Below are 269,262 nucleotides of genomic sequence, written 5' to 3'. Positions count from 1 at the left end.
AGTTACCTATACCCACCGGTGATCACAATGCGCAGAACACTCACCTGACATGTCCAGGTCTCATGGAGAAGTGTATAGAGGACACCAGGCTTAGCACATGTGCAGTATTCCCCTGACCAGCTGCAGGTATACAGGCTGCAGATCAGCGCCTATTCACATGCAGTACCTGGCGGTGGAGCCCCTGCTCTGTACACGGCGGAAGCCTGAGCTGGTGACAGCTCCACTAGGATAGATTAGGGCATTAATATTGTTTCAAGTTCTTAAATGGTTAAAATCACAAAGTTTTCAATTTATCTCTTAACTAGATGGTGGCCCGATTCAAACGCATCGGGTATTCTAGAATAGGTATGCGGCCGACGGGGCGCAATTAGCAGAGCGGCGTTTAAATTTGGCGCCCAAATCGCTGATTGGTCGCGTTAGGCAACCGCGACCAATCAGCAAAGCGGTGTTTAAATTTGGCGGCAATATCGATGATTGGTCGCGGGCGGCGGCCAGCGACCAATCTGCGAACCGTGTTAGTGAGGACTGGAGAGCGTGTTTAAATTTGGCACCAAAATCGCTGATTAATCGCGACCAATCAGCAGAGCGGTGTTTAAATTTGGCGCCAATACTGCTGATTGGTCGCGGCCGCCGACCGCGACCAATCAGCAGAGCGATACAGAGCGGGGTTTAAATTTGGCGCCAAAATCGCTGATTGGTCGCGGGCGGCGGCCACGACCAATCAGCAAACCGTGTTAGTGAGGAATGGAGAGTGTGTTTAAATTTGGCACCAAAATCGCTGATTAGTCGCGACCAATCAGCAGAGCGATCCAGAGCATGGTTTAAATTTGGCGCCAAAATCGCTGATTGGCCGCCGGCCGCGACCAATCAGCAGAGCGGTGTTTAAATTTGGCGCCAATACTGCTGATTGATCTCGGCCAGCGACCGCGATCAATCAGCAGAGCGTTGTTTAAATTTGGCGCCAATCTCGCTGATTGGTCGCGGCTGGCGTTTAAATGTGGAGCCCAAATCGGTGATTGGTCGCGGGCAGCGGCCGCGACCAATCAGCAGAGTGGTGTTTAACTTTAGCGCCAAGATCACTGATTGGTCGCGCTCTCCGCACACGACCAATCAGCGAATCGTATTGGTGAGGAGCGGGGAGCAGAATCGTATTAGTGAGGACCGGGGAGCGCCGCTGCCTGTGCGGCTACTTCCGCTGCGAGAACCCGGGACATGAGCGACGGCTCACAGCAGAAGTATCCCGACCCGCAGCGCCGCTCCCCGGTCTTCCCTTCACACCCTAGCCGCTGATCTCCCCACAGTATCCGCATGGTGTTACAAAGGTCCGGACATTTGTGTTAAAAATCGCTGATTGGTCGTTGGCGCTGCCCGCGACCAATCACCGATTTGGGCGCCAAATTTAAATATCAGCCGCGACCTATCACCGATCTTGGCGCCACATTTAAATAGCGTCCGCGACCAATCAGTACAGCGGTGTTTAAATGTGGAGCCAAGATCGGTGATTGGTTGCGGCCGATATTTAAATTTGGCGCCCAAATCGGTGATTGGTCGCGGGCAGCGCCAGCGACCAATCAGCGATTTTTAACACAAATGTCCGGACCTTAGTAACACCATGTGGATACTGTGGGGACATCAGCGGTTAGGATGTGAAGGGAGGACCCCGGAGCGGCGCTGCGGGTCGGGATACTTCTGCTGCGAGCACCCGCTCATGTCCCTGGTTCTCGCAGCAGAAGTATCCGTACAGGCAGCGCCGCTGACATCCATGCGGCTAGGGTGTGAAGGGAGGACCGGGGAGCGGCGCTGACATCCAATTGGTCGCGGCCGCTATTTAAGTGTCCCGCACAAATCGGCGATTGGTCACGGTCTTGGCCCGCGACCAATCACCGATTTGTGCGCCAAATTTAAATATCGGCCGCGACCAATCACCAATCTTGATTCCACATTTAAACACCGCTGTGCTGATTGGTCGCGGCCGATATTTAAATGTGGCGCCCAAATCGGTGATTGGTCGCGGGCAGCGTCCGCAACCAATCAGCACAGCGGTATTTAACTTTTGCGCTAAGATCAGTGATTGGTCGGGTCCGAAGACCGCGACCAATCATCGAATCATCTTGGTGAGGACCGGGGAGCGGCTGCCTGTGCGGCTACTTCGGCTGCGAGAACCCGGGACATGAGCGGGCGCTCGCAGCAGAAGTATCCCGACCCGCAGCGCCGCTCCCCGGTCCTCCCTTCCGCATGGAGGTCAGCGACGCCGGCAGTCCTTCCGCTGCTACCGGCCGGGAGATGAGCGCCTCGCGCCGCTCATCTCCCGGCTGCATCTCCGTCCCGCAGATGGGTCCGGCGGTCGGGGTCCTTCTGCTGTTACCGGCCGGGAGATGAGCGCCTCGCGGCGCTCATCTCCCGGCTGCATCGCCGCTGAGCTCCGTCCCGCAGATGAGCCGATAACGGCCGCCATCTTTTTTCAGAAATCCCGCGGCGCTGATTGGCGGCTGCCGGACCAATGAGCAACGCGGGATTTCCTGGACAGACAGACAGGATAAGACAATTATATATATAGAAGGTAACCTATCATTTCCCCAAACATATAATATGGGGTTAATCTGCAGGTTCTAAAACTGCCCGGACGATGCCCTGAATGTGCCACTGCGTCACTATATTCCTCCCGGCAGCCTCGAGCTTTCAGTCATAGGAGCACGGCCGGCTTCAGCCACCACTCAGTGCATCGTGAGTGTAAGCACGCCCCGGCATATACTGACTGACAACTGTCACTGCACTGATACCCTGCAGAGGTGGCTGTCAGTAAATGCGCCAGGGTCTGCTTACAGCCGCAGCTCACTGTGTACTGAGCAGTGGTCGAGGCCGCGTCGGCCGTGCCGCTATGACTGAAAGCCGGAGGCTGCCGGGAGAAATAAAGTTAATTTCATCCCAGTAGTGGCGCATTCAGTGCAGCACCCCGGCAGCTATAGAACACTAATAACCTGCAGATTAACCCCATATCAGTAGATTAACAGCATTCAGGGATATGACAGATTCTTTATAATAATATCCTCTGTAATCTCAGAAAAGAAGGGATTTGTATTGTGTACAGATCCCAACTTGGGTTATCAGCCACACTGAGGTCTCACTGTGGCCAGCTACCTGAGGAAAGAGCTGAAGTCACTAGCAGGCTCTAAACTTTAAAGGGGTATTCCCATCTCCAAGATCCTATCCCAATTTGTAGTAGGTGTAATAATAATATTGGCAAATACCTCCAATTAGAAATGTAGTATAGTTCTTCTGATTCACTATGTCGTTTACCCCATGTGCAGGGTATTGCAGTAGCTTAGGTATCCATGGTTACAACCACTAACAACTAACCATCACTATATGAGTGGTCGTAACCATGGATACCTAAGCTACTGCATTGCCCTGCACATGGGGTAAGCGACATAACAAATCAGAAGAACTATACTACATTTCAAATTGAAGGTTTTTGCTAATATTATTATTACACCTGCTACATATGGGGATAAGATCTTGGAGATGGGAATATGACGCGCCCCCTGGGCCATATTCTTTAGGGGGAATATCCGGAGCCGGATCAGATGGGAGTTGTAGTCTTCCGAGTGGCTGTGACCCGGTCCGTGCCCAGGGTGTCAAACTCAGTTGTATGTGGCAGTCCTACAGATGTTAATAAGTTCTTAATGTCGACTACGCCACCCGTTGTATTGCGGTCACTACGGCCGCCGCTGCAGCAGGGTCCGCTGAGGCTGATGGTGTAGGTGCAGCTTTGGTGATATAACCCCCAACGGGTGGGGTATAGCCTCAGGGGGATCAGGTGCAGAGGATGGGGGTTGTGGTGATGCAGTGTAGACGGCAATCAGAGACAGAGTCGGGTTATGCAGTTTAGGATGTTTACTCACTGCTGATGTTCCGGTCACTCCAGCTTCGAGTGACCTCCCGAGCCGTGCTGCGTCCACCAGGTTCTGGATCCAGCCAACCCCCAAATAAGTCCGGAGCGTGACCCTGAGCTCTCCTTCTGTCCTTTCTCTGGCCGTCCCCACTATTGATCCACCCAGGTCCAGCTCCCTCGGGCCTTCTGTTGGGAGACCCTTGGCCTTGGGTTCCCTGACCCTCCACGTGGTATGCCTTCGTGGTGGATGTGGTGGGTGGCCGTGGCAGACGCTGCCCACGGCCTCCGGTCTCTGGCTGGGGTGTGTTTTTGCCCCCACCAGCTTGGGTTCCGGTACCCTGATGCCGACTCTTCACCCGGGGATTTAATTTGGGTTCTTAGAGTCCTCTCTTCTGTTTCCCCCTCTGGGTCTCTCTTTCTCCTCTCTCACTCTGGGTCTCTCTTCTCCTCTGCTCGCTGACTTTCTCTCTGCAACTGACCCTGTTCTTAGTTGGTGCCCACCTTATATATCCCTCTATGTGTGAGCTCAGGTGACCAGCACCCAATGAGCTCCTATCTTTACCCAGGCTGCTCCCCCTATCTGCCCCTACACTATTTCGGATGTACCACCCCCCTCCCACTCCAGCCAGGAACAGACTCGGTCGTACCTGCACATTTCTAAGTGGGAGTACCGTCGGCCTGTTCCTCGGAAATGGGATGTATGTAGTGCATGCAGCCTACCGAGCTCAGGTCCACACTCCATCCTTACCCGGGAGTGGAATATCACACCTCTGGGTTGAGGTGCAATACCCCTGTAGCAGCCGAATCCTCAGGGTGCTACATTCCCCCCTGGTAAATCACAGCACGTCCTCGGGCTGTAAGATATAAAAACATCCAAACATACAATTTTTTTCATAAACAACATAATAAAACATATAAAACATATATATTAGCATAAAACTTTTCATATAAAACATTCTCGTCGCCTCTGGCTCCTCCTCCGGTCACTGTGCAACGTGTGACCGGGTAAAGTGCGACAGTCTTTCTTAGAAAAATGGTTTTCCTATAAAACCGGTAGGGGGCGCTTTAGGACGCGCAACTATATACAGGGGTAGTGGCCGCTCTCAGTCCTCGGCCAGGTATTAGGGAGGAATGACCGCTCTCAGTCCTCGGTCAGTGGGATTAAGGGAAAAACGGGTAACAGTTCACACTTGCTGGTCCCAACGGGGACTATATTAGCAACAGTTACAGTTTTAGTTCACGGTGCCCCGACGGGCAACTATATACAGCTTCTGCTTCGCTGTACTTAGCGACGGCGTCCTCCTGCTCTTTCTTTATGGTTACCTCTAACTCTAGTTTCAGACCCGTCCGGGTCCTCTTGTTCTTCCTCCTCACACCGCAGCTCTTCCTCCGTCAGGCGATGCACATGGAGGGCGTAGGGACTTTTGGCACACTTGTGCCGGGTGAAGGTGACCTCATCCCCGATGTAAAGGTCACGACCTCTGTGTCCCTCCGGTAGGTGGGACTCAACGTCTCTCCTGGTCACGAAGACGTCGCCTAGGGTGCGGTGGTCTCGGATGAAGCCCCACCCATGCTGCATGTTAAACTTTATCACAGTCCCGGTGGTGCGGGGACTATGCGCTGCACGGGGGTCTCTCCTGGCCCGGCTCTTCTGCTCCGCGCTCCTTACTTGAGCTTGCTGTTCCCGGACCCGCCTCTCTCTCCGCTCCCTCTCGAAGTCCTCGAGCTGTTGGCGGCAGCACTCAGCACGCTCCGCTGCAGCTGCCCGAGTCTCTTGAGTGAACCCCATGAGATCTTCTCCGGTGGGGTCCCACTCAAACTGCGCTTCTGCTAGCGGGGGCGAGATCCTCTTTACGGGCTTTGGAGCCGGGATCAGGGGTTCATCCAGGGGTCTCTCTTTCCGGAGTCGGGGATGGTGAAACTCCGGTGGCCAAATAAAGGGCTGCCCATCCGGGCACGTATGTTGGACGAACAGATCTTCTCCCAGATGCGGCACTTTTGGTCTTATGGGCGCGGTGGTGTTAGCGCCCGGGTTGCCCGGGCCTTGCGGCCAGGCCTGGGGTATCTGGAAGGTGAAGGGCACCGTAAGGACGGCGGCGCCCTGGGCTACTTGGCCCTGCGACCAGGCCGGGGGCTCCGCGGAGGTAGGGGGCGCTGTTGGTATTGCGGCGCCCGGGGGTACTAGGCCTTGCGACCAGGCTGGTGGTACTTCCTGCTTGGTCACGCTCGGGGTCGAGGCGTGTGACGTCACAGGGGTCGCGGCTCCCGTTTGAGGCCTAGTCTGCGGCGGTGACGTTGCAGCGACGGGCACGGCAGGATAGACTTCGGGCTCTGCGACGGGGAGCTGGGGCAGGTACGCGGTTTCCCGGTTTGGGGTATAGACGTCCCCTTTACCTGCCTCCACTCGTTCGGCTCCCTTCTCGGCGCCGTCTCCGGCCTTCAGTCCTCCCGCGCCATCCTCAGAGGCGGTCTGTCTCCTCGTCTCGGGTGGCGTGCTCCGCTGACAGGTCTCGGTCTGCTGGGCCATCTCACGGCTTCACTCCGCCAACGTCTCTCGCTGCACCCGGGCCATCCTCCTTGCGAGGCCCTCCAGAGCGGTCTGTGCACACTCCCGGTCTCGGGGGAGCTGTGCTATGACCCCCACTAGGCCTAGTGGGGTCGTTGTTTCCAGCAGGCTCCTGACCAACGGGTCGGTGCTGCTCTGCTCTCCTTCTGTTGTCTCCAGCAGGCTCCTGGCCAGCGGGCCGGTGCTGCTCTGCTCTCCCTCCTCTGTTTCTAGCAGGCTCCTGGCCAACGGGCCGGTGCTGCTCTGCTTTCTCGCCATCTCCGGGTAAGCTCCTCCGATACTCTTCTCCAGGTTTCTTGCCTCCGGGTGCGCTCGCTCTAGACTGCTCCAGGCGGCACCCATCTTCGTTCTCTCCTTTCGTCTCCTCCCCTCTCGAGGGCGGTCCCGGGGCCACTTGGTGACTGTCAGCTCCAGGGGCTGTTCTTTCACGCTGACAGACACCTCTAGCATCACAGTCTCTGTTGGTGGGGGCGGTTTCCACTTTTGGCGCCATTTTCGGTCCTGGCCCACGATGGGAGGCGGCCTCTCACCACCCTCTGGCACGCCCATAATGGCGTCCGCTCTTCCAAGGCGGGAAACCTTTGGAAATGGCGGGAATCGCTTCCCAGTGGCGGGAAACTCTGCAGATGGCGGGAAAACGCGGTTAATGGCGGACAACCGGCTGGAATCGACTGGTGATGGGGTCCGATGGCGGGGACCCTCCGGAACCGGCAGGAGACTTCTTTTTGAGGTAAACTTGTTCTTTTCTTCAGGCACGCAGTACCCGGGTGTTGCGGGCACGTAATCCTGCCGACTACGCCAAAGTTGACGCGCCCCCTGGGCCATATTCTTTAGGGGGAATATCCGGAGCCGGATCAGATGGGAGTTGTAGTCTTCCGAGTGGCTGTGACCCGGTCCGTGCCCAGGGTGTCAAACTCAGTTGTATGTGGCAGTCCTACAGATGTTAATAAGTTCTTAATGTCGACTACGCCACCCGTTGTATTGCGGTCACTACGGCCGCCGCTGCAGCAGGGTCCGCTGAGGCTGATGGTGTAGGTGCAGCTTTGGTGATATAACCCCCAACGGGTGGGGTATAGCCTCAGGGGGATCAGGTGCAGAGGATGGGGGTTGTGGTGATGCAGTGTAGACGGCAATCAGAGACAGAGTCGGGTTATGCAGTTTAGGATGTTTACTCACTGCTGATGTTCCGGTCACTCCAGCTTCGAGTGACCTCCCGAGCCGTGCTGCGTCCACCAGGTTCTGGATCCAGCCAACCCCCAAATAAGTCCGGAGCGTGACCCTGAGCTCTCCTTCTGTCCTTTCTCTGGCCGTCCCCACTATTGATCCACCCAGGTCCAGCTCCCTCGGGCCTTCTGTTGGGAGACCCTTGGCCTTGGGTTCCCTGACCCTCCACGTGGTATGCCTTCGTGGTGGATGTGGTGGGTGGCCGTGGCAGACGCTGCCCACGGCCTCCGGTCTCTGGCTGGGGTGTGTTTTTGCCCCCACCAGCTTGGGTTCCGGTACCCTGATGCCGACTCTTCACCCGGGGATTTAATTTGGGTTCTTAGAGTCCTCTCTTCTGTTTCCCCCTCTGGGTCTCTCTTTCTCCTCTCTCACTCTGGGTCTCTCTTCTCCTCTGCTCGCTGACTTTCTCTCTGCAACTGACCCTGTTCTTAGTTGGTGCCCACCTTATATATCCCTCTATGTGTGAGCTCAGGTGACCAGCACCCAATGAGCTCCTATCTTTACCCAGGCTGCTCCCCCTATCTGCCCCTACACTATTTGGGATGTACCACCCCCCTCCCACTCCAGCCAGGAACAGACTCGGTCGTACCTGCACATTTCTAAGTGGGAGTACCGTCGGCCTGTTCCTCGGAAATGGGATGTATGTAGTGCATGCAGCCTACCGAGCTCAGGTCCACACTCCATCCTTACCCGGGAGTGGAATATCACACCTCTGGGTTGAGGTGCAATACCCCTGTAGCAGCCGAATCCTCAGGGTGCTACAAATACCCCTTTAAATTCTGCTTGCGACACTCTGAAGCTGGCCAGATCGCTAGATCCACCCAGCTTCAGTCCCACTGTCACTTTATGAGGTAAGAACTCTGGAGTGCTTCAACGTATCCCAGTGATTCTGAGATTGTTTTTTTCTATGTGACATATCATACTTTATGTTAGTGGTAGATTTTGGTCGATATGTTTTGTATTTATTTGTGAAAATATTTGTGAACATTTGAAAAATTCACAATTTTCAAACTTTAAATTTTTGTACCCTTAAACCAGTTAGTCATGCTGTACAAAATAATGAATAAATGACATTTCCCATGTGTCTACTTTACATCTGCATCATTTTTCAAATGTCATTGTATTTTGTTATTTTCTAATTTTTTTCAAGAAATTTACAAAACCTGTTTCTTTAGGGACCAATTAAGATTTAAATGGACTTTGAGGGGCCTATATATTGGAAACTCCTCAAAAGTGACACCATTTTAAAAACCGCACCATTCAAATACTTCAAAACTGCTGTCAGGAAACTTCAGATGCTACACAGGAATTAATGCAAAGTGGAATGAAATAAAAAAATAAATTGTAATTTTTCCTCTAAAATGTTGCTTTAACCCCAATTTTTTCACTTTTACAAGGAACAGCACCTTGTAATTATGGACCCCATAATTTGTTACCCAGTTTCTTCTGAGCGCGTTTGATACCTCACATGTGGTCAGAAACCTCTATTTGGACAAACCTCAGGGCTCAGAAGGGAAGGAGCACCATTTGAATTTTGAAACACAAATTTGACTGAACTAGATAGAGGACGCCATGTTGCATTTGCAGGGCCCCTAAAATACCTAAACAGCAGAAACCCCTAAAATGTGATCCCATTTTAGAAACTACACACCTCAAGGATTTTATCCAGGGGTATAGTGAGCATTTTGAACCCACAAGTACAACACCGATTTTGATAATATTAGGTTGTCATATTGAAAATGTTATTTTTTTTTCACGAAAATGTTGCTTTATCCCCAAATATTTCACTTTTGCAAGAAGAAACATGAAAAAGTTTACCCCACAGTTTGCTACCCACTTCTGAGCGTGGCAATACCTCACATGTAGTCAAAAAATACTGTAAGGACATATGGCTGAGCTCAGAAGGGAAGAAGCGACATTTGGTATTTGGAATGTAAATTTGGCTGGAATGGATTGCAGACACCATGTCTTATTTGCAGAGCCGCTGAGGTACCTGTGACGCTGAGTCTCTTCTCATGAACTAGCTGTGAATCGGGATAGTCAAGGAGTCCGAGGTCAATAGTCAAGAGGGTACGTCATAAACAGAGGGAAGAGACAAAGGCGTAGTCAGGTAACACTCAGATGTCAAAATCCCGGGAGGATAGCGGATCAGAGCAGAAGCATTAGACAAACAGATGGTCAGAACGAGGTCCAAGGTCAGGCAGCGATAGATCAATAAGCAAGGCACTAGGAAACCAATCCACACAGAGCTAAAGCTACTGCTGACAGATGCAAGTATCTGGGACTGCCAGCTCAGTTAAATAGCTGAGCAATCAAGGGAACTGGGAGCAGCTGACGAGAGCTCAGCACCTCTCAGTCTCAGATTGGACTGCTGAGTTGTCAGTCAAAAGACAAACAGCTCAGCACGCCCCTGCACCAGACTGGACAACTGAGCTGTCAATCACTGCACAGACAGCTCAGCACGCCTCTGCCCTAGACTGGACAACTGAGCTGTTAAACACTGCACAGACATACTGAGGTTTGGAATCTTTACAGTACCAAAACAGTAGAAACTCCTACAAGTGACCCCATTTTGGAAACTAGACCCATCAATGAAATCATCTAGTGGGGGTGTGTTAAGCATGCTGAACCCATAGGTGCTTCACCAAACTTTTTGAAATGTAGATGTGAAATTTAAAATTATGTTTTATCAGCTAAAATGATGCTTTTGCCCCAAATTTATAATTTTCACAATGGATAATAGGAGAAAACGGACCCAATAATTTGTTACGCAATTTCTACCGAACGCAATACTATCCGATATGTGGTCAAAAACTGCTGTTGGGGTACATGGCAGGGCTCGGAAAGGAAAGAGCGCTATTTGATTTTTGGAGCGTAAATTTATCTGGAATAGATTGTGAATGCCATGTTGCATTTGGAGAGCCCCTGACATGCCAAAACAGCAGAAGCCCCTCAAAAGTGACCTTATTTTAAAAACTAGACCTCTCAAGGAATTCATCTAGGGGTGTACTGAGCATTTTTAACTTACGAATGATTCACAAAACTTTATAACATTTAGATGTGATAACAAAAAATTAAATTTTTTTCCACTAAAATACTGTTTTAGTCAAAGTTTATAATTTCCACAAGGGGTGATAAGAAAAAATGGACCTCATAATTTGTTATGCAATTTTTTACCCAATGTGGCCGTTCCCCATCTGTGGTTGTACACTACTGTTTGAGCACACAGCAGGGGTTGGATGGAAAGGAGGGCTACTTGGCTTTGACAATGCAGATTCCGTTTGAACAGATTTTGGGCTCTATTAGCTGAGCCCCTGAGGTGCCAGAACAGCAGAGGCCACCCAGGTGACCCCATATTCTAAACTTCACTGCTTAAGGAATTTATCTAGGGGTGTAGTGAGTATTTTGACCAATAGGTGCCTCACAGAATTTTATAATATTGAGATGTGGAAATATAGTATACCATTTTAGTGGTAAAGATGTAATTTTTTTCTTTGCTGCAAATTTGTCAGTTACACAAGGGTTAATAGGTGAAACTGAACCCCATAATTTATTGCGCAATTTTTCCTGAATGCCGTGATGCCCCATTTGTTGTTAGTAATTACTGTTAGGCCACACGTCAGAGCTGAGAAGGAAGGGGCCCTGAAGAGACGTAGAGGAGGACCTCAGTAAAAAAAAATTTCCCATTATAAAGGAGTGGGTCTCCTATACTGTTATTGTGTATGCAAGGACTGGCCAAAAATTGAACGCACTCCACTACCCCTTTGAAGAGACGTAGAGACAGTCCTCATTAAAAAAATTGTTATCATTGTTAAGGAATGAGCCTCCTATACTGGTAATGCCCATGCACTAAGTGCATGGGCTGAAAAACATTTACCCCTGGTAGGTATATTTTGTGGTAGATCACTCACTCAGCTGCACATGGAGGTAGACACAGGTACGCCGTCTATTTAAATCTTTGGTTGGTTTATTATAATGTGACATAAACCAACCTTTAGTCCGGGAAAATAAACACAGCCCGCTGGGCAAAACAGGATAGCACAGCAAAAATGGTAACACAAAGAACACAGTCCTTGTAGTAGCAGGGATTCGCCTGCTGAGAGTTCAGCAACTCCACATGGTTCAGGAACAAACACAAGCTCCCTTCTGGAGCTAACTTTTCCAGACTCTGAACTCTGAATGACTCAGCTGGCCGAGTATTTAAACTTCCCCAGACCACACTCTGAGGTGGAGATATGGTGAATAACCTCCCACCCTTCACAATGGTCTTTCACAAAGAAACACTCCCTTTACAAATGGACTTAACCCCTCTCAACAAATAACATGCTGAAGTAAACTTAATGGTTTTAGTTCACTGAAGCTAACAGCCTCAGGGAAACATATCTCCCCTCCAGCACTTTACCAGTGACTTGGTCACAACATGAACAGAACATACTGTATAACATACAGAATGTTAGAGGTAGGCCTCTAAAAATATTTCCTACGGGCATCATAAACACCCTTACAAAAAAATTACCATATGTGGGTATTTCATCATGGTGACATGCTTGTGGAGGATGAGGAGAAGAAGAAGGAGGAGGACAAAAGAAAATAGGAAAAATCAGGAAGCGTATACCCATTTCTGAGTGTGAAGAGGTGCATGGGAATAGACCCCCCCAAGAAAAGCCACTGGATTTGATTTTATGTTTCGCTCCTATCATCTGGTGGTGTTGAGAAGTCTGGCCCAATCCATCCCTTGTTCGTTTTTATAAGAGTCAGCCTGTCAGCATTTTCAGTTGACAGGCGGATGCACCTATCAGTTATAATGCCCCCAGCGGCACTAAAAACCCGCTCTGACAAAACGCTAGTGGCAAGGTTGGCCAGGATCTCCAACGCGTAGAGAGCCAGTTCTTGCCACATGTCCAGCTTGGATACCCAATAATTATAAGGCACAGAGGAACCATGGAGGACCTTGGTACGGTCGGCAAGGTACTCCTTCAGCATCTTCCAAAACTTTTCCTTCCTTGTCTGAATACCCCGCGTATCAGGGCCTTGGCACTGGGAGGGTCTGAGAAAACTGTCCCACAGCTTTGACAGTGTTCCCCTGCCTCTGCTGCGTCGTATTTGTGTCTCCCTCGCCTGTACTCCTTGGTTGTCTAAGGAACTGTGACCTCTGCCGCCAGAGTTTTCAGATGAGAATTTTTTTCATTATTCCGCAACAAGGGCCTTCTGGCACTGCAACATTTTACTAGACCTCACCGCCGCCGGAAGGAGAGATAGAAAGTTCTCCTTGTAGCGTGGGTCTAGAAGTGTGACCAACCAGTAATTACTGTCAGCCAAAATGCGTACAACGCGAGGGTCATGGGAAAGGCAGCGGAAAATAAAGTCAGCCATGTGTGCCAGACTGCCACCAGCCAAGTCTTCCCTGTCCTGAACAAGAGGACGACTGTCCATGCTCTCCTCCTCATATTCCTCCTCCTCATTCTCCGTTTCCTCGGGCCATCCACGCTGAACTGAAGGTATGAATGTGGTGTGGGTAGTACCGTCTGTAGCGCAGGAAACCAACTCCTGTTCCTCCCACTCCTCTTCCTCCACCTCTCCATTAGCTCTTAATCCTCATTGGGATGAGATAAGGCTGGGCTGTGTGGAATCACCCTGTATGGTTCCTTGCTCCATCTCATTGTGCTGCTCCTGCAATGCCTCCTCTTTAATTGTGAGCAGCGAGCATTTCAGAAGACAGAGACGCGGGATGGTGACGCTAATTATGGCGTCATCACTGCTTACCATCTTGATGGAGTCCTCAAAGTTTTGGAGGACGACACAGATGTCTGACATCCATGCCCACTCCTCAGTTCTTATGTGCGGAGGCTGACCTGAATGCCGACGGGCATGTTGAAGCTGGTACTCAAAAACTGCCCTCTGTTGCTCACAAATCCTTCCCAACATCTGCAAGGTTGAGTTCCAATGCGGGGTGACATTGCACACCACGACAAATACCACATCGTGAGCTGGAAGCTACAAATGCTGAAGCACGGCGATGGCAGTGGAAGCTGTAGGTGACTTTCTGAAATGGGAACACACGTGGCGTACTTTGACAAGCTGCTCAGGCAGATCCGGGTAGGTTTTGAGAAACTGCTGAAACACTAGGTTAAGCATATGGGCCAGGCATGGTACGTGTGTGAGCTCGCCTCGCCTCAGAGCCGCCACCAGGTTCCGGCCATTATCACACACGACCATGTCTGGCTGTAGGTTCAGCGGTGACAGCCACAGATATGCCTGCTCTTTTACAGCTATCAACAACCCTTCAGTGTTGTGCGGTTTGTTCCTTAAGCATATTAGCTTCAGCACAGCCTGTTGCCGCTTGGACGAGGCAGTGCTGCAGTGTTTCCAGCTTCTTACTGATGTGGTCATTTCGGAGATGGAGGCTGAGGCTGAGGAGGAGGTGCAGGAGCTGTAGAATGTGGGGGCAACCCTGATGGACCCAGGGCTCGCAATTCTTGACGTCGGGAGGACGTGTTCCCTCCTAGGGTCTGACTGGTAGTTTTGCTGTCCCTGCTGATGCTGGCCTTGCAGATGTTGCAAATGGCCTTTATGGGGGGTTATCTTCACAGTCTTTAAAAAAGGACCAGACTCGGGAAGACCTCACAGTTGGACTGGCAACTTCCGTCATGTTGATGTTCCCGGGAACAGTTGCCTGCCTCGTGTCTGTGGCCACCACACTGCTTGTTCCTGCCTGTTGTAGTGCTACGCCTCCCTCCCCCTGTGTGCTGCTGTCCTCACTCTGCATGTCCCCCTGCCAGGTTGGGTGAGTGACTTCATCGTCCACCACCTCGTCTTCCACTTCTGCTCTCTGGTCCTCCTCCTGACTTTCTGGCAATTGTGTCTCATCATCATCATCCACCTATTGCAACAGTAATTGCACTTTCCCACCGTCACCTCCGTGTGACCGTGGCTGCTCAAATATTTGGGCATCGCTACATGCGATCTCCTCTTGCCATGCTTGACGCTGGACGGTCGAGAGGCCCGAATCTATAAATGGAAAAGTGAACAGCTCTTCGGAGTGTCCAAGTGTGGGATCACTTGTCTCCGGGCACTCGGCATGGTGGGAGGAAGGAGGATCAGGGTGAGGAATATGCGGTCCAGACTCACGGCTACTGAGTCTTGACCGTGTGGAAGACAGGGTGGAGGTGATGGTGGCAAAGTGACTGGAAGCATTATCTGCTATCCAACCAACAACCTTTTCACACTGCTTTGGCTTCAAGAGTGGTGTTCTGCGGCCCCCTAGTATTTGGGACAGGAAGGTAGTTCAACGTGATGTGGGTGTTTGTTGCGCACCCTCAGCAGGCACAGTTTAATCTTGCCCACGGCCTCGACCTCTACGCACACCATCACGTCCACTTCCCCGTCCCTTGCCACGCGCCTTTACCATTTTAACCACTTCGCACCAGAACCTGTTTTTACCTTCGTGACCAGGCCAATTTTTTCAATTCTGACCACTGTCAATTTATGAAGTAATTACTCTGGAACGCTTCAACGGATTCCCCTGATTCTGAGAATGTTTTTTCGTGATATATTGTACTTCATGATAGTGGTAAAATTTCTTCGATATCACTTGCGTTTATTTGTAAAAAAATTGGAAATTTGGCGAAAATTTTGAACATTTTGCAATTTTCAAACTTTGAATTTTCATGCCCTTAAATCAGAGAGATATGTCGCACAAAATAGTTAATAAATAACATTTACCACATATCTACTTTACATCAGCACAATTTTGGAACCAAAATTTTTTTTTGTTAGGAAGCCATAAGGGTTAAAAGTTGACCAGCGATTTCTCATTTTTCCAACAAAATTTACAAAAACATTTTTTTAGGGACCATCTTATTTGAAGTGACTTTCAGGGGCCTTTAAGACAGAAAATACCCAAAAGTGACACAATTCTAAAAACTGCACCCCTCAAGGTGCTCAAAACCACATTCAAGAAGTTCATTAACCCTTCAGGTGTTTCACAGGAATTTTTGGAATGTGGAAGAAAACAATGAACATTTAACTTTTTTTCACAAAAATGTTACTTTAGACCCAATTTTTTTATTTTCACAATGGTAACAGGAAAAAATGGAATACACAATTTTTAGTGCAATTTCTCATCAGCGCGCTGATACCCCATATGTGAGGGAAAACCACTGTTTGGGTGCACTGCAGGGTTCGGAAGGGAAGGAGCGCCATTAGACTTTTTGAATGTAAAATTTGTTTGAATAATTAGAGGACTCCATGTTGCGTTTGGAGAGCTCCTGATGTGCCTAAACAGTGGAAACCCCCCACAAGTGACACCATTTTGGAAACTAGACCCCTTAGGGAACTTATGTAGATGTGTGGTGAGCAGAACTTCACAGAAGTTTATAATATTGAGCTGTAAAAATAAAATGTCCACATTTTTCCCACAAAAACGTTTTTCATCCCTTAATTTTGCATTATCATAAGGGTAATAGGAGAAATTGCACCATGAAATTTGTTGTGCAAATTCTCCTGAGTACGCCGATACCCTATATGTAGAGGAAAACCACTGTTTGGGCGCACGGCAGGGTTCGGAAGGGAAGGAGCGCCATTTGACTTTTTGAATGTAAAATTTGTTTGAATAATTAGCGGACGCCATGTTGCATTTGGGGGGCCCCTGATGTGCCTAAACAGTGGAAACCCCCCACAAGTGACACCATTTTGGAAACTAGACCCCTTATGGAACTTATCTAGATGTGTGGTGAGCACCTTGCACCCCCCTGGTGGTTCACAGAAGCTTATAATATTGAGCCGTAAAAATAAAATTTTCACATTTTTCCCACAAAAAATGTTTTTCATCCCCTAATTTTGCATTATCATAAGGGTATAACAGGAGAAATTACACCATGAAATTTGTTGTGCAATTTCTCCTGAGTACACCGATACCCCATATGTGGGGGAAAACCACTGCTTTGGTGTACGGCAGGGTTCGGAAGAGAAAGGAGCACTATGTTGACTGGGATAGGTTGCAGACACCATGTCACATTTGAAGAGTCGCTGACATGCCGAAACAGCAGAAACCCCCACAATTGACCCCATTTTGTAAACTACACCTCTCAAGGAATTCATCTAGGGAAGTAATGAGTATTTTTTAATTTTTAAATTTATACCATTGGGCAGTGAAGAAAACATAATTATATTTTTACCACAAAAAAATGTTTTACCCTCAGATTTTACGTTTTCACACAGGGCAATGGGTAAAAATGGTGCCGGAATGTGTCACACTATTTTTTCTAAAAGTGGCAATACCCCATATGTGTCTGTATCGTACCGCTTAGCCATACAGAGAGATCTGGGAGTGACGGAGCGCTATTTGACAATTGGAGAACAAATTATTGTAGAATAGGCATTTGGATTTGGGAGCACAAAATTTTCTGAATTTCTTTTGGGGGGCAAGGACCATTTTGCTTTTCCAGAGCCTTTCTGGCTTGGAAGTCCCTTATATTTTTAACAGATAACGGACCTGAGTGGGAACTAGCTTTTTTGAGGACTGAGTTGAAGCTTTTATTGGGAACATTTTACATATTGTTTATCCAGCGCTCTATGCTGAGCACTTACATCGGGGTTTCCATCTAAATTTCCAAGTGATGTAATTCAGATGAAACCCCTGTGGGATCCATTCACTGTAATGAGGCAGCAGAGTTACTCTGGACTCCGTCTGGCCTCTGTTTAGCGGTGTCATTTTTTTCAGAAGTGCACAAAACTGTGGCCAACCGCACTTTTATGCACGCCTAAAAAAACTGACACCGTGGGATCACAGGCCAGACGGCATCCGCAGTGGCCTATATCTGCCTGATTACAGGGAATCTTCCGTCATGGGTATCGTCTGAATCACGTATTTCAGAGATTTACACGGAAACTCTGGTGTAAGTGCTCAGCACAGAGCGCAGGATAAATGTGAGCGGAGCCTTACTGCGATCTTTGGGAGACATAATAAACAAATCAGTAGCAGGTGAAGAATTGGTTTTATTTATTTTTTATGCCGTTCCTCGTGCAGTATAAGTGATGAGATTACTTTATTCTTCGGGTCGGTGCGATTACAGAGATACCAGATTTATATCGAGTTTTTATGACTGACAGCTGTCACACACTAAAAGACGCTTTTTTTGCAAAATCTAGTTTTTTGAGAGCTATAATTTTTCCATATTTCGACCGACAGTCATGTGACGGCTTGTTTTTGCGGGACGAGTTGACAATTTTATTGGTACCATTTTTGGGTACGTGAAATTTTTTGATCGCTTTCTATTCCGTTTTTTGGGAGGTAAAATTAACAAACACCAACAATTTAGGAATTGTTTTTTGAGGTTTTTTTTTATGCCATTCTGCGTGTGGTAAAAGTGATAAGGCAGCATTATTCTTCGGGTCAGTACGTTTACAGCGATACTACGCTTACCGTATTTTTTTTTATGTTTTAGCGCTTTTACACAATAAAACAATTTTATAGAAAAAATATTTTTTTTGCATTGCTTTATTCTGAAAGCTATAACTTTTTTATTTTTCGACTGATGGAGCTGTATGGCGGCTTTTTTTGGTGGAACAAGATGACGTTTTCAGCGGTACCATTTTTATTTCCATTTTGCTTTTTGATCGCATATTTTTCTACTTTTTGTTTGGCGATATGATGAAAAACATAGTTTTTTGCTCTGTTTTTTATTTATTTTTATTACAGTGTGCACAGAAGGAGTTAATTAGTGTGACAGTTTTATAGATCGGGTTGTTTTGGACGCGGCGATACCAAATATGTGTACTTTTTTTGTTTTTGCATAAATATACGGATTTATTGGTTTAATATTTTATTTATTTTTATTTATTTAGTGATTTTTTTTTAACAGTTTGAAAACATTTTTTAGACTTTTTTTTTACATTTTTACTTAGTCCTGTATGGGACATTAATTTTTATTTTTCTAATCACTGTTCTGATGCGATGCAATAGACATGTATTGCATTGCATGAGAGCTTTGCTGACAGTTTCACACTGTCTGTCTCCTGCTAGACTTCAGCTGCGGGCTGAGTCTAGCAGGACACCGTACATGGCAGACCCGGAGGCGGTCATGTGACCTCCGGCTGCCATGACAACGGCAGGTCCTCTCAGATATCAGAGGGCCGTCGGAGAGGTAAGTGGACGTCCCCCTCTCCTCTCACTATCTTCTAAATGCCGTGATCACTATAGATCGCGGCATATAGATGATAGCAAGGGGTTAACATCATTGGGACCTGATTCAATCAGGTCCTGATGATATCCCCTGTCAGAGCTGTCGCTCTGCACCGCACCCGCAGTGCTTGCAGGATCCTGGGGGTCCTGAGGGCTGCGGGACCACCGACTGTTAATAAACGTCGGCGCTGCGCAGAGCCCAGGCAGCGCTGACGTTTATGTACAGTGGGCGGTCTGGAAGCGGTTAAATGGAGTGTAATATTTGGCACACTCCACAAAATGTCTGAATTATTACCGCAGTAATATGCGATGACATGTGACAACCACAGTTTTAGGCTGTGGCCTTGTAGTATAGTATTGGTCAGCGACCAAGTGTGAATAGGTTTCCCAAAACACAGATGACTGATTTTAAATGGATTGTAATATTTGGAATGCTCCACAAAATGTCTAAATTATTACCGCCGCAATATGCGATGACATGTGACGACCACGGTTTTAGGCTGTGGCCTTGTAGTATAGTATTGGTCAGCGACCAAGTGTGAATAGGTTTCCCAAAACACAGATGGCTGACTTTGAATGGAGTGGAATATTTGGCACGCTCCACAAAATGGTTTGAATTATTACCGCAGTAATATGCGATGACGTGTGATGACCACGGTTTTAGGCTGTGTCCTTGTAGTATAGTATTGGTCAGCGACCAAGTGTCAATAGGTTTACCAAAACACAGATGGCTGACTTTAAATGGAGTGGAATATTTGGCACGCTGAAAAAAATGTCACGATTGTTACCGCAGTAATATAGGATCATGTGTGATGATGGAAAAGTTTCTCTGCTTTGGAAGTGCATTGAGCTCTAGGGTGTATTTCTGCTAAAAGGGAAGGTGTTGGTAATGGGGGACTCAATTATTAGGGGAACGGATAGGGCAATCTGTCACAAAGACAGAGATCGTCGAACAGTGTGCTGCCTACCTGGCGCTCGAGTCTGGCACATCGCTGATCGGGTTGACAGATTACTGGGAGGGACTGGTGAGGACCCAGCGGTCATGGTGCACATTGGCACAAATGACAAAGTTAGAGATAGGTGGAAGGTCCTTAAAGATGATTTCAGGGAATTAGGCTGCAAGCTTAAAGCAAGGACCTCCAAGGTGATATTCTCTGAAATACTACCGGTACCACGTGCCACGCCAGAGAGGTAACGGTAGATTAGGGAGATAAATAAGTGGCTCAAGAACTGGTGTAGGAAGGAGGGGTTTGGGTTCCTGGAGAACTGGGCCAACTTCTCAGATGGCTACAGATGGGGAGGGTGCAGCTGTGCTGCGGGAGAAAATGGCTAGAAGGTTGGAGGAGTGTTTAAACTAGGGATTGGGGGGGAGGGTATTCATTTTATAGGTGGGGAAGATAGTGCAGATAGTGATCTGGGCACAAATAAATAAATTGGGGGTGGGGTTAGAACAGTCAATATAGTAAGAAGGAATAGAGGTACAGAGAGATACATAAAATGCATGTACACTAATGCCAGAAGCCTCACAAACAAAATGGAGGAATTATAATTAATTTTGTTGGAAAACAATTATGACATGGTGGGAATATCTGAGACATGGCTGGGCGAGAGCCATGACTGGGCAGTTAATTTACAGGGCTATAGTCTGTTCAGAAATGACCGTACAAACAAGCGAGGGGGGGGGGGTTTATATGTAAAATCATCCTTAAAACCCATCTTGCGGGAGAATATTTGTGAATCTAATGGAAATGTAGGGTCCCTGTGGGTGGAGATAAGGGGAGGGGGAAAAAATAATAAATTACTGATAGGGGTTTGTTATAAGTCTCCAAAAATAATGGAAGTAGCGGAGAATATCCTCGTAAAGCAAATAGATGAAACAGCGACTCAAGGAGAAGTCATTATTATGGGGGACTTCAACTACCCTGAAATATATTGGAGAACAGAAACCTGTAGTTCAAGCAAAGGTAATAGGTTTTTGACAACTATGAGAGACAATTACCTTTCACAACTGGTTCAGGACCCAACAAGAAGGGGGGCACTGCTAGACCTAATATTAACCAACAGGCCAGACCGCATATCAAATATACGAGTTGGGGGTCACTTGGGTAATAGTGATCACAAAATAATAAGTTATCATGTATCCTTTAATAAGATGTGTAGTAGAGGGGTTACAAGGACATTAAACTTCAGGAAGGCAAATTTCCAACGGTTGAGAGATGATCTTAGTGCAATAAACTGGGATGATATCCTGAGACATAAAACTACACAAAGCAAATGGGAGACATTTATTAGCATCCTGAATAGGACCTGTGCACAATATATACCTTATGGGAATAAACATGCTAGAAATAGGAGGAAACCACTATGGCTAAATAGAGCTGTAAGGGGCGCAATAAGTGACAAAAAGAAAGCATTTAGAGCACTAAAGCAAGTAGGTAGTGATGAGGCATTAAATAAATATAGAAAATTAAATAAATTCTGTAAAAACCAAATCAAGGCAGCAAAATTGAGACAGAGAGACTCATTGCCAGAGAAAGTAAAAATAATCCCAAAATATATAACTACATAAATAGTAAAAAACTAAAAAATGATAGTGTTGGCCCCCTTAAAAATAGTCTGGGTGAAATGGTGGATGAGGATGAGGAAAAAGCCAATATGCTACTTTTTTTTTCAACCGTACTTGGGCAGAGGAAATAAAATGTATAATTATATGCTTATATGCTTAATTGTAAAACACTGGGCAAAACTGTAACTGAAAAAGACCTGGGTGTATTGGTGGACGACAAGCTCACGTTTGGTGGCCAGTGTCAGGCAGCTACTGCAAAGGCAAATAAAATAATGGGATGCATTAAAAGAGGCATAGATGCTGATGAGGAGAACCTAATTTTACCTCTATACAAGTCACTAATGTGACCACACTTAGAATACTGTGTACAGTTCTGGTCTCCGGTGTATAAGAAAGACATAGCTGAACTAGAGCGGGTGCAGAGAAGAGCGACCAAGGTTATTAGAGGACTGGGGGGTCTGCAATACCAAGACAGGTTATTACACTTGGGGTTATTTACTTTGGAAAAACGAAGGCTTAGGGGTGATCTTATTACTATGTACAAGTATATGAGGGGACAGTATAAAGACCTTTCTACTGATCTTTTTACTCTGAGGCCAGAGACGGGGACAAGGGGGCATCTTCTACGTCTGGAGGAAAGAAGGTTTAATCATAATCACAGACGGGGATTCTTTACTGTAAGAGCAGTGAGACTATGGAACTCTCTGCCGCATGATGTTGTAATGAGAATGAGTGATTCACTATTAAAATGTAAGAAGGGCCTGGATGCCTTTCTTAAAAAGTACAATATTACAGGTTATATATACTAGATTCCTTGATAGGGCGTTGATCCAGGGAACTAGTCTGATTGTCGTATGGGGTCGGGAATGAATTTTTTTCCCCAATGTGGAGCTTAGTGTTTGCCACATGTTTTTTTTTTGCCTTCCTCTGGATCAACATGTTAGACTATGGGTTGAACTAGATGGACTTAGTCTTCCTTCAACCTTAAAAACGATGTTACTATGTTACTATGTACAGTAATGTGAATAAAATAAAAAAAATCTGCCTTTATTCTGCTAACTAGCAAATGGAGCAGTAAAATGGTGTACTATATTGCTTTTTAAGCAAATAATCAGGATTAAGAGAAAAATAAATAGCCCTGATATGTAACAGCAGCAGCTGACAGAACGTGCACAGAATGTGCAATGGACCCTATTGTGCTATATACACTGGCTAACTCCTGCTATCACTAGTAATATGTGCTGGATTAGTCCTCAGAAGGACTGTTAGTTTAGATATATACACAGCTCAAATAAATAAAGGGAACACTCAAATAACACATCCTAGATCTGAATGAATGAAATATTCTCATTGAATACTTTGTTCTGTACAAAGTTGAATGTGCTGACAACAAAATCACACAAAAATCATCAATGGAAATCAAATTTATTAACCAATGGAGGCCTGGATTTGGAGTCACCCCCAAAATTAAAGTGGAAAAACACACTACAGGCTGATCCAACTTTGATGTAATGTCCTTAAAATAAGTCAAAATGAGGCTCAGTATTGTGCGTGGCCTCCACGTGCCTGTATGACCTCCCTACAATGTCTGGACATGCTCCTGATGAGGTTGCGGATGGTCTCCTGTGGGATCTCCTCCCAGACCTGGACTAAAGCATCCGCCAACTCTTGGACAGTATGTCGTGCAACGTGACATTGGTGGATGGAGCGAGACATGATGTCCCAGATGTGCTCAATCGGATTCAGGTCTGGGGAAAGGGCGGGCCAGTCCATAGCTTCAATGCCTTCATTTGGCAGGAACTTCTGACACACTCCAGCCACATGAGGTCTGGCATTGTCCTGCATTACAGAAGATCGCTCTCCTCGGCGTCTCCAGACTCTGTCACGTCTTTCACATGTGCTCAGTGTGAACCTGCTTTCATCTGTGAAGAGCACAGGGCGCCAGTGGTGACTTTGCCAATCCTGGTGTTCTGTGGCAAATACAAAGCGTCCTGCACGGTGTTGGGCTGTAAGCACAACCCCCATCTGTGGACGTCAGGCCCTCATACTACCCTCATGGAGTTAGTTTCTAACTGTTTGTGCAGACACATGCACATTTGTGGCCTGCTGGAGGTCATTTTGCAGGGCTCTGGTAGTGCTCCTCCTGTTCCTTCTTACAAAATGGCGGAGGTAGCGGTCCTGCTGCTGGGTTGTTACCCTCCTACAGCCCCCTCCACATCTCCTGGTGTTCAGGCCTGTCTCCTGGTAGCGCCTCCAGCCTCTGGACACTATGCTGACAGACACAGCAAACTTTCTTGCCACAGCTCGCATTGATGTGCCATCCTGCATGAGCTGCACTACCTGAGCAACTTCTGTGGGTTGTAGAGTCCGTCTCATGCTACCACGAGAGTGAAAGCACAACCAACATTCAGAAGTGACCAAAACATCAGCCAGAAAGCATTGGTACTGAGATGTGGTCTGTGGTCCCCACCTGCAGAACCACTCCTTTATTGAGTGTGTCTTGATAATTGCCAATAATTTCCATCTATTGTCTATTCCATTTGCACAACAGCATGTGAAATTGATTGTCAATCAGTGTTGCTTCCTAAGTGAACAGTTTGATTTCACAGAAGTTTGATTTACTTGGAGTTATATTCTGTTGTTTAAGGGTTCCCTTTATTTTTTTGAGCAGTGTATATTGCTGTGCAATACCTGACTAAAACAAGCAAAAATTATCTCCCTCACTCAGCAGCAGCTCTCTCTACTCTGCCTGTTTCCAGGGTAGATTGTGAGGAGCATAGGGGCACCAGGTCTTATATAGACCCGATTACTCTATACGGCCAGCCAATCACTGTAATGCCACAACCAACATGGCTACGGCATTACAGTGAGTGACAGGCAATCCCTGCATGTTAATTGGCTCTTTAAAGAGCGCCAAACATGCGGGGAGGGGACCCGAGCTCCCCCCGAGCATCCCGGAAATACTTGAGGAGCTCCAAGCATCTCGAGCAGTGAGATGCTCGGACGAGTACCGAGCAGTTGCGAGCACGCTCGCTCATCACTATTCTGAACCCTTTTTGTTTGTTGTCTTAGAAATACTAAATGAGATCATTCTAATGCTCACTATTTTGCAGAAAATCTAGTATTCTCTTATATCCATTATCATCATTTCCATGCATAGCACCTGAGAAAGGAAGATGGTCTGTGACAGGGGGAGATACTGCACATGCAGCCGTTTCAGCTGCATAGCGTCCCACAGGAGGCCTGGGTCCCACCCCAGCTGTACATCTGTGCAAGGCATTTAGATTTAATAAAAATAATGATTTCTGTAAAATATCCCCTTTTAGCCGCAGTCAAAAGTGCAAACAGGTAAGAGAAATTGCCTTTTTCTTACCTGTAGAAGAAGGCTTGTATGTATAACTACATGAGTGATGTGTACAGTCTTAAAATGTCCAATGTAAGAGTGGCTGAAATATGCACTTTGAGAAATGTGTGACTTGCATTAACGTGACATGTGTGGTGTGTGACAGGCAAGTATGTTTAGTGTGTGATGCCTGTGTGGCTTGGGTATGGTGTATAACTGTCATTTATGTTGCTTTTGTCTACTGTGTAACTGATGTCTTGGTAGCATGTGTCTAGTGCATGACCTGCGTCTATGTAACATATGTCTAGTGTGTGATTGGCGTCCATGTGGCATGTGTCTAGTGCATGACCTGCGTCTATGTAACATATGTCTAGTGTGTGATTGGCGTCCATGTAGCATGTGTCTAGTGCATGACCTGCGTCTATGTAACATATGTCTAGTGTGTGATTGGCGTCCATGTGGCATGTGTCTAGTCTATGACCTGCGTCTATGTAACATATGTCTAGTGTGTGATTGGCATCCATGTGGCATGTGTCTAGTCTATGACCTGCGTCTATGTAACATATGTCTAGAGTGTGATTGGCGTCCATGTGGCATGTGTCTAGTCTATGACCTGCGTCTATGTAACATATGTCTACTGTGTGATTGGCGTCCATGTGGCATGTGTCTAGTCTATGACCTGCGTCTGTAGCGTCGGCGTCCCTGCCCTCTGCTAGGCAGGGACGCTGTTCCCCTCACCTCTCCGCTCCGAGCCCGGCGTCCTCCTCCCGCTCTGCTGGCAGCGCGCGCTCCTTCCCGGCCACGGTGCTTAGGGCGCGCGCGCGCGCTCCCCCCCTCTTAAAGGGGCCGCGCGCGCCGTCCTAAGGAGTCCCCGGCCAATGGCCGGAGGACTTCACCATATATAAGGCACCTCCTCCAAAATGGAGGTGCCCGAGCAATGTTGTTGCACTGTTCACTACTCTGCTTCAGCCCTCAGGTCCCGTTTCCAGTTACCTGCCAGTTACCTGCCAGTTTCCTGCCAGATTGCTGTCTGATTCCTGCCTGTTATCCGCTTACCTGCTTGCTAGCCTGAGGTCCGACGGTCTGCCTTCCGACACCTGTCAGTCTGTCTATGGACCAGCTTGCCCGCTCACCTGGGAGCGCCCACCTGCTACCTGTCTGCTAGCCTACCTGGAGGCTCCGCTGTCACGTGCTGTGACCACCTGCCAGTCCAGAGACTCTTGCCCGCTCACCTGGGAGCGCTCATCTGCTACCTGTCTGCTAGCCTACCTGGAGGCTCCGCCGTCACATGCTGTGACCACCTGCCAGTCCAGAGACTCTTGCCCGCTCACCTGGGAGCGCTCATCTGCTACCTGCCTGTTAGCCTACCTGGAGGCTCCGCCGTCACGTGCTGTGACCACCTGCCAGTCCAGAGACTCTTGCCCGCTCACCTGGGAGCGCTCATCTGCTACCTGCCTGTTAGCCTACCTGGAGGCTCCGCCGTCACATGCTGTGACCACCTGCTTATCCAGAGACTCTCGCCTGCTCACCTGGGAGCACACATCTGCCATCTGCCTGCTAGCCTACCTGGAGGCTCAGCCGTCACAGGTCGTACCTACCCTTTACCCAGAGACTGTCCCGGTCACTTGCCGTGACCTCCTGCCCGTTCACCCAGAGACTGTCCCGGTCACTTGCCGTGACCTCCTGCCCGTTCACCCAGAGACTGCCCCAGTCACTTGCTGTGACCCCCTGCCCGTTGACCCAGAGACTGTCCCGGTCACCTGCTGTGACTACCTGCCTGTCTTCCCTGGTCGCCACCCGCTTCCTTACAAGGACCGCCCCCTTGTATAAGTTGCTCAGAGGTTCCGCCTCCCGGACCCGTTACAGTTTGCTCGGGCCATGGAACCCGGTGGCACCCAAGCTCCCTCGCTCTCGGACCTTTGTCATGAACTGTCCCGTCAGAGGTCCCAACAGGAGTCCATCCTGAGTCACCTACGGAATGTCAATTCTCGCCTGGACACTCTGGCTGCTCCACCAGCAACCACCACTAGTGTCTTGACTCGCAACCCGGCAGCTCCGCTGCCCACCAATACCATGGTATCCTGCTCCGGACCCCGACTTTCTGCACCTCCTCGCTTCGGAGGCGACTCCGCTATGGCTCGGGGCTTCATAAACTAGTGCACCCTGCACTTTGAACTCCTGTCCCACCAGTTTAACTCCGACCGGGCCAAAGTAGACTTCATCATGTCCCATCTCACGGGGGAGGCACTGGCTTGGCTAAATCCTCTATGGGAGAGAGGAGACCCCCTGGTGTCCGACTTGCCTGCCTTTCTCACTGCTTTCCGGAAAGTCTTCGACGAACCCGGACGGAAGACCTCATCCGCATCGTCTCTGCTACGCCTCCGTCAGGGAAGTCTCACCGTGGGCCAATATGCCATACGGTTCCGTACCCTTGCCTCGGAGCTGGCCTGGGATAACGACGCTCTGGTGTCTGTCTTCTGGGAGGGTCTGTCCGGCCGTATAAAAGATGAACTCGCCGGTCGGGACATTCTTACCACTCTCGATGACTTAATAACTCTTGCCACCCGGATTGACCTACGGTTCCAAGAGCGTGCCAAAGAGGTCACCCGTGAGAGGAGGTTTCCACGTCTAGCTCCTACCTTCCAGAAACCCGTCACTCCCTCCGTTTCTCCCCAGGTACACTCTCCTGAGCCTATGCAGGTCGACCAGACCAAGATGGTCAAAACCCGTCAGGACTTACGCCGTGCCGAGGGGAGCTGCTTCTACTGTGGCAGCAAGGAGCACCGGATCCGTACCTGCCCGGAGAGGTCGGGAAACGCCTGTGTCTAGGTTCGCTCAGAGAGGTCGACCTAGACAAGAATAAATCCTCTCCATCTCTGCTGCTGTCAGTCTCAATTATCTGCGGGGAGAACCGTTTTTTCGAACTAGCCCAACTTGACTCTGGAGCAGCTGGGAATCTTATTTCACAGTCCCTGGTAGAAAAACACCGCATTCCCACCAAACCTCTGGCTGTACCCTTATCTGTCGCTGCCGTGGATGGGGGCCTCTTACCACGTCCCATCCAACTCATCACCGAATCCATTACTCTGCAGGTGGGAATGCTGCATTCTGAGAGCATCTCTTTTCATGTTCTGCCTGGACTCTCTCACGCCCTCTTACTAGGCCTACCTTGGCTCCAGAGACATGCACCCGTGCTTGACTGGAGGACCGGAGAAGTCCTTCGTTGGGGACAGGACTGCCATAAGACTTGTTTGGTTCCCGTTCATCCCGTCCGTCCTTCTCCTACCCCAACTAATCTACCTGGACTCCCGATTCCTTATTGGTCATTTGCTGATGTCTTTAATAAAAAGGAGGCAGAGACTTTACCCCCTCATAGACCATACGACTGTCCTATCGACCTGTTACCCGGTACTACGCCTCCCCGTGGGCTTATTTACCCATTGTCCGCTGCTGAGACCCGGTCGATGTCCGAATATATTGAGGAGAATCTGGCCCGGGGATTCATCCGGAAATCTACCTCCCCGGCGGGAGCAGGCTTCTTTTTCGTTAAAAAGAATGACGGCTCTCTCCGTCCCTGTATAGACTATAGAGGCCTTAACCAGATCACGGTGAAGAATAAGTACCCCCTTCCGCTCATTCCGGAGTTATTTGATCGTCTGAAGGGGGCTAGAATCTTCACCAAACTGGACCTCCGTGGGGCGTACAACCTGGTCCGTATCCGTCAGGGGGATGAATGGAAGACTGCATTCAACACCCGGGACGGCCACTATGAATATCTGGTAATGCCCTTTGGTCTCTGTAATGCTCCTGCCATCTTTCAAGAGTTGGTCAATGACATCTTCCGGGACCTTCTCTACTCCTGCGTAGTGGTGTACCTGGACGACATCTTGGTCTTCTCTCCGGATCTCCAGACTCACTGGAGGGATGTTCGTCAGGTCCTGCTCAGGCTCAGGCAGAATCACCTCTTCGCTAAATATGAGAAGTGCCTCTTTGAGCAGACCTCGCTTCCGTTTTTGGGCTACATTATTTCTCAGACCGGCCTCCGAATGGATCCAGAGAAACTGTCTGCCATCGAGAAATGGCCTCGACCGGAGGGGTTGAAGGCTATTCAGCGGTTCCTGGGCTTCGCCAACTACTACCGCCTCTTCATACCGCACTTCTCTTCCCGGACTGCCCCAATTTCCGCGCTCACCCGTAAGGGTACTAATCCCAGAGAGTGGCCGCCCGAAGCAGAGGAGGCCTTTCTTTCCTTAAAACAGGCCTTCTCTTCCGCCCCGGTGCTGCATCGCCCGGACGGCAACAAGCAGTTCTTCCTGGAAGTTGACGCCTCCTCCTCTGGAGCCGGAGCGGTACTTACCCAAAAATCGTCTTCCGGGAGAATGGTAACTTGTGGCTTCTTCTCCAAACTCTTCTCCTCTTCTGAGCGCAACTATTCCATAGGAGACCGAGAGTTATTGGCCATCAAGCTGGCATTGGAGGAGTGGCTTTACCTACTCGAGGGGGCTCTTCACCCGGTATTAATCTACACTGACCACAAGAACTTGGCTTACCTCCAGCATGCCCAGAGACTTAACCCGCGCCAAGCCCGGTGGTCCTTGTTTTTTGCTCGCTTTGATTTTGTTCTTCATTTTCGCCCGGCTGACAAAAACATCAAAGCAGACGCCTTGTCCCTATCCTTTCTGGTGTCCGATCTCGAGGAAGAACCCAAACATATCGATCCCGCCAGAGTAATGCAAGTGGCTCCCGTGAGTCTAAATCGTCTCCCTCACGGTAAGACGTTCGTTTCAGTACCTGATCGGGAGAAGATCCTACACTGGGGCCATTCGTCTAAACTAGCTGGCCACGCCGGTCAGAAAAAGACCCTCCAGCTTATTACCCGGCACTACTGTTGGCCTACCCTGCACAAGGACGTAATAGACTTTGTTTCTGCCTCTGTGTCCTGCGCCCGCAACAAAGTCCCGAGACACCTGCCAGCCGGTCGCCTCCTTCCGCTTCCTGTGCCTGCTGCCCCCTGGCAGCATATTGCTATGGACTTCATAACTGATCTCCCCGTCTCTGCTGGTTGTACGGTCATTTGGGTGGTCGCTGACCGCTTTTCCAAGATGGCTCACTTTATTCCCCTGCCAGGCCTCCCGTCTGCACCCGAGCTGGCTAAAGACTTTATCCGCCACATCTTCCGTCTTCATGGCCTGCCCCTCCACATCGTGTCAGATCGTGGGGTACAGTTTACCTCACGTTTCTGGAGAGCCACTTGTAAATTGCTAGACGTCACCCTGGACTTCTCCTCCGCTTACCACCCACAGTCTAATGGTCAAGTGGAGCGGATCAATCAGATCCTGACCAGTTACCTCCGGCACTTCGTTAATGCCCACCATTCTGACTGGGTGGATCTCCTGCCATGGGCCGAATTCTCTTACAACAATCACGAGAGCGAATCTTCCTCCAAATCCCCGTTTTTTGTAGTCTTCGGTCAGCATCCTCGGATCCCATTTCCCGTCTCCACCTCGGTGGATAATCCGGCTGCGGAATCTCTTGTTAACAAATTTTCCTCCTTGTGGGAGAGTACCCGATCCGCACTCCTTCAGTCGTCCGAGCGTATGAAAAGACATGCTGACAAAAAACGTCTGGATCCTCCTCAATTCCGTCCAGGGGATAAGGTCTGGCTCTCGTCCAAGTATGTCCGGCTCAGGATTCCTTCCTATAAGTTAGGGCCTCGGTTCATCGGTCCTCTGGAGGTCATCAGTCAGATCAACCCGGTGGCCTATAAATTGAAACTCCCGGCCAACTTGCGGATCCCTAACTCCTTCCATGTATCTCTCCTCAAACCCGTGGTACTTAACTCTTTTTCCAAGTCTACAGGTACGCCTCCTGCTCCGGTTTCCGCTGAAAACGAGTTTGAGGTAGAGAACATTCTGGCCACAAAAAGGGTAAGAGGAAAGACCTTTTTTCTAGTAGATTGGAAGGGGTTTGGTCCTGAAGAGAGAATGTGGGAGCCCCGGGAGAACATCCATGCCCCTCTCATCCTTGCTAAATTTCTGTCTGGCCTAAAAAAGGGGGGGCCTAAAGGGGGGGATACTGTAGCGTCGGCGTCCCTGCCCTCTGCTAGGCAGGGACGCTGTTCCCCTCACCTCTCCGCTCCGAGCCCGGCGTCCTCCTCCCGCTCTGCTGGCAGCGCGCGCTCCTTCCCGGCCACGGTGCTTAGGGCGCACGCGCGCGCGCTCCCCCCCCTCTTAAAGGGGCCGCGCGCGCCGTCCTAAGGAGTCCCTGGCCAATGGCCGGAGGACTTCACCATATATAAGGCACCTCCTCCAAAATGGAGGTGCCCGAGCAATGTTGTTGCACTGTTCACTACTCTGCTTCAGCCCTCAGGTCCCGTTTCCAGTTACCTGCCAGTTACCTGCCAGTTTCCTGCCAGATTGCTGTCTGATTCCTGCCTGTTATCCGCTTACCTGCTTGCTAGCCTGAGGTCCGACGGTCTGCCTTCCGACACCTGTCAGTCTGTCTATGGACCAGCTTGCCCGCTCACCTAGGAGCGCCCACCTGCTACCTGTCTGCTAGCCTACCTGGAGGCTCCGCCGTCACGTGCTGTGACCACCTGCCAGTCCAGAGACTCTTGCCCGCTCACCTGGGAGCGCTCATCTGCTACCTGTCTGCTAGCCTACCTGGAGGCTCCGCCGTCACGTGCTGTGACCACCTGCCAGTCCAGAGACTCTTGCCCGCTCACCTGGGAGCGCTCATCTGCTACCTGCCTGTTAGCCTACCTGGAGGCTCCGCCGTCACGTGCTGTGACCACCTGCCAGTCCAGAGACTCTTGCCCGCTCACCTGGGAACGCTCATCTGCTACCTGCCTGTTAGCCTACCTGGAGGCTCCGCCGTCACATGCTGTGACCACCTGTTTATCCAGAGACTCTCGCCTGCTCACCTGGGAGCACACATCTGCCATCTGCCTGCTAGCCTACCTGAAGGCTCAGCCGTCACAGGTCGTACCTACCCTTTACCCAGAGACTGTCCCGGTCACTTGCCGTGACCTCCTGCCCGTTCACCCAGAGACTGTCCCGGTCACTTGCCGTGACCTCCTGCCCGTTCACCCAGAGACTGCCCCGGTCACTTGCTGTGACCCCCTGCCCGTTTACCCAGAGACTGTCCCGGTCACCTGCTGTGACTACCTGCCTGTCTTCCCTGGTCGCCACCCGCTTCCTTACAAGGACCGCCCCCTTGTATAAGTTGCTCAGAGGTTCCGCCTCCCAGACCCGTTACAGCGTCTATGTAACATATGTCTAGTGTGTGACTGGTATCTATGTAGCATGTGTCTAGTGCATGACCTGCGTCTATGTAGCATATGTCTAGTATGACTGGCATCTATGTGGCATGTGTCTAGAGCATAACTGCCATCTGTGACATGTATCTAGTGCTTAATTAGTATGTGTCTGAAGTGTGAGGCCAATATATGGCATGTGTCTAGTGCAATGTGGTGTATATGTAGCATATGTCTGCATACCTCCCAACTTTTGTAGAAATCAAAGAGGGGTATATTATGCAGCGCAGCAAATTTTGGTCACGCCCCTGGCCACACCCCCAATCCACGCACATTTACCATTATCTTTCTCCTCCTGAAGGAGGAGTTGTCAGAGGGGTGGTGGTAATGAGGGACATTTAGCAGACGCTCGAGACTGCAGGGCGTAAACCCAAATCCGGGACTATAGATTAGCGGATGGATTCATGAGCCTCTGATCCAGCGTCCAGGTTAGTGCTACCTGGCGGCTGGACAGGTGGTCGTGAATCTCTCACCTTCCGGCGTCACCGGCATTCTCATCTGTATGTAGCTTCACTATACGACATCCGGCTTTTTTGTGTCTCTAAAGCCGTGTTCACACATTGCAGAAATACTGTGTTTTTTGTTTTCTGTCGATGTCCACACCAAACTATACAACAACAATTTTCTCCCCCTTATTTGATGCGTTTTTGGTGCAGATGTGAAGGTGCGTTTTTAATGTGGTTTTCATAGTACAGAAAAGCTTTGATTCTGCACTTAATAAAGTATCTGCGTGTGACATGCAGAAGTAGTGCTGTGCTTTAAAAGTATAAAGCAACTATTAGAAGTAACACAAGCACGGGAGACAGGAAGTGTTGTGCTCCAGAAGCATCCAGCAACTAGAGGAGTTAACACAGTCACAGGAGAAGGGGAGTGTTTTAGCAGAGCCCCAGGGGGATTGTGGGGAAGTTGTTTACTGTCTGGCTGGAGCCGAAGAGAAAGGTGGTGTGTGTGTTCTGTATCTCACAGAAGCGCCCCTGCAATTAAAAAGGATTCAAGTCAGGAGTGAAGATAAATACAGGTCAGTTTGATTCCCTGAGTATTATCGAACAGGAAGATAAGGACTGGAAGGAAGCCTGTCATAGAGATCATCTCCCTCATCACACCCTTCCCCTCTCCATCTCCATGCAGGATTAAGAATGCTGTGTACTAGTGAGTCATTGTGAAGGAAAAGCCTGTGGCTGTGTTTACATAAAACTGTGCTGTACTGTGCTACCAGATAATAGACTGTGTACTGCTGTGCTGCAAAGGAGACTGTACAGTTGTTACTGGAGCCTGTTGCTCAAAGAGACATTTGCATGGCACTGGCCGTGCCTCATTAAATGTTACTGTTTTACCGTTTATGAACACTCTTGTCAGATGTGTCTGGTCAGCAACAAAATCTATTGTGTGCCTGAGAGAAGCTGCAGCCTCTGGTCGCCCTGAGTAACTGTTCCCCCAGGATTCCAATGAATTCATGTAACCGGTCTCGCCCCTATCTGAACTTAGGCATGAATGTAACATGCGTTTTTTTTACTCTCCACATAGAAGCATCTAGAGAAAAAAAAGCACCAAAACTGCACAGATCAGCCGCGTCATTGGGTGCACAGTGGGCACCTTTGTTGTTAAAGTAGTTTTTATTAAGGATTTTTTACATAAATCGGGTAAAGAAAAAGGGGGAGACATATTATAAATACACAGTAGTATAGAAGCAAACAAGAACAAAATAATAGCATAAAAGCAAAATGTAAAAGGATGAAAGACATAGGCATCATAAAGGGTGGAAAGGATTAGGGATGAGAAGGGGGAAGGAAAAATATGATTTATTAAGGAAAATGTGAAAAAAGGAAAAAAAAATTAAAGGGATAAAAGGAAAATGGAAAAGATTGCTATGTACAGGATAGGCAAGGGAAAGGAATTACTATACACATATAAGATACCTTATATATATATAAAACATTTAAGAGGTAGGAGGGGAAGAAAAGGAACAGGAAAGGCAAGGAAAGAAAAGGAAAAGGAAGAACACCTGTAAAACAGATGGAGAGACAGGGATATAGATAAATACTAACTTTTAAATAATGTAAAATACTGCTTCTTGAGTTCTAATAGCGGGTGCAGTTTTCATGAAATCACATCCATTTTACTTGGACAACACATGAAAAAAAAAAACGCTGCTGCATTTTTAAGTGCAAAATCAATGCTTTTCTGTATTATTAAAAAAGCGTTCAAAACTCTGCTTCATATCTTCCCCAAAACATCAAATAAATGGGAAACGCATAAAAGAAACGCAGCAAACACACAGTAATCAGAGAAGATTATTACTGTGTCGTCTGGTGCAGACACCTGCAGAAAAAAAGCTGCAGAAAGAATGCAGCATTTACGCTACGTGTGAACACGGCCTCAGCTTTACCGTTTTATTACATTTTTTATGGGTTGAATAGAGAAAAAATATCAATCCATGGTTACGACCACTAGCAACTAGCTGTCACTATGTCAGTGGTCGCAACCATGGATGCCTAAGGTCCTGCAATGCCTGAACATGAGGAAAGAGACATAGCAAATCAGAAAAACTATACTAGATTTCTAATTGGAGGAATTTGCTAATATTATTACTATTACAAATACTACATTTTGGGTAGGATTTTGGAAATGGGAATACCCCTTAAAGTATCTCTGTTGCGATAAAAGGCAGAGGGGCTCATACACATTTCTTGCACAGGGGCCTCAAGCTATTAATGTCTCTCCCTGGTCAGTGGTCCTCATTACAGGACCATAAATTTCCCAGTGTGTTCTTTCCCTTATCGAGCACCCTTATAAGTAATGTCATCATATTGAATTTTGTATTTCTCAGTTTCATACAAGGCTTTAATTAATTAAACACACAAGAAAAGTGAGACATGTTTTATTGCGACAGAAACATCATAGGAACAGTTTATAACATGTATGAGAAGGGTCACATCCATCATTTTTTTCAAACTATGACTTTGATAACAAAGTAAAATATAAAAGAAATATTGTAATACTGATAAGTTACAATTCATGTAAACATTTTAATGAATACATTTCATTCATCATTTTAAAGTGTAGGTTTAACTCGCACCGCTGTTTTACAGTATATATATATATATATATATATATATATATATATATATATATATATATATATATATATTCTAATCTTATACTACTCTTGAGCCATCTCATGTTCTATGGTATGTTCACATATGGCACATTTGTTGCAGAGATTCCTGCGAAGTCCAGGACAATATAATAGGATCTGTAATTATCTGCACATGGAAGATCAGCCACAGATGTATAAAACAAAATTTTGTGACAGAAATCTTTTCAAAGAATTTGCCACGAGTCAAAGGGGTTTTGCAATTATTTTCTGATCGGTGGATATCCTGGCATTCGAATCCGAGAGAGATAAAAATGTATTCATACTGACATATGTTCATAAACTATGAAGGCTTACATATTACATATTAAGGACTGGTCAAAGCCTTCGGCTGTGTAGGCAGGCTGTGCTGCACTTACCTACGCAGCTGTTGTGCCGCTGTACATGGGAAAAGTGTACTGTATTATACCAGCCTGAATCCCTTCATTCTCTGGATCATGGGGGTCCTGGTAATAGGAGGTGATCCAATTAAGAATGAATGGAGGTGCACATGATCAAAAACAGCTCAATTCGTGCGGTTCACTGGAGCGATCGGACCCCAGTGATCAGGAAGGATAGAAGATAACTTCCAAACTTGGTAGAACTTATTACTTAAGAGCATGTGCACATGGTGCAAATACAAGGCAGATTTTCCATCCAGATTCTTTACAGTATCAGTCCTGTGGATGAAATCTGAATTAATCCTAATAGCACGCTGTCGGAAAATCTGCAGCGTAAATTGATCGGTTGGCTGAATATTCAACATGGTCATTTATGCTACATGAAAGTAAAAACATCCAGCACTCATCAGAATAATAAAATTTACAATTTTTATTGATCTTTATTAAAAACGATATATATAACAGGATATCCTGATGGCCATTCTTGGTTTAGCTAACAGGATGCCCACAGCTGACATGGATTTTCCTTTGCACTGCCTGGCATTACAAGTGTGGATTACTGAATGACTACAAGATGATGGGCTGGATTAAAGAAGTTGTCCACTACTTGGACAACTCCTTGTCATACCCCACGCGTGGCCCCAATAAAATAAAAAAGTCTATACTCACCTCCCTTGCTGGTGCCGTTCCAGTGGTGTCGGCACTCGCGGTCCCGGGACACCTGTGCGGTGTTGTGACACATGAGCCCGGCGCCCAATCAGAGCTGGTATCACTGTCCCCGCCTTTGGACAAATTGAACATCAAGAGGAAGTCAGAGATCAGCTGCAGCCTGGACTTCCTCTTCATGTTCAATTCGACAGGAGGTGGAGACAAGTGACACCAGCGCTGATTGGGCGCCAGGCTCACGTGTCACAACATCCGCACGGGAGCCCCGGGACCGCGCTGGAACGCCACCGGCACGGGAGGTGAGAATAAGCTCTTTTATTTTATCAGGGCCAAACATTTAGATCAAGAAGGGGTTGTCCAAGTAGTGGACAACCCCTTTAATTATATTGTTTTCTGTCTATGGGTTGCTCACTTCATGTTGCTGATGTTACCACAGATTTCATCTTTTGCAATGCAAAGGGTAAGATGTTCGGCTTCGTTGCACCATTGACACGACTAAATCTGCTGCAGATTTTACTGCGCAGCATGAAAGCCCAATGTGCATTTAATTTTAAGGTGTTACCTCCCAAAAATTCTTTAGCACTTATCCACCAGATTCTGTGAACAGGTGATAAACGTTTTTCATACGCTAGTCCCTTTAATGCAACCCTCTGTGCTGTAACATCAATGGAAACAATTGTTACATGTAATATATATTATATTATATAATATATTACATATTTGGCTATGTAAAGACTATTGTTCACAGTTATGTAACAGGTTGTACATGATAGAAAAGCAGAAAATTCTGATTTATCCCAAATCTTCAAAACTGCATACAGAATTAGGTAAGTAACTGCTATCTCATAATAAAAAAAATTCTAACATTGTTTTTTGTTAAGTAGGTATTTGTGGACACGGCCAAACTGATATTAGAGCAGTTAAGTAAGCCACAGGCAGAAAGCCATTGGGTTTTCTGCCTGTGCCTGTCGATATGCTATAACTATTCTTGAAGGCTTTAAAGGGAATCTACCAGCACATTTTTTAGCATGTAATTTGATAGCAGCATAATATAGGGGTTTAGACCTTGATTCCAGTGATGTGTCACTTATTAGGCTGTTTGTTGCTGTTTCAATAAAATCAGTGTTTTATCAGCAGGAGGTTATCACTACAGGACTAAGTGTCTCTTGCCTCCTAGTCAACTGCTCTGTATAACCGCACCACTGATTAACAGCTTTCTGTCAATGCACAGTGTACAGAAAAAGCTGCCAATCAGTGGAGTGGGCGGGGTTATGCAGAGTTCAGCATTCAGAGAACAAATAGATCTGCAGCAGATAAAACACTGATTTTATCAAAATGACAGCATGCAGACCAGCAAGTGACACATCACTGGAGTCAAGGTCTCAGCCCCTACATCATGCTGCTCTCAAATTACATAGCAAAAAGCTAGTGACAGATCCCTTTTAAAGTGTCAAAGCCTTTTATTTATTAGGCTGTATTAGACCACAACAGAATTGTGGTAGACCCCATTGTAACTGAATAGGTTCCCACCTTTTGAATCAGTTGTGCAATGGATCTGCAAAGAAAAGGGGAGACTGAATATTATTTCTTCACTGCTGTGATTGTACAACAATCAGTGATAAAAGGAGTAATTGCTTACAAGAACAAAGCTGTATACAGTAGATGGAAGCCTCGTGTAATGCAGAAGTATGTTAAGTCCCCCAGAGTAACGACTACCTTTGTAGTATGGATATACTCTTCTAACTCACAGCATCCTAAAAGAACATTTTAAAACAGTTTTTCTAAGGCACACAATTTCATCAATTAAAGTGGTATTCTCAAGTTGTCTCTTGAGCCGTTCAGATCATAGAATCATAGAATCATAGAATCATAGAATGGTAGAGTTGGAAGGGACCTCCTGGGTCATCTGGTCCAACCCCCTGCTCAAAGCAGGATTCACTAGATCATCTCAGACAGATGTCTGTCCAGCCTCTGTTTGAAGACGTCCATTGAAGGGGAACTCACCACCTCTCGTGGCAGCCTGTTCCACTCATTAATCACCCTAACTGTCAAAAAGTTTTTTCTAATATCTAATCTGTGTCTCCTCCCATTTAGTTTCATCCCATTGCTTCTAGTCTTTCCTTGTGCAAATGAGAATAAAGATGATCCTTCTACAATGTGACAGCCCTTGACATATTTGTAGACAGCTATTAAGTCTCCTCTCAGTCTTCTTTTTTGCAAGCTAAACATTCCCAAATCCTGCAACCGTTCCTCATAGGACATGGTTTGCAGACCAGTCACCATTCTGGTCGCTCTTCTCTGAACTTGCTCCAATTTGTCTATGTCTTTTTTAAAATGTGGTGCCCAAAACTGTACACAGTATTCCAGATGAGGTCTGACCAAAGAGGAGTAAAGACCGATAATGACTTCACGTGATCTAGACTGTATGCTTCTGTTAATACATCCCAGAATTGTATTTGCCTTTTTTGCTGCTGCATCACACTGTTGACTCATGTTCAGTCTATGATCTATTAGTATACCTAAGTCTTTTTCACATGTACTGTGGCTTAGCTCTATTCCTCCCATTCTGTATATGCTTTTTTCATTTTTATTGCCCAGATGTAGTACTTTGCATTTTTCCCTGTTAAAAACCATTCTGTTGGTTGCTGCCCACTGCTCCAGTTTATTTAGGTCTTTTTGAATCCTCTCTCTCTCTTCTCTAGTATTAGCTATCCCTCCTAGCTTTGTGTCATCAGCAAATTTAATCAGTTTACCCTCAATTCCTTCATCTAAATCATTGATAAAGATGTTGAACAATACAGGTCAATGTAATCTCCTTAGTTTCCTTACTTTCTGGTTTCTAGCAGGGCGGGCTCTCCTCTTTGAGTGACAGCTCTGGTGAATAGAACTGTAGTATTTGTAGAACTATAAAGCCTAGTACAAGTTCTGCTACAACACAAGGTATTTGAACTAGCACACAGCTCCAGGACGGGGAGAAAAGAGAACCATGATTAGGAGACAAGCTGTGGGGCTGGTTATTTATAACTGTATCTCTTCAGTGGATGAGAAGGAGGGGGAGGGAGGTGAGCAATTAACTCCTTTATATAAATCAATGGGCTGTAGAGAGCTGACTAGGATGTTAAGAGTTAACCCTTCTCCTGGAATGTAACTACTGTGCACTCTTAGCCAGGCTCTTTCAGCCAGACTCCATGGAAATCAACTATACACTATAAAAGATAAAAGCTCTTATAGCAGGAGAATGACAGCATGTAGAAATAGCAAGTGAATTGCAAACTTGCTTATTTTCATAATTAAAGTAATTTAAGAACACCCCTTTAATGTACTATAGAAGATCACATTTAGAAAAAACAAACATTGTAAATAACGTAACTCATCCAAAGTAACAGACATAACTTTCACAGCTCTAATCCAATGTATCCAAGGCATGTCAGACATTCTTAAATGATAATGAAAATAGGACAAGTGCTTTAATAAGAGTATTACAATACTGCAGTCTGTCTTACACTGGAAAGAAAGTATTTTTGATGATAGCTGTCCATTTAGAAACAAAATGCAAGACATCAGTGCAAGATGTACTCTTTATCATTTGTCCTGTACAAACCCTTTGCTGTACATAGTAACATGCCAAATAGTTCCATTTCCTGAGATAATATGCAGGATGAAGTCTTCAAATTGATCAGTCTTTTCCAGATTCAGAAATTTGGCCCTTTTCTGAAAGGGTCATCTCTAACACCATATGCAGAAAGACATACAGACATGTCACAAACTCCAGCCGTCCCAGGATAACCACGCTTTCCAGGAGTTCCAGGTACTCCATTTTTTCCAGGATTTCCTGGAGGCCCAACCAGCGCTTCTCCGTTACTTCCATTAATTCCAGGTAATCCTGCCATGTGCCAATACAATTTACTTACTTTTAATATTAATATTTGAATATATATTTTTCATAAACATTCACACTATCTGAGCATAGTAGATTGTTCTTTACGTAGTTTGCAACAAAAAATTACCCCTATTACTAAACCAACTTGTATCTTCAACAATGCTCTTTTTACTTATATGACCCATCCAAAAGACAGAAGAAGAAATAGGGAGTTTAAATCTGAGAACAGCGAATGTGCCTTCTGATCTCTGGCCTAGAATTTAAAAGGGTTGGGTACAAGCTGAAGTGGTTATAAAAACAAACTTAGTATTACTTATCTTCCCCAGGTCCAGTTGTTAGGGTGTGACAGGGACTTTCATATACCTTCTCCTGAAGACTACAATTGTAGTGTGAAAATAAATATGCAGTTGTATTGTGTTTTTATGGTATAATGTAAAATGCATAGAGTGTAGTGATGGGCGAGCACTAAAATGCCCAGGTGCTCGATGCTCGGGTCGAGCACATTGGAATACTCGGGTGCTCGACCCGAGCAACAAGCCCAATGTAAGTCTATGGGAAACTCGAGCATTTTTCAGGCGATTCCCCCCGGCGGTCTGCAGAGGGCCTAAAAATTGCCCAAATCGATGGGAACAGTGCTCAAATGACATGGGGACAGCATGGGGAAGACCCCTGGAAGCATTTCTGACTCCCAGGTCACTTCTGTCAACAATGTTGTCAGAGGTATTACTCACAATAAAACATACCAAAATGGATTTTCCCGGGAAATATGTTAAGGAACATCATTCCAGGGTAATGACTTGTATATAAAGCAAAATAAATAACCAAAAACAAAAATGCTCCTCCACACCTTGGGCTATATTCACACGTAGCGTTTTTGATGCGTTTTTTTCACTTTTGCATTGCTTTCAACCCTGACAAATGCATTCACCAGGAAATGTCATTTTAACATTTTACAACCTTATCTGGTCATGTGGTGTGTGAGATATCATCAGACACATCGTGTTTCATTTATGAAGGAGGGACTCTGAGAGTCACAAAGCCTATTTTTATAGGGCCATCAGGCAGCCTTTACTATTCTTAAAGGGCCAGCAGTCGGCCCTCACTATTCTTAGAGAGCCATCAGTCGGCTATGTTTTATTGTTCCCATTACTAAAGAATGGGTCTCCTATACAGTTATTGCGTATGCAGTGAGTGCCAGGGCTGCCCAAAATTTGGACGCACCGCAATACCACTTTGAAAATTTGGATGCACCCCAATACCCCTTTGAAGAGACTTAGAGGAGGGCCTCCTGAAAACAATATTCCCATTATTAGGAAGTAGGTCTCCCATTGTGTTTGCCTATGCAGTGAATGCAAGGGTTGCCAAAAATTTGGAGGCACTCCAATGCCCCTTTGAAGAGACGTGGAGGTCAGAGTACCTCCTGAAAACAATGTTCCCATTATTAGGAAGTGGGTCTCCCATTGTGTTTGCCTATGCAGTGAATGCAAGGGTTGCCAAAAATTTGGAGGCACTCCAATGCCCCTTGGAAGAGACGTAGAGGGCCTCATAAAAAAATATTCCCATTATTAGGAAGTGGGTCTCCCGAAGTGTTGGCCTATGCAGTGAATGCAAGGGCTGCCAAAAATTGGGAGGCACCCCAATGCCCCTTGGAAGAGACGTGGAGGAGGGCCTCATAAAAAATGTTCCCATTAGAAAGGAGCGGGCGTCCTATACTTGTAATGCCCATGCACTAAGTGTATGGGCTGACAAACATTTACCCCTGGGGAGTATACATGAACATAATGTATATATATATATTTTTTTACGGGCATCATAAACACCCTTTAAAAAAATGATGTGGGTGTTGCATCACGGACCACGGTCACCCTGGTGATATGGTGGTGGAGGATGAGGAGAAGGAGGAGGACAAGAGCAAATAGCCAAAATCAGGAAGAATATACCCATGTCTGGGTGTGAAAAGGTGCATGGGAATACACCTCCCAAGAAAAGACACTGGATTGGAGTTTATTTTACGCTGCTATCATTCGGTGGTGTTGAGAAGTCTGGCCCAATCCAGCCCTTGTTCATTTTTATAAGAGTCAGCCTGTCAGCATTTTCAGTTGACAGGCGGATGCGCTTATCAGTTATAATTCCACCAGCGGCACTAAAAACCCGCTCTGATAAAACGCTGGTGGCAGGGCAGGCCAGGACCTCCAAGGCATAGAGAGCTAGTTCTCTTATTGGATACCCAATAATTATATGGCGCAGAGGAATCATGGAGGATGTTGGTACGGTTGGCAAGATACTCCCTCAGCATCTTCCCAAACTTTGCACTCCTTGTGAGCGTACCCCGCGCCTCAGGGCCTGTGCGATGGGAGGGGCTGAGAAAACTCTCCCAGAACTTTGACAGTGTTCATCTGCCTCTGCTGGATTGAAGTTGTGTCTCACTCGCCTGTACTCCTTGGTTGTCCAATGAAGTGTGCCCTATGCGTTTTCAGATGGGAATTTTTTTAATAGTTCCGCAACAAGGGCCTTCTGGTACAGCCCCATTTTTATAGACCTGTCCGCCTCACGAATAAGAGATATAAAGTTCTTCTTGTAGCGTGGGTCTAGAAGTGTCACTAACCAGTAATGACTGTCACCCAAAATTTTGAGAACGCGAGGGTCATGGGAAAGGCAGCGTAACATAAACTCAGCCATGCATGCCAGACTACTAACAGGCAAGACTTCCGTGTCCTCACCAAGAGGATAACTGACCATGCTCTCCTCCTCCTCCTCTCTGTCCTCAGGCCATCCACGCTGAACTGATGGTATGACAACTGTGCAGGTAGTACCGTCTATAGCGCATGAAACTAGCTCCTGTCCTTCCTTCTCCTCCTCCTCTTCCTCATTGTCACCCAATCCACGTTGGGATGAGATGAGGCTGGGCTGTGTGTAATCAACCTGTATGGTTCCTTGCTCCATCTCATCGTGCTCCGCCTGCAATGCATCCTCTTTGATTGTGAGCAGAGAGCATTTAAGAAGACAGAGAAGCGGGACTGTGACGCTAATTAAGGCGTCATCGCCGCTCACCATCTTGGTGGAGTCCTCAAAGTTTTGGAGGATGGTACATATGTCTGACATCCATGTCCACTCCTGAGGTCTTATGTGTGGAGTCTGAACTGAATACCGACAGCCTTGTTGATGCTGGTACTCAACAACTGCCCACTTCTGCTCACAAATCCTTCCCAACATCTGCAGTGTAGAGTTCCAACGCGTGGGGACATCACACACTGGTCTGTGAGCCAGAAGCTGCAAATGCTGCTGAAACACAGCAAGGGCAGCGGAAGCTGTAGGTGACTTTCTAAAATGGGCACACAGGCGGCGTACTTTAACAAGCAGATCCTGCCGCTCCGGGTAGGATTTGAGAAACTGCTGAACCACGAGGTTAAGCACATGGGCCAGGCATGGTACGTGTGTGAGCTTGCCTCGCCTCAGAGCCGCCACCAGGTTCCGGCCATTGTCACACACGACCACGTCTGGCTGTAGGTTCAGCGGTGTGAGCCACAGATCTGCCTGCTCTTTCAGAGCTGTCCACAACTCTTCAGCATTGTGCGGTTTGTCACCTAAGCATATTAGCTTCAGCGCAGCCTGTTGCTGCTTGGCCGAGGCAGTGCTGCAGTGCTTCCAGCTTGTGACACACCCTGGTCACACCCTGACCAGGGGACTTTGGGAAAAGGACTGGCCACACCAGGGGACTTCAGGAACAGGACAGTCCACACCAGGACCAGGGATTCGGGTTCAGGAGTTGGCCACACCAGGATCAGTGGACCTAACAACTCACTAGTAGGGGAGACTACATACTAATGAAAGATATTACTTCAGCGACTCCCTAAGGGTGTTATACAGGATGACTCTTGAGACTCTGAGAGCCACCCAGAAGGTGAACTCATTATACTAAATGCTTCCTGGCTATTCACTGGGGGAATTTTGCTATATGCGCGCACTTCCCCTTTAAGAATGGGGAAGTGGTCCTGTGCGCACACTAGGCGAGCTGCTAGGAAGTGTGGCTTGCACAAACAGGAGACATCTCGGCATAAGTGGACCACGCCGTGGGGCTAGAGCAGTGAGCATGTAGAGGGAAGGAAAACCATGCCGGTGAGCAGTCATACCAGATTTCCTGCGGACATTCCTGTAAAGTCCGGGGCCTATGCCCGAACTAGGCACTGGGAAGTGTGCCTTATTCCCTTCCATACAGAGGAAGTCGGATGGGGAAATGTGTAAGGGAAATGTAGCAGATCTTGGGAGTTCTGTGGTGCCAGGTGGGAAATCCCTGGGGCTGAAAGGAGAATCAAGCGTAGGGATAGTCCGAACTGAATGTGAGCAGGAGCTTGAAATGTGCTGTGTTGATGAAACTGGAACTGGAGGGTGCTGTGCCCGATAATGCGTGTTAAAGTCTGATGTGCTTGAACTGTCCAGTAAAGCTGAACTTGTTATAATGAACCGGGTGTCCCCTGATGTGTGTGCGGCTGATTTTAGACCTAAGGATATGGATGCAGTGGAGGACTCCAGCCTGCAAGTGAGTGCAATACTCTGTATATAGCACAACATTAATGGACTGGGAAACTGTTTGTAGGATGCCAGAGCATGGAGACGCAGCAGCTCACCCATGGCTACCACCCTGGGCACCTTATACAGTGCTGGCTCTCCGAAGCTGCCCTGAGGTCTGCTGTTGTCTGCAGTTCTGATGTCATATTGACATGTTGCAGCCAATCAGTGAGCTCTGTGACTACCTGCAGCACTGTCAAGAAAAGACACCGGGGCAGCGACAAAGAGCAGGCTCTGGACCGGGTAAGTAATAGTAGTTTTTTTTTATAACTCCCAACATTTTTAGAAAGAGAACAACTCTTGTTAAGTTTAGAGACCATGATTCTTGACAGACAGATTAAACCCCAGCCTAACTTACTTTTATGACATCTTATTCCAGGCCTTACAGGTAAAAATGGAGATTTGTCATTTAATAAAAAGGCATGGCTTTATCTAGGTGGAGATACCTTTCTCTTCCCTTCCAGTCTACATTTACCATCAATAACTAGTAATCACAATAATAAATATTTCTGTTGACAGTAATAAATTTAATGTTACATTACTGTGGTTTTATACCCAGTACATTGGAGCATGTATAATTCACGTTATACCTGGAGTTCCTGGTGGGCCTTGCTCTCCTATGCAACGTTCTCCTTTAGAACCTTTATCTCCTCTTGTTCCCTTATCGCCTGCAATGAGCAGATATATACATTTTTAAGACATAATAAACTAGACAACTATTTTATAAAAACATAAGTGAATATATACTGTTTCAAAAATGTTCACAAAATATTATAAAAATTAAATCATGCTGCTATATAACTTAGACTAAATCTTTTATGCTGTTACCTTTAATTCCTTGAGGTCCTGGTACTCCTTGAATTCCCGGATAGCCAGATCTCCCTCCTCTGCCTGGGTATCCAGGTGGTCCTCTATCACCAGCTTTTCCTTGGAGACCTGGCATCCCCGGCATTCCTGCCTTTCCTTCACAAGGCTGACATCTTGGGCTAATATTATGAATCAGGGAGGGTAGCTGTTCTAGAAAGTGAGTGTATAGCGCATGAAAAAAAATACATAAAAGGAAAAAAATGCAGTCTGCATAGAAAACAATCTCATGAAGATTGAAGGAGCTGTGATGATATATCAAGCATCACATCCCTGTAGGCTGGGGCTACATGGTGATTAGGCTTCAACACTTGTCACACAGCAAAAGTTCACTAGGTGTCACTGCTACATCACAGCACAATACAAGGGTACTGCAAAAATCTCACATGAATGGACTTTTTGCAACTTGCATGTCACAGTACCCTTGGCTTCATAATGCAACCCCTTTCACTAGTATTGCTTCAATGTAGAAGCGACAAAGCAAACTTTAGCCGCACAACCTGTGTCGTGGCCAAAGTCGCCGTGTAGACCCAGTCTTATACATTTTATAGTGGCAGTAACTAGTATTGCAGCTGTCTGCAGTTTAGTCTACACGCACTCTATGTGACTGCAGACTGCCGAATCGTTACAGTGTGATGCGCACATAGTCATGATTCCATTGTGTGACACATGCGAGTAGGCACGTGACCACATGTATGCGACTTGCTTACTTCAGTCACATGCCCTCTAGACTCACCCAACTTCTCTCAATAGAAGAGAGTTAAGAGAAGTGCTGGAATCTAGTCGGCCCATGACCGAATCACATAAATGCAGTCACATAACCACCCACACGGGCAATACAGGGGAATCATGACAGTATGTGCACATAGAGTGACTGCCGACTTTGCTTCTAGGACTGGACAACCCCTTGAAAGTGTTTGTACACTGCTTTGATATCAAAATGGTCGGAGTCCAACACCTGGCATCCCCACCAATTAGCTGTTATCCGCAGTGGCCTGATGTAACAGTGTTTGGAGCAGAACTGTAGATAAACACCTATTTACCTGAATAAAAACCCCTTTTAGAGAGAGGGACACTGTTAGGGTGCTTTCACACTGTGTTTAGGGACACACTCGGTGACCCCGTCAGGGCATACATCCGATCCCCCCGCAAAACGGGATTCTGATGTATGCGCCGACTGTAATGGTGCTGGCAGAGGGAACATACGCTCTGACGTGCATCATTTTCAGGAGTGTGCGCCTACTGGAGGCAGACACTCAGATGTAGGAGACTGCTTGTGAGTGTCAAAGCGCACGTTCACTCTGCCAGCACAGTTACAGTCTATGGCCCTGTCAGCACATACATCCAAATCCTGTTTTGCGGGGGGTTCGGACATATGACCCAACAGGGCTACCGAGCGAGTCCTGAAACGCAGTGTAAAAGCACCCTTAAAGTACCAGGCACAGTAGTTACTAATAGATATTTAGAGTTGTGCTTGGTAAACAATAAAGTGCTTGCTGTAGTGTCAAAACTCAGTCAGCTGAACAGTGGAAGTGTCTGAGGTCAGATCTGCACATTGGTAGTGTATCTTTAGGGCAAGCCATCAATATCAACATTTTAGAAAACCTATTTTAGGGTATGTGCATATGACGTCTTTAAGAATGGCAGTCCTACTGAGGCTTTTCAAGACAGTCTTTTTCCTGAAGCGACTTCACTATTGGTTTTGCTCCGCTTCGCTGCCAGTGTCTTTTTCCTATCATCTAAACCAGAGGTCCTCAACCTGTAGATTGGGAGCCACATGTGACTCCCAGTCCCATGAATTGTGGTTCGCGGCTGTCTGCTAGCTTGGTGCATTAACTCCAGGTCTAGCAAACAGGTATGAAGAGCACATCTCAAAATGGTGAATTTTGTGAGTAGCTGGATGCGACAGTGTGCTGGGAGTGCTTGATGGGAGAATACTGAATGGGGGTATTGTGGGAACCCCTGGATTTTGGTATATTGCTTTGGGGTGATTTCTGTGGAAAAGCTTTCGTTATCATTATACCTGGTTGCTTCTACTCTGAGGGGGATGAGAGCTGGATATGGCTGGTGAGCCTCTCTCAGAGCTGGATGTGGCTGGTGAGCCTCTCTCAGAGCTGGATGTGGCTGGTGAGCCTCTCTCAGAGCTGGATGTGGCTGGTGAGCCTCTCTCAGAGCTGAATGTGGCTGGTGACCCTCTCTCAGAGCTGGATGTGGCTCGTGACCCTCTCTCATAGCTGGATGTGGCTCGTGACCCTCTCTCAGAGCTGATGTGGCTAGTGACCCTCTCTCAGAGGTGGATGTGGCTCGTGACCCTCTTTCAGAGATGAATGTGGCTCGCAACCATAGGTGGATTATAATGAGGGCAATCCGGGCTACCGCCCGGGGCCTCGGGTCTCCAGGGGGCCCGGGGCTCCGGGGGGGCTATGGCCGGATTGCCCTCATTATATGTGTGGCCCCGCGGCACATACCGGCAGACAGTGGCGGGGGGGGCCCCCGAACCACTCCCCCAGCAGCGGTGCACGGCCGCTGCTTCTTCTTCGGCCGGGCCAGCACTGCAGCAGTTAACTTCCCTGTGTGCTGGCCCGGCCGCGTCACTGCTAGGAGACACGGCCCTGTGCGCGGCCGTGTCTCCTAGCTGTGACGTCACGCAGTGCGCGCCCGGCCTGCACTGCTACTTACCACCGGAGAGGAGCAGGAGCCAGGAGGACTGGAGCCGAGCCGGGGGATGGTGAGTGTGTGTGTGTGTGAGAGTGTGTATGTGTGAGAGTGAGTGTGTGTGTGTGAGTGTGTGTGTGTGTGTGTATGTATGTATGTGTGTGCAGGCAGATATCATTGTGTGATGTCTGTTTATATGTAGTTTTGTGTTTCAAATGTGTTTATGCGTGTATGTGTATGTCTGTATATGTTTGTGTGCGTGACTGCGTGCGTGACTGCGTGCGGCCTCCTGCTGAGTATAGATGGCGCCGTGCGGCCTCCTGCTGTCTCTGGAGGGGGGGCCGTGCGGCCTCCCGCTGTGTATAGATGGCACTGTGTGGCTCCCTGCTGTGTATAGATGGCACAGTGCAGCCTCCCGCTGTGTCTAGATGGCTCCGTGCGGGCTCCCTGCTGTGTATAGATGGCACAGTGCGGCCTCCCGCTGTGTCTAGATGGCGCCGTGCGGTCTCCTGCCGTCGTATAGATGGCTACGTGCGGCCTCCTGACGTGTATAGATGGCTTCGTGCGGCCTCCCGCCGTGCATAAATGGCTACGTGCGGCCTCCTGCCGTGTATAGATGGCTACGTGCGGCCTCCTGCTGTGTATAGATGGCTACGTGTGCTCAATATTGAGTCATACAATTAATGTAAGGCTATGTGCCCACGATGCAGAAATGCTCCGGATTTTTTTGGAGCGTTTCTGCATCTCCCTGGCAGAAAAAACGCATGCGGATTGTACATGCGGATTGTACATGCGGATTGTACATGCGTTTTTCCTGCCAGGGACATGCGGATGTGAAGCGTTCTTCACATGCATTTCCGCATGCGGGTTGACAAGCGCTTTCCAAGCGATTTTAGCATCACTTGGAAAGTGCTTGACAACTTGGTCACACTATATAAATCCATGCAACCGGCATGGATTTATATAGTGTGACCGTAAAAGAATGGTAAAAAATAAATATATACTTACCTTCTGATGGCCTGCCGACGTCAGCGGTCGCGTGACCCGTCACATGACTAAATGACGTCACGGCAGGTCCTTTTCAGACCATCGCGAGCTGCCGGCAAGCCAGGACGCATCGGATAAAGACACCGGGGGCCATCAGAAGGTAAGTATAATATTTATTTTTTATTTTATTCTTTTTTTTACAGGTTCTATGGTACCCGGGTCCGGAGGAGAGTCTCCTCTTCTCCAAACCCGGGTACCATCCGCACATTGAAACACATGGATTCTGCATGTACAGATGCAGTGATGCGGATTCCATGCGTTCCAATGCAAGTCAATGGCGGCGAAAGCGCCACGCTTCCACAAAATAATTGCTAGTGCTGCGGATTTTTCCGCAATGATAATCCGCAGCGGAAATTTCCGCAGCATGTGCAAAGCACATGCGGATTATCATTGGGGAACATGGCAGACCTTCTACCAAGCGTTTTTTAAGCGTTTCTGCAGCGGAATTGCCGCTGCGGAAACGCTTAAAAAACGCGTAGTGGGCACATAGCCTAAAAAAAATTATTCTAGTTAATATTGTGCCAAATTAATTTCATGTGACCTATCACATGATCTATCACAGGGGATCATGTGACATATCACGTGATACATCAGGTGTGTATGTGTGGGGTGGGGGGCCCGCGCCTTCTAAACTGCCCGGGGCCCTTGCTACTCTTAATCCACCCCTGCTCGCAACCCTCTCTCAGAACTGAATGTGGCTCTTAAGGTCAAAAAGGTTGGGGACCACTGATCTAAACTATAACTAGAGAGAACAGCTTCCTTGTAAAAACCGCCGGCAGAACGAACATTTTCTTTTAACCACTTTAACGGTTTTGCAACCCTGAAGCAGTTAACAGAAGAAGAAAAATATGGAACATGCACTATATTCATTTTTTCCAGGCAGAATCCACCTGAAAAAGACATTGTGTGCACATACTGTACTCTAATAAAGCTTACCAGTTGGCTGTTCTATATCTGTATTATAAATACAAGACATATTCTGTGTTTTTTAGTATTGGTACCATTCATTTTTCCTAAGGCAAGCATTAGTGAATAATAAATATAGCCCTTAATTTATTCCATGTTTAAAGCCATTGTTGATTTTTGTGTATCTACGCGGTTGGAGAAAATACAGGTGGCTGAAGAAGCTAACTCTATGCGAATCTTAAAAAAAAAAAATCATTACAATAGCTGTGATCATTGTATATTTCATCCTGGCCTTAACAGGAGTTATATGACCTGTAATGAGTTTACAAAATCTAAAATCTGGACTTACCACGCAATAAATTACTGCACAATTTAATGACCTGGTCATCAGTCATTGATTTTCCCTATAGCAAAGAAAGACATGGCTTATGTTTATGATGTTTAATCCCATCACATCACTAACAGAGCTGTAGAAAATAAAAAATACCATAAAGCATGATGGAAACTTAAAGGGAACCCCCAGAAGTAGATGTCAAGAAAGCCATAAATAAAATAAGAGCACTTTATGTGGTGACAGGCCCTTTATTCTGGAGCAGTATTCATGTTGCTTTAAAAGCATTAGAGTATCTTAGAGTAACACTACCCAAAGTACTAATTACAGAATAGGATACCAATGGTAATAAATATCTGATAATAATATACAATAACAATTTTTATTCCTTCTTTCCAACAATTTTAAATTTGGAATAAATACTTGATGACTAAAATTGGTTTTACTTACCGGTTTTCCCGGAATACCAGGTATTCCAGATCGTCCCTGAGGGCCCACTTCACCTGGAAAACCACGAGGCCCTGTTAGTCCTTGTATTCCTGCTTCACCTTTCTTGCCTTCTGGTCCGCTGTCACCGTATTCACCAGTTTCACCTTTCTGAAATTCACAATACTAATATCTTAGTATATTAAGCCACTGGAGACATCACATTTTTGAAACACGTTTTGTATATGTATAAGGCACATACGCCTTATGTATCCATAGGACATTTTAAATGAAAGTAAGGTTAATAATGTAACTTCCATTACAATATATTTGTTTTACTCAAATTAGTTGATGCAAAAATGAATACACCCCACATCAAAAACAACTACATCTAGTATTTTGCATGACCTCCATGATTTTTAACCCCTTCGCGACCTTGGGTTTTTCCGTTTTTGTTTTTTGCTCCCTGTCTTCCCAAAGCCATAACTTTTTTTTTATTTTTGTTCAATATAGCCATATGAGAGCTTGTTTTGTTGCAGGACGAGTTGGACTTTTGAACGACACCATTAGTTTTACCATATCGTGTACTGGAAAACAGGAAAAAATTCAAAGTACGGTGAAATTGCAAAAAAAAATGCAATTCCACAATTTTTTTTTTTACCATGTTCACTAAATGCTAAAACTGCCATTATGATTCTCCAGGTCATTTCAAGTCCGTAGATACCAAACATATATAGGTTCTTATTTATTTAAGTGGTCAAAAAAAATCCGAAGTTTGCAAAAAAAAAAGTCGCCATTTTCCAAGACCCGTAGAGTCTCCATTTTTCGGTATCTGGGGCCAGGTGAGGGCTTATTTTTTGCGCGTCGAGCTGACATTTTTATTGATACCATTTTGGGGTAGATGCAATCTTTTGATCGCCTGTTAGTGCATTATATTGCAATGTTACGGCGACAAAAAAAACGTAATTCTGGCATTTTGATTTTTTTTCTCATTACGCCTTTTACCCATCGGATTAATTATTTTTATATATTGATAGATCAGGCGATTCTGAACATGGAGATGCCAAATATGTGTATTTAAGGGGGGTGATTTAAACTTTTATATTTTTTTATTTTTTTTCATATTTTTAGAAACATTTTCTTTTACTTTTTAACTGCTTCAATAGTCTCCATGGGAGACTAGAAGCTGCAATCGTCTGATCGCCTGTGCAACACACAGCAGGGGCTCAGCCCTGATCACACAGTCTTAGGCTATGTGCCCACGATGCAGAAATGAAGCAGAAAATTTCTGCAGCATTTCTGCATCTCCCTGGCAGAAAAAACGCATGCGGATTGTGCATGCGTTTTTCCTGCAGAATACATGCGGAATACATGCGGATTCACATGCGTATCCACATGCGTTAAAGCATGTGTTTCCGCATGCGGACTGACAAGCACTTTCCAGGCGATAGCATCACTTGGAAAGTGCTTGACAGCTAGGTCACACTGTATAAATCCATGCAAAAGGCATGGATTTATATAGTGTGACCGTAAAAATAAAAAAATAAAGCTATACTTACCTCCGATCCCCCGCCGCGTGTGCTGTCGCGCTCGTCCTGGCTTCTTCCTGGTTGCCGAGCTCTCACGAGACAGCCTGCGGTCACATGACCGCGACGTCATCTCAGGTCCTGGAAGAAGAAGCGCTGCAGGGGCCGCCGGACAGGTGAATATAAACTTTATTTATTATTTTATTCTTTTTTTTACAGGTACAATGGTACCCAGGTCTGGATGAGAGTCTTCTCTCCTCCAGAACTGGGTACCATCCGCACATTGAAACGCATATAATCCGCGTGTACAAATGTACGCGTCTCAATGCAAGTCAATGGCGGCAATTCCGCTGCGCTTCCGCAAAATTAATGAACATGCTGCGGATTTATGAGCGCTGCAGAAACGCTGAGGAAAAATCCGCAGCATGTGCATTGACATTGCGGAATGCCATTGGGGACCATGGGGTGCGGATTACCAAGCGTTTTTGATGCGTTTACGCTGCGGAAATTCCGCAGCGGAAAAGCATGAAAAATGCATCGTGGGCACGCAGCCTTATTGCACTTATAAAATGAAAATTGCTCAATATGTGTCCTTGTACTTATATAGGACTTTCCTGTTGTGTGAAATTATGGAAACCTTAAGCTATGCACTTTTTTTATTGTCTGTCTCCTTCTCTTTTTTTGTATATTGTGGGATTTGTAATTTTAACTTTGTGAAATAAAAACTGTTTTTATTAATAGTAAGTAACGCTCCATGGTTCTCTTTGGATTTCCTTAAGCCTTATATGGAGTTTGACGGAGGGCACTTGTTTGGCACCTTCCATATGAGTGTCTAGATAGGAATATAATGCCATTTTGGGGGTTTTGCCTGTTAAAGCTACAGACTGGCAGAGGGCGAAAGTGACTCTCCACTGACCGGGATGACCGTCATCTTATTCGAATGTCACTCAGCAACCGCAGGATGACATCAAGTGACCTACAAAACGAATGGCAAATGGCAGCTGGGGTGAAGTGCACGGCAAGAACAGTTCATAACAGGCTCCTAGAGGCAGAAGCAAAGGAGAGCCAGGCTGAAGTTTGCCAAAGACCATAAGGATTAGACCATAGAGGATTGGAGTAAGGTAATCTTCTCTGATGAGTTTAATTTTCAGCTTTGCCCAACACCTGGTCGTCTAATGGTTAGACGGAGACCTGGAGAGGCATACAAGCCACATTGTCTTGCACCCACTGTGAAATTTGGTGGAGGATCAGTGATGATGTGAGGATGCTTCAGCAAGGATGGAATTGGGCAGGTTAATCTTTGCGAAGGACGTGTGAATCAAGCCGCATTCAAGGTTATCCTTGAAAAAAATGTGCTTCCTTCTGCTCAGGTAATGTTCCCCAACTCTGAGGACTGGTTTTTCCAGCAGGACAATGCCCCATGCCACACAGCTAGGTCAATCAATGTGTGGATGAAGGAGCACCACATCAAAACCCTGTCATGGCCAGCCCAATCTCCATACCTGAACCCCATTGAAAACCTCTGGAATGTAATCAAAAGGAAGATGGATAGTCACAAGCCATCAAACAAAGAACTGTATACATTTTTGTGCCAGGAGTGGCATAAGGTCACCCAAAAGCAGTGTGAAAGACTGGTGGAAAGCATGCCAAGACGCATGAAAGCTGTGATTAAAAATCATGGTTATTCCACCAAATATTGAGTTCTGAACTCTTCCTCAGTTAAAACATGAGTATTGTTGTTTCTAAATGAATAAGAACTTGTTTTCTTTGCATTATTTGAGGTCTGAAAGCACTGTTTCTTTTTTATTATTTTGACGATTTCTTATTTGCTGCAACTAAATTTCTAAATTTCAGAGACATGTTATCAGTAGTTTATAGAATAAAACAAAAATGTACATTTTACTCAAAAATATACCTATAAAGAGAAAAATCAGAGAAAATGAAAATTTTGCAGTGATCTCTTAATTTTTGTCAGAGCTGTATATATATATATACATATACTGTATATTCTTAAAAATGTACCTAAAAACAGCTATCACTAAATAAAATAACTGTGTTACTTTTTCTGTCTGTGTCCAGTAGGAGGCGATATGTTGATATAGAAACATCTGTATCTTCCTGTTCTGTTTATGTTGAGAGTATCTATGCTGAACTGCATTGGCTAGTGACAAGAAGAAAGTTACTAATATGGGGTGACCCCAGGTTCTTTCATTCATAAAATATTCTATGATTTTTTTTTGATGGGGAACAAACACCCTCTTCATCCTTTCTTCAAAACTGAAAGAAATCCAACATCATTTGTTTTAATTTAATGCTAGATGTAAACAGAAAAGCAGAAAATATAAAAGTATTATTCCTATGTCAAAAAAATAAACTAAGCATACAGTGTATACAGTTAGCCGCAGTATAGAGTACAGTATATACATACCAATGGACTTGCAAGTATGGCTGCATATGAGTCTACTCCTTACTGGTTTTGAAAGAAATTGGAACTAAGTGTTTGCAATTTCTTAATGTTGCAGCGAATTTTTAATAATAGACTCATGATACAGGGACAGGCACCAAAGTCGAGATAATCATTAAGCGCTTACATTTACACACAGCAATTTGCAGATAGTATGATCAAAATGTTTAGCATCCCTGACACCTCTGGTTGCAAGTAGAAGTGTGGACGAAATGTGCGTTGGAGGGTGAAGTAGACGATGCACAGTGTTGACTTTCAATATGGATGACTTTCAGGTTCACTAAGCTTGTGACATCTATATCTTTAGTGGCTTGTTTGTAATGATTGCCACATTGTTCTACAATGTGTTGTTTGTTTTTTACCTTGGTGCATGATGATAGCGTACATGCCTATAACTGTGTTGCCCTTACAATGGTCAGACATTAGTGATGAGCGAATGTGCTCGCCACTACACGGTGCTCGACAAGCTCGGCGAGTATTTCCGGGTTGCTTGGGCGGGAACTCGGGTCCGCTCCCTGCATGTTTGGCGCTGTTTAGAGAGCCAATGAACATGCAGGGATTGCCAGCCAGTCACTGTAATGCCGCAGCCATGTTGGTTGTGGGCATTACAGTGATTGGCTGGCCGCACAGCGTCATCGGGTCTATATAAGTCCTGGCGCCGCTATGCTCGTCACAGTCTACCCTGGAAACAGGCAGAGTATGGAGAGCTGCTGCTGAGTCAGGGAGAGATTTGCTTGTTTATAGTTAGTATAGGTATTCCACAACAATATATGTATATATATATATATATATATATATATATACACAGGGTGGTCCAAAAGTAGGTGGACAGAAAATAATAACATTTATTTTGATTTATATATAGAATTATATTTACTAACACAAGCATAACATTGACAATTAAATTTTATTATGAACAATAATACAAAAGCCCTTAAATTTTATCAATGCAGGTGCTCATACTGTTTTCCATTACAGTTTGCACAGCTTTGAAGTCTGCCTCTTACGCTTCGACAAACTTTTTTGCACAAGTCTCTTTGGGTATTAATTTCTTGAAATGCATCTCTTATGTAATTTTTCAAATCACTGACACTTTTTGGTTTTCGACTATAAACTTTGTGAGGAATGAAAAGTGGAATCTGATTGGTTGCTAAGGGCAGCTGAGCCAGTTTCACTTTACACCACGTTTGATAAATCTCCCCCTTCATAACTTTATTACACTTTCTGTCCACCTACTTTTGGACCACCCAGTATATATATAATATCCATCCAGCATATATTCAGTGGTGATAGCAGGAGTGAGGCAGGCAGTGTATGTGGCAGACTGCAGTGCATATAGTGCAAGAGGGTCCATAGCACGTTCCTGCTGCTGCTGTTCTTACAGATGTTTGTAGACATAGCCCCAGGTATCAGGGCCAGGGGAAATTTTTTTTTTATCTTAATCCTGGTTATTTACTTAAAAACCAAGGCAGGCAGGGTATGTGACAGACTGCAGTGCATGATACAGCACAAGAGGGTCCATTGCATGTTAAACTTCTGACTGATCCTGCTGTGACAAATATTTGTAGACATAGCCCCAGGTATCAGGGGCCAGGGTAAATTTTTTTTTTTATCTTCATCCTGGTTATTTGCTTAAAAAGCAATCCAGAATACAACATTTTTCTGCTCCATTTGCTTGTTAGCACTTCAGAATACAGCCAGATCTTTTCCATATTACAGCGATAAAAATCCAGAAATTTGAACTGAACGTGGAAAATATTGGCCTCCTATTCCATTTTGTTGCAGTGTGTCGGTCAAACTAGTCACACTAGGTCTCTGGGAAGAATAGTATTAGTAAACTACAGGCCTGCTATTTAAAACCGTGGTTCTCTGTCAGACGTATCACATATAACAGTGTTCCAAAATCAGCCATTTCTGGCTTCCATTTCCATTTCGTTGCAGTGTGTCAGTCAAGGTATTCACACTAGGTCTCTGTGAAGAATAGTATTAGTAAACTACAGGCCTGCTATTTAAAACCGTGGTTCTCTTTCAGACGTTTCACATATAACTGCGTTCCAAAATCAGCCATTTCTAGTGAACATGGAAAATATTGTCCTCCATTTAAAATGGGCAAGGTGAGTGGCAAGGGACGGGGAAGTGGACGTGATGGTGCATGCAGATGCCAAGGACGTGGCCGTGGGCAACCTGAAATTGTGCCACAACAAACATGCACATCTTGTTGCTTGACCTTCCTATCCCAATTACTAGGGGACCGCAGCACACCACTATTGAACCCAGAGCAGTGTCAAAAGGTTGTTGGTTGGATAGCAGATTATGCTTCCAGTCACTTTGCAACCACCACCACCACCCTGTCTTTGACACGGTCAAGTCTCAGTAGCCGTGAGTCTGGACTGCATATTCCTCACCTTAATCCTCCTTCCTCCCACCATGCTGAATGTCCGGAGACAACTGATCCCACACTTGAACACTCAGAAGAGCTGTTCACTTTTCCATTTGTAAATTCGGGCCTCTCGCCTAGCCAGCTTCAAGCGAGTCAATAGGAGAATTCGTGTAGCAATGCCCAAATATTTGAGCAGTCACACTAAGGCAACGGTGGGAAAGTGCAATTACTGTCGCAAGAGGTGGATGATGATGATGAGACACAATTGCCAGAAAGTCAGGAGGAGGACCAGGGTGCGGAAGTGGAAGGGGGAGATGCAGAGTGAGGACAGCAGCACACAGGGGGAGGGAGGCGTAGCACCATAACAGGCAGGAAGAATCAGTGTGGTGGCCGCAGACACAAGGGGGGAAAGCGTTCCTCGTAACGCTAACACGACGGAAGTTGCCAGTACAACTGTTAGGTCTTCCGAGTCTGGTTGTTTTTTAAAGACTCTGCAGATAAGCCCAAAAAGTCCATTTGCACCACCTGCCAGGCCAGCATCAGCATCACTTTGCAACCACCACCAACACGATCAGGCACATGGCAGCAAAGCACCCGACTAAGTGAGCCGAACCCCAGGGTCCAGAAACAGTGTCTACGGGTGACACCACTGCTTCTTCCGCTGTTGTGCATGCATGCTAATCCCCTGTCCATGGAACATGCGCAGATGCCTCCCGCCCTGCATGTGTCGTTGCAAACTCTCAACTAGCACCATTAGCAAGCACGTCCACGTCCTTGTCCCAGTGCAGCGTTCAGTTGTCCCTACCCCAGTCTTGGAATGCAAGCGCAAATACGCAGCCAACGCCCCACAGGTCACACTAATAAATTCACACATTTCGTGAATGCTTGTGCTTGAAATGTTTCCTTTTAGGCTCTTGGAGACAGAAGCTTTCCACAACCTGATGGCGACGGCTGTCCCTCGGTACTCAGTCCCCAGCCACCACTATTTCTCCCGGTCTGCCGTCCCCGCATTACACGAGCATGTGTCCCACAACATTAGCCGTGCCCTCAACAATGCAGTTACTGGGAAAGTCCACCTAACCACGGACACGTGGACAAGTGCTTGTGGGCAAGGACAGTACATCTTGCTGATGGCACACTGGGTTAATATAGTGGAAGCCGAGACCCAGTCGGACCTTGGGAAGGAACATGTCCTCCGGATGCCGAGGATTGCGAGCCCTGGGTCAATCAGGGTTTCCCCTAGATTCTACAGCTCCTGCACCTCCTCCTCCTCCTATTCAGCCTCCATCTCCGAAATGACCACATCAGTCTAAAGCAGGAAGCACGGCAGCACTGCCTCGGCCAAGTGGCAACAGGCTGTGCTGAAGCTAATATGCTTAGGTGAAAAGCCGCACAACGCTGAAGAATTGTGGACAACTCTGAAAGAGCAAGCAGATCTGTGGCTGACACCGCTAACCCTACAGCCAGGCATCGTCGTGTGTGACAATAGCCGGAACCTGGTGGCGGCTCTGAAGCGAGGCGAGCTCACACATTCCATGCCTGGCCCATGTGATTAACCTTGTGGTACAGAGGTTTTTCAAAACCTACCCGGATCTGCCGGATCTGCTTGTCAAAGTACGCCGTCTGTGTGCCCATTTTAGAAAGTCAGCTACTGCTTCCGTTGCTCTTGCTGTGCTTCTGCAGCGTTTTTTTCAGACCAAGCAGAGGGAAAAAATTATGGAATCACTCATCTCTGAGGAAAAAATTATGGAATCACCCTGTAAATTTTAATTTCCAAAACTAACACCTGCATCAAACTAGATCTGCTCATTAGTCTGCATCTAAAAAGGAGTGATCACACCTTGGAGAGCTGTTGCACCAAGTGGACTGACATGAATCATGGCTCCAACTAGAGAGATGTCAATTGAAACAAAGGAGAGGATTATCAAACTCTTAAAAGAAGGTAAATCATCATGCAATGTTGCAAAAGATGTTGGTTGTTCACAGTCAGCTGTGTCTAAAATCTGGACCAAATACAAACAACATGGGAAGGTTGTTAAAGGCAAACATACTGGTAGACCAAGGAAGTCATCAAAACGTCAAGACCGGAAACTTAAAGCAATATGTCTCCCAAACAGGAAATGCACAACAAAACAAATGAGGAATGAATGGGAGGAAACTGGAGTCAATGTCTGTGACTGAACTGTAAGAAACTGCCTAAAGGAAATGGGATTTACATATAGAAAAGCTAAACATAAGCCATCATTAACACCTAAGCAGAAAAAAACAAGGTTACAATGGGCTAAGGAAAAGCAATCGTGGACTGTGGATGACTGGATGAAAGTCATATTCAGTGATGAATTGCGAATCTGCATTGGGCAAGGTGATGATGCTGGAACTTTTGTTTGGTGCCGTTCCAATGAGATTTATAAAGATGACTGCATGAACAGAACGTGCAAATTTCCACAGTCATTGATGATATGGGGCTGCATGTCAGGTAAAGGCACTGGGGAGATGGCTGTCATTACATCTTCAATAAATGCCCAAGTTTACATTGATATTTTGGACAGTTTTCTTATCCCATCAATTGAAAGGATGTTTGGGGATGATGACATCATTTTCAAGATGATAATGCATCCCGACATAGATCAAAAACTGTGAAAACATTCCTTGAAAAAAGACACACAAGGTCAATGTCATGGCCTGCAAATAGTCCGGATCTCAATCCAATTGAAAATCTTTGGTGGAAGTTGAATAAAATGGTCCATGACAAGGCTCCAACCTGCAAAGCTGATCTGGCAACAGCAATCGGAGCCATTTTCTGTTTGATTTGGAGGTATGCTAGCCTTTTGCTGTAAAATGTCAGGGAAATTGTACTGTGGGGTTAATCTGCAGATTAATAGCATTGAGAGTTCTGCTGGCAGGAGGAAATTAACTTTATTCCTCCTGACAGCCTCGGGCTTTCAGTCAAAGGGGTGTGGCTTCAGTCACCACTCCGTGCATAGTGAGCTGTGTAGAGGAGTCCATATGACTGATAGCCAGCTCAGCAATATCATTAGCACTAATGCTGAGCTGGCTGTCAGTGAGTGCCAGGGCGTAGTTAGCCCTCCACTCACTATGCACGGAGCAGTGACCGAAGCTGCACCCTTATGACTGAAAGCTCTAGGCTGCCGGGAGGAGCAAAGTTAATTTCCCTTTCAGGCACTGGACAGCTTCGGAACGCTATTAACCTGCAGGTTAACCCCATATGAAAACATTCCTTGAAAGAAGACACATACGGTCAATATCATGGCCTGCAAATAGTCCGGATCTCAATCCAATTGAAAATCTTTGGTGGAAGTTGAAGAAAATGGTCCATGACAAGGTTCCAAACTGCAAAGCTGATCTAGCAACAGCAATCAGAGAAAGTTGGAGCCAGATTGATGAAGAGTACTGTTTGTCACTCATTAAGTCCATGCCTCAGAGACTGCAAGCTGTTATTAACGCCAGAGGTGGTGCAACAAAATACTAGTGATGTATTGGAGTGTTCTTTTGTGTGTTTGTTTTTCATGATTCCATAATTTTTTCCTCAGAATTGAGTGATTCCATAATTTTTTCCCTCGGCTTGGTCTGAAAAATATTACCCTTACTGAGTACCACATTTTTTATCTTGATTTATTTTAGTGCTTCTTAAAGCCCTAAAGTTGCCATTTGAAATGACTTTAGTTTTGTGCCATGTCTTTGATCTGCTTTTTTTCAACAACATTAAACAACTGAATGAACATCCTCCGAGCCCGGTGATTCCATAATTTTTGCCAGGGGTTGTAGTAATAAAGAACTCAGACAAGGATGGATCTGTTGTTGTCTTAGATCGAGGTCTCTATGAGACCGAAATTTTAAAAATGCTGCAAGATAGCAACACTTATCGCAGCTTAAACTGTGATCCAATACGAATCATCAAAGAAAAACTGTCTACAACAAGGGATGGATTCAGGTTTAATTGAGCAAAAACAGGCTGAATATTTCAATCCTGATTTTGCACTCACACCCCTGTTCCATGCTCTTCCTAAAACACACAAAGGCAGATTTCCACCTCCCTTCAGGCCAATCGTTTCAGGTGTGGGATCGCTCCGTGACTATAGCACCGAGCTACATTAAAGATAGTAAACATATTTTAAATATTATGGATGAGATGAAATGGAGAAGAGATTATATTTGGTTGACCTGTGATGTCAATTCTTTATACACCTGCATACCACATGATTTAGCAAATGCAGCGGTATTTGATCAACTTAAAAAATATTCTGAATATTCTGACAATCTGATTGAATATATCTTGCAAGTTATGAATTTTTTATTATCCCATAATTATTTTTCATTTATTGGTAAGCATTATATCCAATGCCAGGGATGTGCAATGGGTGCCAAATTTTCACCTTCTTTGGCCAATATTTATATTAATTGGTGGGAAGAGAAATTCATATATAGTAATTCAAATCCATTGATATCTAAGATTTATTGGTATGCAAGATATATATTGATGATGTCATCATAGTGTGGTGTGGTGATGAAATAGAAATGTGTAATTTCATAACTTATATTAATGATAATAATTGTAACATCTCTTTTTCCCACAATATGGATCGTGACAAAATTTCTTTCCTTGACATTAATTTACGAGGAGGTTATAAAAAGGAGATGGTGGTCTGCAGCCTGTATAGAAAGCCCACTGCTGGTAATACGCTGCTCTATGCTACCAGCAATCACCCGGGACACATTATTAATAATTTACCAGTGGGTGAGTACATTAACGCGAAAAGAAGTTGCACTTTAGATCATGATTATGGGGCTGAGTGCAATAAAATTGATACACGCTTTCTTAAAAGAGGCTATTCCCCACAAATATTATATAAGGCCAAACAGAAGGCTAATTCCAAAACCAGAAAAGAACATTTGTCACAAAAGCGAAAACCAGATATTGATTGTGAACAGAATGGTATAGTTTTTTCTACTAACTTTAGCTCTAATTATTACCAAGTTATTAATATCATTAAAAATAATCTTCCTATTTTACATACTGACAAAGTATTGAAAGAAATTTTGGAGACAGGTTGCCATTTCGTGGCTAAACGTGGTACCACCATTTCTAATATTGTATCTCCCAGTGATCATACCAATGCTGCAACACGTAGGACTAGCTGCTGGCTCTCCGTTAAAGGCTCATATAAATGCGGACACAGAGCATATGGTTTGTGTCCCTACATGGATAATACAAAAAAATGTCTTTCTACTAAAGATAATAATGAATTTTGTATTTATGTCTTTATGAATTGTAATAGCACGTTTGTTGTATATGTTATCACTTGTAGAAAATGTCTTGAACAGTATGTTGGGTGCACCACACGTGCTCTGAAGAAACGCATAGCTGAGCACATATATGATGCGCAAAACAATACTACTCGCAGCTTGTCAGGAGCGTCTAAACTTTTTATATATATGCATAAAGGCGATGTCAGCAGCTTGTCAGTAACTGCTATAGAGAGGGTTCTTGCCCCGAAAAGAGGTGGGGATAGAACACGCTTGTTAAAATTTAAGGAAGCGGCATGGATTTTAAAACTCAATAGCAAAATCCCCAATGGAATGAACATTCACTCTGATTTAATGTATATACACTGAGTTTGTATTATTTTGTATACATTATCATGCAAAGGTTTATAATTAACCCTATTTCCATGTTCTTTGCCCCTCCCATTTTTCTCCGCCCACTATTTCCTTTCTCTATTTAAGCAACCATGAGGTAACATGTGCTCATGCTTAGACTATGATAAAGAACAAGTTTCAGTTCGAAACGCGTCGTCGCACGCATGCATGCGGTTTAAGCAGTTTTTAACCTCTCATGTTTTTTTTTTAAAAGATTTTTCATTAAAGGTTTTTACAAAATTTTTTTTCTCATATTGGATGCTGGACTTTTTCTCTCCACGATTTGCTTCATTTCTTGTGGCCGATACAAGCTTTCAGCCCATGCATCGCTTTGGGATAACTACTTAATCATGAATGAGCTGGATACAATTGTATTTTTTTCATGTTTGCATAGGCGAACAGTATGGGAGACCCACTTCCTAATAATGGGAACATTGTTTTCAGGATTCCCTCCGACCTCTACGTCTCTTGCAAGGGTCATTAGAGTTCCTCCAAATTCTTGGCAGCCGTTGCATTCACTGCATAGGCAAACAGTATGGGCGACCCACTTCCTAATAATGGGAACATTTTTTTCAGTAGGCCCTCCGACCTACAAGTTTCTTGCAAGGGGCATTGGAGTGCCTCCAAATTTTTGCCAGCTGTTTCAGTCACTGCATACGCAAGAACAGTATGGGAGACGCACTCCTTTAATGGGAACATGTCGTTACTGTGGCCCAGCTCTATGTGTCTTTAAATTGTTATTGGGGTTTTTCCTAAATTTTTGAAGCCGTTGGACTCATTGCATACCCTATAACTGTATTTGACCCGCTCCTTTCTAATGGGAACATGTCGTTACTGTGGCCCAGCTCTATGTGTCTTTAAATTGGAATTGGGGCTTTTCCTAAATTTTGGCAGCCGTTGGACTCACTGCATACCCTATAACTGTGTAGCAGACCCTCTCCTTTCTAATGGGAACATGTTGTTAATGAGGCCCAGCTCTATGTGTTTTTAAATTGGTATTGGGGTTTTTTCCTAAATTTTGGCAGCCGTTGGACTCATTGCATACCCTATAACTGTATAGCAGACCCGCTCCTTTCTAATGGGAACATGTTGTTAATGAGGCCCAGCTCTATGTGTCTTTAAATTGGTATTTTGGGGTTTTTCCTAAATTTTGGCAGCCGTTGGACTCACTGCATACCCTATAATTGTATAGCAGACCCGCTCCTTTCTAATGGGAACATGTCATACTCGTTACTGTGGCCCAGCTCTATGTTCCTTAAATTGTTATTGGGGTTTTTCCTAAATTTTGGAAGCCGTTGGACTCACTGCATACCCTATAACTGTATAGCAGACCTGTTCCTTTCTAATGGGAACATGTTGTTAATGAGGCCCAGCTCTATGTGTCTTTAAATTGGTATTGGGGTTTTTCCTAAATTTTGGCAGCCGCTGGACTCACTGCATACCCTATAACTGTATAGTAGACCCGCTCCTTTCTAACGGGAACATGTCATTACTGAGGCCCAGCTCTATGTGTCTTTAAATTGTTATTGGGGTTTTTCATAAATTTTGGCAGCCACTAGACTCACTGCATACCATATAACTGTAGGAGGACACTTGTGGCAAACAATGAATATAATTTTATTTAAATACAAAATTCCAAGTTTATAAAAGACATATAAAAGTTACAATGGCAGGAGGTAAGGTGCAAAGTGCCTAAGGCTGGGGAGTACCCAGGGGGAGCGGGCAGTATAGAATAGTCAATTTGTATATATAGTCAATATAGATTTCGGTGAGTCATTATGGATATATATAACATAGAGCAGATAATATACAATGGGAATCACAATTGATAAAGTATGGCATACAGGGAGACCTTAACGTTATGCACTATCTATGTATAAGTGCCCTGATACTAAGAAAAGGGGGGTATTCGTAAGGCCAGTAATCCCTATAGCACGTAAATACATTGACTCACCACAAGCAGACAATATAGGAAGAGCCCACGACCCCAACAGGGAGTCCCCAGAGGTGCAACGGGTGAGAACGCGCCCCGACTCGCGTTTCGGCGTTCTTTTTCAAGAGGCGACTATATATACAAATTGACTATTCTATACTGCCCGCTCCCCCTCAGTACTCCCCAGCCTTAGGCACTTTGCACCTTACCCCCCTGCCATTGTAACTTTTATATGTCTTTTATAAACTTGGAATTTTGTATTTAAATAAAATTATATTCATTGTTTGCCACAGTACTCAAGTGTCCTCCTATCTTTATATGTATTCATTGGAGTAGGCAATACAGACTTGGTGCCTGACACTAGGTCTTGGTACCATGGTCTGTCCAGCATTTAAATTTTGGGCCTTTTTTCTTCTCATACCATATAACTGTATAGCAGACCCGCTCCGTTCTAATGGGAACACTTTTTTTACTGAGACCCTCCTCTATGTCTCTTCAAAGGGGTATTGGGGTGCATCCAAATTTTGGCAGCCTTTGCAGTCACTGCATGCGCAATAACAGTATAGAAGACCCTCTCTTTAATAATTGGAACAACAAAGCATAACCGACTGCTGGCCCTTTAAGAATAGTAAGGGCCGCCTGATGGCTCTATAAAAATAGTGTTTGTGACTTTCAGAGTCCCTCCTTCATAAATATAGCAGGATGTGTCTGATCATGTCTCACACACCACATGGCCAGATAAGGTTGTAAAATGTTAAAATTACATTTCCCTGTGAATGCATTTTTCACCGTTGAAAGAAATGCAAAAACCCATCTAAAACGCTACGTGTAAACATAGCCCAAGGTGAGGAGGAGCATTTTTGTTTTTGTATATTTATTTTGCCTTATATACAAGTCATTACCCTAGAAAGGATGTTCCTTTACATTTTTCCCAGGAAAATCCATTTTGGTTTTGTTTTTGTATGTTTTAATCTGAGTCCGTAAAAGTGGCATAATACCTCTGACAACATTGTTGACAGCAGTGACCTGGGAGTCAGAGATGCTTCCAGTGGTCTTCCCCATGCTGTTCCCATGTCATTTGAGCACTGTTTACATCGATTTGGGCAATTTTTAGGCCCTCTGAAGACCGCAGCGGGGGGGGGGGGGGGGGGCGGAAAAATGCTTGAGTTTCCAATAGCCTTACATTGGGCTCGTTGCTCGGACCAAGCACTCGAGCATTTCAATTTGCTCGATCCGAGCAATGAGCACCCGAGCATTTTAGTGCTCGCTCGTCACTATGAGGCATCTAACCTTGACCAGTTCTCTGTTGCATTGATTCTTTGTACTGTACATATGGATGATTTTTAGGATTTCAGACAGGGACGTTACCATAGTGAGTGCAGGGATTGAAGTCACACCCAGTATTCTGTAGCTTAGGGGTGCATAAATGATCCCCTCGGCTTATATGAAAAGTCCAATACTATTAAAGAGGTTGTCTCAAGTTCATAAATAGGTAAACTTGCAAAGTGCTTGTAAATACATGCTACTTTACAATGTACCCCTTATCAACAAATCTCACTGTTCTCAAGAATAGAGGAATTTTTTATTTTAAAACCTATTTAGTTCTTTGGGTTGTCAGTAGTGTAATGTTCAGACAGTGTTGTGGTTTCGATTGACTCAAGCCTAGAAGCATTTTTTAAAAATAACCAGGACTCAGAGCTGACTCCAAAATTTAGAAGCTGAAATACCCTATAGTTATTGCAAGCTGTACATGTCACTTGAGGGTTTGCCCTAAAGTAGTAAATATAAAGTAGTGGCGTAGTGTGGGTTGCCAATGCCCGGGTCAAAGCTAGAATTTTGCAGCCCTAACCTGTAAGTCCTTAGAAACATGAAAGATAGTTTTATTTTTTACTTTTTACTACATTTTTTTAATTTTTCGATATAACTATTTTAGAACCCTAGTCCTAAAACACTAACCCTAGTCCTAACCCTAGTTCTAATCCTAGTCTTAACCCCAACCCTAACCCTTGTCAGGGGTTAGAAAAACTATATTTAAACTAAAAGTTTACTAGGGAACTTTTTCCAAATTTAAGAAAATTCCTCTAGCAGGTCTCTATTTCTCCTTTCACAAAGTTACAAGTGAAAAGAAAGGCGAGGAGATATGGGAAAGAGAGACAACCTTTGGAGAGGAGATGTGGGAGAGAACACAGCAGCCTTTGTCATCTCAGTTGCTGCTTATGCAAAGTGCAGCAGTGGAGATTACTTTGTCATCGATTGTTGCACTCTGCATAGGCAGCAACTGAGATGACAAAGCTCATCATACTAAGAGCTTTGTTATCTCAGTTGCTTCATGTGCAGAGTATATCAGCTGATGACAAATGCATTTCAACTGCTACACTCTGCATAGGTACCTATGGTTCTGACCTAGCTGTCAAAGCAATCCCTTGCTACTTTGAACTTTTAGTAGGAGTGTGTGTTGAGATTTTGCACTCCAATATAATTTGGCACCAGGGCAACTCCACCTGTGGCCCCATCCCATTCTGCCCCACTGATAGAGAGCTCCTTCAGTAGTTACTCTACCTGCCAGTAAAAAATCTCATCCCTCTGATGGTAAGGGCTCATTCACACGGAGCAACAATGTCAGCAGATACAGTACAGACCAAAAGTTTGGACACACCTTCTCATTTAAAGATTTTTCTGTATTTTCATGACTATGAGAATTGTACATTCACTCTGAAGGCATCAAAACTATGAATTAACACATGTGGAATTATATACTTAACAAAAAAGTGTGAAACAACTGAAAATATGTCTTATATTCTAGGTTCTTCAAAGTAGCCACCTTTTGCTTTGATGACTGCTTTGCACACTCTTGGCATTCTCTTGATGAGCTTCAAGAGGTAGTCACCGGAAATGGTCTTCCAACAATCTTGAAGGAGTTCCCAGAGATGCTTAGCACTTGTTGGCCCTTTTGCCTTCACTCTGCGGCCCAGCTCACCCCAAACCATCTCGATTGGGTTCAGGTCTGGTGACTGTGGAGGCCAGGTCATCTGGCGTAGCCCCCCATCACTCTCCCTCTTGGTCAAATAGCCCTTACACAGCCTGGAGGTGTGTTTGGGGTCATTGTCCTGTTGAAAAATAAATGATGGTCCAACTAAACGCAAACCGGATGGAATAGCATGCCGCTGCAAGATGCTGTGGTAGCCATGCTGGTTCAGTATGCCTTCAATTTTGAATAAATCCCCAACAGTGTCACCAGCAAAGCACCCCCACACCATCACACCTCCTCCTCCATGCTTCACGGTGGGAACCAGGCATGTAGAGTCCATCCGTTCACCTTTTCTGCGTCACACAAAGACACGGTGGTTGGAACCAAAGATCTCAAATTTGGACTCATCAGACCAAAGCACAGATTTCCACTGGTCTAATGTCCATTCCTTGTGTTCTTTAGCCCAAACAAGTCTCTTCTGCTTGTTACCTGTCCTTAGCAGTGGTTTCCTAGCAGCTATTTTACCATGAAGGCCTGCTGCACAAAGTCTCCTCTTAACAGTTGTTGAAGAGATGTGTCTGCTGCTAGAACTCTGTGTGGCATTGACCTGGTCTCTAATCTGAGCTGCTGTTACCCTGCGATTTCTGAGGTTGGTGACTCGGATAAACTTATCCTCAGAAGCAGAGGTGACTCTTGGTCTTCCTTTCCTGGGGCGGTCCTCATGTGAGCCAGTTTCTTTGTAGCGCTTGATGGTTTTTGCAACTGCACTTGGGGAAACTTTCAAAGTTTGCCCAATTTTTCGCACTGACTGACCTTCATTTCTTAAAGTAATGATGGCCACTCGTTTTTCTTTACTTAGAATTTGTATTATGGCAAGAAAAAAGCAGCTAACAGTCTATTCAGTAGGACTATCAGCTGTGTATCCACCAGACTTCTGCACAACACAACTGATGGTCCCAACCCCATTTATAAGGCAAGAAATCCCACTTATTAAACCTGACAGGGCACACCTGTGAAGGGAAAACCATTTCCGGTGACTACCTCTTGAAGCTCATCAAGAGAATGCCAAGAGTGTGCAAAGCAGTCATCAAAGTAAAAGGTGGCTACTTTGAAGAACCTAGAATATAAGACATATTTTCAGTTGTTTCACACTTTTTTGTTAAGTATATAATTCCACACGTGTTAATTCATAGTTTTGATGCCTTCAGTGTGAATGTACAATTTTCAAAGTCATGAAAATACAGAAAAATCTTTAAATGAGAAGGTGTGTCCAAACTTTTGGTCTGTACTGTAGATGCACTATTACTGTACTACACCAGTACTATGTGTAAATACATCTGGTTATTGCCACATTTTCCACTAATATAAGATTTTGCTGTAGTCTGGTTCTCTGTCACACCATTATCCTCCCCTTCCTTGTAACTACACAATAACAATTTGTTGTGCACTATCCTATTTTCCCAGTTATTGCAGTATTCCTCTCCACTTCCAATTGTGCCTATACTAGAATAATCTGTGAATGTGTTGAGTGTGATATCAATTATGTAACAGAGGGCATGAACGTAGCTGAGTACTGCCATGCCTGCTCAGTGCCGAAACACCATCCACATGATTGGAGTGGATTGTCACAGCTCAATTGTAACTTAATTGTTAGGCTTCTAGTCTTAGTGTGTGCTGCAACAAGTAGGTTTTGCCCAAAAGACTCACAGGACCCTAGTCCAGCTGTCAGGTCAGTAGTTCATGGCTGCCGGACCAGACAACTGTGAACCTCCTCTTACCTGTCAGAATTACTAGCACCTCTTGTGTTAAGTGGGCATGGATGATGTCATGCTGGGCCTATTAACCCCTTTACCCCTGAAGGCTGTTTGCATGTTAATGACCAGGCCAATTTTACAATTCTGACCAGTGTCACTTTATGAGGTAATAACTCTGGAACGCTTCAACGAATTCCACTGATTCTGATATTGTTTTTTCGTGACATACTGTATTGTACTTCATGATAGTGGTAAAATTTATTTTATATAACTGGTGTTTATTTGTGAAAAAATTGGAAATTTGGCAAAAATTTTGCAATTTTCAAACTTTGAATTTTCATGCCCTTAAATCAGAGAGATAAAATAGTTAACAAATAACATTTCCCACATGTCTATTTTACATCAGCACAATTTTGGAACCAAATTTTTGTTTGTTGTTAAGAAGTTATAAGGGTTAAAAGTTGACCAGCGATTTCTAATTTTTCCAGCTAAATTTACCAAACCATTCTTGTAGGGATCACATCACATTTGAAGTGACTTTCAGAGGCCTTTATGACAGAAAATACCCAAAGTGACATCATTCTAAAAACTGCAGCCCTCAAGGTGCTCAAAACCACATTCAAGAAGTTTATTAACCCTTCAGGTGCTTCACAGGAATTTTTTTTCACAAAAATGTTACTTTAGACACAATTTTTTTTTGCAAGGGTAACAGGAAAAAATGGACCCTAAAATTTGCTGTGCAATTTCTCCTGAGCACGTCAATACCCCATATGTGGGGGAAAATCACTGTTTAGGCGCATGGCAGGGCTCTGAAGGCAAGGCGCGCCATTTGACTTTTTTAATGTAAAATTTGCTTGAATTAGCGGAATTCATGTCGCATTTGTGGAAACCTTCACAAGTGACACCATTTTGGAAACTATACCCCTTAGGGAACTTATATAGATGTGTTGTGAGCACTTTGAACCCCCAAGTGTTTCACAGAAGTTTATATCGTGGAGCCGTGAAAATAAAAAAAATCCCATTTTTTTCCACAAAAATGTTTTTAGCCCAAAATTTTTTATTTTCAAAGGGTAACAAAATTTGTCGTGCAATTTCTCCTGAGCACGCAGATACCCCATATGTGGGGGAAAACTATTGTTTGGGCGCACAGCAGGGCTCAGAAAGGAACGAGTGACATTTTGGAACGCAGACTTTGCTGGAATGTTCTGCAGGTGTGCCTAAACAGTGGAAAACCCCCACAAGTGACGCCATTTTGGAAACTAACCCCTCGAGGAATTTATTTAAATGTTTGGTGTGCACCTTGACCCCAGCGATGCTTCACAGAATTTTACAACGTGGATCTGTAAAAATGAAAAATATATATTTTTCCCACAAAAAATGTTGTTTTAGCCCCCAATATTTTCATTTTCACAAGGATAGCAGGAGAAAATGGACCCAAAAATTTGTTGTGCAATATCTCCTGAGTACGCCGATACCCCATATGCGGTTGAAAACTTCTTTTGAGGCACAGTGCAAAGCTCAGAAGGGAAGAAGCGCTATATTGGAGTTCATATTTTGCTGGGCTGGTTTGACGATGCCATGTCACATTGGCAGAGCCCCTAAGGTGCCAGAACAGCAGAACGTCCCATAAGAGACCCCATTCTACAAACTACATATCTCAATGAATTCATCTAGAGGTGCAGTGAGCATGTTGACACCACATGTGCCTCACAGAATTTTACACCATTGGGCGATGAAGAAAGAATAATTACATTTTTACCACCAAAGTTTTGTTTTAGCCCCAGATTTTACATTTTCACACTGGGAAATGGCTAAAAATGGCACCAAAATATGTCACACAATTTTTGCTGAACGTAGAAATATCCCATATGTGGCTGTACAGTACTGCTTAGCCACATGGCGAGACTCGGGAGGGACGGAGCGCTAGTATGCAGACTCCATATGCAGAGACCCTAAGTGCTAGAATAGCAGAATCCCCCCTCAAGTGACCCCATTTTGGAAATTATACCCCTTTGGGAATTTATCTACAGGTGTAGTGAGGATTTTAACTACATGGGTGTTTTCCAAAAACAAGTGTTGATGTTGCTGAGTGAAAATTGCAAACTACCATTGTAGTGACCAGTACGTTATGCCCAGCTCATGCTTCTAGAGACATGCACCCGTAAATTAGGCGGGCTCTCATCGCTATGGAAATGACAAACGCTAACTGCGGTTTAAGCACACTGTGGGGCTCAAAAGGGAAGTGGGCATTTGTATTTTGGAGCATAGAATTTACTGAATTTCTTTTGGGGGGAAAAGGGCCATTTCGCTTTCCCAGAGCCTTTGTGCTACTAGTAACGTGGAAGCCCCCTATATTTCCGTTAACAGATTATGGACCTGAGTGGGGGCTTGCTTTTTTTGTGGATTGAGTCGATGTTCCCATTTATCCTATGCTCTACGCTGAGTACTGATATCGGGATTTCCATTTAAATCTCCGAGTGACATAATTCAGATGAAACCGCCAAGGAATCCATTCACTATAATGAGGCAGCAGAGTTACTCTGGACTCCATGTGGCCTCTGGTTCGCAAAACTGTGGCCGATGGCACTTCTATGCACGCCTAATAGAAAGACGGAGAGGAATCACAGGTCAGACGGCGTCTACGGTGCCTTCATCTGCCTCATTACAGGGAATCGTCCCCCGGGGGTTCCGTCTGAATCACATATTTAAGAGATTTACACGGAAACCCCGGTGTAAGCTCTCAGCGCAGAGCGCAGGATAAATGTGAGCCGGGCCATACTGCGATCTTTGGGAGGCAGAATGAACAAATCAGCAGCAGGTGAAGAATTGGTTTTATTTATTTTTTTACGCTGTTCCTAGTGCGGTATAAGTGATTAGACGACTATATTCTTCATGTCGGTGCGATTACAGCGAAACCAGATCGGGTTTTATGGTTGGCTGCTGTCACACACCAAAAAATGCTTTTAATTCATTGCCATATTTTGAGAGCTATAATTTTTCCATATTTCTGCCGACAGAGTCGTATATGGGCTTGTTTTTTGTGGGACAAGTTGACATTTTTATTGGTACCATTTTCGGGCACGTGACATTTTTTCTATTTTGATTTTTGGAGGCAGAATAAACAAAAACCAACAATTCAGGAATTGTTTTCTGTGTGTGGTACAATTGATAAGGCAGCTTTATTCTTCGGGTCAGTTCGATTACAGCGATAGCACATTTATATCTTTTTTTATGTTTTGGCGCTTTTACAGAATGAAAACTATTTTATAGAAAACATAAGTTTTTTGCATTGCTATATTCTGAGAGCTATAACTTTTTTTTATATTTCTCCACTGATGGAGCTGCGTGGTGGCTTGTTTTTTGGGGCTGCCCTTTTTGGTGTTAACTCCGGCACTGAGCTCACACCTTTTCAGGCACATGACAGCTGATTTCATCAGCAGATATGTGCCTCTAATAGCCGCGGGTGAAATTGCGATCCACCATAATATGACGGTCCTTCCCTTCTGAGCTTTCCACTGTGCCTGAAAAGTATTTCCTGATTACATGTAGAGTATTGGCATACTCAGGAGAAATTGCACAACAAACCGTGAGGTACATTTTTTCCTATTATCCCTTATAAAAATTAAAAACTTGGGACTAAAACAACATTTTAGTTGTAAAAATGTAATTATTCTTTCTTCACCGCCCAATGGTTAAAAATACACCCAGCTCCCATGTATAAAATACTAAGTTTCCTATATAGGGAGACAACACATCTCCCCAAGGGAGAAAAATAGACTTAAATCGCCCTGATAAACAACTAGTCTGTTCCTGCCTAGCGCAGGGGTTGGCACCCTAAAATAGCGCAATTGGCGCCCCCACTCAGCGATGGCTGTCCCTATCTGTCCCTATTGTGCCCTACAGAGTGATCTAAGCACATAGGAAAGGTGACTGCCTAGTCTAATATTCTAGGTGAACATCTAGGTGATATCCGGAATAAACGTGACACCCCAGTTGCACGGCATATGAATGAGATCCATAAAGGCCATCTAAGTGAGATAACCTTCTGTATTGTAGAATTAATTAGGCCAAAAACTAGAGGAGGAGATCTGAATAAAGCAATTTTAAGAAAGGAATCCGAGTGGATTTTTAGGATGCAATCTTTGGCCCCAAAGGGCCTAAATGAGCACCAGTCCTATGCCTCCCTCCTGTGATTCTCCCTTGGGTCCCTCCTTATCCCTCTTTACATATATAACCCCCTTCGTTGCACTGGTCTGTCTCCTCTACCCTTGATAGTGTTTTTATTATGTATTCTCCTGTGTTCATGCCATGCTTCATTGCCATTGTATCCTTGGCCTGACGATTATGGGCACACGCAAGAACTGTCTAGTGGGAATTATTGTGTTGTTTGACACTTAAAAACTGATGGTCTCTGTGTGTTTATTATAACACCTATTTGGTGTCAGCTATATCTGTATCACACATAAAGCTCCCTCCCCTCCTTACTTGTTATGTCTCATCACTAATATTTGATAAAACTATTATTTATAGCCCATACATGTGGCTCTGCCTTGTTGATTAATGGAACTCGATCTGATGAAACGTGTGACTCTTATTTTATAGTTTTCAAATCATAATGTGGGGTAGAACTTTCTCATTGAAGTGTCCCCCTTAAGTCCTTCGTTGTGCTGAATGCATATTAAAGCTTGGTCTTTGTTTTTCATCAATTAGAGTCACTGCAACAAGTCTCATTATAATGCTATCACCACCCTGATAAAACTAGCGGGAGCGCACACGTCACTTCCGGTATCACGGCCGATGTGCTTTCCAGGTTGGAACGCACACGTCATTTCTGGCAACTTGGTGGGGGAAATAATGCCACCGGCGGGGATGCTATGAGACCTGCGCAGAACTAGGGGATCATCTTCCTCTAGTGATCGAACGCTTGACATGCACAGGGCTCTGATGGGACAGGGGAGCCTACATCTATTATGGGTCCTTTTTTCTGGAGGGGTGTTAGTAATTGGTCCACCTATTAACAAGGGGGGTATTTAATAGTGGATCTGGACATGGTTCCACAGCCAGCCATCCATCCTGCAACAGCCATCACCATGCAGCTCCATCTTCTTGTAACATAGAACCTTGACATCTACCTCCTGATGAACCAAACAATAATTGGGGAAACGGGTCGAGGTGCTATTCAAAGATGAAGATAAGTCTATCATTTCATATCTATCTTAATCCTAAATTATCAAATATGTGTTCTATGATGTCAATACTAATTTAGGAGCAATCTCTGTACAAGATTAAGCAGTCACCTTTCCTATGTGCTTAGATCACTCTGTAGGGCACAATAGGGACAGCCATCGCTGAGTGGGGGCGCCAATTACGCTATCTTAGGGTGCCAACCCCCGCGCTAGGCAGGAACATACTAGTTGTTTATCAGGGCGATTTAAGTCTATATTTCTCCCTTAGGGAGGTGTGTTGTCTCCCTATATAGGGAACTTAGTATTTTATACACGGGAACTGAGTGTATTTTTAATAATATGAAATAAAAAGATTGTTTTAGGGGATTTACATGTTCACGCTATAGAATTCTTCTGCTATATTATACATACAGTGGTGGCCAAAAGTATTGGCACCCCTGCAATTCTGTCAGATAATACTCAGTTTCTTCCTGAAAATGATTGCAATCACAAATTCTTTGGTATTATTATCTTCATTTAATTTGCTTGCAAGGAAAAAACACAAAAGAGAACGAAGCAAAAATCAAATCATTGATCATTTCACACAAAACTCCAAAAATGGGCACCCTCAGCCTAATACTTGGTTGCACAACCTTTAGCCAAAATAACTGCGAACAACCGCTTCCGGTAACAATCAATGAGTTTCTTACAATGCTCTGATGGAATTGTAGACCATTCTTCTTTGGCAAACTGCTCCAGGTCCCTGATATTTGAAGGGTGCCTTCTCCAAACTGCCATTTTGAGATCTCTCCACAGGTGTTCTATGGGATTCAGGTCTGGACTCATTGCTGGCCACCTTAGAAGTCTCCAGTGCTTTCTCTCAAACCATTTTATAGTGCTTTTGGAAGTGTGTTTTGGGTCATTGTCCTGCTGGAAGACCCATGACCTCTGAGGGAGACCCAGCTTTCTCACACTGGGCCCTACATTATGCTGCAAAATTTGTTGGTAGTCTTCAGACTTCATAATGCCATGCACACGGTCAAGCAGTCCAGTGCCAGAGGCAGCAAAGCAACCCCAAAACATCAGGGAACCTCCGCCATGTTTGACTGTAGGGACCGTGTTCTTTTCTTTGAATGCCTCTTTTTTTTCTCTGTACACTCTATGTTGATGCTTTTTCCCAAAAAGCTCTACTTTTGTCTCATCTGACCATAGAACATTCTTCCAAAACGTTTTAGGCTTTCTCAGGTAAGTTTTGGCAAACTCCAGCCTGGCTTTTTTATGTCTCGGGGTAAGAAGTGGGGTCTTCCTTGGTATTCTACCATACAGTCACTTTTCATTCAGACGCCGACGGATAGTATGGGTTGACACTGTTGTACCCTCGGACTGCAGGGCAGCTTGAACTTGTTTGGATGTTAGTCGAGGTTCTTTATCCACCATGCGCACAATCTTGCGTTGAAATCTCTCGTCAATTTTTCTTTTCCGTCCACATCTAGGGAGGTTAGCCACAGTGCCATCGGCTTTAAACTTCTTGAAGACACTGCGCACAGAAGACACAGGAACATTCAGGTCTTTGGAGATGGACTTGTAGCCTTGAGATTGCTCATGCTTCCTCACAATTTGGTTTTTCAAGTCCTCAGACAGTTCTTTGGTCTTCTTTCTTTTCTCCATGCTCAATGTGGTACACACAAGGACACAGGACAGAGTTTGAGTCAACTTTAATCCATGTTAACTGGCTGCAAGTGTGATTTAGTTATTGCCAACACCTGTTAGGTGCCACAGGTAAGTTACAGGTGCTGTTAATTACACGAATTAGAGAAGCATCACATAATTTTTCAAACAGTGCCAATACTTTTGTCCACCCCCTTTTTTAGGTTTGGTGTGGAATTATATCCAATTTGGCTTTAGGACAATTCTTTTTGTGTTTTTTCATTGAAGACAAATTAAATGAAGATAATAATACCAAAGAATTTGTGATTGCAATCATTTTCAGGAAGAAACTGAGTATTATCTGACAGAATTGCAGGGGTGCCAATACTTTTGGCCACCACTGTATGTTTACACCTCACCTCCCAATGGTATAACATTCTGTGAGGCACATGTAGTGTCAACATGCTCACTGCACCCCCAGATTAATTCATTGAGAGGTATAGTTTGTAAAATGACATCACTTATGGGGGGGTTTCTCCTGCTCTGGCACCTCAGGGGCTCTGCCAATGTGACAAGGCACCCTCAAACCATTCCAGCAAAATCTGAACTCCAATATGGCGTTTCTTACCCTCTGAGCTTTGCACTGTGCCTCAAAAGTAGTTTTTGACCACATATGGGGTATCAGTGTACTCAAGAGAAATTGTGTAACACATTGTATGGTCTGTTTTCTTCTGTTATCCCTTTTGAAAAGTGAAAACTTGGGACCAAAGCAACATTTTAGTGGAAAAATTGGTAATTTTCCATTGACTCCAAAGTTATATAATTCTGTGAATTGCATGAAGGTTAAAAATGCTTACTACACTCATATATGAACTCCTCAAGAAGTTTAGTTTCCAAAATATCACTTGTGAGTGTTTCTCCTGTTTTGGCATGTGAAGGGCTTTTCAAATGTGACATGGCATTTGCAATCTATTCCAGCCCAAATTGTGCTCCAGAATTCAATTGGCGCTATTTCCCTTCCGAGCCCAAACAGTAGTTTTCCACCACATATGTGTATCGGTGTACTCAATTGCACAACAGATTTTGTGGTCCATTTTCTCCTGTTACCCTTGTGAAATGCAAATTTTGGGGCTAAAGCAATATTTTTGTAGGAAAAAGTAAAATTTTCATTTTTTCCTTCCACATTGCTTTAATTCCAAGGAAGCCTCTAAAGGGTTAATAAACATCTTCAATGTGGTTTTGAGCACTTTGAGCGGTGTAATTTTTAAAATGATGTCGCTTTTGGGTATTTTCTGTCACACAAGGCCCTCAAAGTCACTTAAAATGGGGTGTGATCCTGCAAAAAATTGATTTTGTGAATTTTGTTGGAAAAATGAGAAATTGCTGATAAACTTTCAACCCTTCTAACTTCTTAATATAAAGAATATTATGTTTCAAAAATGATGCTGATGTGAAGTAAACATGTGGTAAATGTTATTTATTAACTATCTGCTATAACTATCTAGTTTAAGGGCATAAAAATTCAAAGTTTGAAAATTGCTAAATTTTCAATTTTTTTTTTCAAATTTTAAAATGGTCATACATTAACGCTAATTATTTTGACCAAAATTTACCATTAACATTAAGTACAGCATGTCACAAAAAACAATCTCAGAATCCCTGGGATACATTGAAGCATTCCAGAGTTATTACCACATAAAGTGACACTGGTCAGAATTGAAAAAATTGGCCTGATCAGGAAATGAAAACATGCTGGGGAGTGAAGTGGTTAATCACACAGCATATTGCTCACTTATGTCCATAGTAATGCTTTGAAATATTCCTTCCATTTTATCAGAACTATTGTCAGTATCCAAAATCTGAGATTCACAGTCTGAGTACAGACCCCGATGTCCAGACTAGTCCAGACCAGTCTGTGGCTCTCCTTGACCAATCTTAACAGCCAAATAGGCGTATGTGAGGCTGTTAAGTTTCCGTCAGGAGACCTGCAGTCGGTTCAGACATCATGGTCTGTTCTCAGATCAAGTAAAAGTTGGATGTTCGAAACCGGCCATAGATTGATGGTAAAATACATTATTCTTCTTAACCTAGAGATGAAAGAGTTGTAATGAAACTAATAGGTGTTTTTAGAAATTTCTTACAGTACCTCTCCTTTGGGTCCTTTGCCTCCTTCCTGACCCTAAATTGTATAACCAGATTGAAAAACAAATCATTATATGTATTTTTATATGTTCTGCATATAAAAGCAACAAACAAGCTTTGTGCTTACCTTTATTCCAGGAAGTCCAGGTTGACCACCTTCACCCTTCTCTCCCTGCAGCAAATGGAAAACAGTTGTAATTAAAAAGTCAACCAGAATATAAAATAATATAAATATAAAATGTCAGTGTGTAAACTGTTCTAAACCTTGATAGTTTATAAAGGTGTAGCAGCCCAACATAATAGTTTCCAGTATTATTGATATAATAGTGTTATTACTAGTATTATTAAGTAACACTAAGGAGGGAATGGCTGTAGCAAAATTTAAAAATATTTAGATTTGAGAGTCCTCAGTGGTTGATACCTTTTAATGGCTAACTGAAAAGATGATAACAAGTAGCAAGCTTTCGAGACCACTCAGGCCTCTTCATCAGGCATAGTATACCACAGAATCTGGAGTCACATATTTATACACAACAGGACACAGAAATAATGCAATAGATGAGACCGGTGACGTAAAGCAGAACTATTACTATGGGAGAGAGATAAACAGTTCTGGCTGTAAATATTGGAGCAGTTCATAGATAAGGAGTGTGAAAGTTTTATTGTCCTGTGACTGAGATATGGTCCAGGGTTGTGATGACACGACAGTTCTGAGGAGCACATTCCTTATTTGATGTAGAATGACATATATCCATGCGACATGTGCTCCTCAGAATTGTGGGGTCATCACAACCCTGGACCAGACCTCAGTCACAGGACAATAAAACTTTCACACTCCTTATCTATGAACTGCTCCAATATTTACAGCCAGAACTGTTTATCTCTCTCCCATAGTAATAGTTCTGCTTTACTTCACCTGTTTCATCTATTGCATTATTTCTGTGTCCTGCTGTCTATAAATACGTGACTCTTAAGATTTTGTGTTATACTATGCCTGGGTAGTCTTGAAAGCTTGCAACTTGTTACCATCTTTTCAGTTAGCCATTAAAAGGTATCAACTACTGAGGACTCGCAAATCTAAATATTTTCTATATACTGGCTAACACGGTACAAAAATATATATTTTCCTTGTAGGAAAATTTAAAGGAAGCCTCTCAGTAGTTTTGACACCCTCAAAATGCATCACTTTACAGTTGACAAGGTAACAAGTTTAAACATCCTCATTTTTCAAACTAATTGCTAGCATAAAAGAGAAAATTAAAATATAGTGACCCATGTGCTGTTTTCTATTTTGAGATCAAGTGTCTGTTGGGCATCCATTGACCAAGAAAGTGATCTGGGCTTTCATGATTCCTCCACTCAGTGTGCATTGGACACAGTGACTGACAGCTCAGTTTTCCAATCTAGTGCAGAGGAGTACTGATAAGTCTGTATTTTGATTGATAGCTTAGTCGTCCAATTTAAGAATGTGTGAGGTGCTGAGCTTACTTCAAGTGTTCCCTGGACCAAGTGATCACCCAGTTACTTAGCTGAGCTGTTGGTCCCAGATCTCTGACAGAAGTAGCTTTTGCTCAGTGGTTTACCTTGTATGCCTGTGTTCTGTTTGTTGACCTATTGCTGCCTGACCTTGGACCTCATTCTGGCAATCCACTTGCTTAGCCCCTTTGCTCTGATCCGCTATATTCTTGGCATTCTGACCTTTTACCGTGATCTGACTTTGCCTTTGTCTTCCCCCTTTAGTTTACTAGTTTACCTGGTACTCCGGTTTCCTCTCACTCCAAAGACCTACTGATAGGGACTTTAGATTGTGACAGTGATAGTGATGACAATGTCTGTAAATTGCTGTGAAATATGTCAGCACTATATAAGCAACCATAATAAAAATGGGTTTTATATGCACTGTGCACCTCTGGACCATCTATCTCTCAGGTATTTGTGACATGCGAGAAAAGGTGAAGACACGAGAAGCCACTGTCTTGGCTATCTCAACAACTCCCATGGATTTCTATGGGGAGGTTATCACTTCTATGTCGCTGTTATAGGTTGGTCAAGTGAGTGTCAGAGATAAGATGGGATCTGCTAACAAATTTTTTTTCTTGACAATTTATCAAAAAATCACTGACAGCCAGGATTGTTTAAGGACACACTGGAAAAACATAACAAATTATTTCAATTATAGAAAAAACACATCTACAGCTTAGAATACTGATATGAATACATCACCAGCATTTACTCTGACCTGTAGAATGACAATAATTACAAAAATAAGAACCAGCACAAGCTTCACAAGCTTCAAAAAGATTATGGACTCATCAAATTTTTTCTATTGAAAAAAACTCTTTTTTTATAGACTAGCCAGCAATTTTTAGACAGTTTTTGCTCTAACTGATTAACCCATTTGAGTTACAAAGTATTATCTAACCTTAGGGAAAAAAAAAACTGCAGCAGATGTAATAATATAACAAAATAAACACCACACACCACAATGGGAGCCATAGAGCCAGTAATATGGCATGTGTCTGCTGGGACACTGATTGGTTGCAGCAGTCACATGCTTTAAATAAAGATTGGGAGGACCACAAAGACTAGAGCTGCTCATGGGAAAGAACGTTTGAGTAATATTTATTTTGGTATTTCATCATATGTGCAGCTACTTTAAACATTTCTGGAACTAAATAAGCAATATCTGCCATTTTACGTGTGGAATGGCAGTAAGTGATTTAGTGTAGTATGTTAGAAATAAGTTACCTGATCCCCTTTCTCTCCGTCATCTCCAATGTCACCCTGTAACATAGTTTATTCAAGTTTTATTTTTTGCTACAGAAAAAAAAATTGTAAGCTGAATGCAAAAGAATACAAAAAACATGCATTTTTAAATTATTTATACAATTTTTCTTAATCTTCTATTTATTTTGACATCATGATTACATTTTTAACTGTATTTTTTTTTTTTTCTTTTTTCACCTTTGAAAAAATACAGTAGTTAAAAGGATAAGATACGTGTATATCACGGGGTGCCATGCTCACCTCCATGAATTTCTGCATCGCACTTCAATGGAATTGATTTCAGCACACACAGTATGGATTTTAATGCCCACGGGACATTCAGTATTCCATGCTAATTATTTCTAGAGTACGTGAATGGGACATAAAATACCCCATTCCGTATAATGCTGATATAATTCTAGCTAATCTTATCAGAAAATGCAACATGTGAACATAGCCTTATAATTAAAGGGAACCTGTCACCAGAAAAAAATGCTATTAATCTGCAGATTAACAGCATTATTAACCTGCCCGGCGCCCGCACTTAGCCTAATGCTGCAGGGAGAAAATTAACTTTATTGTCCCCAGCAGCATTTTGGTTTTAGTCACGGGATGGCGCTGGCGGGGGCCCAGTCAGCGCTCTGAGTATAGAGAGCAGTGGCTCTAACCACACCCCTGACACTGGCTCTGCCACAGCTTGTCTAGAGCTGGCGCTGATAATTTGTATTCTAGAAAGTGTAGTATTCACGTATTCTGCCACAATATGGGAAACTTTTCCAATTTATCTATGCTCAGCCAATATGTAACAAAATGTTAACTTTTTATTAGCAACCGATAAAAATATAGATGAAGCTATAAAGGGAACCTGTCATCTAATTATTGTTTCCCAAACTGCGGGCAGCATGAATCAAATCCTTGCCGCATGACTGCAGCCAAGTGTATAATTCTCAGAAATGCTCTGGTGTGAAGATCCAGCCGGGAACCATAGCAAGAGATGAGAATAGTCTGGCACATGAACAGTCCGGCACCGAACCCCAGCGGGCTCCTCCCAACTCTACCCCATGTGATTGCCAAATCTCTCGCTCGCTATGGTAATGCTGGGAAAAGCAGGTCGGGAGGGGGGAGCTGGTGGAGTGCTGGAAGGGTCTCGTCTCTGGCTATGGTCCACTTATGGATCTTTAAAGTGTACTTTCTCTGAAACACCGGAGCGTTTCACAGAAATATATACCAGCGAGGTTCTGGTTCATGCAACCCATGGTCTGGGCCGCATGAATCAGATGACAGGTTCCTTTTAAGTTACAGTGAAAACATAAATGTAAATTCTTAAAGTATATACCTAACTGTATTACAACTTACTTTACATCCTTTTGGCCCTGGATTTCCCACTGAACCTTCTAATCCAGGCAAGCCTAGGTCTCCTCTTTGACCCTAGAAAGATAAATTATGGTTGTTTTTACAGGGTTTTCCTAAAAAAAATCCTTATGGAAATCAAATCCATGAAAAGCAGTTTTTGGAACTGCTCATACGGTCAGCTTTGGGTTTCTCATATGTTATTGAATATGATTAGGATTATTAATTACGGTTATAAGTTTGCTCATTTCTTGATTTTTGCAGCCTTCCAAAAACTGAAACAAAAAATATATATTTCCTTGACATAATATCAAATAATTGCAGGCATTTAAGTGTTTGTGCACGTTTTATAATTACAGTATAATATATCTGCTCAAGTCCTTGTTGTTCATGAGTTGAAGACTAACTCTACCCTAATGGACCGCTTTCTACCTGTCATTTAGATTTATTTCTACCTGCCATCAGATTTAAAGGGGTTGTTGCCTTTCAATTAATTTTTTACACTGGCTGCAGTTTGCTATAAAAAATATCATCCACCTTCTCCAGGTCCAGATAAGCCTCCACCACTTTTCTTAATGTCTGCCATTGGCTGTGGCACTGACGTCACACCAACAGTGCAGCAGCCAGCGAGCAGGCTCAGCGACTCTAAACAGGGCATTCCATCTACACAGGAATACCTTGTTGAGTCGTTGAGCTCACTGATTGGCTGCCTCCATGTTAAGGTGAGGTCAGAACTGTAGGTAATGCCAAACATTGGGAACAGAGGTGAAAACTCTGGGAACTACTTGCCCTCGAGAAAGCTATGAAATAAAGAAGCAAAGCGCGCGTCGGGACGTTGTTCAATTCTTTGCGGAGTGTCAAGTAGCATGGCTAAGGTTGGGCAACCTTCATTTGGCGTTATTTAAATATTTAGATTTTTTGGTGTGTGGTGGAGTTATAAATACTATGGTGATATACATATACACCAGATAAAGAGAAAATATTTTTCCCTTTTCCTTTTTTTTTCACCCTTAAAAGGATTTTCCAATGAATAAAAGTTAATTTTAATAATTGTCTGTGTCTGACCATGTACAGAACATACCACATCTCCTAGGCAGGGGAAGAAGCAAAAGAGAATACAGACATTACAGCAGGGGATCGCAGAGGACTCATTTTGTGAGGTAAAATATTGTTTAAAAACAGGCAGTGAAATGTTTTACCTCACAAAATGAATCCTCTGCGATCCCCTGCTGTAATGTCTGTATTCTCTTTTGCTTCTTCCCCTGCCTAGGAGATGTGGTATGTTCAGTACACAGTCAGACACAGCCATGGATTAAAATGAACTCTTGTGTATGAAAAAACCCTTTAAGTCTCTAGACCCTTCTATTGGTACATCCCCTCTCTTTTGTCTGTTTTTTTATTTGTCTGTTTGTGTTTCTATGAATTATGTAGCTGTTTTTATATTTTTTTGTAACAATAAAGGAATTTTTTAGCCTTAAAACTCCAATTTGTTCTCCTCTCTTTAAATTTTAATAATCAGTAAATTGAAAAAGTGCTTGTTTTTACAGAGACTATCAAACAATATTCACACATGAAGATAGGAATAACCCCTTAAAGAGAATTTGCACGATTTTGTGATATAAAGTAAATACATGGCTGTAATGGTCCTGTAACACAGATTAAATTGATACCTTTGGTTCTTCTTTAATCACCATTTGAAGTTTTCTGCTAATTAGATTTTGGTGCTCATGGGCTGGACTGTATAAAATGTCTTATTCTCCCTATTTTTGATTCCCCAGCCCCTCTGCCTGCCACCAGTATATGATTCGCCGGACTCTTAGCCTGCCTCCGATCTGTGATAGATCTGCCTCTGTTTGAAATCTCAGTAGTGACCTGTCTTTCACAGACTGGAGGCAGGCGGAGGGGCCCGGGGAATCACAGACAGGGAGGAGAAGACCTAGTGCACAGTCCGGCCATTGTGCACCGAAATCTAATTAGCAAAAAAACGTCAAATGCTGATTACAGAAGAACAACAAAGCAGATTTCTTCACCAAAGGTATCAATGTAATAAGTATTACAGCACCATTACAGCCATGTCTGTACTTTACGTTGCAAAATTGTGCCAGCAGGTTCTCTTTAAGACAGCTCTAATTGTACACTTACTTTTATTCCAGGAGGTCCTTGTGGCCCTGGAGGCCCATTGTCACCTTGTATACCCTATCATACACAAAAACAAAATGTTTAAAGGAAAAAAAGAGAGAATTTAGAAGTAATAGTGATGAAATAAAATCAAATGTGCAGTTTTGTACTTTTGCCCCTTGGGATCCTTCTGCTCCTGGAAGTCCACGTGGCCCATTTTCACCCTATAATGAATAAAGGCAGGTTTAAGAAAATAAAAATGAATAATTGGCAAATAAATATGATGGGATGAATGGTTGGTAAAGGTGGTGACCTTCATAGAAATCAAAGAAGGATGGAAATGTGTCTGATCTACTTCATTTTTTCAATTGTAAAATACTAGAAGTGCTAATTAAGTAAAAACCGCTGTGACTCTAGTAATATATATACAAGCTCTCTTTCAACCACTTCCAAGCGTTGTTTTTGCAGCCATAAATATATGACCGTTTTGTCAAACACTTGCCACCGCAGCCAGATTTGGCTTCCATTATACAAAGCTTTTTTCATTTTTATCCCCAAATTAATTACGAAAAGGAAATTGGGCCGATGCAAAAGTTTGGTCACCCTTGGAGATTTGTCTGCTCAGATAACTTTTTAGACCTTAATTAGCCTGTTGTTTTAATGAAGAAAATTTTTTGTAGTTATTTTCTACTAAATTATTTACTGTAATTTATTTCTACATTTATTTATTGTATTCTCACTAAGGGACCTAAGCAATAAAGGACCTACTAGGTATAGTACGATCGGCCTTCAGGTGACATCACAACACTTTTTCTACTGTCTAAGTCCACGTTCAGTATTTGGTCAGTATTTTCCATCAGTATTTGTAAGCCATAACAGGAGTGTGTGAAAAATGCAGAAATTGTGCCTACTTTTCCTATGATTGTTCTAAGTGTTCTTTCACAAGTCAGTTTTTCTCATACAAGTGCTATCTGTGTTTTTCATGTGTCGCACCTATGAAGATAAGTTTTATTCAATAGTGACGGCTGTCGCTCTCCCTCTTTGCGCATCACTTTTGCAGGCGGTCCTCTATGTTTGGGAGTTTATTTGATAAAGGTCGTGCTGACTGAAACGTCACGTTAGTACACGAAGACGGACCACATATATCGAATACAACTTATCTTCATTCACTTTATTCTGACGTGCCGGATTTCTCGATTTTTCATTATCCCTAGTCGAGCACTCGAAAAAGAAACCTAGGAGTGCCGTATTTCCTACTATACTGCGCTCGTACCTATAACAGTGTGTGGAGCTGCTCCTCGGACTGACTGGTCTTCACAAAAGCACGGACACTTGTTATTGATCCGAGTGTCTAATTAAGTTCACAATGCAAGTCTATGGATTCATGAAAAAGATTGGACAGCACTCGAATGAAATCCGTGCTCGGTCTGTTTCTCATGGACTGTTTTGATAGGAGAAGCTTGAGAAACCTCTATCATTTTTTTTTCATTTGACAAGAACTGATGAAACGCTGACCAAACTCTGATGGTAAAACCTGACACTCTGACCAGACTCTGATGACACTCTGATAAACAATTATGATGAAACTCTTGCCTTTTTTTTTTTAGAACGTTAAAAATCACTGACGTCTGAATGAGAACCTAACATCTTAGATGCCGTGGTCTGAATCTAAATGGACGGTATCAGAGTTACCTAATTATAAAGCAAGTGTATTATTAGTTTTCGTACATTGACCAAAAGTCCTTCCACTATCCTATTCACAGATGTGTTCATATTTCACATTTCACATTAATTGTATATCAAAAGTTGTTACACAGTTCTAAATCATAGAAATTTATTTCAGTTTATAACAATTACTTTAAGGCCCGGTGGTCCTGAGGCGCCTTTGAATCCCGGCATTCCTCTTTCTCCCTGTAAAAATAAATTATGGGATTAGATAAGTAATGTTTATAATTGAAGTTAACCTTTTTGTATATTCATAATATAGTAAAATGTATCATCATTATTATTTATTACCTCTAAGTGTAGAAATAAAGTACTGTAGAAATAAAATACATAAAAAGAGTAAATTACTCCAGAATGGTTGTTTCTAAAATTTCATAAAGTAAGGGTGGAATAGTAACTTTTTTTTGCTTTTCCGCTGGTGTCAGTGAAAACTGTATAATTCATTAGCAGCAATGAATGGATTTTCCTTTTTGGACAATTGCTATTAAAATAGTGAGTTATAAGTTAATTGTGGAAAAGCTTGCTAAAAATCACCTTATTGCTTTAATCAGATGCTAGCATTTGGGAAACCATAATCTCATTACACTACATCCATACTGAAATACATTAATAACAATGGACATCAATGGGCTTTAAGAGTTGGGGAAATACCAGGTTGCTCCATCAGGTCAGGATGCCCTTCATCAGGTTTTTTGAAAGGGGATATCTACCAGACTTTTAACATATTGCTCTTCCAGGAGTAGACACAGACAGAAGAGGACCCCAGAGCAAGAACGATATATGGGCCCTTTGCGGTCCAAAAGCTCATCTTTATGGACAATTCCACCTGCATATGAGGTGGAGGTGGGCCCCTTAACCTCTTGGGGCTCATGTACATCTTAAAGAGGACTTGTCTCCAGGACTCGTTTTATTCCTGCTGCTCCCCTGAGTATTCCCCTTTTTTTCTTGACTAGACAGAGATCTGGATCATTTTATTTAGTGTGTCCAATATTCAAGTTTTTAGTTTTTTTTCCCCAAAGAGGCATTGTTCACAGGATTCTCTTGAGATGTGTTGTTAGGCTGCTCTGCATAATTACCCTGTGACCAACTCCCCTTTGGTAGATACAATAAAAATGTGACGGAAAAAAACTGTTATGGATCCGGGAGGTGGAACCTCTGTGCTGCTGTGCAAGGAGGGACCAGAGGGGCGTGACTAAGTATCTATTCGGCCTGACCAGGGTCGCACGGCGGCTCAGTCGACTCCGTGAACCAGGGAGGGACCGAGCAGAGGGACCAGGTGCCACTCTGGGACCGACCTTGTATGAGAGCAGGTGACTCTGACGGGTCAGAAGGCAGGAACTGACCAGTACAGCGGAAGAGCACGGCAGGCAGGCTGACAGGTGGTCCAGATAGTCAGGCAGGCTGATTCGGCTGATAGCCAGACAGGTGCTCCTGGTAGGCAAGCTGGTGGGCACAGCAGATAACAGGCAGGTGCTTCCCGGTAAGCAGGCAGGCGGGCACGGCAGGTAAAGGCAGGCAAGTGGGCACGGCAGGTAACAGGCAGGTGCTTCCAGGTAAGCAGGCTGGCGGGCACGGCAGGTAACAGACAGGTGCTTCCAGGTAAGCAGGCGGGCAGAGCCCATAGACAGACTGGCGGACTGGACTGTAGACAAACTGTCTGGCTGGAAAGTAGTCAGACTGGCGGACTGGACTGTAGATCAGACTGGCGGACAGGACTGACTTGCAGAGGACCTGAGGGCTGAAGCAAAGTAAGTATCACAGAGCAACAACCTTGCACGGGCAACTCCATATTGGAGGAGGTACCTTATATAGGGAAAGTCCTCTGGTCATTGGCCGGGGACTTTTTAGGACGGTGCGCGTGGCCCCTTTAAGAGGGAGGGAGCGCGCGAGCGAGCTTCCTAAGCAAAGTGCCAGGGAAGCTGCGTGCACCAGCAGCAGCTGCAGGGAGGCCGGAAGACGCCGGAGCAAGACCTCGGCGGTAAGGGGGATGGCGTCTCTGCCTGGCAGTGGGAAGAGATGCCGATGCTACAGTACCCCCCCTTTACGCCCACCCTTTTTCAGGCCATCAAGAAATTCTTTAAGGAGAAGAGGGGCATGGATGTTCTCCCTTGGTTCCCAAGACCTCTCCTCCGGGCCAAACCCCTTCCAATCCACCAGAAAAAAAGTTTTTTCCTATTACCCTTTTGGTGGCCAAAATGTTCTCTACCTCATAGACGTCCTCAGTTGAGACTGGAGCTGGAGTGGTACCTGGATCGTCACAAACAGAATTAAGAACAACTGGTTTGAGGAGAGATGCGTGGAAGGAGTTGGGAATCCGTAAGGTGGCCAGGAGATTTAGCTTGTAAGCCATGGGATTGATTTGCTTGAGAACCTCAAACGGGCCGATGAACCGCGGACCCAACTTATACGATGGTATTTTGAGTCGAACATGTTTGGAGGAGAGCCAGACCCTGTCTCTAGTGTCTTCCCAAATAGTAGAAAATTCACTGACCAGAGACTCCGCGGCAGGATTGTCCACAGAAGCAGAGACGGGAAACGCGATCCGGGGGTGTTGACCGTAGACCACGAAGAACGGGGATTTGGAAGAAGACTCACTCTCATGGTTGTTATAGGAGAACTCAGCCCAAGGTAGGAGCTCAACCCAATCGTTATGGTGAGCATTGACGAAATGCCGGAGAAAGCTGGTAAGAACCTGGTTGATACATTCCACTTGACCATTGGACTGAGGATGATAAGCAGAGGAGAAATCCAGGGTGACATCCAGCAGCTTACACGTAGCTCTCCAGAAGCGCGAAGTGAACTGAATCCCACGATCAGACACAATGTGGAGGGGTAGGCCGTGGAGACGAAAGATGTGAAGGATGAAGTCCTTAGCCAGCACAGATGAGGACGGGAGACCAGGCAGAGGGATGAAATGGACCATTTTAGAAAAGCGGTCAGCGACCGCTCAAATGACAGTACAACCGGCAGAAACAGGGAGATCCGAAATAAAGTCCATAGCAATGTGTTGCCACGGAGCGGAAGGTACGGGTAGAGGCAGGAGACGGCCAGCGGGAAGATGCCTGGGAACTTTGTTACGGGCACAGGAGGAACAAGCCGAGACGAAATCCGCAACATCCTTGCATAGCGAAGGCCACCAGTAATGCCGGGTGATGAGCAGGAAGGTCTTCCTCTGGCCAGCATGGCCGGCTAGTTTGGACGAATGGCCCCAGAGAAGATCCTTCTTACGATCCGGAACAGCTACAAAAGTCTTACCTGGTGGAAGACGACACAGGTCAAACGGGGCCACAGTCATTACTCTGGAGGGGTCGATGATATGCAGAGGCTCCTCCTCTTGGTCGGAGGACAGGAATGAGCGGGATAGAGCGTCGGCTTTAACATTCTTGTCCGCAGGGCGGTGATGTAGAGAAAAGCAGAATTGGGCAAAGAACAGAGACCACCGGGCCTGACGCGGATTGAGTCTCCTGGCGTTTTGGAGATAGGCCAGGTTTTTGTGATCTGTGTAGATGATCACCGGGTGCAGAGCCCCTTCCAGCTGGTAGCGCCACTCCTCCAGCGCCAATTTGATGGCAAGCAGCTCACGATCTCCTATGGAGTAGTTGCGCTCGGACGAGAAGAGCTTGGAGAAGAAGCCGCAAGTTACCATTCTCCCGGACGGGGATTTCTGGGTGAGCACCGCTCCGGCTCCGGAGGAGGAAGCATCAACCTCCAGGAAGAACTGCTTGTTGCAATCCGGACGGTGCAGCACAGGGGCGGAAGAGAAGGCTTGTTTTAGGGAGACGAAGGCCTCCTCCGCTTCGGGAGTCCATTCCTTGGGATTTGCTCCCTTACGGGTGAGCGTGGAGATGGGAGCGGTCCGGGAGGAGAAATGAGGAATGAAGAGGCGGTAATAATTTGCGAAGCCCAGGAATCGCTGAATCGCCTTCAACCCCTCCAGTCGGGGCCATTTTAAGACGGCAGAAACCTTCTCGGGATCCATCCGAAGACCAGTCTCGAAGATAATATATCCCAGGAACGGAAGGGAAGTCTGCTCGAAGAGACAATTTTTAAATTTTGTGTAGAGACGATTCTGCCGGAGCCTTAGCAGAACCTGACGAACAATCCTCCGGTGTGAGGGCAGATCCGGAGAGAAGACCAAGATATCGTCCAGGTACACCACTACGCAAGAATACAAGAGGTCACGGAAAATGTTGTTAACTAGCTCCTGGAAGACGGCTGGGGCATTATAGAGACCAAAGGGCATCACGCGGTATTCATAGTGACTGTCCCGGGTGTTGAATGCCGTCTTCCACTCGTCTCCCTGGTGGATCCGGACCAAATTGTTCGCCCCACGTAGATCGAGCTTGGTGAAGACCCTCGCGCCTTTAAGGCGGTCGAACAGCTCCGAGATGAGAGGCAGGGGATACTTATTATTGATGGTAATTTGGTTAAGCCCCCTGTAATCGATACACGGCTGTAGCGAGCCGTCTTTCTTTTTAACAAAGAAGAATCCTGCTCCAGCCGGGGAAGTAGATTTCTGAATGAATCCCCTAGCAAGATTCTTCTCGATGTACTCAGACATGGCCCGGGTCTCAGCCAGAGACAAGGGGTAGATACACCCGCGGGGAGGTGAAGTGCCAGGTACCAGGTCGATGGGGCAGTCATACGGCCTATGAGGTGGTAGTGTCTCGGCTTCCTTCTTGTCGAAGACGTCCGCATAGGACCAATAGGGTTCCGGCAGACCAGGTAGATTAGCCGGAGTAGACGGAGGTCGAGCCGGGTGAACCGGAACCAGGGAGGTCTCATGGCAATCCTGCCCCCAACGGAGCACCTCACTAGATCGCCAATTCAGTACGGGTTCATGTTTCTGTAGCCAGGGTAGACCTAGCAAAAGGGAGTGAGAGAGTCCGGATAGCACATGGAAGGAGATCCTCTCCGAGTGCAGCATTCCCACCTGAAGGGTTACGGGATCTGTGACGAGCAAGATGGTCACTGGAAGGAGTCTCCCATCCATGGAAGCGACTGCCAATGGTTCGGCCAGATGTTTGGTGGGAATCTGATACTGCTCCACAAGGGACTGAGAAATGAGATTCCCAGCGGCTCCAGAATCCAGATGGGCGGTCTCAAAGAAGCGGGTCGCACCACTGGAGATAGAAATGGATAGAGTTAAGGACGGAGAGGATATACTCTTGCCTAGGACGACCTCTCCGAGCGGTCCTAGACACTGGAGTTTCCTGGCTTCACCGGACAGGAATGGATCAGATGCTCCTTACTGCCACAGTAGAAACAGCTCCCCTCGGCTCGGCGCGTTTCTTGGCCAGACTTGACCATCTTGGTCTGGTCAATCTGCATGGGTTCGGGCGAGCGTGCCCGGGGAATTGCTGGTTGGGAGGCAGGTTTCTGGAAAACAGGAGCAAGACGAGGAAATCTTCTCTCCAGGGTAGTCTCCTTAACTCGCTCCAAGAAACGGATGTCAATCCGGGTAGCTAGTGACATCAGGTCGTCCAGGGTGGAAGGGATGTCACGACTGGCTAGCTCATCTTTGATTCGTCCGGAAAGATCCTCCCAGAAGGTGGACACCAGGGCCTCGTTGTTCCAGGCAAGCTCAGATGTGAGGGTACGGAACTGTATGGCATACTGGCCTACAGTGAGACTTCCTTGGCGGAGACGGAGCAGTGAGGAGGCAGTAGAAGTCTTCCATCCAGGCTCATCAAAGACCTTCCGGAAGGCAGTGAGGAAAGCCGGAAGATCGGACACCAAGGGATCCCCTCTCTCCCATAGGGCATTTAGCCATGCCAATGCTTCCCCGGTGAGGTGAGACATGATGAACGCTACCTTGGCCCAGTCTGAGGGAAACTGATGTGCCAGGAGTTCAAAGTGCAGCGTTCACTGGTTTAGAAAACCCCGACATAAGACTGGGTCACCACCAAAACGTGGAGGCGCAGAGAGCCGTGGTCCAGAGCTGGATGCCATGGCACTAGCAGGCTGAGGCGCCGCCGGACGGACACAGGTAGGATGGACAGCGTGTCCAGGCAGGAGTTGACAGACCGCAGGTAGGTCAGGATAGTTTCCTGTTGGGATCTCTGATGAGAAACCTCCTGGTACAGGTCAGAAAGTGAAGGAGCCTGGGAGGCACCTGGTTCCATGGCCCGTGCAAACTGTTACGGATCCGGGTGGTGGAACCTCTGTGCTGCGGTGCAAGGAGGGACCAGAGGGGCATGACTAAGTATCTACTCGGCCTGACCAGGGTCGCATGGCGGCTCAGTCGACTCCGTGAACCAGGGAGGGACCGAGCAGCGGGACCAGGTGCCACTATGGGACCGACCTTGTATGAGAGCAGGTGACTCCCATAGGTCAGAAGGCAGGAACTGACCGGTACAGCGGAAGAGCACGGCAGGCAGGCTGACGGGTGGTCCAGGTAGTCAGGCAGGCTGATTCGGCTGATAGCCAGACAGGTGCTCCGGGTAGGCAAGCTGGTGGGCACAACAGAAAACAGGCAGGTGCTTCCAGGTAAGCAGGCAGGCGGGCTCGGCAGGTAACAGGCAGGTGCTTCCAGGTAAGCAGGCTCGTGGGCATGGCAGGTAACAGGCAGGTGCTTCCAGGTAAGCAGGCAGGCAGAGCCCATAGACAGACTGTCGGACTGGACTGTAGGCAGACTGTTGGGCTGGAAAGTAGTCAGACTGGCGGACTGGACTGAAGATCAGACTGGCGGACAGGACTGCCTTGCAGAGGACCTTAGGGCTGAAGCAAAGTAAGTATCACAGAGCAACAACCTTGCACGGGCACCTCCATATTGGAGGAGGTGCCTTATATAGGGAAAGTCCTCCGGCCATTGGTCTGGGACTTTTTAGGACGGCTCGTGCGGCCCCTTTAAGAGGGAGGGAGCGAACGCACCAGCAGCAGCTGCAGGGAGGCCGGAAGACGCCAGAGCAGGACCGGGGGCCAATCCTACAAAAACAAAGAAACAAGCAAACTAGAATACTCAGGGGAGCAATGCAAATAAAAGTAGCAAAAACTGACCCCACTATTGACCTGGTGACAGGTCCTCTTCTCAGTGTTATTCCCATTTTAAACATTTAAAAATCTGGAATATGTAGGTATAGGAATCTGAAAAACTTGATCAGTAAATTCAATATCAATGACAATAATGGCTCTTAGATGTGTTTCCACCTTTTGAAGATAAACAAAGCTGAAATATGAACTATAGGTTTGGGAATGTAAAGAACTTGGTCAATAGACTGTATACCTAGGAAAATGCTAAGGATATGGAATTAAAGGGGCTGTCCACTACTAGGTCAATCCCTTCTTAAATACGACTGTATATTCCCCCTTGTAAAATAAAAATACCCTATAATCAACTCCCGTAACGGCGCCTTTCCAGCGATGTCAGTGTTGGGTTTCCCATGGCTCGTATAACATTGGCTGCAGGGCTCATGTGGCATAACAGTCAGTGGCTGCTGTTGAGCTGCTGTGTTTTCACTTCCATCAGACGAACTTTGGACATTTTAAGGTAATAAGAGCACAGCAGTCAATTAGTGACCACTGATTGGCTGCAGGGCATAACAATGTTGCACGATTCCCAGGAGAACCAGCACCAACTTCTCTACAACGGTGATGGTATGGGAGTTGAGTATAGGGTATTTTAATTTTACAAGGGGGATAACAATTAAGAATGGATTGTCCAAACAGTAGACAACCCCATTAAATGGCTGATAGGTGCAGTTCCCCCTCTGAAGATGAGAATCCCCATTTAAAAGACTGGTATTATGTTGGTATAAAAATATGAAGATTTTGACCAGTAGATTTTAGATCCAGGATAGCAGCTACCCATCTAACTTTAGCATTCTATGACATTTTTGTTTTTGCCTTTTCTGCTTGCTTGTATGCCGTGAAATTTATACTTGTTGTGTATATCCTACCTATTATGTCTCTTACAATATGTTATGTCTAGAAACTACAGGTGAGCAAATCTTTTGAAATTGAAATTCGATAGCTTTGTCAAATTTTTCCCCCCAAAAAATCGATTTGCAGCAAATTAACCGGCTGCGAATTGCAAGTACTGCAAAGCCTCCAATTACCCTAAAAATATTTGTGTAATACTCTGAGGTCTCCTAGGACTGCATGGAACACTTTTCAAACTCTTTAGCACAAACATACTCTTAGTAATGTCAAAATGTCCTTAAAATATATGCCTATGGATAAATGGATGGTAGCTATTTTTCACGGCTGTCCCTATCACAGTATTTGTAATTTATAATGATAGTTATTTAGTGTTAAAACTTTATCTCCTTATCTCTACTGCTAAACTGTGAGCTATGAAGTTTTGTACCTATACAGATTTACTACAAAGCAGCTGCTACATTCCCTGTCTTTGCTTTTATACAGGCTATGATAATGCCTCATGATTGGCTGCATTATACCAGATGATGTGATAGCTGCAGCTGTTGTATTTTCACTCCACTCGAATCACAAATAGTTTGAATTTGCTGGGTCTAGCAAATTTCCTAAAATTCAACATAAATTCAATTAATATCAAATCAATTTGCTCATCTCTACTAGTAACTGAATAATTTGTGTATCCACTATACAACACAATTGCTTGAGGGGTTTTTAGTGACAGGAGAATTAATTGCATAATTTAAGGTGACAAAAAACTCTGCAGGCACAAAACAAGTTTGTAGACTATAGTGATCATGTAAAATTACCATTAATCCTATTGGACCAGGAAGACCAGGAGTGCCACGAAAACCCTAGAAAATATACATATATAATGTTGTTCAAAAGATCTTACAATTTAATGTTTGTTAGTCTGAGGCCACATTCACACGTTGAGTATTTAGTGAGTTTTTTACATCAGTATTTGTAAGCCAAAACCAGGAGTGGGTGAAAAATGAAGAAATGGTGACGTGTTTCTATTATATTTTTCCTCTGATTGTTCCACTCCTGATTTTGGCTTACACATACTAATGTAAAATACTGACCAAATACACAGGGACATGTGTTGTGTGATACTGAGATCATAGTGTCGCACTGCAACATTGCATCATGCGATTCATTTGTAATTTGGCAATTTTTTTTATAAACAATACAGCTCTAAAATATGCAAATTGCCTCTTCAGAGAAAAAGAGGACTTGAACTCTATAGCGCCACCAATTGGAAGCAGCAATCCTGCAAGTCACAATCGACCCTTTAACGAGTTGTGCAATATGACTTAGGATAATAGCCAAATCAGAATCTCAATTTGCAGACACAGTGTTTCGGGCTGTTGGCCCTCGTCAGTGCAAAGTATGAGCTCTGATTTGACTAGATGAGAGGCTCTGGACTGAGGTCTAAGGGGTAACGTTTCTCCTTGTGGAGAGTGACTGTCACGGGTGTGTCGCCACGAAGATCGTCACGAGTACACAGCCTGACTTCTCGCAGCTGACTTGTTGGTGCTTTGTGTTTTTCGGCAGTGAGGGAGTTAATTCTCTCTCTCTCTGTGCTAGACGAGGTCCAGCCTCGCCCAGCTGCAATCAATACTGCTGTAGTGAGACTCCTTCAAATGCCTGCTGGTCTGTTTGGGAAGTGTCGGTGAAAGCATTTCATTCAGACTAACAGAGCGGATCGTGGTGTTTGGAGTTTCTGAGATAAGTGTATTTGGAGTGTTTTTTCCCTTCCTCGCTTTATCATTTATCTCCTTTCCCGTTGGTGTTCCCTCTGTTGTAGTTGTGTAGTTGTTGTATGCAAGGTGGTTTTGGTTTTTCCCTTGTACTGTCTCGTTCGTCTAAGTACTGTGTGTGGGCATATTATTACTTGTCCCCTTTTGTTGTGATCGGGGTCCTTCTCAGGACTAGATTACTTAGGTGCAGGGATCCTCAGGAGGTAGGGGTTACGCTGGCGGCCTGGACCTCTGTACCTTTAACAGTACCTCCAGGTTGAGGGACTAGTCAGGGCCCCAGCTTAGGGTCAGCTTAGGCCCCCTACCTCCAGTATACAGAGACAGCGTGACATTTTCACCGACCCACTTAGTTTTTCTCCAGCTACCATGGATCCAGTAGCCGGTCTAGCTCGGCAGTTGCAGAGTTTGTCCATGGAGCTGGCGGACGTTAGGTCCAAGGTTTTGCATCCTCAGGAGCAAGCCGGACCAGAACCTAAAGTAGCTCTCCCTGACAGGTTCACTGGGGGGCGGGACAAGTTTTTTGTTTTCCGGGAGGCATGCAAGTTGTACTTTCGGCTGCGGCCTCGGTCATCGGGGAGTGAAGAACAAAGGGTGGGAATTGTCATCTCGCTCCTACAAGGGGACCCACAATCTTGGGCGTTCTCTCTTCCCCCGGGCTCCCCGACTCTCCAGTCAGTGGATAGGTTTTTCGCTGCTCTGGGACTCGTATATGATGACCCAGATCGGATCTCCCTTGCTGAGTCTAAGTTACGTAGGATCCAGCAGGGAGATCGTCCGGCGGAGGAATTCTGTTCGGAGTTCCGTAGGTGGGCCACGGACACCCAGTGGAATGACCCGGCTCTTAGGAGCCAGTTTTGTCATGGTTTATCCGACAAATTACAGGATGTGTTGGCACAGTATGACTCTCCCGCGTCACTGGAAGCCGCTATGGCCCTTGCTATTCACGTTGACAGACGGCTTCGGGAGAGGTGCGGGATAACTCTACCCCCTGTGATGACTCCACCTCCTACAAGGTCCCCTCATATGGTGGTTCCCCTGGTCAGTCCAGAGGAGCCTATGCAATTAGGAGGGACATCATTTCGGGGGAGGGGACCGGTGGTGCGCCATAAGACAGGAAGGTGTTTCTTCTGCGGGAGAAAGGGACATTTTATTGGGGGGTGTCCATCCCGTCCCTTGCAGAGTGAAGAGTCGTCGGAAAACTGTTGATCCCAGGTTGTGTGGTGGACGGCAATCTGGGAGTAGGTATTTCGTCCCTAGGTTCGTCTCAGTTTCTCGTACCGGCGGAGGTGGTGGTGGGTACGAGAACTGAGAGGATATCTGTTCTTCTGGATAGTGGGGCCGGGGCTAATCTGGTTGATGCTCGGTTTGCCCGGGTTCAAGGTATGCGATTGAGTGAGTTGGCTAAACCCATCCCCATATTCTCGATCGATGCCAGGCCTCTCGGTCAGGGAAGTTTTTTGCAAGCTGTGCATGACGTAAAACTTCAAGTGGGGGCGATACATAAAGAACTGTTGTCTTGCTACGTGTTGGAGGGTCTTCCCACTCCTATAGTGTTGGGCCTTCCTTGGTTAGCTAAGCATAACCCGGTTATTAATTGGCAAACCAGAGAGATAAGCCAATGGAGTAAATTCTGTAATAAAAACTGCATGAACACGGTCATCGGTGCGGTTACTCCTTGGGTCTTACCTCCATTTCTGGCGGACTTTGAGGATGTATTCTCGGAGAAAGGGTGTCAGGAATTACCCCCTCATCGCGAATATGACTGTTCTGTAAAACTGCTCCCTGAGGCCAAGTTACCTAAAGCTAGGTTGTATAACCTTTCTGGTCCTGAGAGGCAGGCCATGAAGGATTATATTTCAGAAAGTCTGGCTAAGGGGCATATTAGACCTTCATCTTCACCGGTGGCTGCGGGGTTCTTCTTTGTTAAGAAGAAAGATGGAGGCCTACGCCCTTGCCTGGATTTCCGTGAACTTAATCGGATTACGGTCCGAGATCCGTATCCTCTCCCACTTATTCCCGATCTCTTTAATCAGATCGTGGGCGCCAAATGGTTCTCTAAGTTGGATCTCAGGGGGGCGTACAATCTGATTAGGATGAAGGAGGGGGATGAGTGGAAGACGGCGTTTAACACTCCGGAGGGGCATTATGAGAACCTTGTCATGCCATTTGGTCTGACTAATGCCCCGGCGGTGTTCCAACACTTTGTTAATGACATTTTTCGCCGCCTGGTGGGACAGTTTGTTGTCATATATCTGGATGATATCTTAATTTACTCGCCGGATCTGGTGTCTCATCAGGAGCACGTTAGGCAGGTGTTACAGATCTTGCGGGATAATAAACTGTATGCCAAATGGGAAAAGTGTGTGTTCGCCATACAGGAACTCCAGTTTTTAGGCTTCCTGGTTTCAGCGTCCGGTTTTCGTATGGACCCTGGGAAAGTGCGGGCAGTTCTTGAGTGGGATCGGCCAGAGAATCTTAAGGCACTACAACGTTTCCTGGGGTTTGCTAATTATTACCGGAAGTTCATTCGTAATTTCTCGTCCATGGTTAAGCCTCTCACAGACATGACTAAAAAGGGGACGGATTTTTCTAGGTGGTCTGACAAGGCTTGTCAAGCATTCTCCTCCTTGAAAAAATGTTTTGCCTCGGCACCCATACTCATTCAACCTGATGCGTCACAGCCATTCATTGTAGCGGTAGACGCTTCCGAGGTAGGGGTGGGAGCAGTATTGTCACAGGGTTCGTCCCCTGGTAAGTGGCATCCGTGCGCCTTTTTCTCTAAAAAATTGTCGTCCGCTGAGAGGAATTATGATGTCGGCAATAGGGAACTCTTGGCCATTAAGTTAGCTTTTGAGGAGTGGCGCCATTTTTTGGAGGGGGCAGTCCATCCGGTCACCGTCATCACCCATCACAAGAACCTGCTATATCTGGAGTCCGCGAAACGTCTGAATCCCAGACAAGCTAGGTGGTCATTGTTTTTTACCAGGTTTAATTTTGTCGTTACATATCGTCCTGGGTCAAAAAATGTAAAGGCGGATGCCTTATCTCGTAGTTTCCCTGGGGCCGGGAATACGGACGACCCGATTCCTATCCTTCAGGAGGGGGTGGTGGTTTCGGCAGTATGCTCTGAGCTGGAGGAGGAGGTATTGGAGGCTCAGGGGGACGCCCCTGTTGGACCTCCGGGGAGACTGTTTGTTCCAGATCAGTTGCGACAAAAGGTGATCGAGGCACACCATAACTCAGTTTTTGCAGGACACCCGGGGAGTAAAGCAACTGTGGATCTCCTCTCGCGTCGGTTTTGGTGGCCTAACTTACATAAGGAGGTGGTAACTTTTGTCGCGTCCTGTGGGGTTTGTGCGCGCTCTAAGACCTCACATACCCGTCCGTCTGGGGCCCTCTTACCTTTGAAGATCCCGGAGCGTCCTTGGACTCATCTGTCTATGGACTTTATTACGGACCTCCCTGCGTCTTCGGGTAAAACGGTCATACTCGTTGTAGTGGACAGGTTCAGCAAGATGGCACATTTTATCGCTCTTCCGGCTCTCCCTAATGCTAAAACTCTTGCGCAGGTGTTCATTGGGGAGATTGTGAGGCTTTACGGGGTACCCTCCGAGGTGGTGTCTGATCGGGGGTCTCAGTTTGTGTCCAAGTTCTGGAAGGCGTTTTGTGCACGGCGGGGGATGCATTTGTCATTCTCATCGGCTTTTCATCCTCAGACCAATGGTCAGACGGAACGTATGAACCAGAGCTTGGAGACATATCTCCGGTGTTTTGTGTCAGAGAACCAGGAGGACTGGGCTTCTTTCTTACCTCTGGCAGAGTTTGCTCTTAATAATAGGCGGAGCGAGTCCACTGGTAAGTCCCCGTTTTTTGGGGCATATGGTTTTCACCCCCAGTTTTGTACTTTCAGTAGGGGTGGCTCTTCGGGGGTTCCTGAGGAGGAACGATTTTCCTCATCACTCGCTTCAGTATGGAGAGGGGTGCTGAAGAATCTGAATACTATGGGGAACCGATACAAACGTATGGCTGATAGGAGGAGAGTGTCTGGTCCGGACCTAAGTGTGAACGATCGGGTATGGTTGTCTACCAGGAATATTAAACTTAAGGTTCCCTCCTGGAAACTGGGTCCCAGGTTCATCGGGCCGTACAGAATCAGTTCTATTATTAATCCGGTGGCATTCCGTCTTGACCTCCCCCCTACGTTTAAAATTCACAACGTGTTCCACAGATCGTTGCTTAAGAGGTATGTGGCGCCGGTGGTACCGTCACCTTTACCTCCCCCTCCAGTGGTGGTCAATGGTAACTTGGAGTTCCAGGTATCGAGGGTCATCGATTCACGCTTTAATCGCCGGTCCCTTCAGTACCTGGTTCATTGGAAAGGGTATGGTCCTGAGGAGAGGATGTGGGTTCCTGCGTCGGATATTAACGCAGACCGATTAGTTCGGGCCTTCCACACGACTCACCCGGATAAACCTGGCCCTGAGGGTCCGGAGGCCCCTCGTAGAAGGGGGGGTACTGTCACGGGTGTGTCGCCACGAAGATCGTCACGAGTACACAGCCTGACTTCTCGCAGCTGACTTGTTGGTGCTTTGTGTTTTTCGGCAGTGAGGGAGTTAATTCTCTCTCTCTCTGTGCTAGACGAGGTCCAGCCTTGCCCAGCTGCAATCAATACTGCTGTAGTGAGACTCCTTCAAATGCCTGCTGGTCTGTTTGGGAAGTGTTGGTGAAAGCATTTCATTCAGACTAACAGAGCGGATCGTGGTGTTTGGAGTTTCTGAGATAAGTGTATTTGGAGTGTTTTTTCCCTTCCTCGCTTTATCATTTATCTCCTTTCCCGTTGGTGTTCCCTCTGTTGTAGTTGTGTAGTTGTTGTATGCAAGGTGGTTTTGGTTTTTCCCTTGTACTGTCTCGTTCGTCTAAGTACTGTGTGTGGGCATATTATTACTTGTCCCCTTTTGTTGTGATCGGGGTCCTTCTCAGGACTAGATTACTTAGGTGCAGGGATCCTCAGGAGGTAGGGGTTACGCTGGCGGCCTGGACCTCTGTACCTTTAACAGTACCTCCAGGTTGAGGGACTAGTCAGGGCCCCAGCTTAGGGTCAGCTTAGGCCCCCTACCTCCAGTATACAGAGACAGCGTGACAGTGACACACCGGCTCTGGCATGCCAAGGTAAGGAGGCTTATTCGTCGTGCAATGCTCCTCTGGAAAATTAAAATAGTCACATAACAGAAAGTCACAGACAAGTTACACAAGTGTTTTTGGTCATGTGAATTGCCTGAGAATTGCTGTTGTGCGACATGTCTCACCATATACAGTGGGGACAATAAGTATTTGATATACTGTCGGTTTTGCAAGTTTTCCCACCTACAAAGAATGGAGAGGTCTGTAATTTTTATTGTAGGTATACTTCAACTGTGAAAATCACACTGTATGATTTTTACATAATTAAATTGCATTTTAGTGCAATAAATAAGTATTTGATCACCTACCAACTAGCAATAATTCTGTCTCTCACAGACCTGTTAGCATTTCTTTAAGAAGCCCTCCTACTCTGCACTCATTACCTGTATTAATTGCACCTGTTTGAACTTGTTACCTGTATAAAAGACATCTGTCCACACACTCAATCACACTCCAACCTCTCCAACATGGCCTAGACCAAAGAGCTGTCTAAGGACACCAGGGACAAAATTGTAGATCTACACTTAGATGGGATGGGCTAAAGGAGAATAGGCAAGAAGCTAGGTGAGAAGGCAACAAATGTTGGCACAATTATTAGAAAATGGAAGAAACACATGACTGTCAATCTTCCTCGATCTATGGCTCCATGCAAGATCTCGCCTCGTGGGATAAGGATGATTCTGAGAAAGGTCAGGAATTAGCCCAGAACTACACAGGAGGACCTGGTCAATGACCTAAAGAAAGCTAGGACCATAGTCTCACACATTACCGTTAGTAAGACACTGTGCCATCATGGATTAAAATCCTGCAGGGCATGCAAGGTGCCCCTGCTCATGCCAGCACATGTCGAGGCCTGTTTGTAGATCGCCAATGACCATCTAGATGATCCAGAGGAGGCATGGGAGAAGGTCATATGGTCAGATCAGACCAAAATAAAACTTTTTGGTATCAACTTCACTCGCCATGTTTTGGAGGAAGAAGAAGGATGAGTACAACCCCAAGAACACCATCCCAACCGTGAAGCATGGCGTGGGAAACATCATACTTTGGGGGTGCTTTCCTGCAAAGGGGACAGGACAGCTGCACAGTATTGAAGGGAGGATGGATGGGGTCATGTATTGCGAGATTTTGACCAACAACCTTCTTCCCTCAGTAAGAGGATTGAAAATGGTTCGTGACTGGGTCTTCCAGCAGGACAATAACCCAAAACACATAGCCAGGGCAACTAAGGACTGGCTCCATAAGAAGCATTTCAAGGTCATGGAGTGGCCTAGCCAGTCTCCAGACCTGAAACCAATAGAAAATCTTTGGAGGGAGCTGAAACTCAATGTTGCCCAGCAACAGCCCCGAAATCTGAAAAATCTGGAGAAGATCTGTATGGAGAAGTGGGCCAAAATCCCTGCTGCAGTGTGTGCAAACATGGTCAAGAACTACAAGAAACATCTGACCTCTGTAATTGCAAACAAAGGTTTCAGTACCAAATATCAAGTTCTGTTTTTCTATTGTATCAAATACTTATTTCATGCAATAAAATGCAAATTAATTACGTAAAAATCATAAAATGTGATTTTCTGGATATTTTTTTTAAGATTCTGTCAATTACAGACCTCTTCATTCTTTCTAGGTGGGAAAACTTGCAAAATCGGCAGTGTATCAAATACTTATTTTCCCGACTGCAATCCCAGCTGATGAGTTTCGAAAAATAATAAAAGTATAAAATAATAGTATTTGTTGAATGGTGCAGACTAGGCTAAGTGCACCGTCATTTGTGGTTATACTTTACATTTAATAGCACACAAGGTATTTTCTTACCGGTAATCCTGTACGGCCATCTGCTCCAGGCTGACCTGGCTGACCTTTATCTCCCTACAAATAATTACATGAAGAGTTACCAAACTAATATCCCCAATGTATTGAGGGTCACAAAGTTTTTTAATGGGAACTGAAAAATGCAACAAAATTCTCCTACCATTCCATACCTAATTGTAATCAACCTGTCAATTATACTTGAAGCATTACTGAAATATCAGACAGATTTGATCAGCGTATTGTGAAATAAATGACTAGTGCTGGAGATGAAGGTAACAAAAAGACTAAGTGGAAAAGGAGACATTTTGCTATAAAGGAATATGTTGCAAAGTTTCTTATCTTTACTTGAACTAATGATCTTTAAAAATACTATAAAGGCTCGTACCACGCTAAATATTTGCTTAACCTCATACAGTGGATATAAAAAGTCTACACACCCCTGTTAAAATGCCAGGTTTTTGTCATGTAAAAAAATCATACCACCTACAATTTTTTAAGAGCTCTTTCCACCTTTAATGTCACCTATAATCTGAACAATTCAGTTGAAACAAACTAAAAATATTTTCGGGTGGGAAAAGAAAAATAAAGAACTAAAATAATGTTGTCTTTAACTAACACTTTGTTGAAGTAACCTTTGAATTTATGACAGTGTTCAGTCTTTTTGGGTAGGAGTCTATCAGCATGACGCATATACAATCTTAGCCAAATCAGTAGTACTTCAAATCTCCTGTGTGCAGCCCTTTTCAGATTATCAATTGGATTTAGGTCAGGGCTCAGATTGGGCCATTACAAAACTTTGATCTTCTTCTGGCAAAGCAATTCTTTTGGTGAAATTCAATTTCAGCTCCAGCTTTTTAGCAGATGCCTGAATATTTTGTTGCAAAATTGACTGATATTTGGAACTGTTCATAATTCCCTCATTCCTTGACTAAAACCCCAATAAAATAAGTTCCAAAGCTTAATGCTGCATACACCATGCTCATCTCTGGGTCTGTTGTTCTTTTGGTGATGCACAGTGTTGGCTTTGCGCCAAACACATGGAATTATGGCCAAAAAGTTCAACCTTGGTTTCAAGGAGATCATAAAATATTTTCTCACATGCTTTTGGCAGACTTGATGTAGATTTTTGCAGAACATATTTTGACTTGTATGTTTTTCTTTGTAAGAAAAGTCTTCCATCTTGCCAAGATACCCCACAGACCAGACAAAGCGAGAACCCGGCAAGTAGAGACCAGCTCTGATCCCAAAAATGACGTGTTTCGGGGTCAGGGCTGATCTCTGCTCTTCCTGGTCGTTGGGTTTTTTCCTTACAATAAGCACTGACAGTGCGCTCTCTTGCCGGCTCGTCACTTCTGATTAGAGTTGGCAAGGGAGCGCACTGTGCAATGAAATTTATATTGAACAGTAACAAAGGAGCTTGTACTGAGCATACATTGGAATGGAGAATGACACATGCTCAGTAGAACAAGGACTAACCCAGCCCCCGAAATGGACCTCAGATATGAAGCTCCACTTCAGGTTGAGGACAGAGGCTGCAGAGGCTGCAGCAGTGACCACAGATTTTGCCCCCTGATGACGTCTCGTTTGATTATCCCATCTTGGACTGGGGATTCTCAAATGAAAGGTCATCAAACTGGAAGTAGTTAAAAAATAATAAAGCAGTTAGAGAGAGTAGAGAGGGAACGGTAGGTACTTTTTAATTAAAGTATATTAGAAAAGAGATTATAGTATTACATTAACTAGATAGGAATTTAGGATTAAAATCAATATTAGTTTTGGACCACCTCTTTAATATTTATAGCCTTGCACTAATGGAAATATGTCCCTAAGGTAAGTTTCTGATTCTTTGACATTTTTTCTTTAGTCCAGTGCCAGTATGTCATATGTTAAAAAATGTATACATTTATGATATGAAATGACTTACCTTTAACCCTACTAGACCAGGCTCACCATTTCTTCCAGGTAATCCAGTTTCACCCTAAAACCAGAAATAGATTCCTTGCATAATGGAAGCTTTAATTTATTTGCTATTCAGTTGGACAGTTTGGTGTCTTTGTGAAATGTTATATTGTGCTAGTTTGACAAGCAATTTGTATGTGTGCAAAGGTTTTATTTTGTTGTTTCTCTGCACTTCCAATTGCCTATGAAAGGTCGACAGAAGACTATATATTATCAGAACTGGCTTTGGACCAAATAACTTTGTTCCTTATTGATGATGTGATCTATGTGTGCATTTTATAGGTACTTTCTGAGTATTTTACTGATATATTGAAGTAAACTCAAGATTAAAGGATGAGACATGTATATCAGGAGTGCAGACTGTCAGTCATTACTTAGTTCAATGTGATCTATGTGTGCATTTTATAGGTACTTTCTGAGTATTTTACTGATATATTGAAGTAAACTCAAGATTAAAGGATGAGACATGTATATCAGGAGTGCAGATTGTCAGTCATTACTTAGTTCACACTTGTAACTCCCCCTTACATTTAAAATAAGCTCTGGAGGCAGATTATCATGTAGATCAGTGTAGATGTTAACAAATCATTTACAAATTAAGAAAAGCATGGATGTTCTGGAATAAGACATCGGATTGCAGATATCAAGTTATCATTTTATTCAATTTTCTACAACCTATATGTCCATATAGACGGCTTAGGAGGGTTGATCCTACTGACACATTTGCCTTTAATCTACTATGAATCGTAGATTAGATATTTCTACAAAATACGATTTAAGAATCATACTTACTAATGGCCCCTGAGGTCCTGGAGGACCAAATGATCCCCTTTCCCCTTTACTGCCCTAAGAAGGAAGATTAAAAAGGAAGGAAATACTAAATTATTTGCCTAGAAAGTGATTGGATATAATATTAAGAGTTATATATGATGTCAAATAAGATACTTGAAAATCATGTTTATTTTTACTTTGAACAATAAGATTATGATTTTTATAAGGACTATATCCCTTACAAGACTATGTGCTTAGTTTATACTGTCAGTTTGGTCTGACATACTCCCATTAAATAACAATTTGAGGGCCGCTATTCATCAAGTAAACCAATATATATAATCTATACAATTCACTCAACCAAAATTTATTATTTTTAAAAAGGATCTTTTAACAGATTTCACGGTATAAACTGCATCCATTAATAGATGGTGTACTTACTTTGAAAATTTGCACCCAAATGGCTGTATATCCCTGAACTGAACTTTTCTAATGTTAAAGGGTTTGTCCACTACTATTGAAAATTGGCCAATGTATTTTTATGATGAAAATAAGTTTCTTTGTAAATACCTTGAGCTGGTGTTACTGCCTGTGAGTGGCGCTATCGCTGGTCGCTCACAGGCATCACGTGACCCCCAGCTGCAATAACACCAGCGCAAGGTATTTACAAAGACACTTATTTTCATCATAAAAATACATTGGCCTATTTTCAATAGTACTGGACAACTCCTTTAAGACCTTATGGGGATGGTGTACACACTTTGAAAATCCACAAAACAATTGCAGGGCACAGATGGGTTACCATGGCAGTCAAAGGCTCCCATTGCTGATATCTTGGTACATCTCTGACGCACAGCCATATGCTAAACTTCAAAGAAGAGTGCAATTAATACAATATACTGTAACAGAATAGGGAACTTTTATCCCCAACAGGACATTCGCTGTGTGGCTGACATGCGATTACATTTGAAACAGTGATAAAGGTTCACTGTTCTTCCAATCGTTGCAGAAGACCCCAGCGGTCAGACATCCACCAAGGTAATAACTTGTTTTGTGGGCACAATAGATGTGCATGAACAGGGCTGGAACAAAGAGTAGGCATTGTTAGGCACTCGCCTAGGGCACTACCTCCCTCAGGGGGTGGAGCACTTTTCTTCACAGTATGACATGCAACTGAGTGACTGCTGGGGAACAGGCACACAGGTGAACAGTGTCAATGAGTTACTAAAACCGCTCACTGTTTTTTCTGCCTGCACCCTGGCCGACGTTCTCTCCCTGCATTCAAATGTATTCATATTTTTAAGACTACAATTGAAGATATGAGTGTGGCCTGGGACAGAAGCAGAGGAGCTCTAATCAGCTGCCTGCTCCGCAGGTTACTCTAGCAGTCCGCAGGCTCTTTCTGGCCTGCAGCCAGTTGAAAGCTTGCGCCAGACAGGGGATATTGGGCTTTGTGATGACATCACTGCATTGTCCTGCCCCACTACTAGAATAGGTGGAAGAGGAGACAGAAGCTTTTTTTTATTTGTATATTAATTAAACTCGGAGTGGAATGGTGGGTCATCATACTATATGGGGGGTTGTGGAGCATCATACTGTATTGGAGGCTGTGAAGGACATCATAGTGGATGGGGGCTGTTGGAGCACCGTACTGTATGGGGACTGTGGGGGTATCATACTGTATGAGGGGGCTGAGGAACAAGTATTAGGTGGCTTTAAGCTTTAAAAAAAATTGTATATTTAAACGTGGAGTCAAATGGTGGGGCATCATACTATACAGGGCTGTGGGGGGCATTATACTGTTTATAGGAGGCATAAGAGGGACAATATGTGGTCTTATTTTGTACAGGGAGCACAGTAAGGAGCAATTTATTCAGAGGCACAGCATAGTGCTATACATGAATACACAAGTACCACCATCATGAATACATCACACACCAGAACCTCCATTAGTACATGATTACATCACCATAACCATCATTAGTACAAAAATACAGCAGTAGAACCACCAAAAGTATATAAAAACATCACCAGAACCACCAACAGTCCATGAATACATCACCAGAACCATCATATACATGTACCGGTGCGGTATTCATATTCTAATGATGGTTCTAGTGATGAATTCATGGACAGGTGCTGGTTCTGGTGATGTATTCATGAACTAATGGTGGATTTAGTGATGCATTCATGTACTGATGATAGTTCTGATGAAGTATTCATGTACTGATGATGATTTTGGCGATTTATTCGTGCACTGATGATTTTGGTGATGTATTCATGTATTGATGGTGGCTTTGATGATGTATTCATGTACTAATGGTGGTTCTGGTAGTGTTTTTGTGTTCTTTCAGAGTCTGGAAGGGCTAGTGGACCCTACTTAGTTAAACTAATAAATAGAAAAAAAACTATAATAAGACTTTTTTTTCTCAAAAACTAAAAATACTCAATGGTTTCCTCGTACATAGCTATGTATAACATTATAGAGTATAGAGAGATACTAAGGATATAATACAGTATGTAACAACTAAATATTTACTTATAGGGACCAAATGCTAAAAGTATGAGATATAAAAGATAAAAGTAACCTGTAGAAGCAACTAATACATATAAACCATGTTAAAGATGACCTTTAATCTTGCCCTATATGTTCCTGCCTGAACAGGTTAGGTTGGTATCCTAATTGCGAACGTAATAGCACCACCACTCAACGAGGTTTGTCTCTACTAGTCCTTAAAATATCCCTATATACTCACAAAAATACAAATATAAATATATCTCACTCCTCTGATTGGGTATCAGCAATATATATGACTCTAATATGATAATATAAATATGCATGGTCTCTATAAGATACTAAAAAACTTTATGACAAGTGTTCCCTCTGGTCAAAAATCCATCCATGTTAGCAGTACAGAAATTGCTAATCCACTTTTCCCAATGCATTTCCGTTCATATCTACAAAAATTACACAGCCCACACCGATGTATACCCAATATGTACTTTCAGCTTCTATGGAAAGTTATTGTTGCAGGCGTTACAATGATCAGTGTTTATCAGCTCTCTATATGAGACAGCAGTTACAGCAGATAGTATCACACACAAAACGCTTAGGCAAGAGTCAGAGCCACAATAAGGACGTTTTTTCACAAGCTGTATTTGTACCATGACCGATGCAAACACCGTCAAAAATATCACTTTAAATAAAATGGGGTTTGTTTGGTTTCTATGAGGGTATTCGTTAAATGCTGGACACCTTAATTGAAACCAAACGTCTCCCATTTTAGTTAAGCTATACAAGTTCCCATGACTATCCTTTGGTTTGACATTAAACAACATAGTATGTCAGGGATGAATATTGCTATTTATCTCTGGTCACTGGTATCGTCCCGGGTAAACAGTCCGCAAGCATTGAGTATTTCCTAGATTTAACTATGAAATTACTATAAAAAGTACACACTTGTTTTTCTACTTTTGCTGGTATCTTTTGGTAAAAAAAAGTAACAATTGCAGTGGAAGTGGTCGTCAGAGTTTGTTACGTGACTGATCTGGGAGGTGTGTGAGGGGGATAACGTTAGGGGTCTTGTTACCTCACTCTCTGATGCAATCCTTTGCTGAGGGAAGAATGGGCTCCATTGGCCTCATCTGCCTAGGCTCTAGGTCACTAAAATACCTTGTCCCGGTCCTGTGAATGCGCCATCTGTATTTTACAGTTGGCATTCCACTGGGAAAATGCCCAGTTATTTGCATCTAGCTGTAAGGTGGGCCCCTAGATCTCACAACCTGTGGGATCAAGGTACCCCAGTCCATCACCGTACAGGGTAAATAATTGAATTGAGGTGTTACATGAATTTTTATATTAAAAAGTAATTTACCTTTTTTCCTAGAATTCCTGGAATTCCAGCCTGACCGCTTTGTCCAATTGGTCCCTATTACGAAAAAACAAAATAATTTACTCAATCCTTATTCAAATAATACATATTGTTGTACACTTGCCATACAAACAAGTACTATAATTTATTTCCTGGCAAAACAACTTTGTTTAATTTTTCCTTTTTTATATATATTGAATATACTTCTTTTACCTGTAACTGAAGTTTGCAAAACACATTAAAACAAAGATGTAAATGTGACAAGTAAACTCCCAGTATAATTCATGTTACAGTGCCAATGTGCAAATGCAGGAATGTAGTTATGGATGGCATACGGGGCACTTATGGGCATAACCACACTGATGATATGACCTTGGTAACCAAATGGAAAATCTGTTCTGCACAAATGTACATGCAAAGTCCAGTCAGACAGTTTGACATAGAAATAGTAGATAAACCTTGAAAGGCTTGTCCCAAAATCTTTTTTTTTCCAACTCCTTGTACTATCATTATCATGTTAAAGCAGGGGTATACAACCATTTTGGGTTTGAGGGCCACAATGTCATATAGAAAAACCTCCAAGGGCTGCAGTATTATCACAGTATTACCTTCTAAGACATTTATTGCATATTAAAAATATGTGGGATAAATATCTAATAAATTCTAGTTCCATTTTTAGGGCTCCTTTCAGGAAGGTAGAGATACCCTTCTCATGGGTGGCAATCCAGAAAGGTAGAGACCATGCATTCAGTTCTCTCTATTGTAGTTCATGCCAGATGCTAAAACAGTTGAGTGTTTCCCTTTTCCCATAAATTACAATGGATAAAGCCAGTGACTGCTTCTTCACCTTGTCTGCTCCTTTCAGTGCTACACCCCACGGGTCTTCTCCATGATATGGAGCATACATGGGACCAGACACTATCATATCTGTGAGCAGATGGTTGAGGGCCGCTCAGAAGGGCATTGCCGGCCGCATGTTGCCCCTGGGCCGCAGGTTGTGCACCCCTGCTCTAAAGTAACCCAACCATAACTAATGGCTAACTAATTTCTTACATCGTTTTCTGGTTTCATCTCCTTCATGACTCTGTCTTTCAGTGTTAAAGGTAACCTGTCAGCTTAAAATGGCAGTTACTCTTTACATGCTGCCCATGTGACCACTGTAAACTACATTTCCCGCATGCACCATCCTTCTTCTACAGGCTCTCGGCTCTCGCCCATGCACAGATAACATTAGCTACTCCTGTATTTTCTTTCTGATCTGATAATAGCCCCCAGGGGACAGCTGACAATGGGACATGGTTCTGTGCATAGCTCATTTATAGCAATAGATGAAATTCTTCTCTGTCCCTGCCATCCTATGTGTTTCTAACCCTCCCTCCTCCAATTCCGTATGTATTTCAAATATATACCCTCTATATTTTCTACTCCAGCTCCAAAACTCTTTGTTGCACATAGCAACCAATCACAGAGCCACTATCATTTGAACTGAGCTGTTTAAAAAGTTAAAGCTGTGCTCTGATTGGTTGCTGTGGACAACAACGACAATTTCTCTTTTAGGCCTCTTTCACATGTCCTTGTTTCCAGTACGTGTCGAATCCATTTTTTTTCACAGATATCACATGTACCCATTATAACCTATGGGGCTGCCCACATGCCTGTGTTTTTACATGGACCGTGCAAAACATGGAGACATGTTCATATTTTCCGGCAGCACGGATGACAAGGGCCAATACAAGTCTAGGGGTCCGTGAAAAACATGTACAGAGCATGGATGCTATCTATGTGCTGTATGTGTGCTGTACGTGTTTAACATTTCAAAGTATAGGAGACGCTTTGTAATTTAACTCTTTCTTTATCTATACTGGAAAAACACTGATGACACCGGCACTGGTTTTTCCTGTACGTAATTTATACACACATGTGAAGGGGGCCTTAGACAGTATAGATATTGGCACAGTTTTATTTATATTGTGCATTCAGTAGGTAGGAGACTTCCATTATAAGAAATGTAGACAGAAATGTTCTTTCTTTTAATGAGACAAGCCATTGGTGGTGTAGTGGCTGGTAGTTACTCGGCTGTGTCCATCACAAAGCTGAGTGGTGCAGTGAAGAAGCTTTCTACCCTTTAAGGCTATGTGCCCACCATGCAGATTTGAAGCAGACATTTCCTGAGCATTTCTGCATCTCCTTGGCAGAAAAAACACATGCGGATTTTACATGCGTTTTTTTCAGCGTTTTTACATGCGTTTATGCATGCGTTTTTTTTTCAAGCGTTTTTCCAAGCGATTTTGAGCATCACTTGGAAAAGGGCTTGACAAGTTGGCCACACAATATAAATCCATGCAACTGGCATGGATTTATATTGTGGGACCAACTTTTGTGGAGATTTCTGCTTCAAATACTGCATCTAAAGTAAAAAAAAAGAATTAAAAAAGTAAAAAGAAATAAAAAACCTTATATTCACCTCTCCGGCGGCCCCCGGTCTCCTCCCGGCCGCGTCCTCTCTCCTCGGCGTCCTGCGGTGTACTCGCAGGACCTGCAGTGACGTCATTTAGTCAGCTGATGGTCACGCGACCATTACCTGACCGCTGACGTCAGCGGTCTCGTGACCATCAGCTGACTAAATAACGTCACCGCAGGTCCTGCCAGTACACCGCAGGACGCCGAGGAGAGAGGACGCGGCCGGGAGGAGACCGGGGGCCACCGGAGAGGTGACTATGAATCATTTTTTTATTTTTTACTTTATGGGTGATTCTCTGCGTGATGCACGGGACATTCACATGTAATTAAATGAACATAACATCCTAGATTAATTTATGTCTACTGATTAATCACTTTTACTAGTTTTTACACCTTCCTGTTATTCCATTTTAAGGAAAAGAAAAATTCTTATATCAAAAAAGGAATGTTAAAAAATACATAAAATATGCGTGATGCACGGGACTCAGAGAAATGAGCTAGAAGCTTATTACTTGCTTTAATTCATTACTTCTGTGATTTGAAGAAGCTTTTCACAGCCATATTCAGCCTTGGACTGCAATGATAGTTTTTCTTGATATTGCTTGAACCTTTTTTAAAAAATTCCTAAATATACACTTAAAAAATGACTAATTGTGAATGTGATGCACGGGACATTTTGTGTGTGATGCACGGGACATTTTGTGTGTGATGCACGGGACATTTTTTTTCCTTCAGTTGTCACACTACCTACATAGGACATTTCATGTATGATGGATGAGAAATTTTATCTTCATCAGTTGTCGTCTTCCTATATGGTTATATTGTTATTTTATTTTCTATATTGCAACTGATTAACTATTTTTTTTGGAGGAAATCTGAACAAAGAGGAAAGTTTCAGGTGGATAAGTAACTAAGGGCACCCTTAGTGCGCCAAAATTCGGTCCGAATTTCTGATCGAAAATCAGAACACACTTCGCCAGTGTGTTTTAGCCCTATCGGACACCATTGAAACCTATGGGTTTCAAGGGGGTTAGGGCTAAAACGAATTCTGTACACTGCCCTGTGTGTGTCAGAATTTTGCATCATTAATTAACAATGCATGCGAATTTCTGTGAAGAATAGCTCCTCATTCAAACCCATGTGTTTGAATGGGGTTAAACAGAGTTCAAAATGTATTTTCGGACGAATTAATTAAATTCGGACATGCTCCCGATTTTCGGACGAACCGAAAATACATGTGTGTTTTAGCACTTACAGGCTGCAACAAGCAGCTGTCTCGATGTTACAGAGTTGTGGAATTAAGATATCAGGTACTCACGCTCTAAGGGTTAATGCACACAGGTGATTGTGATTTTCACACCGCTTTATCGCATGCGATCTCTGGGTTTTGACAATTTTCTGGTGATTTCTCAATAAATTGTTCAAATTGTGTTAGCTACAGGGGCAGCGATTCTAGCCGAAAGATAGGACATGCCGATGATTTTTTTTTCTCTCCATTGACGCAGAGCCAAAAAATTACAAGTGTGTCTTATCTCATTATGAATGGGGTGGCTTGTTGGGCGTTATTTTTTTTTAGAAGATAATCGACAGCAGAACTCTCCGTGCTTTTAGCTCTTAAGGGGCTGGAGGACCTGGCGATGTCACGGGTCACATGAGTAATTTCATCGGCACATGACCCTTTTGAGCCAATCAAATCGCTCACATGACCCATGACATCACCAAAGGTCCTATGGCTTTTTGGCTCTTAGCTAACATAGCAACACCCCCGAAGAACAACTGATTAGCAGCAGCACAAGTCGATTGAGCGACTTATCGCTCAGTGCCAGGTGTGTGAGAGCACACTAACAGGCAGATAACGCATCAATCGCCGGCAGCACCAATTTCTGCCGATGGTTGATGCGTGTAAGGGAACCCAAAGGTATTCTGTAATATTCTAATTTTTTTAAGATAAAATAAAAGTAGTTTTAATTGGTTTGTATTTTTCAGAGCATGGGGAAAATAAATAATGTCAGTGACAAAGAAAGGGCTAAGCAGTACAGGATAAGAAATGCAGATAAAGTGCGAGAGAGCAATAAACTTCGAATGCGAGAAAAACGTAATCTAGAAAAGGAAAATCAAAATACAGTTGACCAAGACATTTCCAGAGACAGAAATTGGAAAAGTGTCCCAATTCCAGGGATTAAGTCCATGCATATACTTAAAGCTTCTCCAAATAAATGTTTGCTTGCTTTTAAGAATTCTCTTAGCCCTGGAGTAGAAATGAATGCAGCTAGTTCAGCCTGCTATACAACAGGTGACTGGGTCATAGTCAAGTATGATGGGAAACTCTATCCTGGTGAAATAACGGGAAGAGTAGAGAATGAATATGAGATATTCATCATGGTGCAAGCAGGTAAAACTACCTACTGGAAATGGCCAGTGAAGGCTGATAAGTTACTTTACTCAGTAGGACAAATTCTAAAGAAAACAACAACTCCAGTCCTGGTGAACTCAAGAGGACAGTACAAGTTTGAAGATAATGTGCTTTGAGCCGTGATGCACGGGACACATGATATATTGTTTTTTGTTTCTCAGTGGACTGTATGGGAATTATTTCAATTATATTATCTTAGTTATTACTCTGTTTTGAAAGTGTATTTCAATATTTAATAATATGTATGTACTTTTTATTTGCACAAGAAGAAAAAATTAAGATTTTGCGTGATGCACGGGACAATGAAATGTGGAATTTAAAGTATAGTCTCAAGTGTTCAAGAATGCAACTACCCATTCTTTCATGTGTGCAATTTGAATTTGTAGTGAACTGATGTGTCTTTCATCATAAATAAATAGAGTTAAATGCAATTGATAGTTATTGGGTGGAACTTCTTTCAAAATAAGATACTTTTGTGTGTTTTTTTCCTATTTACAAACATTCAAGTTTACAAAGCGAATTCTAAGACAATCTGCTCAATATTTATGTGGCTATAGTTTTTTCCATTAATTTAGAGTGTGTTCTTTCTTAAAAGAATGAAAATTCAATCTCTAACACAAATTTGAAATTTGACACCATGGTTTCACTTTCCAGAGAATTGCCCTTATTCTCTTTTTACTTGCAGGTACCATGGTACCTGGGTTAGAGGAGAGTCTCCTCTTCTCCAGACCCGGGTACCATGTATACATGCGGATATTATGAGGTTCAATGCAAGTCAATGGGCGCGACTTTGCCGCGAAATCGAGCCCAAATTGGCTGTGCTGTGAATTTTTCCGCAATGATAATCCGCATTGGGATACATCCAAGACCGCTTAACAAGCGATTTTAATGCATTTCCGTGGTGGAAATGCCACCACAGAAGTGCATTAAATCCGCATCGTGGGCACGCAGCCTTCGGAATTTCCGCAGTGAAAACGCTTAAAAAATGCTTGGTAATACGTGCCCCATGGAAATTTCCGCTGCGGATTATCATTGCGGAAAAGTACGCAGCATGTCCATTAATTTTGCGGACACGCAGCGTAATTGCCGCCATTGACTTGCATTGAAACGCTTGATATCCGCATCACTACATGTGCACACGCGGATATGAAGCGATTCAATGTGCGGATGGTACCCGAGTCTGGAGAAGAGGAGACTCTCCTCCAGACCCAGGTACCATAGAAACTGTAAAAAAGAAGAATTTAAAATAAAAAAAAAAGATTATACTTACCTTCCGATGGCCCCCGGTCTCCTCAGCGATGCGTGCGGTGTGTTGGGTGGCTCGCGATGGTGTGAGGACCTGACATGACGTCATTGAGTCATGTGACAGGTCACTCGACCTCTGACGTCGGCGGTCGCGTGACCTGTCACATGACTCAATGACGTCATCGCAGGTCTTTCACACCACCGCGAGGCACTGGGGAGACCGGACGTGAGTATAATCTTTATTTTTTATTTTTCACCATTCTTATTCTTTCTTTTTAACTATTACTTGGTCACACTATATATGCTGGTTGCATGGATTTATAAAGTGTGACCAAGTTGTCAAGCACTTTTCCAAGTGATGCTAAAATCGCTTGGAAAAGCGCTTGATAACCCGCATGCGGAAATGCATGCAAAAATGCTTGACAAACGCTTGTACCTGGCGGGAAAAACGCATGTAACATCCGCATGCGTTTTTCCTGCCAGGGAGATGCGGAAAAAATATGCAGCATTTCTGCATCGTGGGCACATAGCCTAAAAGAGGAAAAGCTATAATCAGAAAATTATCTATTGTTTAAATTAGGTTTTTCTGTTGCATATTTTTTTTTGTTTGCTTTTTTTTTTAACTTGGTAATTTTTTTTTGCATATCACAATCTTTTTAAGAAAAAATAGACTAATATTTCCTGTCCTTTGAGGAAGAAATTTTCACAGTTTTCTTATCACCATAGGCAGGATTACAATGACAGGTAACACCTCTATACACAGCTGATAACACAGGATCCACAATTCAAAAAAGATAATTTGACACTTGACCCTGTTCCCCCTTCCTCCCAATGACCTTTGCACAGGTTCATTAGATGCGTCAATGCAAATTATAGGGTCGGAATGTAACTATTGTGGCTATTAAAGAATGGGTCATTTTACTGATTATAGGTTCCCTTTATCTGAAATGGTCACACAATGTCCATCATGTGCAGTGAGCACAGTAAGATGAGAATAGCACTATAGAAGAATAGCAGGTATCTACTGTGCATGTGTAACCTGCCATGGAAGAACTACAGGGCGAATCAGGCATATATGTAGCAGAGCTAGATGTCTGATTGCTTGGAATTTTTTGAACAGAAAAAAATACTCAATTGTAATAAATGATAATTTTATTTTTGTATACCTTAGATCCCATTTGGCCTGGCACACCATGCATTCCAGGTGGTCCCTAAAATAATAATGGATAATTATTGGTTATTATCCAAAATAAATGCAATAATAAATTGTTTTTCAGGCAGAAATTATCAATGTCTTGTCTTTAGGACAGAAATATGTGTCAGGAACACTGCAATCCTATCATATACTCTGTGTGCACAATTATTAGGCAATTTGTATGTTTGATGACTAATTTGGTTATTAAACAGCTACACTGCTATCGGTCAATCCAAAGGTTAATAAACCTGAAACCTGAGTATTTAAGAAAGTAAAAGACAGGTTTTGTCTTTCTTAGGAGAATATCTATGTGTGCGAAATATTATGCAGCTAAGTCAAAAATGTACATTTTCCTATCTCAATTGTTTATTTTCAGCTGTTAGAGTGAGAATAATGACCAAACAACTCTTAATGTACAAAAATACATTTCTGATATTTAAAAAAAATATTAGTGACCAATATAGCCATCCTTCTCTTCAATAACACTCATAAGTCTTCCATCTATGGAGTCTGCCAGTTTTGTTAATATATTGACAATCCACTTTTTGGACAGCACCAACCACAGCCTCCCAGACACTGATCAGAGAAGTGTTTTCCTTCACCGTAAATCTCCCATTTAAGAAGGGCCCACAAGTTCTCAGTAAGGTTTAGGTCAGGTGAGGAAGGGGCCATGTCATTATTGCTTAATCTTTAAGGCCTTATTGGAGCATTATCCTGCATAAAAATCATTTTTCCTGCACCACTGCTTGAGGAAAGTGTCTTCTAAAAAGTGACAGTAGGTTTGGCAGTTGATTTTGAGTCCATGTTTGACCTGAAAAGGTCCAACGAGCTCATCTTTAATCATACTAGCCCATAACAGTACCTGACCTCCATCTTGATTGTACCTGAGTCGAAGTGGCAGTTTGTGCCAGTTATTGATCCAGCAGTGGGCCCATCCATATGGTCCGTTAAGAATCACTCTTGTCTCAGTCAATAAAATCTTTGAAAAATCTGACTCAGTTATTTCTTGGCCCAGTCTTGATGTTTCCACTAATGTGCTTTGTTCAGTGGGGGTCAGGTCACAGCCCTCCTTGCCTTGTCCAGGTCTCTGATCACTGAACACTTTGTGCTTCTGGGCACTACAGTGAGGTTGCAGTTCTGAAATATGACATCACTGGAGGATAATGGCTTCCTGGTCACTTCACGTTTGACTCTTCTCAAATCTTTGCCAATTATTGTGCACCTTTATTTCTCAACACATTTTTTGCGACCCTGTTGACTGCTAAAAAAAATTGATGGTTCTGTGATCACGTCCCAATATCTTACCAATTTCAATAGTACTGCATCCCTCTGTAAGACTAGTAAAAAAAAATTGACTTTTCAGAGTCAGTTAACCCTGAAGCTTGTTTTCACCTTCCTGACCGGGCCAATTTTTTGAATTCTGACCAGTGTCACTTTATGAGGTAATCATTCTGGAACGCTTCAACGGATCCTGGTGATTCTGAGATTTTTTTTTGTGACATATTGTACTTCATGATAGTGGTAAAATTTCTTTGATATGACTTCCTTTTATTTGTGAAAAAATCAAGAAATTTGGCGAAAATTGTGAAAACTTTGCAAAACTTTTATGCCCTTAAATCAGAGAGTCATGTCACACAAAATAGTTAATAAATAACATTTCCCACATGTCTACTTTACATCAGCAAAATTTTTGAAACAGAATTTTTTTTGTTAGGGAGCTATAAGGATTAAAAATAGACCAGTGGTTTCTCATTTTTACAACAAAATTTACAAAATCATTTTTTTAAGGACCACATCACATTTAAAGTGACGTTGAGAGGTCTATATGACAGAAAATACCCAAAAGTGACACCATTCTAAAAACTGCATGCCTCAAGGTGCTCAAAATCACATTCAAGAAGCTTATTAACCCTTCACGTGCTTCACAGGAATTAAAGGAATGTGGAAGGAAAAAATAAACATTTAACTTTTTTTCACAAAAATGTTACTGTAGACCCGATTGTTTTTACTTTCACAAGGGTAACTGGAGAAAATAGACCCCAAAATTTGTTGTGCAATTTCTCCTGAGAACATCGATACCCAATGTGTGTGGGGGGAAACCACTCTTTGGGCGCACGGCAGGGCACGGAAGGGAAAGAGCGCCATTTGACTTTTTGAATATAAAATTTTCTGGCATAATTAGCGGATGCCATGTCGTGTTTAAAGATACCCTGATGTGCCTAAACAGTGGAAACCCCCACAAGTGACACCATTCTGGAAACTAGACCCCTCAGGGAACTTGTATAGATGTGTAGTGCGTACCTTGATCCCCCAGGTGCTTCACAGAAGTTTATAATGTTGAGCCATGAAAATAAACAAAATCTAATTTTTCTCACACAAATGTATTTTAGCCCCCTATTTTGCATTTTCACAAGGGTAACAGGGGAAATTGTACCATGCATTTTGTTGTGTAATTCCTCCTGAGTACACCGATACCCCATATGTAGGGGAAAACTACTGTTTGGACGCATGACAGGGCTTGGAAGTGAAGGAGCACCATTTAACTTTTTGAATGTAAAATTTGCTGGAATAATTTCGGACGCCATGTCGCGTTTGGAGAGCCCCTGATGTGCCTAAAAAGTGGAAACTCCCCACAATTGTCACCATTTTGGAAACTAGACCCCTCAGGGAACTTATCTAGATGTGTGGTGATCACTTTGAACTCCCAGGTCCTTCACAGAAGTTTATAACGTTGAGCCGTGAAAATGAAAAAAATCACATTTTTCTGGCAAGAATGTTTTTAGCCCCAAATTTTGAATTTTCACAAGGGTAACAAGAGAAAATGGACTCCAAAATTTGTTGTGCAATTTCTACTGAGTACGCAGATACCCAATATGGAGTCAAAAACTTTTGAGGCATAGTGCAACGCTCAGAAGGGAAGAAGTGCCCTATTGGAGTTCAGATTTTGCTGGACTGGTTTGAGGGTGCCATGTCACATTGGCAGAGGACCCTGAGGTACCAGATCAGCTGAACCCCCCATAAGTGATGATTTTGACTCAATGGGTGTTTTCCACAAACAAGCAGCAGTGGATGTTGCTAAGTGACCAATTGACTAAAGGACACTGTAGTGACCAATACATTGTAGTGACCAGCACAGTATGCCCATCTCTTGCTTCTAGAGACATGTACGTATAAATTAGATGGGCTTTCATCGCTACAGGAATGCCAAACATGTGGATGATAACTGCAGTTTAGGCACACAGTGGAGCTCAGAAGGGAGAAGGGCATTTGGATTTGGGAGCGCAGAAATCGCTGGATTTCTTTTTTGGGGGGGAGCCATATCGTTTTTCCAGAGCCTTTGTGCCACCAATAATGTGGAGGCCCCCTATTTTTCCATTAACAGACAGACCTGAGTGAGGACTTGCTTTTTTGGTGAATGGAGTTGAAGCTTTTATTGGGAACATTTATCCTGTGCTCCATGCTGAGCATTTACATCGGAGTTTTCATCTAAATCTCCGAAAGACGTGATTCAGATGAAACCACTGAGGGATCCATTCACTACAATGAGTTATTCTGGACTCCGTCTGGCCTCTGTTCAGCAATGTCCTTCTTTTAAAAGTGCACAAAACTGAGGCCAACAGCACTTTTATGTACGCATAATAAAAAGACGGACACCTCCGGATCATAGGCCAGACGGCGTCCACAGTGCCTCCCTCTGCCTCACTATAGGGAATCTTCCGCCGGGGGTTCCGTCTGAATCAAGTATTTAAGAGATTTACACGGAAACTCATGTGTAAGCGCTCAGAGCAGAGTGCAGGATAAACGTTCGTCGAGCCTTACTGCGATCTTTGGGTGGTAGAATGAACAAATCAGCAGCAAGGTGAAGAATTTGTTTTATTTGTTTTTTATGCCATTTCTAGTGCAGTATAAGTGATTAAGTGACTTTATTCTTCGGTTCGGTGCTATTACAGTGATACCAGATATATATCTGTTTTTGCGGGACAAGTTGATGGTTTTATTGGTACCATTTTCCGGCAAATGACATCTTTTGATCACTTTCTATTCCGTTTTTTTTGGGAGGCAGAGTGAACAAAAACCAGCAATTCAGGAAATATTTTTTGGGGATTTTTTTATGCTGTTCCGCCTGTGGTAAAATTGATAAGGTAGCTATATTCTTCGGGTCAGTACGATTACAGCGGTACGACATTTATAGCGTTTTTTTATGTTTTGGCACTTTTACACAATAAAAACTATTTTATAGAAAAAATAATTATTTTTGCATCGCTTTATTCTGAGAGCTGTAACTTTTTTACTTTTCCGCTCAGCTGTATTGCGGCTTCTTTTTTGTGGGACAGGATGACATTTTCTGTGATGTCATTTTTATTTACTGTGATAAAAAGGAATGGAAGTAGCACTCACCGGTTCTTCAAAATTCAAAGTCTTTATTTAAGGCATAACAACTTGCTGCAGGGAGGGATGGAGCACAATGAACGGATGACGGCCGTATCGCACGGTGTTTTAGCTTCAACGGGTCCTGGAAATGTTTATTTCCATGCATCTTTTTTATCGCGTTTTACTCCACTTTTTGTTCGGCGGTATCATGATAAAGCATCGTTTTTTGACTTGTTCACTGAAGGGGATAACTAGTGGGACAGTTTCATCGGTCGGGACATTACGGACATGGTGATACCAAATATGTATACTCTTTTGTTTATTTTTATTTTCACAGATAAATGTATTTATTGGATTAATATTTTTTCTTTTTTTGTTCTTTATTTTGTGATTTTTTTTAAATATTTTTAACATTTTTATTATTTTTTTTAAAATTTTTCACATTGCCCCAGGATGGGACATCAACTTTATAATGTCAGATCAGTGATATGATACTCTGCAATGCATCTGCACTGCAGAGCATCAGATCAGCGTCTCTCAGGCAGGAAGGAGGCGTCTCAGCTCCTACCCTTAGAACAGGAGCTGACATAGCCACCTTCTTGAAGTCCCCTGAAGGACCCCACGGCCATCTTGCCAATGGGGGGTCACCATGGAGACCATCAGCACAACGCGATCACTTCGCGTTGTGTTGATGGAAGCACAGAGGGAGCCCACTCCCTCTGCGATGCCCTGCGATGTCGCTGTCACTATTGATCGTGGCATAAGAGGGGTTAAACACCCGTGATCGGTGCTAGCACCAATCGTGGGCGGTGCTGCAGGGTGTCAGCTCTCAAATAGAGCTGACATCCGCATGTGATTGTGGCAGCGCTCAGTGTAAACCCACACGATCACTGCATCGCATATATACTGCTCTTTGTGAGAATGCAACTCCCTCAGAGCAGTATACAATGGTGGCCAAAAGTATTGGCACCCCTGCAATTCTGTCAGATAATACTCAGTTTCTTCCTGAAAATTATTGCAATCACAAATTCTTTGGTATTATTATCTTCATTTAATTTGCCTTCAATGAAAAAACACAAAAAGAATTGTCCTAAAGCCAAATTGGATACAATTCCACTCCAAACCTAAAAAAGGGGGTGGACAAAAGTATTGGCAGCCTTTGAAAAATCATGTGATGCTTCTCTAATTCGTGTAATTAACAGCACCTGTAACTTACCTGTGGTACCTAACAGGTGTTGGCAATAACTAAATCACACTTGCAGCCAGTTAACATGGATTAAAGTTGACTCAATCTCTGTCCTGTGTCCTTGTGTGTACCACATTGAGCATGGAGAAAAGAAAGAAGACCAAAGAACTGTCTGAGGACTTGAGAAACCAAATTGTGAGGAAGCATGAGCAATCTTAAGGCTACAAGTCCATCTCCAAAGACCTGAATGTTCCTGTGTCTTCCGTGCGCAGTGTCATCAAGGAGTTTAAAGCCCATGGCACTGTGGCTAACCTCCCTAGATGTGGACGGAAAATAAAAATTGACGAGAGATTTCAACGCAAGATTGTGCGGATGGTGGATAAAGAACCTCGACTAACATCCAAACAAGTTCAACCCGTACTATCCGTCGGCATCTGAATGAAAAGGGACTGTATGGTAGGATACCCAGGAAGACCCCACTTCTTACCCCGAGACATAAAAAAGCCAGGCTGGAGTTTGCCAAAACTTACCTGAGAAAGCCTAAAACGTTTTGGAAGAATGTTCTCTGGTCAGATGAGACAAAAGTAGAGCTTTTTGGGAAAAAGCATCAACATAGAGTGTACAGGAAAAAAAAAGAGGCATTCAAAGAAAAGAACATGGTCCCTACAGTCAAACATGGCGGAGGTTCCCTGATGTTTTGGGGTTGCTTTGCTGCCTCTGGCACTGGACTGCATGACCGTGTGCATGGCATTATGAAGTCTGAAGACTACCAACAAATTTTGCAGCATAATGTAGGGCCCAGTGTGAGAAAGCTGGGTCTCCCTCAGAGGTCATGGGTCTTCCAGCAGGACAATGACCCAAAACACACTTCCAAAAGCACTATAAAATGGTTTGAGAGAAAGCACTGGAGACTTCTAAGGTGGCCAGCAATGAGTCCAGACCTGAATCCCATAGAACACCTGTGGAGAGATCTCGAAATGGCAGTTTGGAGAAGACACCCTTCAAATATCAGGGACCTGGAGCAGTTTGCCAAAGAAGAATGGTCTACAATTCCAGCAGAGCATTGTAAGAAACTCATTGATGGTTACCGGAAGCGGTTGTTCGCAGTTATTTTGGCTAAAGGTTGTGCAACCAAGTATTAGGCTGAGGGTGCCAATACTTTTGTCTGGCCCATTTTTGGAGTGAAATGATCAATGATTTTATTTTTGCTTCATTCTCTTTTGTGTTTTTTCCTTGCAATCAACCTAAATGAAGATAATAATACCAAAGAATTTGTGATTGCAATCATTTTCAGGAAGAAACTGAGTATTATCTGACAGAATTGCAGGGGTGCCAATACTTTTGGCCACCACTGTATATACGGCGCATGTCGGGAAGGGGTTAAATCTTTTTTTGACTAATTTTGCCTAAAGAAATCAAGCTGCATACTAATAATTCTGCACATCTTGATAAAGGGTGTTGTATCCTTAGTCCACAACCTTCTCATTACACAAATACACATCACCTGATATGCTTCATCCAGCTTGGAGTAGTAAAATATGCATAAAAATATGTTCAAAATACTCACTTGTCTAATGATTGTGCACACAGTGTAGAAGAAAAAACTCTGCACTGTGGAAGACGAAAACTGTAATTCTTGCTGAAGAGTAAATCATTTATTTGAAACTGGCTTAAGAAGAAAAGATATAGTCCAACACTTCGACCTAAATAACGGTCCTTTTCAAGGAAATGTGCTATGCAAATAATCATGAATATACAGTACATAGGATAAATATGTAAATTACAGTGTATTTAAAATAAAGTAATGATAAGAGAAAATTGTTACTTTATTTTCATCACTGTCATTTATCTGTGTACTTTATGTATATTTAAGTTTATTTGTATAACAGATGTCCTTGATAAAGACTGTTTAGGCCAAAATGTTGGTCAATATCTGTTTTTATGTCGGATCCAAATAAGTGATTCACTATTTAGCAAGAATTACCATCTCAGTCTTCTATGATGCTGATGTTATTTTTCTATCGTTAGGATAGATGATCAATATAAGCCTGGAAGTGGTCCATCCACCCCCACGTTTTAGCTGAAAACAATTCTGGTGGCAGCTGGATATACACTGTGTTTCAAATTATTATGCAAATAATATTTCTCAGATTTTCCCAAATTACCTATATGAATTGCAGTCATTGTAATTTTCCAGTCAAATAACTATTAGCGTACAATTGAAAGGTTTTTGTACAAACTGTCTATGATAACAGTATATTTTTTAAAAAATAAAAAACTCAAACTGCACTCAAAATGCATGTTCCAAATTATTATGCACAGCAGAGTTTTCAACCTTTTCACTTTAATAAAGAACAAAAAAATGGTCATTTTTGAAATTATAAGCATTAGCAGGTTATTACAAACTGAAATCAAACAGTTTTCAACTCAAAACTTTATGCTAGGTGATGTTACATTTGCACATAGGACCCCTTGTTCGAAAGGAGCTTCTGAACTCTCTCGTCCATTGAATTTGTCAGGTTTTGGATGGTTTCTGCTGTAATTGTTTTTCATGAGGACCGAATACCCTCCCAGAGCTGTTGCTTAGATGTGAACTGCCTCCCGCCATCATAGTCACTCCTTTTGATGATGCTCCAGAGGTTCTCAATGGGGTTGAGGTCAGGGGAGCATGGGTGCCACACCATAAGTTTGTCCCCTTTTATGCTCATAGCAGCCAGAGATGCAGATGTGTTATGTGCAGCATGAGACGGGGCATTATCATGCATGAAATGATCTCGATGGTCCAGATGGATGGAGTGGAGGATGGCTGGTTGATGGACACCCAATGTAAACACGGCTACGGCGCTAACAAGGAGGAGGTGGAGTAATGTTTTGGGCTGGAATCATGGGGAGAGAGATTGCCGGCCCTTTTAGGATCCCTGAAGGGGTAAAGATGAACTCCATAATGTATGTTGAGTTTCTCAAACAGCACTTCCTTCCATGGTTCAAGAAGAAGAACCGTGTATTCCGCAGCAAGATCATTTTCATGCATGATAATGCCCCGTCTCATGCTGCACATAACACATCTGCATCTCTGGCTGCTATGGGCATAAAAGGGGACAAACTTATGGTGTGGCACCCATGCTCCCCTGACCTCAACCCCATTGTGACCGCTACACAATGAATGGAGCTGCGTTGGGCAGATCTGTTAAATGTATTTGCATTCGGGAACTGCTGCACATTAATTGGAACTGCAGTATCTATATTCATCATGTTACATCTGATGGCTGCCACAGCTGTTTTCCGCTTATCGGTGGAGGTGCTGGGCTTCTCATACTGATGACCTATCCCAAGGATAGGTCAAGAATAATTTCTGCCTTGATGACACCTTTAAGGCTATTGATACCTAGTAATGTAGAATAATATCAAACTAATGCAATTATTTATGATTCTAGCTCTACCAGTTATTGCTGGCTTGTCTATATATTTGTTATTTAGGTCTTTTATCATTTTCATGTTGTAGCATCGGCGTCTCTGCCTCCTGCTGGGCAGAGATGTCGTTCCCTTCACCAGCGTGGTCCAGGTCCGGCGTCCTCCCGCTCCCTTGCTGCTGTGGCGTGCACAGCGCGCAGCTTCCTGGGCTCTGTGCTTAGGGCGCACGCGCGCTTTCTCCCTCTTAAAGGGGCCGCGCGCGCCGTCCTATAGAGTCCTCGGCCAGTGGCCGCAGGACTGCCCCTATATAAGGCATCTCCTCCAAAATGGAGGTGCCTGTGCAAGGTTGTTGTTCTGTGTGCTAACACTTGCTTCAGCCCTCAGGTCTCGCTGCCTGTCAGTCCTGCTCGCCAGTCTGTCTACAGTCCAGCCCGCCAGCCTGTCTATAGTTCTGCCCGCCAGCCTGCTTACCTGGAAGCACCTGTCAGTTACCTGTCGTGCCCGCAAGCATGCTTACCAGGAAGCATCTGTCTGTTACCAGTAGTGCCCGCCAGCCTGCCTACCTGGAGCACCTGCCAGTTACCTGTAGTGCCCGCCAGCCAGCCTACCTGGAGCACCTGCCTGTTACCTGTCGTGCCCGCCAGCCTACCTGGAGCACCTACCTGTTACCTGTCGTGACTGCCATCTCGCCTACCCGGAGCACCCATCTGGCTATCTGCCGAACCAGCCTGCTTATCTACCCAGACCACCCGTCAGCCTTACTGCCATACTCATCCGCTGTACCGGTCAGTTCCTGCCATGTGACCCGTGAGAGCTACATGCTCTCACACAAGGTCGGTCCCAGGGTGGCACCTGGTCGCCCTGCTCGGTCCCTCCCTGGTTCACAGAGTTGATTGAGCTGCTGTGCAACCTTGGTCAGGCCGAGCAGGCACTTAGTCATGCCCCTCTGGTCCCTCCTTGCACCGGAGAACAGAGGTTCCACCACCCAGACTCGTAACACATGTAAAAAAATTTTTACCAGAAAAAAAGCCTAGCATGACTATGTTAGAATTAGTAGATTGCATTTTTATACCAACTGTTGTTTAACAGACATAGGAAAATATAACTAAGGAGATAATGTAGGAGATAACAATTTTACAAAAGAGTTGTCTGATACTTCCTACCTGAATTCCAGGTGGACCACGTTCACCTTTTATCCCTGGTGGCCCCTGTGGACCCTAAAACAGACCAGAACAAGTACTGATATTTTACTCTATATCACATAATCACTAAGCTAAAACCTTTATAAGGGTTGAAGGTATGCTTTAACTAAATTTAATTTTGCATACAGAAATAGAATTTCAACCAAATTTTTTAAAAACATAAAACATTGAGACCTACGTGAAAATAGAGATACAATGGAACATACGCAGCTAATCAGCCTTAACTACTAGCGCATGATCAAACTACATGAGGGTTGTAGCTATAGGGAGTGTAGCGGTTACAGTTTCCATACATATAAAGAATTATATCTCACAAAACAGGACACCAGTATTATAAAAGGCACATGTTGGATATGATTGCGGGTTTCTGTTACAGGTTTTTACAGGAGTTTCAAGTTACATTTCCAGTACATATAAAACATTGAGGGCCTGTTTGGGATTTTTTAAAAACTGGTCAAGAGCTGGAAATATGTTAGCATCATGTTCTATCAATTGCTCACTTTCCCAATTTCCCACTAACACTCCAATGGTCCCTGCTATTCCTGCAGTAATTACTTAATATCTATCATTCACATGGTGGAGACACATGGGGACAGGATGAGAAAACATATGGGAGATCATACGGGGGCAGGATGGAGACACATGCGACCAGGATGGAGACACATGGGGCCAGGATGGGAGATCATATGGGGTCAGGATGGGAGATCATATGGGGACATGATGGAGACACATGGGGCCAGAATGGGAGAACATATGGGGGCAGGATGGGAGATCATATGGGGCCAGAATGGGAGAACATATGGGGCCAGGATGGGGACGTTATGACTGTAAACGCTAATTAAGGGATATTATTACTGCTGTGATGTATTTTATTTTTGAGGATACTGTTTTCAGGGGGTGTCCCGTTTCTGTGAAGGGCAGCACTATGTCACTTTTTTCTTCATCTGACATAGTGTAGATATTGGGGAAAAAATGGGGAATATGCTCTGAAAGTAGTGCTCTAGATAACTGTGTGTTATTTTCTGCAGAGACGAGTCCTGGCTGAAAGAAGTGATGGCAGTCTGTGCTGGATGAAGAAGAAAAGTGAAGATGAATATCTTCAACTATAGACGTCACTGGTGAGTCAGTGTGCTACCTGTACACTTACACTATACACTGTATACTATATACAGAGCTTCTGTGTATAGTGTCACTGTTGATCCCTGTATTACCTGCACACTGACACTAAATACAGACCTCCTGTGTATAAAGTCACTCGTGACTCACTGTATTGCCTGTACACTTACACTATACACTATTTGCTATGTATAGAGCTCCTGTGTATAATGGCACCTATGGTAATATTGGTATTGTGTTTTTTTTTTATTAATGTGTGGTGGTATTTATTCCTTGTATGTGGTATTATTCGGTCACTATGTGGTGGTAATATGTGGTCTGGTCATGGTATTTGTCTCTTGTATGTGGTCATTTAAAAAAATGTATGTGACACATTCCCTTAAAGAAAAATAAAAAAATATATACCTAAAAAGAGTATTGGGTATTTTAAGAAATTTTTAATAGGTTAGAGTAGGGCGCTGCCAAAAATGTCTCCTTGTTGTGGTAGTGGCTTAAAGAAATATTTTCCTTAAAACAAAATCTGATGGCTATGTATGTGATATGGTGTTAGATGGGAACTGTCAATGTGTGATTGCTGAGAACGTGGTGCAGAAGTGGAGTTTTTCCAAGAGTGGACAGTGGGACTGTGGAAGGTTCGATGAGTGGAGGCAGTGCTGGAGTGAAGCCTGGGCGTAGTCTCAAGGGGGCCTGAAAATTTTGCCAGTATGCGGCCCTGAAATTCCTGGTGGCAGCCCTGCATGTACAGCATCCTGGAATTAATGGTGTTTTAAAGGGAAATCAAAGATGAAGGATTTTCCCTCTGGTTCTCGGATTGAAATTATTTGTAAACTTTATTCCAAAGGTAATAAAAATGACAATCCCGGTACATCCCAAAAAAATGTATGAATTTCCTACGTGTTTCAGACTAAATCTAAGTCGTTATTGATGGAGGCTCCCGAGAGGAAATAAGTTAATTTCCTCCTCTTAGCCGCACTTTCTTAGGCGGACAAGAAACATTGTTAACGCTATATAACTGCAGATTAACCCTATATCTGTAGATAAATAGTGTTTCCTTGGTACAATTTTGTGCTAGGACCCTAAGTGCTGGAATCATACCCTTTCTCCTGGAGCTCCAGGTATGCCAGGTGGTCCTTGAGGCCCACGTAAACCCTGAAAACATAAGTATATTCTTTATTTTAGGAAATTATTAGAGTATTTTGTAAATTAAAATAATTCACTAATATGGTAGAATATTCTCATTTACAGCACTCCATTACACATCATTAACTGTTTTAGGCCTCAATGAATAATCTTGTATCAATACTGTAGTTATATTAACCGTACTCCTTTTGATATATACCCTGTAAGCTGTATTTTTAGGCAGAAATAGCATGCTATAGAAATACTATACAAACTTGGAAGTCACTCACAGGTTTTCCTTCCGGTCCTGGAACACCGCTGTCTCCTATAGATCCTTTGTAACCCTGTAAGATCACATGATGGAGACAATCCTATTTCTTACTTTCTACAATTCGTTCTGCTCACAGTGAATACATGAATATATTGTCTCTTTGAATATATACTGGGGTACATTAATTCCAGAAGTATATATTCTCCTAGGAAAATGAATGTATGTAAAAGGCCAATGTGTAAAACCAAGATCATTCACCAGGACATAACAGTAATACAAAAGGTGCACCTCTTGTCCTGGAACTCCTGGGGAACCAGGCTGACCTTCTGGACACTGGCAAGCAGATGTAGGCACCCTCTCAAGTGGACACTATGAAAAGTAAAATGAATACTTACTATACAGACTGTATATACTTAAACTTATGTGTGGGTTTATAAAATATGCACATGTAGAAGTTTACGATAAAGCATTTTACATAGGTTCTAATGTTTTGGATTTTTCATATTTAGGTATATTTCTGCTGCACTTACCCTGGGATCATCCTGGTAAAAAAAAACAAAAAAAAAACAAGTTAATATTTAAACTTTGAAAAAATAACATTCATCAGCATGTACGTTAATAGCAATTAATTTACACAATCTATTAAGTCCCCCTCCCATATTTATAATGACTGCTTCTAAAGGCTTATTCAGACGTCAGTTTTTCACATACAAGTTCTATGTGTGTTTTTCATGGATAGCACTCGTACCTATGGCAGTATATGGGGTAGTTCACATGTCCAGGAGCATACCGTCCATAATTGCAGTCCACGAGGTCACTATGGGGAGAGGAGGGGCTCGGTGAGGCTTGACACCAGGCCCCATCCTCAGGGCGTGAATACCATTGAAAAGAATGGTAGATTAGGGAGCCGAAAGCTGTGAGGGCCCTCATTCTGTGTGGTGGGTTGTGGAGGGCCTCATATTGTGTGGGTGGCTGCGGGGACCTTCATACTGAGTAGCAAGCTGTGGGGGCCTTAATACTGAGTAGGGTGCTGTGGAAGTCCTCATATTGAGTAAAGGGTTGTGGGGGCCCTAATTCTGTGGGGCCCCTCATTCTTTGTGGGGGCTCTGGGGTTCCTCATTCTGTGTGGGGAGCTGTGGGTTCCTCATACTCAGTATGAGGGTCCCCACACAGTAAGGAGCTGTGGGACCCTCAAACTGAGTAGGGGGCTTTGGGGGCACTCTTACTTAGAAGGGGGCCCTTATTCTGTGTGGGAGGCTATGGGGACCCTCATTCTGAGTAGGGTGTTGTGGGGGCCTTCGTTCTGAGAAGGGGACTGTGGGTGCCATCATGCTAAGTGGTCATTATACTTTGTCGAGGCCATGACATTGTGTGTGTGAAGGGGACTATGGGTATATCATGCAATGGGGGGCCATTTAAAGGTATCTTTCTGTGGGGGAATTATACTGTGTTAGTGACACTATGGGGAAATCATACTTTACTGGAGGCACTGTGGAATCTTCATGGTGTACCTGTGGGGTTAAACTGTGAGGGGAAATTAACCGTGGGGATACAAAACCAAGTTTGTGTGGGTGGGGGCATTTTTGGAAACATCATACTCTATAATGGCCACAAAAGGGATATTGCTGGTGAGAACACTAAGGGGCTTCAATAGAGACATATTGACTGTGTACGTGCCTTAAATACATGTACTGGTTTATAACCGTTGGGAGATATGTCTCTGCCGAATATATATATACTGTATGTATATATATAATTTTTTTGGGAGGGGTATGGCCTTAGAACTTTTGATATGGGGCTCTGTGATATATTTACAATCTCTATGTACGCCACTGCACACACATTTTTTCATACTAAGTGGTCCACACATAAAACACAGACATGTTTGATTTTGATCCGAGTCATGGATTAAACTCGTCAATGCAAGTATCAATGGATTATTGAAAAAAAATTGGGCAGCACTTGGATACCATCCATGTGCTATTCTTTTCTGGCTGTTTCATAATAGAAGTTTGAGAAATCTCCATTGTTTTGTTTTTTTTTTGCATGCATGAAAAACTGATGAAACTGATAATAAACACTGACACACTGACCAAACTTGATGAAAATCTGCTGAAAAACACTAATGTGGCTGTTTTTTTTGCATAGGAGAAAAATCACTGATGTCTTAAATGTGTCTAAAGATGAACCAACATGATTATGGCATTAGATGAAACACGGCCTCAGTAAAGCCTGTGAATGGGCATTACATGGCCCCAGCTCTCAGCCTCAGAATGTAGTTGTCTATTTTGTTCTCACGTTTGAGGAATTGTTACACTCACCACGGAGTAGATTTCGCAGGCCGTCTCTCTTTCACTGTGCTCTGGATCACAGTACAATCTTAATTTCTGTATCTCCATCTAAACATACAGCAGGATATTAGCTATTAATAATGTCACTCTAGAAATTAAAGGGGTTGTCCAGGCTTTTCACAAAAGTCTGCAATCACTCATTTGACTGCAGAGTTCCTGGCCACATTCCAACTAGACGTGTGTGGCCTTGCTCAATTCCCTTGTATTGGGCCACATATATTTTTTAGCCCAACATTCTACCTTTATCGTCATAGCATTATGTGAATTCTTTATTTACTTCCTGCCATATCCTAGTGTTGTGGTGCCACCTGTTGTTTCCCACTTTTTTATTCATTTTTTTTAGCATTTTTTCAATAAAGCTTTACCTTTTATTATGTTCGGGTTCTTTGGGCATGTTTTTTTCTATAGGCTTCAAACTGTTTACAGCTGTCTGCCAACAGAAACGGACATAGCTAATCGGTGGGGTACTCGGTGTGATATGTCAGGACAATGCCAACAGAACCGGACATAGCTAATAGCTAATCGGTGGGGTACTCGGTGTGATATGTCAGGACAATGCCAACAGAACGGGACATAGCTAATCGGTGGGGTACTCGGTGTGATATGTCAGGACAATGCCAACAGAACCGGACATAGCTAATCGGTGGGGTACTCGGTGTGATATGTCAGGACAACCCCTTTAAGGCTGTGAAGAATAGGTCATCAATATCATAGATGTGGAACACCCTTTTCAGTTACACTTACTCACATTTACTGCTTGATCTGACTTTTCTTTCTTCACAATCTGAGTTTTTCCATTAATGAAAATTGGTCCAATTTCTTCCATGGCTCTGCTTTCAATGAGAGAATCATCTAGAAATAAAACGACACTTCTATTTCGCACTAGTATCTTCAACTGGTGCCACCGCTCATCAAATAATTCCTGAATAAAAATATAAAATAAAGAAACCTATGTCAGATGTTAGAGATTAAAAATGTTGTGTAGTTAGATGCTGCCCTCATAAGTCAGGTTCCGTTTTCTGCTTTAAAAACTAGGCGCGTACATCGGCGTCAAAAGACACCATGTGGACATACCCTTATGTAGGTTTAGAAGAATTCTGATGTAAGACAGCAGCACATGACTGCAGGATCAGACTATATAGTATGTGTTCTGTAATCAAGAAGACACCTAAATCTTCATAGTAGCGGTTGACACACAATTGTAGTTCTCTTCCGAATTATGATTATGCACAGAGTTGCTAGGACAAAGTATATTCTCCATCAATTCTTACTTTTAATATTGTGTACATTTGTGTTTTTACTGAAAGGGAACCAGGCAGCTGATAACTGTTGCATGAAAAACAGCTCAGTAATTTCAGCCAGATATATATTTTTCTGAAACACTATGGAGAAAACATACATTTAAAAGCAGACCATAGGGTGACTAGTCCAAGGGGCCAATCCCCAGTGGATTTTCTCCGCCTTGCTCCCCCTGGTCACAGGTCTCTCCCTACACATGTAGATTGAGGGAAATCTGTCACTCAGTGGAGGATGGTGGGGACAAGCCACCAAGGGGTTGCCTCTTGGACTAGTCAACCTAGTCACCTGGTACCTGGATGGCTTTTAACTGTATATTTTCTGTCACTAAATGATAGAACCAAACTCTGATTCATGCTGTCCATAGATTTTTGTGCATGCCATTAACGTGTTATCTGAAAATGGCACAGCATCCTTTAGTCTTGTGAGTACACCTCGACATTGGCAAAAAAAGAGCACCAAACTGGTGAAAATTACAGCGTGTTGTTAAAACCTATTTCGGCCCGATTCAGATGTCCATGTTGCATGTACGTGTTCTATTTGCTTTTTGTTCATGGATAGAAGACGTACCCATTCTAATGTATGGTGCTATTGTGGCACCCCAGGGGTCTGGTTTCCACAGTAACGGCAATGTTATGTCTGAGAGCAGGTGGGAGGTCTCTTGGTCAGGAATCCTATGCATGCCACACCTCCTGCCCAGTCCTGGGAGGGGAAGAACTTCCCCTATATAAACCTGGGGCTGAGGCAGGGTTAGAGAGTTCAGAGGGAGAGTTCAGCCAGGAGGGCTGACAGGGAGCTGTGGCCCCGGCTGGGCCCAGCTCCTGGGCCATGCCAGAAGTAGAGACAGAGAAGAGAAGCAGATATAGGAAAGAACATCAGGAGCTCTGTGGGAGCAGTGTTACAAAGAGTCAGGGGCTGGCAGCTGCAGAGCTCGCCCTGACTGAGAAGATTTCTTACCGGACCCGGAGTCCGAGGCTGTGGGGACTAACTCCTACCCAGCAGCAGAATCCGTCAGGCAGGGGATTTCAGGTCCTCTGGCCAAGAAACCCGAAGGCACGGTCACACGCATGGGACCAGCACCGCCGTCGTGGAGCGGAAGCTACTAGAAGGCCCCGAGTCACCAGCCATACGGGTGAGCACCACACGGTACACTCAGGGACGTGGGCTACTTTTACCCGCCTCTAGCAAGGTAGCCAGAAGAGTATCGTTAGTTTGGGAGGCCTACAACTCCGCCTGGCCAGGGGAGATCCCATCTGCTCAAGGACTGACCAGGCCCCAATCGCTAGCCAGTACTCCGGGAGGGTCTATCGTTGTCACCAGTAAAGACCCTGAACTACACCGTACCGTCTCTGAGTGGTTCCTGCTACCCCCATCATCCACGTCGGCTGCCCTGAGGCCATACCCCTCCCGTTGGGGGTTATACTATCACGCTGCACAATCCTACCACCGGCCTCAGCGGTCTGCCCTGCAGCAGCAGCTCCTTAGCTGTACTCAACGGGTGGCGTAGACGTCCAACATCTACCGCTAATACAGCGCCACTTAGTCTGACTCCCTGGGCACGGACCGGATCACCGCCACGAGACTACAACCCTCAAGAGATCCGGCTCCGGGTAAGCTCCCGCATGCGCAACGCAGCGCGACACAGGCCCAGGGGCGCGTCACTATTTACATGTTCGTGTTTTTCATGTACCATGAGTCTGTGCAAAAACTATGGAGACATGTCCATTTTTTTTCTGGTATCATGGATGAAAAGTGCTAGTACAAATCTATGGGTCTGTGAAAAACAGTACACGGATGGCATTCAGCATTACAAAGGATAGGAGAAGTTTTGTAATTTATTTCTTTATCCACTCAGGAAAAACACTGATAACATACTGACTAAACACAGATGACACACTCATGGTAAAAACGGACACATGATTCATACACTGATGACACACTGATAGTAAAACCTGACACACGGATCATACAGCGATAACACACTGATTGTAGAAACGGACACACGGACCATATAATGATGACACACTGATGGTAAAAACAGACACATGGATCATACATCGATAACACACTGATGGTAAAAACTGACTCACGGATCATACAATGGATAACACACTGATTGTAGAAACGAACACACGGACCATATACTGATGACACACTGATGGTAAAAACAGACACATGGATCATACATCGATAACACACTGTTGGTAAAAAACTGACTCACGGATCATACAATGGATAACACACTGATTGTAGAAACGAACACACGGACCGTATACTGATGACACACTGATGGTAAAAACAGACACATGGATCATACATCGATAACACACTGTTGGTAAAAAACTGACACACGGATCATACAATCGATAACACACTGATTGTAGAAACGTACACACGGACCATATACTGATGACACACTGATGGTAAAAACAGACACATGGATCATACATCGATAACACACTGATGGTAACAACGGACACATAGATCATACATCGATAACACACTGATAGTAACAATGGACACACGGACCATATACTGATGACACACTGATGCTAACAACAGACACACGGACCACACACCGATGACACAGTGATGGTAAAAACGGACACACGGACCATATATTGATGACACACTGATAATAAAAACGTACACATGGACCATACACTCATAACGCACTGGTGGTAAAAACGGACACACGCACTATACACTGATAACATACTGATGGTAAAAACGGACACACGGACCATATACTGATAACGCACTGATGTTAAAAACGGACACATGGACGATATACTGATAATGCACTGATGGTAAAAATGGACACATGGACCATACACTGATAACATGCTGATGGTATAAACGACACACGGACCATATACTGATAACATGCTGATGGTATAAACAACACACGGATGACACACTGATAACACACTGATCCAAAAGGCTAATGACACTGGTACCATTTTTCACATACATTTTTAAACACAGATGTGTGAACGAGACCTTATTATGTGTTTAAAACACTGTCAATGCTGAGCTCAAAAATAGGTCTAAATGAGGAAGAGCATGACCTAGCTTGAAGGGGCTTGGCTTAAGATGTGCCAACACGTTGACGCAAAGGAATTGGTCTAAAAGTAAGCTATCAAAAGGGAGGTGTAAAGTTGGATAAAATTGTCTAAAGACTGTCCCAATTCATCATCCATCTGTGATAAATTTGGGTGATTTACGAGACTGTCCAATATAAGTTTAAGCTCTCTAATTTCCACAGGATAAGTAAATCCTCCTGGATCAATTACCATCATCATCAATGTTCATGTCTTAATTGGCTTGAATACACATAGATATGTTTGTGTATGGACACTGCCCACCATCTGAGCAAGGTGGAAACACAAGCAGGACATTTTGCTGCTCCAGCTTTGAGCTCAACACTCTCTTACATGAGCGTCTCCTGCCTTTTACCTTTAATTTTGAATCTTTGAACTTTATCCTTTGAATGTCTCCATTCATCTGTGTGACAGTAAAGATGACTGAACCATCTGTGCCATCTAGAGTCACTGCTGCCTGGATTTCTCCGGCTTTGGACAATATTCTCCACAGGTCAATAACCTCCTGTGTCTCGGGCGCCTTTAAACGTATGGTTGCTACAAACACATAGGAGGGGGGCAGGCCTTCTGGAAATATGTCTCTGCAAAAGAAATGCTAGTTTATAAAGGCTAAATAATACACAATGTAAGGCTAAATAACCCTCAATGTAAGGTTAAATAACCGTCAATGTAAGGCTAAATAACCCTCAATGTAAGTCTACGTAATACTCAAAGAAATACTCTTTCATTTCATCAATCTGTAAATACAATATTGGTGACAATGAAATATTAATATATGCAGGGAGGAGGGGGAATGGAAGATCAGCTCACCAGTGAGTAGTATCCAAGACACAGCTGCAGGGATTTGCTCGGAAGACCCGGGACCAGGCTGAACAGCAAATGTAAAAATACAAGTTCCAGTGGAGATCCAAAAGTAAAAGAAGATTGAGTTTATTCACAAAGTAGTTAAAATACACGGCAGCAACACCACCAGCTAGTGTGAATACCAACCCGTTTCGACCACCTGAGGGGACTTACTCATGACCCTTAGGTGGTCGAAACGGGTTGGTATTCACACTAGCTGGTCGTGTTGCTGTCGTGTCTTTTAACTACTTTGTGAATAAACTTAATATTATTTTACTTTTGGATCTCCGCTGGAACTTGTATTTTTACAAATGAAATATTAAAACCTTTATATTTTATTCCTTTATTTATTTTATGGTTCCAATTTGGAATTGGGAGAAAAACCCAGAATTCAAGCAATTCAGTTGTGCCTGACAGCGCAGAGGAAAATGATCCTCATCAAGTTAGTTCCATTGCTTGCTAATAAACCAGCCTATCAGGTGTTTTTGCCATCCTTCTCTTAAAATGCTTCAAATTAGATACATGGTCGGACATTAGGGTAGATGTTACACGCACGCCACTATGTTCAGATAGGGGCGAGACAGGTTACATGAATTCTTTGGAATCCTGGGGGAACCGTTACACAGGGCAATCATAGACCACGTGCTGCAGCTTCTCTCAAGAACACAGGGGTATTGACCCTCAGGCACAGACACATAGGTTGTTTCACTTGCTGACCAGACACACTTGACAAGAGTCCTCATAAATGGTAGAAATGCAAAGGCACATTAATGAACACAGCATTCCTTACAGCACAGTGAGATGGAGGATGGGGGAAGGGTTTGCTGAAGGAGATGATTTCTGTGACACCATTTCTTCCAGTCCTTATCTTTATGCCTGACAATACTCTGCACTGCTAGTTCAGGAAATCTACCTGTCCTGTGCTTAGCTTCACTCCTGACTTGAATCCTTTTTACTTGCAGGGACGCTTCTGTGAGATACAGAACACACACGCCACCTTTCTCTTTGGCTCCAGCCAGACAGAAAACAACTTCCCCACAATCCCCCTGGGGCTCTGCTAAAACACTCCCCTTCTCCTGTAACTGTGTTAACCCCTCTAGTTGCTGGATTCTTTTAAAGCACCAGCACTACTTCTGCATGTCACACTCTGCAAAAGCACTACTTCTGCATGTCACATAGAATTCTATTATTTCGTAGTCGGGGAGACATTTTAAGAAATCGTGAAGAACATATTTCCATGAAGTGTAGTAGAAGTAGGGTAGTGATGATTGGATGTCTACAAAACTTTGTCCCGTAATAAGAGAAGCTATTTTTCTCAGTATACAATTTAGGTCTAGTTATTTTGTTTAACTTGGCCTGATATGAGCCATTGGGAAGCAGTAACACACCACATGTGCACAAATTCTTTCTCTGTACAGAACTTCCAGGGTGTTGTAGCTGCAAAGTATTTGGGGAAATCATTCTCAAAATATTTCTAGAGCTTTAATTTATTTTATCTTTTATATGTATATGTGTAAGGGGGAAGACCGGGGTGTAAGTACTTTCAAAGCAAGGGATCCAGAACTGCCGGGGCCGGGTCTCTGGTTGCAGGGGGAAGACAGACTGCGAGCACAGGAATCAAGTGACTGGGAAGCTGGGGGCGTGTCCGGAGTGAGAGCTGGGAGGTCAGGTGACCAAGAAACTGGTGGCGTGGGTAGAGAGAGGAAGAGATGAATACATTTGCTCGGGAAAGCGGAGCTGGGTCCTGCTCAGCAGAGCAGTGTGAGAGGGTCCAGGCTCCTGGCTCCAGTACTGGGAGCAAGAGCAGAGTGCAGTGGACCGGAGGAGTCAAGCTGACTAGAGAAGAGACGCAGGGTCTGTGGAGCCGAGCACGTGAGGTGCCGTGTTATGGACTAGGGTCTCAGCGGGTAAAACCGGAGACCACCCGCTGCCGCCAGAAGACGGAGCATTGTTTGGGCGGGAAAGCCTGAAGAAATCAACACCGGCCTCAGCTGGCAACTGCCTTGTGGAGGAAAAGAGTCAGCTAAGTGTAAAAACTGTCATTTACAACCGGTTCGACTCTGCTACATCTAGTTAAACTGTGAACTGTCAGTTAAAGACTTTTACTTGCTACTTTCCTTGTTTTCCCCCATATTTTCCCCTGTTACTCCCTGCGTGGAGACTTACCCTGTTATTATAAACTTCCCCTGTTTATTAACCCTGTATTGGCTGCTCTGTGTTTCTGTGTCGCTGCATCTAAAGTACCCATGTTACATATGATTAATCATCAGTGATTATTTAGAATATATTAATTAAAGTAAATCTGCATTGAATATTGCATATGATTTAATATGATTTTTACCTTGTATTTTCAGTCACATCTACATCAGGAGTAAGTAGATAGGCTTTTTCCGACGTCAGTGATCCTATTATCTTTTCACCTTTTTTATGAATTTTCATTCCCACAAGAAGCTCAAACCCCTTTTCATCCCGTGACGCTACAGGAATTCGGGTGGGACACACGGATTCTGTAAGAAAACAAACTTATTAGAAGTACTATATGTAATTCACATAATTCTCCTATTCTGTTATGAAGTCTCAGCATAAAACAACATTATATTATTGCTTTAACATTAATCAAACTTTGCAGCATACTATTATTAGAAATATTAATATGTTTTGTTAGATATTATCATTAATTTCCATTTTTATTAGGCATTCTTGAGTTCTATTTAGGCCATTTATACTCTTCACTATAGTGCTTTTTCATAGTAAGTATTGTCACAGAAAATGATCTCGTTTATGGTTACGTGTCTCTTGGGGCTAGCTTTTATCAATGGAAAGTGCAAGAAATCTCCATGTCATTTTCTTGCACACACCACTATCCTGTGAATGACTATGGAGTGTGGAGAAAGTGGCAGTAAGTGCAAATTGGGAGCGATGACGTCATTACAGCGCCCCCTGTACTGAGATGTGCAGAGGATTGAATAACTACTAGATTTTTGTGCAGCTTGGAAATGCACCAAAAGATTGCAAGTTTCGGCGTTTTCACACCAGTTTCAAGCAGCTCCACCAGAGTGGCCAATGCTGTCAAGAAGCCGGGTCAGGACGGTGTGCGGCAATGCGCACTTGTCAATCTCCTGAAAAGAATGGCAGTGTTTCTTACGCCAAAAATGTTATGCCAGTCCCAACACTGGAGTAACACTTCTAGCAAGGGGCACGGAGGAACACACTACTGATAAGATGAGCCAAATTCATTAAGTGGCAAGCACCTCTTAATGAATTTGATGGGTCTCATTGCTGCACTCCCCTCATTAAGACATTAAAGCCTTCACGACCTTGGGATTTTCCATTTTTGCGGTTTTTGCTCTCCTTCTTCCCAGAACCATAACTTTTTTGTTTTTCGTCAATATGGCCTTGTGAGGGCTTGTTTTTTGCAGGACGAAATGTACTTGATTTTACCATATAATGCACTGGAAAACGGAAAAAAAATTCCAAACACAGTGAAATTACAAAAAAAAGTGCAATTCCACAATTGTTTTTTTTTTTTTTCCATGTTCAATAAATGCTAAAACTGACCTGCCACTATGATTGTCCAGGTCATTATGTGTCCGTAGATAGCAAACATGTACAGGTTCTTTTTTATTTAAGTGGTAAAAAAAAAAAATCCAAAATTTGTTTAAAAAAAAAAAGAAAAAAAAGATCCTTTTTCTCATTACGCCGTTTACTGATCGGATTAATTGTTTTTATATTTTGATAGATTGGACGATTCTGAACGCGACAATACCAAATATGTACAGATATTTTTATTGCTTTATTTTGAATGGGGCAAAAGGGGGGTGACATGAACTTTTATATTTTTAATTTTTTTCAAATATTTTTAAAAACTTTTTTTTTTACTTTTTACTTCCTTCAATAGTCTCCATGGGAGACTAGAAGCTGCGATCATTTGATCGCCTGTGCAACACATAGCAGGGCTTCAGCGTATCCTACGTACCAACTAAGCTGATGTGTGAAAGAGCCCTAAAGCTGGATTCACACCAGCATTAAGAATTCACTCATTCTGTTTTGTGATAGGAACAACATGATGGAATTTATGGCAGGACATATCCTTTACACGACGGACCCCGATGTCAGATAGACCCTATGGACCTAAAATTTGATTTGTCAGGTTTTGTTAGTGAATTGCAGTAGCTGAATAACTTGGATACCTACCAAAAAGCATATACCATTCTATTGGTGTATGTGTGCTATTATTTGCCATGTTATTTGATATTATGTTTAGTGTAATTGCTATTCAGTATTATTGGGTATGTTCTGCAGCCATTGTGTGGTGCTATCAAGTGGAAGAAAGTCTCAAAGACATGTTTCCAATTCACAGTCATAGCTGAAAGTGTTGGCACCCTTGAAATTATTCCAAAAAATGAAGTATTTCTCCTATAAAAATTCTTGCAATTAGGCTGTGTGCCCACTATGCGTTTTTTAAGTGTTTCCACAGCGGCAATTCCGCTGCAGAAACGTTAAAAAACGCTTGGTAGAAGGTCTGCAATGTTCCCCAATGATAATCCGCATGTGCTTTGCACATGCTGCGGAAATTTCCGCTGCAGATTATCATTGCGGAAAAACCCGCAGCATTACCAATTATTTTGCTTAGTCGTGGCGTTTTCGCCTCCATTGACTTGTATTGAATCGCATAATAACAGCATCACTACATGTGCACATGCAGATATTAAGCGATTTAATGTGCGCATGGTACTCGGGTCTGGAGAAGAGGAGACTCTCCTCTAGACCCGGGTACCATAGTATATGTAAAAAAAAAAAGAATTAAAATAAAAAAATATACATTATACTCACCTTCTGATGGCCCCCGGTCTCCTCAGCGATGCGTCCTGGCTCCCCGGCAGCTCACGATGGTCTAAAAGGACCTTCCATCACGTCATTTAGTCATGTGACGGGTCACGCGACCGCTGACGTCGGAAGACCACAAATTAATCCGTTAAAATAAAAAAGTGTTTTTTTTTCCACTTTTTCATTTTTACGAATCAATTTGTGAAGCACCTGGGGGTTCCAAGTGCTCACTATGCATCTAGATAGGTGCCTTGGGTGGTTTAGTTTCCAAAATGGGGTCACTTGTGGGGTAGCTCCAATGTTTAGGCACACAGGGGCTCTCCAAACACGACATGGTGTCCGCTAACAAATTGGAACCATGTCACGTTTGGAGAGCCCCTGTGTGCCTAAACGTTGGAGCTCCCCCACAATTGACCCCATTTTGGAAACTAGACCCCCCAAGGCACCTATCTAGATGCATAGTGAGCACTTGGAACCCCCAGGTGCTTCACAAATGAATCCGTAAAAATAAAAAAGTGTGTTTTTTTCCACTTTTTCATTTTTACAAATCAATTTGTGAAGCACCTGGGGGTTCCAAGTGCTCACTATGCATCTAGATAGGTGCCTTGGGGGGTCTAGTTTCCAAAATGGGGTCACTTGTGGGGGAGCTCCAATGTTTAGGCACACAGGGGCTCTCCAAACGCGACATGGTGTCCGCTAACAAATTGAATGGAAAATCGGCTCAAATTGTTAGCGGACACCATGTCGCGTTTGGAGAGCCCCTGTGTGCCTAAACATTGGAGCTACCCCACAAGTGACCCCATTTTGTAAACTAGACCCCCCAAGGCACCTATCTAGATGCATAGTGAGCACTTGGAACCCCCAGGTGCTTCACAAATTGATTCATAAAAATTAAAAAGTGTTTTTTTTTCCACTTTTTCATTTTTACGGATTAATTTGTGAAGCACCTGGGGGTTCCAAGTGCTCACTATGCATCTAGATAGGTGCCTTGGGGGGTCTAGTTTCCAAAATGGGGTCACTTGTGGGGGAGCTCCAATGTTTAGGCACACAGGGGCTCTCCAAACGCAACATGGCGTCCGCTAATTATTCAAGCAAATTTTACAATCAAAAAGTCAAATGGCGCTCCTTCCCTTCCGAGCCCTGCCGTGCGCCCAAACAGTGGTTTTTCCCCTCATATGGGGTATCTGCGTGCCCAGGGGAAATTGCACAACAAATTTTGGGGTCCATTTTTTCTTGTTACCCCTGCAAAAATAAAAAAAATTGGGTCTAAAGTAACATTTTTGTGAAAAAAGTTAAATGTTCATTTTTTTCTTCCACATTCCAAAAATTCCTGTGAAGCACCTGAAGGATTAATAAAGTTCTTGAATGTGGTTTTGAGCACCTTGAGGGGTGCAGTTTTTAGAATGGTGTCACTTTTGGATATTTTCTGTCATAAAGACCTCTCAAAGTGACTGTGGTCACTAAAAAAATGGTTTTGCAAATTTTGTTGGAAAAATGAGAAATCGCTGGTCAACTTTTAACCCTTATAGCTCCCTAATAAAAAAAAATGTTGGTTCCAAAATTGTGCTGATGTAAAGTAAACATGTGGGAAATGTTATTTATTAACTATTTTGTGTGACATATCTCTCTGATTTAAGGGCATAAAAATTCAAATTTTGAAAATTGCAAAATTTTCTAAATTTTCGCCAAATTTCCATTTTTTTCACAAATAAACGCAAGTGATATCGAAGAAATTTTACCACAATCATGAAGTACAATATGTCACGAAAAAACATTCTCAGAATCAGGGGGATCCGTTGAAGCGTTCCAGAGTAATTACCTCATAAAGTGACAGTGGTCAGAATTGTACAAATTGGCCTGGTCATTAACGTGCAAACCACCCTCGGGGGTAAAGGGGTTAAAAACTGAGACACACCCAATATAATGAATACCAACAACAGACATATGGTGCACTAAAGTCTCTTAAAACTGCCATTTTTATTTGAAATTATTAAAAAAGACTAAAGATAAAAAACAGAGTTACACAATGGAGGACCACATGTATAAAATAGATATTCAATGTAATGTCTATTATTTTTTTAACAGAGTATACTTTTCTAATGACTATGAATTATATATACTGTAACAATTGTTTGTCAGTACAAAACCCACTCAGTATCATACTTCTTGAGAAAGCCATTCGGTGAAACGGCGTTGGAGGTGGTGGGGTCTCGCTATATGGTATTTATATGGTATTTATTCCTCCCTATGTGTTTACTTGGTCACATTTAATGCATTTAATTTAGCACTCTAATTTATATATATCCACTGTGATTTAATTTATTTATATTTTTGAGTTGCTGCTATATGTATTTATTGCACTATGCACTTTAACACATAGTTTGGATTTGCCCTTTATATTCTTATTTTTACTGATCTATGCCCCACAGCAAATTAATTATTGGGTATTTATTATATATCCCTGAGTCTGTTTTTCTATAATCATGTCTTTTGATTTATACATGTACTGTATGTATTTTTAATATAAATTTATTAAATTAATAATTTTAAAATGATTTTGTGGTTGTTCATTGTTTATCTGAGTGGGTTTTGTATTTAAGATTAATAAATAATCCATTATAAATATACTATACTATTTTTAGATAGTTGTGTTGCCAATTGTTTGTCAGTGCCTAAAAATTATACCACAGTGGAATCACATATGTTCTAGATAAACAGTAGTTAAAGCACTTACATTTTATAATAGGAAAAGAAAGATATAGCTTGTGATCCTGGCATCACAAAAAAACAGGAGAAAAAAAAGGCAAATTGTACTTAATTTCACACAAACCCCCCAAAATTTGCCCAACAAAATTGTTGACACCTTTCCAAAATTGTGGGTAAACATCTTTGTTTCAAGCATGTGATGCTCGTTCAAACTCACCTGTGGCAAGTAACAGGTATGGGCAATATGAAAATCACACCTGAAACCCAATAAAAAGGGAAGGGGAGAAGTTGACTGAATCTTTGCAATCGTATGTGTAGTGCAGGCTGGGACGGCTCCAGGTTTTTGTGGGCCCCAGGCAAAAGAGTCTCAGTGGGCCCCTTTAACACATACCACGATTCAAGATGCACCCCTTCACTGTGTAAGCCCCTCAACATGCAGCCCTGTGCACGCAGCATCAGCCAAATTCCATGTGCAAGAGGAATGAAATGCAACCTCACCCCCTTACATATGCAAGACCCCAACATGCAACATTAACCTATTCCCTGTGCAAGGCCCACAACATGGGGCACATGCATGCATCACCCCCTTCCCTGTGCTAGACCCTCAACATCACCCACTTACATATGCAAGCCCCCAACATGCAACATCACTCCCCTATGCAATCCCCCACAACATGCAGTGCCATGCATGCATCACCCCCTTCACTGTGCAAGCCCCCAACATAAGCCCTATGCATGAAGCATCAGCACATTCCTTGTGCAAGACCAATGACATACAACATAAACCCCCTTCCCTGTGCAAGACCCACAACATGCTACGTTGAAGGGATTGTCCTCTGGCGCCGTTCCCACTGTATACGCACTCGCGGTCCTGGAGTTCTCGTGCGGTTGTTGTGACAAGTGACCTTGGTGCCCAATCAACGCTGGCGTCACTGTCCCCACCTTTGGACAAATCAAACATGAAGAGGAAATTCGAGCTGCGGCTGCTCTCTGACTTCCCCTTCATGTTCGATTTGTCCTAAGGTGGAGACAGTGACGCCTGCGCTGATTGGGCACCGGCGTCACAAGTTCACAACAACAGCACGGGAGCCCCGGGGAGATAGAGTGCTGATACCGCGGGAACGGCGCCAGCACAGGAGGTGAGTATAAGCTTTATTATTTTATTGGGGCCAAAAGTGGGGTATGAGAAGGGGTTGTCATAGTAGTGGACAACCCCTTTAACCCCTCCCCTGTGAAAGGCCCCAGAACATGCAGCACCATGCATGCATCACTACCTTCCCTGTGCAAGACCCCCAACATCACACACTTACTTATGCACGGCCCCAACATGCAACATTAACCCATTCCCTGTGAAAGCTGGGGTGTGGATCCCTCTGTTTGTCCAGGGCCCCAGCACTTGCCCGGGTGCGTCGGGTGGTGACTCCGGCCCTGAGCGCAGTGTGTGCTCTTTGTGGTGATCACAGTACAGTATGGTGACTCCAACACAGTATGATCCCTCAATTGTGACCCCCACACAGCCCTCCATGCAGCCCCACACCTCACCCCACTGTATAATAGCCCCCACTAGCCCTCCAAACAGTATAATGGCCCTCACAATGCATGATAGAACCCACAAAAACCTTCACACTATATAATGTCTTGCATACAGTATAATGGCCCCCACATAGCCCTCCATAAAGTATAAAGGCTCCCACATAGCCCTCCAAATGTTATAATGACCTGCACATAGCCCTCCAAATATTATAGTAGTCCCAACATAGCACTCCATATCGTATAATGCACTCCCCATAGGTCTCCATACAATATAATGCATCCCATAGTCCTCCATATAGTATAATGCACTCCCCATAGATTTCCATATAGCATAATTCACCCCATAGTCCTCCATATAATATAATACACTCTTCATAAGACTCCATATAGCATAATGTACCCCATAGTCCTCCATATAGTATAATGCACTCCCCATAGGTCTCCATATAGAATAAAGCACTTGCCCAGTTCCACCCCTCACTGTGTCTGGGATGCAGTTACTGACAGCTCAGCCATCCAATCTTGTACAGGGCGTGCTGGAGCTGTCAGTACTGTGATTGACAGCTCGACCATCCAATCTTGTACAGGGGCATACAATAGCTGTCAGTGTGGTGATTGACAGCTCGGCTGTCTAATCTGAGACTGGGAGGCACTAGCTATCTTCAGGTGTTCAATATCCCAGGTGAATGCCTGGCTACTTAACTGAGCTGTTTGTCCCAGATCTCTGTCAGACCTACATTCAGCTAGTGTGTGTGGTTTGTTCTCTGTGCCTTGTGTTCTGTTTATTGATCTTCTGTTGCCTGACCTTGGACCTTGTTCTAACCATCCGTCTGTTTAACCCCTTCTGCTCTGATATGCTATCCTTCTGGTATTCTGACCAACGGTACGTTACCTGACTACGCCTTTGCCTCTTCCCTCTGTTTATGACGTACCCTCCTGGCTTTGACTTTGGACTCCTTGACTATCCCGTGTCACTGCCTGCCAGTGAAAAGTGACTCAGCGTCACATTACGTCTGGCTCATACGTTTTTCTTTTCCGCCAGTATGGAGACTGTACACACTCTTTGTGATTAGGTGGTGAATCTGAAGCAGATGACTCAGGATCTGGTTAAAGAATGCCAGAGTCCCATCTCATGTTTTGTATTGGATAATTTGCCTGCTGGGTTGGTACTGGGGCTCCCATGGTTGTAGATTCACAATCCTGTGATTGATTGGTTTCAGCGGGAGATTGTTAAATGGAGCTCCAATTGTTGCAAGAAATGTCTAAAAACTGTACAAATATGCTCCGCTAGTCTGAAGGGTCTGCCGGGGTATCTGAAGGACTTCGGAGATACACTACCGTTCAAAAGTTTGGGGTCATTTCGAAATTTCATTATTTTTGAAAGAAAAGCACATTTTTTTCAATGAAGCTAACATTAAATGAATCAGAAATACACTCTATACATTGTTAATGTGGTAAATGACTATACTAGCTGCAAACGTCTTGTTTTTATTCCAATATCTACATAGGTGTATAGAGGCCCATTTCCAACAACCGTCACTCCAGTGTTTTAATGGTACATTCGGTTTGCTAACTGTGTAAGAAGGCTAATGGATGTTTAGAAAACCCTAGAAAACCCTTGCATGTTATGTATGTTAGCCCAGCTGAAAACTGTTTGGCTGATTTGAGAAGATATAAAATTCACCTTCCTTTGAGCTAGCTGAGAATCTGGAGCATTACATTTGTTTGTTCTATGAAACTCTCAAAATGGCCAGAAAAAGAGAACTTTCATGTGAAACTCGACAGTCTATTCTTGTTCTTAGAAATTAAGGCTATTCCATGCGAGAAATTGCCAAGAAACTGAAGATTTCCTACAACGGTGTGTACTACTCCCTTCAGAGGAGAGCACAAACAGGCTCTAACCAGAGTAGAAAGAGAAGTGGGAGGCCCCGCTGCACAACTGAGCAACAAGACAAGTATATTAGAGTCTCTAGTTTGAGAAATCGACGCCTCACAGCTCCTCAACTGGCAGCTTCATTAAATAGTACACGCAAAACGCCAGTGTCAACGTCTACAGTGAAGAGGCGACTCCGGGATGCTGGCCTTCAGGGCAAAGTGGCAAAGAAAAAGCCATATCTGAGACTGGCTAATAAAAGGAAAATATTAATATGGGCAAAAGAACACAGACACTGGACAGAGGAAGATTGGAAAAAAGTTTTATGGACAGACGAATCAAAGTTTGAGATGTTTGGACCACACAGAAGAACATTTGTGAGACGCAGAACAACTGAAAAGATGCTGGAAGAGTGCCTGATGCCATCTGTCAAGCATGGTGGAGGTAATGTGGTCTGGGGTTGCTTTGGTGCTGGTAAAGTGGGAGATTTGTACAAGGTAAATGGGATTTTGAATAAGGAAGGCTATCACTCCATTTTGCAACACCATGCCATACCCTGTGGACAGCACTTGATTGGAGCCAATTTCATCCTACAACAGGACAATGACCCAAAGCACACCTCCAAATTATGCATGTGTAGCACCCTGAGGATTCGGCTGCTACAGGGGTATTGCACCTCAAGCCAGAGGTGTGATATTCCACTCCCGGGTAAGGATGGAGTGTGGAACTGAGCTCAGTAGGCTGCATGCACTACATACATCCCATTTCCGGGGGACAGATCAATGGTACTCCCACTAGGTATATGTGCAGGTACGACAGTGTCTGTCCCTGGCTGGAGTGGGAGGGGGGTGGAACATCCCAGTAGTGTAGGGGCAGATAGGGGGAGCAGTCTGGGTAATGCTAGGAGCTCATTGGGTGCTGGTCACCTGAGCTCACACATAGAGGGAGTATATAAGGTGGGAACCATCTTAGATCAGGGTCAGACAGGCAGACAGTTACCAGTCAGTCTTTTGTAGAGGGTCAAGCAGTCCTGAAAGAAGAGAGAGAGGAGAAGAAAAGGACCCAGAGGGGAAGAAGAGGGAACCCCAAGAGCCCAAATACAACCAGAAGGGTGAAGGGTTGGCACAAGGGTACCGGATCCCAAGCTGGTGGAGGGCACTAATCCTCAGCCAGAGACCGGAGGTTGTGGGCAGGATCTGCCACGACCCCCCACTAAATCCACTGCGAAGGCACACCGAGTATAGGGTCAGGGAACCCAGAGACAAGGGTTTTACCAACAAGAGGCCCGAGGGAGCCGGACATAAGTGGATCCCTGGTGGGGAAGGCCAGAGAAAAGGAACGTCAGAGAGGGAGCTCAGGATCACGCTCCAGAATTACCTGGGGGTTGGCCGAGTCCAGGACCTGGTGGACGCAGCACGGCTCGGGCGGTCACTCAAGGCCGGAGTGACCAGCACAACAGCAGTAAGTAAAAACCCTGAACTGCACAGCCCGACTCTGAGTCTTATTACCACCCTCACTGCACCACCACAACCACCACCCTCTACAACTGACCCCCTGAGGCTATACCCCTCCCGTTGGGGGTTATACTACCAGAAGCTGCACACACACCACCAGCCTCAGCGGACCCTGCTGCAGCGGCGGCCGTATTGACCGCAAATCAACGGGTGGCGTAGTCGACACTAAAGAACATCCAGCAACATCTGTAGGACTGCCACACACTGAGCTTGACACCCTGGGCACGGACCGGGTCACCGCCACTCGGAGACTACAACCCCCATCTGATCCGGCTCCGGGTATCCCCCAAACAACACTGGCCCAGGGGGCGCGTCAACTTTGGCGTAGTCGGCAGGATAACGTGCCCGCAACAACCGGGTACTGCGTGCCTGAAGAAAAGTTCACCGTTACCTCAAAAAGAAGTCTCCCGCCAGTTCCGGAGGGTCCCCGCCAACGGACCCCATCACAGGTCGTTTCCCGCCGGTTGTCTGCCTTTTGCAGCTTTTTCCCGCCATCCATGGAGTTTCCCGCCACTGGGAGACGATTCCCGCCATTTCCAAAGATTTTCCGCCTTGGAAGAGCGGACGCCATTATGGGCGTGCCAGAGGGTGGCAAAAGGCCACCTCCCATCGTGGGCCAGGTCGAAGAATGGCGCCAAAAGCGGAAACCGCGCCCACCAACAGAGACTGTGATGCTGGAAGTGTCCATCAGCGTGAGAGAACTGCCCCTGGAACTGACAATCACAAAGTTGCCCCGGGACCACCCTCAATGTGGGCGGAGACGGAACAAAAGAGCAAAGATGGGTGCAGCCTGGAGGAGTCTGGAGAGAGCGCACCCGGAGACAAGAAGTCTGGAGAGGAGTCCAGAGAAAGCGTACCCGGAGATGGAGGGAGAGACAGGCAGCACCGACCCAGTGGTCAGGAGCCTGCTGCAAGCAACAACCCCACTAGGCTTAGTGGAGATCCTAGCACAGCTCCCCCGAGACCGGGAGTGTGCACAGACCGCGCTGGAGGGCCTCGCACGGAGGATGGCCCAGGTGCAGCAAGACACGCTGACGGAGTGGAGCCGTGAGATGGCCCAGCAGACCGGAACCCGTCAGCGGAGCACGCCACCCGAGACGAGGAGACAGACCGCCTCTGAGGATGGTGCAGGAGGAGTGAAGGACGGAGACGGCGCCGAGGAGGGAGCTGAACGGACGGAGGCAGGTAAAGGGGACGTCTCTACCCCGAGCCGAGAAACCGTGTACCTGTCCCAGCTCCCCGTCGCAGAGCCCGAAATTCCCCCTGCCGTGCCCGTCGCTGCATCGTCACCGTGCCGGACTAGGCCTCAAGCAGAAGCCGCGGCCGCGACCCCTGTGACGTCACACGCCTCGACCCTGAGCGCGGCGAAACAGGAAATACCATCGGCCTGGTCGCAAGGTCTAGTACCTCCGGGCGCCGCAATTCCAACAGCGCCCCCTACCTCCGCGGAGCCACCGGCCTGGTCGCAGGGCCGAGTACCCCCGGGCGCCGCCGTCCTTACGGTGCCCTTTACCTTTAGGGTGCCCCAAGCCTGGTCGCAAGGCCTGGTCAACCCGGGCGCCGCTACCATCAACGCGCCCTCAACATCTCGAGTGCCGCACCTGGGCGAAGATCTATTTGCCCAGCACACGTGCCCGGATGGGCAGCCCTTTGTATGGCCTCAGGAGTACTACCAACTGGAACTCCAAAGAGCAAGGCCCCTGTGCGAGCCCCTGATTCCGGCTCCGAAGCCCGTCAGGAGAACCCCGCTCCCGCTAGAAGAAGCACAATTCGAGTGGGACCCCACCGGAGGAGACCTCATGGGGTTCACTCAAGAAATGCGGGCAGCCGCAGCAGAGCGAGTGGAGTGCTGCCGCCAGCAGTTGGCAGCCTTCGAGCAAGAGCGGAAAGAGAGGCGGATCCGTGAGCAGCGGCTGCAGGAACAGAGCGCAGGGCAGAAGAGCCGGACCAGGAGGAACCCCCGTGCAGCTCATGGTCCCCGTACCACCGGGACTGTGATTAAATTCAACCTGCAGCATGGGTGGGGCTTCATAAGAGACCATCATACCCCCGGCGACGTCTTTGTAACCCGCAGAGACGTAGAAAGCCATCTGCCGGAGGGACACAGAGGTCGTGACCTATATGTAGGGGACGAGGTCACGTTCACCCGGCACAAGTGTGCCAAAGGACCCTACGCCCTCCATGTGCATCGCCTGACGGAGGAGGAGCTGCGGTGTGAGGAGGAGCAAGAGGACCCGGACGGGTCTGAAGACAAAGAAGGAGCAGGAGGACGCCGTCGTTAAAGTACGGTAAAGAGACTGTAAATAGTTACCCGTCGGGGTACAGTGAACTGTTGCTGCTTTAAATATGTCCCCGTTGGGACAAGTGTGAACTGTTAACCCGTGTGTCCCTTAATCCCACTGACCGAGGACTGAGAGCGGTCATTCCTTCCTTATACCTGGCCGAGGACTGAGAGCGGCCACTTTCCCCCTGTATATAGTTGCGCTTTCTAAGGCGCCCCCTATTGGTTTTATAAGGAAACCGTTTTTCTACAAGAGACTGTCGCACTTTACCCGGTCACAAGTCGCACCGTGGCCGGAGGAGCAAGAGTGTTAATATATATATAATGTTTTATATGTTATTGTTGTTATGAAAATTTGTATGTTTGATGTTTTTATTCTCTTACAGCCCGAGGACGTGCTGTGATTTACCAGGGGGGAATGTAGCACCCTGAGGATTCGGCTGCTACAGGGGTATTGCACCTCAAGCCAGAGGTGTGATATTCCACTCCCGGGTAAGGATGGAGTGTGGAACTGAGCTCAGTAGGCTGCATGCACTACATACATCCCATTTCCGGGGGACAGATCAATGGTACTCCCACTAGGTATATGTGCAGGTACGACAGTGTCTGTCCCTGGCTGGAGTGGGAGGGGGGTGGAACATCCCAGTAGTGTAGGGGCAGATAGGGGGAGCAGTCTGGGTAATGCTAGGAGCTCATTGGGTGCTGGTCACCTGAGCTCACACATAGAGGGAGTATATAAGGTGGGAACCATCTTAGATCAGGGTCAGACAGGCAGACAGTTACCAGTCAGTCTTTTGTAGAGGGTCAAGCAGTCCTGAAAGAAGAGAGAGAGGAGAAGAAAAGGACCCAGAGGGGAAGAAGAGGGAACCCCAAGAGCCCAAATACAACCAGAAGGGTTGGCACAAGGGTACCGGATCCCAAGCTGGTGGAGGGCACTAATCCTCAGCCAGAGACCGGAGGTTGTGGGCAGGATCTGCCACGACCCCCCACTAAATCCACTGCGAAGGCACACCGAGTATAGGGTCAGGGAACCCAGAGACAAGGGTTTTACCAACAAGAGGCCCGAGGGAGCCGGACATAAGTGGATCCCTGGTGGGGAAGGCCAGAGAAAAGGAACGTCAGAGAGGGAGCTCAGGATCACGCTCCAGAATTACCTGGGGGTTGGCCGAGTCCAGGACCTGGTGGACGCAGCACGGCTCGGGCGGTCACTCAAGGCCGGAGTGACCAGCACAACAGCAGTAAGTAAAAACCCTGAACTGCACAGCCCGACTCTGAGTCTTATTACCACCCTCACTGCACCACCACAACCACCACCCTCTACAACTGACCCCCTGAGGCTATACCCCTCCCGTTGGGGGTTATACTACCAGAAGCTGCACACACACCACCAGCCTCAGCGGACCCTGCTGCAGCGGCGGCCGTATTGACCGCAAATCAACGGGTGGCGTAGTCGACACTAAAGAACATCCAGCAACATCTGTAGGACTGCCACACACTGAGCTTGACACCCTGGGCACGGACCGGGTCACCGCCACTCGGAGACTACAACCCCCATCTGATCCGGCTCCGGGTATCCCCCAAACAACACTGGCCCAGGGGGCGCGTCACATGAACTATTTAGGGAAGAAGCAGGCAGCTGGTATTCTATCTGTAATGAAGCGGCCAGCGCAGTCACCAGATCTCAACCCCATTGAGCTGTTGTGGGAGCAGCTTGACCGTATGGTATGCGAAAAGTGCCCATCAAGCCAATCCAACTTGTGGGAGGGGCTTCAGGAGGCATGGGGTGAAATTTCTCAAGATTACCTCAGCAAATTAACAGCTAGAATGCCAAAGGTCTGCAATGCTGTAAGTGCTGCAAAGGGAGCATTCTTTGACGAAAGCAAAGTTTGAAGGAGAAAATTATTGTTTCAAATAAAAATCACGATTTCTAACCTTGTCACCGTCTGGAATATATTTTCTATTCATTTTGCAACTCATTTGATAAATAAAAGTATGAGTTTTCATGGAAAACACAAAATTGTCTGGGTGACCCCAATCTTTTGAGCGGTAGTGTATGTTCTCGGAGAAAGAGGCGGAGATACTACCCCCCCCATCGTCCTTATGATTGACCTATTGATCTTATTCCTAGTGCCAAATTGCCTAAAGCTCGCCTTTACAATTTTCTGGGCCTGAACTGGCCACCATGAAAGAATATGTTAATGAAAGTTTACCGAAGGGTCATATCCGTCCTTCCTCCTCTCCGGTAGCTGCTGGATTTTTCTTCGTAGAAAAGAAAGATGGGGGTCTCCGTCCTTGCCTCGATTTCCGAGAACTAAACAAAATCACGGTTAAAAATATGTACCCACTTCCACTCATCCCCAACCTATATAATCAGGTTCTGGGGACCAGGGTGTTCTCTAAACTTGATCTTAGAGGGGCTTACATTTCGATACGCATTCGGCAGGGTGATGAGTGGAAAATGGCGTTTTTAACGTCTGAGTGTCTGTTTGAAAACCTTGTCATGCCAGTTGGATTATCCAATGCACCTGCTGTGTTTCAAAATTTTATGAATGATATTTTCTCTGATTGCATTGGAAGATATGTTGTGATTTACCTGGATGATATTCTAATTTTCTCTCCAGACTTGGATTCTCATCAGGAACATGTCCGGATTGTGTTACAAAGATTAAGGGAGAACTCCTTGTTTGCTAAATTAGAGAAATGTGTTTTTTTTCTGTTCAGGAAATTTCATTCTTGGGGTTCATCTTGTCAGCAGAAGGGTTTAAGATGGACCCTGGGAAGATACAGGCCATAATTGACTGGGTTCAGCCTCGTGATCTTAAAGCTTTGCAACGATTTCTGGGATTTGCCAACTATTATAGGAAATTTATCAAGGGTTTCGCTCAGATTGCTAAACCTCTTACTGACCTGACACGTAAGGGGGCTAATCTCAAGGTATGGTCGCCGGGTGCTATCAGGGCTTTCGAAAAATTAAAAGAGTGTTTCATGTCAGCCCCCATTCTGATCCAACCTGATCTCCAAGAACCATTCATTGTAGAGGAGGATGCTTAGGAGGTCGGAGTAGGGGTGGTTTTGTCACAGGGGCCCAAAACTCTGACTAACTTGCGTCCATGTGCTTTTTTTGTCTAAAAAATTTTTGCCGGCGGAAAGAAATTATGATGTTGGTAATCGTGAGTTATTTTCTGTAAAATTAGCCTTTGAGGAATGGAGGCAATTTTTGGAGGGCGGTTCATCCAGTTACTGTGGTCACTGATCACAAGAATCTAGCCTACATTGAGTCAGCTAAAAGGTTAACTCCCAGACAGGCCAGATGGTCCTTGTTTTTCTCAAGGTTTAATTTTTCTATTACATTCAGACCGGGGTCTAAGAATGTGAAAGCTGACGCATTATCTTGTAGTCTCGATCCAGTTTCTCCTCCAGAACCTCCATCCTCCATTATTTCTCAGGGTATTGTGGTTTCTATGGTAACCTCAGAATTGGAGGAGCAGATCCGTAATGCCCAGTCATTGGCTCCTCCTGCTACTCCAGGGTCTAAATTATTTGTGCCTGTGTACCTAAGATTACGTGTGTTACAGGAATTTCATGATTCCGTCTTGAGTGGTCATCCTGGGGTTATTGCTACACGGAAAGGCATTGTCAGACTTTTTTGGTGGCCGTCCATGCATAATGATATCAAAGATTTTGTATCTGCTTGTGAGGTCTGCGCACGTGCTAAAGTCAGTCGTAGGCGACCGGCCGGGGAATTGGCTCCATTGCCAATTCCAGAAAGACCATGGACTCATTTGTCCATGGATTTCATCACGGATTTGCCTCTGTCTGATGGGAAAACTGCTATCTGGGTGGTAGTGGACCGATTCAGCAAACAAGCTCATTTTGTTGCCTTGTCAGGATCACCTAAGCAGAGACACTCTCCAGGTTGTTTATTTCCCATATTGCAAAGTTACATGGTATCCCTCTTAACATTGTGTCGGATAGCGGAGTACAATTTGTCTCTAAATTCTGGAGAGCTTTTTGTAATAAGCTTGGGATTGAATTGTCATTTTCATCTTCTTACCACCCTGAGACCAACAGTCAGACTGAGAGGACAAATCAATCTTTGGAACAAATTTTAAGTTTTTTTGTGGCAGCTCAGCAGGAGGACTGGTCTTCGTTTTTACCTCTCGCTGACTTTGACTTAGTCGAGTTAATCAGTCTACTGGAACCTCTCAGTTTTTCTGTAATTATGGTTTTCATCCGCATTTTGGTGAATTTTCTAGACTTAATTCTGAATGTCTTGGGGTGGAGGTAGCCATACAAAGACTTGGGGATGTTTAAGGGGGTTCAAAAGAATATTGGGACTGCTCAGACTTGCCAAAAACTGAAGACCGATAGAAGACGTTCAGTGGGTCCTGTTTTTAACATTGGGGATAAGGTTTGTTAAGGAACATTAAACTTAAAGTGCCGTCGGCAAAGTTGGGTCCAAATTTTATTGGTCCTTATGAGATCCTTGAGGTTTTCAATCCAGTGGCATTCAGATTAAAGCTTCCTCCATCCCTTCGCATCCCTAACGTCTTCCATAAATCCCTATTAAAGGAATTTGTCCCTTCGGTATTGTCTCCATCGTCCCCGCCTCCTCCAGTGTCAGTTGATGATGGCTTGGAGTATGTGGTTCAGAGAATGGTGGATTCTCGTAGGGTCCGTAATTCCCTCCAGTACCTCATCCACTGGAGGGGATATGGACCAGAGGAGAGATCATGGGTCCCTGCTCGAGATGTGAAGGCCGATCGGTTAGTCAGGGCCTTCCATCTAAAGTTTCCTGGGAAGCCTGGGGGTCCGGTGACCCCCCTTAGAAGAGGGGGTACTGTCATGGTTCCACCCCTTACTGTGTCTGTGACGCAGTTACTGACAGCTCGACCATCCAATCTGGTACAGGGGCGTGCAATAGCTGTCAGTGTGGTGATTGACAGCTTGGCCGTCCAATCTGAGACTGGCAGGCACTGGTTATCTTCAGGTGTTCATTATCCCAGGTGAATGCCTGGCTACTTAACTGAGCTGTTTGTCCCAGATCTCTGCCAGACCTACATTCAGCTAGTGTGTGTGGTTTGTTCCCTGTGCCTTGTGTTCTGTTTATTGATCTTCTGTTGCCTGACCTTGGACCTTGTTCTGACCATCCGTCTGTTTAACCCCTCCTGCTCTGATCTGCTATCCTCCTGGTATTCTGACCAACGGTACGTTACCTGACTACACCTTTGCCTCTTCCTCTGTTTATGACGTACCCTCCTGGCTTTGACTTTGGACTCCTTGACTATCCCGTCTCATAGCGTGACCGTGAAAAGTGACTCTGCATCACAGCACTCTTCATAAGTCTCCATATAGCATAATGCACCTCATAGTCCTCCATATAGTATAATGCACTCCCCATAGGTCACCATATAGCATAATGTACCCTATAGTCCTCCATATAGTATAATGCACTTCCTATAGTCCTACATACAGTATAATGCACCCCATAGTCCTCCATATATTACAATGCATTCCCCATAGTCCTCCACATAGAATAATGCATCCCATAGTCCTCCATACAATAAAATGCACCCCATAGTCCTCCATATAGTACAATGCATCCCCCATAGTCCTCCATATAGTATAATGCACCCCATAGTCCTCCATATAGTATAATGTACCCCATACTCTTCCATACAGTATAATGCACCCCATAGTCCTCCATTCAGTGTAATGCACTCCCCATAGTCCTCCATTCAGTGTAATGCACTCCCCATAGTCCTCCATATATATAATGCACCCCATACTGAACCCCCTTGGCTCACGGGCCCCATAGCAGCCACGTGGCCTGCCACCATTGGCAATACGCCACTGGTCCTACCATGATCAGTGCTGCATAACAATCTCACCAATGCAAGTCAATGTCCAAAAGGAATAGCACATGGATGGCATCTGTATGCTGCCCATATGTTACTATATGTAGGGACAGAGACTCTGATTACAGCGATGTGTCACTCGGCTGCTTGGTGCAGTTTTGATAAAATTACAAGTTTCTCTCCTGAAGATCTAGCAGTTCTCTGAATGATGAGCTCTGAATAACCCTGCTCACACCACTGATTGGTGGCTTTCTGTGTACCCTGTACATTGGCAAAAAGATGCCAATCAGTGGTAGGTGCAGAGCAGATGAACTACATGATATGAAACAACTAGTCCTCTACTGATAATCAGGGTCTCTGCTCCTGCATTATGCTTGTTTCAGATTAATTAAGCAATTAGACACAAAAAAACTTCCCAATTTAGATACACATTTATAGTAATGAGGGCTACAACTCACTAGATATAAATAAAACTAACTGAACTGTAGCATCACCTTCTAGTGTGGATGACGTAAGCGGTGCATGTGCCATGTAGCCGCGATACCTCCACTTATACACGTACACGATCAGGGTCATGTGACTTACACACCTTCTTGCGCAGCACCATGACTGGTACAGTTACAATTGATAACTTTGTCCTCCCCTCCCCAACAAGTCCCCTATCGAAGAAAGGGTGAAACGTCCATTGGGGCGGCGGGGACATCACACAACCTTTGGCAGTGCGTGTAAGTGCTTCCATTTAATATTAAGTCTATATGTCTGACTGGTTGCTCTGTCTTAGGGAAATACCTACACCATATTATCTGTAGCAACCACTGTTACAATTCTATTATGATCACAATGCACACACAGATCCATGATTTATTTGATGTTCTTAATTCTATTGAAATAAAATTATTTCGGGTTTAGGCTGCGTGCCCACTATGCATTTTTCAAGCGTTTTTGCCTCGTAATTTCTGCAGCGAAAGCGCTAAAAAAAACGTTTGGTAATACGTGCCCCATGGTCCCCAACGATAATTTGCATGTGCTGTGCACATGCTGCGAAAATTTCCGCTGCAGATTATCATTGCGGAAAAATCCGCAGCATGTCCGTTAATTTTGAGGACACGCAGCGTAATTGCCGCCATTGACTTGCATTGAATCGCTTAATATTCGCATGACTACATGTGCACATGCGGATATTAAGCCATTCAATGTGCGGATGGTACCCGGCTCTGGAGAAGAGGAGACTCTCCTCCTGACCCAGGTACCATAGTACCTGTAAAAAAAAGAATTTAAAATAAAAAATATACATTATACTTACCTTGTCATGGCCCCCGGTCTCCTGTATGATGCGTCCTGGCTCCCCGGCGGCTTGCGATAGTGTAAAAGGATCTTCCATGACGTCATTTAGTCATGTGACGGGTCACGTGACCGCTGACGTCGGCGGCCGCATGACCTGTCACATGACTAAATGACGTCATGGAAAGTCCTTTTACACTATCGCAAGCTGTACAAGAGACCGGATGCACCGGAGAAAAGACCGGGGGCCATCAGAAGGTGAGTACATTTTTTTTTTTTTTACCATTTTTATTCTTTTTTTTAACTATTACTTGTTCACACTATATAATCCTTGCCGGTTGCATGGATTTATATAGTGTGACCAAGTTGTCAAGCACTTTTCCAAGTGACGCTAAAATCGCTTGGAAAAGCGATTGATAACCCGCATGCGGAAATGCATGCAAAAACGCTTGACAAACGCTTCTACCTGGCACATGTAAAATCCACATGCGTTTTTCCTGCCAGGGAGATGCGGAAAAATTTTGCAGCATTTCTGCATCGTGGGCACTCAGCCTTAATATACTCTTTTGGTTTGGGCTACGATCTTGCCCCATAGTTTAGTGTTTATTGCTCTCAGATTAAGTAGCAAAATATTGGTGATAGATTCCCTTTATCCCCTTATGGATGCAGGTGTTTTTCATTTTGGCACTTTCCTTTTTCCCTCTCCTTCTTCCAAGAGCGATAAGTTTTTAATGTTTCCACCCACATAGTCATATAATGGGTCTTTTTTTTTGCAAAAGGAGTTGTACTTTTGAATGACATCATTCATTTTACCTTATAATGTTCTGCAACATGGGAAAAAAATTCTCAGTGAGGTGAAATTGCGAGAAAAAAAATGCAATTATGCATTTGTTTTTTGGGGTTTATTTTATAGCATTCAGTGCTTACATGTTTATAAATGAACTGGAAATATGATTCTCTAACTCAGTATGTTTATGGCGATACCAAACTTGTATAGTTATTTTTTATTTAAGTGGTTAAAAATAATGGAAATTCATAAAAAAAAAAATTGCATGTGTCGCCATTTTGCATTCAATGGAGCTGTGTGACTGCAGGGTGACCTGACATTTTTATTAATACAATTTTTGAGTTGATATGACCTTTTAATTGCTTCTTATTGTGTTCTTATCTGAGTTGTGGTAACCCAAAAAATGTAATTCTGGCATTTCAATTTTTTTCTCTTTATAGTTTTTACCAATTGGGTTAATCAGTTTTATATTTTGATATATCGGACTTTTATGGATGCAGCGATACCAAATATGGGTATTTTTTGAATATCTTTATTTTTTAATAAGGGAAAAATGGAGGTGATTTTTAAAATATTTTTTAAAACTTTTATTTTTTACTTTTTAATCCCCTTAGGGGACTTGCACTGGTGATCATTTGATTGCTTGTATTATATATAGGAATACCACAGTATTGCTGTATATTGCACAAATCACTGTCTCCTATGAAAGCCAACTAGAAGCTGACGTTCATAGGAGCGCCATGACAGTCTTCAGTAAGCCCCCAGCTGTCATGGCAAGCCATTGGTGTTTGATAATCACATTGCAGGGAACTGATGGGAAGTTAGAATGGCGCACAGCCTGAGGTCAGAAAAATGACAGCGGCATTCAACAGGCTAACAACCATGGATGGAGAACTGCTCCACTTGTGGCTGTTGGAGGCAGATTATAGCTGAAAAACACAGCCATCATCTACCAAAAATGGTGTGGGCTCAGCTCCTGAAATAAGAAATGTTTTTCATAGGTACTAATGTAACTTTTCATAATGTCTAATTCAGAAAGTATTGGGTGTTTTGCCTCTAATGTTATTCTATATGTCAATCCAGGGATCACTTATCTCTATGTTGTGCTTTACATCTCTTAATACGGGATGTGATTTACAAGGCTAAAACTTCAATGGAGACCGGACACAGGAGGAAGGGATAACCCTAACGTTATTACATTTTAGAGTTTATAACTTTACTACTAGTAATGAGCGCAAGTGCTCTTTACTGGAGTTTGCCTAGTGTGCTCAGGTGCGCGGGTGCTCGAGTGACATGTTCAAGTCCCCGCAGCTGCATGTTTCACAGCTGTTAGACAGCCCCAAAATATGCAGGGATTGCCCATGTTTGTCCGGCAATCCTCGTATGTTTTGTGGCTAACAGCTGTGAAACATTCGGGCGCGGGGACTTGGACATGTTACTCGAGCACCCGCGATACTCGGTGCATTCCCGAGCACCCTTGCCAACTCGAGTAATGAGCACTTGCGTTCAGCATTATTACTACCAATGTACGTTGCCCTGGCCCTAGCAATTGTAACATGGAAAAGCACAGGTTATTCATTCCAGTACCTGTCAGCAGGCTCACGCCTAGGTTATTTTCTTAAGGTCTTTATATATTTAATAGAGCAATTTTACAGCAATGTTCACTATGTATTTTTGACATGTCTGGAGCTGGGCATATACCAGGTCTGTGACTTATGAATGTTAAACAAACATGAGCTGCATTTCAACATTACTATTCATAAATTTAATAGGTGCACTGCATTACATCAGCTGCTGAGCATGAGCCACAGTCGTGTATCTGAGGTGTTTAGGCTATGAGAATGATGACGTTACTGAGTACTTCTTCTAAATATTATCTTTTTAATGTTTGAGTAAATATTCGACTTGCCCATTGGGAATTATGTTGCGTATGGTGCAAAAACAATGTAAAACACATACAGTATATGTAGTTTAAAGGGAAGGTGCCACAATTTTTATTTTTGTATTAATAATTATTTACAATTATTTTTAATACAAAATTAAATGTAATACTTTAATAGTTTTTTATTTATTAATTTTTTACTTCAGCCACTGAGGTTGGCATTTGCATTTGTGGGTGTGTAAGTGTCTGAGCACAACATTTACACACCTCAAGTACGGCAGCCCCTGGGCATAAGAGACTGCAGTCACTGTCCGACCGCATCTCTTCTATTGTGGCTGCCTCAAGCTGTAACCTGGGCATGCCCCTTGGACTGTCCAGGTCACAACTATAGGAGGAGATCGGCGCCATCTTTGTGTAGCCCGCAGTGTATGGTGCAGGCTGTACATTCCCCCTGTCATCACACACACTGCTCAGTGCGTGTGATGACAGGAGCTGCCAGGGAAAGAAGGTGCCGGGGAGCAAGGGTCCGGGGTGAGGTGAGTATCTGCAGTGGCATCGGTGGGGAGGGTGATCACAGCCTGTCATCAGTATTACAGTTTAGACTGTGATCACCGCTCACCGCCAACGTGTTCAGAGCACAGCCGGGAAATCATCAAGCTTCTTTGCTCTAACACACAGAATTGGACATTGCGCTGCGTGGGAGCGGAGCGAAGGTAAGTAGAAGCGTTTATTGTTTTTTTTTGTGCATTAAATATATGGGTGACATATACCAGGATGGGGGACATATACCAGGATAGTGGAACATATACAATGATGAGGACATATACCAGGATGGCGGACATATACCATGATGTGGAACATATACCAGGATAGGGGAATATAGACCAGGATGTGGAACATATACCAGGATGGGGGGCAAATACCAGGATGGGGGACATATACCAAGATGCACTATTATACTGTGGGGCACTATATGGGGCCATTATACTGTGGGACACATTATACTGTGGGGCACTATATGAGGCCATTATACTGTGGGGCACTATATGAGGCCATTATACTGTGGGGCACTAAATTGGGCCATTATACTGTCGGGCACTATATGGGGCCATTATACTGTGGGGCACTATATGAGGCCATTATACTGTGGGGCACTATATGAGGCCATTATACTGTGGGGCACTATATGAGGCCATTATACTGTGGGACACTATATGGGGCCATTATACTGTGGGGCACTACATGAGGCCATTATACTGTGGGGCACTATGTGAGGCATATTATAGTGTGGTGCACTACTGTATATGGGGTCATTATACTATGGAGCACTATGTGGGGCACATTATAATGCACTATATGGGCCATTATTCAGAGGGTAGCATGACTCAGTGACTCTGATGTGTGGTGTAGTTATTGATTCCACCTCTGTTGAGAGCCGCCGGGTCTTGCCAAGCACAGCGGGACCCAGAGTGGCTGCTGCTAAAAGCCTATGGAACTTCGTTTTTGGGTCTCGAAAAAATGGCGACACAATTAAAAAAAGATTTTTTTTCAAAGCTCTGATTTTTTCTTCACCACTAAAATAATAAGTTTGATATTGCCATAATTATACTAATGAGGAGAATCATATTAGCAGGTCATTTTTACCACACAATGTACACAGTAAGAACAATGTTTTTTTGGTAAATGTCAGAATTGTGTTGTTGTTTTTCCACAATTTCATTGCACTTGGAATTTTTTACCCTTTTTCCAGTACACTATGTGGTAAAATTAATGGTGTCATTCAAAAGTACATCTCATTCCGCAAAAAACAAGCCCTCATATGTCTATGTGGGCAGAAAAGTAAAAAAAGTTATGGCTCTTGGAAGAAGGGGAGGAAAAAATATAAATTTGCTGCGGCTGTAAGGTTTTAAATAAAATCCCACAATCAATGGATTAACAACACCTGTACTCTATTAGGGTAAATACACACTAAGCAGATTTAAGGATTGCAATGGGTTTGTTTCTAAAGCATGGGCATGGGTTTCGGGAAGCTGCTTTTAGATAAATGGGATAATTGCTGAAATATATCCAATAAATCACATGTAAATTCATTATTAGCGATTATTAATGATATACCGTATATGTATCCTTCAATATTCCCCCTCAATTGCCCAGACTAGAAAACATAGTAAATCCAGAATGATCATGTATATACCTTTGGCCACTCATTTAAAATGACGACGTGTGTTATTACACTACAGGGGAAAATGTGTGACCACCTACAGCTTTTCTAAGTGATGTTGGATGAGTGCCATCACTTTGAGAAAAGATGTTCAGTTGGAAATATTCCTCAAAAGCAATGCTTCTCCTCCTTCACCACCAGCCAGAAAATAGCTACAACTTTGCTTTATTACTGTTCAAAGTCCATGCTGGAAATAAAAATATACCAAGTTTTTTCCCTGTCTCCTGATCACAATACATACACTTATAATATATAAATACACATACTGTATATATATATATATATATATATATATATACATATACACTTGCGGATATATATATATACTCTATATATACACACGCAAGTATAATAATAAATATATATATATATATATATATATATATATATATATATATATAGTATGTATATATGTACACAAGTGAGCTGAGTGAGGCCGTGCATGTCTAGTCGGGATGTGGCTGGCAGTATGGATATTGCAGACTAACGTGCCAAACCGGACAACTCCTTTACGTCTAAAATGCTATAAGAATTTGGACACATGCATTCATCATTTCTGCATCCTAATTATTGGGTGTGCAGTTATAATAATTGATTTTCAGCATGACAAATAAGAACCAAATCCTGGGACATTACCTTCACATATCTTCTGTTGCATGGTTTCCTTAATCCTGTCTATAGTGGTGTAGTCCTCTGCATACAGGACATAGTCAGTGGATGGAGAATTAGCAATTGCCACTAGTTCAGACTTGGTGATTTCAGAGCCAACTCCAACTGCAAACATAATGATGTCCTGTGCTCTGGCTTGTGCAGCAATCTCCACCACTTCATCCTGGGATTTACCATCGGTAACCACAATGGCGATTTTGTTTTTGGCTAGATTAGTTCTCTGGGAAGATGGAAAAACATTCTCAGTAGCAAATTTAATTGCTCGTCCTGTCTGTGTATTTCCTCCCAAGTATTTCATGCCTTTTAGGGCATTAATAAGTTGTTGGTTTGTCCGATGTTGCCCAAGGGGAAATTCCAACCTTGGTAGATCACTATATTGAACTACAGCCACTTGGGTGTAAACAGGTCCGATATCAAAGCTGCTGGTTATGTTTATCAGCCAGTTCTTCGCGGTGTCAAAGTCAGCATATCCCACACTCCAGGACCCATCAACAATGAACACTAAATCGTTCACAGCAGTCCGGCAACCTGTTAACAAATATACACATGTATTTTGTGTATTTAAAGAAAATGTAACGATAAATACGCTTTTCTTAAAGGGACACTAAACCTAAGGTTTTTCACTACAATGTTTCATCAATGGCAGCTTGCTGCTGTGGTTCCTCTATGCTTGTTAGGTTTGCTAAAAGTGACATTAATTGACATACTTGGGAAGGATTCCAAAACTACTGCCTGAATTTGTGAATTGTATTAAGTATGTACAGAGCTCAGAATAAATGAGTACACCCCCTTTGAAAAGTAAGATTTTAATCAATATCCCATTGAATACAAGAACAATTTCCAATTTTTTGACAAGACTGAGTTTTATAGAACTTTTTTTTTTCAAATCAATAACATGAAAGTAAGGTTATTAATATAACTTTCATTACAAAATCTTCAGTTTTACTCATCACATCAAAAACTACTACATGTAGTATACTGTATGACCTCGATGATTTTTAAAGACAGCACCAAGTATTCTATGCATGGAATGAACAACATGCATGGAAGTATTGCAACATCTATATTTTTCCATTCTTCAATAACGATTTCTTTTAGAGCCTGGATGCTGGATGGAGAGTGATGCTTAATTTGTCTCTTCAAAACTCCCCATAGCTGTTTGATTGGATTCAAATCAAGATACATACTTGGCCAATGAATCACTTTCACTAACTTCGTCTTCAAAATGCAGAAGATATGTGTTTTGGATCGTTATCATGTTTGAAAAGTTCACGTCTACTAAAGGCACGGAGTCACAGTAGCATCTTCTCTTTCAATATAGAGCAGTATATCTGTGATTTCATGATGCCATGAATGAAATGTAGCTTTGCACCACCAGCAGCATCCATGCAGCCCCACATAAGGACACTGTCACCATCATGTTTCACTGTAGGCGCTATGCATTTAGAAAAATGAATTTAGAAAAATGCATGGTGTCTACAGTGAAACATGGTGGTGGCAATGTCCTTTTGCTGGGCTGCATGAGTGCTGCTGGTGTTGGAGAGCTACATTTCATTGATGGTATCATGAATTCACAGATATACTGCTCAATATTGAAAGAGAAGATTCTACAAACACTCCATCCTCTTGATAGACGTGCACTTTTCCAACATCTGTTGCATTTCTGAAGAAGAATAAGCTAAAAGTTATTCGGTGGCCAAATATGTCTCCTAATCTAAACCCAATCAGACACCTATGGGGAATTCTGAAGAAACATTTTGCATCAACTAGTTTGAATAACACTGAAGATTTTGTAATGAAAGTTATATTTTTAACCTTACTTTCAAGTTATGTGTTAAAAAAATATTCTATGAAACTCAATCTTGTCAAAATTTTGGAAATTGTTCTTGTGTTCAGTGAGATATTGATTAACATCTCACTTTTCAAGGAGGGTGTAAATATGCTGAGTAGTGTACAAGCTGTTAGTATGTAAAAGGCTTCCCTTTCTGCTGAACCTGAACTGTCCATGTATTATATATTCAGCCATTGTTTTCCTGCAGCAGCCACTGAACGAGTAGACATGAATGGCTAGCTGCAATTTTTTTCAATGATCACAGCTGATTACCCATGGTTTCAACAGCCAGATCAGTATGAATTTTGCCTAATTTTCCTTCTTAAATACCTATACTAGATAATAAAAAAAAAAAACAAAGAAAAGATTTATCATATATAAAATATAAATGTTATATTTGTTTCTACTTTCTGTGGCGGTATTCTTTTCAAGCTGAAAAGAAAAGTAACATATTTTTCAAAGACGATTTCATTTTGAAAGCCCTAGCCAGAACAAATAAAGCAAAAAGTTTTTCTATTGACATAAAGGAGTGTTATTGCAAATTGCTAACGCTCTTCTAATTACATAGATCTGGTGTTCTGACAATGTGTTCCAGCAAATCTGAAGGCATTAGTATCCTTTTTCCAGTATGTTCTGAAATTTCTCTTTGGATGGCCTTATTTGTTTTTCTACAACTATTTAACTGTCTTCATTTAGCCAAAACCAATTGGACACTGATGAAACATTTTTTTATGAAAACACAGAAAATTTGCTGAATTTTTAAACTAACATTAATTGGCTTTGAGTGAGTTTTACTTTTCTCTATATAATGTTATTGAGCATTCACTTACTAATTGCCATAATTATTCCTATAAAAAATATCTACCTTAATAATATTGTATAGATTGATCATATCTGTAAAAAATTATACTTTCTCAATTTCTGAATTTCACTCTTGACAATGGCTTGAAAACGTATTAAAAAAAACTGATCAGATTGTGAAATACTGACTAAACCCTTTGGCAAGTAAAATTGTTCACTGGTGCAATATATTTTCTAAAAGTAGAGACCTAATACGCACCTCATAATACCTAATAAATAATCACTTTATGATGTTCAGAGTTTATACGTGCCATATATTTCTATGTCTACATACACATTTATTAATTATATCATAGATTCAAGATGTCTCCTAATCATGAAGAAGCTATCAGAGTGCACATATCGCTTTTGTAAGGGGGGTGATAACATGAAGAAAAGCTCCTGTTTCACCCTTCTTTGTTTACTGGTAGGTTGTACATGTTTGAGTAGACAACAATAGGCTTTTATTGATCCTCATTCTTCCACTTGCAGCTTTCTTCCTTCCACTGCTCCAAAGAGAAATACAAAATAATGTGGGCATTCTGAGCATTAACATAACAAGATCTTAGCTCTACTGTTTATAGTCTAGACATGGCAAGCATTATGTATCGACAACCAAAAGAAAAAGGTTATGCCCACCATTAAATAATTATTATTTTTTTACTTAGCTCATTTTCTAAAATGAAAAAGAAATCAACTTTGTAAACAGTAATATTAAAAAAGTGTAATTTTATGTGCTCATATGCTATTTTATTGTAAAAAATATATTATCATGAAACTTTGTGTTGACAGTATACACAGAACTGCACAGCACTCTCATTTATTAAACTGTATTTTTCATTTCACGCATATTATAAAATCAGCAAATCTTTATGTTTCATGTAAAAGGGCAACATGGGAACAAACCTTTTTTTACATAAATGCATGTGTTTTGGACTACAATATTTTTACATTTGGGCTTCGTTATGAGTTTTACTCCATTTTGCTTGTACAGGCCTTACGTTTCCATGCACATTCAACTTTAAAGCGGTTCTACATTACTAGGACAGCCCCTTCTCGATCTGAATGTTTGCCCCCGTGAAAATAAAAACACTTATACTCACCTCCTGAGCCGGCGCCATTCCAGCGGTTCTGGCACTCGCGTTCCCTGGGCTGACGTGAAGTTGTTATGACAAATAAGCCCTACACCCAATCACCGCTGGCATCACTGTCCGGTATACCTAATCAAGAGGATATGATAGCTGCGGTTGGCCATGCACTTCCTCTTGATTATTAGTAAGTCTGAAGGTGGGACAATGACGCCAACGCTGATTGGGCGCAGAGCTCATGGGTCATAACAGCCTCGCGTGAACCTCGGGAACGCAAGTATCGACACTGGTGGAACGCCACTGGCACAGGAGGTGAGTATAGGTGTTTTTATTTTTACAGGGTCAAACATTGAGATCGAAAAGAGGTTGTCCTACTAGTGTACATCACCTATAATATAGTCTGTGGTCATAAATCAGCTGAGAGGTAAAAATTATCTAAGAATCCATCAGTGAGCTCATTCTGACAAACTACCAGGATAGTTTGTAACTCTTTTTTATCTGTATTTTCCTCTCCACTGACTTATAGCCACATAACACAATAGGGATGAATGTGCAGGGAAGCAAAAATTCTTTAATAGCCAAACGGTGCAAAATGTCTAATAAAACCTAACTGCAAAAATGATTTTTAGTCTAAAATACATGTATCTAAGTTAAGCAAAAACAATTGGCCCTAAAGGTGGCAAACTTCTATAAGTACAGTCCATTGAGATTTAGGCTACGTTCCCATGATGAGCTTCTGGTGAGTTTTTGATGCTTTGTATTTTTTCTGCTTACAGTTCCAGCAAAGTGGATAGGTTTTATATAAATCTCCAACCCACTGTGCTTTTATTTTACTCTGCGTAAACTGATCTGCGATGCGCGTTTCAAATCCGTAGCATGTCAATTTCTCTTGCAGGTGCACTGAGTTTTCTGTGCGGAATTTCCCCATAGACTTGCAGTAGATGCAGAACATCTGCAAGTACAAAACGCACCTGAATTTTTAGTGCTTTTCCGTACGTTTGTTCTGTACCTAAGTACAATCAATAAAGTTTTGTCAAAGCCAAATACCAGGAAGTGTCAAAAACAATGCAGCTTTATTTAAAGCATGACACACCAAAAAGAGAAAAAAAAAGCAGTCAAACACGCGATAAAAACACACAGAAAAAAAATGCACACAAAAAACGCAATGAAAAACCCTGAGTAACATAATTTAAATAATAGGAGCAGGAAATCTGCAACTTGAAAAAGTCACCAAAAGCTCATTATGGCAAAGTAGCCTCATAATATCTTGATGGAGGAAATCAGTGCAAATTTGGGAGGTCAATGGTTTTCTGGGTTGGAAGATCTTCATTAGTATATTCTTGTCTCCCTCTAGTTTGTGTTTAGTTGGAATGCAGATAACTTTACGAAACCTATTCAAACTATTTGACAACCGTTGTCTGTGGGCAAAACAAACTAGCCAAAATCCACATCAAGATGGATGCCATTCAGGGTGGTCATTCTAAATGGGGATGTGACTCCAATATTATAGTTTGACTTCTTTTTTAATTTTGATGCACTATTGCACTTTTTTACTGTGATCTTACAATACTACTTTTGGGGGGTTTGTATTACAGTAGACTATAATGACTTGACTTTGATTTACTTGACATATGACAGCTGGCGTCTCTTCACACTTTCTCACTACACATCAGGCATATGTGCACTCTATTTTCATGTAGGATATTATTTTTTTGAGTGCTCGCTCTGATGGCAATCTAATGGTTTACAGTCATGGCCGTTTTGTGTGAAATGTTGTCCAAATTGCATTTTTTAAATTTTTTTTTGTGTTGTTCCAATACACATAAAGGAAATAAACCTGTGTATGTTAAAACATGTGTAATTGAAACAATTTTTTGGAAGAAATACTCCATTTTCTGGAACAATTTCAAGGGTGCCAACACTTTCGGCCATGACTGTACATGTTATTATTTTACCAATAATTTTTACTATTATACAAAGTATGTATTCTGCCTTTTTAGGGTGTCGAGGAAAAAGCCTCCTACCTGCTTGCGTATCCTCCTCATCTTCGTAATCATACATAACTTGTCCAAACGTAGACTCTGAAAGTAATATTATCGTAAGAGCTTTTAATGCCCAAGTAGATTTCATTGTAGACTTGACTGTTCTTTTTTAAAGTGATCTGTGAGGGTAAGACACATGAAAATTAATAATGCACATTTAAATGTATAGAATTTTCTTTTCTCTTAGCTTTAACAACTTTTTCTAGCTTTGCATCTAAGGCTATGTTCACTTGCAGCATTTTTTTTTCTGCTGCCAAAACCTTCCCTCTTGGCAGTAAAAACGCTGTATATACTGTAAAACACACCTGTTTGCTACGTTTTTGTTGTTTTTTTTGTGCGAATTACATGTGTGATTTGTCTACAGTACGTGTAAGGGTATGTGCCCACGTAGCATTTTACAAGCGTATATGCTGCGGAATTTCCGCAGCATAAACACTTGGGAAACGCTTGGTAATCCACCCCCCATGGTCCCCAATGACAAGCCGCACTATCAATGCCCATGTTGCGGATTTTTCCGCAGCATTCATGCTGCGCTCAAAAATCCGCAGCGTGTCCATTAATTTTGCGGACACGCAGCGTAATCGCCGCCATTGACTTGCATTGAAACGCATAATATCCATGTCAGTACATTTGTACACACGGGTATTATGCGTTTCTATGTGTGGATGGTACCCAAGTCTGGAGGAGAGGAGACTCTCATCCAGACCTGGGTACCACAGAAACTGTAAAAAAAAAAAAGAATTTAAAATAAAAAATAAAGATTATACTCACCTTCTGATGTCCTCCCGGTGTTTTCTCCGCTCCGTCTGGTCTGCTGTATGAGTTGCGCTCTTGTGAAGGACCTGCCATGACGTCACTCAGTCATGTGACCCATCACATGGCTCAATGACGTCACCGCTGGTCCTTCACACCACCGCGAGCAATGCTAGACACCGGACGCAGCAGACAAAACACTGGGAGGACAATGGAAGGTGAGTATAAACTTTATTTTTTTATTTTTTACCATTCTTATTCTTTTTTTAACTAACTTGGTCACACTACTATAAATCCATGCCGGTTGCATGGATTTATATACTGTGAACAAATTGTCAAGCACTCTTCCAAGTGATGCTAAAATCGCTTGGAAAAGCGCTTGATAACCCGCATGCAGAAATGCATGTGTAGCACCCTGAGGATTTGGCTGCTACAGGGGTATTGCACCTCAACCCAGAGGTGTGATATTCCACTCCTGGGTAAGGATGGAGTGTGGAACTGAGCTCAGTTAGCTGCATGCACTACACACATCCCATTTCCGGGGAACAGACCAATGGTACTCCCACTAGAGAAATGTGCAGGTACGACAGTGTCTGTTCCTGGCTGGAGTGGGAGGGGGGTGGAACATCCCAGTAGTGTAGGGGCAGATAGGGGGAGCAGTCTGGGTAATGCTAGGAGCTCATTGGGTGCTGGTCACCTGAGCTCACACATAGAGGGAGTATATAAGGTGGGCACCATCTTAGATCAGGGTCAGTCAGTAAGTCTTTGCAGAGGAGTCTTTTGTAGAAGGCTGGTCAGTCTGTCAGTCTTTTTCAGAGCAGTGGAGGAAAGCAGAGGAGAAGAGCAGCTCCAAGGCCAAGAGAGAGAGAGAGAGAGGAGAAAGAAAGACCCAGAGGGGGAGAAAGAAGGAACTCCAAGAGCCCAAATTAGATCAGAGGGTGAAGAGTTGGCAACAGGGTACCGGATCCCAAGCTGGCAGAGGCTACAGCACACCTTAGCCAGGAACCGGAGGCCGTGGGCAGAATCTGCCACGGCCACCCACTATATCCACCCGGAAGGCAGACCACGCATAGGGTCAGGGAACCCAGAGACAAGGGTTCACCAACAAGAGGCCCGAGGGAGCCGGACTTAGGTGGATCCCTGGTGGGGAAGGCCAGAGACGAGGACAGGACAGAAAGGGAGCTCAGAACCACGCTCCAGAACTACTTGGGGGTTGGCCGAGTCCAGGACCTGGTGGACGCAGCACGGCTCGGGTGGTCACTTAAGGCCGGAGTGACCGGTTCAAGAACAGCAGTAAGTAAACAAAACCTGAACTGCACAGCCCGACTCTGACTCTCATTACCATCCTCACTGCACCTCCACAACCACCATCCTCTGCACCTGACCCCCTGAGGCTATACCCCTCCCGTTGGGGGTTATACTACCTGGGCTGCACAAACACCATCAGCCTCAGCGGACCCTGCTGCAGCGGCGGCCGAAGTGACCGCAATTCAACGGGTGGCGTAGTCGACATAAAGAACTTTAGTAACATCAGTAAGGACTGCCACACACTGAGCTTGACACCCTGGGCACGGACCGGGTCACAGCCACTCGGAGACTACAACCCCCATCTGATCCGGCTCCGGGTATCCCCAACAACACTGGCCCAGGGGGCGCGTCAACTTTGGCGTAGTCGGCAGGATAACGTGCCCGCAACAACCGGGTACTGCGTGCCTGAAGAAAAGTACACCGTTACCTCAAAAAGAAGTCTCCTGCCGGTTCCGGAGGGTCCCCGCCATCGGGCCCCATCACAGGTCGTTTCCCGCCGGTTGTCCGCCATTTGCAGCTTTTTCCCGCCATCCATGGAGTTTCCCGCCACTGGGAGACGATTCCCGCCATTTCCAAAGATTTCCCGCCTTGGAAGAGCGGACGCCATTATGGGCGTGCCAGAGGGTGGCAAAAGGCCACCTCCCATCGTGGGCCAGGTCGAAGAATGGCGCCAAAAGCGGAAACCGCGCCCACCAACAGAGACTGTGATGCTGGAAGTGTCCATCAGCGTAAGAGAACTGCCCCTGGAACTGAAGTTGCCCCGGGACGACCCTCAATGTGGGCGGAGACAGAACAAGAGAACAAAGATGGGTGTCGCCTGGAGCAGTCTGGAGAGAGCGCACCCGGAGACAAGACGTCTGGAAGAGAGTCCAGAGAGAGCCTACCCGGAGATGGAGGGAGAGTCAAGCAGCACCGACCCAGTGGTCAGGAGCCTGTTGCAGGTCGCCACTCCAGAAGGCCTGCTGGAGATCCTGGCACAGCTCCCCCGAGACCGGGAGTGTGCACAGACCGCGCTGGAGGGCCTCGCACGGAGGATGGCCCGGGTACAGCGAGAGACGTTGGCGGAGTGGAGCCGAGAGATGGCCCAGCAGACCGAAACCCGTCAGCGGAGCACGCCGCCCGAGACGAGGAGACAGACCGCCTCTCAGGATGGCGCAGGAGGAATGAAGGCAGGAGACGGCGCCGAGAAGGGAGCTGAACGGATGGAGGCAGGTAAAGGGGACGTCTCTACCCCGAGCCGGGAAACCGCGTGCCTGCCCCAGCTCCCCGTCGCAGAGCCCGAAATTCCCCCTGCCGTGCCCGTCGCTGCATCGTCACCGCCGCCGACTAGGCCTCAACCGGAAACCGCGGCCGCGACCCCTGTGACGTCACACGCCTCGACCTCGAGCGTGGCAAAGCAGGAAATACCACCGGCCTGGTCGCAAGGCCTAGTACCTCCGGGCGCCGCAATACCAACAGCGCCCCCTACCTCCGCGGAGCCACCGGCCTGGCCGCAGGGCCGAGTAACCACGGGCGCCGCCGTTCTTACGGTGCCCTTTGCCTTTAGGGTGCCCCAAGCCTGGTCGCAAGGCCTGGTCGACCCGGGCGCCACTACCATCAACGCGCCCTCAACATCTAGAGTGCCGCACCTGGGTGAAAATCTATTTGCCCAGCATACATGCCCGGATGGGCAGCCCTTCATATGGCCCCAGGAGTACATTCAGCTGGAACTCCAGAGAGCAAGGCCCATGTGCGAGCCCCTGATTCCGGCTCCGAAGCCCGTAAAGAGGACCTCGCCCCCGCTGGAGGAGGCACAGTTCGAGTGGGACCCCACCGGAGAAGACCTCATGGGGTTCACTCAGGAGACTCGGGCGGCCGCAGCAGAGCGTGCAGAGTGCTGCCGGCAGCAGCTCGAGGTCTTCGAGAGGGAGCGGAGAGAGAGGCGGGTCCGGGAACAGCAAGCGCAGATAAGGAGCGCGGAGCAGAAGAGCCGGACCAGGAGGAATCCCCGTGCAGCACATGGTCCCCCTTCCACCGGGACCGTGATAAAATTCAACATGCAGCACGGATGGGGCTTTATCAGAGACCATCATACCCCCGGCGACGTCTTTGTAACCCGCAGAGACGTAGAAAGCCATCTGCCGGAGGGACACAGAGGTCGTGACCTGTATGTAGGGGACGAGGTCACCTTCACCCGGCACAAGTGTGCCAAAGGACCCTACGCCCTCCATGTGCATCGCCTGACGGAGGAGGAGCTGCGGTGTGAGGAGGAGCAAGAGGACCCGGACGGGTCTGAAGAATCTAAAGAAGGAGCAGGAGGACGCCGTCGTTGAAGTACGGTAGAGAGAGACTGTATAAAGTTGCCCGTCGGGGTACCAAGAACTGTTACTTATTTAAAATATGTTCCCCGTTGGGACCAGCCAAGTGAACTGTTAACCCCGTGTGTCCCTATTCCCACTGACCGAGGACTGAGAGCGGTCAATCCTCCCTAATACCTGGCCGAGGACTGAGAGCGGCCATATCCCCTTGTATATAGTTGCGCTTCCTATAGCGCCCCCTACCGGTTTTATAGGGAACTGTTTGATTCCAAGAGAGACTGTCGCACTTTACCCGGTCACAAGTTGCACCGTGACCGGAGGAACCAGAAGACAAGAATGTTTCTAATGAAAAGTTTTTATGAAAAGTTTTATATGATGTTTTATTATGTTGTTTATGCAAAAATTGTATGTTTTGGTGTTTTTTTTATATCTTACAGCCCGAGGACGTGCTGTGATTTACCAGGGGGGAATGTAGCACCCTGAGGATTTGGCTGCTACAGGGGTATTGCACCTCAACCCAGAGGTGTGATATTCCACTCCCGGGTAAGGATGGAGTGTGGAACTGAGCTCAGTTAGCTGCATGCACTACACACATCCCATTGCCGGGGAACAGACCAATGGTACTCCCACTAGAGAAATGTGCAGGTACGACAGTGTCTGTTCCTGGCTGGAGTGGGAGGGGGGTGGAACATCCCAGTAGTGTAGGGGCAGATAGGGGGAGCAGTCTGGGTAATGCTAGGAGCTCATTGGGTGCTGGTCACCTGAGCTCACACATAGAGGGAGTATATAAGGTGGGCACCATCTTAGATCAGGGTCAGTCAGTAAGTCTTTGCAGAGGAGTCTTTTGTAGAAGGCTGGTCAGTCTGTCAGTCTTTTTCAGAGCAGTGGAGGAAAGCAGAGGAGAAGAGCAGCTCCAAGGCCAAGAGAGAGAGAGAGAGAGGAGAAAGAAAGACCCAGAGGGGGAGAAAGAAGGAACTCCAAGAGCCCAAATTAGATCAGAGGGTGAAGAGTTGGCAACAGGGTACCGGATCCCAAGCTGGCAGAGGCTACAGCACACCTTAGCCAGGAACCGGAGGCCGTGGGCAGAATCTGCCACGGCCACCCACTATATCCACCCGGAAGGCAGACCACGCATAGGGTCAGGGAACCCAGAGACAAGGGTTCACCAACAAGAGGCCCGAGGGAGCCGGACTTAGGTGGATCCCTGGTGGGGAAGGCCAGAGACGAGGACAGGACAGAAAGGGAGCTCAGAACCACGCTCCAGAACTACTTGGGGGTTGGCCGAGTCCAGGACCTGGTGGACGCAGCACGGCTCGGGTGGTCACTTAAGGCCGGAGTGACCGGTTCAAGAACAGCAGTAAGTAAACAAACCCTGAACTGCACAGCCCGACTCTGACTCTCATTACCATCCTCACTGCACCTCCACAACCACCATCCTCTGCACCTGACCCCCTGAGGCTATACCCCTCCCGTTGGGGGTTATACTACCTGGGCTGCACAAACACCATCAGCCTCAGCGGACCCTGCTGCAGCGGCGGCCGAAGTGACCGCAATTCAACGGGTGGCGTAGTCGACATAAAGAACTTTAGTAACATCAGTAAGGACTGCCACACACTGAGCTTGACACCCTGGGCACGGACCGGGTCACAGCCACTCGGAGACTACAACCCCCATCTGATCCGGCTCCGGGTATCCCCAACAACACTGGCCCAGGGGGCGCGTCACATGCAAAGACGCTTCACAAACGCTTCTACCTGGTGGGAAAACCACATGTAAAAAACGCATGCGTTTTTCCTGCCAGGGAGAAGCGGAAAAAATATGCAGCATTTCTGCATCGTGGGCACATAGCCTAATTGAGTTAATTTTATTTGCCAAAAACTCAGCAAAAAACACTGAAAAAACACAGCAAAACCTTTTTGCTGCATTTTTCAGCATTTTTGCACTCTCATTGCTTTCTATGGGTGACAAAATGCCCCAAAAACACTGCAAATGTAAAAACGCGCGTCCTGAAAGACGTGCCGTGCCGCATGTCAGTGTCCACTGGTGATCCGCAGCCTCTGATACACGTATAGTGGATATGGGATTTCTAGAGATCCCATCCACTATGCTGTAAAATCTGGACGTTGAGGGTTTCACACTGTATAAACACGCAGCGTCAAACCTGCAGCGGCTCCTGACCGTGGCCACGTACACAAACTCACCCGCAACATGTCAATTTCTGTAGCGGACATGCTAGTCTCCTCTGCAGATTTTGACCGATTGAAGTGTCATTATATGCGGTGGATTCACATGTACCGACAACAAAAGTGAGGCATTAGAACACAGCGTTTTGGGTGCAGCAAAAATACGCTGCGTCCAAAGCGCTGCTTGTTGCTGTTCATGGGGACGTAGCGGCTAACGAAACAGGTGTGAGCTGTTAATAATGGCCAGGGACCATGCTTGCCTCATGGCACCTTCCTAGGCTAAAAAAGCAGCTCACAGCTGCCCCAGAAATTACATGAATGGAAATGCTAATGACATTGGGCGAATGGGATTAGCTGACACCACCTTCCTAGGCTAAAAAAGCAGCTCACAGCTGCCCCAGAAATTACATGAATGGAAATGCTAATGACATTGGGCGAATGGGATTAGCTGACACCACCTTCCTAGGCTAAAAAAGCAGCTCACAGATGCCCCAGAAATTACATGAATGGAAATACTAATGACATTGGGCGAATGGGATTAGCTGACAGCTAGCTCTTTTGTTTGGTGATGACAAGGTGTCAATCAGACCTTTTCATCACCAAACCTAATTAAAGTAAAGTAAAGAGTTAAATAAAAACACAGACATGGAGCAAACACTTTATTTGAAATACAACAGACACATTCTTTAATCATTTAAATTAACTAATATTCTCACCCCAGTTCTGATGGTAATCCAAGGGTTTAAGCAATATCCCACCAAATAACTTTATTTAGCTATAAAAACCATTCATTGATGTACAAAAACGCTTCAAAAATGCTTAAAAAAATGCATCAAAAAACGAGTAGTTTTTCTGCAGCGTTGTTCCTGCCAAGGAGATGCAGAAATGCTCAGGAAATTTCTGCTTCAAATCCTGAACGAGCGCACATAGCCTAAGACAAGAAGGTCAGTCAATCTGGAAAATTGCTAAAACTTTGAAAGAATCAAGTGCAGTAATTAAAACCACCAATCACTTAAAACTGCAAAATGACTGGCCCTCAGATAAAGGCCTTCATAAAAAATGCACAGACATCGAGTATCAGACGCATCTCAAGATCAACTGTCCTAAGTAGACTGCGAGAGGCAGTCATTTATAGCTGTAAACTAGCCCCTACTGAGAACCGCAAACAAGAGGAAGAGACTTGTTTGGGCGATGTAACAGAAAGACTGGACATTAGATCAGTGGAAATCCATATTGTGGTCTGATGAGTAAAAATGTGAGATTTTATATTCCAAACGCTATGCCATTGTGAGATGCAGAAAAGGTGAGCAGATTCAGTGGATGGTTTCTACATGGGTGGTGAAGCATAAAGTTGGCTGTGTGATGGTGCTTTGCTAGTGACATTGTTGGTGATTTATTCCAAATTCAAGATATACTTACCCAGCTTGGTTACCACAGGATTCTACATCAACATGCCATCCCATCTAGTTTGCACTCAACGGAACCATCATTTGTGTTGCAACCTGGGACGGTGTTAGGGGCAGGTAGGCTTGGATTTTCCTGGGGCCCCCATTTCCCCAAGGGCCCCCAGCCAGTGTTATGCCGCTAATAGTCAGGGGGCCTAGCGCGGCTCATGCCCTGCATGGCTCATTCAACTGTATCGGCATGCCGATACAATTGAAAGCAATGATGGAAGAGAGAGCGTCAGGTGACACTCTCTCTCCCATCATTCCTCCTCTAACGCAGCTGGCGTGATGACATCACTTCATCGCGCCCCATGCTGTTCCGTAAAGTGGAGCTTCTGAGACACTCTGCAGAGACAGGAGCAGCGGAGGAACGAGAAGAGGTAATTATTGTATTTTTTTATATATATATATCAGTGAGTACGTGGTGGCCATAATACTGCAGGATTGTGGGGCTGCATTTTACTCTATGGGGTGGCAGCATTTTACTCTATGGGAGGGCTGCATTATACTCTATGGGGTGGCTGCATTATACTCTATGGGGGCTGCATTATATTATATGGGGGAGCTGCATTACACTCTGTGGGGGAGCTGCATTATACTCTATGGTGGGCTGCATTATACTCTATGGGAGGGGGGGGGGCTGCATTATACTCTATAACTCAGATACCAAAAGGAGTGGGTAGTGCTCGCAAGCTTACAACCTGGAAATAGAGGGGACATAAAAGGTAAATGGTAAAAGGGGCTTGTATTGTCCGATACAACCATAAAATACTAAATAAGGTATGCATCAGACAGTATCTGTACAGTACAGATACAGAGCACTATTAAGTGCATGGAGGGTCTGTGAACAGATGCTACAAGAGTCATGATTTTGAAGAAAATTTTGTATGGGGGAACTGGAGATAGTTAGATAAGTGAGGTGAGGTGATAGGCCAGTCTAAAGAAATGCATTTTTAGGCCACGCTTAAAACTGTGGGAATTGGGAATTAATCTAATTGTGCTGGGTACTCCATTCCAAAGAATTGGGGCAGCATGCGAGAAGTCTTGGAGACGGGAGTGGGAGGTTCGGATTATTGAGGACTTTAGTTTTAAGTGATTATCAGAACGGAGGGCACCCATCCTCAACCCAAATGGAATCGTCTGGGATGTGTTTGACCACAGAGTGAAGGCAGAGCTGCCAACAAATGCTCAGCAGCACCTCTGGGAACTCCTTCAAGACCATTGCAGCTGACTACCTGATAAAGAATGCCAAGGCTGTGTAAAACTATCATAGGTGCCATGTGATTTGTTCACCATAGGATTCCATTGTAAAAGATGTATACCACAATGTATTTTTTGTAGGGGCCATATGTAAAGGAAAACATAGTCTGGTATACAATTAAATAGACTTCATCTGATAAATGGAATGGACCTATGAAAATGCTAACGTATACTCCAGGGACTTTTACAGATGCAGTGTGTACTAAGCCTAAAGGCCCCGTCACACTTAGTGACGCTGCAACGATCCCGACAACGATATGACCTGTCAGGGATCGTTGCTGCGTCGCTATGTGGTCGCTGGTGAGCTGTCAAACAGGCAGGCTCACCAACGATCAGGGGAGCAGCGACATCGTGGAAAGAATCTTTCCACGATGTCCTGCTCCTGGTTACCAGCCTGCTGAAGTAGGAGCAGGCTGGTAACCATGATAAACAGCGGGTTACTAGGGGCACACGCGCACCTAGTAACCCACTGTTTATCATGGTTACCACTCTGCTACGGTGAGCGGGAGGTTACCGCTCACTTTAGCAGGCTCGTAACCATGATAAACAACGGGTTACTAAGTGCGCGTGTGCCCCTAGTAACCCGATGTTTATCATGGTTACCAGCCTGATCGCTTCTCCCGCTGGTCACACACAGCGATGTGTGCTGACTAGCGGGAGGACAACGACCAAAAAATGGTCCAGGACACTTTGCAGCGATCAGCGACCTCACAGCAGGGGCCTGATCGCTGCAAAGTGTCACACATAGTGACATCGCTGGTGAGGTCGCTGTTGCGTCACCAAAACCGTGACACAGCAGCGATCTCGCTAGCGATCTCGCTATGTGAGACGGGGGCTTTAGAGATATAGAAAAGGATGATTTGATTTTCTGCTATCTACCTAGTGATAGTTAGGCCTTTAACCAGAGGCATACCGCCAATGGCAGCAGGCCACACCACTGCTATGGGGCCTGTGAGCTGGGGGCCCGCAGCGGGCCCTCACTGCAGTGGGCCCTCACCACAGCTTGCCCCGTCTCCGCCCATTAGCACCCACACTGCCCGGCCGCCTGCACAGAATGTTGGCGGTGGAAGTGTCTGCTGACGTTCCCTCTTCCATCATCACTGCTCACTCTGATGGCCGGAGGGGGGACCCAGTGTGAGCAATAATGATGGAGGAGGGAGCAACAGCAGACGCTTCCACCCCCATCATTCTTCCTCGGCGTCTGACGTCTCAGAGAGCCATGGGGGTGCATTATGCTGTATGGAGGACCATGGGGTGCATTATATCGTGTAGAGGACCATGGGGGTGCATTATGCTGTATGGAGGACCATGAGGATGCATTATACTGTATGGAGGACCATGGGGGTGCGTTATAATGTATGGAGGAACATGGGAGTGCATTATATTGTGTACAGGACCATGGGGTGCATTATACTGTATGGAGGACCATGGGGGGTGCATTATATTGTGTACAGGACCATGGGGGTGCATTATACTGTATGGAGGACCATGGGGTGCATTATACTATATGGAGGATCATGGTGGGCGCATTATATTTTGTGGAGGACCATGGGAGGCACATTATATTGTGTGGAGGACCATGGGGGGCGCATTATACTTGTATAGAGGACCATGGAGAGAGCATTTTATTATATGGAGGACCATGGGGAGTGCATTATATTTTATGAAGTACCAGGGTGACTGCATTATATTCTATGGAGGAGCATGGGAAGAGCATTATACTAATATGGAAGATTATGAGGGGCGTGTTATACTATATGGAAGGCTTTGAGGGGCGCATTATACTATATGGAAGGCTATTTGGGGCCATTATAATATGTGGGGCTCCATTATACTGTATGCAAGCAATTATACAGTGTGAAGGTTTGTGTGAGGTCCATTATACTGTGTGGAGGCCATTATACTGTATGGAGGGCTGTGTGGTTGGTCACAGTTGGGGGATCATACGGTGGTGGGGTCACCATACTTTGCCTTGGGAGTTGAGGTGGGGTACAGTAGAGTCATCAACTGTGCATGTGTAGGAAATCACCATGGGGGTATCATACTGTGTTTGGGGGGCACTTTTGTTTGTATAATACTTTATGGGAGCAATGAAAGAGGAATCTAGGACTTCAGTAGGAGGGAAATTACTATGTAAAGGCTGGGAAGTTGCGAAATATGCTCTTCTGTGACCCTTATCACGAAGTGCCTAAGCAAGAAACAATACGAATATACGGCCAAAAAAATAATAGAAAATATCTTTATTGAAAAAATATATATATAGATAGATAATCACAACATCATTACAGGTTATGGTGGCACGACATATGTCAGAAAACATTACAGAGAAATAGATAAAACATACTTAAAACCAACCACCAGGTGTCGCCACAGAGTACAGATATCGCATGCCTCATATAACATTGTGGACTATAGCCATTTCAATTAGGGTAATCATATATGAAAACTGATGAGTGGCTACCATAGTTATCACCAGCACAACCACCTAAAGCTGTACGCCTTCATTATATATATATAGTTTATAAGAAAATAACAAGAGAAGGAAGTGACACATCAGACATATGATTCACCTTTATATTGGGATCGAGACTGCACGCTGTGTGGCTCCCCGACGCGCGTTTCGGCGCTCCTGCCTTTGTCAAGGGGATGTGACCCTGACAATTATTTAAGTATTATTAATTTTTTTTGGGTGGCCCAATTAGAACTGCTATGATGCCACAAGATTTCCATGTACACCCCTGCCTTTAACTGAAGAAGTGGGTAACCTGAGACGGACTAGTTATCCAATTCAATACCAGGATATTTACCCTTGTACAGTGGGGGGAAAAAGTATTTGATACACTGCCAAATTCAGGGCTGTGGAGTCAGTGTCCATTTTGGTCGAGTCGGTATAAATGGGCCAACTACGACTCCTAAAATTATATAATAAATTGGGTACAGTAATTCAGTGCAGGATGTGCTGTAATTTTTTTCCATAAGAATTTGGGAAAGTTATGAAATGTTTTATAAATGTCTGCTCTGTTCCTGATCTAAGGATCTCGGCTTTTAGTTGAGATGAATCTGTGCTGGACTTTATGTACATGCTCAGTAGTGAGGGAGGGCTGTGGAGTCGCGGAGTCAGAAGTCAGGCTAATTGAAGAGTCGGAGTCGAAGGTTTGGCTTACCGACTCCACAGCTCTGCTGACAATTTTGCAAGTTTTCTCACCTACAAAGAATGGTGATGCATTAGTATGCAAATGAGCTGTTAAGATCTATGGGCCATACACAGATCTCCCTGAGAATCTGCCTCCAGGGCTTATTTTAAATGCAAGTGGGTGTTACCAGTGTAAGACATGTAATGTCTGACAGTCTGCTCTCGTGATCGGCATGTCTCACACTGGTAAAATCCCCTTTCATTTAAAATAAGTTCTAGAGGCAGATTCTCATGCAGATCTGTGTCTGGCCCATTTACATATTAAGAAAAATCTGGATTTCTCTGGCATAAGACAATTTCCTATGACCTATATGCCCATATAGATGGCTTAGAAGGGTTGATCCTACTGACAGATTCCCTTTCAATAGTAACCGTTTTAATTTTTTTTTTTCATAAATAAATAGTACACATCAAAACAATAAACTTTGTAAAATAGGATAGCTCGGTGGCCTTGCAGTGCTAGAGTCCTGGGTTCAAATCCTTCAGTGGACAACATCTGCAAAGACTTTGCATGTTCTCTCCAAGTTTGAGTGGGTTTTTTCCATGTACTTCAGTTTCCTCCCACACTCCAAAGACATACAGATAGGAAATTTAGATTGTGAGCCCCAATAGGGACAGCGATGGTGATGTCTGTAAAGTACTATGGAATTAACGGCACTATATAAGTGAGTAAAATAATAATAACATATCTTATAAGAAAGATCTGCTTATTTCTCCTCCTGTACTGATATTTCACTCTCAATTTTTTTCAATTGATGGGTAAATCTGTCTTCAGTGAATACAGACTTTTCCATTACTGAGGTAGAAGATGACAGTTTCTGCTCATAGGATTCTATGAGTAGGATAGGTGGGAGGGTGGAGGAGGTGGAACTAGAAGGAGACCTGACATGCTGCTCAAAGTTCTCCTGAAATGATGGCAACTCTTCTGTTCCAATAATGTGAAATACAGAGTGACAGATCAGTTTAGAAGTAAAAAGAAGAAAATTTCTCTGATAAGATATATTACAAAGTTTATTATTTTCACATGTGCTATTGATATATGGAGAGAAATTAAAATGACGGTGTAGGGGTTCACTCTCTCTGGCTGGCACCAAACTCTCTGAGTCCCAAAAGTCCCGTCACTTGGACACCATTTCACAGTTACCTGGCACTCCTGAGGTCCCTCACCAGCATGAGGAACAGCACTGCAGGCAGGGCAGGCGAAGTAGAAGTCGTGTCGGCCAATGCTGCAGTCCACCAGCCCCGGCATTGCGGACCTTGGTTCTCCTCCTCACAACTCCACTTAAAGAGATGGCTCCCAGCTCTCAGCGCTCACCTGAGCTGCACCAGCGATGCCATGATTCCATGTCTGGAAGGACAGCTCCTCCACGCTTTCAGACTGTGTCTGCAATGCAGCAGCCGCCTTTATCCCGGACATCTAATCCTTACACTGTAATCACCTGTGCTCTCTGGCATTTCTTTCCTGCATTCTCCACCAATTATAGGGGTTCACTCTCTCTGATAGGCATTAGGCCTTAGGTAGCACTCGCACAGGCAATGCAGTTTTGGTCCAAACACATGCAGTTTTTATTACTTTCCACAGGTTGCACAGCACTAAAACAAACTCATAAACATAAATCCCTAGTCATGTCCAGGCGCTAACTAAAAAGAACAGACCCTGGCTACTCATACACGGCTGAGCTAGCCCAAGCTTGGTCAAACAAAACAGTTATTGTCCATAGCAATCACTGATACTTGTGGTTCTCTGCACACGGCCTGTGCATTTAATCATGATCACACTTGTCAGTGCATGCTCCCCCGAACAGATTACACCACTTTCTCCCAGAGCAGACTTCATACACAAAAGAGGCATGATCCCACTGGTTGCTGTATCCCCTTCAACCCGAGCTCTAGCAGCTCCAGACACAGTTCACACTGAACAGGCTGAAGCTTCCACATGGTTCTCTGCAGCTCTCACAAAGAGACTGCTTAACACACTCTCCATTCAGAGAGAGACCCTTGCATGTCTCTCAGCTACAGCTCACATTTTGGCTGGTCACTCACCAGTGGTACATTAGACTCTGCTTCATCCAGGAGACAGACACTCCCTCAGTAGACTGCCACTCCATGAAGCTACTTCCTGGTTCTTAGCAAAACCCTACAGATGTATCTAATCAAGACCCTGCAGAACTGTGATTTAACCTTCCCAGCTATGCTACAACGGTTACTCTTTAAATACATTGCACATGTGAATCAATAATTTCTGTCTCCTTGTAAAGAAGTTACATAATTACAATTCCACAAATGTAGATGTCCTGTGGGTAATTAAACCCATTCAAACAGGAATCTTAATATCATCTAACAAATAATCAGAAAGTTGAGTTTTATTTAATACTACACAGTACTTTACTATCATACTGGAAATCCTGAAGTCAATAGAACACAAGTTGCTTAGTAGAACTTCAGCACATGTATATTTATTGCTTTTACTTGTACAGACATGCTTATTACATTGAAAATAAAATCAAGGAATAATTATACTTCTAGGCTTGGGAAATACACCAAGGCCAATTTCGGTCTCTACAAAGAATGTTTTCACATTCTCAGCAAATATCACCATCTAATAAAGACAATTCAGAAATAATTTTACAGTATGATAAATGGTAGTCCTGTTGAATGAATCTAGAATACCCTGGAGGAATAAGAAGACCATCAATTCAATTTACATACCCAAAGGTTCACAGAAATCCTTGCTGATTTTTCATATTTTATAGGTGTGGGCATTTAACACCTTCCCGCAAATAGTCATAACTTGTAACTGTGCATCCAGATTGCAAGTACTTTACTGCAATCCAGCATAAAGTTATGTCACAGGGATGGAACTGGCACAGTAGCAGGAATCGGTTGCTAAACTTTTGTTGTATTTCTGGGTAAAAGTCCTAGCTTTGATCCCAGCACTTTTCACCCACAGCTGGTACTGTCAATAGTGACAGCAGCACGTGAGTAGTGTGACAGAGGAAGATCGCTGCCTCTGGCAGCTCATCGTTACTCCCACAGTTGAATTGTTGGGTGCTATAGAAACTAGGAGGCGTAACAATGGCCTCTGTCTGCCATTTGCCTCAGCCTATCAGATCCTGCTAGAAGGAGGGTCTGATAGGCCACTTTTCAGTCGAAAGACTGACAGGCTAAGTAGTTGACGTGCCCCCTGGGCCGTGGGGTACCCAGTGCCGGGCCGGTGGATGCTGGGGAATGACACAGTGGCGGTGGCCCGGTCTGTGACCCAGGGCGGTCAATAAAAAGGGGATTTATGGTGTTTATGACGCGCCCCCTGGGACATATTCCTTTTTGAGGGGAATACCCGGCACCGGATCAGATGGGGGGTTGTAGTCTCCGAGCGGCTGTGACCCGGCCCGTGCCCAGGGCGTCAAGCTTAGTGTTATGTGGCAGTCCTACAGATGTTATTAAGAGTTCTTTTGTGTCGACTACGACACCCGTTGTGATGCGGTCACTGTGGCCGCCGCTGCAGCAGGGTCCGCTGAGGCTGATGGTGGGTGCGCAGCTTGGTGGGATAACCCCCAACGGGAGGGGTATAGCCTCAGGGGGGACAGGTGCAGAGGATGGGGGTTGTGGTGGTGCAGTGCAGACGGCAATGAAGACAGAGTCGGGTTGTGCAGTTAAGGGTGTTTACTTACTGCAGATGTTGTACTGGTCACTCCAGCTTCGAGTGACCACCCGAGCCGTGCTGCGTCCACCAGGTCCTGGATCCAGCCAACCCCCAAACAAGTCCGGAGCGTGGCCCTGAGCTCTCCTTCTGTCCCGTTCTCTGGCCGTCCCCACCAGTGATCCACCTAGGTCCAGCTCCCTCGGGCCTTCTGTTGGGACACCCTTGGCCTTGGGTTCCCTGACCCTTCATGTGGTGTGCCTTCGGGGTGGATGTGATGGGTGGCCGTGGCAGATGCTGCCCACGGCCTCCGGTCTCTGGCTAGGGTGTGTTTTCTGCCCCCGCCAGTTTGGGATCCGGTACCCTGTGCCGACTCTTCACCCGGGGATTTAAGTTGGGTTCTTGGAGTCCCCTTTTCTGTTTCCCCCTCTGGGTCTCTCTTCTCCTCTCTCACTCTGGGTCTCTCTTCTCCTCTGCTGGCTGACTTGTTCTCTGCATCTGACCCTGTTCTTAGTTGGTGCCCACCTTATATACACCCTCTATGTGTGAGCTCAGGTGACCAGCACCCAATGAGCTCCTATCTTTACCCAGGCTGCTCCCCCTATCTGCCCCTACACTACTTGGGATGTACCACCCCCCCCCCACTCCAGCCAGGAACAGACTCGGTCGTACCTGCACATTTCTAAGTGGGAGTACCGTCGGTCTGCTCCTCGGAAATGGGATGTGTGTAGTGCATGCAGCCTACCGAGCTCAGTTCCACACTCCATCCTTACCCGGGAGTGGAATATCACACCTCTGGGTTGAGGTGCAATACCCCTGTAGCAGCCGAATCCTCAGGGTGCTACATTCCCCCCTGGTAAATCACAGCACATCCTCGGGCTGTAAGACAAAAGCATCACATAACATGCAAAATTTTCATAAACATATAAAACATATAAAACAATATATATATATATATATTAGAAAACTTTTCATATAATTAACATTCTCGTCGCCTCTGGCTCCTCCTCCGGTCACTGTGCAACGTGTGACCGGGTAAAGTGCGACAGTCTCTCTGGACAACTGGTTCTCCTATAAAACCAGTAGGGGGCGCTTTAGGAAGCGCAACTATATACAGGGGAAGTTGGCCGCTCTCAGTCCTCGGCCAGGTAAAGGGAAGGGAATGGCTGCTCACAGTCCTCAGCCTGTTATGGATACGGAATAACGGGTGAATAGTTCACTCATGCTGGTCCCAACGGGGACTATATATATGTAGCAACAGTTTCTTTATACCCGGTCGGGTAACTATTTACATCTACTGCTCTGCCGCACTCAACGGCGTCTTCCTCCTGCTCTTTGCTTATAGCTGGTTGTAACTTCAGACCCGTCCGGGTCCTCTTGCTCCTCCTCCTCGCACCGCAACTCCTCCTCCGTCAGGCGGTGTACGTGGAGGGCGTAAGGTCCTTTGGCACACTTGTGCCGGGTAAAGGTGACCTCGTCTCCGATGTAGAGGTCACGACCTCTGTGCCCCTCCGGCAGATGGGACTCCACGTCTCTGCGCGTGACAAAGACGTCGCCGGGGGTGTTGTTGTCTCGAATGAAGCCCCACCCATGCTGCTGGTTGAACTTGATCACTGTCCCGATGGTGCGGGGACAATGCGCTGCACGGGGGTCCCTCCTGGTCCGGCTCTTCTGCTCGGCACTCCGTACTTGGGCCTGCTGTTCCCGGACCCGCCTCTCTCTCCGCTCCCTCGCAAACTCTTCGAGCTGCTGTCGGCAACACTCAGCACGCTCCGCTGCAGCTGCCCTGGTTTCCTGAGTGAACCCCATTAGGTCTTCTCCGGTGGGGTCCCACTCAAATTGGGCCTCTTCAAGCGGGGGCGAGATCCGTGCCACGGGCTTCGGAGCCGGAATCAGGGGCTCACACAAGGGCCCTAGTCTCTGCTGCCGTCCCAGCTCATGGAATTCTTCGGGCCAGATGAAGGGCCGCCCATCTGGCCATGTGAGCTGGCTGAACAAGTCCTCCCCCAGGTGTGGCACCCTTGGTTTTACGGGCGCGGGCGCGGTGGTGGTGGCGCCCGGGTTGCCCAGGCCTTGCGGCCAGGCCTGGGGCACCTGGAAGGTGAAGGGCACCGTTAGGACGGCGGCGCCCTGGGCTACCTGGCCTTGCGGCCAAGCCGGAGGCTCCGCGGAGGTAGGGGGCGCTGTTGGTGATGCGGCGCCCGGGGGTACTAGGCCTTGCGACCAGGCTGGTGGTATTTCCTGCTTTGTCACGCTCCGGGTCGAGGCGCGTGACGTCACAGGGGTCGCTGCGGCGGCTTCCGGTCGGGGCTTAGTCCATAGCGGTGACATGGCGGCTACGGGCACTGCAGGGGGACTTTCGGGCTCTGCGACGGGGAGCTGGGGCAGGTGGGCGGTTTCCCGGCTTGGGGTATAGGCGTCCCCTTTACCTGCCTCCATGCGTTCGGCTCCCTTCTCGGCGCCGTCTTCGGCCTTTGGGCCTCCCGCGCCATCCTCAGAGGCGGTCTGTTTCCTCTTCCAGGGTAGCGTGCTCCGTTGACTGGTCTCAGCTTGCTGGGCCATCTCCCGGCTCCATTCCGCCAATATCTCGCGCTGTACCCGGGCCATCCTCCGTGCGAGGCCCTCCAGGGCAGTCTGTGCACACTCCCGATCTCGGGGGAGCTGTGCAAGGACCTCCACTAGGCCTAGTGGGGTCGTGGTTTCTAGCAGGCTCCTGACCAACGGGTCGGTGCTGCTCTGCTCTTCTTCCAGCAGGCTCCTGGCCAGCGGGCCGGTGCTGCTCTGCTCTCCTTCCTCGGTCTTTAGCAGACTCCTGGCCAGCGGGCCGGTGCTGTTCTGCTTTCTCTCCATATCCGGGTAAGCTCCTCCGCTACTCCTCGTTAGACTTCTTGCCTCCGGGTGCGCTCGCTCTAGGCTGCTCCAGGCGGCACCCATCTTCGTTCTTTTCTTTCGTCTCCTCCCACTTCGAGGGCGGTCCCGGGGCAACTCGGTGACTGTCAGCTCCAGGGGTAGTTCTTTCACGCTGACAGACACCTCCAGCATCACAGTCTCTGTTGGTGGGGGCGGTTTCCACTTTTGGCGCCATTTTCTGTCCTGGCCCACGATGGGAGGCGGCCTCTTGCCCTCCTTTGGCACGCCCATAATGGCGTCCGCTGCTCTTCCAAGGCGGGAAATCTTCGGATTTGGCGGGAAGCGTCGCCCAGTGGCGGGAAACTCTGCAGATGGCGGGAACAAGCTGGAAATGGCGGACAATCGGCGGGAAACGACCTGTGATGGGGTCCGATGGCGTGGACCCTCCGGAACCGGCGGGAGACTTCTTTCTGAGGTAAACTCGTTCTTCTCTTCAGGCACGCAGTACCCGGTTGTTGCGGGCACGTAATCCTGCCGACTACGCCAAAGTTGACGCGCCCCCTGGGACATATTCCTTTTTGAGGGGAATACCCGGCACCGGATCAGATGGGGGGTTGTAGTCTCCGAGCGGCTGTGACCCGGCCCGTGCCCAGGGCGTCAAGCTTAGTGTTATGTGGCAGTCCTACAGATGTTATTAAGAGTTCTTTTGTGTCGACTACGCCACCCGTTGTGATGCGGTCACTGTGGCCGCCGCTGCAGCAGGGTCCGCTGAGGCTGATGGTGGGTGCGCAGCTTGGTGGGATAACCCCCAACGGGAGGGGTATAGCCTCAGGGGGGACAGGTGCAGAGGATGGGGGTTGTGGTGGTGCAGTGCAGACGGCAATGAAGACAGAGTCGGGTTGTGCAGTTAAGGGTGTTTACTTACTGCAGATGTTGTACTGGTCACTCCAGCTTCGAGTGACCACCCGAGCCGTGCTGCGTCCACCAGGTCCTGGATCCAGCCAACCCCCAAACAAGTCCGGAGCGTGGCCCTGAGCTCTCCTTCTGTCCCGTTCTCTGGCCGTCCCCACCAGTGATCCACCTAGGTCCAGCTCCCTCGGGCCTTCTGTTGGGACACCCTTGGCCTTGGGTTCCCTGACCCTTCATGTGGTGTGCCTTCGGGGTGGATGTGATGGGTGGCAGTGGCAGATGCTGCCCACGGCCTCCGGTCTCTGGCTAGGGTGTGTTTTCTGCCCCCGCCAGTTTGGGATCCGGTACCCTGTGCCGACTCTTCACCCGGGGATTTAAGTTGGGTTCTTGGAGTCCCCTTTTCTGTTTCCCCCTCTGGGTCTCTCTTCTCCTCTCTCACTCTGGGTCTCTCTTCTCCTCTGCTGGCTGACTTGTTCTCTGCATCTGACCCTGTTCTTAGTTGGTGCCCACCTTATATACACCCTCTATGTGTGAGCTCAGGTGACCAGCACCCAATGAGCTCCTATCTTTACCCAGGCTGCTCCCCCTATCTGCCCCTACACTACTTGGGATGTACCACCCCCCCCCCACTCCAGCCAGGAACAGACTCGGTCGTACCTGCACATTTCTAAGTGGGAGTACCGTCGGTCTGCTCCTCGGAAATGGGATGTGTGTAGTGCATGCAGCCTACCGAGCTCAGTTCCACACTCCATCCTTACCCGGGAGTGGAATATCACACCTCTGGGTTGAGGTGCAATACCCCTGTAGCAGCCGAATCCTCAGGGTGCTACATTTACATGGGATTATAGTTTATAAAGTTCGTGACGCCACCTGTGGAATGCGGCTAAAGGGAGCCGCTGCTGCGGAGCAGTCCTCTGAAGCTGGTGTTACTGCAGCAGGGATGGTGTGGCTCTCCACAGGAAGAGCTTAGCTCCAGGGCAGTGTAGATGTTGCAGGTTGTGCTGGGCATTGTAGTGCAGGGGTTGATGGCACAGCAAGAAACACAGAGACAAAGAAGTGCAGTCCCAGGGTCTTTACTCACAGTTGTTGCAGTCCAGATTACAGGGATCCATGTAACTGCCCTCATCGTCCTGTGCTTACTCAGGGAGGGGTTCGGTCTACCCCCAGGTAACTCCGGAGTACTTAGCAAGACCCCCTTCTGTGTGTCCTCGGTCTCTGGCCTTCTTCCTGCACCTCACACCTAGTATCTCCAATCCGGTACCCGTGGGCCTTGGCGGGCGACGTCTGTTCCGTCCCCTGGGTCCTATATGGCTACCTTCACGGTGAGACTGGCGTGGACTTGTGGCTCCAGGACATAAAGTACTGCAGCCTCCGGTTTCTAGTTGTGCATAAAGTCCTCTCCTATTTGAAAGACCGGTTCCCTTTGTGTGGCCTGACCCCCTCCACCTCCTGGTAGATTCGGGCGTACGGGTGGCCTTCTGCACGGCCCGTACCCCTGGGGTCCTTTCTTGGTTCCTGAAGCCTATCTACTACCTCTCCTCTCTTCTCTCCTTCTGTTCAGACTTGGGCCTCACTGGCTAGGCCCGCCTCTGGAGCAGAGCTCCTGCAGAGCCTCGGCTCCCCTCACATTCCTCCTCTGACTGATCTCAACTCACTAAAATGGCTTCCCCATTTATACCTTCCTCTCATGTGCTCCCCTAAGCTACTTCCTCCACCAACACCCACTACGTGGTTCCCCCTCTCTAGGTTCCCCCCTCTCCAGCCAGGGACCAGGGACTGCGCTCTCCCTTAGGAGCAATCTCGCCCTGCCCTGCTGAAGTGGACGTGTTGGATGCAGGTGTTAGGGTCCTGAGCTGTACTCCTTCCTTACATGAAAGTGAGATGCCACATTTCTGGCTGAGATGCAATACCTCTGTGGTGACCGAACCCTCAGGGGCGCCACATAGTGAACATAGTGAACCACTAGTGAACATTATCAATGCTATCAAATTATCGCATAATCACATCCCCTTGTGAGGGAATAGTGCTTTAGTTTTTGTTTTTAATAATAAATGGCAGTTATCAGGAACAGCGGAGGTCAAGATAAGGTCTGGAAAACCAAGCAAAACTACAGTGAGAACTGCTCGTAGGATTGCTAGAGAGGCAAATCAGAACCCCCGCTTAACTGCAAAACACCAGTGACGTGATTACGGGTCGCTGATGGGTTGCCATAACAGCTGGGGGTCTATTGAAGACCTCCATGCTTGTCATTGTGGAGCTCCTTTGAAACAGCCTGTTGCCGGGCATTCAAGGAAACCATGATTTCTGCTATATACAGCACTTTATATAATACAAGCGATCAAACAATCGTACTGTAGCTTGAAGTCCCCTAAGGCAGAGGTCCCCAACCGCCGGTCCGCGGACCAGGACCGGGCCGTTGGGGTTTTTCAGCCGGTCCGCGGGGAGAGGGGGCCCCTCCAGCCTCCAGCAGGGCCGCCATCAGGGCATGACTGCCCTGACTCCAGTATGGGGCCCGGCCGGTAGGAGCCCCCTCGGAGCCCCCCTCTTGTGCGTCTCTCTCCTCATGGGGCCCCCGGCCCCATGCTAAGCGCCGGGTCCGGGAAATCTTAGCGCTGCGCTGCTGCGGCAGCACCTTCATGATTCCCCTGACTTCCGGTCATGTGACGGCGCCGTCACATGGCCGGAAGTCAGGAGAACCTGGTGTCAGCGATTTGGACGAGCGCCAGGATTCTGCAGGGATCGCATGGGGGTAAGTATAACAAGTTTTATTTTTTTTTAAATACAATTAACTAGGAGTGGGGGGAATGGGAGATGCACATGGGGGGAGGGGAGAGATGAGAGATGCACATGGGGGAGGGGAGAGATGAGAGATCCACATGGGGGGGAGGGGAGAGATGAGAGATGCACATGGGGGAGGGGAGAGATGAGAGATCCACATGGGGGGGAGGGGAGAGATGAGAGATGCACATGGGGGAGGGGAGAGATGAGAGATCCACATGGGGGGGAGGGGAGAGATGAGAGATGCACATGGGGGGAGGGGAGAGATGAGAGATGCACATGGGGGAGGGGAGAGATGAGAGATGCACATGGGAGGGAGGGGAGAGATGAGAGATGCACGGGGGGGTGAGAGATGCACGGGGGGGTGAGAGATGCACAGGGGGGGATGAGAGATGCACGGGGGGTGGATGAGAGATGCACGGGGGGGTGAGAGATGCACGGGGGGGATGAGAGATGCACGGGGGGTGGATGAGAGATGCACGGGGGGGTGAGAGATGCACGGGGGGGATGAGAGATGCACGGGGGGTGGATGAGAGATGCACGGGGGGGTGAGAGATGCACGGGGGGGATGAGAGATGCACGGAGGGGATGAGAGATGCACGGGGGGTGGATGAGAGATGCACGGGGGGTGGATGAGAGATGCACGGAGGGGGATGAGAGATGCACGGAGGGGGATGAGAGATGCACGGGGGTGAGCTGCACATGGGGGGGTGAGAGATGCACATGGGGGGGTTATGTTTACATAACTTTGTTGCCTTATGAAGGGCGGGGGGGGCCCCCAAAAATTTCTTGCACAGGGGCCCACTACAGTCTGTGTCCGCCCCTGGGATGAAGTAAATGCAGCTGAACAGCAGCTGTCAGGACAGCTGCCCTGTCCTGCTGCAGGGCGTGATGGGGCCTCAGTGATGCGGCTCCTGGCACAGCACATTATGTGGGGCTCCTGGCGGGGACCTGGTCTACACTATATGATAAGTATGCACTAAACTCCAAATCCCTCCATTACCCCGCCCCCATATGACCAAAGCCCCGCCCACCCCACCCCCTCCTTGCTGGGCCATGGAAAAATGATCTTGCTTCAAGCCGGTCCCTGGTGCAAAAAAGGTTGGGGACCACTGCCCTAAGGGGACTGACAAGTACAGTAAAAAGTAAACATTTTTTTTTACAAAATATGAAAAAAAAAAAACATAAAAGTTCAAATCACCCCTCTTTTCTCCTATTAGAAATAAAGATATTATTTTTTTTTTTAAAAATTCACTTATGTGTTATCCCCACATTCAGAAAAGTCTGATCTATCAAAACATAAAAATAATTAACCTGATTCGTAAACACCAGAAACGGAAAAAATTGAAGAACGGCAAAATTAAGTCACATTTATTCCAAAATGGTATCAAGAATGTTGTCTCGTCTTGCAAAAAATAAGTCATCACACAGCTTCATCAACCAAAAAACTAAAACATTACGGGTCTTGGAAAATGGTGACACAATACAAAAATTTTTTTCTTGCAAACCTCAGATTTTTTTTTTTACCACTAAAGTAATAAAAAAAATGGACGTGTTTGGAATAACTGTAATCATACTGATGATCAGAATCATATTGCTATGTCATTTTTACCACAAAATGTACATCGTAAAAACAATTTTTAAACAAACAATGTCAGAATTGCAGGTGTTTTTTTCACAATTTTCCCCACTTGGAATTTTTTTTCCAGTTTTCCTGTACACTTCAAGGTAAAATTAATGGTGTCATTCAAAAGTACAACTCGTCCCACAAAAAACAAGCTCCCATATATCTATATGGACAGAAAAATAAAAGAGTTATGGCTCTGGGAAGAAGTGGAGGAAAAAACAAAATGCAAAACAGAAATTAGCCCTGTCATGAAGGGGTTAAGCTACTTCTTACTTTGTTTAGCACATATACAGGTATCAGCAGCATAACAGTAATGATCTGTGTAGCTGTGAATCCAGCTCTGGAATTACCACTCCGAAACTTCAACACAATCATCTTGTTTTCTCACTCTGCTCCTCAGTCCTCCTGACTGTAAGTAAGCCTGTGTGCTTTTGTTTTCCGTTGCATACATTTCTTACTATCTTATTTTCAAGCGATTATTTCAGAATAATTTCAAATGATCATCAAAAGGGTGATACTGATTAGAAGAAATTCAGTTTCGCATCCATTTTTTGTCAGTTCTGATTCATTTGGAAACAAGCAAAAAACACTAATTTTCTGTATCTCCCATAATAATAAAGGTGCCAGTACACATTAGATGAACCTCGGCAGAACTTGAAACTGGCCAACCATGTAATGTGAATAGAGTTCCCTTGACTCTCCTCTGACAGTCCGTGGTAAAAAGATAAGGCATGTAGGATTTCAATATGTACAATCATTTCTTCTTATGAGATATAAGAAGTGTCTGGCAGCTGATTAATCCCCTCTCTTCATTGAGAATTCATGCACTGTTGATCGAAGTTGCATATATATGGCGAAAGTGACAGGAAAAAGTGATCTAGACACATCTATCTGTGTATGCATCTTACATGTGAACAGAGCCTTAAAGGGGTTTTCACATGAACAAAAGTTGATTTTAATCAATAGATCTTGGAATGATAATAATTTCCACAATTGGATGTTATTGAATAAAATGTTCCTGTGCTGAGATAATCTTATAAATGTGCCCCTGCTGTGTACTGTGTAATGGCTGTGTCTGACTGTGTATGGAACATGGTCTGATTGTACCACATCTCCTGGGCAGGGGAGGAAGGAAAAGAGTATACAGACATTACAGCAGGGGATCACAGGTGATTCTTTCTTTGAAGTAAAACATTGTTTAAAAACAGGCAGGGAAATGTTTTACCTCACAAAAAGAACCTGCTGTGATCCCCTGCTGTCCTGTCTGTATACTCTTTGGCTGCGTGCCCACTATGCGTTTTTCAAGCGTTTTTGCCGCGGAATTTCCGCAGCGAAAAACGCTTAAAAAACGCTTGGTAATACGTACCCCATGGTCCCCAATGATAATCCACATGTGCTGTACACATGCTGCGGACATTTCCGCTGCGGATTATCATTGCGGAAAACTACGCAGCATGTCCATTAATTTTGCAGACAGGCAGCGTAATTGCCGCCATTGACTTGCATTGAAACGCTTAATATCCGTGTCAGCACATTTGCACACACAGATATTAAGCGATTCAATGTGCGGATGGTACCCGGGTCTGGAGAAGAGGAGACTCTCATCCAGACCCAGGTACCATAGTACCTGTAAAAAAAAGAATTTTAAATAAAAAATAAAGATTATACTTACCTTCCGATGGCCCCTGGTCTCCATAGCTATGCGTGCGGTGTGTTGGGCGGCTCGCGGTGGTGTGAGAACCTGACATGACGTCATTGAGTCATGTGACAGGTCACGCGACCGCTGACGTCGGCGGTCGCGTGACCTGTCACATGACTCAATGACGTCATCGCAGGTCCTTCACACCACCGCAAGACACCGGGGAGAACGGGCGGAGCGGAGAAGGAGACCGGGGGCCATCGGAAGGTAAGTATAATCTTTATTTTTTATTTTTCACCATTCTTATTCTTTTTTTTTAACTATTACTTGGTCATACTATATAAATCCATGCCGGTTGCATGGATTTATATAGGGTGACCAAGTTGTCAAGCACTTTTCCAAGTGATGATAAAATCGCTTGGAAAGCGCTTGTCAACCCACATGCAGAAATGCATGTGAAGAACGCTTGACAAACGCTTCTACCTGGCGGGAAAAACGCATGTAAAATCCGCATGCGTTTTTCCTGCCTTGGAGAATCAGAAAAAATATGCAGCATTTCTGCATCGTGGGCACATAACTTTTTCCTTCCTCCCCTGCCCAGGAGCTGTGGTATGATCAGACCATGTCCCTGTACAGTCAGACACAGTCATTACACAGTACACAGCAGGGGAACATTTATCAGATTATCTCAGCACAGGAACATTTTATTTAAACACATCCAATTGTGGAAGTTATTATCATTCCAAGATCTATTGATTAAAATTAACTTTCATTCGTGGGAAAACCCCTTTAATGGCACAGTAGCATTATTAATATAGCATTTGTTTTACAGAATTGCTTAAGCGGCAACAAAAAATATTTTTTTTTCTGCTGAATTTAAAACTAAAAACTTAAAAGGGGTTTATGGCAACCTGTAGCTGTCTGGAATGGAGATGCTTGTACAATAAATAAACTCAGCCATCCTGCTCCAATGGATACTGAATAAATGTATCTGAAAGGATAACACTTTCCCACTAATAAGGACTCAAGTACTGCACAGTGAAGCTACCCCTAAACGATTTTGCCTTTTATGAGAAGTTTATAGGGTGGAGGTTCTGGAAATGTCCACATCTGTATTACTGTGAATGCTCCAAGCTGCACAATGTAAACATTTCATTATGTGAAAAGAGAGAGGAGAAGCGAGAAACGAAAATTGGTATTCATATATTTATACCTTATGGATAAGTAAGACTTATTTATTTATATGAGAAGAAATGATTGCACATCATACAAATATAAAATACTGCTATCATTGTATCATATGCATAGGAATTGCATGCATGTCTTACCTGTGTTAGTGAGCAGGCGGTGTGCAGGCACTTGTAGCACGTTGCTGCATACCTGGGCTTTACCTTGGGCTGCAGAGTGTGAGGCTGTGAGAACAGAGGCTGTATCACTGAAGCATGCCTTCACTATCCTACATCAATCTCTGCCAGACGCCTTTTCTATCATACTTACACAGCCTTACTGAGTCTGATGTCACCACTTGCAGCTCATTTTAAACCCTGCCCACCAGCTACACATAGAAAGAAGAAAAAATACATTTGTATTAACAGACTTTTAAAAAATGATGTGCTCACTTTTTGGAGTTCCCTATTATTTCCTGATTTTTACACCACGTAATACATAGTAAAATACTAACACAGTACGGCACATCATGAAATCATTCAATCAAGGTACAAACTTATTCTTGCTAATTGAATTTTTCCCTTTAAGGGCTCATTCACACTTCAGTTTTTTCACGTACGAGTGCTATTCGTGTTTTTCACCCTGTATAGTCTATGTGGCTGTTCACATGTCCATGTTTTTAAGTGAACAAAGTTGTCCGTGCAAAATCGTGGCGACATGTCTCGCTCTGCTCTGACCATTTGCTCGCTGCTCCGGCAGTCTCGCTCTGCTCTGACCCTTTGCTCGCTGCTCCGGCAGTCTCGCTCTGCTCTGACCCTTTGTTCACTGCTCCGGCAATCTCGCTCTGCTCTGACCCTTTGCTCGCTGCTCCGGCAGTCTCGCTCTGCTCTGACCCTTTGCTCGCTGCTCTGGCAGTCTCGCTCTGCTCTGACCCTTTGCTCGCTGCTCCGGCAGTCTTGTCCTGCTCTACTCTCGCTCACCGCTCCAGGCGGTCTCGTCTTGCTCCGATCTTGCTAGCCGCTCCAGGCGGCCTCACTCTGCTGTGTTTGTCCACCGCATCTACGGTTCGGTTCCTGAGTCCCAGTCTGTACTGGGTCCTATCCACTCTGTGCTCCAACCTGTCGTACCTGCCAGTACCTCCCTGCCTGCATACCAGTCGTGCTTACCAACATCCATCTGCCTGCATACCGGCCGTACCTGCCAGTACCTCCCTGTCTGCATACCAGCCATGTCTGCCTGTACCGACCAGTCTGTGTGCCAGCCTAACCTGCCTGTTCCTGTATTCCCCGGTGTGGGTCAACAGCCGTGTCCGGGGTCTGACCTGGAGTAGCACCTGGTCCCTCTGCTCGGTTCCTCCTTGGTGCACTGGCGTCGTATGCCATCGTGCGACCTTGGTCGGATCGGGTGGATACTTAGTTACGCCCCTCCAGGCATTCACTCTCCGGTACGGTCCAGTGGAATCACTACATATACACGCACACGCCAGTCAGTCTGGGCGTGTGCAATACAGCATGCTCAGGCCATGGTTCCCGTTGAGCCCCACAGCCTTCGCTCTCTGAGATGTTTTCCAGCGAATAAATGCATCTAGAAAAAAATTTTTTTTTGCTACTAGCTGAGTTCCAGGCGAATTACGCACCCGTCCAGATGGAGCTTTCTGCACCCGTTCCTGCGGATTCGCCACGGTACTATGGGGATCCAAGACAGAGTCGTGCATTTGTGGAGCAATGCATGCTACACTTCAAGTTCTACCCTCTTTATTTTTCCACCGATCGGGTTAAGGTGGGATTCATGATGTCTTACCTAGCGGGTGATGCCTTGAAATGGATCACCCCCCTATGGGACGCACAGGATCCTATCGTCCTGGACTTGCAGGCCTTCCTGGTGGCCTTTCTAATGGTCTTCGATTACCCTAACCCGGAAGCCCCTGCTGAAGCTTCACTTCCCAATATCCCGGAGCAGCCCCGATGGGTAATGTGTGTGGGTAGCGCACTAGTCCTCCTGCCCGAAGAGACTACTGCCCACCCAGAATCCACACAGGATGACTACGCTCTCCGGAATACTTCTCCCAACCTCAAGAGGCAGTCCAGACGTGCTAGGCGTAGAGGCAAGCCGTCACGCCAGGGTCTGTCCTCCCAAAGACCTCCTGACCCCAACCTTGAAGTCCCTGCTGAAGCTTCACTTCCCAGTATCCCGGAGCAGCCCCGACGGGTAATGTGCGTGGGTAGCGCACCAGTTCTCCTGCCCGAAGAGACTGCTGCTCACCCAGAATCCTCCGGGATGCCACTTGATGACAAATGGAGAGAGACTTCCCTACACCCGGTACCTGATACCTCTCCCGCTTCGTCCAGTGAGTCCGACCTAGTGTACTCCGAAGCAGAGGTTACCCCCGAGTCTCTACACCCCTCCGACCAGGCGGATGACCTCCAGTTGTCTCCTGAACCCTTCGGGGTGCTACCTGGTAGCGAATGGACAGAGACTTTCCTATACTCTGTACCTGATGCCTCGCCCGCTTCGTCCAGTGAGTCCGACCTAGTGTACTCCGAAGCAGAGGTTACCCCCGAGTTTCAACACCCCTCCGACCAGGCGGAGGACCTCCAGTTGTCTCCTGAACCCTTCGTGGTGCTACCTGGTAGCGAATGGACAGAGACTTTCCTATACTCTGTACCTGATGCCTCGCCCGCTTCGTCCAGTGAGTCTGACCTAGTGTACTCCGAAGCAGAGGTTACCCCCGAGTCTCTGCACTCCTCCGACCCGGCGGAGGACCTCCAGTTGTTTCCTAAATCCTCCGGGGTACCACCAGATAACAAAGGGATAGTGACTTTTCTACACCTTGTACCTGATACCTCGCCCATTTCATCCTGTGAGCTTGACAAGATGTACCCCGAAGCAGAGGTTACCCCCGAGTCTCTGCACCCCTCCAACCCGGCAGAGGACTTCCAGTAGTCTCCTGAACCCTCTGGGGTGCTACCTGATAATAGGTGGAGAGAGACTTGCTTGTGTGCTGTTCTTGGTACTCCACCCGTTTCGTCTGGTGCTGAGGATGGCTGGATAGGAGGTAGCATCCTTGCTACCCAGATGAGACCAGTTTTGTCTCTTCCTATGGACAGTAGAAGTAATCTCGTTGAAGAGAAGGATTGGCCCTCAAATTCCCTGGGGAAGATTCTGGCAGGCCTGAAGAAGAGGGGGCGTAAGGGGGGGGTACTGTAACTTACCTGGTGGCATCCTTGCATAGTGGTCCATCTCCCACTGTGCAAGAGCGCGCACTTGATTTCCAGTCCAGACTATCACTTTGGCTTCTTTCCATATGGTCTGCTTTGCTCTCCTCTGTCTGCTTAGGGCAACGCCCGCTGAACTTCCTGTTTCTTGTAGCTGCTGCAGACACACCCTTAATGCGTCCTCAGCCTATTGCTGTCTGTCACCTGGTATTTAACCCAGCTCCTCCCTGGAATCCTTGCCTGAGCATCTTGTTCTGTCAGTTGGCTTCTAGTCACTGATGTGCCAGGTCCTGTCTATGTTTCCTGCCTTGCGGTATCAGTTCCCGTGTCTGAACCTAGTCCTGTCTGTGTACTCTAGCCAGCTGCCTTTCCTGGAGGCTGTATTTCCAGGCCCATGTGAACACGCTCTTAGCCTGTTCCTTCTGCCCTCTAGGGGCCATATACCTAGATCTGTTGTCTGTGTCTTTTCCCAGTGTCTGTTCCTGCCCTATCCATCTTCCAGCCTGTTTCCCGTTTCTCTCTACGCCCATATCTTCCCTTTTTCTGCAGAGTCTGAACTCGTACCTAACTCCTGCTCGTTGTCACTGTACTTCCGTTTGTGAGTTTGTGGTCCACTTGCTACTTCACTGCAAGTACCCTGTGGGTATCTGGTTCTGCCTTTCCCTTCCTGTCTGTTCCGTGTGAACAGAGCCCTGTCCCCTCTGCCCTGCCTTGCTCGCCGCTCCGGCGGTTTCTGCCTGCTCTGCCTTGTTCACCACTCCGGCGGTTCTTGCCTGCTCTGACCCTTTGCTCACTGCTTTGGCAGTCTCGCTCTGCTCTGACCCTTTGCTCGCTGCTCCGGCAGTCTCGCTCTGCTCTGACCCTTTGCTCGCTGCTCCGGCAATCTCGCTCTGCTCTGACCCTTTGCTCGCTGCTCCGGCAGTCTCGCTCTGCTCTGACCCTTTGCTCGCTGCTCCGGCAGTCTCGCTCTGCTCTGACCCTTTGCTCGCTGCTCCGGCAGTCTCGCTCTGCTCTGACCCTTTGCTCGCTGCTCCGGCAGTCTTGTCCTGCTCCACTCTCGATCACCGCTCCAGGCGGCCTCGTCCTGCTCTTCTCTTGCTCGCCGCTCCGGGCGGCCTCACTCTGCTGTGTTTGTCCACCGCATCTACGGTTTGGTTCCTGAGTCCCAGTCTGTTCTGGGTCCTATCCACTCTGTGCTCCAACCTGTCATACCTGCCAGTACCTCCCTGCCTGCATACCAGTCATGCTTACCAACATCCACCTGCCTGCATACCGGCCGTACCTGCCAGTACCTCCCTGTCTGCATACCAGTCGTGTCTGCCTGTACCCACCAGTCTGTGTGCCAGCCTAACCTTCCTGTTCCTGTATTCCCCGGTGTGGGTCAACAGCCGTGTCCGGGGTCTGACCTGGAGTAGCACCTGGTCCCTCTGCTCGGTTCCTCCTTGGTGCACTGGTGTCGTATGCCGTCGTGCGACCTTGGTCGGATTGGGTGGATACTTAGTTACGCCCCTCCAGGAATTCACTCTCCGGTACGGTCCAGTGGAATCACTACATATACATGCACACGCCAGTCAGTCCGGGCGTGTGCATTACACATTGTGCGCCCATACCCTTTAGATAGTAGTTAAGCCCTCCCATACACAGACTTAAATTGTCCGAATCCACCAATATCAACATGTTCTGCTGACTGTCTAATGTGTATGGGTGCTCCTGACTGATGATGTCCGTGGAGACAAGGATCCAACATGTCTGATTTAGGGCTGAAGATCCTTATGTTCTCTAAATGTGAGCACTCTTATATATGAGAGAGTTTGGGCAAGATAGCTGCCGACAGAATATTCAGACATCTGTCTATAATGTATGGGGCATTAGTTAAACACTTGTTCAGCTGACAAGTACCGTCTAATTCAGATGACTGTATTATCAGACCTGCACACTGATCCTATAATGATTATGTATCATGTCTAATAAATTAAAGATTACAACACCTACATTGATAATTCACTATAACTACTATGAGTACACAACTACATTACCATAACCATTATCAGCACATAAATACATCACCAGAACCACTGTCATTACATCACAAAAGCCATCATCAGTACATGAATATGTCACCAGAACCACAGTCAGTACATGACTACATCACCAGAATAATCATCAGTATAGAAATATAGCACAAGAACCACTGTCAATACATGAATACATCACCAAGATTAGTACAGCGATCACTTACAATGTCAAGTTAGCCTCCAAGTTTTACATTTGTATTACATGAAACTGAAACTCCCAGTATGTCCTTAACAATGGCAGGAGATGATTGGAGTTGTTGTTGTTACCAACTATCATCAAACTATGGACCATACAGGAACCACAGTACTGATTAGTTGCAGGCCGAAGCACTATTAAACATTTAAAGACTAACTTAAAGGGGTGCTCCAAAGGCAAAGTTATTTTCATTCTAAATCCTTATCTATTTAGTGCCATAATCTAAACTATTTTCAATTATACTTGTATGAAAAATTCCCTATCCTTCCTTAACTACACTATCTAACTTCTTTTCTTTCTTTTTTTATACTTCCTTTTTGATGATGCTTTGTTTGAGAATCCAGGTTCATGCTGGGATACTTAAACAAAGCATCATCAGATGGCAAAGGCTGCAGTCACTGCTGAAGCCTCTCCCCTTCCCTGAAATGAAGTGTCATCAGTGGCATTCATTTCATGGGCTTGGCTAGTCCCTGCTCACTGTGAACTGTGCAATGTGCACAATGACAGCGCTCCTCTGTTGCTGGATCAGATCAGTGGTAATTAGCTGGCAACAGAGCGGTGTCAGAATACCCAGCTTGCAGAGACTAGAACTGCCTACGCAAGTGACATCACTGGTCTCTGCACACTGGACATTTTGACACTGCTCTGTTGCCAACTCGTTACTACAGATTTGAATCAGCAACAGAACATGCGCTGTCATTGTGCACATTGCACTGTGTACAGCGAGTAGGGATTAGCTGAGCCCCTGAAATGAGTGTCACTTATGACACTTCATTTCAGGGAGGGGGCAGAGGCTGTGGCAGTAACGTATCATTTGAGTATCCCATCATGCACTGGGATTCTCAAACAAAGCATCATCAAAAAGGAAGTATAAAAAAAGAAAGAAAATAAGTTAGTGTAGTTAAGAAAGGATAGGGAATTTTTAATACATGTATAATTGAAAATAGTTTAGATTATGACACTAAATAGATAAGAATTTAGAATGAAAATGACTTTGCCTTTGGACCACCCCTTTAAGTTCACTATCATCATTAGGAAAGGCCACGTGATTCATATTTCCCAGCTTTATAAAAACACAGCCTCTTCTAACCTTGTGCCAAAAAACAGCAGCCTTGGGTGACTGAAGACCTGTCACAGCGCACACAGTGCGTGCTGTGAGAGTTCTCCGTTGCTGGCGCCATGAGCAGGTGGTTAGGTGATCACAAGTATGCGATTTGCATACTCCTGGCCACATTCTGACTAGATGTGTCCAGCTTCATTCAATACAAGTGAATTGAGCGAGGGCAGACATGTCTGGTCAGAATGTGACTGTATATATGCAATACTTGCGGTCACTTGCCTGTTTCTCCCAGCACCATTACCAGAGAATCCTGACATCACGCACTGTGCGCACTGATTCACAAACCTGCAGTCCCACAGAGTAACTGTAGACTTGTACACCAAGGCCAGACAACCACTTTAGCAATAGACTTGTTTTAAAGATTAGATTACCATGTTGCATGATACTCTTCCAGTTGCTTTCCTCATGTTCTCATTTGTTTGTAATTGTTTAAGCATTATATTTTCAATTTTCCATAACATTATACTTCTAACTTTCCTTTCGTTGTTCACCTCCCATTCTCTTGAAACTTGCATCTTTCTTCACCACATACAGTAGTCACTGTTACAGGCTGTTTAACCCCTTAAGGATGGAGTCAATTATGTCCTTAATGACCAGGCCAAATTTTAGAATTCTGACCAGTGTCACTTTATGAGGTAATTACTTCAACAGATCCCCCTGATTCTGAGACAGTTTTTTTTGTAACATATTGTACTTCATGATAGTGGTATAATTTCTTCGATATGACTTGTGTTTATTTGTGAAAAAAAACTGAAATTTGGCGAAAATTTTGAAAATTTTGGAATTTTCAAATTTCTAATTCTTATGCCCTTAAATCAGAGATATACAGTACAGACCAAAAGTTTGGACACACCTCATTTAAAGATTTTTCTGTATTTTCATGACTATGAAAATTGTACATTCACACTGAAGGCATCAAAACTATGAATTAACACATGTGGAATTATATACTTAACAAAAAAGTGTGAAACAACTGAAAATATGTCATATTCTAGGTTCTTCAAAGTAGCCACCTTTTGCTTTGATGACTGCTTTGCACACTCCTGGCATTCTCTTGATGACCAGTGGGGCTCTCCCGAATGTTCTCAGACACCCAGGCCCGTTCCTACCCAGTACTCCTGTTGGGTCATTAGAAATACCTGCAATAAAGACCCTGGACTGTTTGAAGCGGTCTCTGAACTCTGATTATTGCGGCCTGCACTATCACCCCCAGCATTCACATACGCTGCCCTGAGGCTGCCCTCTTCCCGTGGGGAGTTATCATATCCCTGTGCTACACCCCAACATCAGCCTCAGCGGTCTGCCTTGCAGCGGCTTTCATCCCTGACCGCAATCCATGGGTGGCGTAGTCGGACATTCATAACCCTACAAATAGACTGCCACAGCATTTGGTCTGACCACCCTGAGCCACGGGATCGGGTTGCCACTACTACCCCCATCATTGCACTGAAGCAAGGTTCCCGGTGCCCCACGGCCCAGGGGGCGAGTCAAGTGTATTATGTGGTTTCAATACCTTGGCTTACTGTTTTTAACCTTGTTTGTGTTAATGGGTTTTGCGTGCCTTTTTGTCAGCATTGTTCTATTTTTAATGATATAGTAAAAGTTATGCTTTAGTTTCCCCTTTTTTGCTGATTTTTCTGTGTAATACCGTATACTTTTCTGTAATTGACAAAAGAAGATTAAAAGCAGTCAAGAACTTTTCAGAAGTGTAATTGAAAAGGCATCACCCTTTTCCTAACACAAACACTAATTTGATCCCTTGAGGGCCTCATTCAGACATCTTTTTTTCTCACGTACGAGAAAAATGGGCCGATTATTTAGATCAAGAGTTTGATCAGAGTGGGATAAGAGTGTGATCCGAGCTTCATCAGTTTTTCTCGAATATAGAGAAAAATAAAGTTTTGCCATCTTCTCCGATATGACAGTCCATGAAAAGCGGATAGCACTCAGATGTTATTCGAGTGGCATCCGATTTTTTCACAGACTCATAGACTTGCATTGCTGATTTTAATCCGACCCTTGGGTCAAAATCGGAGATGTCGCTGCGATTTTCCATGGACAGCTCAGTTAGTGAAAAATCACAGACATGTGAATAGAACCATAGACTGTCACAGATACAAGTGCTATCCGTGAAAATCATTCGTAGAAGAACATCGGACGTCTGAAGGAGCGCTTAGGAAAAGTACCAGGAAACCTTTGTGACTAGCACCTTTTCTTCGTTTTGAAAACTCTTTTTATTGAGTTTCAGATTAAAAGAAAAATGGCATCACAGCAGTGCTAAATAGATGTTTAAGCATTAATAATAGAGGAATAAAGAGTAATCATAATTGTCATGTCCTGTAACTTGGGAATCATACAGTATTGTATTGTATTGTAGTGTTGTGTTGTGTTGCTATTCAATAAGATATGCCTTTTAGAAGTTTGTCCTCCCTCTCTTCCTGTTTGTCTCCCTAGCTCTGATGCCAGTAAACACTCCCTTCTCTTTCCTCTTTGTGAGTATGGTAGCCATCTTAGGAAGCTCATGTCTTGCAGCTCTGGTTCAAAATAATCTTGTTTACCTACTGCAGCTACTGCTATAGCTACTGTAATTAGGCATAACTATAAGAATTCAGCTTGAAAATAAACCTTCTTCTGGAATCTTCATACGTGCCTCTGCAGTCGAGTCAAGCTATCTGATGATATCTCTTTGTGTGAGTACTGGTACATAGAGACTGTTATGATCTGCAACAAGTACTAAGGAAAGATAGGGGAAAGCTGTCCCTACAGTAAGACTAAGCTGAATCCCTACGATGTAGCGGGCTGCCTGTTCCTAGCGAACAGACCCGCCTTAGTCCTCGGCTGGTCTGAACGAAGACCTATAGCTTAAGGGGAGGGGTCCCTAAATGAACTAAGGACAAAAATGGACACCTCCTAAACAGAGAAGTTGTTGCAGAACACAAAAAGACAAACTGACAAAAAGGTACTAGAGGTCCCAGAAGGACCAAACGAACTGACAGAGAAAGGCACAGAAGCACCTGGCTAGAGAAACAGTCAAACACTGAAGTCCAGCACAGCCAGGAGGGCGGAGCTGGAATATAAAGGCAGGTGGTTACGCGACCGCAAAACACAAGATGGAAAAACAAACAGGAGGGTTCTAACAGAGATATTGATAGAAGCAGAGTCTCAAGCGCCCTACACTCCCAGCCTAGTTATGGAGTCAGGATAGTAATTGCAGGAATCCGTTTCTTGTTTAAAGGGTTATTCCTAAAATAGTAAGCTATACTTTATCCGCAAGACAGGTGATAACTTACTCATTGCTGGAGGTCAACTGTTGGGACAACCAGCGATTATGAGAATAAGGCTCAAATACCTGGGAACCAGGCTAAGCAGAACCTGTCTTGAACAGAGCGTAGGCACACATGCTCGACCGCTACTCCATTCATTGTCAATAGGAGTGCTAGAAATAGCCAAGTGCTGTACTCGGCTTTCTCAGGCTATTTCATAGACAATGAATAGAGCAAAGATCGAGCATGTGCATATATACTCCATTCAAAATAGGTTCTTCAGTGTTTGGTTCCTGAGTTCCAGGGCTCTCATTTTAAGGGGCGCTGGCAGTCCCTATCTTATGGACTGGGGAACTTACTATTATGGGATTAACTGTTTAACAAAATGTTTATTCTAAGGTAACTACCTATTTTGCACGGCTTCTTTCAATTGCTTGATGTTCATTTCTGTGTCATTCTTGATGGTGATCACTCAATGGGCCTTCAGTCTCCCCTTTCCTTGTATTACTGACCATTCTGAATAGCATCTACCTTTCTAGTGACTTTGCCCTCATCACACACCTGAAATAGGTCAGTTTCTGTCTGGTGATCTTGCCATCCAGGGGATATCTCTGGATTTATATAATCAAGAACATCTTTGTTGGCAATCTTAACTTTACATAGGATTTGTAGAAGTCTTCTCTAGCACCACAACTCAAGATTCTTCTATTAGCTTTTGTGAGGGTCCACGTCTCACAGCCATAAATTGCAATTGGGAACACAATTGCAGTGATCAGTCTTTCACAGTGACAGAGACGTCCTTGTACTTCAATATTTGGTCCATGCTCATCATGGCTGCATGCCACAGTATTAATTGACCCTTGATCTCTGCTGTCAAACCACCACTGTTTAATGAAAGATCCAAGAAAAACTAAGCTGTTGGACACGTATATTTCCTCATTGTTGAACTTTATGTGGACTTCATTCATTTGTTTTTTTTGATGTTGAGGTAAAGTCCCATCTTTTTCCTTTCTTCTTTCAACTTTAAGATGAGTTTTTTGTATTCTTTCTGTTTTGGAGGAAAAATATTTAATAAAATGGAAAAAATGAAAGGGTGCGAGGATATAAGTTATAATAAGTAGAGTAGGACCATCCATTTTAACCCCTGAACGACCTTGTCAGTAATAGTACGTAGCTGTGCCCTGGGCCTATAGGGCCAGCTACGTACTATTATGCGCGCTGTGATCGCGCCCGCACACAAGCGGTGCGGGGCGATCACCGCCGGGTGTCAGCTAATTGTCACAGCTGACACCGGGTGCTATGTGCCAGGAGCAGGCAAGCACCGCTGCTGGCACATTAACCCCCGCAATGCTGCGATCAAAGTCAATCGCATCATTGCGGGGGCAAGGGGAGGTGATCGCTATACTCACCTCTCCTGCCGGTGTCTGCGGCGGCTTCCGGATGTTGTCATGACGACCCGATGTTGTCATGACAACATCCGGTTCACCAGACAGCAGGAAGTTACTTTGGTCATGCGCAGTGCACGACCAAAGTAACTTCTCCTTGTGCAGTGCTGACAGGCTGCATAGCACAGGGATGGTGCTGCATTCCTGTGCTATACAGCCAATCAGGCTGCAAAAAGTGAAAGTCCCATAGTGGGACAAAGTGTAAAAGTAAAAAAAAGTGCCAGAAAGAGAAAAAAAAAAATAATAAAAAAAAATTGTAAAAATATATATATAAAAAAAGAAAAAATAATCCACAAAAATAAAAATATATTGTACCCATAATATTTATTTATTATGAAGAAAAAAAAAAATAAAACAATAAAAGTACACATATTGCCGCATCTGGAACGACCTGACCTATAAAACTGTCCCACTAGTTAACCCCTTTAGTGAACACGGTAAAAAAATAAAATAAAATGCGAAGCAAAAAACGATGCTTTATCATCATACTGCCAAACAAAAAATGGAATAAAACGCGATCAAAAAGACAAATGCAAATAAAAATGGTACCACTGAACACGACATCTTGTCCCGCAAAAAACAAGCTGCCATACAGCTCTAAAGGCCGAAAAATAAAAAGGTTATAGCTCTCAGAATAAAGCAATGCAAAAACAATTATTTTTTTCTATAAAATAGTTTTTATTGTGTAAAAGCGCCAAAACATAAAAAAAGATATAAATGTGGTACCGCTGTAAACGTACTGACATGAAGAATAAAGCTGCCTTATCAATTTTACCACACGTGGAACAGCATTAAAAATAAAAAACAATTCTGGAATTGTTGGTTTTTGTTTATTCTGCCTCCCAAAAATCGGAATAGAAGCGATCAAAAAATGTCACGCGGCCAAAAATGGTACCAATAAAAACATCAACTTGTCCCGCAACAAACAAGCCATCACATGACTCTGTCGGCTAAAATCTAGAAAAATTATAGCTTTAAAATATGGTGATACAAAAACTAGTCTTTGCAAAAAAAGCGTCTTTTAGTGTGTGACAGCTGTCAATCATAAAAAACCAATATGAATCTGGCATCGCTGTAATAGCACCGAACCGAAGAATAAAGTCGTCTAATCACTTATACCGCACGAGGAAAGACGTAAATTTAGGGCTAGGGTTGTCCTAGGGTTAGGGTTGGGATAGGGTTAGGGTTGGGCTAGGGTTAGGGTTAGAGCTAGGGTGAGGGTTGGGCTAGGGTTAGGCTAGGGTTATGGTTGGGCTAGGGTTATGGTTGGGCTAGGGTTGGGGTTGGGCTACGTTTAGGGTTGGGCTAGGGTTAGGGTTGCAGTTGTGCTAGGGTTGGGGTTGTATTAGGATTGGGGTTAGGGTTGTGTTGGGGTTGGGATTTTTACAAAAAGTGCTCGCTGCTTGAGTTTGCATCAGGTGCTCGGGTAAGCACCAAGTATCGGGGGTGCTTGATTCTCCGCCCCATATGTTTTGCAGCTGTTATACAGCCAAAAAACCCTGCGGGGATTGCCTGCCATGCACGAGCGATCTTCGCATGTTTTTTTTGGGTGTCTAATAACCGTGAATCATGCTGGGCAGGGACTCGAGCATGTCACTTGAGCACCCGAGATACACGGTGCATATCCGAGCACCCGATGCAAACTCAAGTAGCGAGCACTTGTGCTCCAGACTAATGACAACTTATTCAAATATGATGACCTAATGTTATCAAATTCTGTGTCAAGCAATATGTTCACTATAAACCTTGATAAAATCCTTGAGGGGTCTAGTTTCCAAAATGGAGTCACATCTGGGGGGTTTCCACTGTTTAGGCGCGTCAGGGGCTCTCCAAATGCAACATGGCGTCCGCTCTCGATTCCAGCCAATTTTGCGTTCAAAACGTCACACTGTGCTCCTTCCCTTTTGAACCCTGCCATAAACCCAAACAGTGTATTTTCCCCACATATGGGGTATCGGCGTACTCAGGAAAAATTGCACAAACGTTTTTGGGGTCCATTTTCTCCTCTTACCTTTGTGAAAATAAAAAATTTGGAGCTAAAAATCATTTTTGTGGAAAAAGTTAGATTTTTTTTATTTTCATGGCGCCATGTTATAAACTTCTGTGATGCTTCTGGGGATTCAGGGTGCTCACCACACATCTACATAAGTTCCCTGAGGGGTTTAGTTTCCAAAATGGTGTCACTTGTGGGGGGTTTCGACTGTTTAGGCACATCAGGGGCTCTCCAAACGCAACATGGCGTCCGCTAATTATTCAAGCAAATTTTGCATTCAAAAAGTCAAATGGCGCTCCTTGCCTTCCGAGCCCTGCCATGTGCCCAAACAGTGGTTTTACCCCACATATGGGGTATCGGCGTGCTCAGAAGGAATTGAACAACAAATTTTGGGGTCCATTTTTTAATGATACCCTTCCAAAAATTCCTGTGAAGCACCTGAAGGGTTAATAAACTTCTTGAATGTCATTTTGAGCACCTTGAGGGGTGCACTTTTTAGAATGGTGTCACTTTTGGGTATTTTCTGTAATAAAGGCTCCTCAATGTCACTTCAAATGTGATGTCATCCCTAAAAAAATGGTTTTGTATATTTTGTTGTAAAAATGAAAAATCGCTGGTCAAATTTTAACCCTGATGTAAAGTAGACATGTGGGAAATGTTATTTATTGACTATTTTGTGTGACATATCTCTCTGATTTAAGGCATGAAAATTCAAAGTTTGAAAATTGCGAAATTTTCTAAATTTTTGCCAAATTTCTATTTTTTTCACAAATAAACGCAAGTGATATCGAAGAAATTTTACCACTATCATGAAGTACAATATGTCACGAAAAAACGTTCTCAGAATCAGTGCGATCCGTTGAAGCGTTCCAGAGTAATTACCTCATAAAGTGACAGTGGTCAGGATTGTAAAAATTGGCCTGGTCATTAACGTGCAAACGTGTAAAGGGGTTAAGATAGCATAATTTTAGAGGGGAATTGTTGGTGATTCTATTCCTCACAATTTGCTTGGGTTGGAAAAATATCTGAATTTTCCCCAAGGGTGCTAGATTTTTGAAAGCTCAATATGTCCAGCAGATATGACCTACTTTAGTAGTCAATGGACAATGATGAATTAATGGTGAATTTACATGATGCAGAAGGAACGACTCTGATTCAAGTTCTTGTGTGGTGGTGTGGGTGAATTAGGTAGTAGGTGTAGTAAAAATATATCAGGTTTGCACTGCATAGAGCTGCTATTGATTTTATTTAGTTCTCATGCTATATCTGTCCAGAATGGCTGTACATCTTGGCCTTTCTTATATTTCTGGGTACTCGAGGTTGAATTTATGCAGCTGGGAAGGGGTCCAATCTTATACCAAACTTAAAAACATTTTCTTACACACCTTTATAAAATCTTTAGAGCACCAAGGAGGAATAGATTGTATCCTGCGTGAAAGAGATTTGTGTACGTGAGAGACCAATTTTTGGGTGGTCTATGTTTGGAAAATTATTTATTGAAACCTGATAGGTTTGGTAATATAGTCTGAATGTTCTAATATATGAACATTCTTTCTTATAACAGATTATAGAGTAGAGATCCTATATCATTTAGTGTTGATAATAGTGTTGAGCATTCTGATACTGAAATATCGGGTATCGGCCGATATTCGCAGTATCGGAATTCCGATACTTTTACAATATCGTATACCGGAATCGGAAGTTCCCATAATGCAATGAGCCAGTTTCATTTTATTCAGCCAATGAGGCATGTAGGCATCTTAACTAATGGCATGGCTGTGATTGGCTGCTGAAATGATGTCATGATGCACTATAAAAGTCGCCGCCGCCATTTTGAGCTCACTCTGCTGTGAATTCAGTTAGGGATAGGACGCTGTTGTTCTGAGGGACAGTTTTAGCTACCTATTTGGTCTATTCTGCTTTACCCAAGCTACTTTATAAATCGCTGTGCCTTGCAGCGCTAGTGCACAGTTCTCTGTGCTGTTCACCGCTGTCTGCAAGGTCTCTGTGTGTGAGTGCAGCTCACCCTGTAGTGTGTGCTTCAGCCACGTCTGGTTGTAGTGCACTCAGTGTGTGTCACTGCCTCATACATTGTCCTTTTTTGCTAATTCATAATTTTTCCTCATATCTCCTATTAGTGTGGTGGTTCCATCCGTATTCAGCTAAATTGGTTCCAAACACACTATATAGGAGTAGATAGAGAATTTTTTTTGTCTTGCAGCGCTAGTGCACAGTGCTCTGCATCTGCACTCTTCACCGCTGTCGGCAAGGTCTGTGTGTGTGAGTGCAGCTCACGCTGTAGTGTGTGCTTCAGCCACGTCTGGTTGTAGTGCGCTCAGCGAGCGTCACTGCCTCATACATTGTCCTTTTTTGCTAATTGAACATTTTTCCTGATTTCTCCTATTAGTGTGGTGGTTCCATCCGTATTCAGCTAAATTGGTTCCAAACACACTATATAGGAGTAGATAAAGAATTTTTTTTTTGTCTTGCAGCGCTAGTGCACAGTGCTCTGCATCTGCACTGTTCACGCCTGTCTGCAAGGTCTCTGTGTGTGAATGCAGCTCATGCTGTAGTGTGTGCTTCAGCCACGTCTGGTTGTAGTGCGCTCAGCGTGCGTCACTGCCTCATACATTGTCCTTTTTTGCTAATTGAACATTTTTCCTGATTTCTCCTATTAGTGTGGTGGTTCCATCCGTATTCAGCTACATTGGTTCCAAACACACTATATAGGAGTAGATAGAGGAGCCTTTCTGCAGCATTGTGCCCTGCTGCCCCAGACAGATTAGTATTAGCCTATTTTTTGTAGCCTCATCTATTGCATTGTAGGTTACCTTCCTACATTGTAACAGCTACAAAAAGTTTGTGATACTATCGGTATTACATCTTTGGGCACATCCAGTGTCTTTTTGTGACAAAAAAACCCTAAATAAAGTTCACCAAACACTCCACTTTACAGTTGTGTAGGCCACATTAGCTCATATTAAAGTCTAGTCCACACTTTATAAAATTAGTGTTTCTTATACCTGTTAGCAGCTGTTCAGGAATAAGCACACTAAGCCCTTAGTACTTTTCTGCCTATCTTTATCAGTCTACCAAGATGAAGAAGGCAGGGAGTAAGGCATGTGGTCATGGGCGTGGGCGTGGAGTTTCTGCAGGGAGAGAATGTGAGGATTCTGTGCCTGCAGGGAGAGGACGTGGGGATTCTGTGCCTGCTGCGGGCACCAGTGACTCAGCATCCCCCAGTTTTACCAGGGAACAGTCCTTTATGCTCAGCTTTGTAGGAGCTAGCCGTACCCCACTGCTGCGGGAGGACCAAACTGAAGGCGTTGTCGGATGGATGGCAGCTAGCGCATCGACTTCAATTAGTTCCAGATCCTCTCAAGTCCTGAGCACTGAAGAGCACCCATCTGTCTCTTCACCACCTGCCAAATTGCCCAGGCAGTCAGAGAGCCCTGGACAGGAGCAATCTCTACTTCTGTTCCCTGAATCTCTTGGCTTGGAAAGAGGGGGCCAGCCAAGCAGAATTCGAGAATTTGAAGAAGAGGTAGTATGCAGTGATGCGCAACCGTTTTGTCTCTCTGAATCTGAAGAGGCGGGTGGGCCAGTGCCTATGGTCAGCAGCACACCTCAGTATGCATCTGATGATGAGACTCAGGTGCCACTTTCTGGTGCGTACTGTGCTGTCGAGACTACCCAGGAGAAGCAGTTGTTTGAAGAGGGTGGTGTAGATGATGAGGTCCTTGACCCATCATGGCGTGAGGGACAGGAAGGTGGTGGGAGCAGCTCTGAGGAAGAGATTCCCCGAACGGCCCAAAAAGGAGGGAGAGGGAGGGGGCAGACTTGGTTGCCTGTAGCCTCCACTTCGGCACCCATTAGGAGCATGGCTCTTCCAAAATCCAAAGCGGGCGTTCCCAAGACTTGCAGTGCCTGGTCCTTTTTTGACACAGTTGCAGATGACATTTGCTTTGTCAAATGCAAGCTGTGTAATCAGAAGGTGAAAAGAGGGAAAAGTGTCAGCAACCTCAATACCACAAATATGTGGAAACATGTGCGGACCAAGCACGTGGTGGAGTTACAAAAACACACTGAAGACCTAGGCCAACCTACAGCGCCACCTACCACCTCTTCAGCTCGTGTTGTAGCCTCTTCCTCCAGCTCACACACAGCTGGTTCGGCTTCCTCACAGGATCGCCATGGAAGAATCTCTGGCACTGTTGTACAGAGACACAGTATAATTCCACCCACAGCACCACTTTCCCTGTCATCCTCACACTCCCAGGCCAGTCTACAGCCATCGTTAGCACAGGCATGGGAGAAAAGGCGCCCATACTCGGCAAACCACCCCCGAGCACAGGCTCTGAATGCTGGCATTGCTAAACTACTGGCCCTTGAAATGCTATCATTCAGGCTGGTGGAGACTGACACCTTCCGTAACTTTATGGCATTGGCCGTCCCACAATACAACGTGCCCAGCCGCTTTTATTTCAGCAGGCAAGCCGTCCCTGCCCTGCAACAGCATGTGGAGGGAAAAATTAAACATGCGCTACAAAACGCCGTCAGTAGCAAGGTCCACCTGACCACCGATGCGTGGACCAGTAAGCATGGACAGGGATGATACCTTTCCCTCACTGCCCATTGGGTAAATGTTGTGGAGCCGGGTACAGATCTTGAGAGTGGCGCTGTATGTGTTCTGCCAACTCCAAGGATTGCAGGAATCCAGTCTGTACAAATTGACTCCTCCTCATACTCCAGTTCCTCGGAATCAGCGCTGCAGGAGCCGTCACGGTCTACCTCCACATCGACCCGTGAATGGTTACCTGTTATGATGACCGATATGAGCACAGCCGTGGCCAAACGTCAACAGGCCGTATTAAAATTAATTTGGGGAATCAAAGCCACACAGCGCAGGAGCTCTGGAATGCCATCAAGCAGCAGAGCGACGTGTGGTTTGTGCCAGCGAATCTCCAGCCAGGCATGGTAGTGTGTGACAATGGCCGAAATCTGGTGGAAGCTCTGGGCCTAGGCAACCTCACTCACATCCCATGTCTGGCACATGTGCTCAACTTGGTCGTACAGAGTTTTTTGAGGGACTATCCGGATCTTGATGCACTGCTTCACAAGGTCCGCATAGAGTGCGCTCACTTGCGGCGTTCCAGCAATGCAAGATCGCGCATTGCAGCTCTGCAGCGCCGATTACGTCTTCCGGAACATCGCATCATATGTGACCTACCCACCAAGTGGAATTTAACGTTACATATGTTGAAGAGGTTGTGTGAGCAGCAGGCAGCAGTAATGGAGTACCAGCTGCAGCAGGCGCAAACAAGTCGCAGTGCGCCTATGAAGGACAATTGCCACGTTTTGCGTGCCTTCGATTATTCCACGCGGATGGCGAGTGCAGATGATGCACTAGTCAGCATGACTATCCCCCTTATCTGCCTGCTTGAAAAAACACTGCAAGCACTAAGGGAGGAGGTTTTGGAAGAGGTGGAGGATGAGGAGTCACAAATGCCAGCTGCTTCTCTACAGTCTGCGCAACGTGGTTCCTCCCAAAAGCCTAGGCAGGGGACACTTTGTGAGGAGGATGAGGAGGAGTCAATGGAGGAGGAAGACATCTGTCCAGAGGAGGGAGGTACACAATGCTCTAGTAGTCAGTATCTAGAGTGAGGGTGGGGTGATGCAGAGCAGGCAGAGATCACGCCTCAAGCAGGGGACAGCGTTTCTTGGCCAGTTGGCAGTCTGCAGCACATGGTTGATTTCATGCTGCAGTGCCTGAGAAACGACCGCCGCATCGCCCACATTCTCAACACGGCTGATTATTGGGTGTCCACCCTCCTAGATCCTCGCTACCGGGACAACTTACAAAGCCTCATAACACCATTGAACCGGGAGTGTAAAATGCGGGAGTACCAAGACGCACTGGTGCATTCCATCATGTTCTCCATTCCAACCGAAAGCAGTGCTGCTAGTGCTTTACAAAGCAGCTCAGTGTGTCGAGGCAGTGGAGGAAGCTCTGCACAAAGAGGGAGCCGAAGCAGCACCTCAGCACAAGGCAAGACCACTATGGCCCAAATGGGGCAAAGTTTTGTGTCCCCGCCGCCACAAATGTCTACACCATCGCAGACGGCTCAAGTCAGCAGGAGGCAACGTTTCCGTCAGATGGTGACAGACTACATGTCTTGCCCTCTCAGTGTACTCCCAGACGGCTCTTCTCCCTTCAAGTTTTGGGTCTGTAAGCTGGATACATGGCCAGAGCTTAGCCAGTATGCATTGGAGGTGCTAGCTTGCCCTACTGCTAGTGTATTATCGGAGCGCGTCTTTAGTGCCGCAGGTGGTGTACTAACAGACCGTCGCATGCGACTATCCTCCGATAACGTTGACCGGCTTACTTTTCTCAAAATGAACAAGGCCTGGATCTCTCATGAATTTGCCAGTCCTCTTCCAGAATAAATAATTGGTTGGCAACAGTATCCAGGTCTCCTGTTGTGTTCATGTTTCTACCACCTGAACTGTAATCCCTGAGCTCCAACACTGCCAGTTGGCGCTCAGAAGTGCTGTCTGCACAGTCAACACTTGCTGCCGTGTTATTGGGGTTCAGTAACGTCAGCTCTTCCCCTGCTGTGTATCCGGCAATTTCTCCTGCTCTGTTGCTCCAATTACACCTCTAGCTCCTCTGTTTTTAGTATTATCCCTGAGCTCCAACACCGCCAGTTGGCGCTCAGAAGTGCTGTCTGCACAGTCAACGCTTGCTGCCGTGTTATTGGGGTTCAGTAACGTCAGCTGTTCCCCTGCAGTGCGGACGGCAATTTCTCCTGCTCTGTCCACATTCTCACTACTACAGATTTTAAAGCTGCTCCAATTACACCACTGGCTCCTCTGTTTTCAGTATTATCCCTGGGCTCCAATACCGCTAGTTGCTGCTCAGAAGTGCCGTCTGCACAGTCAATGCTTGCTGCCGTGTTATTGGGGTTAAGTAACGTCAGCTGATCCCCAGCTGTGTGTCCGGCAAATTCTCCTGCTTTGTCCACATCCACTGTACTACTGATTTAAAACTAGCTCCAATTATGCCTCTGGCTCCTCTGTTTTTAGTATTTACCCTGGGCTCCAATACCGCTAGTTGCTGCTCAGAAGTGCCGTCTGCACAGTCAACGCTTGCTCCAGTGTTATTGGGGTTCAGTAACGTCAGCTGTTCCCCTGCTGTGTGTCCGGAAAATTCTCCTGCTCTGTCCACATTCACACTACTATTGATTTTAAACTTGCTCCAATTAGGCCTCTCTGGCTCCACTCTGTTTTTAGTATTTACCCTGGGTTCCAGCACTGCCAGCTGTTTCCCAGCAGTGCCTTTGGCATGGGTACTCCCTCCTGCCCAGCCTGGATCCAGCACGTCAGCTGTTTCCGGGTAGTGTCAACGTCACTTTGCCTCCAATGCGTTGTCCTGTCGTGTTGCGGTCGGGTTAGCCAACTCTATGGTGCCTGCAGTTTAGGTGACTCCTATGTGGGCTGCGGGATCTGGCAATGAAGGCTGGTTCCATAGTGCCAATAAGACAAGCACCCCCTGTAGGACTGTGGGTTTCAGTAACTGCGGCCGGCTCGAGGCCTTGCAACTTTTTTTTACATGGGTACCTTCTGCTACCCATCCGGGTTCCAGTACCGTCAGCTGGTTCTCGGCAGTGCCTTTGGCTTAGGTGCCTCCTTCTCGGTATCCAAGTTCCACAAATGTCTGCTGGTCCTTGGTAGTGCTTTCTGGCACAGGTACCTCCTGCTTAGTAACCGAATTCCAGTACCGTCAGCTGGTCCTCGGTAGTTCCATTGACTCTTGTACCTTCTGCTACCCATCCGGGTTCCAGTACTGTCAGCTGGTCCTCGGTAATTCCATTTGCTCTTGTACCTTCTGCTACCCATCCGGGTTCTAGTACCGTCAGCTGGTTCTCGGCAGTGTCTTTGGCACGGGTACTCCCTCCTGCCCAGCCTGGTTCTAGCAAGCCAGCTGTTTCCGGGTAGTGTCAACGTCACTTTGCCTCCAATGCGTTGTCTTGTCGTGTTGCGGTCAGGTTAGCCGACTCTATGGTGCCTGCAGTTTAGGTGACGCCTATGTGGGCTGCGGGATCTGGCAATGAAGGCTGGTTCCATAGTGCCAATAAGACAAGCACCCCCTGTAGGACTGTGGGTTTCGGTAACTGCGGCCGACTCGAGGCCTTGCAACTTTTTTTTACATGGGTACCTTCTGCTATCCATCCGGGTTCCAGTACCGTCAGCTGGTTCTCGGCAGTGCCTTTGGCTTAGGTGCCTCCTTCTCGGTATCCAAGTTCCACCAACGTCTGCTGGTCCATGGTAGTGCTTTCTGGCACAAGTACCTCCTGCTTAGTAACCGAGTTCCAGTACCGTCAGCTGGTCCTCGGTAGTTCCATTGGCTCTTGTACCTTCTGCTACCCATCCGGGTTCCAGTACCACAGCTGGTTCTCGGCAGTTCCTCAGCCTTCTTGAACCTTCTGCTACATTTCCAAGTTCAAGCTTTTTGAACTGGTTCTTGGTAATCACTCTGGATCTCCCTGACGAGGACCCTGAAGACGAGGACCCTGAAGACCACCCCGAAGAAGACGAGGACCCCGAAGACGAGGACCCTGAAGACCAACCCGAAGAAGACGAGGACCCCGAAGACGAGGACCCTGAAGACGAGGACCCTGAAGACCAACCCGAAGAAGACGAGGACCCCGAAGACGACGACCCTGAAGACGAGGACCCTGAAGACCACCCCGAAGAAGATGAGGACCCCGAAGACGAGGACCCTGAAGACCACCCCGAAGAAGATGAGGACCCTGAAGACGAGGACCCCGAAGACGAGGACCCCGAAGACGAGGACCCCGAAGACGAGGACCCTGAAGACGAAAACCCTGAAGACCACCCCGAAGAAGACCAAGAAGATGAACCTGAAGAAGTTGACCAAGAGGACAAAGAAGAAGAAGACAACCACCAAGATACAGAAGAACAAGAGACAGAAAACCAAGAAGCAGAAGTACAAGAAGCTGCAGAACAAAAAGCGGAAGAACATTAAGCATAAGACTAAAAATCAGAGCAAAAGATAATATCTAAATTATAAGCAGAAGATGACTAAGCAGTGTATGGGGGTGAGTCCGTTCCTCCTCATGGTGCCCCTGGAAAAGACCTGCTGCTGCAGGCCAAACTGAACGCGGACAAATCCTGTTGTAAATCTTTTGTGACGGGCAGAACGAAAGGTGTAATGTTCAAACTTTTATAGATAACAACTACAGGAATGCCTGTCACAAATAAGAATATGATGAAGAAGAAGAATATGAAGAAGATGAAGAAGTAGAATATGAAGAAGAATAATAGTTGAATAAGAAGAATATGAAGAATGTAAAAAAAAAAGAATAATGCGAAGAAGGTGAAGAAGAAGAAGATGAAGAAGGTGAAGAAGAAGTTGATGAAAAAGATGCTGATGCTGAGGATTATGAAGGAGAAAGTGTGGGAGAAGTAAAAAAGAAGGTGAAGAGCATGGAAGTAGGGAAACATAAATATCTGACAAAATATAAAAAAACTTAACATAGTCAATATTTCCGTAACTCAGAACGTCTTAAAAAAAATATTAATTCCTGCTATTCCATTTGATTGGGCTAAACCTCTATGCCTTTATTGTCTCCCTCACCTCCCCCAATACATTCTACATTATTCTTAGTTGTTTTTCTTCATGTAGAATTAACCTACAAGGAAAGAAAGGGTTTATTTTTATTCCGATATTTCTGTCCCATTGACTTGCATTGGTTTCCGGTATCGGAATCGGCGATGTCCGATACTTTTTGGGTATCGGTCCGATCCGATATTTCCCGATATCGGAAGATATCGCTCAACACTAGTTGATAATTCATCACTTGGGATTTACATGAGAAGGTGTAACACAAATGAATGTTCTTAAGCAATCAGAAGGCTGAAAAGCTCAGTTCAGTTAATGTTGTAACTCAGCTTGGAGAGCTGAACGTTTGCCATCAACATTCGCTTTCATATGTATAATTGCTGTCTGTTAAAATGACATTTGCTAAATATTTACTTTACTAAAAACTGGAATCAGTCCTTGCAGTGCAGTGACCCAGATCCATATTTTCCTACACAATTTTTTTACAGTTTTATTATTATTTTAACACAAAGATTATTCATGTATTTTGATGAACCGCAGTAAATATAATGTGAATGACTATATGGAAAACACCTCCCAGCAGCAGTTTGACAGCTGTCACTTTAAGAGATCACAGGATAATTAGGAGTGATGCTTACATGCTGTGTATTATTAGATAAACAAACACCATCATATTTATTCCTGAAGTCAAATTTACTGATGATGTTTTGGTTTTGCATCAATAATAATGATGACATTTTCCTGCTGAAGAAGGTCCAAAATTTATGACATGGCTTTACTGGAAAATACTACTCTAAAAGAAAAAATTGCAAGGAAACCAATCTATTTTTGAATTACAATTGGGTCTTTGCTTCCAAGTCGATGACATTTGCTATAATGTCTTGTGCTATGCATAATCCACTGTACAGTATAAGGCCTTCTTCACACGTCTGTTATTGACGTCCTTATGAGGTCCATTTTTTAAGGACCGCAAATACGGACACACGCACACCCATTGTGTTTAATATCAGATTTTTCCTGAAAAACCCGCAGCCATGTCCTTTTTTTTCATGTACCACAGACTAAATGTGTATGTCATCAGTGAGACACGTATCGACGCCTGGGAAAAAAGTACAGTTATTGGTGTTCCCAGGCACCACATGCTTAAATAAACTCATCATTGGCACTTGGTCTCCTTGCGATCAGCAAGACCAGGCAATGCTGATAAGACTTGTAGTCAGCACCCGCCTGGAAACAACGCTAGCTACAAGTCTCATCATTCTCACCTGGTCTTCCTGTGATCAGTGCGACCAGGCGACGCTGATTAGACTTGTAGTCAGCACCCACTGTGTAGCACATTTAAATAAATAAATTAAAAAAACGGCGTTGGGTCCCCCTTCCCCCTTGGTTTTCCTAACCAGCTGAGGGAAAGCTGGCAACTGGGGGCTGATGTTAGTATTCTGGGAAGGGGCCAATAGCCATATAGGTTCCCAGGCTATTAATAACAGCTCACATTAAGCTGTTTGCTTAGCCTTTACTGATGATGTGGGGTCCCTCAATTATTACTAACCACCAAAGGCTAAAAAGACAGCTGCGGGCTGATAGTAATAGCCTGGGATGGGGTCATGGCTATTGGCCCCCTCCTAGACTAAAAACATCAGCCATCTGTTTTTATGTTTGATTAGTTTATTAATATGTCATGTGTAGTGTTTCCCTATTGGTATATGTGTTCACCTTGGTCATTGGTTTTCATTTGTTTAAATATATTTCCCATAGCCCCTTTGTCTAGTTTATGATTAAGGGTGTTTGTTGCACCAGGGTTTAGTTGTTATGTGGATCCACTTGTTTTTATGGAATTTTGAATAAAGATTGTTTTCATTTTACTGGATTTTCGAGCCTGCTTTTTCCCCTTTTTCTTGGACATCTTTGCCATGCTTCACCGGCTGGATTCGGCATCCTTCAATACTTCTGTGCTTTTTATCCTGCAACAGGCATGGTGAGATCCATACATTTTCCTTTTTTCTAACTTGAAAATTAGTAGAAAGTATGTAATGCATGTATGCAAAAAATGTAACAGACAGTGAGCTTAATTCTACAGTGATTATGAAACCTATGGAGTTCTTAAAGACACAGGCCGTGTAACACCATCTACCTCCTCTATGAGAAATGCTCATTAGATAGTATCCTATAGCCTGCATACAAACACATGGCATGAATAGCTTTTGTCATTTGATTATTATCTACGTAAGGATGGTTCAGTCTTTATATTCATCTCAATGTAGGATGTTTCACATACCTAAGTGCTACAAAGCTATGGGCTAGAAATGCACAGTGGCACATGTAAGTTAACCTTTTATTGAATGAATTTGCCCACACATGAAATGTGTACAGAATAAACTTTGCTCTCAACCCAAAGACAAAACACTTGTGGCTTTGAAAGAAACTAACACCAAATTTACACAGACTGCTATTTGAAATAAGTTAGGCATAGAAAAACAAAGTCTATCAAGTGGAAAGCTGCCAAATGTTTATTATTGCTCATAAAACACTACACAAATTACACACGCCCATACAGACTCTGCAGAATGGTAAAGAGATATGCTTGCTGGAAGTGGTCCTTCAAAGCGACTGACAAAGGGTGGTGCTTTACAGGTATTGTTCCATATGATTGAAGCCCACCAGTTGCTTGCTGTGGGCCTGATCCTTGGGATTTTCCACCAAAGGAAGTGATGGTATAAACTAAAATGTGCTAAAATTTTCTAATTCTTACAACCAGGAATCAATCAATCCTTAGAGTAAAAAAGACTCAGCACAAAGGAATTGCTGCAGCTGCCTAATGTTTTCCGATCTATGCTCCCCGACATCCACTGTGCGGGGAACTACAGCCCCTTCACTAACCGAGGAACAGCGATATGGAATGAGTTCATTTTGTTAGACTACCCAATTTAAATCACAGAGAAACATATATATTTTAGTTAAGATTTGTATTTTTTGTAATTCGTACATAATATCACCTAACGTTATATGGAGACCTAATGCTTATTATTATTATACAGGGTGGTCCAAAAGTAGGTGGACAGAAAGTGTAATAAATTTATGAAGGGGGAGATTTATCAAACATGGTGTAAAGTGAAACTGGCTCAGTTGCCCTTAGCAACCAATCAGATTCCACTTTTCATTCCTCACAGACTAATAATGATGATAATCATCCTCCAATAAACCATGAATTAGACGTGGACGATAAGTTTTCCACCCAATAGATTTCAGGATTCGCATGATAGAAGCTCGTGAAATTCCCAATTCCAAAGAGGCTCTTCTGTGGACTTTTTTGGACTCTGAACAAATGTTTCAGCAACAAGTTGTTTATTATCTTCTGTACAGACTGTTTTGGGTCGACCAGTTTTTGGAGCATTAAGGATTGAGCCAGTGGCATTGAATTTGTCACGAATGCGGTAAATGGTTTGTCTCTTTGGGGCTTGAGTACCAAATGTTTCAAGCCAATTTGCTCTAACGGTTTCAGCATTTTGAGATTTCCAATACTCTGTTAAAATCCATTTTCTTTGATCTGTATTTAAATTATTTGCCATTATGTGTTATCTGAAATATCTGAAAAGAAAACAGATTTGGGGGAGATCTATCTGTGAAAATTAGATCTGTGAAACTGGCTCAGCTGCCCTTAGCAACCAATCAGATTCCATCTTTCATTTTCCAAAGAGTCTGTGAGGAATGAAAAGTGGAATCTGATTGGTTGCTAAGGGCAACTGAGCCAGTTTCACTTTACACCATGTTTGATAAATCTCCCCCTTCATAACCTTATTACACTTTCTGTCCACCTACTTTTGGACCACCCTGTATAAAAGAGATTTTTTTTAAATATCCTGATTGTACATTTAGCTACACTATTCTTTTTTATATTCTATTAGGTCTTTCAGAATTTTTGATAGGAGGCAAAGTTTCTATAAGACCAGAATGGTTTTCTCTTTAGAATTTTTACTTCATGCTTAAGTTTATATATATTAATGCAGATTTTTGACCAAAATACTTCTATGTGAAGTGATCTAAATGACTTACTACTCATTTTAAACAAACTCCACTACTTTCGGTCTGGGATGCTCCAATTTTAATGGAATTGTGTTTCGAATTCAGAACAGTCTCAGCAAATTTTGGACATTTGGCAGGCACGCATCAATATCAGGTTAGTGAAGGTCCAAATTGCAGAACCCCACTTCATTGTCTACCAGGCTCACCTTGTAAATTAACTAGTGGCTTGGCACAGTATTGCAATTCAATCCCATTTACTTAAAGGGACTTTGTTAGTGCAGAATGAGTGTTTGAACTAATTACTGATGCTCAATGCATTATGGTGGGGCCTATGGTGGGGCCAAATATTTAAGGTCACCTTCCCAGTTCCCACCTACTTTTTTCCATCTATCTCAGTCCATCCCTGGCTCTATAAAACCAGAGCTGTCAATGAAAGAAGAGAGGGGGGTAGAGACCCATAGAAAACAAGTAGGTGAGAAGATGGAGTTAAATGTTTGGCCATGCCAAAGGTGCACCGAGCACCTGTGATTGGTTTGAAAAATCATTCTGTGCTGACAGAATCCCTTTAAATGTGACTGAGCTACAAAGAGCTGCAGTAACAATTTTATCTACAAAAAGGACAGCACTGTGTCTAGTAAACAATGAGGGGGCTGCAGACCCTACAGTCAGCGGATCAGTGGGGTTCTCATTAATCCGAAGAATAGGTCATCAATATCATACTCACTTGATTATCAGTCTTCTCATCCTTATTATAAAGCTGGAGGCAGATAAGTAGATGGCAGAGAGTAAACGATGGGGACAGCTAACTTATTCCTCTCTTCCAGTGGCGTCACATGAAGCTTATGGGCCCCAATGCAACATCTCCAATAGGGCCCCCAACTATCAAACTCATGCTCCTGCTATAGTTAAGCCCCTGCTGTCTTCTTCTTGTATAGGCATGCCAATAACTATATTCCTTCGAAGTCATGTGGTTGCTGTAAAGCGAATCTCTGAACTGCTCTTTACATTTAGACAAGTTGGCTGCCCCCAAATCATGTAAAAAAATTGTAAATTTGTTAATATGAAATATTTTTTCTCTAGCAAACACAATGGTAGATTTGTACATTTTCAAAGCTAAATTGGAAGATTTAAATGAATCCAGGCTTCCTGAATTCTACTCCTACAACTGGGAGGATGTCTGCGAGCCGATGAGAGGTGATATAAATATTATTTCTGCTGTATTAAAGGACTTGGATAAATGTGCTAGGTCAGTGAAATGCCTTGAAGTAAATGCCTGCCTTGCCAGGTTTTCTTCCTTCGCTGGCACAGCTTTCAATACACCTTTCTTTACAGAAGTAAACATTTCTGATGCATGTTTTGCTCAGAGTAAAATAGCGCCAACTTTAAAATGTCACAGACAGATTACGTTGCTCGTGTTTCTTGTGGTTTACTTGACTTCACACACCTATTGACTATAAAACACCTTGTTTTTACAACAAATCTAGAGGAATTCGCATTAAAGTGTTAATTACTTCCATGTTATTACTTCCTGTTATTGTAGATCTGGCTCCCATAGACTCATATATAAAAAAGTGTAAAAATAAAATCGAGAAGTAATGCAACTGCCGAGAAGTTAGAGTGAGACCATTAGGTTATCTGGACACAATGTCTTTTTTAAGCGGATTCTGCTATGAAAACTGCGTAAAAAAGCGCTAAGTAAACACTCAAAAAAAATGAACATACGGATTTCTATGTAAACACAACATGCTGTTCATATGTTTAATCTTTTGAGCTTCTTTTATCCTCTTCAGGTTTCCAAAGACACCAAGAGGTTGAAAGAAGTGATCTGACCATTCTTCAGACTTTTTCCGCACTGAAGACACAGCATACTTGATAATAGTCAAAGACAAAGCATTAAAAATGCATTTTGCAGTGTTTTGCTTGACAAATCATTAGTGATTTGTTCATCATTGAATGAAGTTAAAAAAAAAAGGACCAGAAAACGCCATTAAAAAAAAACACCAGAAACATGTTGGAAAAATGACCAAAAAAGCATTAAAAAAGACACCTCAGGGAAAAAAACACTGGCATTTTCTGACGTATTTTCCTCTTGAAAAACCCAGCAGGTTTGTATGTTGTGTGCAGTATCTGTGTGTAGGTGTTTTCCCTCTTAGAGTTTTAGCCTTATTATAGGATTTGCTATTATTTCCTAATAGGATTTGATATTTTCCCATGTACCTCTCAAGAGAGAGAAAAATAACTGTTCACCTGTAACTTATAGAAGAGAGGACAGAAAGTGTGTGTGAGTGTGTGTTTGTGTGGTACTCTCATGTGGTGTATGGCAGGGTGCTGTTCTCCTCGCAGTATACAATGTATCTCCCTGTGGCCAGTTTTCTGTCAGAAGAGTCCTCTCTTCTCAAATTACACACTCACATGAAACTCCACAATATAATGTTCTTCCAGTAAATGCTTCCAGATAGCGGGTGATGATGATGGTAGTAGTCTGTGCACCCGAGCCCCAGTCATAAAGAAGCCTTAAGAACGTAAACAGCATTCTCTTTACTGAAGATAATGGGGAAAATTCTTATTCACAAACGGTAGGGAGCTGAGGTACAGGATTACCCTCACGGTTTAGGACTGCTGTGTACCTGCAGACAGGCAGATCTTGGTAACCTCTGGTTTCATTAAATCTGAATATTTCTTCCTCAGCTCTGTGCTCTGTTTCCACCCTGAGGTAATTCTTCCTCCTAGAGGTGCAATTGTAATCTTCCTAATATGAAGACTATCAGTTCCCCTTATTATTTCTGTCCCCTTTTTAAGCGCAGCAGTCAGGGAGAAGGTAGGTAACTCCTTCACCTACAAAATGGCTTCCTCTTCTCAAAATGTCTTACCACCAACTGCCACTTCAATCCTTAACTACCTGACAGGATTTAGCTCCTCCCACTCCCATGTGACTGTTAGAGCTGCAGTCATTGGCTGGCTGCCCAGAGACATTTGTTCCAGAAGCTTCTGCATGTTAAACAGAACTGGGTCACATGATCAAGCCTGTGAGAGGAAGATTAACCCTTTTTGTGCTGCCTGTCAGCAGGTCTCACAATGTATTTAGAATGCACAGTTTACACAAAAAAACACAGCATTTATATGAAACACACTATACATCCGGCATCCCATAGAAATGGCCACATTTGTGTCTGTGAATGTGTGTGTATAGTGTTTCTAGTGAGTGCACATAAGTGGGCAGGACAGTTTTTGAGGTAGCCTGTATATGCTGTAGATGCTTGGTGCAGGTCAGTTGAATATGAAAGAGCCAGCCAGTGAGTATTCTGAGCCTGACCAGAGCTAGAGGAGGAAACCCCTATTAGATCTCCTTCTCACACACACTCTGTGCTATTAACTCAGAATATAAGACCACCAGATAGCTTAGAAAAGTTCAACGCCAGACTAAAGTCTTCAAATAGAAAAGAGTACCTAGTGTTCGGAGAGCATAATACCAATTTAGGGAAAAGGGAGCAGCCTGCCTCATAGACTGTATTGTGAACCCTGAATTGTCCTTCTGGGCGAATCTGATGTGTACATATACAGTACTGAGACAAAATTTTAGGTAGGTGTGGAAAAAATGCTGCAAAGGCACAATGTTTTCAAGATAGAAATGTTAATAGTTTATTTTTATCAATGAACAAACTACGAAGTGAATGAGCAAAAGAGAAATGTAAGTCAATTGAATATTACATGTGATCACTCTTTGCCTTCAAAAACAGCATCAATTCTTCTAGATACACTTCCACGCAGTTTTTAAAGGAACTCAGCAGGGAGATTGTTCCAAACATCTTGGAGAACTAACCACTAGTGTTGAGCCACCCCCGTAGTGTTCGAGTTCGGTTCGGTTCGTCGAACACCCGTGTGTTCGCCGAACTGTTCGTCGAACTGTTCGACGAACACCTTCGAACACCGTTAAAACCAATGGCAGGCAAACAAAAACACATAGAAACACATAGAAAACACCTTCAAAGGTGTCCAAAAGCTGACAAACTGCTCAGAAGACATAACTAACACATGGAAAAGTGACAAGTACATATAGTCATGCGAAAATAAAAGAGGTGGAGGAGTAAAAGGAGGGGGAGACACAGATATAGGCATGTCATGCCCTTCTAAAATCCAAAAAGTGAGAAGCCGACACGGCCAGTCCGCTCCTGCCCGTGCCACCTCCGTGTCGCCGGGTTTGTGCCAGAGCCGCGGTGAACCCTGATGGCCGGCCCCCCTCTCCCAATACTGGTGCCTGTCCGCTGGTGGGTCGAGCGAGCCCCCCTGTGGTGGAGGCAGCTCTAAGCTTTTTAATTTAAATTGTCTCTCTAATTTGAATGAATACACTTTAAATCCATTTACAAGGATCTATTGCCAGCAGCCGCGTAATTCCAGCTCCAGTAGCGTCCACTAAAGCTGCTGCAGTTAAAAAGCTTTTATAAGGATCGAGCTCGGCTGTCCACCGCAAGGCATCCTACTGCCAGTCCCAGCCCCTATGCCTTGGGGTGCCTCCTGATGCTCTTCACTGAGTATCCCGTGGTCCCGAAGCATTTCCTTTGAAAAAATGAAGTGTCCAAACTACAGGTGGTGTAGCTTGCTTAACAGCCGGGATAATCCGCTGACTATCAGACCCTGCTACTAGGCACAAAGTATTTCCTGGGCTAAATGCAGTTAAAAATTTGTAATTAGATACTCTCGTTGGATGCTGAGAAAGCATTCCATAGAGTCTCCTGGCACGCCATATATGATTCTCTTAAAAAGCTTGGGGTAGGGGTCTAGGGGACCCTTTTATAGCCAAAATCACGGCCCTGTATCGCAATACGTCATCTAGGCTGAAGATAAATGGAACTGTAGCACCCTGAGGGCTCGGTTGCTACAGAGGTATTGCACCTCACCCAGAGGTGTGATATCTCACTCTCAGGTAAGGATGTAGTGTGGATCAGGACCCGACACCTGCATGCATTACACCACATTGCCGTGGGGCAGGGCGACCAATATGCCCCTGAGATGGGCACGACAGTCCCTGTCCCTGGCTGGAGTGGGGGGAGGGAGCACTGAGGAAGGGGAACCCTGTAGTGCAGGAGCAGGGAGGAAGCAGTTCCTGGGTGCATTGAGAAGGGAGTATAAAAGGTGGGCACCATCTTAGTTCAGTGCAGAGAAGTCTGAGCAGAAGTGGCAGGGAGCAGGGGCTCTGCATGAGCTCTGCTCCGGAGGCGGGCCTAGTAACAGAGGCCCAGGCCTGGAAGAGGGAGAAGGAAGGAAGAGGAGCGGAGAAGGCTCCAGGAACGAGGAACGAAGGGATCTCAGGGGTGCGGACGGGCGAGTCGCCACCGCACGCCAGAATCCACCTGCGTGGAGGGGTCAGGCCAAAGGGGGAGACCGGTCCCCGAAACTAGTGGAGGCAGGAAACGACCCTCAGCTAGAAACAGGAGGCTGTGACATTTTATGTGGCGCAGCCCCTCGCTACACCCGCTAGGAAGGCACCACATAGGGTCAGGGAAACTGGCGCCAAGTTTACCAAGAGGAGGCCCGAGGCAGCCGGACAGAAGGGTTGGTAAGAAAGGCCAGACAAAGGACACACAAAGGGGGTCCTGTGAAGCGCTCCAAAGTTATCTGGGAGTTGTCTGAGCCCCTCACCTGGTGAGCACAGTACGACGTGGGCAGCCGTTACCTGCAGACGTGGTCTGGATAATAAGAACTGTGAGTAAAGGCCTTGGACTGCATCACTGACTCCGTGTCATTACTGCTGCTGCCCTGCACCATCACCCCCATCCTCCGCATACACTGCCCTGAGGCTATACTCCTCCCGTGGGGAGTTATGCTACGCTCTGCTGCACCCACAACACCAGCCTCAGCGGTCTGCCCTGGAACGGCGGTTCACTCTGACCGCAATCCACGGGTGGCGTAGTCGGACATTTAAACATCAAAACCACATAAATAGTTCCGCCACTGGTTTGACCGCCCTGAGCCACGGAACCGGGTTGCCGCCACGGAGACTACAACCACCAGCATCCACCAAAAAGGGTCCGGCTCCGGGTGTCCCAAGGCCCAGGGGGCGCGTCAGAACATTTTCATCACCTTTCACAATCACCAATGGGACAAGGCAGGGATGTTCTCTGTCCCCTCTCTTATACATCCTAGTGACGGAGCACCTGCTCTCATCAATTCGCCATAACCCCAATATTAGGTGGATTGAGGTGGGAGGCACCGAGTACAAGTGCTCTCTATTTGCTGATGATGTCCTAGTATATATCACTCAATCACATATATACATCCATGCTGTTATGGCTGAAATAGATCACTTTGTTACATGGTCAAATTTTAAAATCAATGCAGCGAAGTCTGAGGCCCTCGATGTCTCCCTCCCCAAATCCATATAGAATTCCATCCAGTCCAACTTTCCCTTTGCCTGGCCCTCACAGGGTATCAAATACTTAGGAATTCCTATTCATAGAGACCTCTCCCATCTATGTTATCTTAATTTTGGGCCCTTTATTGAACAACTCCATACAGACCACGGTTGGCAAGTTAGAACTGTAAGATTCACTACGTGAACCACTGGTGTTTTGTGGAAAAGCACATGTACACTGTGTTCCAAATTATTATGCAAAAAGTGTTTAGGAGTGATAAGGGAAGAATTTGTTTGTTTGTCAGTTAAACTCATTGATGGTGATGTGTGTCAGGGCTCTTTATATCACTGTAAGCAATTGCAGACACCAGTGCTAATTAGTTTGTCAGGTGTGTCCAATGAAAGGCAAGACTACTTAAGAAGGCTCTCTCACATTATTCAGCAGCCTACATTTTCTGCCAAAATGGGAAAGAAAAAGGATGTGTCGGCTGCTGAGAAGCAACAAATTGTGGAGTGTTTAGGTCAAGGCATGACTACAATCAACATTGTGCGATGATCAGGATGAAGTGTCTTGGCAATCAAGAAGTATGTAGCTGATTCACAGTACACACGTGTGCGTGCTGATAAGGGCAAATTGAGGACTCTTTCCTACAGGCAATTACGTCAGGTTGAAAGAGCAGCGGCAAAAAAGCCTTGTCATAGCAGCAGACAAGTTTTTGAAGCTGCTTGTGCCTCCAACGTCCCCCGAACAACAAGATGCAGGGTCCTTCAGAGGTTTGCAGCTGTGCATACGCCATCCTGTCGACCTCCTCTATCCACTTCACACAAGCAGAAACGGCTCCAGTGGGCCAAACATTACATGAAGACTGATTTCAAAACTGTTTTGTTCACGGATGAGTGCCGTGCAGCGCTCGATGGTCCAGATGGATGGAGTGGAGGATGGCTGGTTGATGGACACCCCACGCAAACACGGCTACAGCGCCAACAAGGAGGAGGTGGAGTAATGTTTTGGGCTGGAATCATGGGGAGAGAGATTGTCGGCCCCTTTAGGATCCCTGAAGGCGCTAAAGATGAACTCCATAATGTATGTGGATTTTCTCAAACAGCACTTCCTGCCATGGTTCAAGAAGAAGAACCGTGTATTTCACAGCAAGATCATTTTTCTGCATGATAATGCACCATCTCATGCTGCACATAAAACATCTGCATCTCTGGCTGATATGGGCATAAAAGGGGACAAACTTATGGTGTGACCCCCATGCTCCCCTGACCTCTACCCCATTCAGAACCTTTGGAGCATCATTAAAAGGAGTGTCTATGATGGCGGGAGGCAGTTCACATCTAAGCAACAGCTCTGGGAGGGTATTCTGTCCTCATGCAAAACAATTGAAGCAGAAACCATCCAAAACCTGACAAATTCAATGGACGAGAGAGTTCAGAAGCTCCTTTCGAACAAGGGGTCCTATGTGAAAATGTAACATCACCTAGAATAAAGTTTTGAGTTGAAAACTGTTTGATTTCAGTTTCTAACAACCTGCTAATGCTTATAATTTCAAAAATGACCATTTTTTTGGTCTTTATTAAAATGAAAAGGTTGATCGAAAAGTTTGGGGGATCTAAGAGTGTGGCAACCCAGTAGTCATGATTACTTTGAATTCTGACAATATGAGGGTCATGCTGCAGGTAGTGCAGCAAGAAGGCACTTATGTGTCTTGCGCATCTCGGAGCCCCAAAATTATTTTCCGGGCTAGATGCAGCTAAAAATTATTTTTAATTTTAAATCTGGTGGAGCTTATTATAGATGGCCTAATAGGATCAGTGCTGCACACTGCTACAAAGCCCAAATTATTTTCCAGTCAAGATACAGATAAACATGATTAGTAATTTGAAAGCTTAAAACGGTTGGTAGGGTGATTTTAAACAATCATCAAGCTTTTACTCTCCCCAGGATGACACAGGGGTAGAAAAGTCGTTTCGGATCCATGATTTGTTCATCTTTATGAACGTGAGTCTGTCTACATTATCAGTGGAGAGCCGCGTGCGCTTATCTGTCAGCACACCACCAGCAGCGCTGAACACACGTTCAGATAGAACGCTGGCTGCGAGGCATGACAAGATCTCCAAGGCGTAAGTGGCTAGCTCCGGCCATTTATCCAGATTGGAAGCCCAAAAAGAGCAAGGGTCCAGTGACACAGTCGTGGCTTCAATGTTTACTTGGAGATACTCCTGTACCATCGTCTCTAGGCGTTGACTATGTGTCAGACTTCTTGTCTCCTGTGGCCTTGCAAAGGATGGGCTAAAAAAGTGGTGAAATGATTCCGCAAAATTGATGTTACCACCAGATACTGTGGTTCTGTTACGGTTTGAGTGCTGAACACTTGACGGTCCCACGGTTGGCAAGTTGGAACTGTGAGATTCACTACGTGCACCACTGGTATTTTGTGGAAAAGCACATGTAAGATTCTGCAACAGTCTCTGCTGATACTCCTGCATGCGTGCATCCCTTTCTATGGCAGGAATAATTTCTGCAAATTTACTTTTGTACCGGGGATCTAACAGTGTGGCAACCCAGTAGTCAGGATTATTTCTAATTCTCACAATTCGAGGGTCATGTTGCAGGTAGTGCAGCAAGAAGGCACTCATGTGTGTTGCGCATCCAGGAGCACCAAGTCCCTGTTGTGTTGGTGGCGAGGTAACAATCATGCTTCCTTCCTCTGTCCTCTCCCCCCAACCTCGCACAACAGAAATGTGATCAAGGTCTCCCTCATCTGATGAGTCTTCCATCAGTTCGTCCTCCACTTCTTCCTGGGCTCCTGCACCTTCCTCACTAGTTTGGCTGCTACCATGCGCCCTGGTAAAGCCATCTCCCCCACCCTCACATGACTGCCGCCTTGGTGCTGCCGACCGTCTGGACCTTGCAGATGTTAGCCCTTCCGCATACAACTCCTCCTCCTCTACTTCCTCCACCTCCTCTTGTGCCACCACCTGACTCCGAATTCTGTTTAACATGTGCTCCAGCATGTAAATCACCGGAATAGTCATGCTGATAATGGCATCGTCAGCACTAAACATCTTCGTCGCCATTTCAAAACTGTGCAGAAGGGTGCATAGGTCCCTGATCTGAGACCACTCCTCCAGCGTGATTTGCCCCACCTCTGAATCTCGTTGGCCCAGGCTATACGTCAGAACGTATTGCACCAGGGCTTGTCGGTGCTGCCACAGTCGCTGCAACATGTGCAGAGTTGAATTCCACCGGGTAGGCACATCGCATTTTAGCCGGTGAAGTGGCAGGCCCAACGACTTCTGTAGAGATGTAAGTCGCTGAGCTGCGGGATGCGAACGGCGGAAGTGAGCACACAGCGACCGTGCCCTCTGCAGAAGGCCATCTAGTCTGGGATAGTGGGCTAAAAATTGCTGGACAACCAGGTTCAACACGTGAGCCATACAAGGCACGTGTGTGACATTGCCCCGGCGAAGGGCCGCACCCAGGTTTGCAGCATTGTCGCACACGGCCTTCCCTGGTTTCAGGTCCAGTGGAGACAACCATTCATGAAATTGTTTCTCCAGAGCTGACCACAACTCCTCAGCTGTGTGACTCACATTTCCCAGACATTTCAATGTAAAAACCGCCTGATGACGTTGAGCCCTACTGCCAGCATAGTAAGGAGGTGTGCAGGATCCCTTCTGCGCAGTTAGAAAGCTTGTGGCATGACCAGACAGGCTTTGGGTGCAGGTGGAAGACCGAGAGGAGGTTGAGGAGGCAGAAGCAGTGGAGGAACTTTGACATAAAGAGGATTGACGCACAACTCGTGGGGACGGCAAGACTTGGACAGCAGCCCCTTGTCCTGCTGTCACCATAGTTACCCAGTGCCCAGTCAGCGACATGTAACGCCCCTGTCCATGCCTACTCGTCCAAGTGTCTGTGGTGAAATGCACCCTGTCACACACAGAGTTTCTCAAAGAAGCGGTGATGTTGTGTGCGACATGCTGGTGGAGCGCAGGCACACCTTTCTTTGAGAAGTAGTGCCGACTGGGCATCTGGTACTGGGGCACTGCGACGGACATAAGGTCTCGAAAATCCTCTGTGTCCACCAGGCGGAAAGGCAGCATTTCTGTAGCCAAGAGCTTGCAGATGGTGAAATTCAACCTCTTAGCTTTCTCATGGCTAGGAGGAAATGGTCTTTTACTTGTCCACATCTGAGGGACCGAGGGCTGGCTATTGTGCTTAGACGGGGTTGATAAGGGTGTCCCCAGCAAACTGCCGGTCTGTGAAGAAGATGCAGGCGGACATGTTAGGTTGCCTTGATCCAAAGGTGGTGCTATCGATGTCGGACAGCGCTCAACACCAGCTGCTGTTACCACCTCCAAAGAAAATGATGACCTGCCAATCACGCTGGCTGTTGCGGGTAAAGAGGTGGCAGGTCTGCGCCCCAAAACAGGTGTGACTGCTGTCCCCCCAGTCACAGAGGATGAAGAGGCCGCGGATGCACAAGATATGGCAGACGGTGGTTGGCCCGGCCGGCTAGGCCGCATTGTAGCACACTGAGCTTCCCACTGCAACTTATGCTTCATGTCCATGTGCCGGTTCATGCATGAAGTACTCAAACTATGTATTTTTTGGCCTCTACTTAGCTTTTGCTGACAAATGTTACAGATAACACGAGTTGGGTCATCTTTATCGATCTGAAAAAATGCCCAGGCTATGCAAGGCTTAGCACCCATGCGACCTGAAGAGCCACCACGACTTGTGGTGAGAGGCAGAGTTGTGTTTGAGGATGCAGTTGTTGACGTGCTTCCAGTACTACGTCTCTGTCCAGGAAGGCACAACCTGACCTCGTCGTCACTAGCATCTTCCTCCACCTCCTCTGCTGACCTCATCTCTTGGCTGACTGTGGGTTGACAGTAAGTGGGATCTCCAACCTCATCATCATCACCCTGTGTGTTATCACACCCGTCGTCCTCAGAGCCAACCTGTTCCTGCCCTGACAAAAAACTAAAGTTGTCGCTCCAATCAGGTATTTGAGTCTTATCATCGTCTTCCTCATTGTCTCCACCAACAGGAGTTACAGTTTGGGAATGAGGGTCTACATTATGGTCAGAACCTTCTGCGTCTGGTCCTGGATCCGACTCATAAAGATTCTGGGCATCAGTGCAGATCATTTCCTCATCTGGATTCACAGAAGCGCTGGAGTCGACCTCTGATTCCCAGGCTATAGTATGAGTAAACAGCTCTGCAGACTCAACCATCTGTTCTACCTCATACTCAGACGGGCAGCTGGAGATTTGGGAGCTGTGAGGAAGCAAGTGCGATTTGGGTGACACCTTTGAGGACTGGAGTATTTGTGATGTTGAAGTTGATGTGGAGGAGAGCCCACTTAAAGGAGCACTTGATATCCGTTGAAGCACCTGCTGTTTTTGTGCCTCATCTGGAATTTGTAGCGATTGGCGTGGCCGTAAGAAAGGGATCTTATCACATTGTCCGCTAAAAGAAGTAGACATTTTAGTTTGGCTGGAAGATGGTCTTTCTTCTGCAGATGTTACTGTTGCTTTAACACCTACCCCACGGACACAACCTTTTTTCCCCTTCCCAACACGCCTATTCCCCTTTCCACCAGCAGCAGGCCTTTTTCCACTCATTTTGGTGGTTAACTAATTCACAACTCTGGAGTTGTTTGCACAAAAAAACAATGGATGGTAACCGAGCAGAGCTGAGTGGCCAAACTGTGGTATTAGGCCAAAACTATTGGCTGGGTTAGATGCAGAAAAAAATATATTCAGTTTGCAACCTGATGGAGGTCAGTATAGATGGACTAATAGAACAAGTCCCACACACAGCTAGAAGCCCAAATATTTTTTCAGAGGTACTGTAGATGCAGATACAAATTATTTTTAATTTGCAACCTGATGGAGGTCAGTATAGATGGACTAATACAACAAGTCCCACACACAGCTAGAAGCCCAAATATTTTTTCAGAGGTACTGTAGATGCAGATAAAAATTATTTTTAATTTGCAACCTGATGGAGGTCAGTATAGATGGACTAATAGAGAAAGTCCGACACACTGCTAGAAGGCCAAATATTTTTTCAGAGCTAGATGCAGAAAAAAATTATATTCAGTTTGCAACCTGATGGAGGTCAGTATAGATGGATTAATAGAACAAGACCCACACACAGCTAGAAGCCCAATATTTTTTCAGAGGTAGATGCAGAAAAAAATATATTCAGTTTGCAACCTGATGGAGGTCAGTATAGATGGACTAATACAACAAGTCCCACACACAGCTAGAAGCCCAAATATTTTTTCAGAGGTACTGTAGATGCAGATAAAAATTATTTTTAATTTGCAACCTGATGGAGGTCAGTATAGATGGACTAATACAACAAGTCCCACACACAGCTAGAAGCCCAAATATTTTTTCAGAGGTACTGTAGATGCAGATACAAATTATTTTTAATTTGCAACCTGATGGAGGTCAGTATAGATGGACTAATACAACAAGTCCCACACACAGCTAGAAGCCCAAATATTTTTTCAGAGGTAGATGCAGAAAAAAATATATTCAGTTTGCAACCTGATGGAGGTCAGTATAGATGGACTAATACAACAAGTCCCACACACAGCTAGAAGCCCAAATATTTTTTCAGAGGTACTGTAGATGCAGATACAAATTATTTTTAATTTGCAACCTGATGGAGGTCAGTATAGATGGACTAATACAACAAGTCCCACACACAGCTAGAAGCCCAAATATTTTTTCAGAGGTAGATGCAGAAAAAAATATATTCAGTTTGCAACCTGATGGAGGTCAGTATAGATGGACTAATACAACAAGTCCCACACACAGCTAGAAGCCCAAATATTTTTTCAGAGGTACTGTAGATGCAGATACAAATTATTTTTAATTTGCAACCTGATGGAGGTCAGTATAGATGGACTAATACAACAAGTCCCACACACAGCTAGAAGCCCAAATATTTTTTCAGAGGTACTGTAGATGCAGATAAAAATTATTTTTAATTTGCAACCTGATGGAGGTCAGTATAGATGGACTAATAGAGAAAGTCCGACACACTGCTAGAAGGCCAAATATTTTTTCAGAGCTAGATGCAGAAAAAAATTATATTCAGTTTGCAACCTGATGGAGGTCAGTATAGATGGATTAATAGAACAAGACCCACACACAGCTAGAAGCCCAATATTTTTTCAGAGGTAGATGCAGAAAAAAATATATTCAGTTTGCAACCTGATGGAGGTCAGTATAGATGGACTAATACAACAAGTCCCACACACAGCTAGAAGCCCAAATATTTTTTCAGAGGTACTGTAGATGCAGATAAAAATTATTTTTAATTTGCAACCTGATGGAGGTCAGTATAGATGGACTAATACAACAAGTCCCACACACAGCTAGAAGCCCAAATATTTTTTCAGAGGTACTGTAGATGCAGATACAAATTATTTTTAATTTGCAACCTGATGGAGGTCAGTATAGATGGACTAATACAACAAGTCCCACACACAGCTAGAAGCCCAAATATTTTTTCAGAGGTAGATGCAGAAAAAAATATATTCAGTTTGCAACCTGATGGAGGTCAGTATAGATGGACTAATACAACAAGTCCCACACACAGCTAGAAGCCCAAATATTTTTTCAGAGGTACTGTAGATGCAGATACAAATTATTTTTAATTTGCAACCTGATGGAGGTCAGTATAGATGGACTAATACAACAAGTCCCACACACAGCTAGAAGCCCAAATATTTTTTCAGAGGTAGATGCAGAAAAAAATATATTCAGTTTGCAACCTGATGGAGGTCAGTATAGATGGACTAATACAACAAGTCCCACACACAGCTAGAAGCCCAAATATTTTTTCAGAGGTACTGTAGATGCAGATACAAATTATTTTTAATTTGCAACCTGATGGAGGTCAGTATAGATGGACTAATACAACAAGTCCCACACACAGCTAGAAGCCCAAATATTTTTTCAGAGGTACTATAGATGCAGATACAAATTATTTTTAATTTGCAACCTGATGGAGGTCAGTATAGATGGACTAATAGAGAAAGTCCGACACACTGCTAGAAGGCCAAATATTTTTTCAGAGCTAGATGCAGAAAAAAATTATATTCAGTTTGCAACCTGATGGAGGTCAGTATAGATGGATTAATAGAACAAGACCCACACACAGCTAGAAGCCCAAATATTTTTTCAGAGGTAGATGCAGAAAAAAATATATTCAGTTTGCAACCTGATGGAGGTCAGTATAGATGGACTAATACAACAAGTCCCACACACAGCTAGAAGCCCAAATATTTTTTCAGAGGTACTGTAGATGCAGATAAAAATTAGTTTTAATTTGCAACCTGATGGAGGTCAGTATAGATGGACTAATAGAATGATGCTATGCCCAAAAGATTTTACTTCACTAGGTGCAGTAAAAAAATTGGTATTCTATACACAGGTGGTATATCTTGCAGCACAGATAGGCTACTCCACTGACTAACACACTCTGCAATAGGCCAAAAAGGATTAGCTTTGCTAGATTCAGCCAAATGCTGTGAAAAAAACTTGCATAGCACTGGCACAGACCTGCCTGGCAAAAACTGATAGGAACTGATGTAACCTAGTCCTGAAAAGGACTCCAATTACAATTAGTCTTTACTCCCACAACCTATCTATTTAAGAGCACAGACCTCCCTGATAAAAGTCGTAGGAAATGCTGTAACCTAGTCCTTAAAAGGACTGCAATCACAACTATTCCCTACTCCCAAGCTATCTGTATATTTGTGCGAAAATTGGCTTGAAATTAACAAGGTATAGCGCACACAGCAACAGCGGTGCCGTCTAACACGCAGCTGCAGCAGTGAGAAAATGGTGGCGACGGGGAAAATGGCTTGGTCTTATAGGGCAAGGACATGTGACATACACTGCCAATGACACATGCCCTTGCTTGTGTGAAAAAAAGCACTTCGCTCCGTGTGTGCGCTGCTGATAGGCTGACAGATTGCACCTCCCCACTGCAAATGCGGGAAAGAGAAAAAAAAATGGAGATCTTCATTGTTCCTGCAGAGATCCATCCCCTGCCCCTCCCCCCGCCCCGCTGTACACTCAAACTGCTTATTAACATTAATTTTCAGCATTACTGAGAAAAAATCCAGTTATGATTTTGGTGCACGAACAGTTATCGAACATAACCTCGAACAGCCGAATTTTTATCAAATTGTTCGTGTTCGCCGAACGGCTCGAACACCGCCCAAAACAGCTCGAATTTGAGATTGGCGAACAGTTCGAGTAGAACAACGCTCATCTCTACTAACCACAGATCTTCTGTGGATGTAGGCTTGTGCAAGTCTTTCTGTCTCTTCATATAATCCAAGACAGACTTGATGATGTTGAGATCAGGACTCTGTGGGGCCGTGACATCACTTTTAGGACTCTGTTCTTCTTTATGCTGAAGATAGTTCTTAATGGCATTGGCTGTATGTTTGGAGTTGCTGTCCTGCTGAAGAATACATTTTTAGTCAATCAGATACCTCTATGATGATAATGCATGATGGATAAGTATCTGCCTGTACGTCTCAGCATTAAGTGCACCTTTAATCCTGACCAAATCCCTAATTCCATTTGCTGAAATGCAACCCGAAACTTGCAAGGAACTTCCATCATCACTGCTGCCTTCAGACACTCATTATTGTACTGCTCTCCAGCCCTTTGGCAATCATACTGCCTTCTGTTGCAGCCAAATTTCTCACATTTTGGCTCATCAGTAGTGTTGAGCATTCCGATACTGAAATATCGGGTATCGGCCGATATTCATGGTATCGGAATTCCGATACTTAATTCCGATACTTTTACAATATCGAATACCGGAATCGGAAGTTCCCATAATGCCTGCGCTCTGCAGTGTCTCTGAAGGATGACAAGCTGGATGGCAGCTCTCAGCTGCGATCCAGCCTGTCATCAGAATGCCATCCCAGCGTGAGAGAATTCTCCTGATTGTTTAAAAGCGGCGGGCGGTAAAAAGCCGCCGGCTTTTAAACAATCACACAGCCCCATACTGCTTCCCCGCAGCCTCCCACCCCGATCCTCCACTCCCCCCATCCTGATCGTACGTTAGGACTGGGCGGGGAGCACAGCACCAAGGAGCGGGGAGCACAGCACTAAGGAGCGGGGAGCGAAGGACCCGGGCGGGGAAGCCGGCAGTGAAAAGACTTCACCGCCGGCTTTCCCGTTCTGTGCTGCGCTTTCCCGCCGGTTATTTCAAATGAACACCTGAGGTATCAGGTGATGTTGATAAGCTGTTCATTTGAAGTAGCCGCGGTGCCCTCAGAGGGTTCATGTGAGTTCATGCTTCACTGCATTGCATGAACTCACATGAACTTTCCCACGGCCACACAGGTCAGCCTCACCTCGCAGACCATCAGACCCGTCATGATTAGTGTGTGCGCGGTGTCTGTGCGATGTCTGCGGGTGTGTGCGGGGTGTCTGTGCGGTGTCTGCGGGTGTGTGCGGTGTCTGTGCGATGTCTGTGCGGGTGTGCGCGGTGTCTGTGCGATGTCTGCGGGTGTGTGCGTGCAGGCAGACATAGGCCGATGTGACACTACTACTCCCATCGGCCTATGTCTGTCCCCCGTCCACTCGTGCCAGCAGGATCAGCTCGATGGGAGCAGTAGTTCCCATTAGCCTGATCCTGCTATTTAAACTGCCCCATGTGCTATTTTTGCCCCTATACATGTTTTTTTTGGTCCCCAATAAATTTTAAATACATGTCATTGGTGGCCAGTGGTTACCTACAATAAATTAGTTTATACATTACCTGTCCCCGCCGATCGCCACCTAAAATAAAGTAAAAAATAAAAAACTACACCTATACTCACCTAGACACCTAATTCCCCGAAGCCATTGATCTCCTGTAATAAAATATAAAATAATAAACCACAACCTTATCCTTACCCCTCCGTAGTAGTCCATGAGTATCCCACGATGATCTCCAGTTTAGAGCAGCCACATAGAATATGACCGCTCTGAACCGCTGCCGCCGCTAGAATGATGGGGCCGTAAAGCAGCCCCGTCATTGCATAAGCGGGTTCGCTGGAGTTCAGGCAGCGCTGCTCCGGTTAGCTCCTTTACGGCCCTGCTGTACCGTGAGAAATTCCCATGGTACAGCAGTGCCGTAAAGGAGGTCTCCAGAGCAGCGCTGACTGAATGCACTCCGGTGACCTCAGTCAGGGCTCACGAGCGGACGTGTTCCCGGCAGTGTGAGCTTACAGCAGCCATGCACAGCTGTCACCATCTCCAGATGTGACAGCTGTGCATGGGAGATCAGCGCAGGAACGTGGACAGGTAACTATTTTTTTTTAGTAAACTAAGAATTAAATAAAATGGTGTGTTTTATTTCAAATAAATTATTTTTTTCTGGGTGTAGTGTGTGTTTTCTTTTTAACACTTTGTAGGTTAGTAATGGGGGTGTCTTATAGACGCCCATCATTACTAACCTGGGCTTCATGGTAGCTGGCGCTGACATGAACCCCACCACTATTACCCCCTGCCACCGCACCAGGGCAGCGTGGAAGAGCGAGGCTAAGCGCCAGAATTGGCGCATCCTATGGATGCGCCATTTCTGAGGTGGCTGACGGCTGGTGTTTCTAGCCTGGGAGGGGGCCAATATTCATGGCACCCTTCCTGGGCTATTAATATCAGCCCCCAGCTGTCTGCCTAGCCTTTGCTAGCTATTAAAATAGGGGGGACCCCACATCATTTCTTTGGGGGGGTCCCCCATTTTAATAGCTGGTAAAGGCTAGGTATTCAGCTGGGGACTGATATTAGTAGCCTGGGAAGCTCCGTGGGTATTACCCCCTTCCCAGGCTTCAAACATCTGCCCCAGCCGTCTGCTTAACCTCCGCTAGAGACTAAAATTATGGGGGATCCCACGCCAATTTTTTTTAATAAATCCTTTATTTTAACACTAAATGACACATGAGGAGTTAATAAAGATGCAGTCCAGCCTGTCATCCCCCAGACACTGAGAAGTGCAGGCATGCTTGCGCTCCTCAGTGTCAGGCTGTGACGGCATAAAGATGAGCCGAGTCTCCCACGCTGTCAGTGACGTGCATGAGGTGAGCTGAGTTCATTGTCGGTTCATCTGGATGCCGTCACAGCCAGACACTGCAGAGCGCAAGCATGTGTAGCGCCCCGAGGGTTCGACCGCTACAGGGGTATTGCACCTCAGTCCAGAGGTGTGATATTCCACTTCCGGGTAAGGATGGAGTATGGACCAGGGCTCAGTTAGCTGCATACAGCACACACACCCCATTTCCGAGGGACAGCTCAACGGTGCTCCCACTAGACAGAAGTGCAGGCACGACCGACTATGTCACTGCCTGGAGTGGGGAGGGGGGTGGAACACCCAGTGCTGTAGGGGCAGATAGGGGTTGGTTCCTGAGCATAGGAAGGAGTCCATTGGTTGCTGGTCACCTGGGCTCATGGTCAGAGGGAGGTATAAAAGGTGGGCACCATCTTAGATCTAGGTTTGTTCAGCCAGAGGAGAAGACAGGGAGTAGAGGCTCTGTAGGAACTCTACTCCAGGAGGGCCTAGTGAGAGGCCGAGGAGGAGGTGAAGGGGAGCTGGGATTTTGGCTCATCTCAGCTCCAAGAGAACGGAACAGAAAGGAACAGAAAGGAACAGAGAAAGAGAAGGAGAGACAGAGAAACCGAAGGGCTCAGGAACAAGAAGGTGGAAGGGACCCTAATAACCCACGAGAATCCAGGGTGCAGGGTCAGGCAGATTAAGGGTACCGGATCCCAAGTTGGTGGAGGAGAAACAACCCTCAGCCAAAGACCGGTCGTCGTGATCATCTATTGGTGCGACGCCTCATCAAACCTGCTAGGAAGGCACCATATAGGACAGCGGAGGACGGGGCCCACGTTTAACCGCACAAGTCCACGGCAGCTGGACAAAAGTGGGTCACTGGTGAGGCAGGCCAGAGAAAGGATTAAAGGGGGTCCTGTGCCATGCTCCTGAACTGCCTGGGAGTTGACCGAGCCCCACACCTGGTGGACGCAGCACGACTCGGGCGGTCACTACCTGTACAGAAGTGACCCGGAGTACCTGAACTGTGAGTAAACAACATTGGACTGCAGTACGTTGTTTGTGTGCTCCTTCGCTCCTCCAGCACTATCAGCACCGGGACTCTCACTACCATCACTCCCACCATCCACTACACTGCCCTGGGGCCGCACTCTTCCCGTGGGGAGTCACACCATCCCAGCTGCATTCATCATCAGCCCCAGCGGACTGCCTTGCAGCGGCGGTTCTTAATAACCGCAATCCACGGGTGGCGTAGTCGGACATTATCTGAAGCACGTAGTAGACTACCATTGGCCTGACCACCCTGAGCCGCGGGACCGGGCCGCCACTACTACTACTCCCAGCGTCTCCTTATTGCCCAGTTCCGCGTGCCCCACGGCCCAGGGGGCGAGTCAGCTTTGGCGTAGTCGGCAGGATTTCGTGCCCGCTAACCACGGGTACTGCGCGCCTGAAAAGAGACTGTTTCACGGTACTAAAGATGGCTCCCGCCCCAGAAGAACGAGCGCCATAATGTGCGCGCCAAAAGACCACAGGAGGCCGCCTCCCATCGTGGGCCGGGTCCCAGAATGGCGCCAAAGAGGAAGCCCGCCCCCGACAACCATGAGCACTGCTGTGGAAATGTCCGTCAACGTGGGGGGGCTGCCCCTGAGAGTGATTGTCAGCAGAATGCCCCAGGACCACCCCCCATGGGGGCGGAAAGAGAAGAAAACTGCGGGGCAGGGGGTGGTCTGGATCAGTCCAGACAGACCGCACCCGGGGATGGACGCCCTCAGCAGCACCAGCCTCCTGGCCCGAAGCCTGCTGCAGGCCGAACCGCTCTGCAGCCTAGCAGAAGTCCTGGCGCAGCTCCCCAGAGACCCGGAGCGTGCGCAAGCTGCACTGGAGGACCTGGAGCGGAGGATGGTCCGGGCGCAGCGGAGTGCACTCACCGAGTGGAGAGAGGAACTGGCCCGGCAGGCTGGAATCCACCAGCGACAGGTCTCAACCGCACCCCGGGGTTTGCCTGCCTCTGAGGACGGCGCAGGAGGAGAGAGGACCGGAGGCGACGCCGCGGAGGGAGCCACGAGGACTGAGGCAAGTGAATGGGACGTCACCACCCCAAGCCCAGCACCCGCAAGCCTGCCCCAGCCTCCCGTCGCAGCACCAGAAGCCCCACTCACCGCACCTGTTGCCACGCCGCCACTGCTCCCAGCTAGGCCTCAAGCGGCGAGCGCTGCGGCCACGCCCCGGCCAGTGCCACGCCCCTTGACCCCGGGCGCCGTAAAGCAGGAAGCATCATCGGCCCGGTCGCAAGGCCTGGATGACCCGGGCGCCATCGCTAAGCCTGCGCCCCTGTCCTGGATGGGACTGCCACCTAGCGCAGCCACAAGACCCCCGGCCTGGTCGCAAGGCCGAGTGCCCCCAGGCGTTGCTCCCAGATTAGGTCCCCCCACTATACCATCGCTGGGCGTGGACCTATTGGCACATCACACCGGTCCGGATGGACTGCCGCTGGAGTGGCCGGCTGAAGTGACCGGCAATCAGCCATGGAAGGCCTAGCCCCCGCGCGAGCCTCTGATACCGGCTCCTGAACCCGTCGAGGTCACCCTACCCCCACTGGAGGACGTCCAATTTGCGTGGGACCCCACTAGCGAGAACTTGATGGGGTTCTCTCAAGAGACCTGGGCAGACGCGGTCCGTCGTCTGGAGGCCTGTCATCAACAACTGGCGACCTTTGAGCGGGAGCGACGAGAGAGGCGCGTCAGAGAAAAACAGCTCCAGGCCCAGAGTGCTGAACAAAAACGCAAGGCCCGCCAAGACCCCCGAGCAGCCCGTGGCCCCCGAATCACCGGGACCATAGTCAAATTCCACATGGAGAACGGCTGGGGGTTCATCAGGGGCCCAGAAACCGCAGGCGACATCTTTGTGACCCGCAGGGACGTGGAGAGTCATCTACCTGAGGGACATCGTGGCCGTGACCTATACCCTGGTGATGTGGTCGCCTTTACCCGCCACGTAGGTGCAAAAGGACCATGCGCCCTACATGTTCATCGGCTCACCGAGGAGGAACTACAATACCGTGGCTATGAGGAGAGCCAAGAGGACCCGGACGGGTCTGAAGAACCATATGAGGAGGAAGAAGGAGCATATGGAGAACACCGCTACTAGTGAGTAGCAAAGTACCTGTGTACATAGTTACCCGTCAGGGTATCAGAACTGTTTTTGGGACTGTCCCCGTCTTGAAAGTGTGGTCCCCGTTGAGACAAGTATTGAACTGTTACCTGTGTGCCCCTCATCCCCTATCAGGCTGAGGACTGTGAGCAGCCATTCCCTTCCCAAAACTGGCCGAGGACTGAGAGCGGCCACCCCTTGTATATAGTTGCGCTTCCTAAAGCGCCCCCTACTGGTTTTTTACAAAAACCGCAACGTCTACCTCAAGACAAGTTTACTGGACTGCTGCACCTTTACCTGGTCGCAAGTTGCACCGCGGCCATGATCCAAGAATCCAAGAATGTTTTACATGAGAAAGTTTAATATGCTGCTAGGTGATAATGCAAATGTTTTACAAGGTGTTTTATATGACAAAAGAGTTTCAGAGGCATTAGCAAAGTGTTTTATCATAGTGTGACAAGAAAAGAAAAGCATTTCCCATAAAGGGAATTGAACCATGTTGCCTGTTTTCTGATGTGAAAAGTTTTAAAAAGTTTTGCATGTCCTGTAATTAACTGTTTTTGCTCTTTTCCAGCCCGAGGACGTGCTGTGCTTTACCAGGGGGGAATGTAGCGCCCCGAGGGTTCGGCCGCTACAGGGGTATTGCACCTCAGTCCAGAGGTGTGATATTCCACTTCCGGGTAAGGATGGAGTATGGACCAGGGCTCAGTTAGCTGCATACAGCATACACACCCCATTTCCGAGGGACAGCTCAACGGTGCTCCCACTAGACAGAAGTGCAGGCACGACCGACTATGTCCCTGCCTGGAGTGGGGAGGGGGGTGGAACACCCAGTGCTGTAAGGGCAGATAGGGGTTGGTTCTTGAGCATAGGAAGGAGCCCATTGGTTGCTGGTCACCTGGGCTCATGGTCAGAGGGAGGTATAAAAGGTGGGCACCATCTTAGATCTAGGTTCGTTCAGCCAGAGGAGAAGACAGGGAGTAGAGGCTCTGTAGGAGCTCTACTCCAGGAGGGCCTAGTGAGAGGCCGAGGAGGAGGTGAAGGGGAGCTGGGATTTTGGCTCATCTCAGCTCCAAGAGAACGGAACAGAAAGGAACAGAAAGGAACAGAGAAAGAGAAGGAGAGACAGAGAAACCGAAGGGCTCAGGAACAAGAAGGTGGAAGGGACCCTAATAACCCACGAGAATCCAGGGTGCAGGGTCGGGCAGATTAAGGGTACCGGATCCCAAGCTGGTGGAGGAGAAACAACCCTCAGCCAAAGACCGGTCATCGTGATCATCTATTGGTGCGACGCCTCATCAAACCTGCTAGGAAGGCACCATATAGGACAGCGGAGGACGGGGCAGCTGGACAAAAGTGGGTCACTGGTGAGGCAGGCCAGAGAAAGGATTAAAGGGGGTCCTGTGCCATGCTCCTGAACTGCCTGGGAGTTGACCGAGCCCCACACCTGGTGGACGCAGCACGGCTCGGGCGGTCACTACCTGTACAGAAGTGACCCGGAGTACCTGAACTGTGAGTAAACAACATTGGACTGCAGTACGTTGTCTGTGTGCTCCTTCGCTCCTCCAGCACTATCAGCACCGGGACTCTCACTACCATCACTCCCACCATCCACTACACTGCCCTGGGGCCGCACTCTTCCCGTGGGGAGTCACACCATCCCAGCTGCATTCATCATCAGCCCCAGCGGACTGCCTTGCAGCGGCGGTTCTTAATAACCGCAATCCACGGGTGGCGTAGTCGGACATTATCTGAAGCACGTAGTAGACTACCATTGGCCTGACCACCCTGAGCCGCGGGACCGGGCCGCCACTACTACTACTCCCAGCGTCTCCTTATTGCCCGGTTCCGCGTGCCCCACGGCCCAGGGGGCGAGTCACATGCCTGCGCTTCTCAGTGTCCGCGGGATGACAGGCTGGATGGCAGCTTTCTGCTGCGGTCCAGCCTGTCATCTCGATGTAGCAGAGCTGAAGCCGTCCTGGGAACCATGGAAAGGTAAGGATGATGTTGCTTTATTATTTTTCTTTTATTGCAGGAGATCGTTGGCTTCAGCTGGAATGGGCGTGATGGTAAGTATGGTTTAATTTATAACAATAAAGAATTGTGTGTTTATTTCAATTAAAGGATTTTATTCTGGGTGTTTGTGTTTTTTTTAACTTTGACTATGGGGTTAGTAATGGGGGTGTCTTATAGACGCCTCTCCATTACTAACCTGGGCTTGATGTCAGCTGGCATTATAAGCTGACATCAACCCCAGCCCTATTACCCCACTGCCACCGCTACAGGGCAGTGGGAAGAGCGAGGCTAAGTGCCAGAATTGGCGCATCCTATGGATGCGCCATTTCTGGGGCGGCTGACGGCTGGTGTTTCTAGCCTGGGAGGGGGCCAATATTCATGGCACCCTTCCTGCGCTATTAATATCAGCCCCCAGCTGTCTGCCTAGCCTTTGTTAGCTATTAAAATAGGGGGGACCCCACGTCATTTTTTTGGGGGGTCCCCCATTTTAATAGCTAGTAAAGGATAGGTATTCAGCTGGGGGCTGATATTAGTAGCCTGGGGAGCTCCGTGGGTATTACCCCCTTCCCAGGCTTCAAACATCTGCCCCAGCCGACTGCTTAACCTCCGCTAGAGACTAAAATTACGGGGAACCCCACGCCAATTTTTTTTTAATAAATCCTTTATTTTAACACTAAATGACAAGTACAGTAATCAACACTGTCACTGTACTTATTATATATGTGACTGACATGTTTCTATCTATCTAATCTATGCGTGATGCTCTATTCTTTCTATTCTAAATTGTCAGGTACAGATGCTGAATTGCCGGCCGGCTTTTTTAAAGAGACGGTGCATGAAAACACTATTATTTTTTTAAATAAATCCTTTACACTAAGTGACAAGTACAGTAAGCAACATTGTCACTGTACTTCATATATATGTAACTGACATGTTTCTATCTATCTAATCTATGTGTGAAGCTCTATTCTTTCTGTTATAAATTGTCGGGTACCGGTGTATGCCGCTGCTGAATTGCCGGCTTTTCATGTTTCACTGTGAGCACTGTTCCCATCGATTTGGGCAACCACCTCCCCCAATACATTCTACATTATTGTTAGTTGTTTTCCTTCATGTAGAATTAACCTACAAGGAAAGAAAGGGTTTATTTTCATTCCGATATTTGTGTCCCATTGACTTGCATTGGTTTCCGGTATCGGAATCGGCGATATCCGATACTTTTTGGGTATCGGCCCGATCCAATCCGATCCGATATTTCCTGATATCGGAAGGTATCGCTCAACACTACTCATCAGTCCAAATCACCTACCACCATTTTTCTGCATTCCAGTTCCTATGTTTTTGTGCATAGTTCAGTCACTTGGCTTTGTATTTTGCAGGTAGGGTTTTGGCCACAGTTCTTTCTTGAAGACCATTTCTGGCCAGACTTCTCTAAATAGTAGATGGTTGGTTGTTGTCAGTTCTTAGTTGATCACTGATGAGGGAAATACTCATGATGTGTCTTTCATCTGATGCACAAAGTTTCCTTGACCGATCACTGTGTCCATGGTCCTAAATGTTGCCCATTTATTGTTGTCCTCAATGCTGAGAAATACAAGCACACATTTATCCATCATGCAATATTATCAGGGAGTGTCTGAGTGGCTCCAAATGTATTATGCAACAGGACAATGACCCCAAACATACAGGCCATGTAATTATGTATTATCCTCAGTGTAAATCACGAGTCCTGGAAGTGATGATATGGCCCCCACAGAGCCCTGATCTCAACATCATTGAGTCTGTCTGGGATTACATGAAGAGAGAAGGATTTGAACAAGTCTACATTCATAGAAGATCTGAGAATATTTCTCCAAGATGTTTGAAACAATCTATCTGCTGAGTTCCTCAAACTTGCAAGAAAGAAGGCTAAGAGGAGACTTAATAGCTGTCTACAAATATCTGAAGAGATGTCACAGTGTAGAGGGATCATCCTTATTCTCATTTGCACATGGACACACTAGAAGCAATGGAATGAAACTGAAAGGGAAAATATACAAATTAGATATTAGAAAAAACTTTTTAACAGTAAGGGTGATTGGGCACAATGACCCTCGAGGTCCCTTCCAACTCTAACAGGATTCTATGAAAAACTGCATGGAAGTGTAACTAGAAGAATTGATGCTGTCTTGAAGGCAAAGGGTGGTCACATTAAATATTGATGTGATTTAGATTTCTCTTTTGTTCATTCACTTTGCATTTTTTGATTGATAAAAATAAACTATTAACATTTCTTTTTTTGAAAGTATTCTTATTGTACAGCATTTTTTCCAAATCTGTCTAAAACATTTGCACAGTACTGTATTCAGATGGATAGATAGATATATAGATATTCAGCATTCAGACAATCTATCTATCTATCTATCTATCTATCTATCTATCTATCTATCTATTAGTTTGCTTATTGTATTCACTTCAGAAAAAGAAAGAGTAAATTATCTAATCCATCTGTATCTACACAGATACACAGTGTACACAGTGACAATTCTGTGTACCCTTTGTCCAGGAAGAAACCAAAGTGAAATTGGTCACTTAATACTTGACATCAGTATGGGCTCTACAGGGTAGACCACCATCCTAGGGATGGAAATACTTATTTGAGTCCACAAGCACTGTACTACCTGTACTACAAACAAGACAAGCACATAAAACTAGCAAGAAACACAAGTAACAAAGCCACAGAGGGTGCATATAATAAATAGCAGATGCCACAGTAGTCCCCTGCCAGGGTCGGACTGGGGTGTCTGGGACCCACAGGGAGAACTGACTCTAGGGGCCCACCTACAGCCATATGCAAATATCTGTTATCCGCTATCACTGTTATAGTGGAGCATTGACTGGCGGCTCCTGCACATCTACTGTGCGACACTAACTGGGATGTAGAATTACTGTAGTTTGCATTAAAGGGCTTCTTTGGTTAAAATAAGTTATCACCGATCCATGGGCTCTACAGGATAGGTGATAACTTATTGATCGTTTGGGTCCGAACATTGGAAAACGCACCTATCGGAAGAATGGGGAAGTTTTATCCCTGACTGGACACATCCCCATTTTAAAATGCAGCGACAGCTGGGACGTCTGACCGCTGCTCCATTCATTCTCTTGGGGGCTTCCAAAAAAGAGCAGCGCTCACAGCCACTGAGAGAATGAATGGATCAGTGGTCGCCTCTCACATGCCGCTCCAGTCTAATGGGGAGAAAAGCTCCACATTCTGCCAATTGTGTCCCAGCAGTCAGACCCCCACCAATCAATATTATCACTGATCCTGTGGAGAGGTGATTACTTGTTTTCACCGGAGAACCCCTGTAAGTGCATCTCTGCTGCTCTGGTCCAAGTATTTAATCTCTAAAGCCACGGCCCCACTATCAGTATTTGGTCAGTATCCGGTCAGTATTTTTTTTTCAGCAGTGGGAGCCAAAACCAGGTGAGGAACAATCAGAGAAAAGGTAGAATAGAAACAAGTCACCAATTCTGCATTTATCACCCACTACTTGATTTGGCAGCGACTCCTGAGAAAAAATACTAACCAAATACTAATGGTGGGGCTGTGGCCTAATGGAAAAAAAATCTTTTCCTAGTTAATATCAGCAAGAACAAAATGACCGCCATACACAACACAGTTCACTATATCAACACCAATAATACCACATACAAAAGGGACAAATATCGCCACACCATGACTAGATCACATATTACCACCACATAGTGACCGAATAATACCACATACAAGGAAAAAATATGGCCACACCATGACCAGACCACATATTACCACCCCAAAGTGACCAAATACTACAATACTGATCATGAATACAAACCACAATACTAACAACCCTGTTATTACCACCAGCGACATTATACACAGGAGCTCTGTATATAGTGTCAGTGTACAGGTAACACAGTGATCACCAGTGACATTATACACAGGAGCTCTGTATGTAGTGTTATTGTACACGTAATACAGTGATCACCAGTGATATTATACACAGTAGCTCTGTATATTGGGTCAGTGTACAGGTAACACAGTGATCACCAGTGACATTATAAACAGCAGCTCTGTATATAGTGTACAGGTAATACAGTGGTCACCAGTGACATTATACACAGAAGATCTGTATATAGTGTATACGTAATACAGTGATCACCAGCGACATACACAGGAGCTCTGTATATACTATATACACACTTGGTCAGAATTGTTGGTACCCCTCGTTTAATGAAAGAAAAACCCACAATGGTCACAGAAATAACTTGAATCTGACAAAAGTAATAATAAATTAAAAATCTATGAAAATGAAGAAATGAAATGAAAGTCAGACATTGCTTTTCTAAACTCATGAAATAGGCCTGGAAAGAAGTTATGGCACCCCTGAAAATAATGTGACAAAAGGGAGATGTTAAATCAAGTTGTGTCCACTAATTAGCATCACAGGTGTCTACAATCTTGTAATCAGTCAGTGGGCCTGTATATAGGGCTACAGATACTCACTGTGAGGTTTGGTGACATGGTGTGTACCACAATCAACATGGACCAGAGGAAGCAAAGGAAAGAGTTGTCTCAGGAGATTAGAAAGAAAATTATAGAAAAGCATGTTAAAGGTAAAGGTTATAAGACCATCTCCAAGCAACTTTATGTTCCTTTGACTACAGTGTCACATATTATTCAGAAACTTAAGATCCATGGGACTGTAGCCAACCTCCCTGGACGTGGCCACAGGAGGAAAATTGATGACAAATCAAAGAGACGGATAATATGAATGGTAACAGAAGAGTCGGTAACAGAAGAGTCCAGGAAAACTTCTAAAGAGATTAAAGGTGAACTTCAAGCTCCAGGAACATCAGTGTCAGATCGTACTATCCATCGTTGTTTGATCCAAAGTGGACTTCATGGGAGACGACCAAGGAGAACACCATTGTTGAAAAAAAAATAATAAAAAAGCCAGACTGGAATTTGCCAAACTACATGTTGACAAGCCACAAAGCTTCTGGGAGAATGTACTATGGACAGATGAGACAAAAATGGAAGTTTTTGGCAAGGCACATCAGCTCTATGTTCACAGAAGGAAAAATGAAGCATATCAAGAAAAGAACACTGTCCCTACTGTGAAACATGGGAGAGGCTGTTATGTTCTGGGGCTGCTCTGCTGCATCTGGCACAAGGTGTCTTGAATCTGTGCAGGGTACAATGAAATCTCAAGACTATCAAGGGATTCTAGTGAGAAATGTGCTGCCCAGTGTCAGAAAACTTGGTCTCAGTCGCAGGTCATGGGTCTTGCAACAGGATAATGACCCAAGAATGGCTAAGAGGAAAACATTGGACTATTCTGAAGTGGCCTTCTATGAGCCCTGACCTAAATCCTATTGAGCATCTTTGGAAAGAGCTGAAACATGCCGTCTGGAAAAGGCAACCTTCAAACACGAGACAACTGGAGCAGTTTGCTCATGAGGAGTCGGCCAAAATACCTGTTGAGAGGTGCAGAAGTCTCATTGACAGTTACAGGAATCGTTTGATTGCAGTGATTGCCTCAAAAGGTTGTTCAACAAAATATTAAGTTAAGAAGAACCATAATTTCTGTCCAGGCCTATTTCATGAGGTTAATTTATTTTTAAATTCTGTGGAAGCAGAAAAGCAATGTCTGACTTTCATTTGTTCATTTTCAAAAATTTGTAATTTATCAGATTCAAGTTATTTGTGTGACCATTGTGGGTTTTTCTTTCATGAAACGAGGGGTACCAACAATTTTGACCACATGTGTAGTGTAAGTGTACATGTAATACACTGACTCACCAGTGACGTCTCTAGGTGAAGTCCTTCATCTTCGCTTTTCTTCTTCATCAGGCACAGACGGCCATCACTGCTTCCAGCCAGGAATCGTCTCTGCAAAAAATAATACAGAGTTACCAATAACTGATCTCTTCTAGAGAATATTCCCACTTTTCCCCCCTGACTTCTACACTATACCAGTTGAATAAAAAAAGCAACATAGTGCCATCCTGCACAGTAACAGGACTCCTCTTTTGTCCCATCCCATGGAAAACAGTTTGCTAAAAAGTAAATTATATTACAGAAGTAATAATGTAATAATAATAACTGGAATCTAAAGTAATAATGTTCCCCACTGGCCACCATAAACTAATAAAGTATGTTCCTCAATCTGGCCCCCAAACAGTAATTAAGTCCCTTGTCCAGCCAGGCACCCTCATATGTCCCTTCTGGCCCCCATATGTCCAGGGTGGCCTCTCCATATATTTATCCTAGCCCACATGTATCGAGCCTGCCCTCCCCCCCATATATCCATCCTAGCCCCCCATGTCGCCAGCCTGCCCCCTCCCACATATCCATCCTTGCCTCCATGTTTCCAGCCTGCCCCCACCCATATATCCATCCTGGACTCCATGTATCCATCCTGACACCCCCCTGCATATATCCCTTCTGGCCCCCAGTTGTCCAGTGTGACCCCTCCATATATTTATCCTAGCACACGTGTATCGAGCCTGCCCCCTCCCATATACCCATCCTAGCCCCCCATGTGGCCAGCCTGCCCCCCCTCATATCCATCCTTGCCTCCATGTTTCCAGCCTGCACCCCCCCCATATATCCATCCTGGACTCCATGTGTCCAGCCTCCCCCCCATATATCCATCCTGCCCTTCCCCCTGCATATATCCATCCTGACACCCCCCCATATGTCCATCCTGCCCCCCCATATATCCATCCTGGACTCCATATGTCCAGCCTGCCCCACCCATATATCCATCCTGGCCTCCATGTGTCCAGCCTGCTCCCCCTACATATCCATCCTGGCCTCCATGTGTCCAGCCTGCCCCCCCATATATCCATCCTGGCCTCCATGTGTCCAGCCTGCCCCCCCTACATATCCATCCTGGCCTCCATGTGTCCAGCCTGCCTCCTCATATATCCATCCTGCCCTTACCCCCTGCATATATCCATCCTGACACCCCCAATATATCCAGCATGCCCCTCCATATATTTATGTTAGCCCATGTGTATCGAGCCTGCCCCTCCACATATCCATCCTAGCCCCCCATGTGTCCAGCCTGTCCCCCCTCCATATATCCATCCTGGCCTCCATGTGCTCAACCTGCCCCCCCCCCACATATCCATCCTGGCCTCCATGTGTTCAGCCTGACCCCCCCCCATAGATGCATCCTGGACTCCATGTGTCCAGCCTTCCCCCTCCCATATATCCATCCTGGCCTCCATGAGTCCAGCCTGCCCCCCATATATCCATCCTGGCCTCCATGAGTCCAGCCTGCCCCCCATATATCCATCCTGGCCTCCATGTGTCCAGCTTGCCCCCCCATATATCCATCCTGGCCTCCATGTGTCCAGCCTACCCTCCCATATATCCGTCCTGGCCTCCATGTGTCCAGCATGCCCCCCATATATCCATCCTGACCTCCATGTGTCCAGCCTGCCCCCCCATATATCCATCCTGGCCTCCATGTGTCCAGCCTGCCCCCATATACCCATCCTGCCCACCCCCCTTTGCCTGGGTCCATCCAGGGTCCTCCCTTGTGTGTCCAGCCAGGGCCCCCCCTTGTGTGTCCAGCCAGGGCTCCCCCTTGTGTGTCCATCCAGGGCCCCTCCTTGTGTGTCCAGCCAGGGTTCCCCCTTGCGAGTCCAGCCAGGGCCCCCTTGTGTATCCAGCCAGGGCTCCCGCCTCGTGTATCCAGCCAGGGCTCCCGCCTCGTGTGTCCATCTTGGACCCCTCGTGTGTCCAACTTGGCCCCCCTCGTGTGTCCAGCCAGGGTTCCCCCTCATGTGTCCAGCCAGGGTTCCCTCTCGCATGTCCAGCTGGGCCCCCCCTTGTGTGTCCAGCCAGGGTTCCTCCTTGTGTGTCCAGCCAGGGTTCCCCCTTGTGTGTCCAGCCAGGGCCCCCACTTGTGTGTCCAGTCGGCTCCCCCCTTGTGTGTCCAGCTGGGCCCCCCCTTGTGTGTCCAGCCAGGTTTCCCCCTTGCATGTCCAGGCAGGGTCCCCCCTTCTGTGTACAGCAAGAGCCCCCCTTGTGTGTCCAGTCGGCTCCCCCCTTGTGTGTCCAGCTGGGCCCACCTTGTGTGTCCAGTCGGCTCCCCCCTTGTGTGTCCAGCCCGGGCTCCCGCCTCGTGTATCCAGCCAGGGCTCCCCCCTCGTGTGTCCAGCTTGGCCCCCCTCGTGTGTCCAGCCAGGGTTCTCCCTGGTGTGTCCAGCCGGGGTTCCCCCTCGTGTGTCGAGCTGGGCCCCCCTTGTGTGTCCAGCCAGGGTTCCACCTTGTGTGTCCATCCAGGGCCCCCCCTTGTGTGTCCATTCGGCTCCCCACTTGTGTGTCCAGCTGGGCCCCCCCTTGTGTGTCCAGCCAGGGTTCCCCCTTGTGTGTACAGCAAGGGCCCCCCCTTGTGTGTCCAGTCGGATCCCCCCTTGTGTGTCCAGCCAGGGTTCCCCCTTGTGTGTCCAGCCAGGGTTCCCCCCTTGTGTGTCCAGCCAGGGTTCCCCCCTTGTGTGTCCAGCCAGGGTTCCCCCCTTTTGTGTCCAGTTGGCTCCCCCTTGTGGGTCCAGCTGGGCCCCCCTTGTGTGTCCAGCTGGGCCCCCCTTGTGTGTCCTGCCAGGGTTCCCCCCCTGTGTGTCCATCCAGGACCCCCCCCCTTTTGCGTCCAGTCGGCTAACCCCTTGTGTGTCCAGCCAGGCTACCCCCTTGTGGGTCTGTCCAGCTGGTGTCCTCCTTCTCCTGAGTTGCGCGCATCCTTCACAGCAGGCGTATGACGATGACGTCATACGCCGGCCGGCGAAGGGAGACGCGCAGCTTCAGCTGCTTCACAGGGACGTGCGCCGCGGTGGTTCAGGTAATGAACGCCGCGTGCGCGCGTCCCTGCATACACTGTGCTTGCGCTTTTAAAGGGCCCGTGCCCCTTAAAACCGCAAGATTTTTTTTTTTGCTCTCTTCTCCCCCCTCTCCTCTGCAGCAGGGGGCGGGGCCCATCGGGAAAATTCCCGGTATCCCGCCAGCCCAGACCGACCCTGGACCCCTGCTGCCGCCCCCCCACCAACAATGAAGCAGCAATCTTAATCTATGTCTTCTGTTCCCTTTTACCCACATACAAGCAAGCCGCAGCTCCCTCCCTCCTGCCGATTAACTCTTCTTATGCACCCATCGGCTCAACTTTCTTAGTCTGATCTTCTGAAGCAGAAGTTCTCCTCTCAACTGCCTACCCCCAATCAACATACATGTAAGCTATTGAGTGCCCAGTGATCCTGCCTCGCTGGATGAGACACAGCACCTTATTTATGCACAGTGGGTACGGAAAGTATTCATACCCCTTTAAATTTTTCACTCTTCATTTCATTGCAGCCATTTGGTAAATTCTAAAAAGTTTTTTTTTTTCTCATTAAAGTACACTCTGCACCCCATCTTGACTGGAAAAAAACAGAAATGTTGAAATTTTTTGCAAATTTATTAAAAAAGAAAAACTGAAATATCACATGGTCATAAGTTTTCAATCCCTTTGCTCAGACTCTCATATTTAAGTCACATGCTGTCCATTTCCTTGTGATCCTCCTTGAGATGGTTCTACTCCTTCATTGGAGTCCAGCTGTGTTTAATTAAACTGATGGGACTTGATTTGGAAAGGCACACACCTGTCTATATAAGACCTCACAGCTCACAGTGCATGTCAGACCAAATGAGAATCATGAGCTCAAATGTACTGCCCAAGGAGCTCAGAGACAGATTTGTTGCAAGGCACAGATCTGGCCAAGGTTACAAAAGAATTTCTGCATTACTCAATGTTCCTAAGAGCACAGTGGCCTCCATAATCCCTAAATGAAAGAAGTTTGGGACCACCAGAAGTCTTTCTAGACCTGGCCGTTCAGCCGAGCTGAGCAATCGTGGGAGAAGAGCCTTGGTGAGAGAGGTAAAGAAGAACCCCAAGATCACTGTGGCTGAGCTCCAGAGATGCAGTAGGGAGATGGGAGAAAGTTCCACAAAGTCAACTATCACTGCAGCCCTCCACCAGTCAGGCCTTTATGTCAGAGTGGCCCAACGGAAGCCTCTCCTCAGTGCAAGACATATGAAAGCCCGCATAGAGTTTGCTCAAAAACACATGAAGGACTCCCAGACTATGAGAAATAAGATTCTCTGGTCTGATGAGACGAAGATAGAACTTTTTGGTGGTAATTCTAAGTGGTATGTGTGGAGAAAACCAGGCACTGCTCATCACCTGCCCAATACAATCCCAACAGTGAAACATGATGGTGGCAGCATCATGCTATGGGTATTTTTCAGCTGCAGGGACAGGACGACTGGTTGCAATTGAAGGAAACATGAATGCGGCCAAGTCCAAAGATATCCTGGATGAAAACCTCTTCCATAGTGCTCTGGACCTCAGACTTGGCCAAAGGTTCACCTTCCAACAAGACAATGACCCTAAGCACACAGCTAAAATAACAAAGGAGTGGCTTCAGAACAACTCTGTGGCCATTCTTGACTGGCCCAGCCTGAGCCCTGACCTAACCACAATTGAGCATCTCTGGAGAGACCTGAAAATGGCTGTCGACCAACGTTCACCATCCAACCTGACGGAACTGGAGAGGATCTGCAAGGAAGAATGGCAGAGGATCCCTAATTCCAGGTGTGAAAAACTTGTTGCATCATTCCCAAGAAGACTCACCGCTGTACAATCTCAAAAGGGTGCTTCTACTCAATACTGAGCAAAGGGTCTGAATACTTATGACCATATGATATCTCAGTTTTTCTTTTTTAATAGATTTGCAAAAATTACTACATTTCTGTTTTTTTTCAGTCAAGATGGGGTGCAGAGTGTACTTTAATGAGAAAAAATGAACTTTTTAGAATTTACCAAATGGCTGCAATGAAACAAACAGTGAAAAATTTAAAGGGGTCTGAATACTTTCCGTACCCACTGTATGTAAGGTAATATCTGTGTCTGCATTCATGTGACAGGTAAGCACAGTAAGCCCAACTAAAGAAGCACTTCCATCAAAGTTTTTATCCTCCTAATTAGTGATGATCGAGCACTAAAATGCTCGAGTGCTTGGTACTCGAAGCAAGCTGGTTGGACGCTTGGACAAGCTCGACTCGAGAACTGAGTATGATGGAAGTCAATGTGAAACGCAAACATTTTTCTGAAAGACCCTTACAGGAGGGCTACGGGGCATGAAAATCACTGAAATGGATGGAGATAGTGCTCAAATGGAATGGGAACCACATGTGGAAGACGCCTGAACGCATCTCTGACTCCCAGGTGGCTGCAGGGAACACTGTTGTCAGAGTATTACTCCACTTTCACAGACTGACAATAAAACACACAAAACTGAAGATAAAATGGATTTTACAGGAAAGAATGTGAGGAAACATTCTTTCCTGTATAATGACTTGTATATAAGGCAAAATTAAAAAGAGAAAAAAAAGCCTCCTCCACACCTTAATTGCTGGGACATCTCTCACCGTATTTCCCCGTCGCCAGTGACTACAGTAGATGACATAGTAGAGGGGAAAATAAAGCTACACCCACCAGTAAATGTAATTTTAATATTTTACTACCTTATCTGGGCATGTGGAGTGTGTGACATGGTCAGACACATCCTGTTATATTATGAATTAGGGACTCAGAAACTCACAAAGCCTATGCGGACAATGCAAGAACTTTCAAAAATTAGAAGGAAGAGGGACTCCGATACACCCTGTATTAGACATAATGAAGAGCCTCATACACATTCTGTTAAAATTGTTAGGTAGTGGGACTCCTAGAGTCATAAAGCCTATGCATTAAGTGCAAGGGCTGCCAAAAATTAGAAGGAGGGACTGCAAGACACCCTGGAAGACGTAGAGGAGGGCCTTAGAAAACATTTTTTTCCGATTTTTAAGGAGTGGGACTCCTAGACTGGTAAAGCCTATGCACTAAGTGCAAGGGTTGAGAAACATTTACCCCGGGGGGTATGCATATATATATATATATATAGCTAAGAGAATTGTAGAGGTACATCCTGTAAAAATTATGAAGGAGGACATCATACACACCCTGGAAAAAATAAGAGCAAGGGTTGCATGATGACCCTTCCAAAACTTATGAGTGAAAGCCGCCTGATGACCTTCTAAAAATTATGAGCGAGGGCCGCCTGTTTACCCTCTAAAAATTATGAGCAAGGACCGCATGATGACCCTCTGAAAATTATGAGTGATGGCTACCTGATGATCCTCTAAAAATTTGGAGCGAGGGCTGCATGGTGACCCTGCTAATATGGTGGAATAGGAAGAAGAAATCATGAACCGTGTACCCTTTCTTGGGTGGGAAGGGGTGCATGAGAATACACCACAAAAAAAAGGAACATTTGAATTGGCTTTATGTTCCGCTGCTGTCATCCGTTGGGGTTGAGAAGTCTGAGCTAATCCAGGCCTTGTTCATTTTGATACGAGTCAGCCTGTCAGCATTTTCCGTTGGCAGGCAAATGTGCCTATCAGTTACTATGCCCCTGGCGGCACTAAAAACCTGCTTTCACAAAACGTTAGAGGCAGGGCAGGAGAGCACCTCCAAGGCATAAAGGGTCAGTTCATGGCACGTGTCCAGCTTGGATACTCAATGGTTGTACGGCACAGAGGAATCACATCCTGGAAAGGGGATTGGCGAGAACGTAGCACAGGGGAAGAGGCAGTGGCGTCACCCATAGACACTGATTGTGGACCCAGGCGTTCAGCCCATCTAGTCGGGTGCTTTGATGACATGTGCCTAAGCATGCTGGTTTTGGTCAGGCTGGTAGTGGTCAGTCCCCTGCTGATCTTGGTATGTCACAGGTTGCAAATGACCGTTCTTTTATCGTCCGCACTTTCTTTAAAAAAGCAATTCTTCAGAAATGATGATGAGAAAAAGTTTTTTTTATACACAAACTGTTTCAACTCTGCACTGTTGTTTTTTCAAGTGAATTTCATTTTTTTTTCACTTGAAAAAGTTGCCGGTACGGCGTTGAAACAAGTTATGAATAAAAAACCTTTTCCTCATCATCATTTTGGAGAACTGATTTACTCCTGCAGAGCAGCCCACCTACGTGTTCATCCAACTGGATCCAATATCCCCTGGAGGATTTATCCACCAGCCACAGGGCAGCAGCAGCTGTTTTTCTGCATGTCTACATAGGAGTTGTGCCTGTCACAAATCCATCAGGTGACCATAACCAGCACTCTCCTACTCTCTCTCCATATTGTGTGCTCTTATTCCCACTTCTGAATTTACACATTCATTAAAAAAGCACCAGACTGGGGACACCTCACCCTTGGACTGGGAACTTGCGGCATGTGGGTGCTCAGGGGAACATTTGCCCACCTTCTCCCTCTGGCCACCCCACTGCTTCTTCCTTCCTGCTGCTGTGCTGTGGATCCCCTCCCCTTTGTCCTGCTGTCCTCGCTTTGCATGGCACCTTCCCAGGTTGGGCCAGTGACTTCAATGTTCACCACCTCGTCTTCCATTTCCGGACTCTGGTTCTTCTGACTTGTTGACTTAACAACATCATTTGTTGACAACTGTGTCTCATCATCATCTACCTCCTGAGACACTAATTTCCGTTCCCCTCTGTCGTCTTCTTCTGACTGTGGCTGCTCAAATATTTGGGCATCACTACATACAATCTCCTCGTGTCCCTCTTTAAAAGTGCAGGGTGAGAGGTCAGAATCAATAAATGTAAGTGTAAAGAGCTCCTTGAAGTGTCCAAGTGTGGTAATGCTTGTCTCCTGGGACTCGCCATGGTGGGCTTCAAACGTGGTGTCTCGCCTTCCCCTGCAAAGTAGGACAGGAAGCTAGGTCTCGTGGATGAGCATGTTTATTGTGCTCCCACAGCAGGCACAGTTTCACCTGGCCCACAGCCTCAGCCTCTGCGTGCACCCTCAGCAGCATGTTCACTTCTCTGTTCCTTACCGCACGCCTTGCACATTTTAAATTAGGTATTTAATATATGCCTGCAAACTTTACGATATTAATAGGGAAAAGAAAATATGTAGCCCTGAAAATGACTTTTGTTTTTAGGTTGCAGCAGCAGTATACCTATAGAAGGAATGTAAGGCAATAAACCTGGCCTACAGGCCTCTAATCCAAAATTATCCCTCCTCCACCAACTATCCCGTCACTGAATGCTGCTAACAGCTGTTTTACTAGAGAAAGAACAGTATGGAGCCCTGAAAAGGACTTTTGTTTTAATGGTGCAGAAGCGGTATACAAGTACTGCAATAGCAATTAAACACTGCCTGTATGCCTGCTCTAATCTAAGCTCTCCCTCCTGCTTTCAGAGGAGAGTGTGCAGAGCATCGCGTCACCGGGTCTTATATAAGACCCAGTCATGGCCAATCACAGTAATGCCAGTAGCCAACATGGCTACAGCATTACCATGTATGGCAGGCAATCCCACATGTTTATTGGCTGTCTAACAGCCGCAAAATATGCGGGGCGGGGACTTGAACACGGCGTTCAAGCACCCGCGATGTCGATCAAATAGCTAGCATACTTGAGCGCCCCGATGCTTGATCGAGTGTCGAGCAGTGGCAAGCACTCTCGCTCATCACTTCTCCTAATATATTGAAATCATCACTGTGTACTTACAATTGCTCATTTTTCCCTTCTACCCAGCTAATTCTTCTCCATTCTTTTCCGTTAGGTCTATGACATTACATGATTAAAAGCTGCAAAAGTCCTTGGCAGGGGGAGGAGGGAGCAGCTGGGTCAGGAGTTGAAAAGGTGAATGATAAATACAGGGAAAAGTGACTTTTTGTTTCTACATAGAGCAGAGAAAAGAGAAAAATTATCTTGGTAGAATTGCAAAATGAGCAATTGTAAGTACACAGTGCTATATAATTTGATGACTGCAATATATTAAGAGAATAAAAACTTTGATGGAAGTGTTTCTTTAAATACATCTGTATATTGGCCACTCATAGTGCACATTGCTTAAAAAAAATATTTTTTTTTAAATAAATTTTCAAATAAATATGAAAATCTTCACTTTTTAGTTCAATTCTATATATTCTTGTGACATAAAACTAAAAAAGGAAATGAAGACTGAAGAAGAGATAAGTATTATTTCCTGGACTAGCTGCTGCTTGTTCACATTGAGTCTGCCAAAAGCAAAACAGACCCAACAGGTTTGAACTCCAATTCAGACCGCATGTAATTTAGTGTTTCTGTCTAAAATGTCAAACATAGTCATCTCCAGCGGTCACGTCTCATCAGCTTCTACCTTTTTTCTTCATAACATTTTGTTAAATGTCTTACAACCTGCAAGCTGATATCCAGAGTAAATAAACCCAGTAGTCATTATGTAATAGAATCAGCTTAGTTGACATATGTTATCTACATGACAGTTTGTTCTAAGTGTCATTGCCAAAGCGACTTTTCTGCTCACAATAAAAAGTCTCAATAAATAAATAATTCATAGTTCAAATATCTGCTGCCCTTCATTTTTTTTTATTTCCCGCCACAACCATTTTTTTCCACTTTCATTTTCTCATTCCCTTCTTCCGAAAGCCATACCTTTGTATTCGTTTTCAATGAATATGGAAGCTTGTATTTTGGGGGACAAGTTGCACTTTTCACTAGATTTATCATATTATGTTCACTGTGCAGTAAAAATGACATGTCAGGCTGCTTGTCTGCATGTACTGTATCTGATCCTTGCTGGCAAAAAATAGGAGTCTTTTATGCTCTCTTGACACACCAAGGACAATGGCATCCATTTTAATGCGAACCCCACACTGGCCTCTGACCCAGCTATATCAACAGCTAATGTCGGATTGGGGTGCCAGGTAACCAACTCCAGGCCCTACTTGTCAGCTACATGCAAATGTGACATTTTCCTCAATCACAAATGTATATAACAATGAACTGGGTAGATTGTTAAATGAATAAAATGCTGCCTTTGTTTGTACATAGTGATTTAAGTATATAGTGCCAAGTACTGCTCATATAAGAGGGTGGTGGCCCACTCTTGCACAGGTGCCCACCGGAGGATTCTCCTTTTCTCCTGTAGGCCAGTCCAAGTCTGTCAATAGCAACTAAGTGCATTAACTCTCAAAGGACACAGAGTAATATTTTCTCCAAATGAGAAGCACCTTAGACTAGATAAGTTCCCTGAGGGGCCTAGTTTCCAAAATGGTGTCACTTGTGAGGGGTTTCCACTGTTTGGGCACATCAGGGGCTCTCCAAACATGACCTAGTGTCCACTAATTATTCCAGCAAATTTTGCGTTCAAAAAAATCAAATGGCGCTCCTACACTTCTAAGCACTGCTGTAGTTTTCCTCCACATATTGGGTATCAGTGCACTCAGGATAAATTGCACAACAAATTGCATGGTGCAATTTCTCCCTTTATCCTTATGAAAATGCAAAACTTAGGGCTAAAAATTTTTTGGGGGTGGAAAAATGTGATTTCTTTATTTTCACGGTTCAACGTTATAAACTTCTGTGAAGCACTTGGGGGTTCAAGGTGCTCACCACATATCTAGATAAGTTCCACGAGGGGTCTAGTTTCCAGAATAGTGTCACTTGTGGGAGATTTCTACTATTTAGGTACATCAGTGGCTCTCCAGACGCGACATGGCATCCGCTAATTATGCCAGCAAATTTTATATTCAAAAAGTCAAATGGCGCTCCTTCCCTTCCGAGCCCTGCCGTGCGCCCAAATAGTAGTTTCTCTCCACATATTGGGTATCTGCATACTCCAGAGTAATTGCACAACAAATTTTTGGGTCCATTTTCTCCTGTTACCCTTGAGAAAGTAAAACAAATGGGTCTAAAGTAAAATTTTTGTGAAAAAAAAGTTAAATGTTTATTCTTTCCTTCCACATTCCATTAATTCCTGTGAAGCACCTGAAGGGTTAATAAACTTCTTGAATGTGGTTTTGAGCACCTTGAGGGGTGCAGTTTTTAGAATGGTGTCACTTTTTGGCATTTTCTGTTACATAGACCCCTCAAAGTCACTTCAAATGTGATGTGGTCCCTAAAAAAATGATTTTGTAAATTTTGTTGTAAAAATGAGAAATCGCTGGTCAATTTTTAACCCTTTTAACTTAAAAAAATATATATATATATGTCTCCAAAATTGTGCAGATGTAAAGTAGACATGTGGGAAATGTTATTTATTAACTATTTGCGTGACATATCTCTCTGATTTAAGGGTTTAAAAATTAAAATTTTGAAAATTGCTAAATTTTCACAACTTTTGCCAAATTTCTGATTTTTTTCACAAATAAAAGTAAGTCATATCAAATAAATTGTACCACTATCATGAAGTACAATATGTTACTAAAATACAGTCTTAGAATCACCGGGATCAATTGAAGCGTTCCAGAGTTATTACCTCATAAAGTGACAGTGGTCAGAATTAAAAAAATTGGCCTGTTCAGGAAGGTGAAAACAGGCTTCGGGGTGAAAGGGTTAATAACGGGTATAATAGGTTCCCTTTAAGAAGCGCACGTCTCTTAATTCTCCTGATGAAGAGGATCTACTCACTCAAGAAGTATAGATGGTAGGTTACAGAGCATGAGAATCTGCACAGTTCCTGCACATACAGCATAAGGACACGTTTACACGTTCAGTATTTGGTCAGTATTTTACATCAGTATTTGTAAGCCAAAAGCAGAAGTGGATGAAAAATACAGAAGTGGTGACGTGTTTCTAATGTACTTTTCCTTTGAGGGTATGTGCACACGTTCAGGATTTGAAGCAGAAATTTCTTGAGCGTTTTTGCCTCTCCCTGGCAGAAAAAACACATGCGGTTTTTACATGCATTTTTGACGCATTTTTACATGCGTTTTTGAAGCGTTTTTGTACATCAATGAATGCTTTTTGGAGCTAAATAAAGTTATTAGGTGGGACATTGCTTAAACCCTTGGATTACCATAGAACTGAGGTGAGTATATTGGTTCATTTAAATGATTAAAGAATGGGTCTTCTGTAATTCAAATAAAGTGTTTACACTGTGTCTGTGTGTTTATTTAACTCTTTATTTTACTTTAATTAAGTTTGGTCATAAAAAGGTCTGGTTGACACCTTGAAATAACCAAACAAAAGAGCTGGATATCAGCTAGTCCCATTCACCCAATCTTAATTAGCATTTCTATTCATGTAATTTATGCGACTGCTGTGAGCTGTTAATTTTAGCCTTGGAAGGTGCTATATAAGCAAACATTTTCCCTGGCCATAATTAACATTTCACAGCTGGTTCGTTAGCCACTATGTCCCCCGATCAGCACTCAGCAGCGCTTTGGACACAGTGTTCAAATCGCTATTGATTTTCATTGAAGCACAGCAATTCCACAGGTATAGATATTCTACCTGTGGGTTTTCATGCGATTCAATGCAAGTCAATGGGCATGAATTCGCTGCGGAATCGCGTTAGAAATGGTAATGCTGTGGATTTTACCGCAATGATAATCCGGAGTGGAAATTTCCGCATCATGTGCACAGCACATGCGGATTACCATTGCTATACATGGCAGACCTATTAACATGTGGTTTTAATGCGTTTCCGTGGCGGAAAAACAGGCGCGGAAACGCATAAAAACTGCATTGTGTGCACATAACCTGATTGTTCCTCACCTGGTTTAGGCTTACAAATACTGAGGTAAAATACTGACCCATACTGAATGTGTGAATGTGGCCTAAGACTGGTATGTGCACCAAAAGCAGTTTACCTTGTGGGGATGAGGGAAGACCATGCTTTCTACAGGTTTTGTGCGAAAAGGCAGGCATGCTTTAAGCAAGTGAATTATAAAACCTACAAAAGTTTATGATTTGCTTTCCCTTTGTAGTTATGATAGTTAACTTCATAGTTTATGGGAAAGCACCTTATATAAAGTATATCGTTCTTCAAGTCCAAAATATTTTGTTAGTGCAAGTCTTAAATTGCTGAATAAAGAATGGAACAAAGCTGCTCACCTGCATGAGGTCCACATTCAGACAAATGCATTCAACGTACAGTAATTGTTAGGATGCGCCGTCCAAACAAAGTTAATCTTTGTTACAGACTGTTTGATTTGTTCCATGGATCTAGGCGGAGAATGCCAGTAGTGATGACAATGATGGGTCTCCCTCAGTCTCTACTGTTTGCCATCAGTTCTTACAGCATTATTATTTTATAGAATGGCTAAGCTTACTCCCCATGATACTGTAAGGTATTATACAGCAATGCTTCAGTGACCATGAAAGCGCAATATTGCGCAATGTTATGCCTTGAAAGTTTGTTTGGAGGATATAAATAATGGATAAGCGTGCACTGTGCTGCATCACAGCAGTTTTACATGAATCACTAGGAAAGTATCAGCACTTCACAGGTAATTATAATCTTTCCCAATAAGCATGAAAGATTGGGCTGAAATGTTATTTGCGAGCATTATGAAGACTGGATGAGTTCTGTCATGAAAATCATTGTCGGGCTGCATCATTATGTATTGCTGGAGCTGTCACGCACATTCTGAGAAAACCTAGCTTTAAACCTGTACAAATATTCTTTAAACGTATCATTTTAACCAACTAGTTGCCAAAAAGGGGTAAAAAAAAAATTACAGATTGAGAGAAGTTTTTTGGATGTTTTATTAATTTTATGTCTATTTATTTTTCTGTATTTGTCTATACAGAACAGGTAATATTAGATTTGTTATTATACAGACATCAGTTGTGTGCTTTACAGATATTTTTCGACAGAGGGAGAACATTAACGTGCCTCTTTTTGCCATTAGTACACCATGGGTGATTTGAACATTAAAGATGTATATTTTTAGCTGCTTTTTGACTATTTTTTCAAACCTTGACATTTTTGTTATCTGTTTCCAATAATTGTAAACTTACACTTTTAGTATAACTTTATTTTAGAATATATAATCTTTATTTTTGACAGTTATTGTGTCATGTGATGTTGTAACCCTCTTCTATTAGAACATTAGTCTGATTGTCTGAGTTTAGTGGTTGGAACAAGATGAAGTGATTATAACAAATACCTGATAGATGACCTGTCAGCCCTTCTGACGTGTTTGTCTTATCAATTATTTGTATTCACCCATAAAATAATAATGGAGTATCTTTCATAGAACTTGGATTTGTGCCATCCCTTTGTTATTTCTCCAGGAAATGTGTGATAAAATTGAAAAGGGAGTCTACATTTTTAGATACGAAAGTTTCATCATTATCATAACAAATGGCATCTCCTTACTGTAAGTATGACGATATTATGGAACTCTCTACAACATGATGTTGTAATGTTCGATTCACCAAACAAGTTGATCTTGAGAGCAAATCTAATTGCCTTATGTGGAGTCAATAAGGAGTTTTTCCCCTAATATGGGACAATTATCTGGGATTTTTGCCTTCATCTGTATCAATATCTTAGGTTTTAGGTTGAACTCGGGGGAATTGTGTCTTCTATCAACCTTAAAATTATGAAACGGGGTGCTCCTATTCACTTGTCGATGGGGCATTGTCACTGTCATGTCTCTAAACTATTCAGATTTCATCCTTTGATTTACTTTTTATGCTGCAAGATAACATATACTGCATATGTATATACAATACATTATCTCACCAAACAATAAACCATGTCTATGTAACTACCTACACCTTGGGTTTTTAATTTCATTTTTTGGTGAGATAATAATAATAAAATATAATAGGTCCTAATTCATCAAGCCCGGCGTTGTTCACACCAGTCTTGCTAAGAGATGCCTGATTCAATAAGAGGAGTGCGCCTCTTAAAGACGTTGTACACTACTTTTTAAGATTCCCCCGATGTATTAACCCAGAGATTATAAGACGCTTTCTAAATACTTTGCTGTGCCCTTCTTGCCTGTGAGCGGCGCTATCCTTGGCCACTCACAGGCATCACGTGACCTCCGCTGATGTCACGTCAAGTTCCGGCTGCAGCCGGGGGTGACTTACTTCTGCGTTCCACGGTGGATGCTGGGTTGCGCGCGTCACACCCAGCATCCACTGCGCGCTCTCCTT

General features: G+C 45.0%; 1 protein-coding gene across 1 annotated transcript; it reads right to left on the bottom strand.

The window, feature by feature from the left end:
• Positions 1–37,342: 37,342 nt before the first annotated feature.
• LOC141265547 (uncharacterized) lies at positions 37,343–198,005 on the bottom strand. Its single transcript, XM_073678741.1, has 30 exons — positions 197,816–198,005; positions 170,588–170,724; positions 164,772–165,332; positions 139,714–139,879; positions 136,885–137,110; positions 132,878–133,051; positions 132,100–132,177; positions 130,309–130,320; positions 130,067–130,147; positions 129,798–129,851; positions 129,484–129,537; positions 127,234–127,287; positions 117,074–117,118; positions 109,793–109,846; positions 105,939–105,992; positions 105,112–105,165; positions 103,191–103,244; positions 95,244–95,288; positions 86,692–86,745; positions 85,005–85,058; positions 84,859–84,912; positions 82,723–82,794; positions 81,349–81,384; positions 78,728–78,772; positions 78,605–78,637; positions 50,988–51,134; positions 50,556–50,610; positions 45,563–45,751; positions 45,325–45,402; positions 37,343–40,171 (listed from the first exon to the last, which is right to left on the bottom strand). Exons 2-30 carry the CDS (start codon positions 170,691–170,693, stop codon positions 39,981–39,983), a joined length of 2,880 nt encoding a protein of 959 aa, XP_073534842.1. The 5' UTR covers positions 170,694–170,724; positions 197,816–198,005; the 3' UTR covers positions 37,343–39,980.
• Between the last annotated feature and the right edge of the window lie 71,257 nt (positions 198,006–269,262).

The sequence above is a fragment of the Phyllobates terribilis genome, unplaced genomic scaffold (genome assembly GCF_046119375.1).
Source record: "Phyllobates terribilis strain yellow unplaced genomic scaffold, ASM4611937v1 Scaffold_4__5_contigs__length_816908805, whole genome shotgun sequence".
Classification (NCBI taxonomy): Eukaryota; Metazoa; Chordata; class Amphibia; order Anura; family Dendrobatidae; genus Phyllobates; species Phyllobates terribilis.
This window is presented reverse-complemented; position numbering and strand designations above follow the sequence as displayed.

Coding starts and splice junctions, on each gene's coding strand:
- LOC141265547 (XM_073678741.1), bottom strand. CDS start 170,693: ATGAAATCTACTTGGGCATTAAAAGCTCTTACGATAATATTACTTTCA. Junction 132,178..132,877: donor AGTCAGATCAAGCAGTAAAT/GTGAGTAAGTGT, acceptor CTGTATGTTTAG/ATGGAGATACAGAAATTAAG. Junction 86,746..95,243: donor CTGGTCCAATAGGATTAATG/GTAATTTTACAT, acceptor TTATTTTTACAG/GGAGAAAGAGGAATGCCGGG.